The sequence below is a fragment of the Budorcas taxicolor genome, chromosome 8, assembly GCF_023091745.1.
Source record: "Budorcas taxicolor isolate Tak-1 chromosome 8, Takin1.1, whole genome shotgun sequence".
Classification (NCBI taxonomy): Eukaryota; Metazoa; Chordata; class Mammalia; order Artiodactyla; family Bovidae; genus Budorcas; species Budorcas taxicolor.
Genome location: NC_068917.1, coordinates 47,008,741 through 47,293,861, shown reverse-complemented (window position 1 = coordinate 47,293,861; position 285,121 = coordinate 47,008,741). Strand labels below are relative to the sequence as shown.

Below are 285,121 nucleotides of genomic sequence, written 5' to 3'. Positions count from 1 at the left end.
TGCTCTGCCTCTCCTCTGAGATAGTAACCACTACTATGAATTGATCATGGCTGACTTATTTCCTTTTTTCTTTTTGGTTCTATCACTTATATAAATATGTACTTAAACAATATGTTGTTTAATTTTTTCCTGTCTTTGAATTTCATATAATATTCTAGGGTTAGCTGATTTTTCAACTCCACTGTTGTATTATATTGTTACATGACTCATCAGAAATTTATTTATGCATTTCCTATCAGTCATTTTCAGGTTTTGCTCTTATGAACTGCATTGAGTGACCCTTCAGCATTGCTTCCTGAACAGAAAATGTCTTACAACCCTGATCACCGTCTCTTAAGTACTCCTCAGGCAAGTTCTTGCAGATTCCCTTCCATGACTCTGGCTGAATGTTGCACTAACATCTCTTATCTCTTACCAGGAGGAACCTGTGCCCTATAGCAACTCAGTAAGATGATGGACAAGTATGCTGTAACAGTCTGTAGCTTCAGTCAGAGCAAAAAGAGTTTTATACAGCAGTCAAAATGTCCATCAGCTGATGAATGGATAAACAAAATGATACATCCATATAATAGAAAATTTATCTCACAGAACAGAAATAAAGTACTGATACCTGCTACAAGGGACTTCCCAATTGGCTCTAGTGGTAAAGAACCTGCCTGCCAGGGCAGAAGACATAAGAGACACAAGTTCTATCCCTGGGTTGGGAAGATCCCCTGGAGGAGGGCATGGCAACCCACTCCAGTATTCTTGCCTGGAGAATCCCACAGAGAGAAGAGCCTGGTGGGCTACAGTCCATAGGGTCACAAAGAGTCGGACATGACTGAAGGGACTTAGCATGCACACACCTGCTGCAATGAATGAATGAACCTCAGAAGCATTATGCTGAGTGAAAAAAGGCATTCACAAAACACCACATATTGTTTCACTCCATGTACGTGAAATGTCCAGATAGGCACATCTATAGAAACAAAATTGATTGGTTGTTACCAGACACCAGGGGACTGAAGGCAGTGATTGCTAATGGGTACATTTTGGAGGTGATGAAAATGTTCTAAAATTCCTTGTTGGACATGGTAGCACACTATAAACCACTGGGTTGTACCCATTAAATAGATGTTTTGTTCTGTATATGGATTTTACCCTAGTAGAGCTGCTATTTTAAAAAGTCTTCTGGGAATTCCCTGGCTGTCCCATGGTTAGGACTCTGAGCTTCCAAATGCAGGTGGGTCTGGATTCAATCCCTGGTCATGGAGCTATGATAAATAAATAAAAATATTTTTAAAAATGAATTAAAAGAAAGACTCCTACATGCATCAAAATGTGGTGGTGCAAGTGTGTGTTTGTGTAGAAGCACTGCCTGAAGTCTTGCCTCCAGCAGTTTCAGTCCTGGCCTTCTGAGTAGAGTTATCATTTGTTGTGATTTCACAATTGAGACATACTTTGGTATGAGTATAAAGATCAGAGCTGGAAAGTCTTCCTTTAGTCTTTCTCCATAACACTCTTCAGCAAGATGTCTCTTCATGAATTCTATGGAGTTCTACCGCTTTCTTTTCTGACTCTAGTACCTGGCCAGATGTTAGAAAGCTTGTGCCTGAAGAGGTAAGGGTCTTGACTTAGTTATAAGGCTTTTGATTTCAGCCCTTCTTGCATATCTGAGTTTGACTGCTTTTTGTTGTTTTTCAGTTGCTAAGCCGTGTCCGATTCTTTTGGGACACTATGGGCTCCTCTGCCTATGGGATTTCCCAGGCAAGAATACTGAAGTGGGTTGCCATTTCCTTCTATTTTAACAGGACCTATCAATTTTATCCATTCTATTTTGAGTGAGACGTTGTTATTTAATTCAAAATGCCTTTTTAAATGTCCTAAGTATAATATTGTAGAATCTTCAATACAATCTCTTCTATTCTGCAGTCTATTGCAGTCTATTCTAATGTTAACTTTAAAATTCCTCATTTTTGCAATTTTATTTAATCACAGTTGTTATGGTAAAACAACAGCAATGGTAATGTGTGGATCCCTTACTGAGTGGTATGCGTTATGTTAAATATATCAAATGTTTATCTCATTTAACTCAGCAAGTTAAATATAATTTGTATACCCATTTTATAAGCAAGGAAACTGAAGCTTAGAAAAGTTAGATATCTTGTTCAGTCATACATTCAGTAAATGGCAGTCCTACTGCACAGTTCAGACCTTCCTGACACTAAGTTCCATGCTCTTCTAAACCAGGGATCTGCAAACTTTTTCTATAAAGGGCCAGGCAGTAAGTATTTAAGGCTTTACAGTCAAAAGAAAAATTCAAGCATGTTATATAGGTACTTATAAGAGAGAAAACAAATGTCCACGAATTTTAAAATCTGAAACTCATGTAATATTCATGTCATAAAATAGCATTCTTTTAATTTTTCAGCCTACAAAAAATATAAAAATCACTCTGAGCTTGCAGTCTGTACAAAAAGAGGCAGCAAGCCATAGTTTGCCAACTGCTAATCTAATATGCAAAGAGTCTGACACAACTGGGTGACTGAACAATAGCAACAAAAACAATTTAATATGCACTGCCTTGTTAAGCTGAATTAAATGAAATTTTGTAAAAACAGATCACCCCTGCTATTTTAAACTCAACTTGTAAATCATTCACCATTGCAACCCCCCCTGTCCCCGCAGGGTTAGTGAGTGTGTGTGTATGTGTGTGTCCTTAGTTGCTCAGTCGTGTCTGACTCTTGACAACCCTATGGACTGTAGGCCGCCAGACTCCTTTGTTTATGGGATTCTTCTGGCAAGAATACTGGAGTGGGTCACCATTCCCTTCCCCCTGGGGATCTTCCCGATCCAGGGGTCAAACCCTAGTCTCCTGCATCGCAGGCAGATTCATTACCGTCTGAGCCACCAGGGAAGCCCACCATAGTATAGTACCATACTAATATTCAGAGAAAGGTCTGAAGCTGAGAAGTTTAAACTGTTTCTCTAAGGGCACCAGTACCTGGCCTTCAGGAGACCCAATGTAGGCAGCACCTGAGTCTCTGCATTGTGATAGGAGCCCTCTGTTGGCACACAGCAAGTAGACAAGCTCTCACACTATCTGGATTCCAGCAGCTCAGTTTTGTGCAATGTGTCCTTTGTCATAATTCCATACTTCTCCATTTTACCTTAATTTTCTTCTTTTGGATAGTTATGACAGTTGCCTCTAAAAAAAGTAAGGACTGTAGCTACGTCCATATAGAGGACAGCTAAAAACAATGCCAACTTGGTATTTTTTTTCCCCTCTCAACTTTGTAACTTCCTGCAAAGGAAAGAACACAGCAGTGAACAGCAATGAACAGCTCAGAGAAAAGGAAACTGGGGAGAGTTTCAAAATTAGCCCAGTTCCTCTTATCTAGTTGTGGTTAGTAAATAAATAAACAAAATATTTCTTAAATTCTTATATGTATTGATTTATTTGCTATTTTTCATTAGCAACTTGGGAATATCTCTGAAAGGCCAGAGGCCTGTGGTTTTTATTCTTGTGACTGCCTGAGTTAGGACAGAATAACAATATTCAAGTATCATGTAGTCCTGTTATGACATAAAACCACTTTAAGGACATGAAATAATATTCCTTCCACAAAATATTGAAGGTGACTGGAAGCTGATACAGGATAATTTCTGTGTTTTAAGGGAGTGTGATTTTCATTTCAAAGGCTGTCAGTAATATTATTTGAATTCATTAGCTTAGTCTGTTAAACTATGCTACTTTTAAGGCTTAGTTTAAGTCTATTTATAGTCCAGTCACTTGTAAATCAGGTTTCCACAAAATTTAAAAAAAGAAAAAATCACTATTCAAAGCCTACAGGTTGGCCAACTTGATTGGTGCACAGTTCTCTCCAAAATATACTATCAGGCAAGGATTGGGCATTGAGAAATACTTTAAAAAATGAACAATGATTTATATTGTAATGGTTTAGGAGACAGTTTAAATAATATCCTCATCTCTTCTCCATAGAAATTTGAAAGTGACAGTTGTGGCTTCAAGTTTCACTTTCTAACTTTTATGGTTTTAAAGAAGTATATGCCAAAATCCACAGGCACCTGCTCATGACTGCTTAAATGTAAATAAAAGACACAGAAGCAAAAGTGGAAGATTCCCATTCTTCTTTTATCTTACTATTTCTCCAAATCTTCTCAGAGTGTTTACTTGCTCTTAACTGAAATACTGTGCTTTCAGCAAAGCCAGGGCTTCCTGGTTTCAAGATCAATGTACTTTGAGTCCCACAGTTCTTTCTCTCAATTAGGCACTACGATTTCATTTGTGGAGGAAGATTCATGAACTTTCTTTAGATTGACTTACTCACTTTCCTCTTATTATTTTAGTATTTTTGTTCTTCCCTTGAATCTCACTGTTCAGTTCAGTTCAGTCGCTCAGTCATGTCCGACTCTTTGCAATCCCATGAATCGCAGCATACCAGGCCTCACTGTCCAACAGCAACTCCCAGAGTTCACTCAGACTCACGTCCATCAAGTCAGTGATGCCATCCAGCCATCTCATCCTCCGTCGTCTCCTCCTCCTCCTGCCCCCAATCCCTCCCAGCATCAGAGTCTTTTCCAATGAGTCAACTTGTCACATCAGGTGGCCAAAGTATTGGAGTTTCAGCTTTAGCATCAGTCCTTCCAATGAACACCCAGGACTGATCTCCTTTAGAATGGATTGGTTGGATGTGCTTGCAGTCCAAGGGACTCTCAAGAGTTTTCTCCAACACCACAGTTCAAAAGCATCAATTCTTCAGTGCTCAGCTTTCTTCACAGTCCAACTCTCACATCCATACATGACCACTGGAAAAACCATAGCCCTGATTAGATGGACCTTTGTTGGCAAAGTAATGTCTCTGCTTTTTAATATGCTATCTAGGTTGGTCATAACTTTCCTTCCAAGGAGACTGTAGGCTGCTGCAAATATGTAGTAGCAAATATTTTCAAGCCACCCAGCCACTTCCATATTTCTGTCTCAATCACATCATCTTTCTTTAGGAACCTCCTTCACATCAGCATTCTTCAGCACACACTTACTCCTTCTTCAGGCTACCTTTATTTCAGTGATCCTTCCAAACTTATGTGTATAATAATTTGAAATTTTCTGAATTACTACTGTATGACTCCTCTTCTTCTCAATATTTTGTAATAACCTATAGAGTAAAAGAGTCTGAAAAAGAATATATATAACTGAATCACTTTCGTGTACACTTGAAACTAATACAATGTATAAATTAACTATACTTCAACAAAAAATTAAATAAAATTTAAAAGTAAAAAATAAAGACCATGCTCTTAATCACACACACACACACATAGATGTATATGTAATTTTATAATATATATAGCAGAAATGGAACATACATAATGATATATCATAACAGCTACAGTGCCCACATAGACCTTTGCCCTACCTGGCACTAGCTGCTTGTTCATTGTGCTTCCACGGTCAGTAGAATGTAAAGCATTCACTTTATTTTCTTAACTGAACAGAATAGTAACCAGAAGACTACTCTGAATTCTAAAAACTCTTGGGTCAACAAGATTCTGCCTTTCCAAGTTTTGCTTCAAATATCATTGTGACCCATAATTTCTCTTTTAATAGTAAGCAAAGAAGAATCAAGTTTTTAGGTTTAAAATGTTTTATTTCACTAACAGGAGTCACTAAAAAGATATATTTTTAAGAAGAAAAAGAAAAGTACAGAATTATCATGGTTTCACTGGGAATGAAGGATCAGGAAAGAGAATGGTTAATATAATATTCAGTTGTAGTTCTTCATTTAAAAACATCTCTACATCAACTTGTTTTCATCCTTAGCACTTTCTGAGCAATGGGTAAAACTTTCATCACTACTTCACCATGAATTTCTCATCAACCCATTGCCATTTTCCCAGCTGAAAAGTAAAAATATCCTTTTAACCTTCTGTGAAGAAGGCTGATCTCCGAAGAATTGATGCTTTTGAGCTGTGGTGTTGGAGAAGACTCTTGAGAGTCTCTTGGTCTGCAAGGAGATCCAACCAGTCCATTCTAAAGGAGATCAGCCCTGGGTGTTCTTTGGAAGGAACGATGCTAAAGCTGAAACTCCAGTACTTTTGCCACCTGATGCGATGAGTTGACTCATTGGAAAAGACTCTGATGCTGGGAGGGATTGGGGGCAGGAGGAGAAGAGGTCGACAGAGGATGAGGTGGCTGGATGGCATCACCGACTCGATGGACATGAGTTTGAGTGAACTCCGGGAGTTGGTGATGGACAGGGAGGCCTGGCATGCTGCAATTCATGAGGTTGCGAAAAGTTGAAGATGACTGAGCAACTGAACTGAACTGAACTGAACCTTTAAACTTTTGATTTTGGAACTACTTCAAAATAACTTTAAAAGTTACAAAAATAGTACAGAGATTTACACATACACCCTTCATCCTATTTCCCCTGATTTTAATATCTCACACAATCCCACTGCAATTATCAAAAGCAGGAAATTAACATTGACACAATGGTATTAACTAATCTACAGACCTTATTCAAATATTGCTAGCTGTCCCACTAACATCTGTTTTCTGACCAGGATCCAGCACAGGCTCTCACACAGCACTTTGCTGTCACATCTCCCGTAATCAGGGGGTATTGCTTAGTCTGTTGTTTATGAACTTGAAACTTTTGAAGAGTGGTTGTCAGTTTTTTTTAAGAACATCCCTCAACTTGGGTTGGATAAGGAAATGGCAACCCATTCCAGTATTCTTGCCTAGAGAATCCTGTGGACAGAGGAGCCTTGTGGGCTGTTGTCCATAGGGTCGCACAGAGTCGGACACAACTGAAGCGACTTAGCAGCAGCAGCAGCAGCAGCAACAACTTGGGTTTGTCATATACCTCATCGGGATTAAATTCAGGTTATGCATTTTCGTTTGGCAATACCACATGTTGTATCCTTTTCTGTGTATCACTTCAGAAGGCACGTGATATCCATTTGTCCCTTTACTGGTGATGTTGATTAACTCTGATCATTTATTAAAAGTAGTGTCTGCCAGATTTCTCCACCATAAAGTTACTATTTCCCCATTGTGGTTGATAAGTACCTAGAGGGTGATACTTTGAGACTATGTAAAAGACCATGCTTTTCATCATACTTGTACTTTACCCACCAATTTCATCATCCGTTATTCTTTTTTTAAATTACAGCTTTATTAAGGTATAATTTACCTAGCATAAAATTCACTCATTTTAAGTGTACAATTCAATAGTTTTGATGCATTTTTCCAGTTGTACAACAATCACCAAGATCTAGTTTTAGAACACTTCCATCATCCCCCCAAATTCCTTTGTGTCTGTCTATAATCAATCTTCTCTCCACCTTATGCTTCAAATAACCATTGATCTGTTTTCTGTCTTTGTTTATATAATATACTAATCATTTTCTCATTATTTATTTGCTTGAATCCTTGTCTGCACAAGAGCAGTTGAGGAAGGAGAAATCTTAAGTCTAACACATTGGTATTTGACACAAGACCACTGATCAGCCTGAAAATCAAGAGAAATGATGAGTCACTCATTGACACCAAATCAAAAATAGCCTTTGGAAAGTTTGTATTTGAGTAGGAGTTAAATTATCCAGATGCCTTAGATCTTCTATTAATTCATAAAATTCTTCCCAATTAAATTCCTCTCTGAATAAATCAAAGGTACAACTTTTGATATCTTACAAGTGTTCAGGAATTTTGATCCTATCACATCCACATGACTTGGAAAAATGTTAAGGTCCAGAGGTTTTGTTGGTGTTATAGGTCTTCCTTCCTTGGTTTACTATTTAAAAGTGTTTTCATCAGAGCCAATTTAATTAACTCAGTGCAATATAATTTCAAGGTTGTTATGTCTTTCACACACCCTCCGAGTGAGTATGAAAAAGCTTCATCCATTTTGAGATGCCAGCTGGCAGTGTATAGACCAGATATAGCTCACAGTTATGTTTTTTGTGTTGTTGCTCTTTAGTCACTCAGTCATGTCCAACTCTTTGTGACCCCATAGACTGTAGCCTGCTAAGCTCCTCTGTCCATGAGATTTCCTGGACAAGAATACTAGAGTGAGTTGCTGTTTCCTTCTCCAAAGGATCTTCTCGACCCTGGGATCAAACCCGCCTCTCCTGCTTGGCAGGGAATTCTTTACCACTGAACCACAAGAGAAGCCCATGTGCTCTGTGTTAAGTAATGTTTTAAAGACCTGGACATTTCCATTTATAAAATTTACATATCTGGCTTTTCTTGAGAAATCCTTAAATCTTGTGATACAAGGCTCGTATTTCCATAGCTAGAGCTAAGCAGCGGCAGTCCACTTGAGGAACAGAGCCCTGTGAGAGCAAGGCGCTTCAGTCTGCCACATCCCACATATTTCTTACTCTAACTTACCAAGACTGCTTCTCTCATTTAGGCTCCTTACTCAGCCCCATTGGGCATTTAAGTTTGCTCTCCTAAGTCGAAATTTGAACAAGATTGTTGGATTTTTTTTAGTTGAGCCAGAACTAACAGAATAAAGCTCACTAATCTTGAGTGTACAGATTGATTTTTTTCACATAATCACAGATTTTTATATAGGAAATTTTAACTTTTTTTCTTCCTTCACCTACACCTACACCTACACCTTATACAGACACTATTTCTATCCCCTCACTCTTTCAATGTGTTTATGTTGACTGTTGTTCAGCTGCTAAGCCGTGTCTGACTACTTGCGACTCCACGGACTGCAGCACGCCAGACTTCCCTGTCCTCCACTATCTCCCAGTTTGCTCAAGTTGTCTGTTAAGTCAGTGATGCTACCCAACAATCTCATCCTCTGCCACTCTCTTCTTTTGCCTTCAGTATTTGCCAACATCAGGGTCTTTTCCAACATTGGCTAGATTAATATTTATTTCAACATTATTATGAATGTATACATGATATTTACAGGAAACTCTCAAGGAATCCTATGAATATCCTTCTTTCTTTCAACGTTTCATTTTCCCTGAAATTAATACTTTTTTTTTGCTCTTTTTCTTATAGTTTTGTTTGCTTACTGTTGTGTACCTATCACTGTTATATCTCAAATGCTTAAACACTTGTCTAAATATTCTTTTGATATCTTCAAAAGAATCAGGTATTCCTTTAACTTCATATTTTCACAGAAACTATTCTGGGGTCCTGTAACACTTTGTTCTTGGACTTCCAACCTCTAAAAGTGTGAGAATAAAATTCTGTTATCTAAGCTACCCAGTTTGTGGTATCTTGTTATGGCAGACCTAGCAAATGAATACATCAGTGTTTTAAAACTGCATGATAATATGCCTTGAAGTTGGTCTAATTCCATTTATTATCTGGGTACTCAGTGGTTCTTACAGTCTGGAAACTCATGTCCTCTCCTTGAATTTTCTAGGATTATTTTATCGTTGATTTCCTTCCCTATATTTTTCCCTGTCTCTCTTTGTGGGACTCCTCTCATACAGCTGTTGATCTTACGGTCCTATAACTTTCTTTCTTTTTATTTTTTTAAACTCATTTTCTACTTCTATGTCTTTTTGCTCTGCTATCTATATTGAGATTTGCTCAACTTAATTATTCAAAGGTTTTTTTTTGAATTTTTTATTCTGCTAGTCCTCGAGTCCCCTTTTTTATTCCCTTAATGTTCTTTTAAAAAATAATACAATGCTCTTGTTTCATGGGGTCAGTATCACCTCTTATCCCTCTATGGATATTTATAATAGTTTTCTGACCCTTTCACAGGCTTGGTTTCTTCCACATTGCTTTTTGTTTGTTTGTTTTGCTCTCTACCTTTCAAGTTGGTTTTCCTTAGATGTCTGACAGTCGTTGGTGGTCTATTCACATTTAGGAGTGAGGTACTAAAAAGGCTTCTTAGGAGTTCTGACCCCATGGGTGAGCCTTGTAGACTGTCAGCTTCAGCTTCAAGTTCTCTGGCTGGGCCATACGACTTGATGTCTTTCTCTCAAGGCGGTCAGATGCCCCGGAGAAATTACCATGGTGCTCTGAAATTAGAACAGAGGTAAAATACTTGGGGCTTTACTGGGCTATAAATGTTTCATAAGTGTTTCTGTTTATGATATTGAATCTCATCCCCAGATGTACCAAGTCTTCCCTAAAAAGAAATCCTATTTTATCTTATCCAGCCCCTGCCTGGCTGGGAGAGGAACAGTTATCTGGCTGACCAGGCTTGAACAGAGGATCTACGGATCTAACCACATCTTAAACTCACAAACCAATCCTCCTGTTTTTAATCCCACCTTTATCCACATTTATGGAGGTACCAGGTATTCCCAGTCTTTTGGGAGGTCTTTGATGTAATCAGGTACTTTCTAGCTCTTTCCGAGGCAAGTTAAGGGATCATCTTTCTTGGGTCTATTAAACTGGATACTTCTTGTTTTTATGGCTTCTAAATCCCAAATCCCATTGTTCCTGTTATCCCTCCTAATCTCATTATTATTGTCGGTTTCTGCCTTAAAAAGCAATTCCTTTGCTGTCATTTTACTGGGTTTCAAGAAAAAGCCAAAGTAAATGCATATATTCAATTGCTTACCCAAATTAGAAGTCAGTTTTACCTTTTCACAAGAGAATTAAAAGCTGGCTCAGGAGTGTTTGAAGACAAACAGGTCTGCTTTAAATTTTGCTACTGGCCATCTCCATACTCCGTCTATCTGGTTGACAAACGTGTCCATGGAACAGACATTACAGCTCTGACTCATGCTTTTATCTGAGCAACCACAAGTTTATTCACATTTTTGGTTCATTTGTCAACTAAAAGGAAACTAATTCTACTAGCTTTAACTCTAACTAAAGGAATCTGAAAAAACTTCCTATCTTCCTGGCTTTGGTTGGGAGTAATGATCCTCCCCCAATCCCTGATTTTCTTCCAAAATAGCACACCCTCTGAATTTTGAGTGCTCAGTATGTGCTAGGCACTGAGCTAGGCACTTTTACATGCATTATCCCATTTAATCCTCCCTGCAGTCTTACAATGCCCACATTACTGTTCCCATTTTGCACAGTGGAAAACTGAGGCTCTGAAAAGTTAAAGGGTTTGTTCAGCTTCACACACCTATTAAGTGGTAAAGCCAGGGTTTAAATCTGAGTCAGCCTGTGTCTTGACCCCCTTTCACCCCACTATACTATCTTGATGATGATTTATTTCTGGACTTCTTGAATGCTCATTTGCATGTCCCTGGGTCATTTAATGATGTTCTCTTCTCCATTTTTGATGCAATTCCCATACTAAATGCTGTATGTAAGTGAATGACATCCTGTTGCTTCAGCCTTTCCACCCTTCTTACCCACCTTACACATCACTTCCTTGGGAAAGATTCCATGACTTTCCAAGGATCAATTTGGTGTCTTTTGTGTGCTCTTGTAACATATACAGAATCCTGTCTGCCTTATTAAACCAGTGAGCACCCTTTCTAGAAATTATTTATTTACTTATCTCTCAACTACACTAAACTATAGAACAGTGGCAGTAGTCATCTTATCCATGTGACATGACTATAGCCTAGTGCAATGCCTGGCACATAGCAGGTGCTCATTACATACTTTGTTGAATGAATGAATAAATGAACAAAATTATACTTACATCTCAATCTGAATGAAAATTTTTTCTCATTTAAACTAATGTTCTAATGATATTTTGACATTTGTCAAACAGGATTTTATAAAACTCAAGTCTTTAATGCTTTACATGTACTATTCAGAATACAGATAATATATTTTTAAAAATTTTATTTATTTTTTAAATATAAATTTATTTATTTTAATTGGAAGAGAATACAGATAATATTTTAACTCTCACATATAAAATGGCAGTGTGGATGTTAATGCATGAAGCAAGTGCTGACAAGTTTTCAAAATACCTATTGAATTTCATTGTAGAATTTTAATCTATATGTTAACTAAAATGTCATCTTATCCTCAAATAAAAATCTGTCATGCTTTGAAGCCTTCTGTTTTAATTGCGGGGAAATCCCATAATTTAATGACAAAAAAAAATTGCAGGAAATAATCAGAAAAGAATTTTTGATCTCCAGTTGTTACTGTGAATGGATCTGTTGCTATTTTTCTTGCCTCAAGAAAAGATAAGATTACCTCTTATCACCATTCCTGAGGAAATAGAAATTCATACAACTGTTATCAGAATTTATGCAAAATGTTTCTCAGAAGATGTGATTTTCCAGCTCAGACATTCTCTGATTCGAAATCAGCCAAATAAAAAGAAGAGATAGATGGGATAAAATACAAATGGGGAGAAGTAAAAATTCCTTGAAAGAAAGTAACCTTCTACGCAGTTTTAAAAATTGCAAAGAAGTCAACTGCTTTGTTGTGACACCTCATACAAGTCTTTACGGTGACTTGAGAAGCCACCTGTTTATTCTATACAGAATCAAGGAAGTAGACATCGAGGAGGCCACAGTTATCCTCTGATATAACCTTGAGGGAAGAGTGTCATTGACCAAATACTAATTTCCCAGATACAGTCATAGCATTGCCACACAATAATGAGAATAAATGGTCTATTATACATTGAAATAATTATTGGTAAAATAAAGCAACAACTATAGCATTTTTCAATAACCTACCCCAGTATCCAAGAGCTCATAATCTAGGGAAGAGAATGCCCTGAACTCTGGCCTTCCTAAATGTGGCAGAATATCTAAAACTCTAGTAACACAATGATGAAATACAAGTTCCACTGGGATAAACAAATACAACAAATAAGATATTCCACAGCCAGAACACCACATGCAGAATTTACCAAGGAAATTCTGAGAACCATTTCAGTAACTCTTGGATCCCACAGGATTTTTGAATTCTTTTTCTTTTTTTTTTGGAGACTATTTTGCCAGAGAGTTCCTATTTCTGCCTGTTGGGGACAGGGGACATAAATGAAGGAGAACTGCCACTTCCTAACAAGATTTTCAAGACACATTTCAGAGCTTGAAATGACAATTTTATTATTTTTTTTAATATAAATGTATTTATTTTAATTGGAGGTTAATTACTTTACAATATTGTATTGGTTTTGCCATACATCAAAATGAATCTGCCGCAGGAATACACGTGTTCCCCATCCTGAACCCCTCTCCCTCTTCCCTCCCCATACCATCCCTCTGGGTCATCTCAGTGCACCAGGACCCAAGCATGCAGTATCATGCATCAAACCTGGACTGGCGATTTGTTTCATATATGATACTATACATGTTTCAATGCCATTCTCCCAAATCATCCCACCCTCGCCCTCTCCCACTGAGTCCAAAAACTGTTCTATACATCTGTGTCTCTTTTGCTGTCTCACATACAGGGTTATCGTTCAGTCCAGTTCAGTTCAGTTGCTAAGTTGTGTCCAACTCTTTGAGACCCCATGAATCGCAGGACGCCAGACCTCCCTGTCCATCACCAACTCCCAGAGTTCACTCAAACTCACATCCATTGAGTCAGTGATGCCATCCAGCCATATCATCCTCTGTTGTCCCCTTCTCCTCCTGCCCTCAATCCCTCCCAGCATCAGAGTCTTTACCAATGAGTCAGTTCTTCGCATGAGGTGGCCAAAGTATTGGAGTTTCAGCTTTAGCATCATTCCTTCCAAAGAAATCCCAGGGTTGATCTCCTTCAGAATGGATTGGTTGGATCTCCTTGCAGTCCAAGGGACTCTCAAGAGTCTTCTCCAACACCACAGTTCAAACGCATCAATTCTTCGGCTCTCAGCCTTCTTCACAGTCCAACTCTCACATCCATACATGACCACAGGAAAAACCACAGCCTTGACTAGACGGACCTTAGTCGGCAAAGTAATGTCTCTGCTTTTGAATATGCTATCTAGGTTGGTCATAACTTCTCTTCCAAGGAGTAAGCGTCTTTTAATTTCATGGCTGCAGTCACCATCTACAGTGATTTTGGAGCCCCCCAAAATAAAGTCTGACACTGTTTCCACTGTTTCCCCATCTATTTGCCATGAAGTGATGGGACCGGATGCCATGATCTTCGTTTTCTGAATGTTGAACTTTAAGCCAACTTTTTCACTCTCCACTTTCACTTTCATCAAGAGGCTTTTTAGTTCCTCTTCACTCTCTGCCATAAGGGTGGTGTCATCTGCATATCTGAGGTTATTGATATTTCTCCCAGCAATCTTGATTCCAGCTTGGTTCTTCCAGTCTGGCATTTCTCATGATGTACTCTGCATAGAAGTTAAATAAGCAGGATGACATATACAGCCTTGATGTACTCCGTTTCCTATTTGGAACCAGTCTGTTGTTCCATGTCCAGTTCTAACTGTTGCAGTTCAACTGTTGTTGACCTGCATATAGATTTCTCAAGAGGCAGGTCAGGTGGTCTAGTATTCCCATCTCTTTCAGAATTTTCCATGGATTATTGTGATCCACAGAGTCAAAGGCTTTGGCATAGTCAATAAAGCAGAAATAGATGTTTTTCTGGAACTCTCTTGCTTTTTCGATGATCCAGCGGATGTTGGCCATTTGATCTCTGGTTCCTCTGCCTTTTCTAAAACCAGCTTGAACACCAGGAAGTTCACGGTTCACGTATTGCTGAAGCCTGGCTTGGAGAATTTTGAGCATTACTTTACTAGTGTGTGAGATGAGTGCAATTGTGCGGTAGTTTGAGCATTCTTTGGCATTGCCTTTCTTTGGGATTGGAATGAAAACTGACCTTTTCCAGTCCTGTGGCCACTGCTGAGTCTTCCAAATTTGCTGGCATATTGAGTGCAGCACTTTCACAGCATCATCTTTCAGGATTTGAAATAGCTCCCCTGGAATTCCATCATCTCCACTAGCTTTCTTCGTAGTGATGCTTTCTAAGGCCCACTTGACTTCACATTCCAGGATGTCTGGCTCTAGGTGAGTGATCACACCATCGTGATTATCCGGGTTATGAAGATCTTTTTTGTACAGTTCTTCTGTGTATTATTGCCACCTCTTCTTAATATCTTCTGCTTCTGTTAGGTCCATACCATTTCTGTCCTTTATCAAGCCCATCTTTGCATGAAATATTCCCTTGGTATCTCTGATTTTTTTGAAGAGATCTCTAGTCTTTCCCATTCTGTTGTTTTCCTCTATTTCTTTGCATTGATTACTGTGGAAGGCTTTCTTATCTCTTCTTGCTATTCTTTGGAACTCTGCATTCAGATGCTTCTATCTTTCCTTTTCTCCTTTGCCTTTTGCCTCTCTTCTTTTCACAGCTATTTGTAAGGCCTCCCCAGACAGCCATTTTGCTTTTTTGCATTTCTTTTCCATGGGGATGGTCTTGAAAATTCCATATATATGTGTTAGTATACTGTATTGGTATTTTTCTTTTTGGCTTATTTCACTCTGTATAATAGGCTCCAGTTTCATCCACCTTATTAGAACTGATTCAAATGTATTCTTTTTAATGGCTGAGTAATACTCCATTGTGTATATGTACCACAGCTTTCTTATCCATTCATCTGCTGATGGACATCTAGGTTGCTTCCATGTCCTAGCTATTATAAACAGTGCTGCGATGAACATTGGGGTACACGTATCTCTTTCAATTCTGGTTTCCTCGGTGTGTATGCCCAGCAGTGGGATTGCTGGGTCATATGGCAGTTCTAGTTCCAGTTTTTTAAGGAATCTCCACACTGTTCTCCATAGTGGCTGTTCTAGTTTGCATTCCCACCAACAATGTAAGAGGGTTCCCTTTTCTCTACGCCCTCTCCAGCATTTATTGCTTGTAGACTTTTGGATCACAGCCATTCTGACTCGTTGTGTACCTCATTGTGGTCTTGATTTGCATTTCTCTGATAATGAGTGATGTTGAGCATCTTCTCATGTGTTTGTTAGCCATCTGTATATCTTCTTTGGAGAAATGTCTATTTAGTTCTTAGGCCCATTTTTTGATTGGGTCATTTATTTTTCTGGAATTGAGCTGCAGGTGTTGCTTGTATATTTTTGAGATTAGTTGTTTGTCAGTTGCTTCATTTGCTGTTATTTTCTCCCATTCAGAAGGCTGTCTTTTCACCTTGCTTATAGTTTCCTTTGTTGTGCAGAAGCTTTTAAGTTTAATTAGGTCCCATTTGTTTATTTTTGCTTTTATTTCCAATATTCTGGGAGGTGGGTCATAGAGGATCCTGCTGTGATATATGTCGGAGAGTGTTTTGCTTATGTTCTCCTGTATGAGATTTATAGTTTCTGGTCTTATGTTTAGATTGTTAATCCATTTTGATTTTAGTTTTGTGTATGGTGTTAGAAAGTGTTCTAGTTTCATTTTTTTACAAGGGGTTGACCAGTTTTTCCAGCACCACTTGTTTAAGAGATTGTCTTTAATCCATTGTATATTCTTGCCTCCTTTGTCAAAGATAAGGTGTCCATAGATGCGTGGATTTATCTCTGGGCTTCCTATTTCGTTCCATTGATCTATATTTCTGTCTTTGTGCCAGTACCATTCTGTCTTGATGACTGTGGCTTTGTAGTAGAGCCTGAAGTCAGGCAGGTTGATTCCTCCAGTACCATTCTTCTTTCTCACGATTGCTTTGGCTATTCAAGGTTTTATGTATTTCTATACAAATTGTGAAATGATTTGTTCTAGCTCTGTGAAAAATACCGTTGGTAGCTTGATAGGGGTTGCATTGAATCTATAAATTGCTTTGGCTAGTATACTCATTTCACTATATTGATTCTTCCAATCCATGAACATGGTATATTTCTCCATCTGTTAGTGTCCTCTTTGATTTCTTTCACCAGTGTTTTATAGTTTTCTATATATAGGTCTTTAGTTTCTTTAGGTAGATTATTCCTAAGTATTTTATTCTTTTCGTTGCAATGGTAAATCGAATTGTTTCCTTAATTTCTCTTTCTATTTTCTCATTATTAGTGTATAGGAATGCAAGAGATTTCTGTGTATTGATTTTATATCCTGCAACTTTACTATATTTATTGATTAGCTCTAGTAATTTTCTGGTGGAGTCTTTAGGGTTTTCTATGTAGAGGATCATGCCATCTGCAAACAGTGAGAGTTTTAATTCTTCTTTTCCAATTTGGATTCCTTTTATTTCTTTTTCTGCTCTGATTGCTATGGCCAAAACTTCCAAAACTATGTTGAATAGTAGTGGTGAAATTGGGCACCCTTGTCTTGTTCCTGACTTTAGGGGAAATGCTTTCAATTTTTCACAATTGAGGATAATGTTTGCTGTGGGTTTGTCATATATAGCTTTTATTATGTTGAGGTATGTTCCTTCTATTCCTGCTTTCTGGAGAGTTTTTATCATAAATGGATGTTGAATTTTGTCAAAGGCCTTCTCTGCATCTATTGAGATAATCATATGTCTTTTATTTTTCAGTTTGTTAATGTGGTGAATTACACTGACTGATTTGTGGATATTGAAGAATCCTTGCATCCCTGGGATAAAGCCCAGTTGGTCATGGTTTATGATTTTTTTAATGTGTTGTTGGATTCTGATTGCTAGAATTTTGTGAAGGATTTTTGCATCTATGTTCATCAGTGATATTGGCCTGTAGTTTTCTTTTTTTTGTGGCATCTTTGTCAGGTTTTGGTATTAGGGTGATGGTGGCCTCATAGAATGAGTTTGGAAGTTTACCTTCCTCTGCAATTTTCTGGAAGAGTTTGAGTAGGATAGGTGTTAGCTCTTCTCGAAATTGTTGGTAGAATTCAGCTGTGAAGCCGTCTGGACCTGGGCTTTTGTTTGCTGGAAGATTTCTGATTACAGTTTCAATTTCCGTGCATGTGATGGGTCTGTTAAGATTTTCTATTTCTTCCGGTTCAGTTTTGGAAAGTTGAACTTTTCTAAGAATTTGTCCATTTCTTTCACGTTGTCCATTTTATTGGCATAAAACTGCTGATAGTAGTCTCTTATGATCCTTTGTATTTCTGTGTTGTGTGTTGTGATCTCTCCATTTTCATTTCTAATTTTATCGATTTGATTTTTCTCCTTTTGTTTCTTGATGAGTCTTGCTAATGGATTGTCAATTTTATTTATCCTTTCAAAGAACCAGCTTTTGGCTTTGTTTATTTTTGCTATGGTCTCTTTTGTTTCTTTTGGATTTATTTCTGCCCTAATTTTTAAGATTTCTTTCCTTCTATTAACCCTGGGGTTCTTCATTTCTTCCTTTTCTAGCTGCTTTAGGTGTAGAGTTAGGTTATTTATTTGACTTTTTTCTTGTTTCTTGAGATATGCCTGTATTGCTATGAACTTTCCCCCTTAACACTGCTTTTACAGTGTCCCACAGGTTTTGGGTTGTTGTGTTTTCATTTTCATTCATTTCTATGGATATTTTGATTTCTTTTTTGATTTCTTCTGTGATTTGTTGGTTATTCACTAGAGTGTTGTTCAGCCTCCATATGTTGGAATTTTTAATAGTTTTTCTCCTGTAATTGAGATCTAATCTTACTGCATTGTAGTCAGAAAAGATGCTTGGAATGATTTCAATTTTTTTGAATTTACCAAGGCTAGATTTATGGCCCAGGATGTGCTCTATCCTGAAGAAGGTTCCATGTGTGCTTGAGAAAAAGGTGAAATTCATTGTTTTGTGGTGAAATGTCCTATAGAGATCAATTAGGTCTAACTGGTCTATTATATCATTTAAAGTTTGTGTTTCCTTGTTAATACTCTGTTTAGTTGATCTATCCATAGGTGTGAGTGGGGTATTAAAGTCTCCCACTATTATTGTGTTATTGTTAATTTCCCCTTTCATACTTGTTAGCGTTTGTCTTACATATTGTGGTGCTCCTATGTTGGGTGCATATGTATTTATAATTGTTATATCTTCTTGGATTGATCCTTTGATCATTATGTAGTGTCCTTGTTTGTCTCTTTTCACAGCCTTTGTTTTAAAGTCTATTTTATCTGATATGAGTTTTGCTACTCCTGCTTTCTTTTGGTCTTTATTTACATGGAAAATCTTTTTCCAGCCCTTCACTTTCAGTCTGTATGTGTCCCCTGTTTTGAGGTGGGTCTCTTTTAGACAACATTTATAGGGGTCTTGTTTTTGTATCCATTCAGCCAGTCTTTGTCTTCTGGTTGGGGCATTCAACCCATTTACGTTTAAGGTAATTATTGATAAGTATGATCCCGTTGCCATTTACTTTATTGTTTTGGGTTTGTGTTTATACAGCTTTGTTGTGTTTCCTGTCTAGAGAAGATCCTTTAGCATTTGTTGGAGAGCTGGTTTGGTGGTGCTGAATTCTCTCAGCTTTTGCTTGTCTCAAAGCTTTTGATTTCTCCTTCATATTTGAATGAGATCCTTGCTGGGTACAGTAATCTGGGCTGTAGGTTATTTTCTTTCATCACTTTATGTATGTCTTTCCATTCCCTCCTGGCCTGAAGAGTTTCTATTGAAAGATCAGCTGTTATCCTTATGGGAATCCCCTTGTGTGTTATTTGTTGTTTTTCCCTTGCTGCTTTTAATATTTGTTCTTTGTGTTTGATCTTTGTTAATTTGATTAATATGTGTCTTTGGGTGTTTTGCCTTGGGTTTATCCTGTTTGGGACTCTCTGGGTTTCTTGGACTTGGGTGATTATTTCCTTCCCCATTTCAGGGAAGTTTTCAACTATTATCTCCTCAAGTATTTCCTCATGGTCTTTCTTTTTGTCTTCTTCTTCTGGGACTCCTATGATTTGAATGTTGGGGCATTTAACACTGTCCTGGAGGTCTCAGATTGCCCTCATTTCTTTTAATTCGTTTTACTTTTTTCCTCTCTGATTCATTTATTTCTGCCATTCTATCTTCTATTTCACTAATCCTATCTTCTGCCTCTGTTATTCTACTATTTGTTGCCTCCAGAGTGTTTTTGATCTCATTTATTGCATTATTCATTATATAGTGACTCTTTTTTATTTCTTCTAGGTCCTTGTTAAACCTTTCTTGCATCTTCTCAATCCTTGTCTCCAGACTATTTATCAGTGATTCCATTTTGATTTCAAGATGTTGGATCATTTTCACTATCATTATTCAGAATTCTTTCTCAGGTAGATTCCCTATCTCTTCCTCTTTTGTTTGGTTTGGTGGGCGTTTATCCTGTTCCTTTACTTGGTAGGTATTCCTCTGTCTCTTCATCTTGTTTATATTGCTGAGTTTGGAGTGTCCTTTCTGTATTCTGGCAGTTTGTGGAGTTCTCTTTACTGTGGAGTTTCCTCTCTGTGGGTGGGGTTGTACAGGTGGCTTGTCAAGGTTTCTTGGTTAGGGAAGCTTGTGTCGGTGTTCTGGTGGGTGGAGCTGGATTTCTTCTATTTCCTTTTGAAGACAATGGGCTGCTTTTCTGGGTGCCTGATGTCCTCTGCTGGCATTCAGAAGTTGTTTTGTGGAATTTACTCAGCATTTAAATGTTCTTTTGATGAATTTGTGGAGGAGAAAGTGGTCTCCCTGTCCTATTCCTCCACCATCTTTAGGACTGTCCCCTCTGAACTGACAATTTTATTGTGGCTGGGAGACACAAGTACACTGCTTGATTCCTGCCCAAGGATATTAAAGTGGCCTGGGGAACAAAGGTAGAGGTTGTGTTGGGATCATCCAGGATAGTCAAACCAAGAGTTTATAAGCAGCTTCTTTTATTTCTTTAAAAAATATTTAATTTTCTCCCATCCTGTGGGTTGTCTTTTCACATTGTTGGTGTGTTGGGGAGGGGCCACGGGGAGTTGCATTGGGTCTTTGTTGTGGTGCATGGCCTTTTGTTGTGGCATAGAGGCTTTCTCTATGTGCCCTGCGGCATACAAGATCTTAGTTCCCTGACCAGGGATGGAACTCACATCCCTTGCACTGGAAAGCAGATTCTTAGCCATTGGACCACCAGGGAAAGTCATTTCGATGGATGAAAGCAGTTTCAATGGATCAGGTGTGGGCCACATGGAAAAGATCCAACCAAGAGTCATTTGAGGTGCTGTCAAGTAGGATCACTTACAGAGTGAAGAACCCTAGCAGAAGGGGAGTTGCAAAAGAGTCACAAGTGAACAACAGGCATAGAAATGTGCAAAACAGGTAACATGACCTATAGAAGAGAGGTCTCCAGGAAAGCAATTTTCCAAAAGACCTAAGAAAGTTCCCAGAAAAGAGTCAGCTTTGAATACTAAAAACTTTCTTATTTACTATTCCTCCAACCCCAAGAGGTCAGAAACTGGCTAGCCAGCTGGAGTAGGAGAAGAGAAGAAAAATAGTATAAAGTGGAGAGAAGAAACCAGCCATGCATCCTTCCCCACCTTTGCTGCTGCACGCTGCCAGGCTCAAGCCCTGCCCAACTAGGGGAATATTTGCCATTAAATATAAGGTGGAATTTTTATCAGGATCTTGGGCTAGACCTTTTGGCCTCAGACTTGAAACTATGTTTGCACCTAAGAACATTGACCTAAGAGGAAAAGTCATGGAACCTATCCATGTTCCCATATGTGATTGGCAAGAATTATCCTCACTGAATGCACTTTGAGACACAGTGCGAAACCATAATAAAGATGTGTTTTGATTCCATTTACCAGTCATACGTTCACTAAATGGGGTTACTAGGACATTTACATTTGTATACTCAAAATTTATTTTTCTTAATTTTGTTATTGAGGTATAGTTGATGTACACTATCATATAAATGTCAGGTATACAACATAGTGATTCATGGGTTTTTTTTAAAGTACTGAATTTTAAAAATGTTTATTGATGAACAATGGTCTGGTCCTGGAAAGAGAACCATGTCAGGATTCTAAACACTGAAATGGGAAAAAAAGTATTTCAAAAGTGCATACAAACTTTGGTCTGGTGCTGACAGGCATCCATGGGCAACAAAATTTCTGAAATTCTATAAACTTGTCTGGTTTCTGTTTTTCTCCAAATGACTCAAGGTGTTTAGGGAGATCATAGTTACTTTAAGAGAGATACCCTCCTTTTGGAGATACCCTCCGAAAGGGTAGAGATTACTCAAAAGGATAGGTACAAATCAGCAAGAAAAACTCTAAGGGTTTTTCATAGGCAAGTGGGACAAAATACAAATAGATACACAAGAAAAATACAACTATATCATGAAATAATATGGGAAAATATTCAGCTCACTTAATAAACACATAAAGTATTTTAAAATTTATTTTTAGTTGAGTAAACTTGTGAAAATTAAAAGTGAATACCAGTGTTAATGAAGGTATATTGAAAGAGTCTCACACATTGCTGATAATTTGGCATAAACTTAGAGCCAAATTATGGTTGTAATTTTTATTTGTATTTTTAACTTTTTATTTTGAAAACTTTCTAGATTTACAAAGCAGAAACTTCTACTCTTCATCTAGATTGACTAATTATTTACTTAGTTATTTTCAATTTTATTTTGGTATTATAAACATTATCATTATCATTGTCATTATTAATGACCATCTGAGAATAAGTTCCAGACGTCACACCATTCTGCCCCTTTACCATAAATACTTCAGTGTGTATCTCCTAAGAATAAGGATATTCTCTTCATTCTCTTATACAACCATGATGTAAGTATCAAATTTAGAAAATGTAATTTTGATACAATACTATTACCAAATACATAGTCAGTTGGCAGATCTTACCAGTTGCTGAGTAGTTTTCTTTATGTATCCTTTGCTTCAACCATGATCCACTTCTGTGTCCCTCATTGCTTTGAATTGCTCTGTCTGTTTAGTCTCTTGTAAGCTGTACCAGTTCCTCCGCTTTTGTCTTTCACGGCACTGACATTTTCGAAAAAAGATTGACAGTTGTTTAGTAGAATGTCCTTCAATGTAAGTTTGTCTACTAGTACCTCATGATTACATGCAGGCTTTTTTGGCATGAGTTTCTAATTTTTGACCTAATAATTTCCACTTCTGGGAATCTATTATGAAGAAATAATAGTAAGTAAAAAATAGTTTTAATGTTGTATTTATATGAGATGAGGAATGTCCACTAAACCTATTCTGATAATCATTTTATGATATAAGTCAAATCATTATGTTGTATACCTTAAAAGTATACAGAACTGTATGTCAGTTTTCTCACAATAAAACTGGTGGAAAACCCCAATTAAATGGCTCCAAAGCAGCACAAATATCAAATAATAATAAAATTACAGCCCACATGTTCTGAGAGCATGTACCCAACAACCAGCAGTATGTTCTGTTGTTTATGTGCTTCATCTTATTTAATCTCCCTCCCCCATAAATCCTTGCTCTCTCCAGGTAAGATGACTTTGGGAAAATTGCCTAAAACTTGCTGTAAAGAAATATTTATTTCTTCCTTAGTGTCCAGTGTGCATATGCTCAGGTTGAGGAAGATGGGGACGGCAGTGGCAGACCTGGGAGACGGAATCCTTACCACCTTTTGTCTATGTTCTCCTGGATAGTCCTTACCATGGATTGCCAGGCGGCACGAGGTATCCCCTAAGAGACAATAGCATTTATAGAAACGGCAGTCACATGGTAGCTGGTTTCATGGGCTTTGGGATAAAGTCTGAATTCTTTGCCAGGACCTTCGCACTCAGGTCCTGCCCGCCTTCCAAGTTTCATTTCTTGCCTCTTCGGTCTGCACTCTCTGGGCTCCATTATACTTTTAATTCCCAGGGTGGGCAGTGGTGTCTCCTGGCTCCCTGCCTTTGCATGCAGTGTTTCTTCTGCTTGGAATATCCTGAATGCACTCTTCTCTGCGTGGTGAATGCCTACTTGTCATTTAAGACCAGTTCCCATGTCACTGGGTCAGTAAAGTCATTCTTCCTCAGCGATGATTTCTCTGCCAACACCCTCTCCACCAGAATAAATCATTTCCTGTCTGTGCTTCCTCACTCTCACAGAGTTTTGTGCAGCAAAACATTCCTGATTGTCCCACGGAACTCAAGCCTCTTCTTTCCCTGGTAACATGTATCTTGCTGCTAGATCATGAGTTCTGGGAAGTCACAGAGCAAGTATGTTAATGGTTTTGCCCTTAGTAGCAGTTAGTTCAGAACTGACATGTGGGTTCCACTTGATAAATATTTGGGGAATTAAAGGAAGGTACATAAATGATGAGAGGATTCATTCATTCATTCACAAATTAGTCCAAGGTCCTTCTTTCTAGTTATAAAATGCTATAGCATAAATATTTCCTATTAATGAAATAGCATTGTATATTAGAATATGGCCTAATTTACAATTAAAATACTTATATATAGTAACATAGCCACATAAGATATATATATATATATATATATATACATATATGTGTGTGTGTATATACAGTAGTTCCCCCTTATCCAAAGGGGATATGTTTCCAGACCCTCAGTGGGTGCCTGAATCTGTGGATAGTATTGAACTATACCTATACTATTTTTCCTAAACATACATACTATGATACAGTTTAATTTATAAATTAGGCAAGCAAGAGATTAATTATGACTAACAATAAAATATAAGAATTATAGCAATGTACTACAATGAGTTATGTGAATGCAGTCTACTTTTTGCACAAATTTAATGGATTTTTCTTATTAATAAGCACCTATCATGTACTGTGGTCATAACTTTAGTAGTTTAAAGTGTGGCAGCAAAACTAGTATGAATTTCTTTTTCCGTTTTCACAATTTTATGGATAGAATATTCATTCTTACCACAGATCTTAACAACCTCAACACATGATTTTTTTTCTTTCCTTATTAAGAACTTTCACCTTTTGACTTAAAAGAAGCACTTTGCAGCTTCTCTTTGGCATAGCCAAATTCCAGATAGCTATTCTTACACTTTGTGACTGTTAGTAAGTAAAAAGCGAAGCTTGAACACAGGCACTGTGATACTGCATATGATAACTAAGAGAGTTGCTAAGTGACTACTGGCAAATACACTGAACAAAGGGATGATTCATGGCTGAGGTGGGAAGGAGCAGGGCAGTGGGAGATTTCATCATGATACTTAGAACAGTGTGCATTTTAAACCTTATGCTTATTTCTTGAAATTTTCCTTTTATATTTTCAGACTGTGGTTGACTGAGGGTAACTGAAACCATGCAAAGTGAAGCCGTGATGAGAGGGACTAATATGTACATATTAACAAAGAGTTTCTTAGTTTTATTCTTCTCATATTTGCAGATTTCTTTTGATAACACAAGGAATGAGGTTGAGGAAATTAGAAGTTCCAAATTCTAATATTTGCACTATGGCTAGATTTAAATGCTAGCACACAAGTCTTTCTGTATCTATCCTCAATTACAAGATGACTTGCTAGCAATAATCCATGTACTAGTTTGATTTCTCAACTCAAGAAATAAGTACAAAACAGAGCTGGAATATATTCATAAAAAGGTATAACGAAAAAATTCAAGAGCGTAAAAAAGGCTCTAACTTCCTCCTGAAAGGCACATGAACTTAGCCAGTCCTATTCAAATTCAATTTAACAAATATTTATTAAATGTCCACTCTCTGTTCAATATTGGATCAACTTTTCATTCATTTATTCGACAAGAATTCTTTGAACATTTACATTGCACCGGGCATTACTGCAGATAATAGAGATACAGAAAGGAATACAATAAAAATCCCTGCCCTCATGGAAATTATGTTCTAGAAGCATGGGAGATAATAAAGTTGCAAATAAATAAAATATGCAGTATGTCAGATAGTAACAAGTGCTATGGAGAAAAATGGAAGTTGGAAAAAGAGCTAGGGAAAAGGCATTGCAATGTTAAGTAGATGGTCACAGAAGGTGATATTTGAGTGAAAGTTAATGGAGGTCTTGAATGGCTTGGATGATATGGAATGAAATGTACAAATGTCACCCTTTTCTGTATAGACCTGTGGACTTTGCATCCCACTACGCTGTGGAATGACCTGGTAATGACCTGGTATTTACTGGTAATGATGTATTCAACTAAACAAAGGGTGCTGTCAGATTGAATGAGATACTCCTTTAGGCAGAGGTGGACATTGACAACTTAACTCAAACTTTAAAGAATCCAGAGAGACTGCATGTGATGTCTGGTGAAGATAGCAAGAAGAATGACATAAGTAAAGGGGGTCCCAGGCAGTAAGAACACTGATTTCTGTAGTTGAAGGTCTTCCTTGCTTCAACAGAGGTAACAGATAGTAGCTCGACTGTAAAGAATCTTCCTGCCAAGTGGGAGAGTTGGGTTTGATCTCTGGGTTGGGAAGATCCCCTGGAGAAGGAAATGGCAACTTACTTCAGTATTCTTGCCTAGGAAGTCCCATGGAAGAGGAGCCTGGCAGGCTAGTCCATGGGCTCACAAAAGAGTTGAACACAATTTAGCGAACAAACACCAGAGGCAAGGGATAGCATTAGTTACACAAAGTGGAGAAACCACTATAAGTCAGTTGAAGAAGGTCACACTTGTTCATAGAGGCTATCGGAAGCCACCAAAGTTAATTGAGAAAGGAAGAAATATGATGAAACAAGTATTTTAATAAAATTAATATAGCAGTAGAGTCAGTTGGAATGGAATAAGGAGAAGATAGAGGCAAGGAACCACTTACAATCTTATTTTTGTCATCCAGATGTTATAAGGGTGGGTCAGAATGGAAGCAGTGAGAACAATAAAGCAGTGAAGTTTATACAGAGTAAATGACAGGCTTTGTTAGCCGATTAGATCTGAAGGGTAAAGAAGAGTAAGTTAGAGCTGACACATTATAAAGAGGTGAGGAGATGGGGTCATTCTATGACCAAGAACTCTATGATCCAAACAGGGTGTGACTTGCTCAGGATCACATAGTTAGTGAAAACCTGAAGCCGGAACCCAGAATCCATGCTTTATCCTCCATTAAATGACGCCAAGGCATTTAAATGGCAAGTGGAAAATAGTGCCTCCGACAGAAATGAGTGATTATGGAGGGATAGAAAATTTGTACAATTGAGCAGAGAAGATGGAGAGTTTCTGTTTTGTATCTATGGAGTTTGGAGATATTTGAGTGGAAAAATCTGGGAGACAGGCAACCCTTTAGGGCTGGAAATGCCCTGTAATAGTCTGCGATCTTGCTCCAGTCACTCAACCTCTCTTAGCCTTGGTTTCTCCATTCACAAAGTGAGAAAATGTTATTAATTAAGGGTTGTTATCTGTTAATTAATATTTGTAAAAAGTTTGAAATAGGCCCTGGTACAAGATAAGTGTTATTTAATTATTTGTTGTAAGAAATAAGTAAGATGCAATGTAAAGAAAGACATTGGCTTTCTGGAGAGGTAAGAAGAAGATATGGGGAAAACTACAGGAGAATTTGAGATCATTGATATAAAGTCTGTCATAGAAGGGAGGAATTTTATAAAGGTGAGAAACAAAACCAAATGATGCAAAGATGCAGAGAAAGAGGAAGGTCAAGAGAGGCCATACAGTATGGAAAGAAGGAGGCCTTCCGGAGTAGGTTGGTTTTCAACAGAGTAGCAAGTAGGAGAGAGGCTCTAGAGGGAAGTCGGAAAGAGTGAGAAATGGAAGCAAGGTACTACAGTATTTTTCAAATTTGCCATCAATTTGTGACTGTACCCAAGAGGAGATAAAATTTAAAAATAGGCATTTGCTAATTTAGTGGATGACACATTCATGGTGAAATACTAGAAGGCTATTAAATTTGGAGTCATTTCTAACCAGGGAGTTAATAAGTTGGAGGATCATCATGCTGACCTTACTTTCACAATTATGTACCAAACGCCAAGGTCAATGAGTTGAATGTAGCATGAGCTGACATAAGATGGGAGATTTTAAGATTTCTTCCTCTCCACACACAAAAGGTTTCCTTAACTGCAAGTTCTGAAAATCTGAGATATTTCTATTATACTTTATCTTTATGTGCACATCAATATATTCTGCTCTATGTCACAAACACGCAGAAACAGAGAAGCCCATCCAAAAGGCTGATTTAGTACACAGTGGACTGAAGATTCCAGAGTAAAACAATTTTATACAAATAATTTATTTGTTCCTAGTCTGAAGAGGTACTTGAATTGTTCTCTTAGTATTTTTCTACGTAAATCTTTGCTTATAAATTCCAGTGTGGTAAACATACCTGGGAGAATTTTGAAAGTCAGAAACTCCACATTTCAAAAACCTTCTTTCCCTTTGGATATCACTTCATAGTCTATGTAATGTTAGATTTATTATCTTTGTCTTATACAGTTCTTATAGGCATTGATGTCTGAAGGCGATAGGAGAGTGATATAACAGCTCTGAAGAATTATTATACTACCTGAGAAGCTGAAACCAAAGAAAGATGGTAGGCAAGATATTGGGGAAGGCAATGGCACCCCACTCCAGTACTCTTGCCTGGAAAATCCCATGGATGGAGGAGCCTGGTGGGCTGCCGTCTACGGGGTCGCACAGAGTCGGACACAACTGAAGCGACTTAGCAGCAGCAGCAGCAGGCAAGATATAGAATTCAGTTCCCAGGCATTTTAATATTAGGTGGCAAACTAGGGACTATTGGACCAGCACTATCAAATAGGGATATAATGTGAGCTACATGTGCAATTTAAACTTTTCTTTAATGAGAGCCACATTCTAAAGAGGGAAAAACAAATGAAATTTTATAATATTTACCTAATAATATATGCTAAGTATCATTTTACCATGTGATCCATGTAAAAATCCGTGACAGGACGGTCTGCATCATTTTTTCTGCACTGTCTTCAAAATTCGCTGTGTATTTTACACACTCAGCACATCCCAATTCAGAATAACCGCAGTTGCAAATGGTCCATAGCCACATATGGCTAGTGACTGCCACACTGGACAGTAGTGCAGTTCTGAACCAAACATAGCTCACTTTTGGATTTTTTTAAGCGTCAGCTGGCAAACAGAGGCATTATATAGGGAGTGCTCTAGTAGAGTAAACCTTAGGGCAAGTCGGTAAGCATGGACTTTTCCACTCCAGTAAGCACTGGGACTTTCTGACTTCTTTCTTGAGTTTGGGGTTGAACTTCTTAGTACACTTCTCAGTATGCAGCAGAAATAAACAGGGCTGCAGCATACTCTTGAACCACAGGAAAGCGCTGTGCACCGTTCCCCCAGAGAAAAGCAATTACCTCCAGTTTTTTAAAAAATTGTTTATTCCTTGCATGGATTATAACATTTATTTAAGTCACCCCAATAAGGATGACGGATATATAGTTTGCAAAAGTTGGTATATATCTCGAAGTTTCTACCAACTTTTTTTTCTTTTAAGTTGCTTTCCCCCGGGCATGGTGTAGATACTTAATAAGGGCTAGCGCAAAGAATTCCAGGGTTGGTTTCCCGACCTCGCCAATTTTGCGGGGCGGAAGGCGCGGGTTCCCAGCTCTTGCCCACAGGCCCTGGCAGCCTCACAGCTTCGGGCAGATGGAGTTTCCGGCCTCGCTCAGTGGTCACCGGGTCATCCGCCTGCGCTCCTTTCTGCCTGAGGTCTGGGCCCCGGGGAAGAGCGCGCCGGTGGTGCAAGCATCCGGAGGGCAGTTCCGCGGTGGGCCCACACCCTCCTCGCGCGCCGCTCCCTGCGAGCCAGGCCGGGTGCCGTGTGGCCCGGCTGGCCGCCGCAGCTCTGAGGTTGGGCCCTCCCCCGGGGTGATTTCAGCGTTGAAGGTGGAAATACGGAAGTTTCCAGCCACGACTGACAGATGAGGCTCGCGTCCAGCGCGGCATGCGCTGCAGCGGCTCTGCGGAGCGCGGGGGCCCCGCTGTGCGCACCCTGCGACCCTAGAGGCCTACGAGCCGCCGGCGCGCCATGGCCACGCTACCGAGCGCAGAGCGCCGCGCCTTCGCGCTCAAGATCAACAGGTGAGACGCGCCCCGCAGCGGACTCGCTGCCGCACAGCCGCGGGCGATGGAGCGTGGCGCCCCGGCTGCTCCGAGATGTGGGGGTGGGGTTGAGGACGACGCCCGCAGGGTCCCTGCGAGTCAGCTGGCGGCGCCCCCGAGACCCGGTGGGGCCCGGAGCCCCCAGGCGGCTGTAGTGGGGCCACTGCTGAGCGCAGTGGCCCGAAAGCTGAGCGCAGTCCTCCTGGTAGTCCTCGGTCACCAGCGTCTCTTCCCGGAGCCACCTCCCCAACCCCGCCTCGCCCGTGCCGCCCTCGGGGTTGACAGGTGGCCGGTCCGGGTAGTGCGAAGGGCGCGGGGTTAGCAGTGCAGGGCCAGCCGCCGAGTTTCTCGTGAACTGCTCCTCCTTTTGAGGCTGCCCTGAGAAGGGGCGAGAGAAATGAGTAAAATGAGGCGAGTTTTGCTCAGGCAGCTGCTTCAAGACTTGGGTTATTCTGAGGAGGGCTCTTTCCCCTCGTTTTATTTTTCCAGAAAAGAAGTTTGGCTCCTACCGACATCGCTATTTTTATTCTCTGGTCCAAAGGAGCCATGAAGTGGAAAAAGTGATTTTTAAAAAATTCTCCATTTAAGTAAACAAGAAAGGAATGGCCTGTGGCTGACATTTTTACATTTCTAGCGCTCCAGTAAAGAAGTAAGGACAGATCTAACCCACCATCCAATTCATAATAAAAATTGCACAAACTAAATGTAAGCATATTTACTGCTCAAAGTTCTCACCAGAGGTGCTTTAACTGCAGTTTTTTTCGCCTCCACTGAAAACTGCTGACAAGTGTTTGAAGACATTTTTGTCGTGCCCTGAGAAATCTAGACCGTCTGGTTAAAAGATAATATGAAATTCATCCTGAAGGGTCAGCTTATTATTTTATAGCCCTCACGGGGCTAGGATTAGTTAGTCTTTGAGCCGAGCCTGTGAAAGGCTGGTTCCACAGTCCATATTTGTGCTGCTCGACTTTGAAGAGGTTTGAATGACCAGGAATTAGAAGCCCAGAATAATAAGGCGGTAAGGACGTACGGAGGGCATGTTGAGCTTTATTAGGCATTTTATTTCCACCTGTTGGGTAGCTGTGAGCAAACCATTTGTTTTACCTTACTATTTCTTCATCTTTAAGCTAGTTAATTAGTATTGTGTACTGTGTATTAATGCTGTATTAACGGTAGTCAGAGGTCACAAAGTATATTTCCTTGTGGCCAGTTTTTTTCCATTAGGTTTCATGCCTGTTGCCATGCAGGAGGGGCAATTCGTTTAGGGGCTGAGGGGGATCAAACTGAAGTTCCTGACGGATGTACCACTTGCTATAGCTGCTGCTGTTCTGTCCCTGTGAATTTTAGGTCAGGTGGTGTAACTCTGACAGAAAGATTTCTGTCAGAGGGGTGCGGTTAATCTAAGGAGAGCTGTAGGACCTGTGCTAATCACTACAAAGGAAAGTGAAGTGCTCAGTCGTGTCCGACTCTTTGCAACCCCATGGACTGTAGCCTGCCACGCTTCTCCGTCCATGGGATTTTCCAGGCAGGACTACTGGAGTGGGTTGCCATTTCCTTCTCCAGGGGATCTTCCCGACCCAGGGATCGAACCTGGGTCTCCCACATTGTAGGCAAACGCTTTACCGTCTGAGCACAGGCAGTCTCTAAAGCAGCAGAGGGATTGGTGTAGTCTGAGGGTTACAAGTAAAGGTCCTGGCTGGAATCAGATCTGCTTGCCGATTGGCTCTGTTTCAGACTGGACATGCGATTAATATTTAACGCCTCTACACTTTGAGTTTTTGTCTGTGGAATGGGGACACTCCTAGTACCTCCCTTGTGTGATTGTTGAGAGGATTAAGTGAAATAATATATACAAAGTTCTTGTCGTGCCTGGCTCAGAATCAATGTTAAATGAATGTTTGCTGTCCTCATCCACATTACTATCAGTTTTATCATTGTCAGCATCATCTGCATTGCCACCATCTTTAAGATCTTAAGAAAGAAAGTTAGGAAGAAGAGCTGAAGCTGGAGAACTTCCTGTGCAGAGATCCCTTTGGGCTAGGTGTGATGATCCCAGTGGCAGGTTGGAGTTGCCTTGGGGTGGATGTTCTCTCAAATGGCTCTCATCTCTGTGCTGAGAATGTCAGACACGCCTTCTGAAACAGAATGTGTGATGGATCTGAGCAAGAAGAGCCCCACTCAAGTTAAATAAAATATCAAAGGCTCCCTAATACTCAGGCAAGAATAAGGATTGGATATTCCTGTTTAGGGGGGTTCAGTTTTCCCTTTGGAAGCATTTTGTATATTGGGTAGAGAGTTGGCTAAAGAGCTTGGCAGAAATTAATGTTCGATGCAGTGGATTAATACAGACATACGTAGTATTATTAACATAATATTAAAATGTACCACTTATTGTTCATTTACTATGTCCCATACACTGTGTTACGTGCTTAATGGATTGTATCATTATTTTATTATATATTATATTATATCATTATTATATCATTAGATTCTTACAAAAACCCTATGAGACTCACCTGAAGTCTCGTATAAAATAGGAAGGTGAAGCTTGGCGATGTCGTTGTACAAGGCCATGCGGACAGCAGAGGCAGAACCAGCATTACAAAGTGCTCCAAAGTATTCTTAACTGGTCAAGTGCCATTTTGAAATTCCTAAGAATTCCCTTAAAAGCAAACAAGGAATTGATTTTTAAAAAGACATCAATTCAGTAGCTGCATTGCAAATTGTTCTGATCAGTGTTTAATATGTAAATAAACTAACAATGTGATGTTCTGCAATTTTGAAGTTGAAAAAGAAAATATTTTCTCTTGCATGCCTATGTACTATTTTTTAAAATAGATCAACTTACAAAAGTAAGGCAGTGTTGAAATATGGTCATCAGTACATTCAGCATGGGTTCGTATTTTATCACCTCTCTACCCCGAATGATACAAACTGCCATTAAAAAATGTTTGTGGGGGTAACATCGATGTTTCCTATCAAGGAAATATTCAAATCTGAGCTCGTTCTGCCTACACCAGCCTCAAAAAAGAGTGAGCACACTATCTCACAGTAGGAAAGGAATGATCCCCACTGTTTCCAAATTCCGTAACTTCCTGCAAGCAGCATTGCTCAGTGTAGGGACAGGGCCAAAGCAAAGGAGGAACCTGGGAATGTCCGCTAGTGCCTGTTCCTCCGTGATTGCCCTGGCTATTTCTTTCACTTTTTTTTCAAAATTAATTAATTAATATTTATTTTCCTCTGTGCTGGGTCTTCATTGCTGCACAGACTTTTCTCTAGTTGTGGCAGCGAGCAGGGGCTACTCCTCGGCTGTGGTGCTCCAGCTTCTCATTGTGATGGCTTCTCTTGTTGTGTTGGAGCACGGGGCTTCAGGGCACATTGGCTTCAATAGCTGGGGCACGTAGGTTCAGTAGTTGTGGCTCTCAGGCTCTAGACCACGGGCTCAATAATTGTGGCGCATGGGCTTAGTTGCTCCGTGGCATATGGAATCTTCCTGGAACAGGGATCGAACTCCTGTCTCCTGCATTAGCAGGAGGATTCTTTACCACTGAGCCACCAGGGAAGCCCTCTCTCATATTCTTATGAAGCCTAAATTTCCATGTGTTAGAAATCATCGTAGGCCATTTTTTGTTTCCTTTTGAGCACCAAGTATAATTGTATGATGTGGTTGTGTGACTTACAACAGTCGAACGTTTCTCTAGAACCCACAGTTAAGGGAGATACAAGAGAAAAGATCCACCACTGAATTTTTCTGAGCTTAGATTCAGTTTCTTATAAGTGTGAGATATTTGCCTTCATTGCAGTTTAATTGTCACTGTCTTCCTGTGCACAAAGGAAAGACTAGATCTGAATTAGGTAATTCATAATAATGTTTGCATTGGGGATTTCGGGCACTTCTGCATTCAGTATCATGATACAGTCCTTGTATGAGTGCCAAGTCTCATCAACTACCCTTTTTTTCTTACTAGCATTTAGGGCTTTTATGTATTATAAAAATTATTGTTACTCTTCTGAAAATTCATTAAACAAAATCTTAGATTCTTTCAAACACAGAATAGATACAGAACTAGATCAAATATTAAAGTAAAGGACCTTGGGTAAAGAGAAAAGAAGTGCAGAATGCAGAAAAAATATTAATGATCCTTTGGACATTCAGTTGAAAAGGATAAATAATAATGGCTTATGCTTATATAATGGTTACTGTATGGTAGTCTCTACATGTCATAACTCATTCACCCCTGTGAGGTAAGAACAATTACTGTCTCCATTTTAGAAATGAAGAAATTAGGTACAAAGGAGTAATGAAAACTGTTCAAAGTCACAAACAGCTAAGGGCAGAGCTAGGATTCAGATGCAGGCAGCTTTGCTGCAGAATCCTCTCCCTTAACCCCGTCTACCATGCTGTCATCTCAATTTTATTTTAAAATGATAATAAAATTAGTAATATTATTGACTACTTTCTATGTGCCTATTATCATCTGGACTTTGTATAAATTTATTTCATGATTATAGAAAAGGAACAAAATATAATGTATGATAAGAATCATTACAGAGTGATTTTATGGAAGATAAAACCAAGCATCCAAAAAGACATATTGCTTTCAAGAACAATCCTAATAAAAGATAATTCTAACAATCCTAAAAAAAAGATACAAATGAATTTATGTATGAAACAGACCCACAGACATGGAAAACAAATTTATGATTATCAAAAGGGAAAGGGAGGATGGCTAAATTAGGAGGTTGGGATTAACACATATACACTACTATATATAAAATAGATAACCAACAAGGACCTACCGTATAGCGCAAGGAACTATACTCAATATTTTGTAATAACCTACAATGGAAAAGAATCTGAAAAGGAATATATATATGTGTGTGTGTGTGTATATATATATATATATATATGTATGTATGTATATAACTGAATCACTGTGCTATATACCTGAAACTAATATGATATTGTAAATCAACTATACTTACATGAAAAAAGAACAATCTCAATAACTTTTGGCATAAAGACCAGAACAAGAAGAAGATACTGCATTGTTCCTGAGAAGTGTTTGCTGATTTTGTCCGTAAAGATGCAAGTATTAAAATACATGTATTCAAATGTCTAAATGCATGTTTGCAGTGGAATAGTGCTATTCTTTTACTAGTGATGGCATAGCAGGGTGTGGATGCTTTCAGGAATTACTGCGTTTGTCTGATGTGTTCTAGACCAAAGACCATGAGAAGAGGCTTCAGGCAATTATACTTAGAATTTTGGTCTTTCACATTCAGAATCATTGTTTGGTTTCTTTTTTCAAAGCCACATGTGAACTTTAGGAATCTAGTACAATTGAAAGAACCTTCTGCTAGGGTGAACTTTTCAAATTAGAATTTTTTGAGCTCTGACAATTCACATATATGTATAGAGCCAATGATTACTTCAGCATGGAAAAGAAAATATAATTACATTCTGTGGTTACCTAGGAAGAGAGGGAGAGCTCAGAGAACTAGGTCTCCCATTTCTACTTTCCACACAGAGCTAGTGATAGAATGAGGTGATGTTAAAAACACCTCAACCTTCCCTCCTCCTAACAGGCAGGGATGTAACAATACCCAGAGTTCTTGCTGGAGAATGCTAAGATAAAAGCGTGCTTAGTTCTTTTCAATGGTGAATACCAGGTGCTTATTGCTGTTTTGGTCAATAATAAGTAGCTAAAGCAACAGGAATATACTATCCCTGTTCCCATAAATGTCCAGTCTGATTTGTCACCAGTCAGTAACTACAAAGGTTCTCTGCTGCTGCTAAGTCACTTCAGTCGTGTCCGACTGTGTAACCCCATAGATGGCAGCCCACCAGGCTCTCCTGTCCCTGGGATTCTCCAGGCAAGAACACTGGAGTGGTCTGCCCTTTCCTTCTCCAATGCATGAAAGTGAAAAGTGAAAGGGAAGTCGCTCAGTTGTGTCCAACTCTTTGCGACCCCATGGACTACAGCCTTCCAGGCTTCTGTCCATGGGATTTTCCAGGCAAGAGTACTGGAGTGGGGTGCCATCGCCTTCTCCAACAAAGGTTCTCTAGGCTCCAGGAAAATACAAGAGTTTATACACTGTGGTTATGCGTGGTTCCTGTGCTTCTAGAGTTTGCACTATAGTAGTACACTTTGCTGTTTGGGGTACATAGAATAAAAACAGAATGATATCTCTAAAAATATATAGGAAGGCATCTGTATACAGGGTGCAGTGAAATCAAATAAATTGGTAAAGTTGGCCTAGAGTATACGATCATTATATCGTGTCCCACTGTGTTCAGATCAAAGGCAGGATTAGAAAAGCAGAGATGGCAGTGGTAGAACCAGTGGGAGAGCTCAGGGAACCAGGTCTCCTATTTCTACCATCTTTGTTCTGTTCTTTCATCTGTGTTCATCATTAAAAGTAAGAAAGTACAACAAGCAAAAATGTGTTTTAGTTACAGCTTGTTAATATTTGGATGTGTCAATGCATCTTTCCATTTTTACAAAAATAAGATCATACTGCATATCCTGTTTTATGCTGTATTTTTAAATTTAAATATGAACAACTCTCCATGTTCATCCATGGAGGGCTACATTATAATTTACATAGGCTGTGTAAAATTGTGTTGATTAGGTATGCAGTGATTTATTGAATTAATTCTCTATGATTGGGTTTTAAGATGGTTTCCAAGTTTTTACAATAATGTACATAGCTTGATGAATAGCTTTATACGTACATCTTTATGTGTTAGTGCAAATAATTCCTTCAGATTTCTAGAAGTGGGATTCCTTGCTCAAAGGAAAGAAATATTTTTCAGACTTTTGATACACACGACTGAGCTGTTTCCCAGTTCAATTGTACCTCTTTACATTCCTGCCACTGGCCCTACGAGTTCTCATTTCCTCACATTCGCACCCCTGCCTGGTTTTATCATTCCTTTAAATCTTTGTTGGAAATCTTGACCCTTTCTCCTTAATATGTCTTATCTTTTCCTGTTCAGTTTCTCTCCTAGATCCCTGTATGACCTCTGAAGTCATTCTTTAGGGATTAAAGTAGTTGTGGATTTCTCCTTTTTCCTTTGCCTTATGTATAACTATCGAAGGTTTTAATCTCTGTCTTTCTCACTTTCTGTGAGAGATTCTTTTTGTACAGAGAATAGGTGGATTAATTGTAAAGGTAGAGTGTTCTAGCAACTTAGTTCTTTCTTGCTTCTTTTTGAGACTCTAGTTGGCCACACTTTCATTTACTTTTACTTTGCTTAACGATCTAATTCAATCTACCCATCCTTTACATAAACTAGCAATTTTAAAGGAAGTAGCAAATAAAAAATCAAGATCTGTGTTCCTCACAAATATATTGGAGTGGGTAACCTTTCCCTTCTCCAGGGGATCTTCCCAACCCAGGGATCAAACCCAGGTCTCCCGCACTGCAAGCAGATTCTTTACCAGCTGAGCCACAAGGGAAGCCCCTGACATAGCTCACTGGATGTGTTTTCCCTTGGATCACAATATAGACACAGGGACTTCTTTCATGCTTTGGGAGTTTCCTCTTCCTCTGGAATTGGATTTGGGGCTTATACAACATGTTAGTATCACTCTGCTCAGAAACCTCAGAAGGCTTCAGAAGTTCTCCTATCATTCTCTTTATACAACTGATAATTTTAACTGTTCTTCCCTGTGAGAAGCCAAATGTAAAAATAGCAGAAGATTAGGCTAAAGCAAAATGGCTGTCTGGGGAGGCCTTACAAATAGCTGTGAAAAGAAGAGAGGTGAAAAGTAAAGGAGAAAAGGAAAGATATGAGCATCTGAATGCAGAGTTCCAAAGAATAGCAAGAAGAGATAAGAAAGCCTTCTTCAGTGATCAATACAAAGATAGAGGAAAAGAACAGAATGGGAAAGACTAGAGATCTCTTCAAGAAAATTAAAGATACCAAGGGAACATTTCATGCAAAGATGGGGTCGATAAAGGACAGAAATGGTATGGACCTAACAGAAGCAGAAGATATTAAGAACAGGTGGCAAGAATACACAGAAGAACTGTACAAAAAAGATCTTCATGACCCCGATAATAACGATGGTGTGATCATTCATCTAGAGCCAGACATCCTGGAATGTGAAGTCAAGTGGGCCTTAGGAAGCATCACTACGAACAAAGCTAGTGGAGGTGATGGCATTCCAGTGGAGCTAATTCAAATCCTGACAGATGATGCTGTGAAAGTGCTGTACTCAGTATGCCAGAAAATCTGGAAAACTCAGCAGTGGCCACAGGACTGGAAAAGGTCCGTTTTCATTCCAATCCCAAAGAAAGACAATGCCAAAGAATGCTCAAACTACCGCACAATTGCACTCATCTCACATGCTCGTAAAGTAATGCTCAAAATTCTCCAAGCCAGGCTTCAGCAATACGTGAACCGTGAACTTCCTGATGTTCAAGCTGGTTTTAGAAAAGACAGAGGAACCAGAGATCAAATGGCCAACATCCGCTGGATCATTGAAAAAGCAAGAGAGTTCCAGAAAAACATCTATTTCTGCTTTATTGACTATGCCAAAGCCTTTGACTGTGTGGATCACAATAATCTATGGAAAATTCTGAGAGAGATGGGAATACCAGACCACCTGACCTGCCTCTTGAGAAATCTGTATGCAGGTCAGGAAGCAACAGTTACAACTGGACATGGAACAACAGACTGGTTTCAAATAGGGAAAGGAGTGCATCAAGGCTGTATATTGTCATCGTGCTTATTTAACTTCTATGCAGAGTATATCATGAGAAACACTGGACTGGAAGAAACACAAGCTGGAATCAAGACTGCTGGGAGAAATATCAATAACCTCAGATATGCAGATGACACCACCCTTATGGCAGAAAGTGAAGAGGAACTAAAAAGCCTCTTGATGAAAGTAAAAGTGGAGAGTGAAAAAGTTGGTTTAAAGCTCAACATTCAGAAAACAAAGATCATGGCATCCGGTCCCATCACTTCATGGGAAATAGATGGGGAAACAGTGTCAGACTTTATTTTGGGGGGCTCCGAAATCACTGGAGATGGTGATTACACCCATGAAATTAAAAGACACTTACTCCTTGGAAGAAAAGTTATGACCAACCTAGATAGCATATTCAAAAGCAGAGACATTACTTTGCCAACAAAGGTCCATCTAGTCAAGGCTATGGTTTTTCCAGTGGTCATGTATGGATGTGAGAGTTGGACTGTGAAGAAGGCTGAGCGCTGAAGAATTGATGCATTTGAACTGTGGTGTTGGAGAAGACTCTTGAGAGTCCCTTGGACTGCAAGGAGATCCAACCAGTCCATTGTGAAGGAGATCAGCCCTGGGATTTCTTTGGAAGGAATGATGCTAAAGCTGAAACTCCAGTACTTTGGCCACCTCATGTGAAGAGTTGAGTCATTGGAAAAGACTCTGATGCTGGGAGGGATTGGGGGCAGGAGGAGAAGAGACGACAGAGGATGAGATGGCTGGATGGCATCACCAACTCGATGGACGTGAGTCTGAGTGAACTCCAGGAGTTGGTGATGGACAGGGAGGCCTGGCGTGCTGCGATTCATGGGGTCGCAAAGAGTCGGACACGACTGAACAACTGAACTGAACTGAACTGAGGCTAAAGGGGAACTAGATTGAGAAATGCAGAATTGTAAATAATCCACCCCCTTCTTCCTCCTATCTCTTGACTTTCTGATGCACAGATAAATTAGTAGGCTTGTAAATCCTAGGTTGGTTAGTTTGATAGTTCATTCATTCATTCATTTACTCACTCCAGCTATTGAGGGTCACTATGTTCCAAGTGCTGTGCTGGGCCTTGGTAATACAAAGGCAAGCAAGTCATGATATTGCCGGCAAAGAACAAAACATTAACTCACAATATGTATCAGAAAAAGATGGAGCTGTCCCTTGCCTCCTAACCCTTCATCTGGGTGTTGTGCCTTCAAAGTGGTCCTCTTTAGGGATGTGCCACTTATTCTGACAATACTGCTGCTGCTGCTAAGTCGCTTCAGTGTCCGACTCTGTGCGACCCCATAGACGGCAGCCTACCAGGCTCCTCCGTCCCTGGGATTCTCCAGGGAAGAGTACTGGAGTGTGGGTTGCTATTTCCTTCTCCAATGCATGAAAGTGAAAAGTGAAAGTGAAGTCGCTCAGTCGTGTCCGACTCAGTGATCCCATGGACTGCAGCCCACCAGGCTCCTCCGTCCATGGCATTTTCCAGGCAAGAGTACTGGAGTGGGGTGCCATTGCCTTCTCCATCTAACGATACTAGCATTCTCCAAAACATTTTTTAAAATCCTTTTAGGATTCTGCTCAGAGAATGGAGTATATTTATTTTTAAAAATAAAATCAGTGGTATAAAATCTTTTCCCTTTGACATAGAATCTATTTGTTTCTTGTTTAAAATGTTTAAAAAATAAAGACAATATGGATGATAACATAGCAAGTACCTAAGGGCCCACTGACCAGAGTTAACAAACGTTAACATTTGGTTCTTTTTGTTTTAGATATTTTTAAATGAAAAACTAGAACATTACAGATAAATTTGAAGTCCTCCGTTATTCTGTTCTCCAATTCTGTTCTCCCTTCTCGTTCAGAGGCCAGGATTATCACCAAGTTGTATGTTTAGTGTGTGTGTGTGTGTTTGTGTTTGTTTGTACATATCAATAAACAATATATTATGTAGTTTCTGGAATGAGCCACAATCTTTAGCATTTAAGCAAGTCTGTTAAATTAAGTAATTTTCGATTGAGTTAAATGGAGCCATGTTTTTAGAAAAGTGATTTCAGGAAAACAGCTTTATCTGAATAAATCACATGGCACTTTTTGTGTAAATTTATAAAGAACAATAGTTATTTAGATGTATACATTCTGGTAATGGTTTTCAATCACCCCTTACTTTACAGTCACATTACTCATTTCCTGCAATGACCAGGAAATTTTTCAGAAACCTTTTTTTCTCTATCAGATGAATGTACCTATGATTTGCATTTGACCTCAAATAAGCAATGGAGTTGATAACATATTTATTTTTAATTACATGGTTTTAAAAGCACAGAATAAAGAAATCTTCTCATTGCCTGGACAGTTGATTAGGGAAGGTATGAAGATTAGCAAGAGGGCATGATATTTCCTCAAAAAAATCTTTATGGGGCTACTTGTGAGTGAAAGTTGCTCAGTCATCTCTGACTGTTTGCGACCCCATGGAGTATACACACAGTCCATGGAATTTTCCAGGCCAGAATACTGGAATGGGTAGCCTTTCCCTTCTCCAGGGGATCTTCCCAACCCAGTTGGGCCTTGGTAAAACAGAATGGTTGGGCTGGATTCTCCCATTTGATCAGGGAAATGTAGTTCCTCTGTTGTCCCATACCTCAGCTTAGACAAACTGAGAAGAATGTCCATGGAGTAGAAAGGCTTTTCTCCAAGTTTCTCCTTTGCCTTGTTGTTTCACAGGGGCAACTCTCAGGACACAGCAGACTCAGTTCTGTGCTGTGTACTCTGAACACTCAGGAGAAGCTGGAGTCTCACCAAGAAGTTACCACCCTGAGGCCCTGGTTGTTAGGCAGGCAAATGAGAGTTGCCCAAGGAGTGCTAGTCTTCCTGCCGCAATTCACAGCAGGATGACCATCCTCTCTCCCTTAGGCTAGGAGAACAGCCTCAGGTTCAAAGTCCACTAAAAATGCACTTTATCCTGCTACTTAACATATATGTTGCTTCGAGGCAGTGCTGGCCATCTGTTCTCTTCCTGTTGACCTTCTGTCTGGTTTGCTGTACCTACCGGTATTTCACTCTTTGATACCTGTTATCATAGCATCCCTTTAGAAGGGATCTTCAACTTGCCTATTTTTTAAAATTAATTTTTACTGGAGTATAGTTGATTTACGATGTTGTTAGTTTCTGCTGTACCAGCAAAAGAATCAGTTGTACACATACATATATCCACTCTTTTTTAGATTCTTTTCCCATATAAGCCATTACAGAGTATTGAGTAGAGCCCCCGGTGTTATACAGTCAGTTATTATTAGTATTTTATTTTATTTTATTTTTGAATTTATTTTGTTCACTTTATTTAAATGGAGGCTAATTACTTTACAATATTGTAGTGGTTTTTGCCATACTTGACATGAATCCGTCACGGGTGTATATGTGTTCGCCATCCTGAAGCCCCCTCCCACCTCCCTCCCCATCCCATCCCTCTGGATCATTCCAGTGCACCAGCCCCGAGCGCCCTGTCTCATGCATTGAACCTGGACTGGCGATCTGTTTCACATATGATAATATACATATTTCAATGCTATTCTCTCAGATCATCCCGCCCTCGCCTTCTCCCACAGAGTCCACAAGACTGATCTGTACATCTGTGTCTCTTTTGCTGTCTCGCATACAGGGTTATCATTACCATCTTTCTAAATTCCATATATATGCGTTAGTATACTGTATTGGTGTTTTTCTTTCTGACTTACTTCACTCTGTATAATAGGCTCCAGTTTCATCCACCTCATTAGAACTGATTCAAATGTATTCTTTTTAATGGCTGCGTAATATTCCATTGTGTATATGTACCACTGCTTTCTTATCCATTCGTCTGCTGATGGACATCTGGGTTGCTTCCATGTCCTGGCTATTGTAAACAGTGCTGTGATGAACATTGGGGTACACATGTCTCTTTCAGTTCTGGTTTCCTTGGTGTGAATGCCCAGCAGTGGGATTGCTGGGTCATATGGCCATTCTATTTCCAGGTTTTTAAGGAATCTCCACGCTGTTCTCCATAGTGGCTGTACTTGTTTGCATTCCCACCAACAGTGTAAGAGGGTTCCCTTTTCTCCACACCCTCTCCAGCATTTATTGTTTGTAGACTTTTGGATAGCAGCCATCCTGACTGGCGTGAGATGGTACCTCATTGTGGTCTTGATTTGCATTTCTCTGATAATAACTAATGTTGAGCATCTTTTCATGTGTGTGTTAGCCGTCTGTATGTTTTCTTCAGAGCAAAGGAATTTAGAATGGATCAGTGGGCTCCCACAGGTGGGGCAGGGGGAGTAGCCCACATCCCGTGCAGGCAGTACTGGGGGGCATTGCCCACGAAGAGTTTTACTACAAAAATAAAACCAAGTAAACGCTGGTTCTGTTTTGATTACCATCTCCATTCTCCAGTATTCTAGTATTTTATATATAGTAGTGTTTATGACTCCAGTTTGCTTGTTGTATCTTGTTGCATACCCAAGAATTTCATTCGGCTCACATGAATTTTTTGATTGACCATGACTTTCTCTAGGCAAATCCCCTCAAACCCCCAACCCAACAAGTTTTTGCCTTCAGAATTCAGCTGGAATGAGCCGATTAACATAAGTGAAAACTGGAGATGGAGCTTGATTGTGTGGCCAGGTAAGGGTTAAGGGCAGGAATGGAATGTTGATGTAACTCAGAAGGGAAGGAAGGAAGGAGTAGCAGTCCTGGAGGGTTAGGAGGTAAGGCTTCAGCCAGGCCCTGAAGGACCGGGAGAGGACTGACAGCTGAAACTGGTAGAGGGGGAAGAAGGGGTAAGAGGGACTCCATGAGAGGGAAAAGGAGGCAGCCACAGTCATTCTGATGGGAGGTGATGTCTGGGATTAGGCTGGGGGGATGAGCATGGAAAGAAAGGGGTCTGTGTCTACAGATACTTCAAGGGCAATCAGCTGGACTTGAGAAACAACTAAATATTCATTCGCTCATTTCGTGAATATTGATTGTAGTTGACACTATGTCTGGCAGTTGTGTGTTATAAGAGGTGAGGAGAGAGCAGTGACTAAGCTGACAAGGTTCTTGTCTAAAGAAGTCATTTTACAATGGGAAGATAATAAACAAATAAACCAGGAAATAACAGATAAAACAGGTGCTATGCAGAGAATGTAAAAGGGCCATGTCAGGTGTATGGGTACCTTAGAATGGTCAAGGAAGGCATCCCTGAGGAGATGACCTATGGGCCTGGACCAGGCAGGGGAGTTAGCAAATGCCACACCCAGGGCAAAAGTAGGGCTGCTGTGTTGGGAGAAAAGAGAGCCAGTGTGTATGGACAGACTGAGTGGCGGGTGGGGGCAGAGGGGAGAGTGGGAGAAATGAAGAGTAAACTAGGCAGAAACAAAATCCTGAAAAGCCCTTAGGAGCCAAGGAAGATGTTTAAATGTTATTCCAAGTGCGATGGGCAGGTTTTGGGGACAGAGGCACACTGTGATTGACCTCTGTGTTTAGACGGTCACTTTGGCTCCCATAGAGAAGTGAAGAGCAGAAGCAAGGTGAGCAGCTAGGAGGTCCCAGGGACCAGGGGAAAGGGGATGGTGGCGGGACTGGGGAGCTGAGAATAGAGAGGGAGAGAAGCCGTAAGCTCTGTGATGTATTTTGGAGATTGAGTTGATGTCTTAGTTGTGGCGTGGAGGACAGTGAGAGAAAAAAATGAATCAAGGTGTCTCTGGGGGGCATTATGTGTGGATATTAATGCTTTTAACAGGTAAAAAGACTGGATGAGGAGCAAGCTTTCAGGCTGAATCATGAGTTTAGTTGAGGAGATACCAAGTCTAAGATTCATATTACAAATTCAACTGAAATGACCTACTAGGTAGTTTTATTCAGGAATCTGAGGTTCAGGGAAAAGGTCAAAGCTGATATTTAAATTTGCAAGTCATTGTCATGTAGATACTATTTTAAAATAATGGGGGGTGGTGAGGAAGAAGACATTAGAGTTATCTTGATAAAGTTTTTAATAGCCACAAAGCTAAATGTGTAATGTGATATCATTTTTATGGCAAAATGTGTAAATCTCCCTACAGAGATTAAATAGATTGATACATATGATAGAGATATGAACAGGACATGTGCCAACTTGTGATAAGTGTTGAATAACTGGGTGTTAGGATTATTAATGATTTTTGTTTCCTTGTATGTGACGTGTGTGTATATATATGTATTTTACAAGTTTTCTTCAAAGAGTGTTTTTGTAATTGGGAAAGATAAATTTTATAAAAGATAACAACACCAAGATTTATATTCTAGGAAAATTGGATACAGATGATGCCAATGAGAGATTATGAAAATTAGAAATTTCAGTTAGTGTTAGGAGGATGACTTTGTACTTCTCTTGTAGAGTTTTTGTTTAACAGACTATAGTAGATTTCACATTTCTGTGTATTTGCTTGCTATCCCTGTCAGAGGATTTTCCTTTTTGCCTTACAGAATTTGATGTGGTCACTTTGAGGTGAGCTTTCAGAGCTGGCCAGTCCTTTGTTATAACATCTCTTCCTATTCTGTACAACCAGCAATGTTCTAGACAGAGGCTGATCTCTCAGGTTGTGTCCTGGTAGGTATAGGTATGTGTATGCTCAGTCATGTCCAACTTTTTGCTACTCCAGGGACTATATATCTCCAGGCTCCTCTGTCCATGCAGTATTCCAGGCCAGAATACTGGAGTGGGTTGCCATTTCTTACTCCAGGGGATCTTCCTGACCCAGGGCTTGAACCCACGTCTCTTGAGTCTGTTTCATTGGCAGGCAGATTCTTTACCATGTCCTGGAGTAGAAACAGAGCAGAGCCACAGTGGCTCTCTGAAAGTCCTTGTTTTTATAAGCCACTGAGATATTTGTATTATTTGTTATCACAGCAAAACCAAACCTACCCTAACTAATACAGATGAGCATAACATATAGAAAATTTCTAACGAGTGGCTTGAGATTGAATGATAGGTCAGGATGGAAACTATTGCTTAGAAAGTCATCAGTGAGGTGAGGATGAGAATGGAGAACAGACACATGTGCTAAGTAGGAAAGTAGAGTGGGAAGAGGAAAGAAATGGGCCTAGGGAATCATTGCAAGTTAGTGTAAGAGAAGAGCTGCACAGAGAGGAGGAAGATGTGGCAGTCTGGGTTGGTATTAGAAAAGGGAGCTAATGAGGCAGTCAAACAGGTCAGATGCCAAATTAGGAGGACAAAGAAAGCCATCGAATTTGCCATGACGGTGGTCAGTGCAAAACTCTGAGACAGCAGTTTTAGCGTAGCTGTGGGGAAGGAAGTCAGACTTAACAGGTTAGGGAGGGAGTCCATGCAGAGGAAATGGAGGAAGCTGGTGGAGACCACTCCTTCCAAAAGTTTGGATCAGGCAGGGGAGAAGCAGGGCAGCGGTAACAGAGGCTCTAGCGTGGCTTAGACTTTTACAGAAATATTGCACACAGCGCTAACAGAGGACTCTTTGATCTTAGAGGGAAAGCACATGTTTTTCCACCCCATTACCCTTTACTGTTTAATATATCATAAACTTTGCTTGACACTGCTGCTGCTGCTAAGTTGCTTCAGTCGTGTCCGACTCTTGCGACCCCATAGACGGCAGCCCACCAGGCTCCCCCGTCCCTGGGATTCTCTAGGCAAGAACACTGGAGTGGGTTGCCATTTCCTTCTCCAATGCATGAAAGTGAAAAGTCAAAGTGAAGTCGCTCAGTCATGTCCGACTCTTCGCGACCCCATGGACTGCAGTCCACCAGGCTCCTCCGTCCATGGGATTTTCCAGGCAAGAGTACTGGAGTGGGGTGCCATTGCCTTCTCCGTTGCTTGACACTAACAGCAATTAAAATAATCTACTTAGATATTTTCTTCCTGGGAGCTTTGTAAACTCACTGTCATTGATATGTATTATCTTTAAGAACATGTTAATCCTTTCTATTTTATTTTCTTTATATTTATCTTCATGTGTCTGAAGTACAAAAAAAATTGTAGGAAAGCGTACCAATATTAGTTACATTTTGCTGTTTAACAAACCACATGTCATGGGTTGAATTGTGTCTCCGCAAAAGATTCCTAAGTCTTGGTGTCTGTGAACATCATCTTATTTTGGAAATAAGGTCACTGTAGATATAATCAAGTTAAGATGAGGTCACACTGGAATAGGGTAAACCCTAAATCCAATCACTGGTGTCCTTTTGAGAAGAGACACCGAGCCACAGGGATACAGGGAGAGGAGGCCACGTGAAGACAGGAAGAGATTGGAGTTATGCCACCACAAGCCAAGGAACACCATGGTCTGCCAGCAACCACCAGAAGCTAGAAGAGGCAAGGAAGAATTCTTCCCTTGAGCCTTCAGAGGGAGCAGGTCCTGCTCACACATTGATTTTGGACCCCCAGAACAGTGTGAGAATAAATTTCTGTTGTTTTAGGCCACCAGGCTAATGACAATTTGTTATGGCTGCCCTAGGAAACTAATAGAGTACCCCAAAGTTAAGTCACTTAAAACAACAGCAGTTTAGTATTTCTCGTGATTCTATGGGTTTGCCATTTGGGTTGGGCTCAGTGGGGCAGTTTTGTTGGTCCTGCTGTGGTCATTCTTGTGGCTGCAATTCCCTGATGGCAGGACTGAAGCTGGAGCATCTAAGACGGCCTTATTCACAAGTCCAGAGCCTTGCGGGGCAGCGGGGCTGGCTGTCCCTCTGTATGTGGTCTCTTTTTCTTCAGTAGTCTGCTCCATATTCCTTACATAGTGAAGGGAACATTCTAAGAGGATGAAGGTGGAAGCTGCAAGATTCCTTGAAGCTTATTCTAGCATTCATACAACAACACTTAAATAGCACATTCCGTGGTCAAAGCAAGTCAGAAGGCAGCCCACCTTCAAGGAACAGGGAAACAGACTCAGTCTCTTGATGCGAGGAGCTGCAAAATAATTTTCCACTTTAATCTATTACAATACCCAACAAAGAAGGTGATCAATCCCATTTCAAACCTCACATATTTAAGCTGAAGGTCTTGTCATTCTCCGTTCAGATCGTGATACCCATTTCACTGGCAGAGAAGCTGAGAAAAGATTAAACTGACTCCTTCAGAGTTAACAATGAGTCATGCTTTGTGAGAGACTTTTTTGGCCCGTGGATGACAGCTGTGTCTGGAAGAAGTAACCACAGCCTTGCCTGGAGGCAGGTGAATAAACTTAATAACTTCTTGGGTTTCTCTTAAATCCCATAATTACACTGATGGAGCCCAGATTGCAGAGCTCTGTGGTCCAGAGATGAAGCAGCTGTTTGAGGATATCAGGGAAAGAAGGTGCTTGAAAACTGCTATGTGTCATTCAAAGGAATAGGATTTGAGGCTAAATTAAATGATGAGGAAAATGACCAACGAGCTCTTTATCCTCAAGAGATACCAAATGGGCTTAGAAATTCAGTGATTGCTCTAGTCCTGTGTGAGTTCTGGGCTGGAAAGAATTAAAGTGAATAGAAGAAAAGGATGGAGTGAGGCAGAGATACCAACCTGTCAAGTATGTACCATGGCCTGTTTTAGGAGGTTCGCTCCTGTATAAGTTAGGATTGCTTTTTAGCTGCTACAACAAATAGACAACTCACTAAACAGTGGCTTAAATAAATTAGGGGTTTGTTTATTTTTGTTGAATAAGGAGAATTCCAGTGGTTGGCAGTCTAGGCTTGGTGTGATAGCCCAAGATATCATTGGAGACCCAGATTCCTTGTGTTTTTTTTTGTTCCATCATCCTTAATGTGTGACTCTCATTCTCATGGCCAGAATATGGCTCTTGAAACTGTTCCACATTGAAAGAATATTGAAGACAGGAAGTGGGGAAAGGCCAATAAGGCGTATCAGATAACTGTTCTTTTTCCAGAAACTTTCACAGAAACTCGCAAATGACATTTGTTATATACCTCCTCGATCATATCTGTGTTACTTCTACTTACAAGTGAGTTTGGCAAATGTAAGTTTTTATTAGTCCAGCACATTGCCACCTCCAGCAAAACTAGGCTTGAGTTAGAAGGAAGGGGATAATGTCTATTGATGGGCAACTTATTGGTCTCTGCCATTGCTCCCAGCAATTGCTGTAGGTACATATTAGTGACAGAATTTCCATTATGGCAACATGCAGCCTCCACCCCATTAATACTTGTAGTAGGTTCAAGCTCATCTAATTCCCTGACCTAATGAGGAGGGATATCCAGGCTTATAGGTCTAATATTAAATTGGCTGTTCTAACAAGTAATCCCAAGATCTCAGTGGATTAACCCAGCAGAATCTTACTTCATGTTCATGTCATCGTCTGATACAGGTCAGGTGCTCTCCTCCAAGCAGTGACTCAGGGACCCAGGCTGCTTCCACCTTACAGCTCTGCCATCTTGGGACTTTCAGATTTTTCTGGTATCATCAGCTGTTGGCTAGGAAGGAAAAAGAGTGAAAGATTGTGCCTCCAGTTCTTTAATACCTCAACTCCATAGTATTTCTTTTTACATCCCATTGATGAGGACTACTTACAAGTCTACTGATGTGCAGAGAGGACTGAGGAATATAGTTCTTGTCTGGCAGCCACTTAACAGCAACAGATCTTCACTGTGAAAGGGGACATGTTCTTTGGGGGTCAGCTAGACGTCTCCGCCACAGGGTCCCAGTCACAAAGGAGGGGCCGTGGCCAAAATGTCCAGAAACATATGTGTAGGCTTGTTTGCTGTGCACTGTGCAGTTGGTGGATAGATAAGAGCCCTGTGGTCATAGTCACAGCATGGATGTGGAAGTTCTAAGGGAAGCAAACTCCAAAAGCATATGCTGAAACCCCTGAAATTCCAGAAGAAGGCAATAGGAATGCAGGGTACAATTATCCTGTGAGGCAGGTAGGTGAAAGTTAAAATACAAAATTAAAATCTAATTGCAGTCAAGGCCACCAGAAATGTCATCTGCAACTGAACACTTTCTGAAAACTCTGAAGATTGACAAGGAGCCAAGTTGCTCAGCCTGTCATTGTTGTTTTTTCCTTTCCTGAGAAAAATCAGCTTTAAAACATTTTAGGAAAAACTACAAGATGAAGATATTTTTTAAAACTTTTGAGTGACATGGTTAGAATGAATATTTCATTTGAGAGGAAACAAGACGTTTTGGATGTTAAAGAAAGAGGCGTTACAAAACATTGCACTCCTACTGAAGAGTAACGATACCATAGTCCAGCCTCCCCTCTGTGACAGGAGAACTTTGATGAGAAACTGAGTCACTTTACTTTTTGTGACTGCTTCCCTTTGAGTTGGTTGAGTTCTTTTGTTTATTTGCCTTTTAATGTTTTAGTAATCTGTGAAATCAGTCTTCCTTATTCATGCTAATAGTGGACTAGTAATATTAACAACCCACAGGGCTTGCACTGCAGAGAGAAAACAGGTTAAACCTTGAAGCAGGGATTTGAGGAGGCAAACAAGTCTGATTCCTATCCCAGCTCTACTGATTCTCAGCAGGAGCATCTTCCAAAAGTTCTTTAACTTCCCTAAGTCTTAGTTTTCTCATCTGTAAGATAGAAATATTAATAATACCAATATCAGTAGGGTCAAATGAAGTTATATCTCTAAAACTGCTCCATAAATTAAAGACCATTGAACACTTATTAATGAAATATCTATAAAATGGGAATAAGTGTCATGTTTCTGTGATTACTCAATGAAGTAACATATGTCACAGACCTGACACAGGATCTCACACTTGGTCACATAGGGTCTTAAAAAAGAAAACTAAAGGCAAATATGGACAAAGTAAAATACACTGGAAATGAGAGATGGAGAAATGTTAAAAACAGACACAACAGTGTAAGGAAAGGTTTTAAACTCATTTGCAAAGCTAGCGCCCCTAAAGCATACATGCATATATATGTACTTTTTCCCAAAATAACTTTTATAGAAAATGTTGGCAGTTAGGTAAGATTACAGAGGGAATTTGTTAGAGTAATTTAGGTAATGCATGTCATGTGATCACCAGGAATGTTTATATGTGAGACGGAAAAGAAAGTAAATGTTGAAAAAGAAGAAGAAATGATTCATCCTAAAGAACAGCAATTATAGTTAGAGATTGGTGACCCATAAACATGTTTCCTATCCTTTTCTAAAATGAAATTGGCTTTTTATTACAAAAGCTATATATGTGAATTACAGAAAAAGCAGAAGTTCAGATAAGCAAAAAAATTATTTCCAGTTTTTTAACCTATAATCACTTTTAATAACTTGATCTGTATAGTTTACATACATATACACATACATGCATATTTTCTATAAAATTAGAAGCATGCTTATATACTTCTTTTTATTTAAAACGATATAATAAGCAATTTTTCATATCACTGAATATTTTTACAGTACACTTCTGAACGAATGTATAACATTCCATTGTGAGGCTAGTTCATAATTTAACTAATTCTCTTTTTATCTATACTTATTTCCAGTTGTTCACCACTAGAAATAGCACTTTACTAAGTAAATTTATGCATTTAAATTTACTTACATTTTTAATGATCCCTTAGGGTAATTGCTAGAGATGGAATCCCAAACTCAAACATATTCATTTATATATGTAAAACTCCATATGGAAAGAGAGAGATGGAAAGAGAGACACACACAGAGAGAGAAATACATAAACACTTCCTTTATACTGTTCTCCTTCTCGGAGGTTTTGTGTGACATCTGTCTTTAAAAAGAAGTTTAAAAATATTTGAAAAAGATGGCATCCCTGAACTTTGCCTTAATTCCTGAGGAAAGTTATTGAAAGATGATTTGTTTTTAAATAAGTATAAATTGGTAAGGTCAATATTTTATAAATTACATAAAAAATTAAAATTAACCTCAGAAGACTGAACTGAAACCATTATTATGGTTCAGTCAGTGAAACTAAAGGTAAATTTGATTTGGACAAATACTATTAATTTGTTAGATTTCCTTGTGGCCTCAGTTTTTAAAAATAAATGCTTCTCCAGATAATCTTGGTCCTTTTAGAGGCTATCTTCATAAATTTACCAACATTTCCAGCTATAACCAGGAATCAATAAAGTATCCCTTTTAAGTCAGTGAAATGTGTATTTTATTGAAGAGTAAAAATTATACAAAAATGTAAGATCACCTAGAGAAACTATTAATTTGTTACATACAAATTCTTTCTTATTGCCTGTTATGTATTATTTACATTCATCTGATATTTGATTTTCTATTATATCTCCTTTAGTTCAGTTCAAGTCAGTTGATCAGCTGTGACTGACTCTTTGCGACCCCATGGACTGCAGTATGCCAGGCTTCACTGTCCATCACCAGCTCCTGGAGCTTACTCAAACTCATATCCATGGAGTCAGTTGATGCCATCTAACCATCTCATCCTCTGTCATTCCCTTCTCCTCCTGCCCTCAATCTTTCCCAGCATCAGGGTCTTTTCCAGTGAGTCAGTTCTTTGCATCAGGTGGCCAAAGTATTGGAGTTTCAGCTTCAGCACCAGTCCTTCCAATGATATTTGGGACTGATGTCCTTTAGGATGGACTGGTTGGATCTCCTTGCAGTCCAAGGGACTCTCAAGAGTCTTCTCCAACACAGATATCTGATAAATGTTCATTTCTCTTTCCTCTTCTCTTTTAGAAAAGGGAAAGTGATTTGATGTAAATAATTGAATTCTCTTTTGAGGTTAGGAAATAAGCACATTATTTATTCCATATTAAAGGAAGGGGTAGGTACATTTTTTAAAAAATTTTTTGTTTTCTGAGCAAACTTAAATAGCGATTGCTCCTCCTCCACAGAGGAGGATAGCCTTAGTCTTCATACCAAGTAGTCCTGGTAATTCAGGTTTTATTTTGCCAGAAGAGAGCTGTCTTGAGGGGCTGCATACTCCACTGGGCCTTAGAAGACTCATACATTTCATCTTTTTGGTTCTCACTTTCTTCAAGACAGATGATTTCTACAATCCCTTTCAGAGTTAACATCACTTTTAAAATATTTATTTATTTATTTGGCTGCTACGGGTCTTAGTTTGGGACTCGGAATCTTTGATCTTCATTGGGGCATGCAGATTCTTTTAGTTACAGCATGTGGGATCCTTCAGCCTTGGCATGTGGGATCCAGCTCCCCAACCAGGGATTGAACCCTGGCCCCCACACTGGGAGCACAGATTCCCAGCCACTGGACCACTAGTGAAGTCCTTGTTTTGTTTTTTTAAATAAATGCTTACCATACTAAATCCACTCAAATGGATGAATGCCAGGTTCCAGAACAAATTTGAGACCCATGCCTATAAAAAATGATAGCAACTAACTGTGATTTTTTTTTTTAATTCTGTTTTACTGTGAAGAAGTAGACAGATCAACTGAATAATTTGTTTTCATTGCCAGAGGAAGACTGTCCATTGGAAACAAGGAAAGAGATAGACACAATATAATTAATGATCACTATTTTAAAAAATGAATTCTTGTATTTTTGAGTATTTTTTACCATGTCCTTCACATGTATTACTTGTATAATTCTCATAACAGCCTAAAAGGTTAAAGATATTTTTGTTATCCCTAGGATGTAGATTTGGGAATTGAGGCTGAGTGAGGTTATACAGTTTACCCAAGAATGTAAGTGGTAAGCTGTTACAGAAACGTAGGTCTAGCTGAAACCAAAACCACGTTCTTAACCACTTGCTGCTTGCTACTGCCAACTGTTGCTGCCAGCTAACCAGCTTTCTCGCTGAAATGTTTTTATCGTGGCCTTGCCATGGAATATGTCACGACTGCTTTTTCCATACGCCCATAATGTGTTTCGTTTCACCTCGGATGGGTCAGAGGATTAACTTTCAAGAGAGATAGACTGTGTCCACTCCAAACAGAACTAGAGGTAGCCTTACAGCAGCTGCAAATTCTGTGCTGGTGTCTCTTCCTCACAGCTTGAATATGGTCTTATGAGTTTGTTTGTTTGTTCTCTCTTTCCTTTAGAGTAGGCCAAAACAGCTTGATTTTTCTCTCAATTTAGCTGTAAACACAGATGCATTTTCAAACTAAAGGTTATTTATTTATTTATTTTGCCTCTTCCACATTATCAAAACTAGATACAATCCATTAAAAGTGGCTTCCCAGCCTCAAGGGCTTAACCAGCTCAGTGGCATAATGCATGATATTTGATTTTCAGATGGAAGAGAGAATGTTTGGGATGTTGGAAGGTGTTGGGAGACCTCTCTCTGTTTTGGTGTGACATATAGAAAAGGATGGAGTTATTTCATTTATCTCGTTGCCCAAATCCAGATGACTCTGACAGCAAAAGGGTTTGCCATCCTACCCTCTAGAAAGGACCCCCTTTCTCTCCACGGTTCTGTCATCCATCCTCAGAGATGATCTGCAGTACCTACTACTCCAGTCTTAACTTGGTCTTGAATATTAGCTTCCGAAGTTTTTTCACCACTATCCACAGAAAGAAATGCACAGTGCATCACAAGTCTCCCCTTTTCATATACACAGAGTACTCTATTCTCCTTTCCAGCATGTATCACAATTTGTAATCCTTAATTTGTGAGATTGCTTATTTCATGTCCTCTGCTGCCCTCCCTGCCCCTCGTGGACTGGAGGCTTCAAGAGGGTAAGTTTTGCTAACTTTCCAATGTTTAGAGCTTAGCATGCGTGAGTGCATGCTAAGTTGCTTCAGTTGTGTCCAACTCTTTGCAACCCTGTGGACTGTACCCTCCCTCCAGGCTCCTCTGTCCATGGGATTCTCCACGCAAGAATACTGGAGTGGGTTACCATTCCCTTCCCTAGGGGATCTTCCTGACCCAGGGATTGAACTCGCATCTCTTGTGTCTTCTTCATCAGCAGGCAGGTACTTTACCACTAGCACCACTTGGGAAAACCAGAGCTTAGCATAACACCTAGCATATCTGGTGGCTCAGATCATCAAGAATCTGCCTTGCAGGAGACCTGAGTTCAATCTCTGGGTTGGGAAGATCCCCTGGAGAAGAAAATGGCAACCCACTCCAGTATTCTTGCCTGGAGAATTCCATGGACAGAGTAGTCTGGCAGCCTCCAGTCCATGGGGTCACAAAGAGTCAAAAACGACTGAGTGACTAACACACACACACACACACACACACACACACCCAAACACAAGTGCAAATAGTAGATATTTAATAAATATTTATTAAAGAATTAATAAACTAATTTCTGTGGCGAGCCTTCCCTAGGCCTGCAACATCCCTTCATAGAGTTCTACCAGTCTTCTCAAGTCTAATGTTTGCTCCCAGCTATGGAGGTTTGAGGCCCAAAATTATTGGCAGTGCTTTGCTACCACAGCCCCTGAAGACCCTACTGGTGTTTTCTTCCTGGTCTAGCTGTGGTTGGTCATGACATATGGGCCAGTGAATTTGGAAGGTGACTGGCTACTGTCTCACGGAGTTCTTAGGGGCAGATGCATCCCTCCAGGGGAGCTGATGGAAGGGCTCTCGGTGCAGGGGACAGACCTCTAGGAATCATAGGACACCTGGGTTTTCCGACTGCTGACCATTTGTTTTGCCTACATCAGGTTATCATTCGAGGTCACCCACCTTCTGAGGCTGCTTTTCTGATTGCTGACTTCGTGTCCTAGGCTGCTAAGGCCTCACTCAGCCTGCCATGTACAGCGTGGTAGGCCATCTTCAGTTAACAGTGTGGGTTCTTTAGCCTTCCAGGATGCTTGCTTTTTTTTAAATAGGCAGCTCTCAAAGTCTTCATACTACACCTCTCCTGATGAAATCACTAGGCATCCTGAAAAACAGTGAAAAAGCTGAAGGGTTCTGTCCATAGGACTCCAGTGAGGCTGACCTCTGTCCTACTCCCTACTGTAGGCTGGCTGCATTTGCTATATTGCTGACGAAAGGAAGAAACTGATAAATTGAAGTGTCTGTGCAAAGTATCAGGCTTTTACCCAAATCTCTCTGCTGCTGCTAAGTCACTTCAGTCGTGTCCGACTCTGTGTGACCCCATAGACAGCAGCCCACCAGGCTCCCCCGTCCCTGGGATTCTCCAGGCAAGAACACTGGAGTGGGTTGCCATTTCCTTCTCCAATGCATGAAAGTGAAAAGTGAAAGTGAAGTCGCTCAGTCGTGTCCAACTCTTAGCGACCCCATGGACTACAGCCCACCAGGCTCCTCCGTCCATGGGATTTTCCAGGCAGGAGGACTGGAGTGGGGTGCCATTGCCTTCTCCACCCAAATCTCTCTAATCTTGCACAATTCCAGATCATTGGCAGAGTAGAAATGCCATCCAACACATGTTGTATAGCACTAAGATATAGATGTTAAAACTGCAAACTCACTAGACCAAGTGATATGGGACTTTAAGATGATCATTCACATAATTTGGGCAAGCAAACAAAACAACTAAAAAGAACACACACAAAAAGTGATTTTTTTTTGTACCTGGTGTTTATATGACAGGGGCAGGAGAGGCAGAGGAAATGGACTGCAGGAATACTTAAGGGATTCTTTCTTATGATGGAAGGAGGGACAAATTTGAAACCTCTACAATATACCAATAAAATGATTCCACTTTTCTAAGTGGTCTTGCTGTCGAATCCAGAGATTGTGGGTATGTAATTCACAAGTAATTTATCAGTTTTTAAATAAGACCTTCAACAAGTCCAAGAAAGTTAGGTAAACTAGATGGTGGTATCATAGAAAAACTGAAATTTACCAATACTTTTTCTCTTTGAGCATTCAATTTAGAGTCTCCTAACTGGCATTGAAAATCACATGAATATTGAATATTTAAAAGGTTTTATGTGACCTGAATATTTTCCTTTTGATAGTAAAAATATTTTATGCTTACAGCCAAAATAGAGTATAATAGGGCATATGTTGTCATTCATACCTGATGTATAAAGAAGTATATTTCCTTATTTATCATATGATTAGTTTGAATTTGCTGTTTATTTTTAATGTCTGTTTGTCAGCTGGAGAAATAGATTTATGAATTGCTATTTTGTACCTTACCAATGTTTCCACATTTTGAAAATTAATCAAATATGGCAAGTTACTGATCCTGTAGAATTTACACGAATTTTCTAATCTTTTCATCAAGAAGGGTATTTTTGACAGGAGATATTTTTTGGTGTTTGTCATTTTAAAAATATTCCTACTAGTTTTATGGCAGAGAAATCTTTGTTTCAAAAGTGTGACAGTCTCTGAGGGAAGTAAATATTTCCAGCTTAAATTCTGTTGGTAGTATTGTTGTTAATAAGTAAACTAAAGAATTTCTAATTCCATTCTGAATCCTCCACATGAAGTATATTAAAAAGTTCTTTACTGATCCTCTATAAATTAAAAACAAAAAGGAAGAAAACAGAGTCAAACAAGCAATCTGTGCAGACTTTGTGTTGAGGTTCTTCAGGACCTTCGAGAAAAGGAACCTTGTTTCCTGGTGACCCTGGAGAAGGGAATGGCTACCCGCTCCAGTATTCTTGCCTGAAGAACTCCTTGGATAGAGGAGCCTGGTGGGCTACTGTCCATGGGTTGCAGAGTCAGACATGACTGACAGACTAACACTAAGACTTAACTTTGAAATACTCTGGTGGGGTGGGGCCTTACTTGAGGTGACTTTTATTGGGGATGCCAACACTGAGATGTGACCTGCTGCCATACTCCCTCGTCCCTCGGCCTTGTGTCTCTAGAGCCCCAGAAGGGAGCCCTCGGTTCTCCTGGTTGTCTTGTTTTTCCCTGCACTCCTTTTGACCTGTGCCTCTTAGACAAAACACTAACATCATCCTTTCTATCTTATGACCTGACTCATTACCAGATGTACTTGATCAATATTACATTTCTTCCTTTCAAAGAAATACCACTTAATGTCAAGTGGCTCTTTTATTTTTTCCCTTTTCTCTGATTCAGTTACAGGGTCTGAGGAAAACTGAGACATAAGTGATGTTGATTTAGATTCTCCACCTTCCTATTCATCCCTCCCTGGCTCCACCCACTTCCAGCATGTTCTTGGATTGTGATCCAGACATAGCCTGCAAGGGCTCTGTCTTTGTGTACCTGCCTTTCTTCTAACTCAACCATCTTCAAAACCACTGCTCAGCCAGCCCATTCTTCAGCATGAATTGGTTCGTGGTTGGTGAGCATACAGTGGGTTATTGCTCATAGAATTAGTTGCATTTTCACTGAGATAAAGTTCTTACCAAATGCAGGGTCATGCTTGAGCCAAAGCAGAACTAACTCTGGAAAATGGGACTTTCCAGAAACATCATAATCTTGTGGAAGAGAATTTTGTGGCCTGATATCATTACTTCATTCGAGAGGAGAGAGTGAGGTGAGAGCAAAACTGAATTCAGTTTATACCTCCAGGCCAGGCAGGGAACAGGGCGGTCAGACCCTCCCAACTCGGACCCAGTGCCCCAGCTTCTCGCTTCTCTCTTTGTACCTGCTTGTGTTTGTATCTATTGTCGCTGCTATAAACACTTCCCTTACCTGGCACCTCACATGGCGAGGTGAAGGTAGAGGCAAAGGACTGCTGGGAAGTTGCAGCATCTTAGGCCAGTTCCAGGAAATGGCAAATTTTCATGTCCAGAAATAGCCCTAAGGCATGACTTCCAGTAGTCATATATGGATGTGAGAGTTGGACTGTAAAGAAAGCTGAGCACCGAAGAATTGATGCTTTTGAACTGTGGTGTTGGAGAAGACTCTTGAGAGTCCCTTGGACTGCAAGGAGATCCAACCAATCCATCCTAAAGGAGATCAGTCCTGACTCTTCATTGGAAGGATTGATGCTGAGCTGACACTCCAATATTTTGGCCACCTGATGTGAAGAACTGACTCATTTGAAAAGACCCTGATGCTGGGAAAGATTGGAGGCAGGGGGAGAAGGGGACGACAGAGAATGAGATGGTTGGATGGCATCGCCGACTCAATGGACATGAGTTTGAATAAACTCCAGGAGTTGGTGATGGACAGGGAAGCCTGGTGTGCTGTGATCCTTAGGGTGGCAAAGGGTCAGACACGACTGAGCGACTGAACTGAACTGAACTAATGACTTCTGGGGACAACTGCCTGCAGCAGAGTATTCACATCCTAAATTTGTTGTGCTGATATTTACCCTTCAGCAGTAGCCTCTTTAAAGCCGTACACAGAGAAGTCACCATCCACTGCTTAGCCTACCTCTGACTGCCATCCACAAAGTTAAATGAAAAAAGACCAGTCAGTGATGGTTTCTATACTGTCAACACCAATCTGACAGCCTGAATAAATTTCCCTTCAAAAACTTAACGTATAACATCAAACCTTTCTTCTCTGTTCCTGGTTGGTTAGAGTGTATCACATCTGCCATGCCATTTTTGGCTTTTCTAAGGCTGCTGCTGCTGTTGTTTAGTCACTAAGTTGTGTCTGATTCTTTTGCGACCTTGTGGACTGTAGTCTGCCAGGAGCCTCTGTCCATGGGGTTTCCCAGGCAAGAATACTGGAATGGGTTGCCATTTCTTTCTCCAGGGGATCTTCCTGACTCAGGGATCAAGCCCATGTCTCCTGCTTGGCAGGTGGATTTTTCTAAAGATGTACTATTTAATTGTAGCATCAAAAGAATTTGTAACACCCCAAAAGCTCAATAAAGTTGCTATTGGCCTCTGTTATTTTAAATCACAGGCTTTGTAAGCAGGAGTCATGGCTTGTGACCATCTGATCTCCTTGACTGTATCCCACACACTAAGGATCTTTTAAGTTGTCATTATGTCCTGATACAAGCATTTACCATATCTTTAGGAGCATGTGTGGTTCAAGATGAGAGAGCAAGAAAGGGCTGGATTGTTTATTATTAAACTGACAGGAAACAGCCCTGGCTCATGCACTACTGGTTTCAGTTGGGCAAAAGAGGATAAATTAATTGCTTTATAGAAATTCTTTTCTGCATTCTTTAGGGGAAAATTTTCCATGTGAGCCAAATTATTAAACTGGGCAATTTTGAGTTCAATAGCTTTGACATTGTCCCTTGAAGGAATGAAACAAACAACTGATTTCATTTGAGGAAAAGACCATTTATAATAATCTATCTACTTTGCAGATAATATTCACAGTAGACTCATCACAACAGAACCCCCTAATATCCCCATAATATTGGGGTTTTCATTGTTGGGACTCTCCCCTTTTTTTCCTTCAATTTAAATGCTTCCTTGTGTTTGAGGAATAAGATTTACTTACCTGGAGCAGCTGCTGATTCTTCTCCTCTCAATCCCAGATTTATTCAAATACTATCAGTTGGGAATTAACAACATCTAAAGGACATAAAGGGGAGGAAAACCAATTTTAAAAACCAAGGACTGTTGGCTAGGTGGGTTGATGGTATGTGTATAATTCCAGGGAGGGGCTTCACGAAGAATGGGGAAGGTCCACAGTGTGTGATGAAGAGAAAGGTCAACTTAGAACAGCATGGAAAGAGGTCACTAGCTGCCCAGTGTATCAAAGACAGCTTCTGCATGGAAGCCTGGATTAAGGATGGGAGGGATTGGAGGAAGGGCAGGCTGGGTGGTCAGGGGAGGAGGAGAGATAGGGAGCTTGAGGATGAACGGAAGGTTTTCTTCTCTGATGGAACTTGGTTGAGCAAGTTTCTAGGAAGAAGTGAGGAGCTGAATGGAAAATGCTCATCAAGATTATATATGAAACATCTGATGAGGAAAGATCCTGAATGAAAACTTGAATGACAATTCTATTTCAGTACGCCTTTTGCCTTCTCCATCCCACATCACCCCACCATAAAATATTTGGTGCATGAACAGATTTTGGATTTCAAAGGACTTCAGTTTTATTGTGCTCGAGATTTGTTCCTTGGTGAAACGTGAAGAGACAGCTCTGTACAAAAAAAATGAATCATAGTTAATGAAAAGTCAACCTTCAGAAATTGCTCTTAACTCTTTTACCTACTGCTAATATGGGTATTTGAATTGTGTTTGGAACATATTCCGAAACTACTTACTTGTGGAAGGATTAATGATAGTGGAGCTGGGTTCAAAGTCTCAGTGGCAAGCTAAAACCTGTTCTCTTCAGTAGTCAGGGTAAAGTTTAATAACCCTTCTTCAGGAAGCCTAAACACGCTGGGCTTTCCATTGCTAAGCTGCTGGAACAGGAAAATGCCAGAAATTTAACCCTTACAGCAATTATCTTATGCAAGTTACTTAACCTTCGCTGGCCTCAGTTTCCTAATTTGTAAAGGGAAGATAATACCTACCTCCTAGGGTTGTTGGAGCATTAACTGGGCTGATTAAAACAGTCCCTGTCAAACAGCAAGCACCAAATAATTGTGAGCTAGCCTTATAATTGTAGCAAAAATATTTGTAGTTGTAGGCTTCTCCGGGTTACAAGGATTATGGATACTAATTACCTCTGGTAATGGTGAAGGACCAGGATACCTGTTAATGGTGAATTACTTTAAGGATACAACACAAAGTAAGGAAAACAGGAAACTATTTAGCCAGCACATTAGGTCTGCATACCCACAGGAAGTTCTTTTTTTTCCCCCTAGCCAATATTTACAAACTGCAGATTTCATATGAAAATTCAGATATCTAGTAACACTAGGTGTGTACTCCTATGATGGCCTGAAGCAAAGTAGTCCCTCACTTCTCCAGATAGGTCTGTGATCTCAGGTTTGCCTAGATTAGTGCCAACCCCTACTATTAGGCATGGGCCTAGGACCTCCACATAAGGCTGTTCAGGTTGCTCAGTGCACAAGATACCCAGCTATGGAGCCAAATAGGGGCTGAATTCCTACAACCTGCAATGGCATTTCTTAGAGCCTGACAGGTTTGGGACTCATGTCCTTCTTTCCTCCTTTTGTCTACCTGTTCCTCCTTCCTCCTCTGCTAGAACCACTGACAATTTTTTTCATTTCATGGCTTCTGCTCACCTGTGGCTTCTACAGCTTTACAACTTCTTTTGGCCTCGTCTTTGTATGTCTCTGTACCTCTGTCTACACCACCGTGTTCAGCAAGGTCAACTAATTTGCCAAAGATCACACAATTAGTAGGTGATGAAGCAGGATTTGAATCAAGGTTATCACTTGTTGGAAAATTATTACTGTGCAAGTTAGCATGAGGATATTGAAGGTAAACTTCTTATTAAATTTTTTTATTAAAAAATTCCTATGTAGACTTCCTTGGGAAAATTAGGACAAGTTTTACTGTTGACTTTTATTCCTAGTAACATGCAACATGCATTTAAACTAATTTGTTATTTCCTAATCTAAGGAAAACTGGAAAATGGACAAAGTTGGTCCTAGAGTGTCCCAGGGCACAGTATGTTTGTTCTGTCCCTGAGACACAGGTTTAAGATGCATGTCTGAGACTAGCCTTGAAAGCTTGATTATACCTTCTCTACTGTCCATCCCTCCTGGAAGAAGAGTGGACACCCATTCCCACCGTTGCTTTGTGGGACTCGTTATCTCCCTCAGACCCCTAAGCTAACCATGGGATGGTCTGGCTCCATTTCTCTAGCGTCCCTGTATGAGAGATTGGAAATAGATTAAACTGATACAGTGACCTGACATCACAGTAGGTTTGGTGTGTGTGTGCTAAGTCACTTCAGTCGTGTCCAACTCTGTGTAACGCTTTGGACTGTAGCCTGCCAAGCTTCTCTGTCCATGGGATTCTCCAGGCAAGAATACTGGAGTGGGTTGCCATGCCCTCCACCAGGGGATCTTCTCGACCCAGGAATCAAACCATCATCTCCTGCATCTCCTGCATTGCAGGCGGATTTTTTATCGCTGAGCCACCATAGTAGGTTTCACTCTCTAGCAACTAATCAGTTCAACCCAGTGAAACACTTCCTATAATGCTTTAAAGTGGCAGAAATTACAAGCGCAGCAAGTTACAGTTGGTCAGGGATTTTTGCCCCCTTTAAATCGTAGCACCCTGGTGCCTGCCTGTTGTCTTGTGCCTCCTTAAAGCAACTTTCTTAAGAAGAGAAAGACCATAATCTACTTTCTGGAGCATTAAGAGAATTGAACTTTGCCTCTTGCAAGGCTTGTTAGCTTTAGGCAGTAGCTTAACTTTGCTCTTTGCTGACTTGTCCCTTAACTACCTCCCTGAGTGTTGTTGAATGGTCTTGCCTACTTCATAGGCAGTGAGGCTCTGGATGGGGAAGGTGAGCCTAGTAAAGCTCTAAAAGTTTTGCCAAAATAAGATACTATCAGAGGTGGAGACATGTTCAGCAGCCTTCTTATGGAAACACATTGCCCTTGGCCAAAGGGGATGCCACAGGATTGGGTATGTGAATTTGGCCCTGTGCCCATCATGTGGTACCTCCGCTAGGTATGAGGGCTTCATGTCACAAACTTGTTTTAGGTTTTTTGTTTCCAAAATCTCATTCCTTTTAATTGCCATATTGTAACTTACTCCTAGTATATTTTGTGCAGTCACCTGGTACAAAGGCATTCAAACACTTTTAGGAATTGTAAGTACATACTGATGCTTTGAGCAAAGAGGCTGGGTGTGGCCAGGATTTTGAGATGTGTTCAAATGCAAGAAGCTCTTAACACATAAAGTGTTCTAGAACTGCAGGAAGCTAAAACTAAGAGTCTTTCCCTTGTAGAAGGTCAAAAGTAAGGCTGTTTTCAGGAAAGTGCTTTTTCATTAGAACCTGTGTAGGAGAACAGTCTGATAGGAGCCATGATATCAATAGTAAGATACTTATTAATGTAATAGGCAGATGCAGAGCAGAATCTTCAAACCCTTGGTGGGCACACAGATTACTGGAGAAGAATTTGGTCATCAAGATCTTACTGAGAGATGCAGTTCCACTCCATCATTTGGTATGGATTACGATTTCTGAACAAGACCATCTTTATAAATGCTCATGGACTCTGCAGAAAGTATGAGGCTAGAAAATGAATAATTCCAAACTCTTACTATTAGGTTACTAGACAGTATTCTGGATTAGCTGAGTAAATGCCTTCTGAAGCAGGCCCTGTAATTCTTCTTTTCCACCTTTCCGCCTTTCTCCTTAACTTTTGTAACCTAAAACCACCTGAACTTGTTTACACAGAGTGAGAGGGAAAGTATTTACTTAGATTATCTGGGGAACCTTGACTTTTCTGCCTTGTGGATAAATCATTCCCCTGCTGGAAGAAGTGGGAAATTACAGACTGGACCGCATAGATACACATTCTCCTCCTAGTTCCATCCAAGTGAGCACCAAATAGGTATCATTACCTGAGATTTTAAGGTTGGTTTAACAGCTAGGTTTCCCATTGGCTTTGAGGTCATTGCTTGTTCTCAAGTGTGCTTAGATGGGCAGCCCTGGAACCTTTGTGGCTGTTGAAAGTGCAGGTTCTAGCCAGCTCTGACACAGGTGAGGCCCAGACACCTACACTATTGACCAGTTTCCTGACTGATTCTTATGTACACTCAAATTTGAGACTCACAGCTGGAAGGAAAAGGATTATAGGACAGAGATAGCAAAGGAGGTGTTCAAACTTTGGTAAAGTTATCCTTGTTGTTATGGTATTAACTTGAATATCAGGAGGTTTCATATTAAAGTTTTCTAAAAAAGAAAAAAAATCTCAGTACATAAAAGGAAAGGTTCATATATGGGCCTAATTATAAGTATTTTGCGTAATTTTCTAAGCATCTAAACAGAATGTATTAAGGTCCTCTTTGAAATTACTTTGAGACTCTTTGGACTGTTTTGATTTTAAAATGAGTAATAAGAAAGAATCATCAATTAATGGAGGAAGAAAGAAATTTCTTTATATACAATCCTTACTTTTTACCACTGTCTCTTTAAAAAAAGTTCTTGTAACCTTACTGTGCATGTTCTTTAGTCTGTTCTTACTTCTCAGTATTAGGAATACACCCAGTAGTGTAAGTTTTTAGCTGCACTTTCATTCAGTAAGTACAGTATCATCTTTCTAATATTGCACACGGGGGAAGTACCATGTAAGCAACCTGTTCCCGGGAGTTCCCTGCCGGTGCAGAGGTTAGGCTTCCACACTTCCACTGCAAGGGGAGTGGATTCAGTTCCTGGTTGGGGAACTAAGATCCCACATGCCACATGGAACAGCCAAAAAAGAAAAAAGAAACCTCTCCTCCCCCAAAATTAGATGAGCTAGATCTAGTATTTTTAGCCAGTATTCTTGACTTGAAATATTTCTTCGTCCATAACTCAGGCTTTGCAATTTTGACAAAGCAACTACTCTAATAACCATCACCTTGAGTAACTGTTTTGTGCACAGAGTATGCTCACAATTATTAGGAAGTGACTTAAGGTACTTTTACTTCTGTGTATTTCACACTAACATGCCCAACATTTTAGTAAGGGATTAATAAAGGAACTTATTTTTTTTACTTAAACTTTTTATTTTGTATTGGGGTATAACTGATTAACAATGTTGTGATAGTTTCAGTTGAACAGCAAAGGGACTCAGCCATACATACAGATGTATCTATCCTCTCCTAAACTCCCCTCCCATCCAGGCTGCCACAGAACATGGAACAGAATTCCATGTGCTATACAGTAGGTCCTTGCTGTTTATCCATTTTACATATAGCAGTGTGTACAGGCAACCATAAGTTCAGAAAGGAATTTATTTTTATAAATGGATAGAAATTTTATTAAGAATACAGCTGTAGGATTTTTATGCAAATAGTGGACAGAGCCCTAAAATGAGTCTCTTTCTGAGACCAGCAGGAAAGAATATTTGCAAAAGTGATAAAAGACATGGTGGTTTCCTGGAAGATATTGGCAGAAGACTGGGCCTTGCTTCTGGAACAGGATGAGTGCTAAAGCTAAGTGAATGTAAATATGCCCATTTGGCAAGGAAGAAAAAAAACTGGGAGAGGAAGACTTGACTTTTTAGGTCTGAACAGCCTCTGCATCAGTCATCCAATTCTTCTCTATTTCAGTCTCCTTTTCTGGACATGGGAAGAGGTATTATGAGGACAGATTTGGATTTGTAGAATGTATGTGATACTAGGAACTTAGAAATAAAATTTAGAAGCCTCCTTTGCTCTCTGAGTGGCTAAGTTTGAATTTACTTAGTTGAAAGGAGTCTGATTACCTTCCCTTTTGAAACAATTTCCCCTCACTTTGGCCATCTCTTCCCCTCCCACAAAGGCACCTAAAGATTGCCTTGCCTCATTAGACACCTACTGTCATGAACCTAGTAGAAACATGAGCTGAAAAATCACTGAATAGAGAAATGCTTGGGACCCACTAATGGTGCAGAAGCTCAGACATCATTGCACATTCAAATGTTAGGTTCCCAACCTAGATGTCCATCAACAGATGAATGGATAAAGAAGCTGTGGTATATATATACAATGGAATATTACTCAGCCATAAAAAGGAATGCATTTGAGTCAGTTCTAACGAGGTGGATGAACCTAGAACTTACTACACAGAGTGAAGAAAGTCAGAAAGAGAAAGAAAAATATTGTATACTAATGCATATATATTGAATCTAGAAAGATAATACTGATGAAATTATTTGCAGGGTAGCAATGGAGACACAGACATACGGAACAGGCTTACAGACCTGGGCAGGGGGAGGAAGGAGAGGGTGAGATGTATGGAGTAACATGGAAACTTACATAACCATATGTAAAATAGATAGCCAATGGGAATTTGCTATATGACTCAGGGAACTCAAACAGGGGCTCTGTAACAACCTACAGGGGTGGGATGGAGAGGGAGATGGGAGGGAGTTTCAAGAGGGAAGGGACATAAGTATACCTATGGCTGATTCATGTTGCTATTTGTCAGAAACCAACAAAATTCCATAAAGCAATTATCCTTCAGTTAAAAAAGAAATAAAAATTTTCAAAAGTCAGCTTCCTAACAGCAGGGAGTTTTATCTGTTTTCCTCTCTGTAGAACCTTGAACAGTAGGTGCTCAACAAATATTTGCTGAAAGAATAAATCAGTGTCAGACTTCTGGGCTTACACCTCATCTTTCCTTTCTATTCTTTTCAACCAAGACATTTTCTTCATTTTGCATCTCTTCTCACCTTGCTCTTTCTCCAGAACCTTTCCCTTTCTCCATTGCGCTTCACTTCAGAGCTTTTTTCCTAATGTAAACAATAGTTCACTCTTAATAGCTTAATAACTTAGGAACAGTATAGTTTCTTTGGTTTAAGGAGGACTGTTCCATTCCTCCAATCTAAAATAAATTTTGAGCAGATGGTTTGGCTTAGAGGAAGAAAGGACTGGGAGAGGTGGTTATTTTGGGGTGCAATAACAATTTGTATAAAGTGGCATATTTTAGTTAAATCTGACCGTGTAGGTATTTAAGCATCATTAAATGAATGTCTGGCAGAATCTTGATCTTCAAATTAACCAGCTAGACAGAGTTAGATAGACCAAGGAAGGGTGCGTGCATGCTAAGTTGCTTCATTCATGTCTGACCCTTTGCGTTATACTAGTGCACCAGGCTCCTCTGTCCATGGAATTCTCCAGGCAAGAATACTGGAGTGGGTTGCCATGCCCTCCTCCAGAGGATCTTCCCCACCCAGGGATCAAAGCCACGTCTCTTACATCTCCAGCATTGGCGGACAGGTTCTTTACCACTAGAGCCACCTGGGAAGCGTGAAGAAGGGTGATCAGATGGCCAAGTCCAGAGTCTGAGGGGAAGCTAGCAGATAGAGCTGGGATTTGTCTGCTACCATAGACCTGAGATCCTCAGACATGAGAGCAGTCAGAATCACCTGGAGAGCTTGTTAAAACACAGACTACTGGACCCCACCGCAGAGTTTAGCGTTCAGTAGGCCTGGAGTGGGGGCTTCCCTGGTAGCTCAGCTGGGAAAGAATCCACCTGCAATGCAGGAGGCCCCAGTTTGATTCCTGGGTCAGGAAGATCCCCTATAGAAGGGATAGGCTACCCACTCCAGTATTCTTGCCTGGAGAATTCCCATAGACACAGGAGCCTGGTGGGCTACAGTCTATGGGGTTGCAAAGAGCTGGATGCAGCTGAGTGACTAAGCACAGCACGGGTCTGGAGTGAGGCCCAAGAAGGTGCGTTTCTAATGGATTCCAGAGCAATGTTATGTTTTTGTTTGGGGGATCACACTTTGAGAACCATTGTGATATAGGGGACGCAAGAAGATACAACCAGTGTTACAGTCCATTTGTGTGGCATAGGTTGAGGCTGTGTTAAAGGGTAAACCAAAGTTTTCTCAGTCACCTCAATAAATTAAGCTAAATTCCACTTAGTGTGGGAGACTCACAAAAAAGAAAGGTGTTAAAATCACCCCATTTTATTTCACAGTAAAAGGCGTATGTACTTCACAGCTGCAGTTACATGGGTAGCAGAGTCCAGAGGGCAGTCAGGGTCTTACTGAAGGAGCTGGAACAAATGACTTAGGTAAATCACAGACCAGAGTGGAGAATGAGGTGCTTTTAACAGCACCCAAAAAGACTTGTTGAGATTAATTGAATCCAGATGATCAGGAGTGGATACAAGGGCTCAAAATATACTGACACAGTTTTATTTATAAATTGCAGGAGGCTCAGAAACAAAATAATGATTAAGGGGGCCCTCAAGAGACTCTTAAGATATTTAGGCTCATTCCTGTGCGTCTCAGCAAAAGAATTTAAGTACTCAGAAAGTTGACACATGGGAGGTTAAAAATATGTGTGTGTGTGTGTGTGTGTGTACATGATTTGTTACAAGATTATGGCAACCACAGAATAAACAATTTGGAAAAAGAAAAGAAAATGAGGGGGTAAAACTTTTATTATCCTGCCTCTCTACTACAACTGTGAATAGTATTTCCTTCTAGTGGTTTTTCTTCTGTATATTTTTAAATAGTGCACTTAAATTTAAATACATTGTTTTTTAAGTTTATATAATCATAGTGACTAAGAGCACAGTCTTTGGAGTCAGACAGCCTTGGGTTCAAATCCTGACTCCCAGACATTTCAAGCCCTGAGTTTTGCATTTGTTAAATTTGTGAAGATAAACTCAGTTTAGAGTGTTGATGTGTGGATTCAGTGGGATGGTATGAATCAGTGCTCAATGTAGGGCCAGGCATAATGTAAACACTTATAAATAGTAGCATGGTTTTTCTGTTCTCACTAAAAAGCTGTGTCATCTTTCCACAATCCTAATAATTAGGACATTTTTCTCAGCATTTAGAAACATACCTGTTTTTATTTCATGAGTTTGCAAAATTTTGTTCCATAAGTAGTTCTGTGTTCAGACACTGCTTTGAGAATCCTTTATGACTGGCTTATTGGGAGCTCTTGTGACCTGGGTTTTCTCAGAGTAGACTCCCTAAAGAGGACTCAAATAGAAGTTGGTTCAGTTGCTCTCTAGCAAGGTTGTATGGCTTTCCTCTAGGACCGCAGTTTCTGACCACATCATTGCAGGTACCACATACAGCCATCTGTGTGATGGGTTGCTAGGGAAACGAGTGAGAAACCATAGGTGGTGAGGTATAGGGCTCTCACCCCTACTGGGAACACAACCCCTAGCTCAAACCTGACCAAATTTAGATCTGCCACCTGACCTCTCATAGTTCTACATCAGACTGATTATCCAGCTGCCAACTTGACCTTCACTTTGAGTCCTTTTCACTGAGACCACAATCTCAGTATATCTAGAGCAGATCTTCAGTCTGATGGGAGGTAATCAACCTTACAGCCCTGAATTTTACAGTTGTCCTGTAAACGAAGGGATTAACTTCTTTAGATGACAGCTTCCTGCCCACAAAAGGCAGAAAAGCTCCTCAGTGAAGATCTTGGTTTTGTTTAATAATGCAAACAGATCTTGACTCTACAGGATAGTTACAGATAACCATAGGCAGAATAGCCAATTCGTTCATTAACTCTTAAATTTGATGAAACCATTTTGTATATTCTTACATTGCTGGCTCAAGTATTGGTAAAATACTACGAAGGAGAAACACAAATCCTTTGACCCAGCAGTTCCACTTGTAGGACTTTATTCCAGAGATATACATATAAACGTATAAATTAACAAATGTGCAATTTATTGAGCATCATTTGTGCTGGCAAAAGTATTGGAACAACACAGGATGTAAATTGGTATAGCCAATTTGGAACACAGTATGGAAGTCCCTCAAAAAATTTTTTACATGCTGCCATTTGTGACTGACTACACAGATGGATCTGGAAGGCATTATGTTAAGTGAAATAAGTCAGAGGAAAAAAAATACCATATGATCTCACCTTTGGGAGTTTAGTCTCTAAATCATGTTCAGCTCTTTTGCAGCACCATGGACTGTAATCTACCAGCCTCCTCTGTCCATGGGATTTCCCAGGCAAGAATACTGGAGGGGGTTGCCATTTCCTTCTCCAGGGGATCTTCCCAGCCTAGGAATCAAATCAGGGTCTCCTGCATTGCAGGTAGATTCTTTACTGAGTTACCAGGGGAGCCAGATCTTATCTATATGTATAACCTAAACAAAACAAACTCATAGATACAGAAAACAGATTGGTAATTACCAGAGGCAGAGGGTGGGGAGTGAGCAAAATTGGTGAAGGGAGTCAAAAGGTACAGATTTCCAGTTTTAAAATAAATAAGTCATGGGGATGTAATGCATAGCATAGTGACTATAGTTAATAATACTGTGTTGCATATGTAAAAGTTGATAGGAGAATAGATCTTAAAAGTTCTCATCATAAGAAAAAGATTGTGTAACTATATACGGTGACAAATGTTACCTAGACTTATTGTGGCAATCACTTCACAATATTTACAAACACTGAATCATTATGTTATATACCTGAAACTAATATAATTTTATATGTCAGTTGTATCTCAATTTTAAAAAATTATAAACAACAAAAATACATAAAAGACACTAGTTGAGAAATCATTTCCCATCTGTATAGTAGAATACATCTACAACTGCAAAAAGAATGAGGGCATTCTTATGTTCTTATCTATTAGGGGAAAAAAGCATAATGCTGATCACTAGTGAATGGATGGAGAAGGCAGTGGCAACCCGCTCTAGTACTCTTGCCTGGAAAATCCCATGGACGGAGGGGCCGGGTGGGCTGCAGTCCATGGGGTTGCTAGGAGTCGGACACAACTGAGCGACTTCACTTTCACTTTTCACTTTCATGCATTGGAGTAGGAAATGGCAACCCACTCCAGTGTTCTTGCCTGGAGAATCCCAGGGATGGGGAAGCCTGGTGGGCTGCCGTCTATGGGGTCACACAGAGTCGGACACAACTGAAGCAACACAGCAGCAGCAGCAGCAGCAGTGAATGTATAAATAGGTTGTAGTATATCCATTTGATGTAATGCTTCATCAAAAAAGGGATGAACTATTGGTACACTTTACAACATAGATGAATCTCAAGTATTCTGTTCTCACTGTGTAAAGAAAATGAAAGAAAGCATATATACATGTATTGTGTATATAAAGAAAGCATATATACATGTATTGTGTATATACTCCATGTGCGCGAAAGGTACCCAAGAGACGTATATGGATTGTCTGTGGGGAGGGACCCTGCATAACTGGCAGACAAAACTAGGATGCAGATATTGCAGTGTTCTTTTTAATACTTTTTATATTTAAAATAAAATATTACATACTCAAAAATGGAATAGTTGATAACTATTACCATGTCTAGATATTATATATGATTTTTCTTTTTTTTTTAGTTTTTAATCAGTTTTTAAAAATCCATTTATTCAACCTATGTGCACAAACATAAAGAATATGATGCTTAATATTCTGCCATTGGCAAGAATAAGAAAATACTTTACAAAACTAGCATGTTTTCATTGACTTCTATTTTAATTCCACACCACTGTCAGACTACCTGCTCTATATATGATTTCTCACTTTTGAAATTTGTTAAGATTTGCTTTATGGCCCATTATATGGTCAATTTTGGTAAACTCTTCATTGTACACAAAAAGTATATGTACTTTGTCACTAGAAGTTGTGTTTTCTATGTAAGTTAATCATATAAAGTTTGTTTATCATGTTCAAATCCCATATATCCCTAATTTTAAAAAATCTATCACTTACTGAATGAGGTATGTTAAAATTTTTCACTATAATTGAGAATTTGATATTGTTCCTCTTCTGCAGTTCTTGCTATATACATTTTGAGCCTTTATTATTTTGTATATATATATTTAGAATTGCTTTATCTTTGTGATGAATTGATACTTGATCATTTAGGAAATGTCCTCTTTGTAGTTATGTGTCTAGCCCTTAAGTTCTTTTTGTCTGGTGTTACTATAGTTACAGTCTTCCCTGGGTAGCTCAGTCGGTAAAGAATCTGCCTGCAATGCAGGAGACATTGATTCTATTCCTACATCGGGAAGATCCCCTGGAGAAGGAAATGGCAACCCACTCCAGTATTCTTGCCTGGGAAATCCCATGGACAGAGGAGCCTGGCTGGCTACAGTTGATGAGGTCATAAAAGAGGTCATTTAACTTAGCGATTAAACAACAAGAACATCTACTATAGCTGCACAAGCTTTTTCTTGGCTGTTTTTGCATAACTTTTTCCTACTACTTTGTAAACAGTTCATCTACGCATTTACCCAAGAGAAATGTAAGCATATGTCCATATAAAGACTTCCACAGCTTCGTAATAGCCAAAATCTGGAAATAACTCAAATGTCCATCAACAAGTGGATAAACAAATTGTGGTATAGTTATGCAAATGAAATATTTCTCTATAATAAAGGGGAAGGAACTATTAATACACACTATCACATAGATGGATCTTAAAATAATTAAGCTATTCTACTTATTTCCCTAGGTCATTTTGAGGAGTAAGTGAGATCATTATACATAAAAGTCTCACTATGTTATAAATCATTACAGTTTTCAATTTCTTTCCTGGTTTTCAGAAATAAGCAAGATGAATCCTAGGTAAAATTCTAAAGTAGATGTCCCTTTTATATTGCTATTCTTTGAAACTGGGTATGATGTCCTGTTCTTTTAACCTTTGACCTGCTTCACCCATTTCTTCCATCCCCACACCCATTGTCAACCACTAATCTGTTTTGTATTATCTGTGAACTTGGTTGTGATGGAGTTTTTGCTTGTTTTAGATCCTGTGGTATTTGTCTTTCTTTCTGAGTTATTTCATCTAGCATAAGGCCTTTGAAGTCTATCCATGTTGTCACAAATGGCAAGATTTCATTCTTTTTTATGGCTGAATAATATTCCTGTGTGTATGTGTATGTGTGTAATTTCGTTAATCATTTATCCATTGATAGAATCTTAGTTGTGTCCGCATCTTGGCTGTTGTAAATAATGCTGTGGTGAAAATGGCATTTACTTATCCTTTGGGATTAGTGTTTTCGTTTTCTTTGGATGAATACCCAGAAGTAGAATTGCTGGATCACATATCACCTCTAGTTTTAACTTTTTAAGGAAACGCCATACTGTTTTCCACTTTAGCTGCATGAATTTCCCACTACCAGTGTACACAAGGGTTCCCTTTTCTCTGCATCCTCACCAGTGCTTCTTATTTTTGCCTTTTTGATTATAGCCATTCTAATTATTGTGAGGTGCTGTCTCATTGTGGTTGATATGCATTTCCCTGATGATTAAGGATGCTGAACACCTTTTCATGTACCTGTCTTTTCTAGAAAAACATCTATTCAGATCTTCTGCCCGTTTAAAAATCAGATTGTTTGTTTTTGTTGTTGTTGAGTTGTTCAAGTTATTTATATATTTTTGGATATTAACCACTTATCATATATATGATTTGCAAATATTTTCTTCCATTTCTCCCATCAAGTTGCCTTTTCATTTTGTTGATTGTTTCCTTTGTTGTGCAGAAGTTTTTTTTTTGGATGTAGCTCCACTTGTTTATTTTTGCTTTTGTTGCTTTTGCACTTGGAGTCAGATTCAAAAAGCCATCACCAAGACCTATGTCTCAGAGCTTATTACGATGTTTTCTTCAGGAGCTTTATGATTTCAGGTCCTGTGTTCAAGTCTTTACTTGAGTTTAAATCTACACTCCTACTTTGTTTTGTTTTGTTTTTTTACTATTTTTTAACCCAGTCTCTTGTTTCCATAGGATCACAACACTACATACATGACTTATTAAAATTCTAATATTAGTATTTTAATCATTTTGCAGACTGTGCAAGAACCTTAGAACGTATGAACTGCATTTTGTGTAATTGCTATATATTTTAATTCTATGTATATTTAAAATTCCATATTATTATCATTTTGTTTTATAGTATCATTTAGATTTACTCACTTATTTACCCTTCTGATGCATTTCGTTGTTTTCAGCACTTCTGTGCCTCTAGCTGGGACCACTTTCCTTCTGTCTGAAGAACTCTCTTCACTATTTCTTTGAGTATGACTCTGTTGGTAATAAATTCTCTCAGTTTTTGTTTATCTGATGAAGTCTTTATCCTTTATTTAGAAGAATATTTTCACTGGGTAGAAAATTCTATTTTGGTAGTTGTTTTCTTTCAACACCTTAAAAATTGGTTTTGGACTTTACTTTTTCAGTTGATAAGTCAGTTATTAGTCTTATTATTACACTTCAAAGGTAACATGTCTTTTCCCTAAATGTTTTTAAGAGTATTTACAACTTCTGTTTGATTTTCAGCTTTTACTATGATGGTTTAATTTTCTCTGTATTGCTGTGATGGAAGCTTATAGAGCTTTACAAATCCATGTCTTGGTTATCTTTCTCAACAATATTTCTTTAAATATTACTTCTGCTCCTGTTATGTCTTTCCTCTTTGAGAACTTAAATTTACCTGTGTTAGATCTGTTTCTTTATATCTCAGCACATTTTTCTGGGGAACACCCCTCTTTTAGCAAACAGTTACAAATAAAAAACACTCAGTATTTACAGGTGTTTTTTTCGGTGACTATATTGCCTCACTAGTAGGTAGTGTTAATGCAGGAGAGAAACTAACAAGGTGATATCTGGGGACTAGGGGGAGGGGATCCTTTGGAGAATCACTGAAAACATTGAGTATCCTTCTTCTTTAGGCTTGCTGCAGGAATCCCCAAACACTAGTCATCTAATAAATATTCTTCTGTATTCAGAGGAATTTTCCGAGTGAAAGGGATGTGGGACTCCCCTGTGAGGAAGACACATAAGTTCCACAACTTGTTAATAGGGGCAGACTTCTCTTTGTAGTCCTGTTTCCACCTGTTGAATCGTCTTTGCAGAAGTTGTACATTTATGGCATGTCTGTTTATGAGAAGAGGGGGAAAATATGAGAAACTCTAAAGCTTGAAATATTTATTTTAAAGCCTCAGAATGATGAACTTCTGACGAATTCATTAGTCAAAATGTATGCATTTATATATATGCAAGGATGGAGATAGATGTATACATAGATATAAATAATATATATAATATTATTAATAGATATGTAATATAGAATATATCTATCTATATATTATATATGTTATAACTATATATTATATACATATAAAATTTGTTACAAAAATTAATTTTGTAACCTTTCAAATTTAAAGGTATACTTCACTGAAAGTATCTGAGGATACATCTCAGAAAAAGCCTTAGATCATTTTTGTAGGGTCAGTTCCGGGAATTTCTCACTCTGTGCCAGCTTAGTGCTATCAGACCTTAGCCATGCCCTGAACTGTGATCCAGCTATGTGTTATTTACATCATTTAGAGCTAGTTTTTCTACATACATACAACAAATTTTAAAAGCTTTATTATTGTTTTTATATGATAGTGCCCTCACCTTATAATTCAGGAAGTTTAGGGAAGGACATTCTTTCACCATTTATTTGGTGTAAATCATTTCCAGTCCTGCAAAATGGCTATTCAGCAAGGTTTAATTATACTCTGTGATTGTGGCTACATCTATATATATGCCACCCACTGATGTCTCTAATTATTATTTATTACCAGCTGTGTACTTTACACTTTGTAGTTGTTGAGTGTTTTATAGTTAGTTGTTAGTTACTCAGAGTAACTATGGAGATATCCCACATCCAAGGGCAAAGGAGAAGCCCCACCAAGATGGTAGGAGGGGCAAAATTGCATTTAGAATCAAACTCCATACTCGGGAGAGACACTTAGAGGGCTCAAATAGACCTTGTGCCCACCAGAACCCGGAGACTGGGACAGAACTGTGGGCATCTCCTGAGGAGGTACGAGTCAGCAGTGGACTGCTGTGGGGGCAGAGGCTCTGGGTGCAGTAGACCTGCAGTAGCCCTCTTGGAGGAGGTCGCCATTGACCTACCACAGAGCCGCCAGAACTTACACAGGACTGAGGAAACAGACACTGTGAGCGCACAAACAGAACCTTGTTTGCACTAGACCCAGGAGAAAGGAGCGGTGACCACACAAGAGACTGACCCAGACTTGTCCGTGAGTGTCTGGGAGTCTCAAGCGTAAGTGTGGATCGGCGGTGCCCTGCTGCAGGGTCGGGGGCACTGAGTGTGGCAGTGCATGATGGGACCTTTTGAAGGAGGTCACCATTATCTTCATTACCTCCACCATAGTTTGGCCTCAGGTAAATAACAAGGAGGGAACACAGCCCCGCCCTTCAACAGAAAATTGGATTAAAGATTTACTGAGCATGGCCCTGCCCATCAGAACAAGACCCAGTTTCTCCCTCAGTTAGTCTCTCCCATCAGGAAGCTTCCATAAGCCTCTTATCCTTCTCCAACAGAGGGCAGACAGACTAAAAACCACAATCACAGAAAACTAACCAATCTGATCACATGGACCATAGCCTTGTCTAACTCAATGAAACTATGAGCCATGCCTTGTAGGACCACCCAAGATGGATAGGTCATGTTGGAGAGTTCTGGTGGTCCACTAGAGAAGGGAATGGCGAACCGCTTTAGTATTCTTACCTTGAGAACCATATGAACAGTACGAAAAGGCAAAAAGATAGGACACTGAAAAATGAACTCCCAAGGTCGGTAGGTGCCCAATATCCTAGTGGAGATCAGTAGAGAAATAACTCCAGAAAGAATGAAGGGATGGCGCCAAAGCAAAAACAACACCCAGTTGTGGATGTGGCTGGTGATGGAAGTTAAGTCCTATGCTGTAAAGAGCAATATTGCATAGGAACCTGGAATGTTAGGTCCATGAATCGAGGCAGATTGCAAGTAGTCAAACAGGAGATGGCAAGAGTGAACATTGACATTTTAGGAATCAGTGAACTAAAATGGACTGGAATGGGTGAATTTAACTCCGATGACAATTATATCTACTACTGTGGGCAAGAATCCCTTAGAAGAAATGGAGTAACCGTTATAGTCAACAAAAGAGTCGAAATGCAGTTCTTGGATGCAATCACAAAAATGACAGAATGGTCTCCGTTCATTTCCAAGGCAAACCATTCAATATCACAGTAATCCAAGTCTATGCCCTGAACAGTAATGCTGAAGAAGCTGAAATTGAATGGTTCTATGAAGACCTACAAGACCTTCTAGAACTAACACCCCAAAATATGTCCTTTTTGTTATAGGGGACTGGAAAGCAAAAGTAGGAAGTGAAGAAATACCTGGAGTAACGGGCAAATTTGGCCTTGGAGTACAGAATGAAGCAGGCAAAGGCTAACAGAGTTTTGCCAAGAGAATGCACTGGTCATAGCAAACACCCTCTTCCAACAACATAAGAGAAGACTCTACACATGGACATCACCAGATGGTCAATACCAAAATCAGACTGATTATATTCTTTGCAACCAAAGAGTGCTGCTGCTCTATACAGTCAGCAAAGACAAGAGTGGGAGCTGACTATGGCTCAGATCATGAACTCTTTATTGTCAAATTCAGACTTAAATTGAAGAAAGTAGGGAAAACCACTAGGCCTTGATTCCTAGTGGGAATCAGTTCCGTTCAGTTCAGTCCAGTCACTCAGTCATGTCCTACTCTTTGCGACCCCATGAATCAGAGCACGCCAGGCCTCCCTGTCCATCACCAACTCCCAGAGTTCACTCAGACTCACGTCCATCGAGTCAGTGATGCCATCCAGCCATCTCATCCTCTGTCTTCCCCTTCTCCTCCTGCCCCCAATCCCTCCCATCATCAGAGTCTTTTCCAGTGAGTCAACTCTTCGCAAGAGATGGCCAAAACACTGGAGTTTCAGCTTTAGCATCATTCCTTCCAAAGAAATCCCAGGGCTGATCTCCTTCACAATGGACTGGTTGGATCTCCTTGCAGTCCAAGGGACTCTCAAGAGTCTTCTCCAACATAACAGTTCAAAAGCATCAATTCTTCAGCGCTCAGCCTTCTTCACAGTCCAACTCTCACATCCATACATGACCACTGGAAAAACCATAGCCTTGACTAGACGGACCTTAGTCGGCAAAGTAATCTGTCTGCTTTTGAATATGCTATCTAGGTTGGTCATAACTTTTCTTCCAAGGAGTAAGCGTCTTTTAATTTCATGGCTGCAGTCACCATCTGCAGGGATTTTGGAGCCCCCCAAAATAAAGTCTGACACTGTTTCCCCTGTTTCCCCATCTATTTCCCATGAAGTGATGGGACCGGATGCCATGATCTTCGTTTTCTGAATGTTGAGCTTTAAGCCAACTTTTTCACTCTCCTCTTTCACTTTCATCCAGAGGCTTTTTAGTTCCTCTTCACTTTCTGCCATAAGGGTGGTGTCATCTGCATATCTGAGGTTATTGGTATTTCTCCCAGCAATCTTGATTCCACCTTGTGTTTCTTCCAGTCCAAAGATTCTCATGATGTACTCTGCATAGAAGTTAAATAAGCAGGGTGACAATATCCAGCCTTGACGTACTCCTTTTCCTATTAGGAACCAGTCTGTTGTTCCATGTCCAGTTCTAACTGTTGCTTCCTGACCTGCATATAGGTTTCTCAAGAGGCAGGTCAGGTGGTCTGGTATTCCCATCTCTTTCAGAATTTTCCACGGTTTATTGTAATCCACACAGTCAAAGGCTTTGGCATAGTCAATAAAACAGAAATAGATGTTTTTCTGGAACTCTCTTGCTTTTTCCATGATCCAGCGGATGTTGGCCATTTGATCTCTGGTTCCTCTGCCTTTTCTAAAACCAGCTTGAACATCAGGAAGTTCACGGTTCATGTATTGCTGAAGCCTGGCTTGGAGAATTTTGAGCATTACCTTACTAGCGTGTGAGATGAGTGCAATTGTGTGGTAGTTTGAGCATTCTTTGGCATTGCCTTTCTTTGGGATTGGAATGAAAACGGACCTTTTCCAGTCCTGTGGCCACTACTGAGTTTAACAAATTTGCTGGCATATTGAGTGCAGCACTTTCACAGCATCATCTTTCAGGATTTGAAATAGCTCTACTGGAATTCCATCACCTCCACTACCTTTGTTCATAGTTATGCTTCCTAAGGCCCACTTGACTTCACATTCCAGTATGTCTGGCTTGAGGTGAGTGACCACACCATCGTGATTATGTTGGTCATGAAGATCTTTTTTGTACAGTTCCACTGTGTATTCTTGCCACCTCTTCTGAATATCTTCTGCTTCTGTTAGGTCCATACCATTTCTGTTCTTTATCGAGCCCATCTTTGGATTAAATGTTCCCTTGGTATCTCTAATTTTGTTGAAGAGATCTCTAGTCTTTCCCATTCTGTTGTTTCCCTCTATTTCTTTGCATTGATCACTGAGGAAGGCTTTCTTATCTCTTCTTGCTATTCTTTGGAACTCTGCATTCAGATGTTTACATCTTTCCTTTTCTCCTTGGCTCTTCACTTCTCTTTTCACAGCTATTTGTAAGACTTCCCCAGACAGCCATTTTGCTTTTTTGCATTTCTTTTCCACGGGGATGGTCTTGATCCCTGTCTCCTGTAGAATGTCACAAACCCCCATCCATAGTTCATGAGGCACTCTATCTATCAGATCTAGTCCCTTAAATCAATTTCTCACTTCCACTGTATAATCATAAGGGATTTGATTTAGGTCATACCTGAATGGTCTAGCGGTTTTCCCTACTTTCTTCAATTTAAGTCTGAATTTGGCAGTAAGGAGTTCATGATCTGAGCCACAGTCAGCTCCTGGTCTTGTTTTTGTTGACTGTATAGAGCTTCTCCATCTTTGGCTGCAAAGAATAGAATCAATCTGATTTTGGTGTTGACCATCTGATGATGTCCATATGTAGAGCCTTCTCTTGTGTTGTTGGAAGAGGGTGTTTGCTATGACCAGTGCATTCTCTTGGCGAAACTCTATTAGTCTTTGCCCCGCTTCATTCCACATTCCATGGCCAGATTTGCCTGTACTCCAGTGTTTCTTGACTTCCTACTTTTGCACTCCAGTCCCCTATAATGAAAAGGACCTCTTTTTTGGGTGTTAGTTCTGAAAGGTCTTGTAGGTCTTCATAGAACTGTTCAACTTCAGCTTCTTCAGCATTACTGGTTGGGGCATAGACTTGGATTACCGTGATATTGAATGGTTTGCCTTGGAAATGAACAGAGATCATTTTGTCATTTTTGCTATTGCATCCAAGTACTGCATTTTGGACTCTTTTGTTGACCATGATGGCTACTCCATTTCTTCTGAGGGATTCCTGCCCGCAGTAGTAGATATAATTGTCATCTGAGTTAAGTTCACCCATTCCAGTCCATTTTAGTTCACTGATTCCTAGAATGTCAACGTTCACCCTTGCCGTCTCTTGTTTGACCACTTCCAATTTGCCTTGATTCATGGACCTGACATTCCAGGTTCCTATCCAGTATTGCTCTTTACAGCATCAGACCTTGCTTCTATCACCAGTCACATCCACAGCTGGGTATTGTTTTTGCTTTGGCTCCATCCCTTCATTCTTTCTGGAATTATTTCTCCGCTCTTCTCCGGTAGCATATTGGGCACCTACTGACCTGGGGAGTTCCTCTTTCAGTATCCTATCATTTTGCCTTTTCATACTGTTCATGGGGTTCTCAAGGCAAGAATACTGAAGTGGTTTGCCATTCCCTTCTCCAGTGGACCACATTCTGTCAGACCTCTCCACCATGACCCACCCGTCTTGGGTTGCCCCACAGGCATGGCTTAGTTTCATTGAGTTAGACAAGGCTGTGGTCCTAGTGTGATTAGATTGCCTAGTTTTCTGTGAGTATGGTTTCAGTGTGTCTGCCCTCTGATGCCCTCTTGCAACACCTACCATCTTACTTGGGTTTCTCTTACCTTGGGTGAGGGACCTAAATCAAGTCCCTTATGACTATACAGTGGAAGTAACAAATAGATTCAAGGGATTAGATCTGACAGAGTACCTGAAGAACTATGGACAGAGGTTCATGACATTGTACAGGAGGCAGGGATCAAGACTATCCCCCAAAGAAAAGAAATGCAAAAAGGCAAAATGGTTGTCTGAGGAGGCCTTAACAAACAGCTATGAAAAGAAGAGAAGCTAAAGGCAAAGGAGAAAAGGAAAGATAATTCCATTTGAATGCAGAGTTCCAAAGAATAGCAAGGAGAGATAAGAAAGCCTTCCTCAGTGATCAATGCAAAGAAATAGAAGAAAACAATATAATGGGAAAGACTAGAGATCTCTTCAAGAAAATTAGAGATACCAAGGGAACTTTTCATGCAAAGATGGGAACAATGAAGGACAGAAATGGTATGGACCTAACAGAAGCAGAAGATAGTAAGAAGAGGTGGCAAGAATATATAGACAAACGATACAAAAAAGATCTTCATGACCCAGATAATCACAATGGTGTGATCACTCACCTAGAGCCAGACATCCTGGAATGGGAAGTCAAATGGGCCTTAGGAAGCATCACTACCAGGAAAGCTAGTGGAGGTGATGGAATTCCAGTTGAACTATTTCAAATCCTAAAAGATGATGCTGTGAAAGTGGTGCACTCAATATGCCAGCAAATTTGGAAAACTCAGTAGTGGCCACCACAGGTCTGGAAAAGCCACAGGACTGTCCTTTGGACAGTCAGTTTTCATTCCGACGCGAAAGAATGTTCAAACTACCTCACAACTGCACTCGTCTCATATTCTAGCAAAGTAATGCTCAAAATTCTCCAAGCCAGGCTTCAGGAATATGTGAACTGTGAACTTCCAGATTTCAAGCTGGATTTAGAAAAGACAGAGGAACCAGAGATCAAGTTGCGAACATCCATTGGATCATGAAAAAAGCAAGAGAGTTCCAGAAAAACATCTATTTCTGCTTTATTGACTATGCCAAAGCCTTTGACTTTGTGGATCACAACAAACTATGGAAAATTCTTAAAGAGATGGGAATACCAGACTACCTGTCTTGCCTCCTGATGAATCTATATGCAGGTCAGGAAGCAACAGTTAAAACTGGATATGGAACAACAGACTGGTTCCAAATAGGGAAAGTAATATGTCAAGGCTGTATATTGTCACCCTTCTTATTTAACTTATATGCAGAGTACATCATGCAAAATGCCAGACTGGATGAAGCACAAGCTGGAATCAAGATTGCTGGGAGAAATATCAGTAACCTCAGATATGCAGATGGCACCACCCTATGGCAGAAAGTGAAGAACTAAAGAGCCTCTTGATGAAAGTGAAAGAGGAGAGTGAAAAAGTTGGCTTAAAGCTCAACATTCAGAAAACGAAGATCATGGTATCTGGTCCCATCACCTCATGGGAAATAGATGGGGAAACAGTAGAAACAGTGACAGACTTTATCTTTTTGGGCTCCAAAATCACTGCAGATGGTGACTGCAGCCATGAAATTAAAAGACTCTTGCTCCTTGGAAGAAAAGTTATGACCAACCTAAACAGCATATTGAAAAGCAGAGACATTACTTTACCAAGAAAGGTCCATCTAGTCAAAGCTATTTTTTTTCCAGTAGTCACGCATGGATGTGAGAGTTGGAGTATAAAGAAAGCTGAGACTGAAGAATTGATGCTTTTGAACTGTGGTGTTGGAGAAGACTCTGGAGAATCCTTTGGACAGCAAGGAGATCCAACCAGTCCATCCTAAGGGAAATCAGTCCTGAATATTCATTGCAAGGACTGATGCTGAAGCTGAAACTCCAATACTTAGGCCACCTGATGTGAAGAACTGACTCATTGGAAAAGACCCTGATGCTGGGAAAGATTGAAGGCGGGAAGAGAAAGGGACAACAGATGATGAGATGGCTGGATGGCATCATCGACTCAATGGACATGAGTTTGAGTAAACTCCGGGAGTTGGTGATGGACAGGGAGGCCTGGCGTGCTGCAGTCCATGGGGTCGCAAAGAGTTGGACAAGACTGAGCGACTGAACTGAACTGAGCTGAACTGAAGAGTAACTGTATGTAAACTCAGAGTAAATTATATGTTTGTTTTTCTTTATTCCAGTCCTTTCACTGTTGTTTAAAACATGTCAGATTCAGGAAAATCCTAAACCTCTTTAAATACTTACAGACAAGGTTGTGTTTTTTTTCATCAGTTATAAAAATCCTTCCAACCATTTTGGCTGCTGGCCGTACAGGCATAGAGTGAAAGAATTTTCCTTTTGGTATGAAAGCCAGAGAGAAGCCTCCTGGAGCTGTTCAGTTTCCTAGCACAGCTGCTGATGTAGATGACAGTGCTCATTGTTCCGCTTGGAAAGTCTTAGGCATCTTTGCCAGTCAGAGCTGGAAAGGTGCCCAGGAGATCATATAGCCCAGCCCCTTCATTTTCCATGTAATGAAATGAAGACCCAGCTTGGTTAACTGATGTACTTAAATACAGAACAGCTGGCAAATGGCAAAGCTCAGACCAAGTCACTGAGTTCAGACTCTTTTTCTTTGCTCTTCTAGCTATGCCTCTTGTTAAGAAAAATAGGGTAACCCAGTGGTTAAAATGCTTGAAGTAGGAGTATAGAAACCTAATGTCATGAAATGTTAAAAAATGTTAAAAATGCTTGAAATGCATTGTTTTTTTCCCCCATCAGTCCTGTTCCTACTGACTTCTTTTTTTTCTTCAAAATATGGTCCCAAAGTTTCCTTTTCCTGGAACAGGAAGCATTCCTAAGTATTCCAAGGCTGAATTAGTAACTCTCTTCTTTGCTCACAAAGCACTGTGCACATTCCTGCACAATATGCTTATCATATTGTATTACAATTATTCAGTTATCCATCTGCCCTCCTCCCTCCCATCTAATGGACTTCCAGGAGCAGCAGCGGTATCTTCTTGGACTTCACTCCCTAGCACTTGACAGAGAGTCTGGCACTGTGTATACCCTCAGTGTTTTATGAATTAATGAATCAACCAACCACTCTCTCATAGGCTTGCACATCAGTGAATCTTAGGCTTTCTGGCACATAAAAATCATCTGAAGTTCCTGATTAAAAGTTTATTTTTCCAGGCCACACCAGGAGACATGCTGCTTCAGGACTGGGGTGGGGGTCTAAGAGTCTGAGAATAAAAACATGCGGCTTTGCTACCCACTTGATTTCACCATTCTGACCCTAGAGCAGTGGTGTTGACTGATATTTGTGCAAATAAAGAAGATAATATTTATAAAACAGTTCAAGTTATTAGAAGAAAGGTATCTTAGCTCATCAAGGAAATATGATATAAATCTAGCATCCTAAAAATTACCTTAGACATACTGAGTTTAATCTGAGTCTCAAATGCAGAGGAATAAAACCCCCACACAATACCTGGATGGACACCATACCTGTTTGAGCTCTTTCCTTGGTTGGGTTATCTGATTTTTTGTTCCATATTAGTAAACATAATAGCTAATGTTTATGTACTTTTTTAAAAAAACCCAGTAGTGCATCTAAGCCTGCATGGCACTTTATATGTACATACTCTTTTTTTTTTAATGATGACCTGAAGCAACTTTACAGGAGAAAAAGCTGAATTGGGGTAGTTATTAAACTCCTTTTGTATAACTACGAAAAAGTTTTCTGAACATTGTGGGATATTTGTTTATACACATGTTGTTGAATATTTGTATTCAGTTCCTCATGTTACTTTTTACTTGTACCTTATTTCTTTATGCACATTTCTATACAAATATTTAAATGGTCAAATAACATTTCATGTATTTTATCCTGTTACGTAGTCAGTGTTCACCCTAATGTTCTCCCCAATAATGTTGGTTATTTTCGATTATTTGCTATCATATACAGAGTTCTTATGCTCATTTTTGTTCAAATTGTAGTTTTGTATGAAGTCCGGGGAGCATGTTCCCCGGGTGAGATGGGTTAGATGAAAGAGTAGCAAGTTCTAGAGCTCTTGTCTCCTATTGCAGTATTATCTTCCAGAGACACTGAACCAATACAGAACCCACAGGGGTTTTCCCATAGCTTGACCAACATATAATATTATTACCCCAGCTTATTTTTGCTAGTTTAAATGTGCATAGGGCACGACTGAGCGACTTCACTTTCACTTTTCATTTTCATGCATTGGAGAAGGAAATGGCAACCCACTCCAGTGTTCTCGCCTGGAGAATCCCAGGGATGGGGGAGCCTGGTAGGCTGCCGTCTATGGGGTCGCACAGAGTCGGACATGACTGAAGTGACTTAGCAGCAGCAGCAGCAAGGCCTCTCCAGAACTATTTTATTTGGAAGTTCTTTAAGTGAACAAGAAGCAGTTCCTTTCTGTGTGGGAAAGTTCACTGTTACAATTTTCAGGACAAACAGTTCATCTCCTTATTTGACAGTTTTGAAGGGACAGGTTTAATTGCCTTTTGTAGAGACAGGAAATAAGATTGGGGCAGGCTTGATGTGTCAGGGAACAAGATCCGTTGTATAGCTCTGATGTGGAGGATTGCAACAGGAACACCAGCTGTTTATGTAGGGTCGGGGAGCAAGCACGTTGCGATGGCATGATGAAAAAATTATTGGGCTTTTGTTGGACAAAATGAAAGCAAGAACCTGCCCCTCCCACCATTGTATAATTCTCTCACGATGCCACTTTCTTTCATGAAGGTTTTCAGATATTCAGGTAGACCTCTCTGGTCTATGACAGGAAGGACTTCAGAACGGCCAGAAAACTAAAACTCATTATTTGAGAAGCCTTGTGGGGGAGGACCTGGAAGCAGAAGTCACAGGGTCAGTTTGTCAGTCTTATGTGTGAAAAGTCAACTCAGTCACGGAAAAGGACCTTTGCGTAGTTCTCTTCACCCTTTGTGACTATGGTCACCTTCTGAAATAAGCAAATAAGTGATTGCTCTACTGGTTTGGGTCCCTGTGCGAAAAACAAGATGCAGTGTTGTTTGTGAAAGATGGGCCTTTTGTTTTGGATAATAGTCTAGCCTCTTGATTTTTTTTTAGAAATTGGTGACTGTTGAATTTGTAATGAAAATCAGCCTGTTGAGCACTGTAGATTAAAATCTGAAAGTATTCCTCCATTATAGGTTATCATGCTAAATTCTTGGCTTCATTCACTCTTGTCTCTGTAGAACACTCACTCACTCTCTCTCTCTCTCTCTCACACACACACACACACTTGTATCTGTTATCCCTCATCTTTATTTGGAAATTATTCAGATACCACACAATTCACACATTTAACATGTATGAGTCACTTGTTTTCAGTATATTCACAGAGTTGACCATCCATCACCACAATTAATTTTAGAACATTTTCATCACCCCTAAAAGAAACCCCATTCCCAATAGCAGTCACTCCCCATTTGTCTTCAATCGTCCCAGCCCTAGGCACTCATCTGCTTTCTGTCTCTATAGATTTGCTTATTCTGGACTTTTCATGTAAGAAGTTATACTGTATGTGGTCTTTTGGTTTAGCTTCTTTGACTGAATGTGATGTTTTCAAGGTTCATCCATATCATGGTATATATCAGTACTTTTTTTGTTGCTGAATAATATTCCATGTATGATATACCACATTTTGTCTCTCCATTCATTATTCAGGATTCCGGGAAGGAGAGAGAATTGTCTTGTATTGGGTTACACGTCCATCCCTTTGATTGGTAGTTGTACCTGTACAACATGAGGGTGTCAACCCTGAAAGGAAATTGAGGCACTCTTGGGTTGGGAAAGTGGACGCCACAGGTGGGATCAAGACAACTTTTCTGCCTCTCTAGATGCACCACATTGCTGAGATTAGGACCCAAGCAGATCATGTTGGAAACCTCATCATGGAGGAAAGTTAAGAATTATGTCCTAGTATACTTTATAATAGAGAAAATATAATAAGATTTTTAAAATAATATTTAAATATTTTAAGTTATAATTTTTAAAGTGTATATATCTCTATGTTGGACGTATCAGTTCAGTTCAGTTCAGTTCAGTCGCTCAGTCGTGTCCAACTCTTTGCGACCCCATGAATCGCAGCACGCCAGGCCTCCCTGTCCATCACCAGCTCTCGGAGTTCACTCAGATTCATGTCCATCGAATCAGTGATGCCATCTAGCCATCTCATCCTCTGTCGTCCCCTTCTCCTCCTGCCCCCAATCCCTCCCACCATCAAAGTCTTTTCCAATGAGTCAACTCTTCACACGAGATGGCCAAAGTACTGGAGTTTCAGCTTTAGCATCATTCCTTCCAAAGAAATCCCAGGGCTGCTCTCCTTTAGAATGGACTGGTTAGATCTCCTTGCAGTCCAAGGGACTCTCAAGAGTCTTCTCCAACACCACAGTTCAAAAGCATCAATTCTTCGGTGTTCAGCTTTCTTCACAATCCAACTGTCACATCCATACATGACCACTGGAAAAACCATAGCCTTGACTAGATGGACCTTAGTCGGCAAAGTCATGTCTCTGCTTTTGAATATGCTATCTAGGTTGGTCATAACTTCTCTTCCAAGGAGTAAGTGCCTTTATTTCAAATGTAGGGTTTCATTTGGTCCTCAATAATGTTAGTTTCTAGTTATTCTCTATAATGGCCTCATTGTGGTTTAAATACACTTTTGTGAACTAGCGTTAGAATCCAGCCACCAAAGACTGACAATGAGAAAATGAGTTCCAAGTTACAAATGACTAATGAATGAATGCTTTGACTTTTCCCACACAAAAGTCAAGTTGCTCAGAACTCCCCCAGTGATTAAGAATCTGCCTTGCAATGAAGCGAACACAGGTTTGATCTCTGATCTGGGAACTAAGATCCCAAAATGCCCAGGGGTCAACTAAGCTGCAAAGAGAAATACCACATATACAACGAAGATGCCTCATGCTGCAACCAAGACCTGACACAGACAAGTACATATTCGTAAAAAGAAGAAAATAATTTCTTTAGTCTGATAATAGTAATAATAATAATAATAAAAGCCAACCTGCTCATTGTCTGGGATATTGCTGGTCAGTGCCACCCACCAGCAGCTGTGGATGTGGAGCGGGACTCTTCCTGTGCCCCTTCTGCCTGCAGGGATGTTGTCTGGGGGCTCAGCAGGGTCACTTCCACTGACTTGAAGGATCACTCACTTGGTGTGGTTTGGAACAGTTACAGCCCTTTCAATTCCAGGTAGCACCTAAGGTGCCTGTGGGGAGGCAGAGGTGTCCATAAAGCAGTTCTCTGGCATTTTCCATGATAGCAAGCAGCAACCGGAAGTGCTCCACCGCTGAAAGGAGAGTGACTGGCTCAAAACGGCGACTCTGGGCTTAAAGGACTGTCGTCAGAGGCCAGATGTCCTCGCTCGGAAACTGTGCCTCTGAATGGGCTGGGAAGAAGGAGCCAAGCGCGCTGGGTCTTTTGTTTGGGCTCCAAACTTTTTTTCCCCTTGTGCTGTCATCCTTCAGTGCGTGCCTGCATGCTGAGTCGCTTCAGCCATGTCCTACTCTTAGCGACTCTTTGGGCTGTAGCCCGCCAGGCTCCTCTGTCCATGGGATTCTCCAGGCAAGAATACTGGAGTGGGTTGCCATGTCCTTCTCCAGGGGATCTTCCCAACCCAGGGATCCAACCGGGGCCTCTTACATCTTCCACATTGGCAGGCAGGTTCTGTACCACTAGCGCGCCTGAGAAGCCATCATCCTTCCAGTATTGGGCAAGTGCCCTGTCTGCAGGCCTCCTCGCTTCTGCGAACTTCTCAAGGGAGTGTATGATCACCCTAAAGCCCTAGTGTCCACTCAGAGCCCACTGAGGGCATTTTAGTAAGTTCTGCCAGTCACCCAGCTAAGGAATCAGTTTTCTAACGTGATATCAGAGATTGTAACTATAATTGCTGTGATGCTTTGAAGTAACCACTTCATTTAGATTTTTCTGTTTTAACCCAAGGTATTCTTCTGCGGAAATAAGGAAACAGTTTACCCTCCCACCAAACCTTGGCCAGTACCATCGACAAAGCATAAGTACCTCTGGCTTCCCCTCTCTTCAGCTAGTAAGTATGAGTTACAGGTTTGCTTAGAGACTGATCAAAGGCAGAAGTGCCCCACTTATGCTTATGCTTCCTAAGTCTTCTAAGATTTTCCCACCTCTACCTTACATCACCAACCACCAGTTCCTAGCCCTGCGTCTACGTTTTGACATCAGTTTCCCTCTCTCCTGTGGTCTGTGTGCATGCCAGTCGTTTCAGTCATGTCTGACTCTTTGTGACTCTATGGACTATAACCTGCCAGGCTCCTCTATCAATGGGATTTTCCAGTCAAGCATACAGGAGTGGGTCACCATGCCCTCCGCCAAGGGATCTTCCCAACCCAGGGATCCAACTTGAGCCTCCTGTGGCTCCTGCATTGCAGGTGGGTTCTTTACTGCTGAACCACAGGGAAGCCCCTCCTTCCATCAGCTAGGGCTTAAAGTGCAAAGCGAACCTAATTCTGAAGTTTCTGGACTCGGTAGACTTCCCAGGCTACTTGCTTTCACCCAAATTACGATTCACATTTTGGGGAAGGAAAGGATTAGCCTGGAAACTTAATCACCATTTGTAACATGCTTTTTTGGGGGAAAAAAATTTTTTTTCCAAAATCTGAAAAGTCAAGTTATGAACCTTAAGCTTTTAAAGTAATTTTTTGGAATAATTTTATTGTAATTTACTTACAGTAAATTCACTCATTTGAAGGTGTACAGTTTGAGGAATTTGGCCAGTTTATAGTTAATTTGTATAGCCACAATGTAGAATGTTTTACCCTAAATAGCCCCGCTGTGCCCCTTTCTGTGGGTCTTCCCTCGCAGTCCCCAGCCAGCAGCACCAGACGATCACCAGTCCACCTCTGTCATAAGTCTGCTTTCTCTGGAACTTCGTATCATTGGAATCAGACGGTATGAACCTTAATTTTTAGAACACCCCCCCCCCCCACCTTTTAAGTTGAAGATTGCCCACATTTTTATACTAACACCAGTTGTTGAGTGTGTGTATATATGTTATGTTATTTGAGGACTAAATGCCAGACGTGACCAGTGGGTTAAATCTAACTTAAATGAGTTGGTTGGTAAAACCAGAAGTGAGCATTCACTTCCTTTTTGAGAGAGCTGCAGCCTCCACTTTACTCACTTCCTCACTTTCTGGCTTGTTCTAGCGGTTATCTTAAGGAGCTTAGGTTATTTTTTCTTTCTCACTTGTTCCTTCAAAACCACTTCTGCTCTTAGAAATTTGGTAACCTGCCGCCCAGTTTCCTGTAGCCGCCATTTTGTCTCCTGTGGCAATTTCCACACCGTGTAACTGTGTATCTTTCAAAGGTATGTTTGCTGGAGGGATTTGTGATTCTTTCAGTAGGATAATTTGTGGGTTATGTCACTGGTGAAACAGTAGTACTAAAAAATGTATAGCACCTTTTACTGCAAAAGATAATTTGCAGTGGCAGTGCTTTAAAAAAAATCTATCTATGACTTTGGTAGCATGTTCAACTGCCCTTTTTATTTGTACTTTTTCTGTTTCAAAGTCACAGATTATAATAAAAGCATATCAAGTGCATAACATCCATGATGTATTAGATATACTTTAAGATAAATTTGGTATGCTTTTTAGTTTCATTGGTGCTGATATATATTTCATTGAAAAAAATTTTTTTAAATTTCTGACCAAAATTGTCTTATAGAATATACAAAATGCAGTTAAAAAGTGACTGGATACACTTTTAAATCTTAAACAAGGTGGGGGATGTGGGGTTTGGTTCTTTGCTTCTCTGTAAATTTAGATTACAGCGTTCTGCAGTAGCTGCCTTGAGAAATAGTGTGGCCCTCACTATTAAGAGGCTTTAAGGAAGTTTAGCTCACAGACGTTAACCCCTTAGCTACACACCAGCTGCAGCCTGAAATTTCTTCAGGAGAAATTTTTTTTAAGCCACAAACCTTAAAAAATTGTCTCCTATTTGCAGGCGTTCTTTTGGTAGTTATGCCTCCTCATCACTAGGTTTTGACAAACGTGAATTTGGATGAATTATTTCATTAGCTAGATGGTAGAATTAACATGTGGCTTAACTACTCATTTTCTAATAGAAGATCTCAGAGAAATAGCAAAAATGTTTATCTATACATGAGTCATGTATAATTTCTACCTGATTCTATTTGCAAATGAATAGCCTTTAAAACGTGTTTCTCCTGCTTAATTCCATTTTAGTCTTCTGAATATTTTCCCCCAGGTCTCTACTCAGCTTTAGCACAGTGTGCAGACCCTGTTTCTTCTGATTAACTGCGTGATGAGCAGATGGCAGGAGAGGGCCAAAATCTGCCTTTGATTAATCTTTTGTTTTTTAAATGCATGGCCTACTCAGAAAAATCCAATCACCCTAATGTTTACCTTGTGGTCCTGTCATAATATCAGAATGAAGTGGCTGTTCTTTCCCTTGAGTCATCTTTCTGAATGAAGGTTCCTCCAGCAAAAATCACCCACTTACATGATAATTTCCCTTTTCCTTAAGAAACTATTTCATTTCATAGAAAGATAATGAGACATTTCAGGAAGATTTATTTCTGGAAAGGCAGAGGAATGAATAGTTTATCGCCTAAAGACTCTCAACCTGAAGCAGCTCTTCTTAAATGAGAAGCCATAGACTGTTCATTGTAAGATTTTAGATGATTGAAAAATTTGACTAAGTGCATTTTGACTTTTATTTCCCTTACCTTTGTTTATGGAACCACCATTTCAACAACTCCACATGCTGATATAAATAATTGTTTAATTTTTAAGAGTATTTAATTGGCACCAAGTTATTTATTATGGTTTTAAAATGTAATGCTTATTTTATAGTGGAGTAGAGTTTATTTACAATGCTCTGCTAGTTTCAAGTGTACAACAAAGTGGTTCAGTTATATATGTTATTGTAAAATATTTAGAAGAGTTCCCGGTATACAGTAGGTCCTTGCTGACTTTCTGTTTTATATATAGTAGTGTGCATTACTATATATACACATGTTAATCCTAAACTCCTAATTCATCTCTCCTCTGCCCCCTTGCCCCTTTAGTAACCCTAAGCTTGTTTTCAAAGTCTGTGAGTCTGTGTCTGCTTTTTAAATAAGTTCATTTCTATCATTTTTTAAGATTCCATATATAAGTGATATCATATGTTTGTCTGACTTATTTCATTTAGTATGATCATCTCTAGGTCCATCCATGTTGCTTCAAGTGGCATTATTTCGTTTCTTTATAGCTAAGCAATATTCCGTCATGCGTATGCACCACATTTTTATCCCTTCCTCTGTTGATGGACATTTAAGTTGCTTCCGTGTCTTAGTTATTGTAAATGTGCTGCAGTGAATGTTGGAGTGCCTGTATGTTTTTGAAGTATGGTTTTCCCCAGATACATGCCCAGGAATGGGTTTGTTGAATCATATGATAGTTTTTTTAAATTTTAATTTTAAGGAACCTCCATACTGTTCTCCATAGTGGTTGTACAAATTTACATTCCTACCAACAGTGTAGGAAGGTTCCCTTTTCTCCGCACCTTCACCAGCCATTTATTGTTTGTACGTTTTTTGATAATGGCCATTCTGACCTGTGTGAAGTGATAGCTCATTTTGGTTTTGATTGCGTTTCTCTAATAATTAGTGATGTTGCGTAGCTTTCTATGTGCTTTATAGAAATTGACATTATCTAAAACCCAATCGAATATAAGCTTCTTGTTTTGCAAGAGGCAGGAACTTGCAGTCAGGTGGATCCGGGGGGGAGTATAAGTATCACTTTTTAGTTACATACTTAGGGGGCCAGTTATTTAACTTTGACTAGGACTTCAGTTTCTTCACTTGCACTATGGGCATAGTAATGCTACCCCTATTAGGGTTAATACAGAAGGATAAAATAGATTCTGTGTAAATGGAGGCTAATGCTGCTGTCTATGTATTTGACACTATGGAGACACTGTGGGAGATTTCAAGAAGATGAATAGGAGATGCTTTTGCCTTCTAAGGGCCTTATGATATATTTGGGAGGGCAGATAAAATAGAGAATCCAAACTGGCTTCGAGTATGGTAGATATTCAGGAGAGAAAGATCTAAGATAAAAAAAATAAGAAGTAAAGGCTTGAAGGGGGAGGCCGAGAAGATTTAGAGGAAGCTTCTCAACCCTGGCTCTAATTAGAATCACCTGAGACCTTTAGAAACACACCTGTGTCCTCTCATAGAACAATTACGTCAGAATCCCAAATATCGGTATTTTAAATTCCCTGGGACTTTTACATGTGGTCCAGATTGAGCACCAGTTAAAGAACCTATATACATAGAAGTAGTACAGATATTGATAGGAGGAGGAACATAAGAAAGGCAGAGTTCCTTTTGCTGTCCTGGCTGCTCTGCATTTCAGAAAGTGTAGTAAGTGAAGGCTACTTGCTAATCCTGTGGATATATTTTTATATGCCTATAGTGGATTCTGTCATAAATCTGATAAATCAAGTGAGAGGAAGGATGTGTTTGATTTTGTGGGTATTTGTGTGTGTGTGTGTGTGTGTGTGTGTGTGTGTGTGTGTGTGGTGTTATTGGGTTTTTGTTTTTTTTAACTCTAATTGTAAATGTTAGCTGTGATGATTGTGTATACATACATTTTCAAAGTAGATAAAACATAAAAATTTTGTATTTTTTAATATGAAAAGGATCTACCATTTAGATTCGGTTTTATAGACAAAATGCAATGATGCAGACTTACCGTGGGTCTTTTGTGACACTCTTAATAGTCCTATGTCATGAGCATGTAAATAGATTGCATACCCCCTGATGCCAATCACCTATAAAAGTAAAAAACTATATATTAGTATCTTCATTAAGATGAATCTGTAAAATATTAAAACAATTTTTCTGATTATTCAAAGTAGAAAGGAGAGTGAAATATACAAGAGTAGAAAGGTAGGTCATCTTTGCCCTAACTTAGAAAGAATTTGAGACACTATGTGCATGGTTAATAACCTACATTTTTATAGAGGGAAAATCTTATTTTTTAAAATGAGAAAAGAAAAATTATGAAGTAAAATGGAATGAATCAGCTGGGCCAGAACAGTTCTTGCTAAAGAGAAGGATGTGTAGAAAGCCACATCCTGGATATAAACGAAAACACCATGGTTACACGATGTGCTTGTATGTAACAGTTATGAAAGAAAAAAAGGAGGTCTCATACTTACAAAGCACTTGTTTTTGTTACATGTTTAAGCTTCTGTGTAATCAGGCAACCTTTTTGTTTTATTGCCAAGGGTGATCTAAATGATGGGTCACTTGATAAACATGGTGATCTTCTTTTATTTTTCCTTTGTGCTTCATCTTTCTAGAAGTTAGGCTGTCCTTAGGTTTCAGTGATTTAACTGGAGGGGACATGATGGAAAATGAAGATATCGTTATAATTTCCACGCACATTCACAATTGAAGGTCAGATGAGTGCCACCGTGCATGCAGAGCATGAGTTTCATTACTATCATGGTAAAGCAGAGGAATCAAACCAGTCTTGGTAAGATTAGATTGATGTCCGTTGTGGCATGTCAGTATCTTCTGTGCAGTGGCATCAGTGGAAGATTGCCGCTGGTGGAAGCAGGGACGTATTCCTTAATCTAAGCCATGAAGGGCTTTGAGATGTTGAAGCCGGAGAACTTTACTGCCTTATGCTCTGTTTACTTCAAGATAGTAGAAGAGCCAAGAGGATTGCTTTAGGTATTCATTCATTCAAGAAATATATGTTAGGTCTCACTCTGTGCCAGGAATTGCTCTACAAGCTGGAGTGACAATAGTGAATGTAACAAAGCGTCTGTCTTCATGAGCTTGCATTCTAGAATGAGAGACGTAGACAAATAAGTGAATGTAGACTATGTGAAGGGATAGTAAGTGCTTTAAAGAATGAAACATGGATAGGAAATAGGGAGTGACACAGAAGAGGGGACTATTTTGGATTGAGTGGTCTGTGAAGGCCTGCAGGTCTAGAAAGGAGGCACTTGGGAAGAATTATGAATGAACTTAACAGGTATTTGAAGGAAGAGTATTCGATTTAGAAGAAACAGTACATTCAAAGTCCCAAAGCAAGAGCACGTGGCATGCTGTAGGAGCAGTAAGGATGCAGACAGTGGGCTGAGCAGAGTGGGCAGTGAGATGGTAGAAGAATCAAGGCTGAGTCGTAGGCCTCTGAGACCTTGGAAGAATTTTGGCCCTTACTTGGATTGAAATGGGAAGTTATTGGAAGCACTGGCTTAGCACAATTTGCATTTTTATTATAAAGATTGCTTATAAGGTTCTTTTTTTATAAAGATCTTTCTTGCTGCTATATGGAGATAGATTCCAGATAGATGGGGAGGGCAGTTAGGAAATTGACACAATAACTCAGGAAAATGATGGCAGTGCTTTGGAAATGGGTAGTGGCAGTAGAAAAGGTGAGAAGTGGTTGGATCCTAGATAGATTTCAAAAGTAAAGCGGATGGGATTTTCTGATAGATAATATGTACGATGTGAGAGAGAGATAAATCGACATTGGCCCAAAAGATTTTCCCCTGTACAGCTGGTGGAATGGAATTGCCACTTGCTGAGATGCAGAGACTTGAAAGATATAAGAAGAGCAGATCAGCAGGAAAATTAAATAATTTTGAATTTGTCATGTTTGAGAGGCCTGTTAGATCACCAAAGAGTGATGTTGAACTATAATTGGAAAAATCAACCTAAATGTCAGGACAAAGATTGAGGCTACAGATAATTTTAAAAACAACAAAAAAAGGTATTTAAAGTCATGGACATAGATGAGATCATATGGGAGTAAATTCAGACTGGGGAGAGAAGCTCTTTTAGGACGCAGCCTGAGGGCGCTGCAAAGCAGAAGGAGAACCTAGAAAAAGTGGTGTCTCAGAGGGGGAGTGACCAAGAAAGTGTCTGTTCCAGTTTGCTGGACTGAGGGGTTTCCTGGTACATGGACTTTCAGAACCTGGGATACACTAGGACAGTTTGTCCCTCTCCAGGTGAAGAAAGTGTTTCACGAAGGAGAGAGTGATTAACTGTCCAGTGCTGTGGACAAACCAGGAGTGAGCAACAGCCCTTGAATTTGGCAACGTGAAGGTCTTGGATGACACTGACCAAGACTTGCCTCTCATGAACAGCCAAGTCAGTTTGAGGACCACCCCCCAGGGGATCAACATGCCTGATGGTACAAGGACAAGGCACTTATAAGCATCATGCCTCTTCCCCTACCCCCAGCCAATGGGCATGAAGCTCCCTCATGTTGTAACAAAGTACCCGGTCCCTTGTGGTACTTCCTAGCTGGCACAGTGGTAAAGCATCTGCCTGCCAGTGCAGCAGATGCAAGAGATACCAGTTCAAAACCTGGGTTGGGAAGATCCCTTGGAGGAGGAAGTGGCAAACAGTTCCAGTATTCTTGCCTGGGAAATCCCATGGACAGAGGAGCCTGGTGGGCTGCAGTCTGTGGGGTGGAAAGAGTTGGATATGGCTGAGTACACACACGTACATCCTTATGATTACCTGTGTAACTTGGGCCAAGTCATTTAACCTCTCTGTTTTTCAGTATCCTTATTTGGGAGATAATGTCCAGATTTGTCATTTTAATCTTCTATCAATGTGTTGACTGCTGTGCTAGGGCTACATAGATTAATTTTCAACAGACATGGTTCTGGTGCTGTAGAAATTTTCTATTTCAAGTTGAATCGTACACCATGTTAGGAGAACTAGCCATTGATATACATTAAAGGACAAAGGAAAATTCAGACCCTTTTCATTTAAAAAATGGATATTTGTGAATAATTTAAGCCTTTAAAGTATTTATAGGGGCTTCCCTGGTGGCTCAGAGGTTAAAGTGTCTGCCTGCAATGTGGGAGACCTGGGTTCGATCCCTGGGTCGGGAAGATCCCCTGGAGAAGGAAATGGCAACCCACTCCAGTATTCTTGCCTGGAGAATCCCATGGACAGAGGAGCCTGGTGGGCTACAGTCCACAGGGTTGCAAAGAGTTGGACATGACTGAGCGACTTCACTTTACTTTTTTCTTTAAAGTATTTATACTATTTTTGTGTATTTCTAGTCTTCTGTTGATCAGACCTCGGGGCGGGGCGGGGGGCGGGGAGGGGAATAGCTAGAAAGAAAGACTGCACAAACCTTCACTAGAGGAGTGTTGAAAATTGATTGAAGGCATTGACTGCGTCTCTTTGGCCTACTGCTGGACTGCTAGGGACACCAGTGAGTATATGTTGAAGGAGTGAAAGTAGGTGTATTAGTCTGGATTCAACTGGAACAGTGGAGCTGGTAGGAGATGTATCTTCATGTATGATAAGGAATTGATTACAGGGCATTGGCTTACCCACTGGTGGTGGCTGGCTAAGCAAGCCTGAGGTCCACAGGGCGATCAGGAAGATAAGATCATAACATGCAGGAACTCCATGGGTGTGATCTAAAGCTTCAAGCCCTGGAAATTCCAGAGAGCCTCCACCCTCATTGAAAAGGCATCCAACTGGTTAAGTCAGGCCACCCAGGCTAATCTCCCTTTTGATTACCTTAAGTCTGTAATGTCACATTACAGCAGCACTTCAACTGGTCTTGATTGTATCAGTAGGTATGTGTATGCTACCGAATAACTGCAGCCTCCCGTCTGTCCTCCAGTTCTGGCAAGAGAACACCCCTGTAGCCCACCACACCTGGAAAAATACTAGGAAGGCAATTTGGAGGAATGTAGTTCTGCTGAGCCAAGTTGACACATGACAAAGCCATTACAGTAAAAGTCTGATTTAGGATAATTTGCTATCTTAAGTTTTTTTTGTTTGGTTTTTGTTTTGATTATTTAGGTTTTTTTCATACATTATTTTAACAAATGATAATTCCTTGGATAAGATGAACTTGAAATTACTTTGGACCGTTCAAACTAGTCTGAGTCTCCACTGATTAGAAGGTCACATATAACTCAGTAGCAGAGAAAACAAAAACAATATATTTTCATGTTTGACTTTTATTCTCCCAAGAGGCCAAGGGACTGATCTTAGAACATCCCCCCCACCCCGCCCCACCATTCCCAAACTTCAGCCCAGTGAAACACAATACCACTGTAAATCTCCTCAATATTTGTATATACCTAAATAGCATTGTGTATGTGGGTATGTGTTGATTGCTTCGTAATATATAAAACCCACTCTTGAGATTGACTTCAGATAACTTGGAGAACAGAAATCTCTTTTGGTTCCTGTTTATTATTTGAACATGCAAGAGGAGCAACTTGCTCAGAGGCCTAGTTAACAGTAGCTGGCATCTCCACTCACTTGCCAACAGCAGGGCTAGTTTATATCATCTTTGCAACAACAGTTTCCTCCCTTGTTAGTTTCAGCATAGAAAGTGTGGGGAGACTAGTTATTAAATGCTGGCTGTGTGTGGTGTTAGACTAATGCTCAGTAATTCTATCATTATGGCTTATTTTTATAGTCTCTTCAGTCCTGAAGTAGATTCACACCTTAAGAGTATTATGACTTTATGATCAATTGTGCATATTGCATTTGGCACATTGCCACACAGTGTTCAATGATGATGGTATATACTTTTTCATAGCTCCCCCCTCCAAAGATAGCATTATGTTTTATGTGAGAAAGTGTCAGACTTCCCTGTCCCACAGTCGACTCAAGATCTGTAGAAAGAGCAGCTCCATAAGGGTCAGCTCGGTGACTTGTGTTTATTTATTTTTTAAAAATATTTGTTTCTATTGATTATTTATTCAGCTGCACTGGGTCTTAGTTGTGACACTTGGGACCTTCTAGTTGCAGCATGCAGGATCTAGTTCCCCAACCAGGGATCAAACCCAGGCCTTTTGCATTGGGAGTGCCACTGGACCACCAGACAAGTCCCCCAGTGACATGATTTAGTAGATGTTCAGCAAGTAATTGCTGAATGAGGAAGTCAGCTGTCCTTTCTCCCTGGCTCTTGGGCAGCCTGTCCAATAGGTGACAGGTGCCATTATCAGCCAGGCATTTTTTCTAATGCTTGTGACTTTGAATTTTAAAAAGTGAAAGTATTAGTTGCTCAATCGCTCAGTATTTAACTCTGCGATCCCATATACTGTAGCCTGCCAGGCTCCTCTGTCCATGGAATTCTCTAAGCAAGAATGCTGGAGTGGGTTGCCATTCGCTTCTCCAGAATATCTTCCTGATCAGGGGATCAAACCTGGGTTTCTCACATTGCAGGCAGATTCTTTACTATCTGAGCCACCAGGGAAGCCCTTTCAAATTTTAGGGATGTGACAATTATAATACTTAGACTGGACCTAAATTTTTCTTCTCTCTGATGATTTCACACCAACGCCCAGTTCAGTTCAGTTCAATTACTCAGTCGTGTCCGACTCTTTTCAACCCCATGAATTGCAGCATGCCAGGCCTCCCTGTCCATCACCAACTCCCAGAGTTCACTCAGATTCATGTCCATCAAGTCAGTGATGCCATCCAGCCATCTCATCCTCTGTCGTCCCCTTCTCCTCCTGCCCCCAGTCGCTCCCAGCATCAGAGTCTTTTCCCATGAGTCAACTCTTCGCAAGAGGTGGCCAAAGTACTGGAGTTTCAGCTTTAGCATCATTCCTTCCAAAGAAATCCCAGGGCTGATCTCCTTTAGAATGGACTGGTTGGATCTCCTTGCAGTCCAAGGGACTCTCAAGAGTCTTCTCCAATACCACAGTTCAAAAGCATCAATTCTTCGGTGCTCAGCTTTCTTCACAGTCCAACTCTCACATCCATACATGACCACAGGAAAAACCATAGCCTTGAATAGACAGACTTTGTTGGCAAAGTAATGTCTCTGCTTTTGAATATGCTATCTAGATTAGTCATAGCTTTTCTTCCAAGAAGCAAGTGTCTTTTAATTTCATGGCTGCAGTCACCATCTGCAGTGATTTTGGAGCCCCCCAAAATAAAGTCTGACACTGTTTCCCCTGTTTCCCCATCTATTTCCCATGAAGTGATGGGACTGGATGCCATGATTTTCGTTTTCAGAATGTTGAGCTTTAAGCCAACTTTTTCACTCTCTTCTTTCACTTTCATCCAGAGGCTTTTTAGTTCCTCTTCACTTTCTGCCATAAGGGTGGTGTCATCTGCATATCTGAGGTTATTGATATTTCTCCCGGTAGTCTTGATTCCAACTTGTGTTTCTTCCAGCCCAGCGTTTCTCATGATGTATTCTGCATATAAATTAAATAAGCAGAGGGACAATATACAGCCTTGACGTACTCCTTTTCCTATTTGGAACCAGTCTATTGTTCCATGTCCAGTTCTAACTGTTGCTGCCTGACCTGCATATAGGTTTTTCAAGAGGCAGGTCAGGTGGTCTGGTATTCCCATCTCTCTCAGAATTTTCCACAGTTTATTGTAATCCACACAGTCAAAGGCTTTGGCATAGTCAATAAAGCAGAAATAGATGTTTTTCTGGAACTCTCTTGCTTTTTCGATGATCCAGCGGATGTTGGCCATTTGATCTCTGGTTCCTCTGCCTTTTCTAAAACCAGCTTGAACATCAGGAAGTTCACGGTTCATGTATTGCTGAAGCCTGGCTTGGAGAATTTTGAGCATTACTTTACTAGCGTGTGAGATGAGTGCAATTGTGCGGTAGTTTGAGCATTCTTTGGCATTGCCTTTCTTTGGGATTGGAATGAAAACTGACCTTTTCCAGTCCTGTGGCCACTGCTGAGTTTTCCAAATTTGCTGGCATATTGAGTGCAGCACTTTCACAGCATCATCTTTCAGGATTTGAAATAGTTCAACTGGAATTCATCACCTCCACTAGCTTTGTTCATAGTTATGCTTCCTAAGGCCCACTTGACTTCACATTCCAGGATGTCTGCCTCTAGGTGAGTGATCACACCATTGTAATTATGTGGGTCGTGAAGATATTTTTTGTACAGTTCTTCCGTGTATTCTTGCCACCTTTTCTTAATATCTTCTGCTTCTCTTAGGTCCCTACCATTTCTGTCCTGTATCGAGCCCGTCTTTGCATGAAATGTTCCCTTGATATCTCTAATTTTCTTGAAGAGATCTCTAGTCTTTCCCATTCGTTGTTTTCCTCTATTTCTTTGCATTGATCACTGAAGAAGGCTTTCTTATCTCTTCTTGCTATTCTTTGGAATTCTGCATTCAGATGCTTATATCTTCCTTTTTCTCCTTTGCTTTTTGCTTCTCTTCTTTTCACAGCTATTTGTAAGGCCTCCCCAGACAGCCATTTTGCTTGTTTGCATTCCTTTTCCATGGGGATGGTCTTGATCCCTGTCTCCTGTACAGTGTCAGAAACCTCTGTCCATAGTTCATCAGGCAACTCTATCTATCAGATCTAGTCCCTTAAATCTATTTCTCACTTCCATTGTATAATCATAAGGGATTTGATTTAGGTCATACCTAAATGGTCTAGTGGTTTTCCCTACTTTCTTCAATTTAAGTCTGAATTTGGCAATAAGGAGTTCATGATCTGAGCCACAGTGAGCTCCTGGTCTTGTTTTTGCTGACTGTATAGAGCTTCTCTATCTTTGGCTCAAAGAATATAATCAATCTGATTTCAGTGTTGACCATCTGGTGATGTCCATGTGTGGGGTCTTCTCTTGTGTCGTTGGAAGAGGGTGTTTGCTATAACCAGTGCATTTTCTTGTCAAAACTCTATTATTCTTTGCCCTGCTTCATTCTCAAGCAGGAATGGAAGCTTCTACTTACTAATTATTAGCGCTAGTATCCACATTGCTGCCGATTTTGCTTCAGTGTAATTTTCCAGTGTATCTTTTCAATGCCTCTGCTTAAATAATTGATATTCCTTATGATAAATTTATATTTAGTATTATTTTAATGAATGAATTCACGATTATTAATTTGAGGAGCCGTTCTCATGGGAAGTTCAGAGTAGAGCTTGTGCGTGGTAGTAAATGGATTTTTAACTGTCTTCTAAACACACTTTGCTGTCTCATGGTTTAATTATTTCTGGAAATCTAGATTGCATACAGAACCTGCAAGAGAAAGCAAAATTAGGAGTCTCCCTCAATTTGAATTCCACATGGACTACTTCCCAGCTATGTAGTCATACCTGGGTGAATTATTAAATTTCTAGCCTTCAGTGTCCTCATCTGTAAAATAAAACCTTACAGAGTTCTGGTGAGGATTAAATAAGATAATGTCTAGAATGACATCTTCTTGGCATGTAGTGCTCAACAACTTCTAGTTCAAGGGTATAAAGTTAACAGTAATAAGGTGAATTGTGCAAACAGTACAGCCTCTTCATTTCAAGGTGAAGTCATTTCAGTCCCTTTCCCTGAATTCTGTGCCATGTTGTGGTAGGGAGTGGGAAAGTCTGCTTTCTTTTGGGGGGTTGGTCTCATGACAGTCTACAGTAGATTTGTTTTGTGGTTCTGTGCATGTATAATGCCTGTTGTTCCCCTTGGCAGATGTCAACAGTGTCTTTTTGCAAACTCTGTCCCCACCTGCTTCTGCATAGGCTGACCCCAGGCTCTCTGAGCCTGCTGCTGGCCCCAGCTGCTTTATTTGGAGAGACCCACTCTAAGAACTGTGCTCTTCTTCTTAGTGACCTCCAGGTCCCCAGTCAGAGCCCAGGGAGACTTCTGTGTCCTCAGTCATGCCTCATAGAGCCTTGGGCTACCAGGGGAGTGTCTTTGCTCTCTCCTAGTGAAGGATTTCCTGTTCCCTTCCCTTCTGCCTCTTTGATCCAGCTGCCATAGGGCATTATGTGAGCCAGCCCTTCAAGAATCTCAGACAAGGAAGGCCTGTGTTTGCTCCCTTGTCAGCTTTGTCCTCACCCTTCCCTATGTCACTTGCGTCTCCACCACTACCAGGGACACAGAGGTGAGAGGAGACAGGGCAAGTCACACTTACATTCTCTAATCTTCTTGCCTCTTCCATGACACTTTCTTCCCCTTCTCCAACCTGGAGCCTTACATCTAGTCTGGTGTACGGTTTCAGGATGATGAAAAACCGGTTTTGTCAGCACTTTCTTTGGATCTGTCCTTGTTTCAGAGCGAGACAGTACAAGTCAAGAATCTGGGGTGTTTGCTGGACTGATGACTCCAAATAGTCTGCCATAAATGAATGCCATGGAGCTGCTGCTGCTGCTGTTGTTATTACCACTACTTCTACCACTACTACACACATCAACTTGATCTAAATTATCTTTATTCCATTAAGGCAGTGGTTTCCTAAGTCTAAGTGAGTTTCACAAGGTAGAAAAAGTATTTGTTGAATTGCCAACTGTTTCTTTTACCACCTGGTGGCTCAGAGGGTAAAGAATCAGCCTGCAGTGTGGGAGACCCGGGTTCAGTCCCTGGGTTGGGAAGATTCCTTGCAAAAGGGAATGTCTGGAGTATTCCAGTATTCCTGCCTGGAGAATCCTGTGGGCAGAGGAGCCTGGTGGGTTACAGTCCAGGGGGTCGAAAAATGTTGGACGTGACTGAGAGACTAACACTTTCATACATTTTCTTTTATCACCTGAGGAAAATTAATTTTTAAATTGCCATCTATTTTTAACATTTTTCCCCCACCCCACTGTGGAAGGATATAATTGAAGAGCAAAAAAAAAAAAAAAAAAAAGACAAACAAACACCAAAACAAAAATCAACATCAAAAAGTCCCTCCAAAACAATCCTTTTAAAGCAAGTACATTTAGCCTTACGAATACTTAGCCCATTGTCCTTAGTTTGCTCGTTTAAGTGCAGTCAGTGACAGTTTCTTCCCTGCCAGCACCAGGCAGCCCAGCAGTATTTGGAAATCACTGCCTTGGAGTGTCCCAGCTACCCAGGCTGGTTCACTGTGGGCTGTGATTACGAATGAAGTGCTTTCAAGAATCAGTGTAGAGGATGACTCAGGCCAAATAAAACACTGTACCTGAATACTCTGAGTTGACTTTACCTGAATTTCTAGAAAATTGCCTGCAGTTCGCTGCTTCACTATATTTGGGTAAACACGGCCTCAGAGAGCTTTGGCAAGAGAAATTATAAAAATGCAGCAAAACCTTGTGATTTCATTTTGGATCTCCTTAGGAATCCTCATCAAGATGCAATTAAACAGAGAAAAATTCTGCCTTGGGGTGTGATTTTAATTACTCACCGTGTTCTGACTTGACTCTCCACGCTGCGTTTCTTTTCCTTTCCGTATCACCGCTTCTATGTTTGACATCTTCTCTAAACACAGCCCCACTTAGCTGGGAGGAGAGGGAGGGCAAGGCATGCATCTACTGTCACCTTAGCGCTTTTATCCCAAACCGTGTGGGAACGTCCTTGTCCTTTCCTTGCCCCTAGCCTCAGTTCTATGACCCAGTGGAGCCAGTGGACTTTGAAGGACTTCTGATGACACACCTGAACAGCCTGGATGTGGAGCTTGCCCAGGAGCTGGGAGACTTCTCCGAGGACGACTTGGATGTGGTGTTCACGCCGAAGGAATGTCGAACTTTGCAGCCCTCTTTGCCGGAGGAAGGGTAAATTGTTTTTTGAAAATGTGGATGGGATTATGACTGTCGTGACTGTTCGTGGTAAGGGGGAGATACCCTAATTCTGGACTTTCTTACAAGTGACACTATTCAAATCTATCAAGATGTGCAGGATAACTTCTATGGTACTATCACTTCCAGGTAGATAGTTTTTGAATTGGTTTGACCAAAGGCTTTGAAAAGCCGCTTGGGGTCTAAGACAGTTAAAGGACTGCAGTGGTACAAAATGGACTGCTTAAGAAGAAGTGAAGAGCGCAGGCTCTAGACCCAGACTGCCCAGGTGTCAGCTCAGTGACCATGGATGTCATGAGACCTCAGGAAATCTTAGTTTCTGAAAATAATAATCACTGAACTGCTTCCATTCAGAAGCATTTTAATTGTTTCCCATATATGAGACTGGATCAAGTCACAAAAGTAAGTTCAATCCACTTTTCTTGAGCATCTCCTATGTACTGAGAACAGGGATAGAAAGATGAATAAGGCCAAGTTCCTGCTTTTGAAGCAAGTTTTGTCAAGTGGAAAAACAATGGGGAAAGCTCTGTAGTGTGAATATGTGAATAGCTACTTTAGGTTGAGTTTCTTCAGTGGGTTAATCCATGTAGTTATAGGTGTGGGCATTGGTATCAAATTATGGAATTATTTTTAGATGTAACATCTTTATTTCCATAGTGTAGAAAGCAGTGTCTCTTTGGAGGTTTAAGGTGAGCTTTTATTTGCATTCATTTTCTAAAGCAGATTAAGATTCACATCCTTCTGGACATTTTCAACCTTCTCTTCTTTCCCAAAAAGTCCTGGAAAAGGTATCGTGAAACAAGCCGCTGCCCTCATTACCCGGGGATATTTCAGTTTTAGTTTGGATTTTATTTCATCACCATTTAGGAAGTTGGATGACAATGACATGGTATTATTTTGACCCTTTGTTCTTTGTTTAGATAGTTCTTATTCACATAGAAGAGCTGACCACATTCTCAGCTCTTAACATTTTGAAGACACTCACTTCCCAGAAAACAAAATCATGGTGATCCTTGGGAAACATTCTTCCCTGTCGTCAGTCCATTTGTTCAGATGTGACTCTCACATTGGTAACATCTATTATTGTTACCTTTGGTAGAGAATCATTTAGTTTTATTTCTTTGTGTAAAATATATGGTTGTCTTCAAATGAGATCAGAATCTTGGGAAAGCCTGTTTAAAATACAGTCAGTTTACATGTAGGAGGATTCTTCTTTTGAAATTTGATAGAAGAGATAATTTTTTCCTACCATCAGTTTTTGAGCATAATATTGCCCTGTCACCAGAATTGATAACTAACACATTATCTGTCTGATGGCTTTCAAAATCTCTGCTGTTTCAATTGTTGCCCAAAAGTCTGGTGTATAATTAAAGCCCGGGAAAGTATCATCATGATCAGAGCAAACAGCAGCTGACTCCTGTTGGACCCACTTGCCTACCTAGGAACTCGGTGTTGAGGTGTGATAGTGTAGTGGGTGTAAGCCTACACTCCCAAGTGAACATCCTGGGTCAAGTCCCTGCTCTTCCACTTGCTGAGTGACTTTGAGCAAGATGTTTTCATCTCCTCCCTCTGCAAAATGGGAATAATATTAGTGCCTGTTCTGTGGAGCTGACTGACATTGACTGAATCAATACACATAGAGGGATTGCCCTAGAGCCTAGTGCAGAAGGAATGGCACACGAATGTGACCTGCCACAGGAAGGTCTCACTATGTGCCAGACACTCATCTCAGAACCTCACAGACTGACTTCATCTTTGTCACAGCTCTCCCAAGGAGCACTGCATGACTACCGTCACCACGTATGATGAGGAAACTGAGAAGGGTTCAGTGATTGGCCCAAGGTCACATAAGGAATAAGGAATGGGGCTGGGGTTTGGGTGGTTAGGGCCCAGAGACCACACATCTGACGTTTACAATATTCCGTCTAAAACTAGCAGGCAGTTCACAAGGCAGGTACTGTCCATCTTTTTACAAACCAGAAAATGATAACTTAGAGCATTCAGACCCGTTTATCTGTAGTACCAACACATTTGGAAGAACAGCAAAACGACACAAAACAAAACAAAACAAAAACCCACCTTTGCTATTGTGGGCAATAAAAATGATTTCCAATTTCCAAACTCTGAAGTATTCCAAGAGTCTCTCTCACGACTCACTCTATACCAGTAGACAAAAGCCACCCGACTTAGTAATCACCAACCAAAGCCAGGGCCTGTCAGCTCCCGAAAGCACAAGACAACTCCTCTCTCATGGACTTCCAAAAAGAAAACATGCAAGTCCTAACGGTTACACATGAGCAAAAATATGCGCATATCACCCTTGGGACAGGTTGGTGTCTGTCTGTACTTATTCTTCTGCTTTCTGTGTGATTACAGCTGGCTCTACCTGTCTTGTGTCAGAATGCCTTCAGGGATAGGTATAGTCTAACACGGTTCTCTGTAATAAAGAAAGTGCACAGAGCCTAAAATGCCAACATGTTTGTCTCATCAAAGTAAAACTGTTACTGCCTTAGGAATATTTCAGATGCTTGAAACGATTGGAAAACAACACCCTTCCCATTCTCAGTTGATACGGCTTTGAAATCATGCTGCTCTCCTTGGTTATGATAAAGGATTGCTTTATTGTTTTTACCTGGTGGTAACTTGTTTCATGTTTTTTTCCATCTCACTAGGGTTGAACTTGACCCACACGTCAGGGACTGTGTTCAGACCTATATTCGGGAGTGGCTAATTGTGAATCGGAAGTAAGTTCATTTTTTTCCCTCTTCACTTGTATATTTACTTTATATTGTTAGCTTTTTTTGATAACTTTAAAAAAATTAATAAACTTTTAAAAAACAGTTGAGGCTGATAAGAAAATTGATTAGAAAGAAATACTGAGAATTCTCAAACACTACGTCTTACGCATTTCCCTCTATTTTTAACATATTGGGATATATATTTTTTTGTCCTTAAATGGCCATGACTATTGATTTGGAGATTATAAATAAATTTTACCATAAAGGTAAATTTGCAAATACAAAATCCATTAATAGTGAGGATTTTACTATATTTTGTATCACTCTTCTGCTCAAACACCTTCTAAGGTGCCCTATTTTCTGCTGTATCAAATATAAACACCACCTGCTTGCCTTTCAAGGATTTTAACAATCTGGCTCTACTCTATCTACTGAAACTATATCACTTAACTCCTGGAGCCCCATCCTTTCTCTGGGCTGGCCTCTTTCTCACCGTTGGCCCATGTGACCAACTCAGTCCTTCCCCCACAACCTTTGCTCTTGCTGTCTCCCCTCTGGGCATGCCGTCTCTTCTTTCATCTATCTTCCAAATCCTACCTGTGGATAAAAGGTCAAATCAAATTTTTCTTGTGCAACTTTCTCTGATTAATTTATCCTTCCTTGATAGAATTTTACCTAAGTATGGAACATTTGATACAATTGATGAGCCAGTGTTGATACATTATTATTAACTAAATTCCGTAGTCTACTATAAGGCTTATTTTTTATGTTGTACATTCTGTGGTTTTGACAAGTGTATAATGACGTTTATCTGCCACTGGAGTATCATCCTGAATTGTTTCACGGTCGTAAAAATTCCCTGTGTGCCGTCTGGTCATCCCTTCGCGGCAACCACTTATGTTTCTTCCGTGTCCCTCTATGTCTTTTTGTGACTTGATAGCTCATTTTGTATTTTGCTGGATAATATTCCACTGCATGGATTTACTCATAGTTTTATTTATCCACTCACCTATTGATAAAGGACAGAAATGGTAGGGACCTAACAGAAGCAAAAGATACTAAGAGGAGGTGGCAGGTATACACGGAAGAACTGTACAGGAAAGATCTTCACGACCCAGATAATCACGATGGTGTGATCACTCACCTAGAGCCAGACATCCTGGAATGTGAAGTCAAGTGGGCCTTAGGAAGCATCACTACAAACAAAGCTAGTGGAGGTGATGGAATTCCAGCTGAACTATTTCAAATCCTGAAAGATGACGCTGTGAAAGTGCTGCACTCAATATGCCAGCAAATTTAGAAAACTCAGCAGTGGCCACAGGACTGGAAAAGATCAGTTTTCATTCCAATCCCAAAGAAAGGCAATGCCAAAGAATGCTCAAACTACTGCACAATTGCACTCATCTCACACGCTAGTAAAGTAATGCTCAAAATTCTCCAAGCCAGGCTTCAGCAATACGTGAACCGTGAACTTCCTGATGTTCAAGCTGGTTTTAGAAAAGACAGAGGAACCAGAGATCAAATTGCCAACATCTGCTGGATCATGGCAAAGGCAAGAGAATTCCAGAAAAAACATCTATTTCTGCTTTATTGACTATGCCAAAGCCTTTGACTGTGTGGATCACAATAAACTGTGGAAAATTCTGAAAGAGACGGGAATACCAGACCACCTGACTTGCCTCTTGAGAAACCTGTATGCAGGTCAGGAACCAACAGTTAGAACTGGACATGGAACAACAGACTGGTTCCTAATAGGAAAAGGAGTAGGTCAAGGCTGTATTGTCACCCTGCTTATTTAACTTCTATGCAGAGTACATCATGAGAAATGCTGGGCTGGAAGAAACACAAGGTGGAATCAAGATTGCCAGGAGAAATATCAATAACCTCAGATATGCAGATGACACCACCCTTATGGCAGAAAGTGAAGAGGAACTAAAAAGCTTCTTGATGAAAGTGAAAGAGGAGAGTGAAAAAGTTGGCTTAAAGCTCAACATTCAGAAAACGAAGATCATGGCATCTGGTCCCATCACTTCATGGCAGATAGATGGGGAAACAGTGGAAACAGTGGCTGACTATTTTTCTGGGCTCCAAAATCACTGCAGATGGTGATTGCAGCAATGAAATTAAAAGACGCTTACTCCTTGGAAGGAAAGTTATGACAGCATATTCAAAAGCAGAGACATTACTTTGCCAGCAAAGATCCGTCTAGTCAAAGCTATGGTTTTTCCAGTGGTCATGTATGGATGTAAGAGTTGGACTATAAAGAAAGCTGAGCACCGAAGAATTGGTGCTTTTGAACTGTAGTGTTGGAGAAGACTCTTGAGACTCCCTTGGACTGCAAGAAAATCCAACCAGTCCATCCTAAAGGAGATCAGTCCTGGGTGTTCATTGGAAGGATTGATGTTGAGGCTGAAACTCCAATACTTTGGCCACCTGATGCTAAGTAAGAGCTGACCCATTGGGAAGAAACCCTGATGCTGGGAAAGATTGAGGGCAAGAGGAGAAGGGGACGACAGAGGATGAGATGGTTGGATGGCATCATCGACTCTATGGACATGGGTTTGGGTGCACTCTGGGAGTTGGTGATGGACAGGAAGGCCTGGCGTGCTGGAGTTCGTGGGGTTGCAGAGTCGGACACTACTGAGCAACTGAACTGAACTGAATTGAAGGAGAAAGTTACATTTTAAACACAAAGAATAGAGATCTTTTGTTTCTATTCTGATGAATTTCTGGGGGGGGGTGTAGGGGTTAATGAATCAAAATTTGACCTCAGATTTAAAGGTAACATTTAAATTTGTGACCAAGAAATAAATTGCTTGCTAGTCACTGTTGGCTCAGTCGAAAAAGAAGCTGCCTGCAATGCAGGAGACCTGGGTTTGATCCCTGGGTTGAGAAGATACCCTGGAGAAGGGAATGACAACCCTCTCCAGTAGTCTTGCCTAGAAAGTCTGATGGACAGAGGAGCCTGGTGAGCTATATAGTCTATGGGGTTGCAAAGAGTCAGACATGACTGAGTGACTAATACTTTCACTTTCTAGTAAAAAACGTCCTTCTCTCTTGGGTTCATCAGATGTTCTTTGATATTGTCCTGAGCTTTATGTCTCCATGCCAGTGACCTTGACAGTTGCCTCTAATGAGAAACATCTACCCACGCTAGAATTCTCAATGTGTTTGTGTATACATGTTAGGGAGCTGGCTGGGTAGAGTCAGCAATAGGGGGCACACTCCACTCACCTGGCTAGAGAAACATCAGAGAGCCTGATGTGTGACAACATATAAGTAATTTGGAATTCTTATTTCCTCACCTCTCTTATACTCCAGTAAGAATTTTTTTCTGTGGAATAAATGATGAAAGACTTTGGAGACTGGGTTTTATCCAGCTCCTGGAAATGTGCCATTGAATTTGTGCTGATGTGTTTCGGAGCAATGTCAGTAATGCATACTATTTTCAGTAGCTGACAAATAGAAAGCTTTGCTTGTATGAAGTAATTAAGAGAAAGGTGTTAATCTATTGTCTATTCTGAAGTGAATGGAAAATCAAGTTTGCTGGGCAGTCAGATAAGATTATACTTTGCTGATAATAAATAAAAGATTTCAGAACAAGTTGTTCTCATGCTTTTAAATGTTATAATTAGAGATACTTTCTGGGTATGAAGGTTCTAAAAAAATCTGAGAAGGCCAATAAATAGAAGGGTCCATTTTGCTACATTTGGTTTTTATTTTCTGTTTGGAACAGTGCACTTTTTCATTCTTCATGGCAATTCCCATTGGAATTTTTTTTCTCTATCTTAAACAAACTTAAAGGACTCTTCTTAGAATACTCATTGTAAAAATTTTAGAGATCATAGGGAAACAAGAAAACTCAAGTTCACTATAGACAGATAACCATCATTAACATTTGATGTGTTACCTTTGAATCATATTTCTTTGTTTATATTTATATAAAACTTAAGTCAGATTATTATTTGCAGCATGTTTTTTCAGTCTTTGCAGTAAGTGATAATTAGCTCTTTGCTATTCAATATTTTCTCCAACAGTTTTTAATAATTGTATAATATACATAGATACAAAAATTTATTTAACCAATTTTCGTGTTTAGATGATTCCCTGTTTTTCAGTGTTATACCCAGCAGAGCAACATTCTTGTGTTTAGTTGTGATTTTTTTCCTTTGGAACAAATTCCTATAAGAGGAGTTTCTGTGTTTAAGTATATGCACAAATTTAAGGATTTGGGAATAAGATATCAGAGAGATTATTAACAATATATGCATGAATCCTCAAGAATATTGGATGTTTTCTTTTCATAAATTTCTAATTTTTGTGAAAAGGTAGTCTTTTATTTGCATTCCTTTGGTTATTTAGATTTGGTATCTTTTTTCTGTAAATTTGCTGACCATTTGTAAGTTTTCCTTGGTGCTCTGCTTATTCATTAAATTCAGGTATCTCTATTAATGTTTTTGTCTGGTCATGTTTATCTCTAGGACTGCTTTCATTTGCTAAAACACTAACTCTTTGTCTTTCATATGATACAAATTCCTTACCCAGGAATACTTTTTTAACATTTAAAATTATTTATTAATGAAATCTATATTAGCAAGTTTCCTAATGGTTTATATTTTTGCTGTCATGCTTAAATTTAATCCACAAACCTAATATTATTTACTAAGAATTTTGGATTAAAATGTTAATCTAGACAGTTAGCCCCTTTGATTATTGCTTCTGTTCCCTTGTGTGTCTCTACTTGTTTTTATCTCTTCTGTAGGAACAGTAATTATTCATATATTTATTCTATTCAAGCTTTGTGTCTTTTTATTTTCACAAAACAAAGCAATGTCTGTTTTAACATTATGTTTGGCAACATATAGAAGATCAAACTTGTCATTGGCTCTGTTATCTTCACATTTGGCTAGTGGACCAATCTGTTTCCCAGAAATTAGCTAATGGATAGGTAGAAGTGTGCAACTTTGAAACTCATTGTCAGTTTCTGGAAAGCTTTGACTAGTGTTTTACTGAGAAAGCATCCTTTTCTACTATTTGACCCTTTGGTATGCTAAATCTGATACTCTAACATAAAGGCTATAATTTCTAGCACACACCCCTCCCAGGATCATTCTACCCTCATGTGTATCCATAATACTTTATTTGCAAGGAGCATCCAGTACGTTATTGCCAGATGCCCTTCATCTCCTAACTCTACATATGTTTTAGGCTGGTTGTTTTCTGTGAGTTGTTTTTATATGGTTGCCGATTGATGGTAGAAAGAGAAAGGCAAGGAAGGTGGTGGTTCTGGTGATGGTTCATGTCAGTAAAACCAGGTGGAACCTGTGAGTGGCTTCGTAGATAAACCACTACAATGAAGAAGGAGAATTTAGATTTCTGACTATTATTATAGACATTGACTAATCAGGGACTGGCAAGAAGGAAAGTACGAATGCTATCCTCTATGTTCCCCTTTGGGGAGACAAAGTATGGTACATCCTTTTCCTTCTAGCTTCATTGGATCCACAGAAATTCTGTCTACACTTAGGCATTATGTTTTCTGTTTTGGTGAGTTTCCGTTTTTCTGTGTCTTCATAGGCTGGGAAGTTGGAGGAAGTCACATAATGGTTCCTGACCAGTTGTTAATTGATGATTAATGAGCTTTCATCTTAATTTGTTATTTTATGTGTCAAATAGTGTGTGCCTGTTTTGAAAGAAACCAAGCAATAAGGAGTGTACTAAGTAGAAAGAAATCAAGCAGTAAGGAGTGTACAAAGTAAAACACTAGTCTCTTGCCTCACTAATCGCTTGCTCCCTGTCCTCTTCAACTCACTCTTCTTTTTAAAACTTTTTCTCAGATTTATTTTTTATTGAAGTAACATTAGCCTATAGCATTGTATGTTTTACATATACAATGTTATATTTCTCTTTCTATGTATGCTACAGTATGCTCACTACCAAAATAATTGGTTTCTATCCGTCACCATATGGTTGATCACCTTTACTCATTTCATCCTCCATTTGCCCCTAACCCTCCACCAGTCTGTTCTCTATGTTTTGGAGAGTTTTTTGTTTTCTTTCTACCAACTCTAAACTGCATAGAGATCATTGAGTAGCCTTCCAGATCCTCTTTTAATCCCCTCACACACACATATGAATACTTATAGTTTATATAAATATTTATATATGCCAAATATATACACACATACATATTTTACATACTTGCATAATTGTTTTCAATAATGTGTTTGGCATCTTCCCATATCAAAGACCTATCTGTCCCTTTCTTTTAAAATGCTGCCTGGCATTCCAGGTGCGAAGGAATATATTGTAAATTATTGACTTCTTTTCTGTTGTTAGACACTGCAGTTGTCTCCATTTTTCATGATATAAATGATACCATAATGAAAATCCATTCACATTTGCCTCTACACATGTTTGAATATTTCTGAAGGTAGAAATGGAACCATATGAAACTGCCCTTTCCCCCCATATCCTTGCCAATGCTGGATATTATTGATTAAACTAAAACTTGAATTCCTCTAATCTTATTCTAGTTATTGTTTTTAAACTGGAAGCTATTGCTGCTGCTGCTACTAAGTCGCTTCAGTCATGTCCGACTCTGTGCGACCCCATAGACGGCAGCCCACAGGCTCCTCCGTACCTGGGATTCTCCAGGCAAGAATACTGGATTGGGTTGCCATTTCCTTCTCCAGTGCATGTATGCATGCTAAGTCACTTCAGTCGTGTCCAACTCTGTGCAACCCCATGGACAGCAGCCCACCAGGCTCCTCTGTCCACAGGATTCTCCAGGCAAGAATACTGGAAGCTGTTATACTCACTTTAATAAGATTGTTTTCTATCATGGAGTTTTCTTCTCTTACTCATCCTAAAATCCCAGTTAAATATACACCTACCATACACCCTTTTCTCCTTTGCCTTTTGCTTCTCTTCTTTTCATAGCTATTTGTAAGCGCTCCTCAGACAACCATTTTGCCTTTCTTTTTCTTGGGGATGGTCTTGATCACTGCCTTCTGTACAGTGTCACAAACCTCCATCCATAGTTCTTCAGGCACTCTGTCTATCAGATCTAATCCCTTCAAATCTATTTGTCACTCCCGCTGTATAATCGTAAGGGATTTGATTTAGGTCATACCTGAATGGTCTAGTGGTTTTCCCTACTTTATTCAATTTCAGTCTGAATTTGGCAATAAGGAGTTCATGATCCGAGCCACAGTCAGCTCTCGGACTTGCTTTTGCTGACAGTATAGAGCTTCTCCATCTTTGGCTGCAAAGAATGTCAGTTCAGTTTGGTTCAGTCACTCAGTCATGTCCGACTCTTTGTGACCCCATGGACTGCAGCACGCCAGGCCTCCCTATCCATAACCAACATCTGGAGTTTACTCAAACTCATGTCTTTTGAGTCGGTGATATCATCCAACCGTCTCATCCTCTGTTGTCCCCTTCTCCTCCCACCTTCAATCTTTCCCAGCATCAGGGTCTTTTCAAGTGAGTCACTTCTGCTCATCAGGTGGCCAAATATTGCAGTTTCAGCTTCAGCATCAATCCTTCCAATGAATAGTCAAGACTGGTTTCCTTCAGGATGGACTGGTTGGATCTCCTTGCCGTCCAAGAGACTCTCAGGAGTCTTCTCCAACACCACAATTCAAAAGCATCAATTCTTCGGCACTCAGCTTTCTTTATAGTCCAATTCTCACATCCATATATGACCACTGGAAAAACCATAGCTTTGACTAGACGGACCTTTTTGGCAAAGTAATGTCTTTGCTTTTTAGTATGCTATCTAGGTTGGTCATAGATTTTCTTCCAAGGAGCATGAATATCTTAGCTATTGTAAATAGTGCTGCAGTGAATATAGGGTATATGTATCTTTTCAAATTGGAGTTTTCTCCAAATATATGCCTAGGAGTGGGATTGCTGGATCATATGGTGGTTCTGTTATCAGTTTTTAAAGAAGCCTCTATACTGTTTTTCACAGTGGCCCCACCAACAGTGTAGGAAGGTGTGTGGAGACCTTTTCAAGCAATATTTCATAAGAAGTGACTCTTTGAAAAATTTATGAAAATGATTTTGGTTCCAGTTTGCTCTAAGTGTGCAAATGGTAGTGATAAAAACAGAGTAGATTTATGTGTGACTACGCTCCATTTTATAATATTTATTTTCTACTTTCTAACAGATTGTTGAGAGAGAGCCTCATATGGAATTTCATAAACTTGCTAGCTTTTTCAAAGTTATTTTCACCAATATAAATAGATCCAGCAACATGTATGTGTAAGCTGGTTGGGTAGGCTTTTCTAGTGTATGAAATCCTTAGGGGACTGTCCCTCGTGATTCAAATAAAAAGCTTCATATGATCTAATGTTCTGGCACAAAACCACCCAACTCAAAATAGTGGAAAATACAGGCAAATTCTAAGTTGCTTCCTAAGATTATACTGCCCTAAATGACCACACACTGAATTAGTGAATGTTTTTCCTGAGAAATCAAATTTTAAGGGGAAAAGTTCCAAAAGGAATTAACTAACATTAATTTGTTCTAAGATGGAAAGAAAAGTGTGAATTAAAATTCATAGTTCACACGTGCCCTTTGTCTTTCTTAGGACATGTGTACCTTAGAGGATATTGATGTCATAAATTCAGTATCACATGCTTCTTCATGGGGAAACTTGCATGGGCCACAGAAATAAAAATCAGGAAACAACCTAGTTTAAGATCTTATGCACACATAACCAGAACTTGGAGACCAGAACTATATCTGCTTTAGCTTTCTTTACTGTTTCATAAAATACACAACTTATTTCCAAATATGCTTGCTTGTGAGTGAACCCCCACAAATCCCCTCCCCAGCACACACACAGGTACAGCCATACGCCTGCCCTCCACCTTTCTTTCGTCATCTCTCTCCGTGCCTCTGTTTCTCCATCAGGTATGGGCATGGCCATGAGGTGAATTCTAGGACATTTCCCCCAGATTTAAAGATAAAGAGTTATATCTATGATTTAAAAGTAAAGAGTTTATACACTATATCTGAAGAAATTCATATCAGATTTTATCCTCAAAAGAAGCTTAAATCTAGGAGAAATGAGACTTTCTGGCTGTTGTTCTTTTGCTATTTTATGTAAGTGGATGCTTTCTTTTCTGTCCTTGGTTTTAGAATGTTTTCTGAAGTCCTTTACATGGATCCCCAAAGACATAAAAAATAGGCATTTTTTTTTAAAATGAGGTACAGAATAGTGTTAAAAATTCATTTCACAACATTTCTACTCTAACCCTATATCTGTGCCAGCCCTCAGGGTTTGGGGATGAAAGCATGGAGACTAGATGTATTCCATGACTATGGATTTGAAACCAGAGCAAACTGTGCTCCCCTTCCTCATTCTAGATTTAGCATCTACTTCCCCATTTTAACATCTCAGAAGGTTGCAGAGCTGCCGGGTGGCAGCGCGGGTAAAGCTGGCTGGAGAGGAGAGGCCAAGGATTGGCAAGCATGTAAAGATGACTCATTTCAGAAGTGCCAGCCACAGAAGGCAGAAACCACCATGAAGTAGGTAGTGAGACTGATGGCTGAGTGCCACCAGCTACCAGAGTGCCAGCCTCATTACCCGCTCGGGCATCTGAGCCAAAGAAAGCCATGTTCCTGTTGAACCTATTTGCAGACAAGAAAGAGGCAGAGAAGTAGCCAAGTGGTAGAAGACTCATTCTCATGAAACGAGCATAGTCTATTCTTTGTCCAGAGAACTGTGTTCCTTTTTTTCAAATGCTGCTGCCGCTGCTGCTGAGTCACTTCAGTCGTGTCTGACTCTCTGCGACTGCATAGACAGCAGCCCACCAGGCTCCCCTGTCCCTGGGATTCTCCAGGCAAGAACACTGGAGTGGGTTGCCACTTCCTTCTCCAGTGCATGAAAGTGAAAAGTGAAAGTGAAGTCGCTCAGTCGTGTCCGACTCCTAGTCGGACTTAGTGACCACATGGACTGCAACCTACCAAGCTTCTCCGTCCATGGGATTTTCCAGGCAAGAGTACTGGAGGGGGTGCCATTGCCTTCTCCTTTTTCAAATACTACTGTTACACGTATGGGGACAATCCAAAGACCAAACATATTTTGAGACCGTTCTCTTTAGGGACAGTGTGGTGGAGTACACAGAATCTGGACCATAGAAACTGGGCCTTGGGTCCAGATGCTGGCCCCTTGTGTAATGGCTGTGAGACCCTGGGCAAGTGGCGTAATCTCTCTGAACCACAGTTTCCTCAAGTGTGAAATGATAGGGGGAAATGGTGCTCACTTTGAAGGCCTGTGTAAGGATTAGAAAACAATGCATGTTCCCTTTCTTCTTTTTCCTCTTTCCCTTCCTATACCCTTTTCTCTTTCTTTCCTCTCCTTTGTTGTACAATTTGGTGTGAAAACCATCAGAACAAGTTAGCTATCCCTGCCTCAGGATAAAAATGCGGCAGGCCAGATGAGCTGAGAGGGCCCAAATAAGGAGCTGAAGGCCAGACAGGGTGAGGAGGGCGCACATTCAGGAGGCCTGTGAGGCACAGAGAATCAGAACCTACGTGGTGTGAGGAGGGTGTGTGAGCCTGGGGCGGCCTGGCATGTGCTAACAGAGCAGACATTCTGAGTGGAATGAGGGGAGCACACACGCGGAGGGGAAGCCTACCTGGAGGGGTCAGAGTCCGGTCAAGGATGTCCTTGTTGGGCGGGAGTGTCGCCTGGCACTAAGCGTCAGCATCACAGGGACAACCTGGTGCAGGGTGTCAGAGTCAGAATTTTAGGGAGGCAGCTGGGTTGGAGGGGTTGATGTTGGCAATGGTTACATATAAGGGGAGTGATATGTATTAGGGACAGTAGGTGGCAGATTTTTTTACTGCCTGAGAAGTTAAAAATATGGAAAGGAAGAAAACTTGAATGGATACTGTGATGTCAGATTGAGATCGCAAGGATCAACATGAATTCCTGGCTTTCAGCCCACACATGCGTAATCACACTCACATACCCTCCCTACTTAACTCTGTTCACTGAAAAGACATAGGAGGATCAATACTTTCATAGCAATAATCACACCCAACACCAGCATCTTGGCTCCTAAGAATCATTTTCCACTAAAAAGAATCACAACTTCTTGGAGAAATGACTGATACCAGATATGAGAGAAAGAAAAAAAGTAAGATCACCTTGGAATGTCTTGAGATGGAAAGTAGGATGTGATCAGTGCCTGCTGCGGACATGTGAAAAAGACGTAAGAGCAGCTGAAGGGATTCACCCTGGTCAAATTAAGGATGATTAGAGCACCAAAATAAGTAATAATAGAAATGGAGTAGGATATGTTGAATAAAATAGGAAACTATGAATCTGTAACGATACAGATAAATAAGCTGAAAGCTCGATGAGGCATGAGGCATTTACAATAATCAAACCCAAGTGGAGGGACTTTCTAAAATATAACAGGCCTAAAATTTCAAGGTCATGAAAGTCAAGGAAACACTGAGGAACTGTTCCACAGTAAATAAGACTAAAGGCATATGACATGCATGACTTTGGATAAGATCCTTTTGCTCTAAAAGGCATTTCACATTTGGTGAAATCTGAATGGGGTCTGAAGATTAGGTGGTGGCGTGCTGTGATTCATGGGGTCGCAAAGAGTCGGACAGGACTGAGCAACTGAACTGAACTGAACTGAATGTGTCAGTGTTAATTTCCTGAATGTGATGGTTGCATACTAATTATGATGGATAATGCCCTTGTTTATAGCATATGCTCAGTTTCTGACTCTTTCCAGCCCCATGGACTGTAGTCTGCCAGGCTCCTCTGTCCATGGAATTTTCCAGGCAAGAATACCTATTCTTGCCATGGCAAGGTAGCAAGAATACCTGTTCATGGCAAGGTAGCAAGAATACTGGAACAGGTTGGATACTGGATCCTCTAGGGGGATTTTCCCAATCCAGGGATGGAACCTGAGCCTCTTGAGTCTCCTGCATCTCCTGTATTGGTCAGCGGACTCTTTATCATCAGTGCCACCTGGGAAGCCCTTGTTTGTAGAAATGACACACTAAAGTATTCAGGGGTAATGGAGAATTAGGTCAACTACTTACTCTCAAATGGCTTGGGAGAGGGAAAAGGCTTTTCTACTATATTTTCAATTTTTCTATAAATTTGAAATTGTTTCAAAATAAAAGGAAATTAATATATGTTAGGTGCCTGGCATTGTAATAAAGATCGTTAGTATGTACCTTTTGCCACCCCATGCATTTATTTCACAGCTGCTTTGAGTATATAGGAGCTGTTGTGCCCAAAGACATTTGAGCAATTCACTCTGCCTCAGTCCCTAACCTTCCACTTTGGGTTGGTTGGTAATAAGCAGTGCCCGACTAGCACAGCAGCACTGGTACAAGGGGTATCATAGTCCCATTTCTTGCCTCGAAGTGGGATAGTAGGACAACTCTGCAATGTGAACATTCCAGAGTACCCTGTGTATAATGCCAATAATTTATCTGAGCCTGCTTGCTTAGTTGACTCCTTCTGCTTCTCCATCTCTCTTACAGGCTTTTCTTTTCCAAAAGTGCATACTCTCAAAAGTCATGTGCACTTGAGTCCTTGTCTCAGGCTCAGTTTCTAAGGAATCTCAGCTAAGACAATCACTAGTCCAAGAAATGATAGCTGTATTAGCATCAATGATAATACCATTAGATGCAATACTGGTGCATGTACTACAGATCTGCTGCTGCTGCTGCTAAGTCGCTTCAGTCGTGTCCGACTGTGCGATCCAGAGACAGCAGCCCACCAGGCTCCCCAGTCCCTGGGATTCTCCAGGCAAGAACACTGCAGTGGGTTGCCATTTCCTTCTCCAATGCATGAAAGTGAAAAGTGAAAGTGAAGTCGCTCAGTTGTGTCTGATTCTGAGCAACCCCATGGACTGCAGCCCACCAGGCTCCTCCGTCCATGGGATTTTCCAGGCAAGAGTACTCGAGTGGGATGTCATTGCCTTCTCCAACTATAGATCTAAATACCCTTAATTTGTGGATATGTTGAATTTAAAATCTCCTAACATGCGAAGAGTTGACTCATTGGAAAAGACTCTGATGCTGGGAAGGATTGGAGGCAGGAGGAGAAGGGGACGATAGAGGATGAGGTGGTTGGATGGCATCACTGACTCGATGGACGTGAGTCTGAGTGAACTCTGGGAGTTGGTGATGGACAGGGAGGCCTGGCGTGCTGCGATACATGGGGTCGCAAAGAGTCAGACACGACTGAGCAACTGAACTGAACTGAACCGAACATCTCTATTTCCCTATGTTATTTCTATATGGGACATTTACTTTCTTACCAAAACCAAAAGTAGAACTCTGAAAAGCGTTCACTTTAGGATTCCACTACTAGAATTCTCCCTCCAAATAAACACCTGCATGCGGCTGTTTTCCTGGTTAAACTTGTTCCATTTCACTCCTTCCAGGAAGTCTTTGTGGATTTCCTTTCCCAGGTGTGTTGCCAAAATCTATGATTTAAATTGGAATTGGAAATTCCAGTTTTCTGATGTGTTAGTAGCTATGGCTCTCAGTGAGGGTAGTTGAGGTTTCTGTTTTTTATCATCTCAATGCCTAGGGTGGACTACTGCTTTTCACACCCTGAAGTGCATTGGACATCACACACTATGAAGGATTGTCCCAAATTCAGCATCCAACACAATGATCACATGTCCTTCTGGACATTCAGGGCCGTGAAAATCCAATCTGTAAATATCTGAGTCAAGCCTGTATGCCTTCTTACAAATAGTTTTGGACTGAATTTTCCAAGGAAACAGCTTTCATGTAAACATAGGGGAAATTAAGCTTCATGCTGGTTAGAGCTCTACAGGAGTTTCCCCCCATTTTAGAAATCACATTACTGCCAGCAGCGCTGCTTCGTGGTGTTTGAGTCACCCATACAGCATGTCTGTATTGGTTTTGTAGGTGTTATATTGACAGCAATTCTTCCCACAGGTGCAAACAGCTATTTCATTATATTCTCTGGTGCAGTCGTGTCCAATCATTTGCATATTTACACACATGCTGTTTTATGTATAATGTTTCTTTTATTTCTCAATAAATAACAGCTGGGACATTTTTATGGACTTCTAAAAATAAGGAAGTCGAGTTATAAAGATGGCATTATTAAGTATTTGTTATAGAGAAAGACGATGGTGAGTCTGAGAGATTTGAAAACCCTGGTGTGAGAGGACTATGATATGACTATTTGCTTGTTAGAGTTTCATTTGTTCTCCCATTCAACAAAAGTTTAGATAATACCTCCTGAGGAATACACAGGAATCCTAGCTCAAAGGAATCTGTGTCTTTGGCAAAGTCATAGTCTAGTGAGGAAGAGCACATATTTAGCAGGGGAGGTAAAAATTCAGACAAGTAATTAGACTGTAATATAGAGCATGATGAGAGCTTGTACGAGAAGTACAAGCAACATGCTTTGAAAATTCACAGAAGGAAGCTGTTAATTCTGGCCAGGTCAGGGAAGGCGGGTGCAAGGGCTGGCCTGTGAATTGGGCTTTCGTGGGAGTGGATTTGTGGGGATGGGGAATCTGCGCATAACAGGTCAAGAGTGGCTCGGTGATTTCCACAGCTGGATTGCTGTTTGTAACTGTAGAGGCTGATGAGCCTGGATGGCTTTCCATACTTTTAGAAAGCAAACAGCTAAGCACCTTGACAGCCAGCATAAGAAATGCATGTCATAATAAGCAATTATTGATCAGGGAGACATTTTTATGGTGTTTTGGGAGTAACTGAATTATATGCACTGATGTGTTTGAATTATAATTGTTTACCAGTTCACTGGGAGTAAAATACGGAGTAATAAAACAGATGATACCCCATTCCTTGATATCCCAGCTCTCCTTGAGCACGACCTTCCTTCAGAATTACCTTAATCACCCAGGATGAAAGACAAAGTCTAAGGGCTTTTATGATGCTGCTCATAACACTCATCAAATGTTTCACTGTGGATAATAGACCAAGAATAAATAGCATGTAAACAAGTTTAATTACTTGAGAGCTCCACTCTCCACCAAGACACCAAATACATTCTTAAGTTATTCTCTCTTTAGTTCATTAAAGAAAATTACAGAGGAAATAATGATTAAAATATTTACTGTTACCCAAAGGATGGCAGTAAATAGCAATCCGTACAAAATTACCAAAATATATGGAAATAAGATGAGATAAACACGCAGCCATGGCACTGTCTATTCATTATATTTATTAATCATTTTCAGAAGTCATGAAGAGAAAAAGCATGATTTTTAGAGTGGAGACAATAAACTTTGTGCCATAGACAGTAAAAAGGTGGAATGGAATTATTAAAGGCATAATTCCGGTCTAAGTAACACAGACAAACATTTCAAGTAGGAAAATACATTTCTCTCAAAAGGAATTCATGAATTTTGTGCTTCTGTGCAATTTCATCTTTCCCTAGTACATTAAAAATCTAGAAGTTTCCCCTCTCCTTCATGAACACACTATTTGTCTGATTTAAAAGTCTCAATTATAGAACCTGAGTGGCAAATGTCCTATGGCATTATGAGAGTGGGAAGGAACGCAAATGGCCATTACTCCACTCCCCTGCCCCCTAAGTGGGATTCAAAGCCATTATCATAGCTAGCAAGGACATAAAAGACTATCCCTGGATATTACAGAGAAATGTAATATCAGCAAGGAGATAATTGAGGAATAAAATAGCAACTAAATCAGTGTTTGACTGTATGGTTATGGATAACAGAGGCATGTCCGTAGAAAACTAAGTGGCTTCATTAAGTATGGTCCTCCAGAGAAAAGTAGTTTTTTCCCTGTGATGCCTTAAAACACGAGAAAAAGTTTGGGGTTCATTCCTCTGATATACTGATTTAAGTGCTTTTTCTGAAGTCCTCAGAATGAAAGGAATATTTTGGATTGGTTGAATTGGAACTAGAATAGCCCTAAAATGCAATTCTTAAGATTTTTCAAATTTTCTCTTTATTCCGTGAATATATCATTGTAGTGCCTTGCCTATCATGAAAGATTTCCCATGGACCGTTATGGTAAAGGAAATCTTCAACAACACTGAGTTGTACCCTTTTTTCCCTTTGCTTATAATATCTTACTTATTGGTCTAGTTTAGATTCTTCGTCAGTTGACAGGGACAATTGAATGATGTTCTCTAATACCATTTAATAAACATCAAGTAGTTGCAGATATTTATTGAATTATTGCCATAAGCCAAGAAATTTTGTTTTACATATGTGAATGTATTTATTGCATGCAATAGAACTGATGAAGTAGGTATTAGTTTAATTCCTATTATTCTGATAACAAAATTGAGACACAAAAAAATAGAGTAATTTACCCTAGGTCATACAGCTTGTAAACTGTGGAGCCAGGACTTGAATCCTTTACTCCTGCTCAACAAAACCCATCATTCTGTAAAGCAATATAATAAACCATAGCAAAGTAGCAGACCTTACATTTAATGAGTATTGAGTGTAAACAGTATCCTAATCAATGTCAGGCATAATCCTAAACCTCTATCCATTGATTTTTAGGTAATTGTAATTCATGGTTTTTAGATTACAGTTCTGTGAGTTTTGACAAATGCATACAGTTGTGTAACCACTATTCCAATCAAGACACAGAACAGTCCCAGTACCCGCCCCCCTAAATTGCCCCAGGCCTCTTGCGGTCACTGTCTTAACCCCCAGACTCTGGCAGCCACTGATCTCTTTTCTGTCACTATAACTTTTGCTTTTCCAGAATGTCATGTAAATGGAATCATGCAGTTATCTTTTTTTTTCCTGACTCCTTTCACTTAGTATTGAATACTTGCTCTGTGCCCCCGTGCATAACCCAACATTTCACCCCTCCCAAAGAGTTATAAACTGTATTTGGATTATTGCTAGTAGCTCTCTTACATTTCCTGCTTTGCCTGTCTTCTCTTTGATCTTCGTAATAAATCCTAACCTCATTTTATATCCTTTTACCAGCTTCCTCGATGGGTTTGTAATAGTGTGGGAAATCAAACAAGATGGGTGCATGTTTGTGTGGTTGAGTTTGTAGCATGTTTTCCAAGAAGGCTTTGAGTCATAAAAATAGGGAATGCACATGTTGGTTTCTATAGTTATTATTTGACAGCTTATATCTGTTGCCCTTTTTTCTAGCTTCTTTTGTCTAACTGCCATTTTGTCTAACTTCTTTCTCCAATGACAGTGCTAGACATTACATTAAACCCTTTCCATAGCAACACATTTTTTAAAAAATTGAAGTGTAATTGATGTACAATAGTGTGTTAGCTTCAAGTGTATAGCAAAGTAATTTAGTTATATATGTATATCTATTTATATATGTATGTTTCAGAATATTTTTCACTATAGGTGATTATAAGATATTAAATACAATGTCCCGTGCTATACAGTAAATCCTTGTTGCTTATCTATTTTATATGTAGTAGTTTGTTAATCCCATACTCCTAATTTATTCTTTCCCCCTTTCCCCTTTAGTAACTTTGTTTTTCTATGCCTGTCAATCTGTTTTTGTTTTGTATATAGATTCATTTGTATTATATTTTACATTCCATATATGTGATATCGTATATTTGCAACACTTATTAAAATAACTTTAATAACATGCATGGAGTAGCAATTGAGGATGGTAGCAAAGATTTTCGGTACATAGGTCATTTAATTCTATTTTTCTTAACCACATCCTGCCTTTTTTATTCTTTACTAAGAACATTGATTTGAAGATTAAATGTTTTCCTCTATTTTTATCTTCAAATGACCTTTATTCCCTGCTTCTGCACTTTGCTAGATTTATTCCAGCCTCTTCCACTGGGGTCATAGTTCAGCTTCAGCTTGGAGCCAAATGCCCCACAGCTGAAATGACCACACCTCTGAAATGGCATTTTCCCAGGCCACCCCTGCCTTTAATAGTGAGCCATCGAAGAGGCAAATTTGTATCTCTTTACAACAGAGCCTTGTGTTAGGCCTGGTGCACAATTAGATGTGAAGAATTACAATTGGTCCTCTCTTTGCAAGATCTTTCAGAACCATGTCTGCACTTAAGCCATTACTTTTATTTTTAGACTAATGATTTTGCCTCTCTCTCTCTTCCTCCTTCTGTCTCTTATTTCATAACAACAATGAAAGGAACCAAGGAAGTTCAGACATTTGCAGCTTTAAAAAGACTGGATCCCGAAAAGATTTTCACAAGACGCTTCAGAAACAGACGTTTGAGTCAGAAACCTTGGAGAGCAGTGAACCCAGCGCTCAGGTATTTCCTATCAACAAACACGGTTGCCAGGTTACTGGACTGTTCTGCCGTGGCGTGCTGTTGATTTTTAAAAAACTAATATAAAGGCTAGACTCATAGAATATTAGAATAGAAGGAGCTCTACCACTTAGTCAGTGATATTTTCTTCATACTTGTTTTTAGCTATATAAATTGGTGTTCAAATAAAAGTAGATAAAAGTGGAGGGGCTCTAACTTGGGGGGTGGATTTGGGCCCATCCCTGTAATGATTCTGGCAGATACTCAGGGGTGCCCCCACGCCTCAGGCAGCCTGCAGTGCGATTGAAAACTCCACCCTGGGGCAGACTGCCTGGCTCTCTCTCTGATGCTACCACATACCTACTCTACAATCTCAGACAGGATAACTCAACTCTCTGGTCTTCAATTTCTTTCCCTGGAAAACGAGGATGATCAAAGTACACAACCGGTAAAGTTGTTTGAGTATTAAATGAGTTGATAGGTGTGAAGCATTTAAGACAGTGCCGGCTCACACTTTGTGTCCAACGAATGTGGTTATTATTATTATTACTATTACAAAGTAGTTACAGTTTAAAAGTCAGTACTCTATACACCTGTTTTCATAGCAGCATTATTCACAGCAGCCAAAAGGTGGAAACAACCAAGTGTCCATGGACAGATGAAGAGATAAACTGAATGTGGCATATCCATACAATGGAGTATTGCGTGTGTGTGCTAAGTGGCTTCAGTCATGTTCGACTCTTGTGACTCTATGGACTGTAGCCCACCAGGCTCCTCTGTCCATGGGATTTTCCAGGCAAGAACACTGGAGTGGGTGCCATGCCCTCCTCAAGGAGATCTTCCCGATCCAGGGATTGAACCCCCATTACTTAGGTCTCCTGCATTGGCAGGCGAGCTCTTTACCCCTAGCACCACTTGGGAAGTTACGGTGGAGTAGTTATTCAGCCTTAAAAAGGGGGGAAATTCTGACACATATTCTACGACGTGGATGAACCTTGAAGACGTTACACTAAGTGAAATAAGCCAGTTACAAAAGAATCAATACTGTATGATTCCATTTATATGAGGTACCTCGAATAATCAGATTCATAGATGTATAAAGTTAAAATGGTAGTTAGCAGAGGCTGCAGAGAGGTAGGAATGAGGAGTTCTTGTTTAATGGGTATAGAGTTTCTGTTTTACAAAACGAAGAGTTCTGGAGACTGGTTGTACAACAATATAAACGTACTTAATATTACTGAGCTGTACACTAAAAAATGATGAAATTTTTATATTACATGTATACTTACCACAATTTACAAAAGATTTTAAAAGCCGGTGCTCTGGTCCAGTCTGTCCATTTTATAGGTTAAAAAAATAAAGCATAGAGGAAGAAATGTGTAAGTTTGCATAGGACTTCTAAACCAGTATAGTTTTCAACTTTCAGGTACCCTCATAACACAAGCATCTCACATGCTGAATATGACTAGAGGTTTTAGATAATACCTATTTCAGACTACAGCCAGGCTGACTACTTATCTCTGCAGAGAAATCAGGCATCATTTCTGGAGCTGAATCTGGTGGGGTTACTGAAACACGGAATATCTGTATGCCATCCTCTATGGGAAATTTCAGGGGGTTTTCATTGGTAATTTTGACTGAATTCTGCTTTCATCATGTAGATGACCAACTAAATTGTTCCCTTGTTTCAGTCAGACAGAAACCACAAACTAGATATTTCCTCTGAAGAAATTTTACATAGGGAATTAGTCAAATGTATTTTTGAGGACTGAGAGCACCAAAAAGGAACATTGAAGTCTTACAGAAATTGTAACTACAAGAAATAGCACACCACTCTAGAGCTGGGGTCTGTGGCAGTGAGTCTCAAACCTAAGTGTCATTGGAATCCCCCTGAAGGGCTTGTTTGAACACAGATTGCTGGCCACACTCCAGAGTTTCTGTTCTACTGCAGCTGGAGTGGGGACTTGAGAATTTGCATTTCTCATGAGCATTCCCTAGGAAATACTGTTGGTCCCAGGACTGTTTGAGAACCATGGGTCTAGTGGGAGGAGCTTGGAGTTATCAGAACCTGCAAGCTCAGAAGAGAGGTCTCAGAGCTGGGACTCAAATACCTGAGGAGGGGGCATAGCCTAGCCAGTGGTGTCATCAGAGGAAAGACCTCACAAGCGCTGAGAGTCTGGACTCAGGCCTCCTGGGAGAAAGAATTGCCCAGTTAATGCTGGTACCTCCAAGGAAGGTCAGATGAGGGTTTTTCTCAAAGTGCTGGAAGAAACAGAAAACTAGAAGCAACTGCCACTACCAAGATGAGAAGACCTGCAGGCAGAGAGGAAGCAGCCAGGCTCTTCTCCCTCCCCCAGCGATGCAGAACCTAAAGGGAGAAGTAGCGAAGCAGAAACAGGATTTGCTAAACGCAGAGCCAGCGTCACAGAGCAGAGTAAAGGGTGGCTTCAAAAGGTGCATGAGCAGCACACGCGTTCCTCACTCCTCCAGCACACCGAGTCAGTGGCTGGGTTTCAGAGGCAAGTTATACAGAAGTGTGTGTTTTTAAGTATTAAACTAATACGCATCACGGAGAGATGGTCAGACAGGCAGCATCTTCCCTTTCAGTCATTCTTAGGAACCTTTTTGAGTGGAATTGTGAAGTCAAATGCCTGAATTTGCATAATTTCTATATATATATATACATATATATATGATATGACTCCATAGTACAAATATATTTCATAAAAATTTGATGATATAATATTATTTAACTTCTTCTTATTAACAAGAAAATATACTATGATCATCTTTCTCTTCTAATGACAGCATATTCTTCTTTTTGTTTAAAGGCTGAATAAACAGCCTCATTCTATTGTATGAAAGTTCCAAAATCTCTTAATCTTAAAACTTTCTTTTTTTGAGGGGATGCTTAAGTTGTTTTTATTATTTTGTTACTACAGGCAGTGTTCCAGAGATACTCTTGTCCTCATACCTTTGTTTACTTGTCCAGTTGTGGCCTTTAAATAAATTCTGGAGACAGATACAGATGTTGATTCTTTTAAAGAGTCTTAGGTAACCCAAATAATTTTCCCAAGAATCTTACAAATTCTAAGATGAACAAAATTTTTAATAACTTCAATGTTAATATTGGTTAATATTGTGTGTGAATGTGATTGTTAACACATTCAGTTTAGATAAAATTTATGACCTAAGAGAGCAGGACTTTTATGAGGTAGACAGATATCACCAAAAAAATTTTTTTAATAATTTTGTTTATTTGTTTATTTTTGGCTGTACGGGGTCTTCATTGTTGCACAAGACCAAAACTGTTTTATAGAGTTATTGCATAGTAGTATGTCCATTTAATAGTACTTTGAGAATAACATTTTACCATGTATTTTACAGATATTTGTAATGGATCTGTGTTCTTACAACATATTGTTGCTTTTGGTTTTGTACTTTTTGCCAGGTCTCGAGTTAGGTATCCAGTTCGCACTTTCCAAGACATTTCTAATGGAATAAAGCATCCTCTTTTTGACTGAAATTTTTTCAAGCATGCTGCAGCTGAGTGAATACTGCTGAAATAGCAAGTGCTTTTTTTCCCCACTCTGGTACTTATTCCTGTAACTGTTACTAAAGTCCTGTAGGAAAGTGTTCCCATGCCCACATTTCTGTCTTTGGAAACATGCTTTGGAGTTTATATAAAGTTTAATTTGGAATGCTCCTCACAGATCATCTTATTTTCCAGTTTTGAAAGCCAAGTTCTGGAGTTGAGATTACCATGAGGTCTCTTTATTCCCCAGTCCAGTCTCCCCCCTGCCTTTTTTTTTTTTTTTTGAACACCTTATTCCAGTTCTGTTCTGCTTAAGCACAAGACATGTGTATGGTTCATAGGAGGCTTGGCTCCCAATCTCCAGAAAAGAACACCCCCTCAAACTAATAGCACTACAGGACTATTGTCAAACTTTTCCTCAAGAACAGGTGTATCTACATCTGATGAGTTAATCACCTGCTTCCAGGCAGGAGAGAGACATCTAAATTTAGGATATTCAGTCCAGGAAGCTATGATGTGATTCTTGTCAGAGACTCCTTGAGGCCTGATTCTGCAGTCCCTCATTGGAGCCATCTTGAGACATCCCAGACCCTTTAGTTCTCATCTGAAGCCCGTGATCTCTCTCATGAAGCCATGTCTTTTTCTTACAGGCAGGTCCCCGCCACCTGAACGTACTGTGTGATGTTTCTGGGAAAGGTTCCAACACTGCCTGTGACTTCGACCTCCGCAGCCTGCAGCCTGACCCGAGGCTGGAAAATCTTGTACAACAAGTGAGCGCTGAGGACTTCGAGAAGCAGAATGAGGAGGCCCGGAGGACCAATCGGCAGGCCGAGCTCTTTGCCCTTTATCCGTCAGTGGATGAGGTGGGTAACGACTGTCTCCACACTAGAGAATTTCAATGAAGACACAGAGAGCCTGCCAGGAAAATATTATTGCTTGTCATTATTGTATAGCAATGTCAGGATGCTTAATTGTGTGATTTCTGGGCTGTGTTTTTCAGTAAGGCAAGCCTGTGTAACAACAGAGCAAATTACTGATCAGTCATACCCTGGTGGCTCAGTGGTAAAAATCTGCCTGCAATTCAGGAGGCTCAGGTTTGATCTGTAAGTCAGGAAGATCCCCTGGAGGAGGGCATGGCAATCCACTCCAATATTCTTGCCTGGAGAATCCAACGGACAGAGGAACCTGGTGGGCTGCAGTCGTTGGGGTCGCAAAGAGTCAGATGCAACTTAGCAACTGAGCACACACGCTACCAAATCTGGTGGCTTACTTACTAGTGTCCTGAGTTTTCTTCAGCTTTATTTTTTTCTCATCTATATTTTCCAACCACCTTGGTTTTCTCATCTGTTTATGTTTTTTGCAGTGGCCTCAAATCCTCATTTTTAATTGTCAGAGGGCTCACATCCTCCTCTGAATGAGGAAGATTAAATATGAATAATATGGACAGTGTTATCATCTCCATCATTCATATTGCAAAGTAAGAATCAGAGAGGTTAAATAACTTGTTCAAGATTCAGCAGGCAGATTGAATTATAGAAGGGGATCATAACACATTAACTCCAAGTTTTATGTTTAACTGTTTATATATATATGACTATACCTAATGGAAATCCAAAGATGACATAAACAATCACATCTTGTAACTTTTCAGTTTCCACCTATAGATTTAGAACTTTTTACCTAATTTGTCAAGAAATATTATATCTGACTGATATGACCTTCACATTCCTCTTCCTCCCAGTTCCCTGATGGAGGTGCCAATAGGTAATAATCACCCAGAATGGATACCAGAAGAGAAGAAACAGTTAAAGGGTGAGGAGGAGACTTACAGTGAGACATCAGCTCATTAAAATCTCCTTCACTAGATTAAATGGGAGGATATCCAGGCTTGATTACAAGGATGAATCATAGACCATTTTGAAGGAATTGTGTTTTATGGTCTTTAAACGGTGCAGAAACTCAGTTGAGACTAAAAGTTATGATCTAGCAGACATCCTAATGCGGCCTGCTTTACTAACTGGAGAGGATTCTTTGTGATTAGTGTGTAGGATATTTGGAAATTGGAAAGTCTAACATACTTGAAGGCTTCTATACTGGCCCTTGAATGTGTTGAAGTTATACACACAAAAATTACATTTGCTCTTATAACTTGTACTTTCTCCAAAGAAAGTCCTGTAGAAAAAAGGCGTAACTGTCTTTCCTACTATGAAATGACTACAAATGCTGATTTTTTTTGGACAACACATTCATGAAATTATTTTATATTATTATTACTTTATGTCCTTGTGAAGAAAATTAGAAGAGAGGTGAACTATTATATCCAAATTACGACTGAGTATACAGGGGAGGCAAAATTAGAATTCAACCACCAAGCTTCTATGAGGTGAGTTCTTTCCCTGATTCACTCTGATTCTGTAAAAAGGCATGTGCTGGTCCCTAAGAAAGGTGCACTATTCTCCAGATCATAGGGGAGTTTGCACTAGGACTCCTCTGGGTTGCAAGTGATAGAACCCAGCTAAAAACAACTAAACTTTTTTTCTAGAGTGGAGGCTTATTGGCTTGTAATGAAATCTCAAGCAGGGAGATGTGGAGTTGGCCTCAGGTTCCACTGGGTCTGCTGACAGAAGAACCTCATCTCCTATTATCCCTTTCTCTCTTGTGATCCTCTCTCTTGCTCACTGTAAATATCTGTTTTCTCCCAGGAAGAGGAAAACAAGAGGTGTCCACGACTTCGTATTTCCTCTTCTGCTTCATTGGCAATTCATTTTTATTTCAGATAACTGTAAAAGTGCAAGAAACTCACATAGTTTAGAGGAGACTTGGGAAACATATGAACATATAGACCTTGTTTGGAACCTGAATTAAGAAACTAACTATAAAAAAACAGACAGTTGGGGAAGTTTGGAGCTGACTACATATTTCATGAAAATAGGAAATAACATTAATAGTAGCATTATAGTATGTTTTTAAAAGTCCTTATCTTTTAGAGGTCTCTACTGAAATACTCACTAATGAAATTATATGATGTCTGGGGCCTTGTTCTGAGCGATCCAACATTGAGTGGGGGAGTAGTAAGTGAGAGTACATGCTGTGTGCTGTGTTAAGCTGCTTCAGTCCTGTCTGACTCTTTGAGACCCCATGGACTATAGCTCACCAGGCTCCTCCGTGTGTGGGATTCTCCAGGCAAGAACATTGGAGTGGGCTGCCATACCTTCCTTTGGGGGATCTTCCTGACCCAGGGATGAGACCAAATTGCCCATAAGTCAAAATGTTGAAGCTAGGTGATGGTTACGTATGCTCCATTACAGTATTTTCTCTACTTTTGTATATGCTTACAATTTTCCAAATGAAGAGCCTTTTAAAAGTATACCAAAGTTTTGAATGCAGACCAAAAGCAGAGTGTTTTTACAGTGAGGCTGTTTTCCAATAAGGGGCCCCTTTCCTTTCAGATGTGTCTGTCCTGATCACCCTGAAAGTTCCAGCTTGCTCTGAGGGCCTTCACCTCAGTGTGGGCATCAGAACAGTATCTCCTCTGAAACAACTCATCAGTTCTACCCACCAAACTGTTTAACACAAAGGGGAATTGAAAGTTAGAGTGGTGGTGAGTTTACACCTGGGACTATTCCACCAAACTGGGCACAGATTTAATAAGAAGACGACTGTATTGCTATTTTAAAAAATTCTTCTGGTTGCTATTGGATATTCGGGATGTCATTTATCGCCCAGGAACTGAGAGAGAGTAGCACTGAAACATATGCATTACCTTATGTACAATAGATAGCTAGTGAGCTCAACTTGGTGCTCTGTGATGGACTAGAGGTTTGGCGTGGTGGAGTGGGAGGGAGGTTCCAGAGGGAGTGGACATGTGTATACTGTAGCTGCTTCATGTCATAAGGCAGAAACCTACACAACATTGTAAAACAATTATCCTCCAATTAAGAATAAATTGAAAAAATATAATTAAACATGGCCCTATTCGTTGGACACTTGTGAGCTGCAGACCATTCATCAGAGTTTGTGTACCTACTACAAGAGCAGGAATTAAAGTTCTCAGGATGACTTGCACTGTCAGTTTTTGCATCCATGACTATAATTAAGATACTGTGATAGTTCACATTTGAATTTTTAGATTAATTTTCCTTGGAGTATAGGTGCTTCATGATGTTGCATTAGTTTTTGCTATATAGCAAAGTGAATCAGCTGTATGTATACTTGATACTTCCCTTTAACTCTTCAGTCCCTATGTTGTGAAATAGACAGACATATTTCTTAATGTGTCATTACTAAGCTTTTCAATTCTTAGAACTTTAGCAAGTTCTAGCTGGACATGTCTATTTAGAACCTATAAATTCAGCCCCAAATCTCTATCATCTGTTTAAGGAAACTGTGAACCAAGAAAGCCACTGTATTACAGTATTAATGGTTTACAGCTTTAGGTGAAAATTTCTGACTCAGATCGCAAGTCTGAAACTCACATATTTACTGGTAAAGCCCTCAGCAGGAGAAATACTCTGATTGTGTCCTTAGAGCCAGCTAAAAAAAAAAAGTCAACAATAGGTTTAAGATTTTGCAATGCCATCTGGTGGATGTTACTAAGCCTTATCTATGTTCACATTTCCTTCCTTCCTCTTTTGGTCTCTTTGTCTTAAATGTTTGGTTGTCTGAAAGGAGAAAAATCTTTGCTGTAAATGCTGACTTTGAAGCATGGGGGTTGGATAATAAACTCTTACAGAAGTTGATGTATTATTCTGTGATTAGAAATAAAGCAAACGCAGCTTGTCTTGCATGGTAGATAGCAGTCTTCCCTTCCCTTGGTTAACTGCTGATTAATTCACTGCCGATTTCATGGGAATTCACCACTGATTTCTTTTACAATGTGATTAATAATAGGAGGATGCTGTGGAAATACGTCCGGTACCAGAATGTCCCAAGGAACATCTGGGAAACAGAATATTGGTCAAGTTGCTGACCCTGAAGTAAGTATCAGCAAACACTACCTACTCGATTGAGATCTGTCTTGCCTTTCAGATACAGACTGTCTTTCTCATCAGAGCTTGAATCGGGGAGGACCCCAACACACTTTTAACAGTGGGCAGCTGTGAAGTAGTAGAAAGACCAGAGTTCAGAATCAGGTAGCCCCAGATTCTATTCCTGCCAGGCCTTTGACACTCATTCTACTATGAAAAGGAAGATGAACACTAAGGTTAGATGTCTAGGTAATTAATTGAGCAAAATGTCCTGCATTAAGAAAAATAGCAGTAAAAGCCAGTGGTGTGCTGGAGTCCACTCTAACTCATGAGAGCTCAGTGTATGCTTCTCTTCCCAACTCTTTTATTCAGTGAAGTCACATTGGTAGTTTGAAATTACCCATGGTAGAATGGTAGAAATATTTACAATATTGAAATCAGAAAATGCTACAAGTTAGATCCTTTTTATTTTTAGAGATTTATATGCATTTCCCAACATACCACTATTAAAACACAATGAAAAACTCAGTTACAGTGCCAGAGGACATCAGAGTATAGTGGGACTGTACCAGACTATCCTACGGGGGCGCTCACTGCTAGCTTGGGCCAGCTCTTGCCATCCAAATGAACTGACCCATTTTGATCAGTTGTCTGATTTTTTTTTAAAGAGAAACTAGAAAGCCAGATTTTTCTGCATGATTTCCTGACTTCTTAAATATTTTCTCATTTCCTTCTTTAGTAACACACATTTCAAAGAGAACATGTCTGAAATCTGGATTCATCTCATGGGTCACGTTTGCTTGAAAGCAATTCTTTTTTAGCTTTTTAATTGTGTTTAAAAGCCACACATCTTCTACATGTGTATTAATTTTGTACTTGTGTATTAAATATTATATGTATTACAAAACAAGCATAAGTGAAACATTTTGAAGGATGAACTCAATCAATTAAAATAAATTATTTTCTTCCTGAATTCCAGTGGATTGTCTTGCCTAACCCTGGAGTGCTTGCATGCCTCTCTTTCCTCTTTACAGACAATTGCTTTAGAGAATTAGTTCTTCCACTTTTTCAAATGACAGGCACTTTCGAAATTATTGAGTTGTAACTGCTCTCAGTTCAGTTCAGTTCAGTTCTGTTGCTCCATTGTGTCTGACTCTTTGTGACCCCATGGATTACAGCACTCCAGGCTTCCCTATCCATTGCCAACTCCTTGAGCTTTCCCAAACTCATGTCCATAGAGTCAGTGTTGCCATCCAACCATCTCATCTTGTCATCCCCTTCTCCTCCTGCCTTCAATCTGTCCCAGCATTATGGTCTTTTCAAATAAGTCAGTTCTTCGCATCAGGTGGCCAAAGTATTAGAGTTTCAGCTTCAGCATTAATTCTTCCAATGAATATTCAGGAATGATTTCCTTTAGGATGGACCGGTTGGATCTCCTTGCAGTCCAAGGGACTCTCAAGAGTCTTTTCCAACACCACCGTTCAAAAGCATGAATTCTCTGGCACTCAGCTTTCTTTATAGTCCAACTCTCACATCTGTACATGACTACTGGAAAAACCATAGCTTTGACTAGACAACCGTTGTTGACAAAGTAATGTCTTTGCTTTTTAATATGCTGTCTAGGTTGGTCATAGCTTTTCTTTCAAGGAGCAAGCCTTTTTTAATTTCATGGCTGCAGTCACCATCTGCAGTGATTTTGGAGCCCAAGAATATAAAGTCTCTCACTGTTGCCATTGTTTCCCCATCTGACATAAAACGATGGGACCAGATGCTATGATCTTAATTTTCTGAATGTTGAATTTTAAGCCAACTTTTTCACTCTCTTCTTTCATTTTCATCTAGAGGCTCTTCAGTTCTTCTCTTTCTGCCATAAGTGTGGTGTCATCTGCATATCTGAGGTTATTGATATTTTTCCCAGCAGTCTGGATTCCAGCTTGTGCTTCCTCCAGCCCAGCATTTCTCCTGATGTACTCTGCGAATAAGTTAAATAAGCAGGCTGACAATATACAGCTTTGACGTACTCCTTTTCCTATTTGGAACCAGTCTGTTGTTCCATGTCCATTTCTAACAGTTGCTTCTTGACCTGCATACAGATTTCTTAGGACACAGGTCAGATGGTCTGGTATTCCCATCTCTTGAAGAATTTTCCACTGTTTGTTGTGATCCACACAGTCAAAGGCTTTGGCATAGTCAATAAAGCAGAAGTGGATGTTTTCCTGGAACTCTCTTGCTTTTTCCATGATGCTCTACCTAGGCAAAACCATGTAGGCATAAAAATTTTTCATACCCTATTAAGAAAGTCATCCATCTGTTGAAGTCAATTCATGAACCTCTTAGGCAGCAGCTGGTTTGCTATTAGGGCACTTGGATTTTGGATTCAAGACTGTATTTCAGCCCTGGGGACTTCTCTGGAATTTTGAGTTCTTATAAATAAAGTAGTTAGACCAGGTCATCCCAAAGTTCCTACGTGCTGTAAATTTCCGGTTCTAATGTGGAGCCTCCCCAACTCCTCTCCTCAGTACACAAGCCAGCATGACTGCTTACACAGTTGTGGGGCTCCCCTTGTGTTGTAGCACTCTCCTCAAGTCAGTGCTACCAGCTGGTGGGGGAGTTAGGACTTTTTGTCTTGTACAGAGATGAGCAGCCAATAACCCAGCTTTGTGTTGAGCAATGGGTACATAAGGGCAAACGCTGGTCCCTGGGATCTGACCCAGCTGGGGGAAACTCTTAGCCCTTCAGCATGAGGACTAAGTGGAAGTGGCTCTTCCATCCCCCTCTGCATTCATCATTCAGGAAATCCACCCTATTGTCTGAGGCTCTCACCCACTCCCACAGGAAGCGCATCAGGCCACTGTTGGCTGCAGTAACTCTGCTTTTTGGGATTGGAGGAATTCTACCCTCTGCTTGACACTCAGCCTCCTAGACATTTTCTGTAAGTAAATGGCAGCTCTTCTCACAGATGGGAAGACATGGCCACTAAGACTATTGTTAAAAAAATAATCATGTCACTTGGATTTCACCTGACGAAATTTGTGAAGTGTAGTTTTTAATGATTTTTTTCCCCAAATTGCCAAAGCAGAAATTGAAGAGAACTCTAGTGTTTGCTCAGTCTTTGACCTGCTCCAGTGTCTTAAATCGTATTCATACCAACATATACCTGCAAGAGGGGAGCTGTAGCTTTCACTACTTTAAATAAACTGGCCAAAGGAAAGCAAGTTCTTATAGGTGAACCTGAAATGTTTAAATATGAATAGTAAAAATTATGTTAATGATAATGATAAATTTTATTTGAAGTAAAAAAATATTAAATGATAATGTTAAATTTTATTCGTGGTAAAATACGGATAACATAAAATTTGCTGTCATATCCGTTTTTCACTAGTATTTCAGTGGCAGTAAATACATTCACATTGTTGTATAGGTACTGCCACCATCTATCTCCATAACTCTTGTCACTTACCCAAACTGGAATTTTATACCCACTAAACAATAACTCCCATTTCTATCTTCCACCATTCCCTTATGGAAGTGGAATTATGCAGTGTTTGTCCTCTAGTGACAAATCTCACTTACAGTTTCTTCAGCGTTTGTCCTTATGGTAGGATGTGTCAAAATTTCCTTTCTTTTTAAGACTGAATAGTGTTCTGTTGTATGCATATACCATATTCTATTAATTCACTCATCTTTGATGGACACCTGAGTTTGCTTCCACCTTTTGGCTACTGTGAATAACGATGGTTCCTTGACATTGTTCATAAAGTACGTTTACACATACTGTCTTTCACAGTCCTTACAACAATCCTAGGAAATGGAAAGAGTAAGTATCTTTTCCTCATTTTACAAATAAGTGGAACTGGGGAAAGTCAGTAACCCAATGAAGATTCCAGAATTAGCCAGACTGGGAGAGGGAACAGAGCCCAGGTCTCTCTGACTCAGTGTCTGTGACTCTTCCATCATGCCCACTGTCTCATTTCCAAAGGTGTCATTTGACCAACTCTTTTGTCTGGTTACCTCTGTCCACATATTCTTTGAAAAATTCTCTTTTTAGACAAAGCTATGATAAATCCATTCTCTCACATACAGTTGAAAACAGAATGTGACCTAATTTGCATGACTTCTGCAGTGGTGGTGGTCCAGGGCCTGATTACTAGGGCTCTTAGCTGGCAGTGTCATAGGTTGTTAGCGAAGTTGCTCAGTCGTGTCTGACTGTTTGCGACCCCATGGACTGTAGCCCACCAGGCTCTTCCATCCATGGGATTTTCTAGGCAAGAGTACTGGAGTGGGTTGCCATTTCCTTCTCTAGGGGATCTTCCCGACCCAGGGATCGAACCCGGGTTTCCTGCATTGCAGGCAGACGCTTTACTGTCTGAGCCACCAGGGAAGCCCTGTCTGTTAACCTGAAACATTTAGAAAGTGCTTGTCTGTTCCATGCGCATCCTATAGCAAGCAGGGTTGTGCTTGGGGTTGCCTTCTCTTGTCTTCAGCCCACCATTTCGGGGGGAAATTGGCCATTAGGGCCAGTATGAGAGCTGCTCTTTCTAGCTCTCGTTGGATCCTCACACCACAGTGTTGATCAGCTGTGCTCACTTCCCTCCCTCCACCTCAGTTCAGAAGCCCCCCTGGCAATGGAAGGACCAGACATTCACACACATCATAACCTTCTTTCCTTCTGGGGGTCCCACTAGAAGTCTAAAGAAAAGCAACTTAACTTTTCTTTTTGTACAAGCTGAAAGCCATAGCCACTGAATAATAAGAGCTACCTATTCTGGCAGTAAAATGTAAACTGTAAACAAGCCCTTTAGCTAAGACAGACTCAACCCTCTGAAAACCCAGCAGCCACAACAGTAAGAAGTGCCATGTGGGATCAGATGGAGGATCTAGTCCACATGCTCTCTGTTGCAGGGCCAACCAGCAAGCACGTTCATGATCTCAAATGATTAGGGATCTTCTATGAACCTCTCATATTGCTCTATTAATATTCTCATATGATTCTCATATGCGCGGAGCTACCCAAATACTTCTGGAAACTACTTACATTTTTAACCAGGTTATGTATCTTGGCATTTTCAGAAACTTCAAAATTATCAAAGTTAAATCCATATAGACTTTTCTCTCTTTTTCTGACAGGTTTGAGATAGAAATTGAGCCTCTGTTTGCCAGTATTGCCCTCTATGATGTTAAAGAAAGGAAAAAGGTAAGTAAGCAAAAATAACTCAGCCCTAAGGGCATCATATATTGTTCATGGAATCTTTGGGTTCATTTCTTTAAATATCATTTCTGTGCAGTAAAAACACATTACATTTGAAAGCAAATGACCTTTGATATGTCCAGTTCTATTGCCTTTGCAGTTTTTAAAGACATGACCTGGGAATGTTTGTCATTTATGTTCTTTGAAGAATCTTGAAAGAAAAGTTGATAGCCTGGCTGAGACAGAGAACTGATATAGTGACATGTGGGGTTACCCATAAAACAAAGCAATTTAAACATGGCTGTAACAAGCTCAATGCATATAATGTTTCCTGAGTTTCAGAGTTTTTGCATTTTATTGTGAATGGAAGGCATCTTGTGCAATAAAAGTCTAAATTTGCCATTGGGTAGAGTCCTCACCAAGTATAACGTGCTTTTAATTGAAAAGACTTTTCCATGAGTGTTTTAATGTTTAGTCATTTTGTAACTCCTAAAGAAGGACAGAAATAGCAAAACCAGGGGAGACACTTCTGCCCCCTTGCTCAAATACTATAACCACTCGGTATTTAAGAAGTTTATTGTGTATTTTTTTAAAATAAATATTAATAATTATGAAGATTTGTATTAGTGAGGATAGGTTAACTGCTAAAACAGGAGACCCCACCACAAACACACACACATATTCAGTGGTTTAAAACTGTAGTTCTTAAAATGGCACAGGCGTCAGAATCCCCTGGAGGGCTTGTTAAAACAGATGCTGGGCCCAATGCCAGAGTTTCTGATGCAGTAAGTCTGGTGGGGGGCCTGAGAACTTGCATTTCTAACAGGTCCCCAGCTGATGCTGAAGCTGTTGGTCAGGGGGCCACATATGCAGAACTTGTGGCTTAAGGAAGGAGAACTTTCTATTGTTTGTTTCTTAACAATCCAGGGATTTTCCTAGTGCTCCAGTAGTTAAGAATCCACCTTGCAGTACAGGGGACTCAGGTTTGATGTCTGATTGGGGAACTAAGGTCTCACTTGTCCCAGAGCAACCAAGCCCGCCCCTTTGCATCATGAGGGAAGATCTCGCTTGATGCAACAAAGATCCAGCATACTGCAAATAAGACCCAAAGCTGCCAAAGAAATAACTAACAGCCCAGGGTAGGGGCAGGGGCGCAGGGTCAACAGGGGTTTGCTCCACTCAGTCATTCAGGAACCCAAGCTGGCATCTTTGGTATGTGTTCTCCTAAATCATTCCTGTCACTGCCACTGCAGCTCCCAGAAGAAGGGAAAAGATAGCAGAGGGTGGAGGTGGGTAGAGTTGGAGCCTGGAAGTTTGACCCATCATTGCTCCTGCTCACAGTTCATTGGAGAGAATCTAGTTACCGGCTTCCCAGGTGGCGCAGTGGTAAAGAATCCATCTGCTAGTGCAGGAGATACAAGAGGTGTGGGTTTGATTCCTTGGTCAAGAAGATCCCCTGGAGTAGGAAATAACAACCTGCTCCAGTATTCTTGCCTGGAAAATCTCATGGACAGAGGAACCTGATGGGTTACAGTCCATGGGGTCACAAAGAGTCAGACACAAGTGAGTGCATGCACACACACACGACACACACACACACACACCACACACACCACACACCACACACACACACACACACACACACACACCCCACACACACACACACACATGCTTACTCCTAACTGCAAGGGAGCTGGTAAATGCAGTCTCTGCCTGGGAGCCTCTTCTTGGCTGTAAATCTGTTGGTGGTAAAGGGAGAACCAACTCTGCAAGGGTCCTTAAGTAACACTGCGCTATTTGGACTACTCGTCCAACACGAGCGCTCCATCCATGGAGCTCTCATCATGTCACACTCTTGCTCAGAATCTTTAACAGATCCTCACTACCTGAAACATTAAAAACAAACTCTTCACCTTCCACACCTGGCTTTCTTCAGTATGGCTCTCATCTGCTTTCTTTCCCTCGAGAGCCTAGGCAGAGTTAAGCTGGATTTCTCAGTATTAACTAAAGTCACTGCAGATTTTCCAGCTGCTGAGACATCTGTGCTGTGCTCTCTCCCTGGTACCTGTCACCCTCCAGCTCTGCCTGGTGGAATCTTCTTCCAAGGTCTGTCCATCTCACTCACCTCCCCCTTGGAAAGCATTCCCCATCTGCCCCACTGGCTATGACCTCACCCTCAGGAACTTGCACAACGCTTTTTCCTCTGAGTGTGATCACTGTAGTTAGTACATATTTGCCTTCTCCCTCCTTCTTGATTGTAAGCTAATTGGGAGCCCAAGTAATGCCCTGTTTTTCTTCAGTGCAATACCTGGCACATCAGTGTATTCAGGAGATATTGATGGGATAATAAAAATTTTAATGTTTCAAAGAACATCTCTCAAATGACTCAAAAATACCTAGAGACTATGACAAAATATGTATCAGATTTTCCAGCAAGCACTGATCATAAACCATGTCTATGATTACACTTACTTCTCTTGTGAAATTTGGTGGGGCTTTTTCACTTTTTTTTTTTTTTAACATGTTTGTAAGTGTTAGTTGCTCAGTCGTGCCCAACTCTTTGCGACTCCATGGACTGCAGCCCAGCAGGCTCCTGTGTCCATGAGATTTTCCAGGTAAGGATACTGGAGTGGGTTGCCATTTCCTTCTCCAGGGGATCTTCCCAACCCAGGGATTAAACCTGGGTTTGATCCTGCACTGCAGGCAGATTCTTTACCGACTGAGCTACAAGGGAAGCCCTTAACATGTTTAGACCATGAGAACAACTGTAATTCATTTTTTCATTTTGCCGCTCATTTACAGATCTCAGAAAATTTTCACTGTGACCTGAACTCTGATCAGTTTAAAGGATTTCTGCGTGCTCACACGCCCTCTGTTGCCGCATCCAGTCAGGCAAGATCTGCGGTGTTCTCGGTCACCTACCCATCCTCGGACATCTACCTAGTAGCCAAGGTGGTTCGATACAGTCTGATTTGCACATTCTGATGTTCTCATTGTTGCATTAGTCCCAGTGCCTGTTTAGGGTGAAAGAGGTGTCAGAAAGTACTACATGTCCTCTGTGAGATTCACTTTGTTTCTCTCTCAACTGTCCTCCTTTTCCTTTTCAAGCAAATTGTGGTGGATACTAGAATGACTCTGAGTTTTGAAGTTACACAGTCCTAGGTTTCAGTCCTGACTTTGCAACTTAGCACCTATATGACTTTGGGCAATTAACCTAACCTTTCTGAGACTTAGTTTCCTCATCTGTTAAGCGGGGATAATAACACCTCCCTCAACGAATAGATGTGACTATGGAATAAAGCCTGGTATGGATGAGCACCGTTCCTCCTCACAAGGAAAGCCCCCTCAGCTATCCAGCTCTGGGAGGCTGCTGTGGAGAAAATCTTGGATAGAGTCTCCTAATCATGTTCATGATTTTCTAAAGACCCAGAGTTAAATGTCTGCAAATATCTAGGCTCTGACAGTTTGAGATGTGGGTTTTAGTTTCCAAGCTTCACTCTTCCTTTTTTTTATCACCATTGTAGGCAGTTCTGAGTGGAAGGACCTTTCATTCTAGGTTGCACTCTTTACCAGTGTAAGAAAACCAGAGACTTTGTCTACATTCCCGCATTGGAGGCAGACGCTTTAACCTCTGAGCCACCAGGGAAGCCCCCAAAATGGCTGGTTAGAAGTTAATAGCAAACATTGAGTATTTTACCTGCCTTAAGCCAAATAATTGGTCTGATTGACTCTTTACCCTCAAATTAAAAAAAGTTCAGATGTTTTGATTTCATGTACACCCAGCATTCTAGGTTTGGGACATTTTCTAGTTAGCATACTGTTTTGTGTACATAATCTCATTGATTCCTCCTTGATCCCATGGGAGTAGCATACAGATTCCAAAAAGTTCAGGTGATATGGAAGTCACTGGAGTGACAGATGTATTTCCCTTCTTGTTCCCTTTATACCATTTTGCAAAGATTCTGAAGGTCATTATAGTTTGAAGGGAACTTGTGTAAGTTTTTGGAAAGTACAGTTAAAATTCTGTTGCTGAAAAAACACATATGTTGTTATTAAACTTAATATGTATACTTTTCACTGCAGTATTACTTAGATATACAGGAAAATTAGCTTAAAGTGCATTCTAGCAGCCTTTCAACTTGGAGTTAATTTGTAAATTCTCTCCAGCCTGAGAAATCAAAAAGCCAACACTAGTTCTATAGATCCAAATTTTACTTCCAACTCCACTTCTCAGTGGATGACTTTATTTTGGCTAACCCATGGTAGGTAGTCAGCTAAGTATCAGTGGTTACCTGTGAGTTACTATTACTTACTGAATGAATTCCAAAATTTTCCAATGCATAAATGTATTCATTTGGCAATGATATGCATTCTCTAAATTGTCTGGGTAGAGTTAAGAAATTTAAATCTGTCCAGTAAGAGTCCCTGGTTTTCTTCTGATTTGTTTTTCTTTACAGTAAACCACAGTTGTTGCTTCTTTCCCTCTAAATAGGCCTGAGTGTAGCCTCTTTACCTCCAAAAAATCCCCAGGCAATTTTGATATGCCCCAAAGCCGATCCGCCATGGTTATGCGAACTCATGCATCTCTTTTACGCATCAGTCGTGAAGGACCATATAGTAACCTGGCACATCAGCATGCAGCTTTGACTCACAAAGTACCTGGAGTTAGCCTTGCCCAAGGGAATAGTGTCTGCTGGTCTGGTCAAATGTGAATTCTCCTGCTTCCAAATTCTGGAGACCCCTCTCTTGTGCCACACTATACATGTGAAGTCATAGCATTCCAATTTTTTGCTTCAGTGTCCTAGTTAAAAGATTCTTTATCTCTGTTCACAGTTCATTTTAAAGAACACATTTTAATTCCTTGACCTCATGGAAAAATTAACTTCTTTCTTTCTAATTTTCTTAATAAGCTCCTGACCATGAACTTGAGGAGAATAGGGTTCAGGTCTATCACATTCACCACCTTGTCTCCCTAACAATTACCCTATAGAAGGGACTCAGCAAATATTTATTTGAATGATAGGTGAGTGATCACTGACTAATAGGAACACAGGTCAGTCTTTACCTCATGTTAAATGTCCATGGTCTCAGCCTGGCACATCTCTCAGGAGGATCAGCCTTGTCTTCAGGCTATGGCAATGGGAAGGGGATTTTATGTTCTTCTTTGAGAAGAGAGACTTCCCGCTTGCAGTCTTCCTGATACAGATGTTCACTAGCCGGCCCCATGCCACTTCCTTTGAAACTCCACAAAACACCCCTCCATCACCAGGGTATTTCTGGTTTAAATACTTTGTACCTAACTGACAATGCCTGTTAAGAATGTGTGGCTTTTAGGATATATTGACCTAAATTTCTTCTTCAAGGATTGTCTCAACTAAAGATACAGACAAATGGGACTAAATCCACTTGTTTTTTACTTCCACGTCTAAGTTAAATTTTTTTGAGTAGAGAGTTAGGCAATTTTAAATTTCTGCTTTTTCTTTCTTTTTTTAATGTAAATTTATTTATTTAAATTGGAGGCTAATTACTTTACAAATTGTATTGGTTTTGCCATACATTGACATGAATCCGCCAAGGGTGTACGTGTGTTCCCCATCCTGAACCCCCCTCCCACCTCCCTCCCCATCTTAAGGTAGTTGAAAGAAAATGCTTGATGGTAGTAGCATCCATTCGTGTTACCAGCCAGTTAGCAAAGTGAAGAGCTGCGCCGTCCTCCTGCTTTCGAGTTCCTCTCCAAGTCTGTTAAATCCAGAGACACAGCCATAATAGGAAATACAAAGGAAATGATTACAGATAATTTATTCTGTTCATTTATTCATTTTGTGGAAGGTTTTAGTCCCCAACCTGACTTTTACAGAGGTCATATCTCTTTTTTACATTGTAAGTAATAATAAAGAAAACGAGCTATTCACTTCCTACATATGTCTCGTGGGGTTTGTATTATAAAATAACTTTTATTGCATTTTTTATTGTAGGCATAATACTTGTTTATTGTTTAAAAACAGAGAATACACATAAGCAATAGGAAGAAAATATAGTACATAATCCTACCATACAAAGATAACTACTGTTAACATTTGCTGTGTATCTACTCTCATCCCTTTTATACGCTTTTATGATTTTCTTTTTTATAAAACTGTATAATACTCTTCATACTAATTTTTAAAATAAAAAACATATATTGTGGACATCTTTTGATGTCATTAGATACTGTCATAAAGCACTATTTTGATGGCTGCATTGATTCTATTATATGGATTAATTCATGTCCTTTGTTTTAATATCATTTTTGCTGGTAGATTGAAAAAGTCCTTCAGCAGGGAGAGATTGGAGACTGTGCAGAACCCTACATGGTTATCAAAGAAAGTGATGGTGGAAAGGTATGCTATTTTGACTGTTGCTAATTGGTAACATTTTAGAATAAGCAGATATCTTTCAAAAGTCTTCCACAAAATAGTTAATGGAGTTTAGTCCATAATGTGTCCCTATATGAAGCACTAATCAATTATATTAAAACAAAATAAGGAAGGGAAAATGATCAATGGTGATAACTTTTTAAAGAAATAAATTATTAAACTCAACAAAGTCCACATGTGATGATGTACACACCAATGTCTAATTACAGAACTCGACCAGAGCAAAGACACTTCCTGTTGCTTTGGTTCTGTGGCTCCAACTCGGCTGGTTGAGAGGACCACAGACACCCCGAAACTGTACACTGCCAGAACTCTCTCAGCCTCATTACAGCATGGGCCATTGCCCTTTCTAGTATTTAAAAATTATCTGAGTCTGCCATACCTCAGAAATTTATTAGTATAACATAGGTACTGAGCCTATGAAAAGGACATCTCTTCTCAGGACCCATTTCCAAAAGTTTCTGATACAATTTTTAAAACATGGCCTTTTGGGAAATATCTCTTGCCTGACAGCATCCCTGCTCAGACAGTAAAGAATCCATCTGCAATGCAGGAGACCCAGATTCGATCCCTGGGTCGGGAAGATCCCCTGGGAAAGGGAATGGCTGCCCACTCCAGTATTCTTGCCTGGAGAATCCCATGGACAGAGGAGCCTGGCAGGTTATAGTTCATGGCATTGCAGAGAGTTGGTCACGACTGAGTGACTAACAATTTCACTTTGTTTTCACTTTCAATAGTATCCTACTGCAGACTCATAAGTAAGATTCAAATTAAGATTTATTGAACTCAAGATGCTTTTTTTGAATCTGAAACTAGAATGAATACCTTAAAGGTGTTGTCAACCTAATAAGGAAGTTGTAAGAAACCCTTATAGATGTCTCTGGAATCTTCCAAGGCATCTTTGGAAAACGAGGCTCTCTTAAGGGCTTGAGAGGTGATGTACAGAACTTTTCATCCCCTAATTCCCTTATATGAATCCAATGTAGCTAACCCCCGAAAAGAGGTACTTATTGATTAGCTGGTATAACAAGCCCAAGACTTGGGGGAGTTTTTTGTTGGTTTAGCTGAAGATGTATTTAATAGTTAATGCAGCCTTTCTTTACCTTTCTCTAAATTCCCCCTTTTCTATTATGTGTTTCCTTATCGGTTGCACTTCTGGCCTCAGCTGTGTCACTTTTCTGCCTATTCACTCGTTTTAATCAGTAGAATGGGGATTTTGGAGATGGCTGTCAGGTCCATGGCAGAGGCAGTTGACCTGATGCTCATGTCTTATTGTCTGTTTCTGCTGTCTCTTTCCATTTTCCGCTAGAGTAAAGAAAAGATTGAAAAACTGAAACTTCAAGCAGAATCCTTCTGCCAACGTTTGGGGAAATACCGGATGCCCTTTGCTTGGGCTCCCATAAGCTTAGCAAGTTTCTTCAATGTCTCTACCCTGGACAGGGAGGTAACCGATGTGGAGTCTACGGTTGGTAAGCTTTTTAACTGTGTGTGAAGGGAAGGGCTCCCCAGTGTACCAGCCCTGAGGTCAGCTGCTGATTGGTGGGAGTAGGGGTGCAGTAAGGTGGGCGAGTAGGGAGGGAGAAGCAGGTGAATAGGATGAAACACAATTGAAACCAGAATACAAATGCTTGATTGGGCAGTGATCCCCAAGACAATTATCATAACTTTGTGGAGTTGAAATATAGTAAGATTTTTGGTTGGAATTTTCTGTACAGTTAGATGCTTTAAAAAGTTAATTTACTTCTTAAAAGCAAACCCTTGAAAATAACAAGAAAATATAATAATATAGTCTATAGTGTGTTAAACAAAGGTACTATAGTTGGCTCCTAAATATACGAAGAGCAAGGGCTTCTAAAAGTAAAACTCTGTTTTTTCAGTAAAATTTTAGTTCCTTAAAGTTTGTTTTGCCAAGAGCAATGAAAAAAGTGGATGCCAAAATAATATTTAGTTACTGTTCTGATTCATTTAGCACATTTCTCTTTCATTACCTAACCCTTCATCTGAATTATGAGCTTCCTCAACAGTTTGGGTTTGGAACTATTGAAAAGGGTTACAGAGTTCTCAAGCGTATCTCCCCTCACCTATGGCAGAGTTCCTGTTTTTTAAAATATCTTTGTATCTAGCAAATATTTATGTCTCCACTCACATTTCTTGGGACATTTCTCATGCATCCCTTAGTGCTGCCCTTTCCAAAATGTTGCCTTTAGCAGAGGAGTGGAGGAAAAGGTATTGTATTGCTGCTCTCCTGGAGTTGTTAATGAATAATTACAAGTCAAACTCCTGGGTTATTTCAAAAACAAGCTCCATTTTCATCCATCCTGATCTTCACGCCACAATATATGTAGGTTTTGGTTTTTTTTAATGCCACTTTCTATGTAGACCCAGGTAGCCTTATTCAAAAGAGTTCTTCATAGAAAAGGACACCTTTCATCTAGGTAGTTAAGGCACAGAGCTTACTGGATCCTCAGTCATTTCTAAGCAAGGAGAAATTAACCTGACTACAGAGACTGATTCTTAAGAAGCAACCAGAGATGCCGTGTGTTATCCTGAGCAGCATGTTTAGGGGGCTCAGTGGTAGCAGGAAGCTCTAATTCAGCATCATGACAAGAATTAAGGGTAAGAGAATGTGCAAAGACAGGGTTGGACCATTAGAGTTCTAGGCACTTTGACCATTCGCAGCAGAACCCCTGAGTTTTGGAGTGTAAAAGCAACAAGATCTTCACCCAAATCTTCAAAGTGGGTAAAAAATACTCAAGCAGACTGTTAGAGAGTTCAAATTTGGGTGTGACTCCATTCTAGTTGCCGTTGGGCAGGTCGGCCTAGGCAGAAACTCAGTTCTGCGGCCAGGCCCACACTGCAAGAGCAGAAGAAAGCTCAGATCCAGAATGCTAGGCTTACGCAGTGTGCTTGGGTCACAATCCCACATGCCTTCAGGGGCATTGGAGTACACACCTCTCCCAGTGGAATGTAAATACACTAATAGAACTAAAGACTGTTGGCTAAATAAAGCTTATTATTTAGCCAGACTCTGTTCTGGCTGCAGTTCTGGACTGCAGCTACCCTGATCTCCACCTGGGAGGGCACTGGAGTAGCTCCTGGGCTCTCACTATGACCAGAGGAAGATTAGGGGCTGCACAGAGGAGGTGGGGGGTAGGGTCTAAGAACCAGGACAAGGGGAGGGGAACCGTTATTCAAAGCAAGAACGGCCCTGTTCAGTGTTGTCGTTCAGTGAGCGTCAACACACCTTAGATATGGTAAAGTTAATAACTGTTATGTATTCAAACAGGAAGGCAAACTTTTGAATGACAAGTGTTTTCCTTAAAGGGAAAGGCTCTGCGGGTGAGCGGAGAACTTTGTCCCAATCTCGAAGACTTTCTGAAAGAGCCTTCTCCTTGGAGGAAAATGGGGTTGGATCCAACTTCAGGACTTTAACCATTAACAGCTTTTTCAAGCAGGTATCTCTTCATGTTACAGTGTGTCTGGAATGGTCTCCCCATAATGGCATGAGAGCAGGAGCCCAAAGCAATAGTATATATAGTGACTAGGAGGGCGAGTTAGTCATCCTCACTAATTATCTACAAGACAGGGCTGATGACACTTGCTTCTTGTGGCTGTTGGGGGTTGAGAGGATGAGAGGTGTAAAGTGCTTCCCAGAGTGCCTGGGATATAGCAAGTGCGAAGTGAATGTTAGCTCTTTTAATTAAGAGAAAGACTGGTTCCCATTAATACAAACTATCCGATTTGAACTGTCATGGTCAGTTCACTTATTAGGCTATGAAAACAGTCTGACTGAAATACCCATTTCCCTTTTGGTTCAGGGTTTCTTGGCCTGGAAGTTATCCATCTCACCCCTTTTCCAAGTGCAGGCTTTCTCCACGTGCCTACTTCCTCACTGAGTATGACCATTATAGATGATATTCTCTGTTAGCTCAGAAACTTTTGAGACTACTTGAAGAATGAAGAACTTCCTAGTGTCATCAAATTCATAGAGACAGAAAGTGTAATCACAGAAAGTAGAATGAGGGTGACTAGGGGCTACAGGAAGGGGGAAATGGGGAGTTGTTTAATGGGGATAGAGTTTCAGTTTTGCAAACTCCAAGTATTCTGGAGATTGTTTGCACTCAAAAATGGTAAATTTTACGTGATATGTATTTTAGTACCCAAAGCACAACTTAACTTATACTTAGTTTGACTCTGTTTTGGAAAATGTTCCTAAGCTCAAGCAGTTCTCATGGGACATGTCAAGGGGTTATGCAAACAAGGGGTTATGTTAACTGAAATGCAGAAGAAATACTGAGGTTTCTGTATGCCATGCCTCATGATAGAGCTCACAGGGAACTGAAAGGATCTCTATTGGGGGAATATTCACAATTGTGTTGCCTTGGGAGGCAAGGTACTTGACATAACTAAGTCAGAGTTTTCTCATCTGTACTTAGGAATAGGACACCCCTACCTACCTACCTTCCTTACTGGGCTGCTGTAAGGATCGGAACTTGCTCACATATATCCCTTGGCAGCATGCCTGTCCGATGCAGGCACATGGAGGGTAGTGTTTATGCTTAGCTTTCTTAGCCAAAACGAATGTGAAAAATATGAGGATATTTGATATATGAAAAACATGAGGAAACAGATAGAAAGATGCTCTCTCCACCTTCAGATCTTTGAAGAAAGATAGACTTCGTCTGTTTTGTTCCAGGGAGTGAACAAGAATCAGTGGGTTGAGTTATATGGGGGGGAGCTTTTGGCCTAGATCCTCAGTGGTCCTCAGAAATGCAGTAGAAGACCGGTCCCCAGGAGGACCGAAGAGCCAGAGTGAGCTGGGAGTGGTAGAGAAATCGTATTTGACAAGAGGATGACTAATGGTTTCAGAGTTGCCTCATATCTATGAAAGACACGTTAGAGAACTTGGTCCCAACTGCAGGAGTCTGTGATGCATCTACACTAAGCCTGACTTCTGTCTTGGCAGGAGGGAGATCGCCTCAGTGATGAAGACTTATTCAAGTTTTTAGCTGACTACAAAAGATCTTCGTCCCTACAGAGAAGAGTCAAGTCAATTCCAGGTGTGACTGGCTGTCTTTATCCTCTCTGATGCCAAAGCTATTTAGGACTAGGCACTTCATTCATGTAATGCTGCAGTTTTTTTGTCAAGGGAAATATAGGATTTTGCATTAGGAGTTAAGGTCTAGTTCTGGGGGCAAATCTGTTAATGCTTTCTATTTTATTAAAGGGTTGTTTCCGTAAATAAACCTCATGCTTTATATTTGATTGCTCACTCAGAAAATCAGATAATTGTGTGAACAGAGAAGCCTCTTTTATCATATTGTATGGAACTCTTAGCGTAAGAAAACAGTGAGATGCTTTGGTGGAAGGTGAGGGTGTACCTTCCTTATTCTCAGCCTGACAGCCCCTGAGGCACTTCTGCAGCTCCCTGGGGGTACCAGGGACCCTCTGTGAAAATCACCAATTTTTAGTGCTTGTGATGAAGAGAAATTACTGAATTATGCAGTTATGGTGTGGTAGTTCTAAAAGGGAGTTTAAAGATCCTCTAATGTTCTTACTCATTTTTACAATTTCTTACTTTTTTAAGTTCTAGAAACCAAATCTCAAAAATCATCATGACATGCTTTTTCTCAAACTATAGGAAATTATCTGAGCATTCCAAAATTCTCATACTTGTACAACTTACCTTGATTTTCATAAAAGAAATACAGCATAGCAGTCTTTCTTGATCCTTTGTATATGACGTCTTCACTAAGACAGGCCTATTTTCTTCCCAAATTTAGGCTTGCTCAGACTGGAGATAGCTCTGGCTCCAGAGACCATCAACTGCTGTCTGACTCCTGAAATGCTGCCAGTGAGGCCCTTTCCTGAAAACCGGGGACGCCCACACAAAGAGATACTGGAGTTTCCAATCCGAGAAGTATATGTCCCTCATACTGTGTACAGGTAAGAAATTAAGGCTCTTGGAAATCCATTGAACTAAAATGTTGAGTCTTGTTTGGTAATACTTTCATCATTCTTTGATCTGTTTTCCTACTTGCTAAGTTTTGGGGAAATGAAATATGATGCTTACAAAATTATAGATAATGGCTGGATCACTTTCTAAAGATGATTTATCTCAGGTTTTTTTTTTTCCCACAAGAAAATGTTACTTCAGTTATAATTGAAATATAGAATTATAGTGGACATACCTGGTAGGCTGCAGTCCATGCAGTCGCGAAGAGTCGGACACGACTGAGCGACTTCACTTTCACTTTTCGCTTTCCTGCATTGGAGAAGGAAATGGCAACCCACTCCAGTGTTCTTGCCTGGAGAATCCCAGGGACGGGGGAGCCTGGTGGGCTGCCATCTATGGGGTCGCACAGAGTCGGACACGACTGAAGTGACTTAGCAGCAGCAGCAGCATTCCTTCCAGAAACAACAAAAAAAATCCTCCTAAGTCATTACCTTGGTTTTCCTATGGGCAGAAGGACATATTGGGGAAAGGGCAATGACTAAAAGCGTTCAGGTTATCTGAAACACAGGTTTTTAGCTCAAGATCTGCTCTGTCAATAGAATTTAGAGGAATGATAGACATGTTCTATATGGTAGCCACTAGCCACACGTGGCCATTTCAGCATTTGAAATGTACCCACTGCAGTGTAGGAACTAAAATTATCGTTTTATTTAACTTTAATTAATTTGAATTCAAATTCAAGTAGCTACATGTGACTTGTGGCTACCATATTGGATAGCATGGAGCTAAGGCAGTAAAGGTCCAAAAGGTTAGGTTTCAGTTTCTCGGAGGTCCTTCACATGGGGGCTCAGAGGGGGCTTGTCAGCATCCTTCTGCCAAGAGTATTGCTGCTCATATACTTTTATTTTGAGAAGATTTTTTTAATGAAGAGAAGAATATTATAATATGTACATTTTCTCCACTAGAAATGACATTTCGTAGTTTTGTGTATTTTTGTTTTGTCATTCTTTTAAACTACTATAGAGTGTTCCTTTTTGTAAAGTGGCCATATTTTATCTATTTCCTATTTTCGTATTGATATTTTTTTCAGTGTTGGGCTCTTGTAAACACTGTGCAGTGAGAATTTTTGTCTTTGTGTCTCTGTGCACATATATGAAAACTTCCCTAAGCAATGTGCCTAGAAGTGAAATTATTGGAGCACAGTAATATATAGTTTCAGTTTTATTTACACGCTTGTTTCCAAAGCTGTGTCAGGAACAGTGTGGAGATTCCTTAAAAAACTGGAAATAGAACTGCCTTATAAACCAGCAATCCCACTGCTGGGCATACACACCGAGGAAACCAGAATTGAAAGAGACCCGTGTACCCCAATGTTCATCGCAGCACTGTTTATAATAGCCAGGACATGGAAGCAACCTAGATGTCCATCAGCAGACGAATGGATAAGAAAGCTGTGGTACATATACACAATGGAGTATTACTCAGTCATTAAAAAGGATGCATTTGAATCAGTTGTAATGAGGTGGATGAAACTGGAGCCGATTATACAGAGTGAAATAAGCCAGAAAGAAAAACACCAATACAGTATACTAACACATATATATGGAATTTAGAAAGATGGTAATGATAACCCTGTATGCGAGACAGCAAAAGAGACACAGATGTATAGAACAGTCTTTTGGACTCTGTGGGAGAGGGAGAGAGTGGGATGATTTGGGAGAATGGCATTGAAACACATATACTATCATGTAAGAAACAAATCACCAGTCTAGGTTCGATACAAGATGCTTGGGGCTGGTGCATTGGGATGACCCAGAGAGATGATATGGGGAGGGTGGTGGGAGGGGGGTTCAGGATTGGGAACTCATGTACACCCGTGGCGGATTCATGTCAATGTATGGCAAAACCAATACAGTATTGTAAAGTAAAAAAAAAAAAAACAAAGCTGTGTCAGTTAGCAGTCATGCCCGCAGTGTAAGAGAGTTCTGATCCCCAAGTCTCCCTCCTAGATAGAGAAGCGTTCCTGGGATGTAGTAGTTTCTGGTCTCCATTCCCTAGAGGGAGATGAGGATGTCTGCTTATGGATGCTGAGTGTATCTTTTCAGAAACCTATCCTATAACTGGAAAACAGAATGCTCCTGGCATAGGAATAAACTTGCACCAAATGAATTCTATAGTTATTCAACTTCTCCTCAGCATTTAATCACCCCTGGGAGACATTTACAACTCTCTGTACTCCTTGCTGCAAACATTATCCTTAATTACATCACAGCAGGACTCAGAATGCATTAGTGCACCTACTGATTCAGAAATGTAGGAGTGCCGAGGAGGACAAGTCTGAACGGATTACTATGCACCCAGCTTGGCATCATGAGAAACAGACCCACAAGTGCAAAGTGAATATTCTTTAGCTATTCTGTGCACTGTGGAAATGCCAAAGCCACCCCATTAAAAACTAGGTCTCTGTTCAGGAGTGATAGAACACAATACTTCTCTTTAGCTTTGGTCTTCTTTTGGCTCCCACACCACCATATTTCATATCTTGTTTAAGGAAGGAGAATTTATGGTAAACTTGGCTCAGAATCTTACTATGTGAAAATGTTAAAGAACTGAGAGAGCATCTTGTCTGAATTTCTCATGCTGTTGTTAAATTTTTAGTGTGTCTTTAGTCTACATATGCTTTGTAGTGGTTTTGATTAGGTTGGTCTTGACAGTAACCCCGTCCTAGAATAATTCTTCTATCACCACTCCCATTTCGCAAAACAGAAATGAGAGACTCAAATCAGATCTGAACCCAAGTCAAACGGGGAAGCTGACTCAGTTTACCCTTGGTGACCTCATCTTCTCATTTTTGTTGAAACTGTAACCTCATGACTTTTCTGTCCTCTCCTCTTTAAGTCAAAGTCTCCTTTCAGACAAAGGCCTCTAAACCTCTTTATGATGTCAGTAGCAGGTGGTGGTCAATCAGTCGCTAAGTCGTGTCTGACTCTGTGACCCCGTGGACTGCAGCACATCAGGCTTCCTTGTCTTTTGCTATCATCTCCCTAAGTTTGCTCAGATTCATATCCATTGTGTTGGTGACGCTGTCTAACCATCTCATCCTCTGCCGGCCTCTTCTACTTTTGCCTTCATCTTCCCCAGCATCAGGGTCTTTTCCAGTGAGTCAGCTCTTTGCATCAGGTGGCCAAAGTAATGGAACTTCAGCTTCAGCATCAGTCCATTCAGTGAATATTCAGGGTTGATTTCCTTTAGGATTGACTGGTTTGATCTTGCTGTCCAAGGGACTCTCAAGAGCCTTCTCCAGCACCATAATTCAAAAACATCAATTCTTTGACACTTGGCCTTCTTTATAGTCCAACTCTCACATCCATACATGACTGCTGGAAAAACCATAGCTTTGACTATATGGACCTTTGTCGGCAAAGTGATGTCTCTGCTTTTAAATATGTCTAGGTTTGTCATAGCTTTTTTTCCAAGGAGCAAGCGTTGTTTAATTTCACGGCTGCAGTCACCATCCACTGTAATTCTGGAGCCCACAAAAACAAAATCTGTCACTGCTTCCAGTTTTTCCTCTTCTATTTGCCATGAAGTGATGGGACAGGATGCCATGATCTTAGTTTTCTGAATGTTGAGTTTTAAGCCAGTTTTTTTCGCTCTCCTCTTTCACCTTCATCAAGAGGCCCTTTAGTTCCTCCTCGCTTTCTGCCGTTAGGATGGTATCATCTGCATATATGAGGTTGTTGACATTTCTCCTGGCAGTCTTGATTCCAGCTTGTGCTTCATCCACCTGGCATTTTACATGAGGTATATAAGTTAAATAAGCAAGGTGACAATATACAGCCTTGTCATACTCCTTTCCCGATTTTGAAGCAGTCAGTTGTTCCATGTAAGGTTCTGTATAAGGTTCCATGTAAGGTTCTAACTGTTGCTTCCTGACCTGCATACAGGTTTCTTAGGAGACAGGTAAAGTAGTCTGATATTCTTCTCTCTTTAAGAATTTTCCAAAATTATTTCAGTAGGGATGGCAATTCTTGTTTTTCTGGATGTTATCTAAGAGTATGGTAGGTAGGGTAGCTCTTCCTGTTGATCTTGTTATTTCCATGTCTGTAATTCTAGTTGTTTTTGGTATCCCTTTAAGGAAATCAAATAAATGAAAATTAAAATTTACCAAGCAGATCAACTTGGGAATAATTCTTTGTTTGATAGTGGATTCACCTCATAAATTTGAAATACGGCTTCACATAGAAATTTGATCTACCTGACACTGGCGGAGAATATATGTATTGGACCAAGCAAGGAATGACAAGGTGACAAAGCCAGGATTCAGCTTTCCAATTTGTGTACCTTTTGCATGAACTTCAGAGCTCCCTTGAGTGGGAGGGAGCTATTACATGGACGCACGGCAGGTGTCTGGCCTTAAGTGTGAGTTGTGGCTAGAGTCAGATTTTACAGGATTCTCAGGTGGTTAGGGTTTCTGCTTAATATCATATGAATAGAACTCAGTTCTTTGCCTCTCTTAATGGAGTAGCCTCAAATAAAATTGGTCTGGGATAGACTGAGCTGCCTTCCTGCCCTCAGTCTCCCTGTCCTCCGACCTCTTTAAGTGCCTCTTTTAACAGCCCTGCCCCTCCAGGTACGCTCAATCAGGGTCACAGTGTTGCCCACTATGGGCACCATTCACGCTGTATTCTCCGTGGCTGCTGCCCTGCCCTCCCTCCCTTATGCAGATTGTTTTCAGAAATAATCTATTGATAGACCAGTTATAAAAGAACTGGGCCCGGCTGTGGAAGCATCCCCGTGAACCAAGGAGGGTTGATCACGCATAAAACAAACACTTGCTCTGAGGAACAGATGAACTTCTAGAGCCAAAAGTACCCATTCCAGGAATGGCCAACATCTTAGGGGCTGGGGCTTCCACAGTGCCATGGGCAGCCTCTGTGGGTCAGACAAGCCTGTCGTGAAGCAGACCCTCACCAGAGCTTTTTCAAAAATCACAAAAAGGACAGTCATTCTGAAAGCAGAGCAGAACAGCTGGAAAAATTAGGTTGATAAACAGATTATCCAACTCTGAGTTTGGCATTCTTTTCTCCATGCCAAGATTAAGAAAATACTGGTTGTTAGGCCAAGAACATGTCTGAACCAACTCCTGACTTATTTTCCATGTGGCCCAGCAGCTGGTAACGGGAGACGCCAGCTGCCTGCTGATGGGGGCAGGATGAAAACCCTGTGGGCTGAGGCCAAGGCCCCGCGAGGGCTTTAAGGGAGTTTTATCCTCTGGCTGTTACAGGGGTTTGTGGGGAGATCACAGGCGCTGAGGTTGTAATGAGCTTGTTAAGTTCCTTGCCGTCCCTGTAACTGGTGATTATATTAGAGAAATCCACATAAAGTGTGTTTTCATCTCTCATCCCAGCCCCCAAGAGCCTCTGAGGTCTTTTTATCCAATTATCAGACTCACTGTGGAGGACTGTGCTTGCTGAGAACAAGCATATCCGTTAGAACATGATTTCTTTGATGGATAATTAGCTGTTTTCAGGCCGCCTCCTTTTTAGCTGAATATTCTCGGACTACAGGTCTGCATTCTCAAAGCTTGCCTGCTCTCTGGTCTAACAAGGAGGTGCCTCCCGAATCACAGTGGCATTCTGAGGAATGCTCCCAGGCTCGCATCCTACGCGGCAAAATAGAATGGTATAGGATAAATGTGCAAACTGGTCTTGAATGACGAACTAGAGTTAAAATTTAGTGAATAGCATTTCTAAGGAAAGGAAGCAATGAGAAGTAATTGTGGGTGAGGTGTTGAGGAAGGAGTCAGGGAATGGAGAATGGATGGCATCCTTGAGGGGAACTTCATTTGGTCCAATCTGAGCCCACTTGTGTCTCTGTCCGGAGTGGAACTTTTCCGTCTTGGGGATGGGGGGCAGAAGGATAGTGTGCCTTAGAGTTAGTTTGTAGAGCTTTATAGAAATGCAGGTGTCCAGCCCTACCTGGAGGCTCCCATCCAGGAGGTCTGGGGAAGGCCTTAAGGGTGTAACACTCCTCTTTGAGAATCAAAGCCTCTCCTCCCTCCCTTTCATGGCCACTGTTAATGAATTCTTCTACTCCTTGGAGCCATCCAGGGGCCCTCAGGGAATCAAGTCACTGGGAACTGAGGGAGGGCTCCTTGCAACCTAATCCTCCTGACCTTGAAACCTTATGCCTGGATCCCAGGTAGATGGCTTTGGCAAAGAGCAAGTATTTGTAAGGAATTTGCAACACCCAGAAAACCTCTCCCTGTGAGGACAATTTTTTTTATGGTGTAATGCTCCTCAGATGCTGTAAGTATTCCAAGGTTATTGCTAATCAGTGATTCATAGTTTTATGATGTGATTGACCCTGTCTAAATCACCATCAAAACAATGCCTTACTTAAATAACTATTCCAAATAATAACTCCCCATCCTTATTTGTTTCTTTAGTTGTTTGAATTTTACTTTGGAATAGGTAACCTATTCTAATAGTTCAATATTTTAAAAGTACATGAAAGCACAATGAAAATTCTCTCTACCATGCTTGACCTCCAGCTGTACAGTTCCCCCGTGGCCATAGTCTATTTGTGTGTGTATCTCTGTGTGTGTATATATGTATATAGATTTGATTTTATTCATTTTTTTCCACAAATATTATTGAATGCCTTCAATGTTCCAGGCCCTTTTTAGACACTGGAGAAATACTAGTGAACAAAACAGGTGAAAATTATGTACAGTTCACAGCTCAATCCTATTTTGAGAAACAGCCATTTAAAAAATCAGTTTCTTGTGTATCCTTCCAGAAATAAGCTATGTATGTACAAATCAGTACAACCCTGCATTTTTCCTCAGAACGCAAGTATAACATAATTTTCACACTTTGATTTCTCACTGAACACTGTATTATGGAGAGTACTTCTATATAAATAGAGAATAACCTTGGGCTTTTTTTTATGCCTGCACTAAATCTCATCATATGGGTCTATCACAATTCATTTAACCCCAGACTAACGAGAATCTAAGCTGCTGTTGATCTTTTAACATTATAAATGATGTTACAGTGAAGAACCTCATATAAACTTTCACACATGCGCAAATATATTTATTGTATGAATTCCTACTTTTCACCCTTTAAAGTGAAGTGAAAGTGTTAATCACTTAGTTATGTGAGACTCTTTGCGACCTCATGGACTGTAGCCCACCCGGCTTCTCTGTCCATGGAATTCTCCAGGCAAGAATACTGGAGTGGTTTGACATTCCCTTCTCCACGGGATCTTCCCAACCCAAGGATCGAACCCTGGTATATCACAGTGCAGGCAGATTCTTTGTTGTCTGAGCCAGCAGGGAAGCCCTTCACCCTTTAAAGAAATGTCTAACCCCATTTTAGCTGTAAGACAGCCCCAAAACTGAATCCTTGATTTTTTCTAGACTTAGAAGGCAGTTGTTCGTGGACCACGAAGCTTATTATAAAGAAACACTTTCTTAAAGAGGTAGTGGTGATAGCCCAGGCAAAATCTAATCATTTGAATTAAGTGAATTCCTGGTGCCAAAATTATCCAGATAATTAAATTCCCACACTTTTCTCTGGCAAATTGGTCTCAATAATAAGTCAGGAGCACAATCCCCGCTTTTCTGAAGCTTTGCTCTAAAATTCAGTCGTCTTTTTTAGAAGAATGAAAACACCCCCGGAGGGAACTGATTACCTAAGATTACCTAGCAACCATGTCAGGTTTTGCCACGGTCTCGTTGCAGTACAACATTTAGCCACTTGAGGGCAGAATTTACTCACTTTCTAGATTGAGACCCACCTAGGTATCTTTTCCATTCCAAAGCAGATGGAGTCATGGTTTATTAAAGGAAAACAGGCATTTTGGTTTTTGCCCTTGAGGCGTAGGGCCAAGAAAGACTGGGAAAGTATTCCAGTGTCCCAAGACATCACTGTTGGCACTTTTTGCAAAGAATTTTCTCTTATCCTGTCAGCTTCTTTCATCATAAGTCACACCTTAAAAATCTGGCACTTTGTTGAAAGATGTGCTGGATAGGAGGCTGCAGAAATATACCCTGTGGTATAGAGAGAGTAAAATCTCATTTGGGGGTTGTAGTTCATTATACATACTTACACATCCTCCCCTCCCTGCTTCAAATATAAAAATAAAAGAATGTGTACACTGATGTCATTGATTCCATAACTGTCTCCCCATCGTTTTATTATATAATGTATTTATTTATGGCTGTGCTTGGTCTTCATTGCTGTGCTGAGCAGGCTTTTCTCTGGTTGCAGCAAGTGGGGGCCACTCTCTAGTTGCAGTGCCTCTCATTGCGGTGGCTTCTCTCGTCACAGAGCTCGGGCGCCAGGGCGTGCAGGCTTCCGTGGTCGCAGCTCATAGACTCTAGAGTTCAGGCTCAGAGGTTGTGGCGCACGGACTTAACTGCCGCGAGACATGCGCAGTCTTCCCAGATCAGGGATCGAACGTGTGTGTCCTGCCTTGGCAGGTGGATTTTTTTTAACCACTGAACCAGCAGGGAAGCCCCGTTAATCTATAGTTTATACTCATTCACTTTGAGTCCATCATGCTTTAGTGTTACTGCCTGTAAACAACTGTCCTAACAAAAAAATCCTGCTCTATTCATTCACGTGGCATGTATGTCATTTCTTTTTCCCCCAGCGATCCTTTACATAGATTTCAGCAGGAAGGTTCATGAAGCATCCTGTTTTTACATGGGGTGGGAAGGTAAGGTTGGTAGGAGCAGAAGCAGCAGAGAAAGGGTGATAAAAGGACAATGAATCTGGGCCTGCTTTTGATGATGATGAGTTAGCCTAGATTAGAAGCATCTTCCTAAAATTCAAAAGGCCTTCTTTCTTTGATTTCCCTACTTCTGTGAGTTTTTTAAAATTATTATTTTAAAATTAGCTCTTTGAAGTGGCTTGTCTTCTGATGAGCCATCCTTCGGGGAATTGTCCCATCTTATTTCTTTTGCCATTTGGGGGAGGGAGGAATCTTCTCTACTGTTCAGTTTTTAATTCTTTGTTCTCACTTTCCTGTGTACTTTATAGAGCCACTCTTCCCATGAAGTATTTTGCCATCTCTCATGTATTTTTCCATCTCTCACATAATGTATGTCCTGTGGTTTTAAGGTCTCAGACAGTCTGCCCTTGGCCTCTCTCTGCAGAAGCCAGAATGCCCTGGGGTTTTGGGTGAGGGCAGTTCAGGCTGGTCCCACAGCACAAAGTAAAATAGAACAATGAGTAGGGAACAGCTGAGTTTTGACAGTGTAAGAAGGTAATTTTTTTAAAAAAACCAGGCTTATCAGTCACATGTCATGTACCTTTTATAATTAAAAAATGAATTTCATTTTTCCACTGGACTAAAATCCAGAAAGGTTATAAAGCTTTCAAAACTGTGCTATTCCAACTCGCCTCTTTAATGTTCTTCGTTTGACAGCCTTCAAAATGTAAACTAAGAACCATGTAAAATGTAAACTAAGAACCCTGTGAAAATATAAATATTACAGTTTAGTGAAGATAAAAGTTGAGTGAAGTTGAGTTCCTCAACTTAATGGCTCATTTTAATTATTTTTAGGAGATTTCCATGCCTAGGCTAATAATTATATATTTAATAATAAGACCATCTCAAAGACCCTTTCTCATCTTTTCCTGGAAATACATTTTTTATTTTTATTTATTTACTTAACAACAGAAGATGCTTTTTAAAAATTAATTTTTATTGGAGTATAGTTGCTTTACACTGTTGTAAAGTTTCTACTGTATGCAAAATGAAAAGGCATATGTATATATATATCCTCTCCCTTCTGGACTTTAGAACATCCTTTTCTAAATTGAAGCAGGAGTGACTTACAACATTAGATTAATTTTGGGCTCTGGGCACAAGAGTCCCAAGCAGGATACATCTTCTGTGGTATGCTCTCTAATGTCTTTTCCCAAAGTTTAGTTGAAATGAAACCAATACAATATTGTAAAGTAATTAGCCTCCAATTAAAATAAATAAATTTAAATTAAAAAAAAAAAAAAGAAACCGACTCTAGCATGAAACCCTTGTGTATCCTAAGCCAGCAGCAGACAAAGCACTGCCTGTTTCTGTTTCTAAGTCAGGGAGAAGTGAAGTCATAACAACAGCTGTTACTCAACCCTCCAAATGGTCTGGGAACAGGTACAGCTCCTTGTGGACTTGTCACCCTGGTATGAGCATGGGAGCAAGAACTCTTCCCCTCCTCTTTCCTCACCCTCTGTCATAGAGCAGGCTACCTCTCCTTTGAAAATCTTGCCACCTAAGCAGTACTTCTCACCCTATGAGTAAAGATGATGCAATCACCTAACCAGTATTTTTGAGTCCCTACCGTATGCCAGGCACAATTCTTGGTGCTGAGAGACAAAGAGGAGGAATGACTACCTCTCCTTGGAGGCAAACCCCAGCCTCCTAAAGACAACAGAATGGCTCACAGCTGAGTTGATCTATAGAAAGACACATGTGCAACTTTGTCCTGCAGTCACCTGAGACCTTGCAAGTTCTCCCAGCTCCAAAACCCAGACAAGCCTTCTCCCTCACTAAGTACCCAAAGCAGGGATATGTTTCTAGAAGTTACTGGGGGCATCTGAACAATTTATTTCTTAGTAGTCTTGCTGTTTCCTCCAATTCCAGTATTTTCTTCAACATGAACCAAGACATCTGCCAATATTAAAATCAGGCATTTTAAATAATAGTGTTGATTTATTCATTGGCTTTCTTTTTTTTAATGAGTAGGGAACTAATAAAGGTTCTGCCTCAAACCAAAAGAAAAAAATTCAGTTTCAGCAACAGCAAAACTTGGAAGTTTTGTTACATGTGTATGAATTTTTGTCAGTTGGCAGATTTGTTTTAGGAAACTATTTGCAAAGCCTGGAAAAAATGTGCTCCTTCTGCCTCTCAAAAGAACATGCAGGTTGGTTCATGTTAGCTCTCCACATGACAGTTCTGCCTCATGGCCTTTTTAAAAATGTAACCCAGATTTGGCATCAAAATGGTATCTTTAAACTTAAAATTTAAGTCTCTCACAAAGCCAAATATTGTTGAAATGTTTGTTTTGTTTGGGGGAATCTTTCATTAAAATTTTTATGTTTCAAGGGAAAAGGAAGGTATTTGTGGTACGTACTTTTTAGCATTCTTCTTCACTTTTATTTGACCTGTCACAGCCTCTTTGAGAAACATTAATTAATTCAGTGAACAAAATCAAAATGAGAGCGGAAGAAAAATTATTTATATATTTTTAAATGCTCAAGTTTCTATAGTTAGTAATTGGATGGGCTCCATGGAGGCTACTTGGCTATTAAGGCTATTTTCTCAAGGTAGTCATTGACATTATATCCCATCGAGAAGCAATAATAACCCTGAGACACAGTTAAGAGACAGAAATGTTACAAGATAAAGCATTTTTAAAGGAATCCCATATTTAAATATCAGTGAATACCTGACATACTTTTTAAAAATGTACATACTCATAGTAGTTACTTCTAGCTACTTAGCTGAAACTATGCAGCATAAAACAACAGACAGTTGTTATCTCACAGCCTCTGTGTTTTATTTATCCAGATGTGTTTTAGCTGAGTGCCTCTGACTCAGGGCTCTCAGAAGGCCATGGTCAAGATGTTAGTCAAGGTTGGGATCACCCCAGGGGTCAGCAAGAGGAGAATTCCCTTCTGAGCTCACTCATGAGGTTGTTGACAGTGTCCACTAAAAAAAACGGTGCACAACTTGAGAACTGTGAGTTAAGTTTTATTCAGGGAAAAATGAGGACTGCAGCCCTGGAGGCAGCACCTCAGGTAGCTCTGAGAGACTGCTCCAAAGCGGCAGTTCAGTTCAGTTCAGTTGCTCAGTCGTGGCCAGCTCTGTGCGACCCCATGAATCGCAGCACGCCAGGCCTCCCTGTCCATCACCATCTCCCGGAGTTCACTCAGACTCACATCCATCGAGTCCGTGATGCCATCCAGCCATCTCATCCTCGGTCGTCCCCTTCTCCTCCTGCCCCCAATCCCTCCCAGCATCAGAGTCTTTTCCAATGAGTCAACTCTTCACATGAGGTGGCCAAAGTACTGGAGCTTCAGCTTTAGCATCATTCCTTCCAAAGAAATCCCGGGGTTGACCTCCTTCAGAATGGACTGGTTGGATCTCCTTGCAGTCCAAGGGACCCTCAAGAGTCTTCTCCAACACCACAGTTCAAACGCATCAATTCTTCGGCGCTCAACCTTCTTCACAGTCCAGCTCTCACATCCATGCATGACCACAGGAAAAACCATAGCCTTGACTAGACGGACTTAGTCGGCAAAGTAATGTCTCTGCTTTTGAATATACTATCTAGGTTGGTCATCACTTTTCTTCCAAGGAGTAAGCGTCTTTTAATTTCATGGCTGCAGTCACCACCTAAAAGTGGCAGTTGGGGAAAGTCAATGGATAAGGTTTTGGTGAAGGGGGAGTGAATATCATTAAGCATTCATTTTACAAAAAGTTTGTTGCTAGGGTCTAATGTCACCATGAAGGGATTTAGTGCTTTTCTAGATATGAGAAGATGCAAGGATTGGGATCATAAAATCTGTTCCCAAAACGTCTGTCTGAAGACCTGTCCCACCAGATTGCCTGGAGCACAGAGTGCCTTACTCCACCCTGAACTCCCTCAGCTGGTATTGAAGGTCAGCAGCTTCAGGAGCGCAGGGTTTAGTCTCCGCAGAGGCAGATGGCGAATGCCCTTGTTGTTCAGTCGTTGGCAACCATCTTGGCAAGTGCCAGTTTGTAGTTGACAACTGTATTCAGTTCCTCTTGGTTTGTTAAGCTAAGGGCCTTAAGTCCTCACTAGCTGTTGGCAAGAGATTCCCTAGAATCCCTTGCTGTATTGGTTTCTCAGTAGAGCAGCTCACAACATTGATGGCTTCAGAATAAGCAAGAGAGAGTAAGAATATATAACTAGAGTCTTTTTGTACTATAATCTCGCTTAGATTAGTAGATTAGAAAAGTTTCTAGTTAGAAATGAGTCACTTAGGTCCAGTCCACTCTCAAGGGGAGGGAACTTTGGAGGGTAAGAGCCGCAGGAGTCCAGCATCATCCAGAGCTGCTTTAGAAGCTGCTACCAGAATTCCTCTTCCAACAACACAAGAAAAGACTCTACACATGGACATCACCAGATGGTCAACACCGAAATTACATTGATTATATTCTTTGCAGCCAAAGATAGAGAAGCTCTATACAGTCAGGAAAAACGAGACCAGGAGCTGACTGTGGCTCAGATCATGAACTCCTTATTGCCAAATTCAGACTTAAATTAAAGTAAGTAGGGAAAACCGCTAGACCATTCAGGTATGACCTAAATAAAATCCCTTATGATTATACAGTGGAAGTGAGAAATAGATTTAAGGGACTAGATCTGATAGATAGAGTGCCTCATGAACTATGGATGGAGGTTCGTGACATTGTACAGGAGACAGGGATCAAGACCATCCCCATGGAAAAGAAATGCAAAAAAGCAAAATGGCTGTCTGGGGAGGCCTTACAAATAGCTGTGAGAAGACGACAAGTGAAAAGCAAAGGAGAAAAGGAAAGATATAAGCATCTGAATGCAGAGTTCCAAAGAATAGCAAGGAGAGATGAGAAAGCCTTCTTCAGCGATCAATACAAAGATAGAGGAAAAGAACAGAATGGGAAACACTAGAGATCTCTTCAAGAAAATTAGAAATACCAAGGGAACATTTCATGCAAAGATGGGCTCGATAAAGGACAGAAATGGTATGGACCTAACAGAAGCAGAAGATATAAAGAAGAGGTGGCAAGAATACACAGAAGAACTGTACAAAAAAGATCTTCATGACCCAGATAATCATGATGGTGTGATCACTCATCTAGAGCCAGACATCCTGGAATGTGAAGTCAAGTGGGCCTTAGGAAGCATCACTATGAACAAAGCTAGTGGAGGTGATGGCATTCCAGTGGAGCTAATTCAAATACTGACAGATGATGCTGTGAAAGTGCTTCACTCAATATGCCAGCAAATTTGGAAAACACAGCAGTGGCCACAGGACTGGAAAAGGTCCGTTTTCATTCCAATCCCAAAGAAAGGCAATGCCAAAGAATGCTCAAACTACTGCACAATTGCACTCATCTCACACGCTAGTAAAGTAATGCTCAAAATTCTCCAAGCCAGGCTTCAGCAATACGTGAACCATGAACTTCCTGATGTTCAAGCTGGTTTTAGAAAAGGCAGAGGAACCAGAGATCAAATTGCCAACATCCACTGGATCATGGGAAAAGCAACAGAGTTCCAGAAAAACATCTATTTCTGCTTTATTGACTACGCCAAAGCCTTTGACTGTGGATCACAATAAACTGTGGAAAACTCTGAAAGAGATGGGAATACCAGACCGCCTGACCTGCCTCTTGAGAAACCTATATACAGATCAGGAAGCAACAGTTAGAACTGGACATGAAACAACAGACTGGTTCCAAATAGGAAAAGGAGTACATCAAGGCTGTATATTGTCACCCTGCTTATTTAACTTATATCAGAGTACATCATGAGAAACGCTGGGCTGGAAGAAGCACAAGCTGGAATCAAGATTGCCGGGAGAAATATCAATAACCTCAGATATGCAGATGACACCACCTTTATGGCAGAAAGTGAAGAGGAACTAAAAAGCCTCTTGATGAAAGTGAAAGAGGAGAGTGAAAAAGTTGGCTTAAAGCTCAACATTCAGAAAATGAAGATCATGGCATCTGGTCCCATCACTTCATGGGAAATAGATGGAGAAACAGTGTCAGACTTTATTTTGGGGGGCTCCAGAATCACTGCAGATGGTGATTGCAGCAATGAAACTAAAAGACGCTTACTCCTTGGAAGGAAAGTTATGACCAACGTAGATAGCATATTCAAAAGCAGAGACATTACTTTGCCAACAAAGGTCCGTCTAGTCAAGGCTATGGTTTTTCCTGTGGTTATGTATGGATGTGAGAGTTGGACTGTGAAGAAGGCTGAGTGCCGAAGAATTGATGCTTTTGAACTGTGGTGTTGGAGAAGACTCTTGAGGGTCCCTTGGACTGCAAGGAGATCCAACCAGTCCATTCTGAAGATCAACCCTGGGATTTCTTTGGAAGGAATGATGCTGAAGCTGAAACTCCAGTATTTTGGCCACCTCATGCGAAGAATTGGCTCACTGGAAAAGACTCTGATGCTGGGAGGGATTGGGGGCAGGAGGAGAAGGGGACGGCCGAGGATGAGATGGCTGGATGGCATCACGGACTCGATGGACATGAATCTGAGTGAACTCCAGGAGTTGGTGATGGACAGGGAGGCCTGACGTGCTGCGATTCATGGGGTCGCAAAGAGTTGGACACGACTGAGCAACTGAACTGAACTGCACTGAACCAGAGTTCTTAACCAAGCTGCCAAAAGTTGTATGAATTTGTGTTGTATGAAGTTGTATGAAGCACTCCAGTTGTATGAATTTGAAGGAGTGTGGGGAGGTGGGAAGGTGGGTGAGGAAAAGTGGTTTCCTTCCCCCAATGCTAAGGACCAGGCTCCCTGTGGAGAGTGTTCCCGTCAGCCTGGTATATTTCTAGGACATATGCAGTACATTCTCCCTATAGAAAATTAACTGCTTCTTCACATATCCTCTAAGGTGAGAGGAGTCCCCATCCCCAGCCCTCACTAACACACCCTCGAAAGAAACAAGCCTATTATATGGGACGACATGTTTTGTTTTTTGTTTTTTTTTCACCCAGGTTAAAGCAAATTTCCCAAGTTGTCTTAGATTCAGAGCAGTAGGGAAACAACCCTAAGCTGTATATATTGGGTTAGCCAAATATTTCGTTCTGGTTGTTCCGTAAGATGTTATGGAAAGAACCCCAAATTTTTTGGCCAACCCAATTTTAAGGAATGGGGTCATTTATCCTATTTCCCATCATGTAGCACCTTACCTATCCCACATCCCCTTACACCCCACCACCAACTCACCTCTGAAGCATCTATTTCTATGTATGTATTTATCAGTTCAGTTCAGTTATCTACCCCGCACCCCCTTACACCCCACCACCGACTCACCTCCGAAGCATCTATTTATATGTATGTGTATGTGTGTATATATATATATGTGTATGTATAATTTATATAAATTTTCTGCTGCTGCTGCTGCTAAGTCGCTTCAGTCGTGTCCAACTCTTAGCGACCCCATGGACTGCAGCCCACCAGACTCCAATTTTCTGAGTGAAATGCAAAATATAGCTGTGGAAGGGAGAGTTTTTCAAGATATCTGAAACATATATTGCTTAAGTAGTTCCGATCTCTGCTTGTGTAGAATTAATGTAATACATTACATTACATTAATTTAAATAAATAATGTAATGTATTTTCTTTTCATCCAAAAAGAAACCCACTGAAAACAGTGTTCTACTAAACCAACTGAAGCTTGACCTATTTAACAAATTTCTGAGCCCTCCCTAAGTGAGACTTACAAAGAATATAATATGCAAATAACTTAGACCTTAAAACCGCATCATGGATTCTGTGGTGTTAGCTGGGAATTGGAAGAGCTGCAGTTATCCAGTGAACATTTTGACTATATTGTCAGTGTCAAGTTTAAGGAGGTTATAGAACAAATTTTGGAATAAAAAAATCTGGATTTGAGAACTTGCCCAGCTTCCCGTTACTTTGTCACTCTCCTTCACACCCAAAGCAACTGAGGATCTTCCCCAAAGCAGTGTCTCACAGTTAATAATTACCCCGCAGTCCTTTTGTGTGTGTGTGTGTGACATATGGGTTTATAGTTCCCCAACCAGGGATCAAACTCATGCCCTCTGCATCAGAAGCAGGGAGCCTTAACCGGACCACCAGGGAAGTCTCCTGTCATCCTTCTTATTTCCTTTCTCCACTCACACCACAGTCCGTAAATCTCACCTTTTTGTAGAAAGAGTAGGAACTGAGTAAACTAATTCATACTAAAGTGGGAGTGAATGATAAATAAACCACTTAATATGTTCAATCTGCTAAGCAGAGTTTCCAAAAAAAGTATTTGGTAACGTGGATGTCTTAACTGGTAAAATTTCAGCTAAGCAAAGTATCTTTAAAAAAACGTTTCAAGCAAAGTTGGAGAGAGATTTATTTTCTTCTTAAAGCAGTCAGTTTTCCCCATCATGTTTCAAATGCTTGGGTATTTGTGATTCTTTTTATTGGGAACCTCATCTAGATAAAACCTAAGACCATAAATATCCCAACTTTCCCTTTAGGTCTTTTGTGATTGAAAACTAACTGAACTTTTCCTCAACAAGTAAGTGGGTTTTATGGAGAGCTCAGATGCTTTTAACTCTTTCTAAAAGGTAGCATTTTCTTTGTCCCAGCTTGAGATCCTGCTTTATTTTATAAGAACACTGGCTTACCAAGCTCTCACTAAAGAGCAACTTTTAATCTATCTCATAAAAGAAAGGATGGGGGAAAAAAAAGAAGGGATTGGGATTGATGTAATAGAAAAGGTAGTCTGAAATACAGGAGCTGTGAACATTTAGTTAGTTCAAGTTCAAAGACGGATTCTTTGTAGTTATAATAGGTATTCTATACAAAGACCTCAGATTTGATGTTCAAATTGTAGTCCATCAATGAGAAAGTGTCGACAGTTCCTCCCCCCATCCCCATAAGTCTTTAAAAGTGGTGTAATGACAAGTCCTAGAGTTTGCTCTTGTTTTCTGTTTCTCTCTCTCTCATTCGATTTCTGTTTTTGAGTGTACTAATTTAACATGACGAGTGTGGAGAGAGCATGTTGGATCGTTGTAGTGTTTCTAAACAATATGGTAACATTTTGTCTCTGGCTTAACTGCATTTGCTCGTTGTGGAGGTGAGGGGTAGAGGTCCCCAGTGTTCAGAATACAATACCAGCATTTATACAAGACATTGCAGCCTAGCCCACGGAGCACAGAGGTGACTGAGGCACAAGGTGCTGTTGTGACTCATTCCCAGAGTCCCCTTCCATTCATGTGCTGAGGCAGGCAGCCTTGTGTGGACTCTGGCTGGTATCCTACAACAATTTGTGCATTCCATTTCTCTTGCTCTGATTTCTGAAGATGGAATGTTCCCTTCACCCTACACATGAGGGGTTTTCTTCTCCTTTCCATTTTTCACTGATTCCTTTGTGAGTTTGTGCTTTCATCTAAACTGTAGAGTATTAGAAATAGGAATAAACATAAATTAATGGCCTGAGACCATGGAATGACAAGACATGACATAGCAAATACTTTATTTTTATGCATGTATTTATAAACATTCTCATGCTAAAGAAAAGTATGTGAGGCAGATTATGGAGATTATATAACAAGGTATAAAATTTCTGGGTGAAAGGAAAATTTGGAGACTATACCAGGTGCTAAACTCTGAGATTTCTAACTTCATTTGCACTCAATGTATTTAAAACACCAAAACCTCTATCTAATACCTTAAGGGGCAGTACTCACTCTCATCCTTAAGTTATTTTAAACTTAAAAAAGAACTCTTAAAATTCTCTTGGGGAAGCATCCTTTAGTGCCTGTAAACAATTTAATAAAAGACCACCTTATGATAAAGTTCTGGTGAGCCTCATTGTTGACCAAAGAAACTGTTTACTGTTGTTCTTAGAAGAAGCAGTGGTTATGGGCTCTGGATCTAGTATGAGCTTCAGGGCGCCTGGATTTGAATTGCGCTGTGCCTTTTGCCAGCTGTGTCACTTTGTCCCGGTTGTACAGCCTCTCTGGGCCTCAGTTGTATCATCTGCCTGCTGCTGCTACTGCTGCTAAGTCACTTCAGTCGTGTCCGACTCTGTGCGACCCCATAGATGGCAGCCCACCAGGCTCCCCTGTCCCTGGAATTTTCCAGACAAGAACACTGGAGTGGGTTGCCATTTCCTTCTCCAGTGCATAGAAGTGAAAAGTGAAAGTGAAGTCACTCAGTCGTGTCTGACTCCTAGCGACCCCATGGACTGCAGCCTACCAGGCTTCTCCGTCCATGGAATTTTCCAGGCAAGATCATCTGCCTAATGAGGCTAAATAGTAGTACTGTCATTGGTACTGTTAGCTAGTTAGAATGGTGCCTGCGCATAGTAAGAAATACATGTTGTTAGCTATTTTTGCTATTACATCTAAAATACATTTTTCTGGCAGTGAAATGTGAATGATATACAAAACCATCTCTCCAGCTTCTCACTTTGCATAGATAGCTCAAAGTAGTATCTCTAGATTTGCTTTTTCTTTGGAATGCTTGAATAAAAGACATCAGATAACTATAAGATATTACTTATATTAGTAGGCATTTGAATTTCGTTCTGCTCAACTCAAAGTCTGTTGCTTAAAAGAAGTAAGAGCCACTAGCCTTTTTCTGTAGTTTTTGAATGAGGGCATCTTATTCATATAATTGGTTTGCTCCATTTCCACTTCAGCAAATAGTTTATCAATTCTTTGGCTCTGTCTTTGCAAAAATGGTTAGAGAGGGAGACTTTTAAAACACCAGGGAAAGAAAAAGAAATTACTTTGAAATTGCCAAAGAAGTTAGGTTGAAAGTGTTTATTTAGAAACCTGGAGAGCTTTTTATATCAAAAGCTGTTTCAGCAGTGTTGCATTAGGAGAGGTAGGTTCCAATTTACTATCCCATCTACTTCAATCCAGTGCATATTGCTAACAGCCTGCTATTAAACCAACACTTGTGTCTCTAGCTATAAGAAAACTAATAAAACAGAAAAACCAATTTATCTGATACTTTATTCATCGTTTCTCCCATTTCAACAGCCATGTTCCTTTTAAGACTTCTCAAAGCACCCGTGCTGCTGTTGTTTTTCAGTGACTAAGTCATGTCTGGCTCTTTGTGACCCCATGGAGTTCAGCATGCCTGACTTCTCTGTCCTCTGCTATCTCCTGAAGTTTGCTCAAATTCATGTTCCTTGAGTTGGTGATGCTATCTAACCACCTCATCCTCTGCCACCCCTGTCTCCTTCTACCTTCAGTCTTTCCCAGCATCAGGGTCTTTTCCAATGAGTCGGCTGCTCACATCAGGCGGCCAGAATAATTTAGCTTCAGCTTTAGCAGCAGTCCTTCCAATGGATATTCAGGGTTGATTTCCTTTAGGATTGACTGGTTTGATCTCCTTGCAGTCCAAGGGACTCTCAAGAGTCTTCTCCAGCACCACAGTTTAAAAGTATCAATTCTTCAGCACTCAACCTTCTTTCTGGTCCAATTCTCACATCCATACATGACTACTGGAATAATCATAACTTTGACTATACAGACCTTTGTTGGCAATTAAAACATATTAAGATGTATCCATTTCCATATTAATTATATATACCCAATGTGTAATTTTATAACAACCTGCAAAAATGGGGGGGGATTTTTTTGCTTATTGTTAAACTCAGTCGAATTACTGTCAACTGATAAAATGTTGCATTTGGTAAGCATTTAATTTTAATTTAAAATTCATTAATTTTTGTTTTGAGGTTTTACTTTTTATATTTTGGAGTTAATCATTTTTGAGGGTCTCAGACATTTTTTTAGAATTCTGAGATGTTCATAGATCTTAGGCCCTGTGTCTGTCATCCTGCCCACAACCGAGGCCCAGCCCAGGGTGAGAAATCATCAAACGCTTGCAAACTCAGAAGAAAATGGATTTTAGTGACTCAGTGAAACTGAAGGAGTGCTCCTACAGAAGGAACATTTTGCCATTTTCTGAGAGATTGTGAGGGAGAGAAAAGGATGCGAGAGGGTGTATCAGAAAGATACAGAAAGAGAGAAAGTGAGGGACACTGAAAGAGAGTCAGAGACACACACATGGATTAAAGACAGGGAGAGAGGAGAGAGGGAAGGAGAGAGAGGGAGAAAGTGAGCACCGCCAAGAGATACATGAGAGACTTCAATTGGAAGATGGAGAGACAGACCCAGAGAAACTGATCCATTTGTTAAGTAACATGTTTTAAGATCTCACTGCCCTGCAGAGTGTTTAAGGTTGCCCTGTAAAGTCTACTCAGCTGTTTTACATTTATAGTCTTGATAGGAAAAGAATCTTCATTTGTATCATATCTTGCAATTTTCTAAGTTCTGCTTGAGTATCATTGCATTTGAGACTTAACTCCAGCCTTTTTGTGTGATAAAAAGGTGAGGAAATTGACTTGTCGAGCTTCTATCTGTAGAACATTTGGTAGTTTTTTTTTTTTTAAGGTAACTTTATTTATTTATTTTGGCTGTGCTGGGTCTTTGTTGCTGCATGGGTTCTTCCCCAGTTGCAGTGAGTGGGAGCTGATCTCTAGTTGTGGCGTTGCAGGCTTTTCATGTGGTGGCTTCTCTTGTGTGGAGCACAGGCTCTAGGGCGCCCGGGCTTCAGTAGTTGTGGCATGTGGGCTCAGTAGTTGCAGCTCCTGGGCTCTAGAGCACAGCTCAGTAGTTGTGGCACACGGACTTAGTTGCTCCTCAGCATGTGGAATCTTCCCAGGTCAGGGATCAAACCTGTATCTCCTGCATTGGCAGGTGAATTCTTTACGACAGAGCCACCAGGGCAGCTCCATTTTGTAGTTTTTTTAAAAGGATATTCTCACTCAGAATCTTACCTAATGAGGGTCACTAATCATATAAGCTCACCTTCCCTGGTGTAAAAGCAGCTTACGTTATATCATTATTCATTGTCTGTCAATGGACATTTAGGTTCCTTCCATGTCTTGTTGCAAATAGGGCTGCAGTGAACATTGGGGTGCGTGGTATCTTTTTGAATTATGGTTTTCTCTATATATTTGCCCAGGAGTGGGATTGCAGGATCATCTGGTAGCTCTATTTTTGGTTTTTTAAGAAACTTCTATACTGTTCTCCCTAGTGGCTGTACCAATATACATTCCCACCAACAGTGTAGAAGGGTTCCTTTTGCTCCATACCTTCTCCAGCATTTGATTTGTATACTTTTTGATGATGACCATTCTGACCGGTGTGAGGTGGGGCCTCATTGTAGTTTTGATTTATGTTTCCCTAATAATTAGCAATGTGTAGCATCTTTTCATGTACCTATTGGCGATCTGTATGTCTTTTTTGAAGAAATGTCTATTTCGATCTTCTGCCCATTTTTCATTAGGTTTTTTTTTTTTTTTTTTTAACATTGAGTTATAGGAGCTGTATGTATATTTTGGAGATAATTCCCTTGTCAGCTGTATCATTTGTAAATATTTTCTTCCATTCTATAGTTTGTTTTTCTGTTTTGTAGGGCAGCTTTTCTCTTTGTTTCCTTGCACTGGATGAAGGATAGGCTAAACGGAGGAGAAACCAAACTGATGTTTTTGGCATTGTGGCTTTCAGAGACTTCAAGGTCCCTTGAGTTAACCTGTTTTCAGCAAAAGAAATAGAGGATGATCCCCAAACCATAAAGAGCAGAGAGAGTTTGGTCAACAATTGGATCTAATAATGGCCAGATTCCACAAGTTAACTTCTGACTTCCTGGAGCTGCTCAGTGCCAACAGTTTAAAAATAAGTTGAGGGGCTGTTGCTGAATCAATGGAAAGAATTTGGAGTTACTAAAATAGTTTATAATCAAGAGAAGCCATCTGAAGTGGCTTTGGAAAGAAAATTGTTGATGAATACCGAACATCCTATTCTGTGTTGTGATGCACCTGACTGAAGAGAAGCATTTTTGCCCACATTTGGGAAAAGATGAGATTATACTAAATGCCTACACTTACGTTAGGCCTGTAATTACTAAAGAAACTTCTGGGTAAGGGATTCCTAGCAAGGGATTCCTAGTTCAGTTATAGTCGACATTCTCAAAAATCATTAGATAATGCAATTCTCAGTCTTCCCTGGTGGCTCAGACCATAAAAATCTGCCTGCAATGCGGGAGACCTGGGTTTGGTCCCTGGGTTGGGAACATCCCCTGGAGAAGGGAATGGCTACCCACTATGTTATTCTTGCCTGGAGAATTCCATAGACAAAGGAGCCGGGCAAGCTACAGTCCATGGGGTTGCAAAGAGTCAGACACAACTGAGTGACTGACACACACACACACACACACACTTATAATTTACCGTATATAAAATGTATGAGGCTGTTTATCAGTTTATTGATAATTATTCTTATCTGGTTGAGGCTTTGTGGATTACTGACCCTGTAGGTAGATCTTTCCTTCCAAAAGAAAACACTATAATTTTGTTACATTCATTTCTTAGCAATCATGCAGGTTTAACAAAACATATCACTTAGTATTCTTGCCAGTAAGAATTATGATGATCCTTGGGAAATGCATCTTCTTAAAAAAATTATTAGGCAAAATCATTTAACCTCTCTGGGTTAGTCAGTCTCTGGTCCACAGAAAAGGAATGTGGACTAAATTCTCTGGATGTTTCTTTCCTGCTCTGTATTCTGCAGAACGTGCATACAGGGCAGAATGCTGAGTGCCCGTGGTAATGATGTTTGAACATAGGGGCCAGCAACCCCTTTGGAAGCCACGTGCAAAACTGTCAATTGGTGTTGGGAGATGTGTAGGACAGGTAGGTGGTGCCCTGGCTTGGGATGTAGGAAACCAGTGTGCTGACAGCTGACTTGCTTATCCAGGCTTGCTGGGCTACTACCATTGTGATTTACACAGACCCTTTCATCTCTCTACTTCAAAGCATTTTTATGAACTCTGGCTCATTATTTCTTCTAGCACAGCATAAAGAAAGGTTGATTGGTATCTTTTCAATTAATTTAAAGATGAAGAAACTGAGCTATATAGAATTAAAAGGGATTCTTCCAGAAGTACCCTGAATTGCAGAGAGGCAAGGTATAGAAAGTGTTCATTCTAACTTTGGAATTGAAAAAAAAAAAAGGAAATAATCTTAGTGCTTATTTTTTGAGACTGTGTAAATAATGGCACACTCATAATAAGGGATAATATACATTCATTACAATCATGTTTATTGAAACTATTTAATGACTTCCCTGGCAGTCTAGTGGTGAAGACTCTGCCTTCCAGTGCAGCCGTGAGGTTCAATCCCTGATTGGAGAACTAAGATCCCACATGCCACATGGTATGGCCAAAAAACAAATGTTTAGTGACACCAGAAAATGGTCATAACTGAACAATGTTAAATGGCAATAAACATTTTTTAAAAGTTTTGTGTATAAAAATGTTTGATAAGAATATTTAACATATAGAGGGAAAAAGACTAGAAGGACATATGCTAGCCTTGGTAGTAATTTTGTGTTGGGATATCAAATGGTTGTTGTTTTATTCTTTCTACTTTTCTGTACTTTGCAAGTATTCGAGATTGAAGAGAATGGATACATATGTTATTTTCATAATCATTATTCATAATCATTTTTGTGAGCATATGTATGTATGATCATCGTATAATTATAAGAGAGAGAGAATATGTGAATGGAGTGGCCCAATTAAGTAGGATAGGAGAAGGACCTCTTTGAGGATCTGACGTGAGCTAAAACCCCAGAGATGAGAAGGAATGAGTCAGTTAGAGAACAGGAGACGCTTTTCTAGGCAGAGAAAACTGCAGGTATAGGAGCCGCCAAGGTGAGAATGAGTATAAAATATTCTAGGCCTTAAAGAAGGCCAGTGTGGGAAAGTGATGCCTGGTAACATCGGAGAAATTGCCAAGGGCCAGATCTTGTTGGCCCATGAGAAGACATTTAGGAACCCTTGTAGGCTCCTGACATCATCCGTTTTACACTTTGGAAAGACCCTTCTAACCAACATATAAGGAGTCCAGTGAATGGGGCAAATCTAGAAGAGAAAGCAGTGCAGAAAGCACTGTGGGAATCCAGATGAGAAATGAGGATGATCTGGAGTGGAGGGTGTAGGTTGGGGTGTGTATCTCACTTTAGCTCTGTGGAAGTAATACTCATCACCTCGCTATCACTAAGTTCTTGTTCATTAACATTCCCTGTGGTCCTAGGAAGTGGGTGCAATTACTAACCCCACTGGGGTTAACTTAGGAAAGGCTTTGGAAAGGCTAAGCAGCTTTCCCAAGTCTGACTTCAGAGCCCTTAACCACTCCCCACATGGCCACTCAGTAAACATTGGCTCTGCTGGTGGGTGTGGTGGCCGCGGAGATGACCGAGAGCAAGCAGAGAGGAGTGTATAAGCCACACGGACACCTGCATTGCCAACCGTGAACTGCCTTCTGCCATCATTACTAATCTGTGACCTTTCCTGATGGCCTCTGAAGTTCAGCTCCATCTGCCTGCATCGCAGTTGGGGTCCCTCAGTGTGACCGAGCAAGATTTACAAGGCGTCACTGAGACAGCCATTGTAGAGTCAGCGCCGAACTGGACCCTGCCCACTTGGAGGCTAATTCACGGAGTGAATTGCCACTTTACCTCTCAGGGCCTCAGTTCCTCCTCTGCGTGTCCACCAGACGGAGGTTCACTAGTTTAGTCACTGAGACTTATCTGGGGTTGTGGTTATTAGTGTTGTCACTGTTGATACTGTTGTAGCAAGAAAGATCCATGGGGTAAATTCATGGATTTAGGTAAATATTGGTCCAAAAAGACTATTTGCTTGCATTCATGCACACACACACAATGCACACCCACAAGGGGGAGGTTATCACAATGAAGAGGATAGAACTGAAGAACAACATCGTCTAGTCTTTTTCTTTTGGTTTTTCAGTCCTTGACTACCTCTGACATCATAAATCAAGCATTAAAAATTTTCTTCTGCCTAATTCTTGAGTATTGACTTTATACTTTTCCAATGAAACCCTTTACATGTGAGTATGGACCCACTAGATGCACTGATTATATCTATTAAAGATAGGAAATTTGCCAGGCGTAGTTCTATAGATTTGTAATGCAAAATTCACATGTATAGGTCAGCGGTTCTCAAGTGAGAGTGACTTTGCCACTCCTGGGGACATGTGGCAATGTCTGGAGACATTTTTACTTGTCACAGCTGAGTAGAGGGGAGATACTACTACCATCTAGTGGGTAGAGGCCAGGGATGCTGCTAAACATCCCACAATATGCAGGAAAGTCCCCACAACAGGTAACTATCCAGTCCAAAATGTCAGTAGTGGTGAGGCTGAGAAACTCTGGTATGGATTAATATGCAAACCCTTGTAAAGTATCATGAGAACCTTTATTCACAGAGGGAAAAAATCTGGTCACCTGGTCCTCCTTCTTGATCACTGTTTTCTTGATAATCTAGTTCACACAAAGGTTGTTTTATCATCCAAAGCCTTTGGGGCCAGAATATGTCCTTTTGGGGAGAATGTGTAATTAGGATTTAGAATCATGGACCAAGAGTGAGGAAGACAGGACACTTTCCCAGAGAACATGACACGGTCACATCAGCCTTGGGTGTACTGTTGACACTCAGCTGTTAGTGAGATCCAGAGAATTAAGGCAAGCTTGCCTCTGAGAGATGTCATGAATAGTCTGAAAAGGCCATTCTTATCATTTTATTTAATGGGAGCCTTATCTGATGAGAATAGAGCTTGGATAAGGTTAACAGAGTGACTCTGGAGCCAGAGTGCCTGACTTCAGCTCTTGATTGCTGGTTCCTAACTATATCTTTTTTTTTTCATTTGTGTTGTGGGGGTGATGCCATGAAAATAGTATCTATCTATAGGATAATTTTGAAAATTAAAGAAACTACCCAGCTTAGGATAAATATTCAGTTCAGTTCAGTTCAGTTGCTCAGTCGTGTCCGACTCTTTGAGACCCCATGAATCACAGCACGCCAGGCGTCCCTGTCCATCACCGACTCCCAGAGTTCGCTCAAACTCACGTCCATCGAGTCGGTGATGCCATCCAGCCATCTCATCCTCGGTCGTCCCCTTCTCTCCTGCCCCCAATCCTTCCCAGCATCAGAGTCTTTTCCAGTGAGTCAACTCTTCTCATGAGGTGGCCAAAGTATTGCAGTTTCAGCTTTAGCATCAGTCCTTCCAATGAACACCCAGGACTGATCTCATTTAGGAGGGACTGGTTGGATCTCCTTGCAGTCCAAGGGACTCTCAAGAGTCTTCTCCAACACCACAGTTCAAAAGCATCAATTCTTCGGCGCTCAGCTTTCTTCACAGTCCAACTCTCACATCCATACATGACCACTGGAAAAACCATAGCCTTGACTAAATGGAACTTTGTTGGCAAAGTAATGTCTCTGCTTTTGAATATACTATCTAGGTTGGTCATAACTTTTCTTCCAAGGAATAAGCGACTTTTAATTTCATGGCTGCAGTCACCATCTGCAGTGATTTTGGAGCCCCCCAAAATAAAGTCTGACACTTTTCCACTGTTTCCCTGTCTATTTCCCATGAAGTGATGGGACCAGATGCCATGATCTTCGTTTTCTGAATGTTGAGCTTTAAGCCAACTTTTTCACTCACCTCTTTCACTTTCATCAAGAACCTCTTTAGCTCCTCTTCACTTTCTGCCATAAGGGTGGTGTCATCTGCATATCTGAGGTTATTGATATTTCTCCCGGCAATCTTGATTCCAGCTTGTGCTTCTTCCAGCCCAGCGTTTCTCATGATGTACTCTGATATAAGTTAAATAAACAGGGTGACAATATACAGCCTTGACGTACTCCTTTTCCTCTTTGAGACCAGTCTGTGATAAATATTAATGATACTTATAAATATTAGTATCACTGTTGTTTCTTTAAGTTAGGAATATGATTAATTGAATATATATACATTCATTCTTTTATTCAACAAATAATTTTTTTAGCACCTACTATGTCAGGCACCAGTGTAGTGCTGGGAATACATCAGTGAATCAAAAACATCAGATAAAAATCTCTGCCCTCATGGAGCTTACTTTTTAGTGGATTATAGTAGTAGTAATGCAAATAGAAAGAAAAAATATACAGTTATAGTCAGCCTAGTATTTGTCCTATAGTTGTTGAATGGATAGGTATATTATTCATAGTGTTGCATTATGTTACATAGCTAATTGGGCTTAGATGAACTGTCATCTTATATAAGAAAAGAAAGTTAAACCAGTGTAATATGTCATGACAATAAAAAAAAAATTGAAGCTATGGGGACTTCCCTGGTGGTCCAGTGGTTAAGACGCTGATTTTCCACTTGAACCAGGGGGCACAGGTTCAATCCTTGGTCTGGAAACTAAGATCCTGCATGTAGCATGGAGCAGCCCAATTAAGATTTTTTTTTAGAAAAGGGCTACATGGGATTAGAAAGGAGAAATGAAATTAGGCCATAGTCTGTGGCCATGATTTCTTTTTAAAATGAGCAGAACCTTTTTGTTTTCTTATCTTTGTGTCACATAGAGTTACCTCTGGGCAGATTTCCACATTCCAGGACTTTCTCAGCTGCAGCAGACTCCTCTCTCTGTGTAGCAAAACAGACAACAGTGTTGGTTATTATCAGATCACTGCAGTTGAAGAGGAAGAAGCAACAATAATGCATTTATTCTCCAAAAGTAATTCACTTCTGAGAGGAAAATCTCCTTCAGAACAGTCACCTTATGAGTGCAGACTTCAGCATCCCCTGAACAACTTGGTTAAAATAGACTCTAGATCTTACTGATTGGTTCCTCATCTTTTCTTTTCCAGAAACCTTCTCTATGTCTACCCACAGAGTCTGAACTTTACTAACAAACTAGCATCTGCCCGGAACATCACAATCAAAATCCAGTTTATGTGTGGAGAAGATGCCAGCAGTGCTATGCCAGTAAGGAGGGGAATAAACATTTGCCTCTAAGCAGGGTGGGCTGAACTTCTTGTCAGTTCACACTGACAAAATCCAGGGCTGATCGGTCTACAGTGTGTGTTGATTCAGGCCAGCACCACTGAGCATGCGCAGAGCCCTTTGTGGCTGGTCCATTATTGGTCCCGGGATGCTGATAGGGAATCCAGGTCAGCCTAAGTCGAAACTTATTCCGCAGTGAGCTGTGACATTCGGAAATGCATATCATTTTAGAGGACTGAAAAATATCATGAATTTGTTCAGCCATCCTTACAGCATGAGAAGTAGAGAGACAGGCCCAGGGTGTCAGCCGTGTTTGCTGTACTTTCAGTTGTATGCTGTGGTACACATCTACTCAAGCCCCAGTCCACATCTAGAGATTAAAAATAAAAGTGATGCCTAGTAACAATAAACATACACCATCTCAACACCTTCTAGGAATGGATCTTCATCCTGAGGTAAAAGATAAATCAAATAATAATATGTAATACAGTGTCCCCTAAGGAGCCCCAAACCCCAGAATTTGTGTCTTTTTAACCAGCTGTCTATAAATGAGATGGTGGTTAGCTATTACTGTTTTAAGTCATAGAATTCTATTGAAGACATTTTTTCCAATGCTACCGTTCTTCAAATATTCACTTTTGATAAAACCATCTTTTAATTAATTAATTTTAATGGCCAAATTGTTTTAAATTGGAGTATAATTGATTTACAGTGTTGTACCAGTGTCTGCAATGGATCTTCCCTGCTGGCTCAGACAGTGAAGCGTCTGCCTACAATGCGGGAAACCTGGGTTCAATCCCTGGATTGGGAAGATCCCCTGGAGAAGGAAATGGCAACCCACTCCAGTATTCTTACCTGGAAAATCCCATGGATGGAAGAACCTGGTTAGGCTACAGTCCATGGGGTTGCAAAGAGTCGGACACGACTGAGCGACTTCACTCACTCACTCACCAATGTCTGCAATATATACAGTAAAGTGATTCAGTAAACCATAATTTAATGTCCCACCTACCTTCCCAACACAACGTATCTTCTTGCAATGGTTGTGGGGAAGAAACCCTAGGAGGAAGACTCCCCTAGTTCTCACTGCTCTCAGCCCTGGCAAGTCCATCAGGGCTGCCAGGTACAACTCTGCAGATCCTGATGGTAGCCCAGGTGCCCAGCCAGGGACAGGTAGGGGCCAGACTCCAGCCTGTTCACTACTTATCAAGCTCTGGGGCCTGGCATGGGCATTATTGCATCTAAAAGGGAAGGCCCTTCGAAAAGTTGAGTCCACTTGTGAAGTCATGGGCCTTTTGGGCTAACGTGTGTCCGAAGAGGAGTCTTTCTAAATAGCATAAATATGTGGCCAGTGAAGATCCTAATGACCAAAGCAATCAGAGAAAAGAGGCTGGAAAAGGGATCTCACTGAGGATGCAACCCTTTGACATTGCCCTGCAGTGCAGACCTCTAGGTGGAGAGGCAAATGGAGAGAACACTGGCTTTCTAGTATCACAAGCCTGTGGCCCTCAGTCAGTGATGTAGCCCCCTGGGGTCTCAGTTTATTTTTGTAGCCAGTTTTTCTGCATCAGTTGGGTCACATGTAGAACTCAGCGCTCTTAATTTATAAAAATACAGCTCTACGAGACCAGAGCATCCCAGTGGGATGATTGTTGATTTGATTTACTCAAATATCACAGTTAATTTGACCCTTTCTATACTGGCAAACAGGTCATCTTTGGAAAATCCAATGGCCCTGAATTTCTGCAGGAAGTGTACACAGCCGTTACATACCATAACAAGTAAGTGTATTTCCTAGTTCTAAACATATGCCAAGCTTGTTTCATTATCTCCTTGATTTTCTGAATCTTTAGGTGATTCCTCCTACCAGGGAGGAGGAATTTAAAATTCAGGGACTAAGGGACCGAGATAGCCCATGCCAGTTCCCTGATGCTATGTTGCAGACGGACAGTTTTTGCCAGTAACTGTGATCGGGAGAATGTGTCTTCAAGAACCTAATACTGTTTTGACTTTTCTGGAATCTTCTACCCTAGTGTGATACCGAGAGATTTTATGCTGTTACCTAGAGAAAAAAGTGTCCTGCTTAGCTTTGAGATACTGGAGGGGCCAGAAGCAAAATCCAGTCCTCCTTGCTCTGTCTCCTTGTTTTCTATACACCACTCCACACCTATGCCACTACCTACTTTGAGATTTAAGTTGACCAAAGGAGAAATGGAACACTCATTTTTATGTGGGTAAATTGAGTCACAGAATATCTAAACTGTTATTCACATTTTCAGGATCAGACGGACTTGGATTTGCCCCCAGCCTGGTAACCTTGGCCCATTTAAGTACTTTTCTGAACCTACCCTCTTGGACTGAGACGAGGGTTAAATGAGTAATGTACATGAAGCTATTAGTAAACTCCTGGACTTCATAATTCAGTAAAATCAGGTCCCCTTTCCTTCCTGCATCCTTCATTTGTTTTCCCCAAATTTTTGTTGAGTGCCAGCTGAGTGTCATACCCTGTTCTTGAGGTAGAAATGAAAAGGAGGTCAGAGCAGGACTCATCCCTTGTCCAAATTAAGTTGTTAGATTTTTCTATTGTGTGTAGGGATTTTCTTTTTTTCCTGACAAAGCTTTTAGTTTGTGAGCAACCTTATGTAAGTGAAGTGTATTCAGTGACATAAGCTTGATCTCAAGGACTTTCCGCTAGAAGCAGGCTAATGTAAAATGAAGCGTGAAACACCAAGCAGGCAAATCCTGAGGGGCAGAGGGTCCATGGTGTTACAATTATAGTCAGAGAAGCCGTCATTCTTGCTAAAAGTTATTCGTGTATAATGTACTTTTGAAACAGGTCTCCTGACTTCTATGAAGAAGTGAAAATTAAGCTTCCTGCTAAGCTTACAGTAAATCACCACCTCCTGTTCACCTTCTATCATATCAGCTGTCAGCAGAAGCAAGGAAACTCAGTAGAAAGTCTCCTGGGATATTCAGTGAGTTGTTTTCAACTTGCAGATTCACACTGCTGTTGCTGGTGCATCCAGGGTACCTACAGAGATAAGCAACTACATTCTCTTCACTTGCTTTTTTCCCGTCAGAAGTAGCAGAGTGGAGATGACTTGACTTAGCAAATGACAATTTCAGGAATGAAAGGTAGTGGGTGATCAATACTGAAAGAATACTCATTTATAAAAAAGCATAGCAATGTGCATTATTTCCAAAGTGTGTATGTGTGTGTGTGTGTGTGTGTGTGTGTGTGTGTGTGTGTATGCTTCACATATAAAAATAATTTTTTCCTCCAAGGAGAAAGAGTTATCTCTTTAAAATATATAAAAGGTAAACTGAACCTTGATGTTTAGACACACACAAACATTGGCTATAAAGGAAAAAATGCTACTAGTTTGGCTCTGAAAGCAGTGAATCATTGATAATACCATCTCAGGAGTTCTCAAGGAATTTAAAATGCAAAGAACTTGAGAGAAATTACGCCCAAAAGAGCCCTGGTCAATATCTAATCATCATTTAGTTGCATTTGATTATTGTGAGCTAGATAAATTGCCAGAATTATATGCTGTAATAAATACCATTTTATTCTTTACATCATCTGTTTCAGTGGCTGCCAATTCTCTTAAATGAACGTCTTCAAACTGGATCCTACTGTCTCCCAGTTGCCTTGGAAAAGCTGCCACCCAACTACTCTATGCATTCTGCAGAGGTAACCAGCAAGCTGGCCGTCAGCTGTTTCCTGTCCATCCGTGGTCTTGGACCACCTTTCCAATCCCACTTCCCGTTTCTTTATACATGACCAAGGATGCCCAGTGCATTTTGGGCAGCTGTCATCTGTCAGCACAGGAGATTTTCAGAGAGCACATTGTTCTGATCAGATGGGAGAAATAACTGACTTTACAACCTCATTCATTTAGATTATTACCAATTCAGAATGTTTGATAAATTCAAGGCAGCATTGTACCTTGTATTATCTATAACAGAGGGATTTTCAGAATAGTGTATTTTAAAAGGGAAGCAAATACAGCCCACTTTGCTAGCAGTTGCTCTCAGCTCCCTTCCTTATAAAAGGTTCCCATGCCAGATTCTATCAGTTTCTCCTCCGGGTCAGTTGTCAGAGTCCTCAGGTGGGTATTGGGGCTCTCATTCCTCTAAAGATGTCGATGTCAACAGTCTTTCCCTCCGGTTTCCTGTGCCGCCCTTTTGCCCACACACTCTGCTGCAGTCCACTCGTTTATAGGAGCCCAGCGACCGCTCCATTCTGCCTGCACCAGCGCCGGCTCTCGTGCTTCTCAGTCTGGTTGCTGTGGGTTTACATCAATAAGAATTATTTTGAAGCAAGTACCAGACATCATTTCCTTTCATGTATAAATATTTCAGTATTTTACCTTAAAAGATAAGGGATTTTTTTAAACCATCACAGTACCATTGTTATACCTTAAAAATTAACAGTATTTCATTAATATCCTCAAATATCCAGTCAGTGATCAAATTTCCAATTGTCTCATTAATGTCATTTTTTTTAACTGTTGTTTGTTTGTTTATTTATCAGGATCCAAATAAACTCCATACATTGCTATTGGTTGACATATATGTCTTTTAAGACTCTTAATCTATAGGTTCCTCTTCATCTCTTTTGTTTTCCTTGCATATTTCAAGTTGAAGAATTTCCCAGGAATTTGGATTTTGTTCCAAATTTTAGAGTCAACTTTCTTCCCTACTCTGACTACACAGCACCCATCCCCAGGCTATTCCATTTTATGTTTCCTTTTTTTCCCCCTGGAGAGAGAAGCTTCCTTTGCTCTGGGCCACAGGCATATTCCGGCTTTGGATCAAAACTGGTCTCACACCACCTAAGATCAACCTGAATGTATTCACAGGCATTTCCGAATTGCTTTTTATGATTTGGACATACAGCCCCTTGTTGAAGTCCTCAAAACCGTCTTCTCAACATCAAGCTGCACTTAACTTCCTAGAATGCCCAATTATCTTTTTAATGATGCCAAACAAACCTGGATTTGGAGACAGATAAATCTCTATCCAAAACTCAGATTCTGTCATGCCCTAGTGTGAACATGGGTGAATTGCTTACCCTCTCTGAGGTTCAAAGATGAAATCTAGCCCATATCTGCCTACACAGTTGCTCTGAACATTAAATGAGATGATGGATATCAAGCAATGCTTAAGTAAATATTAGTTCTTTTCCCTACTTGCCCTAAGCTATCTTTATCAATATGCCCTCAGCATCTCCTAATATCCTTTAGACCTGCACTGTCCAGTATAGTTGCTACTAGCCACATGAGGCGTTTCAAAATGTGAGTTGTCCAAATTGAGATGTGCTATAAATATAAAAATGCAAACTAGGTTTCAAAGACTTAGTAACAGAAAAAGAATGTATAATATCTCATCCATCATTCTGTATGTTGATTACATGTTGAAACCATAATCTTTAGGCTGTACTGGGTTCAGTGATACTAGTATTCAAATTATAATCACATTAAGTATATTTTAAAATTTGGCTACTAGAAAATTCTAAGTGACATTGATGGCTCATATTATGTTTTTAATGGTGAGTTTTGCTTTTTGTCTTTGTTGTTTAGTCGCCAAGTCATGTCTGACTTTTTCGCGACCCTGTGAACTGTAGCCCACCAATCTCCTCTGTCCATGGGATTTCCCAGGCAAGAATACCAGAGTGGGTTGCCATTCCCTTTTACAGGGATTGAACCCATGTCCCCTGCATTGGCAGACAGATTCTTTGCCACTGAGCCACCTGGGAAGCCCCTGTATTGCTTTAGCTTACTGCAAACTCCAGTGTCCGCAGGAGTCAGACTCTTTAATGAATGCCAGGTCCTGGTGGAATTTGTTCACGCTGAAGACTGTCTTCCCATTCAAGGTCCCTCTGCTCTTCAGATCAGTGCCATGCTGGGATGCAAGACCAATGTCTTCATATCTTCCAGTTCTCTAAAGATGTTAGAAAAGCAGGCTTTTATGTGACTTTGTCTGATTTTCAGATGTTTGGCAACTAAACACTGGGCCAAACAGCACTTGTCTGTGGGCTGGATCAGGCTTTGGGCCGCAGTTTGTGACTGTCTCTGAGATGGGTCCAAAGGTCCCCAACCCATGTACACGTCCTAGCCTTGCCAGTACGGCACGCACCCTTTCGTTAAAATGCAAGAGACACAAAACCCGCACTCACGTGGCTGGGTGAGCGTGGGCCCTCTTCCCTCAGTGATGTAAGATGACAGTTCCCTCAGGATTTCAAGGCAAGAAATGGTCTCTGAGGACTGCAGGACTATTGACATATAAATGGAATAAAAAGTCATTTTGAGTAATTAAAGCAGGAGCCTAGAAGGACTGCTACTCAGATACATTTTGTTAAAAGGGAACAAAACTGCAGTCACTCAAAAACATTAAAATATCATGCCTTTTAAAGGTATTCTACACTTTTTTCTGGCATTGTCCTGATTAATGGAGAAATCATTAGGATATTACTTTAATTCTTAGAATCAGGATTACCATCTGCTGGATGGAAGCTTAAATTTGACAGATCACTCACTTCAAACCCCTTCTTTCAGCATGAGAAAACAAAGTCCCAGAGAGTCTCACTGACCTGTCAAAATAAAAATAATTAGTTTGGTATAGAACTGAACTTGAATCCAGGGCTCCTAACTCTAAGACCAGGTTCTGTTTTCCAGGGATTTTTATATTTGTATAACCCCGATATCTACTGCCAAGTCACTTTACTCTCTTTGTTAGTAATGAGAAAAGGGAATTGAATTGCTTTTATTTTTCCCTTTTAATACAGAAAGTCCCTTCACAGAATCCTCCCATTAAATGGGCTGAAGGACATAAGGGAGTATTCAATATTGAAGTGCAAGCTGTTTCTTCTGTTCACACCCAGGTAAGGAACATCAAGGTCAAGTTTAAATCAGAGCAAAAGGCTAATAATGAAGATGGGGTGCAGCAGAGAGACTCCTAAGGACAGGTCAATGAAAGATCAATGAAAAGCTTTGTGCACGGATAAAACCAAAAAAAAAGACCTTTTAGTTCTGTGTGGGAAATTGAAAACCTGTTAGGTTTTATTTAATGTTGAAAGAAAGAAAGACCTTATAAAAATGTTGAAGCAGCCTGGTGCCTGCACTGTCAGATGTTTCTGTCTCTAACTCTGCCATTTTTCCTCCAGCATTTTTTTCAGTTCTACTTTCCCTTCTTTTCATGCCACTGACTGAGTTTTGCATCAGCTTAGGCCCTTCTTTTGGCATTGTGTCTGCCCAGTGTATTTGCCCTAGCCTATAAACAGGTCAGAGTACAAATTAATGTTTCTTCAGTTAATAATTATTGAGAGGATCTATGTTGTGCACACCACTCTGCGAAGAAAGTCATAACCTGGGTCTGAAACATCCATGTCTTAGACCCTCTGCTCTGAAACACTAGATAAGCGGTTCTTCCTAGAAGTCGCTATTTGATTGTGTTTATGAATCCACCAGTGAGGGTTGATGGGATGAGACCCATGAGGCCTGCCATCTGCCTTCCCAGGACAACCATCTGGAGAAGTTCTTCACCCTCTGCCACTCCCTGGAGAGCCAGGTGACCTTCCCCATCCGTGTGCTGGAGCAGAAGATCACTGAGTCGGCGCTGGAACACGAGCTGAAGCTCAGCATCATCTGCCTAAACTCCTCCCGCCTAGAGCCCCTTGTGCTCTTCCTGCATCTGGTGCTGGACAAGCTCTTCCAGCTGTTTGTGCAGCCCATGGTCATCGCTGGTCAGCCAGGTAGGAGGCCTTGGGGGGCTGGGAAGAGACAGGCAGTGCCTTATTTTAGAAACATGGGAGCAGGGCCAATGGCGTCTATCGAGGCTGTGAGTCCAGAGGAGACCAAGTCCACTAATGTTTTTTTTGAGACTCCCTGGGTGTTTGAAAAAAGAAACATTAATATAGGATGCTTAAATATACCTTAAAAATAAACGTGTTGAATGACCGAAGGCCGTCCTTTAAATTCCATGCTTAGTAATTGATGGGGCGTCCCCGATGGCTTGTCAGTGAAGAATTTGCCTGCAGTGCGGGAGATGCTGGAGACTCAGGCTCAGTCCCTGGTTTGGGATGATCCCCTGAAGGAGGGAATGGCTACTGACTCCAGTATTCTTGCCTGGGAAATCCCCTGGACAGAGGAGCCTGGCAGGCTACAGTCCATGGGGTCACAAAGAATCAACAACTGAGCACACCCACAGTAATGGATGGATTCCTTTCACCTCTGAAATATTTTTGCTGATTTGACAACAAGGGAATCCAGTGTTTTAAAGAAATAAGATAACACAGATTAAATGGAAGTAAAGGAACACTGTAAATTGAAATTCAGTGTGGTGTGATCCATTTTTTATTGAGATATAGTGTCATACCATAAAATTCACTACAGTGCACAATTCACTGGTTTTTAGTATATTCACTAAGTAATGCAACTATCACCAATACCTAATTCCAGACCATTTTCATCAGCCTCAAATGAAACCCCATACTCCTGAGCAGTCCCCTCATTCTCCCCTCCCCTCAGCCATGGCAACTGCTCATCTTAAATGTTTACTTTTAACAAATGAACCCTAAATACAATGTGTAAGACTTCCTTTGGAAATAACATGATGTAGTGCCTGGGTCCAGTGGCTTTTCTAACTGCTTCAGAAATAGACTGGCTTCTGTAGGCATCTTTGTTTGCCACTGTTTTCAGCAGGGCTTGTATTATTTTGTGTTTTCCAGCTTAGCAGTTACCTTTGGGTATCCTCCATGCTGCCAGTACTGTGCTTAGAGTTGTAGGTTTTGCAATAATAATCAATAGGACTTACAATAAAATACAGCAAAGAGCAGCAGCACAGGACGCAAGTCCTCAAAGGAACACAGCTAAATATTGTTGGGAGGATGGTGAATATCCATTTGGGAGGCAGAAGGAGCCCCCAAGAAGACTCTGTTTAGGATGGCTTTAAAGGAGGGATAAAAGGAAAGAACCCCAAATGAAAACAGTGAGATGAGATGAGATCGGCAAAAGCAGAGAACCAGAGTGTCTGGTTCACCAAAAAAAGTGGTTCAGAAAAAAGTATCAAAATACGCTTTTCTGGGAGTGTCATTAAAGGAGGAAATAACACTACTGGGCCAGGTAATTGGAGTAGGTTGGTGGGGAGGGAGTAATGAACGTGTAGCCTGGGACATACGGGGGACCGTTCAGAGCTAGGGAAGCGTGTGACCTCTGAATCCCTGGGCATATTGTATCCTGGAGGACATCTTCTGTACCTGCACAGACAAGGCATCCTGTGTGGTCAGGTAACTTCTCATATATGTAGCTGGTGCCTCTCCAGCTAGATCCCTGCGGAGTGGCCATCTCTTCCTTCCCTGGATTTCATTCTACTTTCCTCCCCCACATGTTTGGTATACTACTTGGTAGGCCGTCCCCAGCTGCTAGACAAAACATTCATACACACATGTGAACTCTGGGGTGTTGGAACAGGCAGAATGGTTGGAGGCGCTTATTCTCAAAGTATTATCCAGAACTTATCTGTGTCAGGCGTAACAGAAGGCATAGTGGGGAGACAACAAAGTAGGAGAAATGCGCTTGGCCCTAGAAAGGCTTCCAGCCTATTGGAGAGACAGAGTTGACCACTGGACATAGCCTAAGAACCTTGTGATATGGTGTCAGTTAATCCCAGGACTGAGTGGAGTGAGAGGCTTCCTTGAGGAGATGGGAGTGTGCCAGGCATTGAAGAGTAGGCATGATTTAGTTGGTGGGAGCAGCGTGGGCTTTCTAAGTGAGGACAACAGCATGAGCAGAATTGTAGAAGTGAGATGCAGACACGATGGGGACAGTATAAAGACTGCCTTATTGTAAGGAAGTTGAATTTGAACAGGAGAGGGTACCAGGTAAAATAAGTAGGGTGGAGCCAAATTGTGGAGGGCTTGGGCTCCTAAACACAGAGGCTATACGTTGAAGCATTGTTTGTACAGGACCAGGGACTGACATAACACACAGAAGTTTTTAGGTTAATCTGTGCACCAAGAGTCTGTGTTGTGCAACAACCCATCTCGAAGCAGAGTGTGTGAAAGAACGACCTGGGCATCTTGTTAAAATGCAGATTCTGACTCAGTAGGTCTGGGCTGGTGCCTGAGATTCTGCACTTCTAACAGGATCCTAGATGATACTGGTGATGTCAGAGCAGTCCCCACTGAGTAGCAGCCATTTACAGCATGGTTTCCAGAGGGAAGGCTATCTGGGCATGCTCACATCTTTGTCCTGAAAAACCACAGCACTGGCAGAAGGAGAGATGTGAAGTCCTTTGCAGTAGCAGAGCCGCACACTGGAATTTACTAAAACAGCTCACCCTGCCCCCGGCCACCATCTTGACTGGCCTGGTTCAGCTGGTCAGTGGCCAGGACTCCTTGTCACTGCCCCCGAAGAATGTTCCACCTCAAGTTCATTAAGGATCCACTGTGGGGCCACCCATTTTTTTCTCGGTTCCTCAGCCAACTTCTCTCAGTTTGCCTTCGAGTCCGTGGTGGTCACCGCCAACAGTCTGCACAACAGCAAGGGCCTGGGCAAGGACCAGCACGGGAGAAACTGCCTGCTGGCCTCTTACGTGCACTACGTCTTCCGCCTGCCGGAGCCACAGAGAGACATGCCCAAGTCAGGTACCGTCACGCCCGAGCGCGCGTGGGAGTCTGGTGGGCAGGGCACCCTCACCCCCACCCCACTGCTACAGAATTCAAAATAAAAGTAAAAGCCCGGAAGTTAAATTTTATTTTTCAGAGTGAGAAAAACTTACATGAATGTTGAAATTGAAAGGTTATTTCTAGATTTTTCTGTCTTGCTTTCTATCAGCCTTCTTCCTCTTTTTTTGTACTCTGAGCACTTACTGTTTTCTGCTTGTTTGATAATCCGTCACTGATCTTTACCCAGTTGGTAATTTCTAATTCAGCTGAGAATCTCTTTTTGTAAGAGCTGGGGAAGTAACAGCAGATGCCTAAGATTCTAGGAGAATAATGATAAGGAAAAAATATGTCTTTGATAGCAGTGGTAAGCAGTGGCTCCTCAACATTACATTATGAAAAAATAAATCCTTTTTCTCATTTCCTCCCAAACTAAACTGAAATAATAATTCATTTCTCCACTCAACCAGAACATCTGGTCAGCATGATATAAAAAGTAGCTTCAATCAGTTAACAAAATTCCAGGCCCTAACAACGGAACTTGGCGTGTTTATTAGTCCATGTAGCCTCATTTCAAGTAAACCTATAATTTCAAATGTTTTTTAAAATACTTGTAATATTCACAGACTTAACTAATCACCTTTGAACATATATAAATACTTAAAGGCAAAACACCTTGCTATATATAGTGTATTCATATTCTTATAAGGCTCAGAGGGTTCTCAAATCTCAGAAATGCAAGACTTATAAATCTGTCATCATTTAAATATTAATAAATAAAAATACCCACATTTCCAGCTTGTCTTGAAAAATAATAAGCTAGAGCTGAGGAGCAGCTGAGGAGCAGCCCTTGTCTTTGGATGAGACATGTACTTGCAGTTTACCACAGTCCTTACCTCTCCCTACTGCCTTACACCCTATCTTTCCCCCAAAATGGTCTCCCTTAGGCACTTGCTAATAAGACCCTAATTCCAAGACCTAATCTGTTGCGTGTCTGCTCTGCTATCTACCCCATCCCTCCTTGGTTCCTTCTCAAACCCAGTAAGTGACTCTGATCCCTTTCTGTTGACATGTCTGTACCTGGTGGGTTGCAGGTGGCCCCACTGTCCTCCCGGACCCTCGCTACCACACGTATGGACGCACATCTGCTGCAGCTGTGAGTTCGAAGCTGCTGCAGGCCCGGGTGATGAGCAGCAGTAACCCAGACCTCGCGGGGCCACACTGTGCAGCAGATGAGGAAGTTAAGAACATCATGTCTTCAAAGGTAAGGCAGGTGTCAAGCCCTGGACTGAGACATGGGCTATTTAACTTCTCACTAACACTTGGAGAGACAACACAAACTCAACCACCCCTGCTGCCTACTGTCTCAGTCCAATGCACAACTTTCAAGTTATTAAAATTCTTGTATTTCGAAATCAATGAGACCGTTCTGAAAGATGTAGAGGCAAGACTGGCATTTGAGGGTCTGAGCAGAGTTAGTGGACTTTGGTGGGAAGTTTCTTGAGCATAGCTGGTTTAGCCCCATGGCATCTGTGAATACCTTGAGTTTTATTTTCAGGGGAAAAATTAGCTTTAACTGTTTTTGATGCCTAGAAAGGGTGGTGTTTTTTTTTTTTTATTTTGTTTTGTATTATTTTTTAATACGTGCCTTTTAGATTTGTTGACATCCATAGATTGATTATCCCATGTAAGAACCCCAGAGATCAAAGCCAAGTTTTATAAACAAAAATTGAGATCCTGAGAGGGTTGGTGACTTGCCCTAGATTGTTTTCCTTTCATAAATTCTTCATTTTTTTCATAAACTTTTTATTTTATAAAAGTTTTGGATGTATAGAATTACATCTGTATATAACTGAAAATTTTTATGTGCTCAATAGTTTTCCGGTTATTAATATTTTACATTAAAATAGGACATTTGTCACAATTAATGAACCAAATGTAACACGTTATTAACTAAAATTTATATTTTATTCAGATATTCTCCATTTTTCCTGAATGTATTGTTTCTATTCTATCCTGTCCCACCCAGGATACCACATTATATTTTGTAGTGATGCCTCCTTAGCTACTTTAGGTTATGACGCTTTCTTAGATTTTCCTTGTTTTTGAGGACTTTGACAGTTTCGAGGCATACTGGTCAGGTATTTTGTAGAATGCCTCTCATTTGAAATTTGTTTCAATTGTGATACAATTCACATACTAAAAAATTCACCACGTTAAAATGTATAATTCAGTGGTTTTTCATGTATGTACAAAACTGCCATGAATTCTTAATCTCATTTTCTTTACAGTTTTCTGTGACCTCAGGGTGGCTAATCTTTTAGAATAAAGTCATTTTCTCTGATGAAGATAAATCAAACTCTTTAGGTTTTGACATCATTTCCCTTGAGACACCCACTTGAGACAGTATGTTGTGAGACAGAAAATCTGGAGACCAGGGTTGGGTCTTCTTGATCTGATCACACTCTGGCCTGTGGTCATGGGCAAGTCTGTTCCTGCCCTGAACCTGATTTTCCTTGTTTCTACAGAGGTTCTGAACCCTGGGTGAATATAAGAATCATCTATAGATCCACTCCTAGAGATTCTGATGATATATAGGTTATATCTTATGAAATTCTGTGAAATACCCTTTTTTATATACCGAATAAATGCAAGGATGTGCTGGAGCTGGTTCATAACAATTTCAAATTGAGAACTAATTGTTAAATTTCCAGGAATTTTCTGAACCAGTTGTTAAACACAGACATTTTTAAAAGTTAAATTATATCAATTAACACATAAGTTATATGAAAAACAAAGGTAATCTAAATGCACTGTGGTCTCCTGGAACAGAACAGGACACAAGTGGAAAACTGGTGAAATTTGAATAAAGCCTATGGTTTAGTTAACAGTTAATGTGCAATGCTAATCTCTTAATTTTGACAAATATACCGTAGTTATGTAAGATATAACATAAGAGGAATTTGGCAAAGAATATCCAAGAACTTTCTGTGCAACATCTGCAACTTGTCCATAAATCTGAAATTATTCCATTTTTACAAGGGAGTACTCAAATCTCATCCCTTCGTAAGTAGTTTACTATATTTTATTGTTGTCTGTATTTTCGAGGTTATTTATGTCTATTGTTTCTGTACAGTGGAAATACTATATGGTGGGTTTGCTACTGCGTATCTCTTCCCAACACCGTATTCAGTAATGTCATGTTGACTTGAAATCAGGCATGACAGAAGCATTCACAGCACAGAAATTGGCAGATTCTACAGATCAGCCCCTCCCCTCTGAGAGCTGGTTGTTAAGCATTTGCCAGCACACCATGGTTCAGTTTCACATCTAAGTTCCCTTTAGGCAATATCATTTCAGATTGCCTAGGGGAGAAGTGGATAGCAGCTATTACTGACAGATTTGATTTTTACAGTTTCCTTTAATGAAAGTGAAGATTTTTAATTTCTCTGTGGACTGGGTTAACAATTTTTAAATTATTTTGTAGTGAGGGGAAAAGATTTTGTCTAGAAGAATCAAGCCTCATCTTTCTTTCAGAAGTAGTTTTTTTTTTTTTTTTTGACAAATTATTAAATAGTGTCGAGGAGACTGGGAACAGTACCATGTTAACCCACAGAGAGGCACTGTTCCCACACGTATTTTTCCCCTTCTCTTCCAGTTAAGTCAGAGACTTAGTTGAAGGGACTGTTTCTTAACTAGGATGTGCCTCTAGGTGGCTCCATACCAGCTAACAGTGAATATCTCAGGAGCAAGTAGAATTAGGTATATTTTACCTTATTTGCTTTGTTTTATGTTTATTTTTGGCAATTGTTTTACCTTTGTAACCAGAAAAAAATACATTAACAATGAATTCAAAGCTGATTTCCAGGCCATTGGCTCATCTCTCTGGAGACCACTGTGGGTTGACTGTGGAGTCATGGTTTGTGTATTTCAGATTGCTGATCGCAGTTGCAACCGGATGTCTTACTATTGCTCCAGCAACAGTGATGCTCCAAGTTCAACAACAGCCCCCAGGCCAGTCAGCAAAAAGGTACCGAACAGGGCCATGTGAGAATATGTTGCCCACCTTCTCACTGTTATTAAAAATAGTACTCTCCTTCCTTGTTCCCGCCCTTCTAATGTACACACCAAACACATACACATACACACACGCGCACACACACTTTGGCAGCCCTGTTCCAGATCCCCCATTTTTTGACCACCCAATTACCTCCTAACTCAGTGGTTCTCCAACTTACTGTGCATCAGAAGTACTTGGGTGATTTGTTAAAACTGACTGCTGGCCCCTAGATTTTCTGATTCAGTAGATCTAAAGTAGGGTCCAAAATCACTTCAGATGGTGATTGCAGCAATGAAATTAAAAGATGCTTACTCCTTGGAAGGAAAGTTATGACCAACCTAGATAGCATATTCAAAAGCAGAGACATTACTTTGCCAACAAAGGTCTGTCTAGTCAAGGCTATGGTTTTTCCAGTAGTCATGTATGGATGTGAGAGTTGGACTGTGAGGAAAGCTGAGTGCTGAAGAATTGATGCTTTTGAACTGTGGTGTTGGAGAAGACTCTTGAGACTTCCTTGGACTGCAAGGAGATCCAACCAGTCCACCCTAAAGGAGATCAGTCCTGGGTATTCTTTGGAAGGACTGATGCTAAAGCTGAAACTGCAATACTTTGGTCACCTCATGTGAAGAGTTGACTCATTGCAAAAGACTCTGATGCCCTGAGGGATTGGGGGCAAGAGGAGAAGGGGACAACAGAGGGTGAGATGGCTGGATGGCATCACCGACTCAATGGACATGAGTTTGAGTGAACTCCGGGAGTTGGTGATGGACAGGGAGGCTTGGCGTGCTACAATTCGTGGGGTCACAAAGAGTCGGACATGACTGAGCGACTGAACTGAACTGAAAGTAGGGTCCAAGGGTTTACATTTCTGACAAGTTCCCAGCTGATGCTAGTCCAGGAACCATACTGTGTTAGCTTCTTTTTTGGTAAAAGGAGAACTGGAGACAGTTCATCCTCAACACAGTGAAGGCAGTAACTAGGTATCATTTATTTCAGTGGCAATCCACTCCAGTATTCTTCCTGGGAAAATCCCATGGACAGAGGAGCCTGTCAGGCTGTAGTCCATAGAGTTGCAAAGAATGAGACACGACTGAACATAACAGCATTTCAATACTGTATCAGACATGAAAAGCTTCCTTGTAATTCTTTCTAATCAGCCTTACGTATGAATTCAGAGACTTGACAAGGTGTTAAACTGCTCACCAGGTCTCTTTACGTTAATAGAATTCTTCGGTTGTCACACGTTGTGTGATCTAAGGATGGGGAATAAAAAAAAAACCTGTCTGCCCAAGTTTTCACCTCTGCCTGATATCCAAGGGTGTCACCAATTTAGTCACTACTTAAGTTAATGTCTTGAGTGTCTTTCAAGACCCTTATAAAAATGTAAATATGCTGATTGGAAGTCTAATATGGGAAACTCTTTGCAGAGGCTAACAGGGAAATATGTGTATTCAACAGGCCCCAAGGGAATGAACCTCAGCACAGCTCACTTTGGCCTCGGTGAGGGAAAGATCAGGCATGGGGCGGCCCTGGAAGGTCCGATGCTGCAGACTTGGCACAAATCTGGGCCCCGCTTGTCTGGAAGGAGGTACCAGGAATTAATTCTAAAAGAAGAAGTGAAAGAAGATGTATGAAGTGTTGAAAATAAAGATGTCACTTGCTCTAAATCTTAGCTTTGGGCTTTGCAGGGACTGGTTACAAGCACTATTTTCCTTCTTAAGGACCATGATTTGCCTACACCTGTTTTCTTCAGGCAGGGCCTGATTTCTTCTGGGAGCAATTAATTTGTTTTGATTTTGTTTCTGGCCATTTCAATGACCAGAAGAGAATCATTTCATTTCAGGGGGAGGTCTAGCCAGTGTGTCTCCTTAGTTGCTCAGCAAACAGGGTTTAGCGGCTTGGCTATTTTCTGTAACCTCCAGAGCAAGGTGTTCTTGTAATAATGTTGCCTGGTAAGCAACATAAATTACTTTAAGAAGCAGCTTATCATCCTCTAATCTCCTCTTGCCATAAGACTCTGGCGGTCAAACTGACCTATTTTCCAGCAGTTACCTTTGAAGCTCGTGGAGCGTCTCTTTCTTACAATGGGAAGATCCGGGTATAGCCGAGTTACATCACAGGCGAGCTTAGACCACCTGCTAGATTAACATGCAGCCCTGCACCTCTCCCAAGAGGAGGAACTTCCCTGAAGTCTCACATGTTTTCATATATATTAAAATTGTAAAGGTTTGACTCACTCAACAGAATGAAGTGGGACCAATGACAAGCGGAAACACTTTAGCATTCTCTGTTTGTCCCTGTTAATCATCCAGGGATGTCACTAGTTCAAATACCCAGACATCTGCACAGAGAACTTTCTGTTTGTCTCCTTTTAGTTTATCTGAATAACTCTTCAATTTTACTGTACTTAAGAATCAGTAAATTGTGTTGCATACCTACCATACAGTGTGGGTAATTTAAAGGTTTATCAAGGGTAAGCTTTGCTCTAATCAATTTTTACTTTGAGTGTTGACTTTATTTTCACATATGCCATTACCCTAGGATGTGATATTAGGTTATTCAAGTAGTTTCAGCTTTCTTACCCACTGAGTAATAAAAAAAAGAGTTCATCTGTATTTATTTTACATTTTATGGTTGTAAGATGAAATCCACAGAAAATGCTCAGATGTCATTTTTGCCATCAATTAGAGTAACCAGCTATCCCAGTTTTCTTGGGTCTTAGGGGGTCCCTGGGATGCAGGGCTTTCCGTTTTAAGGCCAGGACAGTGTTGACCGGTAAAAAAAATGCACAACCGAAAATTGGAGAGTTATGTTTCACTGGGGGATGTTATTGAGGACTGTACCCTGGAAAAGTCTCTCAGTTATCTCTGAGGGACTATTTCAAAGAGTCAATGAAAGAGCCAGGATTTATACGAGGTTTTACTGGAAAAAAACCCAAAAACATGTAGTTGCACATCAAAAGATGTTCACAAAAACCAGACACCTTGAGTTAATGATTTTATTGTTTTTCTGTATATGAGAAGATAAAAAAACCTGGGCTCATTGAAATTATTCCTTAGATATGCACCTTTACTATCTAGAGTCAGTATCCTGTCTTTCTCCATCCTGAGTTCCCCTCGGGATGCACTGTCTGCTCCATCATAGTGACTGATGGCTTAATGGCCTGGAAACATTTGTGGCTTAGTGAAATGACAGGCAAACTGACATGGGTTGGTTGTCTCACCTTTATTGTTTACCTTGTTCAACATCAAAGCTGTTGTCAAGAGTATTAACAAGTATCCAGATAAACTAGGAAGTAGGGAAGATGCAAAAGGTGTAAAAAATCACTGCTACATTTGCAGTCAGATGAGCAGTCTCATGCCTTGGTGAGAAGTGTAGACAGAAAGTGGAGCATCAGACCCTGGGACACAGAAGTTTAGAAACTGAGAGAGTTCAAGCTGCTACCGCTATACCTTTTAACACAAATGAGCCACTAATAAGACTTCCCTTGTAGCTCTGCCTGCAGTGCAGGAGACCCAGGTTCAATTCCTGGGTCAGGAAGATCCCCTGGAGAAGGAAATGGCAACCCACTCCAGTGTTCTTGCCTGGAGAATCTCATGGACAGAGGAGCCTGGTGGGCTACAGTCCATGGGGTCACAAGTCGGACATGACTCAGTGACTTCACCACCACTACTTATAAACTGAATTCATCTCATCTCTCACAAAGCCATAGACGGATTATAAAAACAAAAATTGTTCTCTCTGGAAGGAGTGGAGTTACCGTCTTGACAGTGTTTCTCTAATCAAGGTTCCCAGCACATAACCTCAGGCCCCATTCCAGACCTGCTGAATCTGAAATGCTGGAGGTGGGCTCAGCAATCTGTTCCTTAGCAAGCCCTCCAAGGGATTCTGATGCACGTTCAAGTCCGAGAACCATTGCTACCAATCGAGTTTGTATATGAGAAAACTCAGGGTTAGGAGAGGAATGCTCTACACGTGGTCACACAGAGGGTTTACAGTGGAACCTGGGAGGAAGATAACAGACAGTCCCAGTTCCAACTGCTGCCCATGAATGCTTCCCCCGTAGAAGCTTCGTTTTCCAGATGAGGCCATTCCTTCTAGTCCAGCTCTGCACCACCAGCCTTCTGCTTGCTTAAGATACCCTCCAGTCTCAGATTATTTCAGCATTGATTTTACCATCCACTGTGGTCTAAGACATCTGGGACAAATGCACCAAAACTAACAGACTATTACAATTGGTAAAAAAGTAAAGTTGGCAAATAAAACACCTGATACAGACTGTCATTACATACATGTAATGTTTTGTGTTTGTTGTCCAGCATTTCCATGAGGAGCTTGCCCTACAGATGGTGGTCAGCACTGGAATGGTGAAAGAAACAGTCTTCAAGTACTCCTGGTTCTTCTTTGAGCTTCTGGTGAGATTCTTGCACGTGTATATCTGTGCTCAGCAGGGCACGAACAGCGCATTTAAACAGACAGTGAGGTTCCCTGTAGTAGGAACTGACATCTTCTCTACTGAGTTGCTCCTGCAGAAAACCTGGGCTCATTCTTTCAGTGTTAACTCTCCCTTACCCCTTCATCCACCTTCCGCCAAACTTTACTGATTCTGCCTTGAAAATGGACCTGCACCTGCCACATCTCCCCGTCTTTACCACTCCCCGTCTGGTCAAGCTTCCATCATGCCTGCAATCACATCCTCTTTGCCCACATATACTCATTTTTGCCCTCTGCCCATCCAGTCTGTATAAGGCAACTCAGTGTTACCAGATAATGACACTTTCCTCTTTAAAACCTTTCACTGATTTTCAGAGTACTGGAAATAAAGCACACATTTTTCTCATGGCCTAAAAAGCCCTTGTATGATTCTGCTTCCCTTCATCTCTAACCTTGTCTTAAGACCACTCCCCCCTCATTCAGCCACATTGTTTCCAGTTTGGTCCTTTGAAGACGCTGAGGCTTTTTCAGTCTCAGAGCCTCTTTAAGATGCTCTCCCCACTCCCTACCTTTCATTTCCCCCATCTCCTGCACACATACACTCTTTGGAGGTCGGGGGCGGGGGTCTTCTCTTTAGGTCTCAGCTTTAACGTCACCACCTCTTTAGAGGCCTTTGCTAACTTCCTCATACCTTAATATGTCTACCACTTTATTCCTCTCTTTTGAAACACTCTCTTTATTTCCTTCTTAGTGCTTATCACAATTTGTTTTTCTCTCTTGCCTATTGGATTTCTAGGATTTAGGTCTATCTTCTTCATTATTATACCTTTAGATGCAGAACATGTCTTGACATCATACAAGCACCGACTAATACTCATTGAGGGGAAAAATGAAACTTAGAGACATGTTTACCTGCAACTTCTATCTGTTCTTTAGCAGAAAATCAAACGGTATAACATACTCTTTAATTTAAAAATGAAGAGAATAATAGTAATACCTATTTTATACTGGAAGTGAAAGGATTTTACCATAAAGCCACAAGGATAAGCATTTTGTCAATGTTTATAAATAGAGATGCATTGTGAAATTAGCTTAAATGAAAAAGTATGAAAACACAGACACTAACTACACAAAGATACACACACAGACAATCCAGAGGATAAAGAGTGGATTGAAATTTAGTGATAGTGTTAGCTTCACATCGACTGGATGTTCTTCCTCTGTGACACTGTTTTTAAGTGGATAATTTTTTTTAAGAGAACGATGGTAGGCTTTTCACCTGAGCTCTAGTTTATCTATGTAAGTTCAAGCCCAGGTGAAAGAGGACAATACTGAACATAGAGAACAAGACATGTTCTCTATGGACATGGAACAGGACATAGAGAACAAGAAGGTCAAAGGAAACAAAAATAAAGCACACACTCATGAGGAAATCGGAAGTAATGTGCAGTGGAGTTGAAAAGAAGTCAGGGCCCTGCAGCAGAAGCACGTCAAGGGTTCAGATCCGCTAGAGCAGCAGTCCCCGGCCTTTTTGGCACCAGGGACCAGTTTTGTGGAAGACAGTTTTTCTGTGGACCAGGGGTGAGGGGAGGTGGTTTCAGGATGATTCAAGTGCATTACACTTACTGTGCATGTTATTTCTATTATTGTTACATCAGCTCCACTTCAGATCATCAGGCATTAGGTCCCAGAGGTGGGATCCCTGCCCTGCCTTAGAGTTCCACCAATTTCTTACCCCTGACTGGAAAAAAGTATTGCTAGAGATGTCTTTTCAGAGCACAATGCCAGATGCCTGCAGCAGAATCACCTGTGGGTGCTTAATGAGAATCACGCAGATCTGGACCCCTCCCTAGAATACTGAGTGCAATGAGGAACAGGGAGCCGATGGTGCAAGTGCCTTCCAAGCGAGGAGTCTGCCCAAGTGCCTTCCAAGCACACTGAAGATCCACTAGTCCACACTGCCTCTGCTCTGTGAGGCCCGAACAGAGCTAAGGGTCCTTATGTGCAGCTAGCACCAGGAGTTTGCATTCTAAAAGCCAAGCTGATTCAGGTGGATGGCTGCAGCTCACAAGTCTTGGAGCAAGCAGCAGCATTAGCAGTGAGACATGAGCTTTGTGCTTAGGCAGGAAAAGGCTGGCCATAAACTCTTGAGGGAAGAAAAGAATCAAAACCACCACTCCATGCCCAGTACATCCTGCTTCTTTGTACCCATCCCACCCACCATCAAGTTTCTCCATAAAGATTTACTCAGCTCATAATCCATCTATAGATAATTCATACAAATAATCTTCAACTGAGTTGATCTTCCATACTGCAAATTTTGAAAGACATGAAACAAAAGCTCATTTTGATATTATAGAATCTCCCTGATGGCTCAGATGGTAAAGAATTTGCGTGCAATGCAGGAGACCCAGGTTGAATCCCTGGAAGAGGGGAAGATCACCTGGAGATGGGAATGGCTACCACTCCAGTATTCTTGCCTGAGAATTCCATGGACAGAGGAGCCTGGCGGGCTGCAGTCCATGGGGTCACAAAGAGTCAGACACAACTGAGTGACCAAAAGATTTTTCATTTAGAAGAGAGTCCCAAAGGAAAGCAGTATCTCGATTCAAAGATGCTTCATGTTGGGAATTCCCTGGCAGTCCAGTGGTCAGGACTGCGAGCTTTCACTGTTGTGGCCCTGGGTTCAATGCCTAGTTGGGGGATTAAGATCCTGCAAGCTTCATGGTGAAGCCAAAAGAAGTTTCATGTTATTTACTCACACATATGCACACATGTCACTTAATCATTCTTAGATCTCATTTAATAGTTGTAAATTATAAGCTTATCATGAGCAATTATCAGTGCACACACAGGATCCCAAGGCTAAGCAGGGGTTTGCCCAGCCCTCTCAGCCAGGGAGGGACAGTGCCTCAGTTCCACAGTGCTCTAATTCAAGTTCTGTTCCTCTGCAATTTTGCTTCTCCTTGGAAGCTTAAAGTTACAAAACATTTTCTTAGCCTAACGTGTTAATAACATGTGAGAACTTTGTATTCTGAAGTCAGCTTTAATGTGATGCCGCAATTACTATCCCATTCCCAGTGGCAATGAACTCAGCTTCGCTAGGCCTGAATGGCTCCTTGTGACATCTTAGAGCTCTCTTTCTGAAGCGAGTTTGCATTCTCTGAAGATGGAATGATGACTCTGTCCTTCATATAGTCCCAGTAACAGCTGGCATCCCCAAGGGAGGAAAAATAATAACATCTAAAACGTGTTGAGCACCTAACTACGTACATGCCAGGCACCATTGTAAGCCTTGTGAGCATTATCTTGTTGAATCCTCAGACAACCTCCAGACAGGAGCTTTTCATTGTCCCCAGTTACAGATGGGGTTGGAGGAAGTTTGAAGGCTGTAAGGAGAAGTTTGTGGGTCCACCAAACCTTGTCAGTCCCACTTCAGTGCCCCTAACCCCCTAACTGCAGGGAGCTGAGAACCATGGAAAAGCTGAAAATTGATTTTGATCTTGCACATTTATTTATTAGGACTCAGTAGGCTCAGAAAAGAAAGCAAAAGTTAAAGCTGATAGGATTCCTTCCTCTAGGAGTCCCTTATGATAAATAGATCAGAAGCTGGAAAGGAAGTCCTGCTGAGATGAGCACTTGGAGGGGGTTGGTCAACCTGTAGATCTCCCAGGGCACCAGTTATCTAGGGCTCTGTAGGTTATAACTAAGTCTGTCAGGGTCCTGGCAGTACAGCATTGCTCAAAAGGGTTAACTGAAAAGCATTTATTAAGGGACTTTGCCCAGGGTATGTGCAGGGTTACAGGAGTAGAGGAGGGTTGGTGAGACACCCAGGGAGCAGGAGGTGCCGGAAGCTGGGGTAAGGAGCAGTATAATCAAGGCCGAGAGAAAGCAGAGGCAGAGAACAGAGTCCGCATGACAGGAGCTGACATCAAAGAGAAACACTGCCACTGCCAGAGGCATGCTGCCCAGGGATGAGGACAGTGGGATGGGTGTGTACCTGTACCATTCTCTTCTCCTGCCCACTGGTCCCCTGACGGTGCCTCCTATTGGCCAGCTCCAACCAGAAGCCCAAGTTCAAGGAGTCCTGAATGATGTAGTCTGTAGAGATCAGCTTCCTAGGGCTCGGAGGTAGACAGAGAAGGGCGAGAAAAGTAGCTGGAAGCTAGGGTGGAGGCAGATGGAATAGTCGCAGCCCCAGCCAGACTTTGCAAGGAAACTGATCTTGGATTCAGACTGGGTGCCCAGTCCTCCACACATTGCTTATGCAGTTGCCTTACAGATGCATGAAAAAGTGTTTCAACACCAAAACAGCTGTTTTCCCAAGAAGCCTAAAGAGAAACGAACTACAACCTCCTTGGGTTTAGCCAACTACCTAGGCGATTTAACACCCTTTAGTTATATTAATGCCCATGTGCTAATGAACAACCACTTTGGCATCATCAGAGCTGTTGAAAACAATCCTTGGGCAGATTTCACAGTTGCTAATGAATAAATCCCCATGCTTCTAGAAACTGCTGAGCCAGACTTTGGGGACACAGGTAAATGGTGACCGCTTTACCCCAAAGTCTACACCAAGGGTTTCTTAGTATCCCTGCTTTGAATGGGTCACAGAGGCCCATATGGAGGAAACTATTTTCCTGCCTTAACCCACACCACAGATAATGACCAAGAATCCACTACTATTTCTAATGTGTGTTTCTCTCTGGAGATGCAAACGACACAGTAGTTGGCAAGTAGTTGACAGTCTGGCAGGAAGCCGTTAGTTGGAAGTATGGTATTGTGAGGATTATCTATTTGGTTGTAGAATGGCCAAACTCAGCAGGCAGGAGCCAAACACAGCAGTGAGTGCTAAAAACCCAGTCCTGGGGTGGGTTAGGCAGTGGGGAATCAGGAGCAGGTAGCCCCAAACAAAGGGGCTTGTCTTCCCCGGTCCTTAGTTAGGATCATAGCAAGAGAGGTACTTTGTGGGACAAAACTCAGGTCCAGTTCCTACATCTCATTCAGGCCCTCCACTGAGGGTTTGTGACTCTCTGCGGTACAGACACGTCCCTGTGTCCTGAGCCAAAAAGGACTCTACTGTGAAAAGAAACCGGGGTTCTTACCCCAGGCTCTAGGATTTTAGATTTTTAGGTCTTCCCCAAGCTGGCTATGGCATTGTCTTTAAACATATTTACCTATGTGTATGCTTTCGCTTCGTAGTTTACCTTTTCTTTGTTTTTGTTTGTTGATTATTTGTTTCTTTTTCTTAAATCTCTGTTTATCTCAGTACTAAAGAAAATTGCCAGCCCTGGCTTCTTAGAAATCTGCTATTAGAGCTCTTAGAAAGGTGAAAGTGTTAATCATTCAGTCATGTCCAACTCTTTGCAGCCCCATAGACTGTAGCCCACCAGGCTCCTCTGTCCATGGAATTCTCTAGATGAGAATACTGGAGTGGGTTAACCATTCCTTTCTCCAAGAGATCTTCCCAACCCCCTGCACTGCAGGCAGGTTCTTTACCATCTGAGCCGCCAGGGAAGCCCAGCGCTCTTAGGAGTGAAAGTCATTTTCCCATACATTGTCTTTGTCCCCTCTCCTTCCAGTCCTGACCTAGGGGGTCACCTTGAAGCAAGTGCGGGCAGTTTAACGTTCCGGGGCCATTTCTTTCTGCAGTGTCTCTCTGACTATCATGGACACATTTATAGAACGGATAGACACCCAACCATACCATCTCCCAGCCTTTCCCATCCAACTGTTTCTGACAGGCCTGAGAGTTTCCAACAAGCACAGGATACAACCTCAGACTCTATCAAAGAAACTGTATTGACCCAGGAATCTCCTGGCCCAGGAAGAAGTCCAAAAAAATAAGCATGATGTTGATTTAAAATTGTGGTAGGCATTGAGCTGGTGTTGTTCTAGTCATAATGTAGGCTATCACTGATTGATAAATAGGTTTTTATTTAAACTACATATACATTAAATATGTATTTTAAATATAGAATTATATACATATTTACATATGTATATTTAGCAAGCTAGTTTCATAAAACTCACAACATAATTTCTCCTAGAGACAAAGTTCCAAAATAGTGGTTAAGTTTCCAGCCTGCATACTATAGAATTGTGTTTGGAAAAACTCTTCTTCCGTCCTACTTGAAGCTGACATAAGAGGGACATTTCTCTCTTCTTCTCACTGTAGTTTCAGAGACAGAAATGACTTCAGTTTACATCAAAAACAGTCTCCTAAACAGTTCCTTCTCCTGTAAAGTTGTGCGCCGTGACAGGACGGTGCTGCAGTGGTCATGGGGGTGGGGCGCAGTCCAGACCTGCCTTCCCAGCTGAGAGAAGGGGAGTCTTGCGACACTGCAGCTGAAGAATTAAGCTCCCTGGCTTTGACAGCATCAAGAAAGGAGCCCCCTGACTTGGGGTCAGGGAGAGGGCACCCTTCCCACCTCCTGCTGCCATGGTAACCATCAGGGTGTCAGGAGCAATTTTCAGACCAGAGCCTGCATGGGCAACCAACCACCAGCGCAGATAAAGTGTTAGAAAGTCCATTGTTAATGAGTTTTTCTTCCAGGCTTTTCCCTTTTTCCATAGTGTATAAGCAGGTCACCAGTTTCCATGCTGACATTTCCCCCATCTTCTCTGTAGGTGAAAAGCATGGCCCAGTATGTACACAACATGGACAAGCGGGACAATTTTCGGAGGACTCGTTTTTCTGACCGTTTCAAAGATGACATAACTACTATTGTTAATGTGGTCACCTCGGAGATCGCAGCCCTTTTACTAAAACCTCAGAAGGTAACTGTGTCATTTTACTCTTCACTGTCTGAAATTTTTTACCCTGGGCATATATTATTTTCATAATCAAAGCACAATAAGACAGTAATTAAAATGTAACTAACTGTACATGACAACTAAATTCACTTTGTTATACTGGACAGCACCCTGTGGTGGGGCTGGGGCATTGCTATCAAAAATTACAATGTGGGGAATTCCCTGGTGGTCCAGTGGTTAGGACTCTTGGCTTTCACTGTCAGGGGCCAGGGTTCAATCCCTGATTGGGGAACTGAGATCCCACAAACCGAATGGAGCTTGTACAAAATGAAATTATAATGTGGAATTAAAGCAGTTTAAATTATTATATCAACACACTATGAGAGGGAATATTTTTGTTCTTAGCAAATATACCCTGAAGTTTTATGATATTTGTAACCTACTTGGACTTCCCTGGTGGCTCAGACGGTAAAGCATCTGTCTACAATGCGGGAGACCTGGGTTCGATCCCTGGGTTGGGAAGTTCCCTGGAGAAGGAAAAGACAACCCACTCCAGTACTCTTGCCTAGAAAATCCCATGGACGGAGGAGCCTGGTGTCCATGGGGTCGCAAAGAGTCAGACACAACTGAGCGACTTCACTTCACTTCACTAACCTACTCTCAAATGTTTCAGAAAAAAAAAAAAAAACTGAACATGAAGAGAGAATGATAAAGCAAATATAGCAAAATACCCAGCACTGATGAGTCTAATTAGAGGAGTTCTTTTGACTATTCTTACTCCTTTTCTGTAAATTTGAAATTATTTCAAAGTAGAAAGTAAAAAAAAAAAGTAAAATGAAATAAAACAAAATTCTAAAATTTGAAGCCAAATTAAAAATTCTATAAAATTTGAAGCAGCAATGATTATTATTAATACCTTTATCATTATGAAAAATTTGTATGCTGCTCTGTACTTAGAAGAAACTTCCACTTGGTCATTTCTTATGGCAGACTTTAGGAGAGTGGCAATGGTGTCTCATTTTGGTAGGCATGAAAAATGAGGCACAGTGAGGTTGATAAATTTTGCAAAAGTCAACACAGCTAGCAGCAAAGTTAAGACTGAAGATTCCAAGCCCAGCATATTCAGACAGATACTTAAGTAGTGGTCCAAGTGGAGGACGCTAAGAGTATGAGGACTTGCCACTCCATGGTAACTGTGCAAACTTCTTTACTAAGTCTCCACCCATGCCAGTGGCTGATCAGCTTGGCCTGAATTTGCAAACTGGTCATCATAACAAGAGGAAAACATTTCAAATAATATTTTCAATAGTTCAGAGCAAATTGATTTATCATTCTGAGAATAAAGGACATAAACATGAAAAAAGTGAATCCCTGATTGCTCTGAAGTGCTGTAAAATCCCTCATAAATATGAGCACTGAGAAGTAGTAAAAACTAAACCCTGGCCTCAATTCATGCAAGAGTTCACTCTACTGTGTATGACTCTGCCCTTTCTTAGGCTAGGAATGCTGTCTAATTGGAGAAAAAAATTCCTTAAGTAAAAACTGATTTTTTTAATCCTGATTACATTTTCTGCAACAATCCTTTCAAATTAAGAATCTGTCTCATTGAAATAGTAAATACATTTCAAATTACTTTTGCTAAAACAGTCATTAACAGAATCAAACAAATTATAGTAAAGTAATATAAATAAATTTAAGAAAATATGAGAAACCAGAGTGTAGGAAACTGTTCATAATATAATGTTGAATGAATAAATTCAGGACCCTGAATTTATTGTATACAGAGAATAAACTCAATTATATACAGATAAATATGCACATAGGAAAAAACACCTAGAAACAGATATACCTAAATACTAACAGTAGATAAAGAATTACTTCTCTCAACACTCATGGCATCAATTAGTTTCTAAAGTATATCGCTATAGTTTTGCAGGGTTACCTGCTTTGCTCAATGTCTTCCAGAGGGACACTGGCTGAAAAGATATGACCTGCCTCTCCCAACTTCCCCCCCCAGGGCCGCAAGGTTTACTAGCAAATGATGGGGGTGTTTGTATCAATATGCTTGTTTTTAAGGAAACTGAACAGGCAGAAAAGATCAACATTAGCCTGGCTTTCTTCTTGTATGACCTCCTCTCACTCATGGATCGTGGCTTTGTGTTTAACCTCATCAAACATTACTGCAACCAGGTGAGTGTTCCCTCAGACCTAGCCCTGTTGTTCCTGATTCCTTCCCATCTGACGTGATGCTCGTTGCCGTGGCGTGCTCCCTCGTTCATTGCCAAGTTAGACAGTTTGACTCCTGCACATTCTGGGTTTTGTGGTACATTCTTCAAGTCATGTGTTTTGTGCCTTGAACTTTGGTAGACACACTAGTTTGTGCAGATTCCTGGAGCATTTACCAAACCAGCACAGAGACTTATTAGTGATACAAACTGCTTTCTTCAGTTTAGCATTTAACAGAATTACATGACTGTGGGATTCAGTCTTTGACCAGGTATATAATCGAAAGTATGAGGTCTGTTTTTACACATTAGGGTAATTAATTAAATTGCAGTTGTAAAATTCTAACGTTAAAGAACTCTAGTAAAATCAGTCAAAGAGACTGAATTTCACTGAGCAGAAAGCAAATACTGTCATCTGGTATTAGTTTTAAGACCCTTCCCAGTACCCCCAAGGATATGAACATTTGTGGATGCTCAAATCCCTTCAATAAAATAGTGGGAATTTGCATATAATTTACACACATCTTCCCATATACTTTAAGTCATCTATGGATTGCTTATAATATCAAATATAATGTGAATGCTGTGTAACTAGTTGCCTGTGCAAAATCAAGTTTTGCTTTTTTGGAATGTTCTGGAATTCTTTTTCCAAATAGTTTCAGTCCTCAGTTGGCTGTCTCACAGATGCAGAAACTGTGGATATAGAGGGTTGACTGTATTTTGTAATTACAGAGTGTATCAGTGCTGTCTCCCCAGATTTTTCAAATGGAATCCTACTTTTGTTCACTATTCTCCTCAAACTATCCCAATAATAGAAATATAAGTAGCAGTTACTGTTGCTACTCCTTGTTCATATTCCTGTTTTTTAGGACCACCATCACTGTCATTGCCACCAGCATCACCACCCACCACCTTCACCATCACCATCACCGTCCCTACCCTTAGTTTCTTCCTATGGACAAAGCTCTGTGTTCACATTATAGAAATCATCTCTCTTGATTCTTGCAAGGTGTTATTGTCAACATTTTGCATATGATAAAGCTGAAGTTGAGAGGAGTTAATATGTAACTTTTCCAGGGAAGAAAGAGCCATGGCTTCTTTACTTAAGGTACAATGAGTTAATCACTCTGTTCCACCAGAACTAATAACTCTCTGTAGTTAATCCTTTAGTGACCATAAATAAGTCATTCAACTTCTTTGAGTCTCATTTCCTCATTTGCAAAATAAAAAGATCTCCCCTCCCCTGCTAGAAAGACCATGACTGCTCTAAAGAGACTCCTAACAAGGAAGATGACTTACAAAGAATCCTAAGGAAATATCAGAAGTACCAGAGCAGGAACATCTTGTATAGCCTGACCTCCCGCCCCTGCTTGGATCTTCTGTCCCTGTCCCACCAGAATGGTCGGAGCAAGTGGTGGAGGAAGGTGCCATTTCCCTTTGCCATCACTCTTAGGTGTTTAGGATGGCAGGTCATTGGATGAATTGCAAATACAAGTTAATCTGTTTTCCAAAACTTGATGTTGAATATATGGAAAGAAAGGACTGGAACACCACTATAAGCCCAGGGTTTGCCTCTGGTATAAAAAAATTTATCCATGACACTTGTTAAACTGTAAAGCAGACTCTATTCAGGACCATTGTGATAGGTATAAGGACCACTGCATTGGATATTTCAGTAGGGGAGAGATTGCGTTCAACTCTGAATACAGAAGGAAAAATGCCATTTTATAGCCAAGGAACAGGGTAAACTTTCAGAAAAATCAGGGGTAAAGGGAGAATTCTGGTCAAACTAACCTAACAGCATTCTTGCTGAAGGCAGGTTAGGGTGATCAGAACCACCTGGGGAACGTGAGGGGTGAGGAAATTGGTCAGATCGCAAGGGTGAGAAATTACAGCTGAACTGAGTTAGCAAGATCGTTGTGAGAATTGGGCCACCAAGGCTACAGCTTTGGGCCCTGACCTTTGCAAAGGATGTTTGCACGCAGGATGCACTTTGCCTGTGTGCATGCTAAGTCACCTCAGTCATGTCTGACTCTTTGTGGCCCCATGGCTTTACACAGCCCCATGGCCCCATGGCCACAGAGGACTGTAGCCCTCTAGGCTCCTCTGTCCATCAGATTCTTCAGGCAAGAATGCTGGAGTGGGTTGTCATGCCTTCCTCCAGGGGATCTTCCTGACCCAGGGATCAAAAGTGGCTTACATCTCCTGCATTGACAGGTGGGATCTTTACTATTAGTGCCATCTGGGAAGCCCAGACTGCGCTTTACTCTTTCTTAAACATTGCTAAAATTATTTTTGAAGTTTTTGTCTTCATTGAAGTTTCAAGGGACTTATGAAAGATGCCCACAATGTAGCCTTCTTTCAAATGCAGATATCTTGTGCTTTCAAGTTCTGATAGCAGGCTTGACCCAACAACTCTGTGAGTGGCCATTGAGTGAAGGGCATAGACTGAGTTTTAATTAGTTTAATTTGCTGGTGTCCCTGTTCAAAATCAGCCAGTAATACACATTGATAAGAGTATGGGTTCTGGTAAAGTTTCATACACAGAAGTCATATATTCTGTTTTTCTATAGTACATAATGGCATTCATTTTTTTTCAATAAATGTCTACTAACTACAGATTCTATAGGTAAAATGCCATAACACAATGGCTTTTTCCTAAAATGGCTGAAAATATGTGCTCATTTAAATTAAATAGTTTATAAAACTGCTCTTAAAGTGCATGAAGAAGAAGCATGGCCATTTGTAAGGGTGAGTTGCTTGGCTTCCTGTGCTGGGCCAGCAGAGTCATTGTGGTAATATCCTGAGGTTGAAGCTCCATCCCTGGTGGCTCAGATGGTAAAGAATCTGCCTGCAATGTGGGAGATCTGGGTTTGATTCCTGGGTTGGGAAGATCCCCTGGAGAAGGAAATGGCAACCCACTCCAGTAATCTTGCCTGGAGAATCCTCATGGACAGAGGCGCCTGGTGGGCTGCAGTCCATGGAGCTGCAAAGAGTCAGACACAGCTAAGCACACGCAGCGCAGAATGTCCATCAAGCCCTTCTTTGCTTACTTTGTCACGGCCCGTAGCGTCTCAGTCCTTCAGTTGTCAGCCTGCCTGAGGGAAGCAAGGGGTCTCTTCCAGACTGTCATGTTTGCCAGCTTTTCATTGCTTTTTTCAGGGTTGGTTTGTTTGAAAACATTTTTCCTGAAAATTCTCCCAGCTTTCTCTTTCTCCTCCACTTCCTCCTCTCCCACTTGGGGGCAAACTCCTTGGCTTTTATGCAGGACTAGTACTTTCATAAATAATTTGATTCTTTCATCTAGGGACTGGTTTGAGAACTTACCAGTGAGGCCTTTAATTAGAAACCACAAAGAACACTTGTGGCATTCAAGTCATCCAGTCCTATTTCATTAGTTTTGTGTGGCCGCATGTGGGGTCAACTCCTTTCCTTTAGTTTCTCAGACACGGTAGGATTTTTGTGAAATTATATTGTGTTACAGTGAAGACAAAACTCCAGATTATTTTAGGCATGAGCTTGCCATCCATCATATTAGAGATTTGACGAGGGTAGGGTTGAGGCAAGCATTCTCATTATGGACAGCTGTTAGACTAGAATCCTAAAAGGAACAGTAAAGTGGCTCAGTGATAAAGAATCCGCCTGCAATGCAGGAGACACAAATTCAGTCCCTGGGTCAGGAAGATCCATTGAAGTAGGAAGTGGCAACCCACTCCAGTATTCTTGCTTGGGAAATTCCATGATCAGAGGAGCCTGGAGGGCTACAGTCTATGGGGTTGCTAAAGAGTCAGACATGACTCAGTGACGAAACAATGACAATGGATGAAAGCTTACTGGACCTTCCTATAAGGCAGTTTGCCATCTGTTGCCCTGTCCCACTCATTTTTATTCCATTGATTGCTGTAATCTGGGGAGAAAGAATAATTTTGTGTCTGTCAACCTCAACTCCATTCACCATAGAGTAAAACCTCTTTTCTCTCCTCACTTTCTTACCAGCTGTCAGCCAAGCTCAACAACCTTCCAACGCTCATTTCCATGAGGCTGGAGTTCCTGAGAATTCTCTGCAGCCATGAGCATTACCTCAATTTGAACCTCTTCTTTATGAATGCGGATACCGCTCCAGCATCTCCCTGTCCCTCCATATCTTCCCAGGTAATCAGCTAACTGGAAAGTGTTTAAGCCATTTCGTTGAATTAGCTTGGCTTAGTCATTTATTCCTATGCAGGTTGGTCTTCTTAATTAGAAGAAAAATTGAGTTATTCAAACCAGGTCAGTTGATCCAGATATACGTACGTATGTTACCCAAAGTTATTCCGTCTAACTAATCATTTACAAGCTACGTGATTGTTTTCTGTGTGGGTTCAAGGGTCCCTGCTGAGGCCAGCTAGAGCACGAAATCTATATGCACTATGAAAAATGTCTAATTCATAGAAAAATCACAGATCTTCTTTTGCTGACAGTCTTTACTTTAGCTTGACAGTCTCCTTTGCTCACTTCCCTTTTCCTAAACCTTAGCACCATAAAATTTATGAAATCACAGTTAGTTTCCTTTATAATGATTCCCAAATGATCTAGTAGTAGTTTTTAACAGGGATACTGTATTATATCTTTGAATGATCCTAGAACTTTCTGCTGATTCTGATATAGAATGAAATTAAGTACAAAATGATTCCACCTTGAATCATATTCTCGAAACTTTAGCTCTTGAAACACTAAAAATAACTCCTTGTAAAATAATCAAATGGTCTGTTTTATAGAGTATATTTCTAAAAATTCTTTTTCTTAATCAGCACAGAAGAGTAACACTTGTATTAATATTTAGAGATGAGGCTTTGACAGGCCAGTCTCTTTTTGTAGATCAATATTATGCAGGTTAGGTTTGGTGGGCCCCAGATTTCACAGGATGTTAGGAGGTATTATACAGATATAGAATTCTGAAGACAAATGCATTTTAGAAACGCTGTGTTAAAAGGTTTCTTTGCATTAGGCCATTCAAGAGTCTCTAACATGTTTATATAAATTATACTGCCCCTGGGGTGGCAAAGGAAGTAGGAGGAAGTGAATGATAAGCAGTGCTTCCCAAAATGACTGGACTCTGGAAATCTCTTCTTTTTCCTCCATCGATTTGGGGGACTGGTGTCCTCTAGAAAAACTTTATAAACTACTGCTGTTTAATAGTCACATTCCATATATAGGGAACAAATCAGTAGCTCAGAATAGCAGGCAAGATTTCTTCTTTTTAGGTTTTCTTTCAGATGCATTTTCTTTGATACTAGCACAAAGGAGGAGGCTTATCTTAATAATTCTTTTAAAAATCTTAGCTATTCATGCCAGATGACATTCAGATTCAGATGTGTGCCACATGACCATCTTCCTGTGAACTGGGAAAGAGCTGACTTACAAGCAGCTGTTCCACACCTGCCAGCTCTGCCCCCTCGTCCTCCCCCATATTCCCCTTCTGACCACCTCCCAGGGTCACCAAACTGGAAAGGCTGGCTAGAGACATTTGGAGCCTCTTAGTGACATATGAAGTGTGTCCTAAGATAAAAACACAGGTATTGGCCAGGACTGGTAAAAGTGACACTTCCCTGCCTGATGCTGCTCTGGTTTCCAGGCCAGCAAAATTCAGGCAATGTAGGTAAATCATATTCAGAAGAGTAAACAGGAACCTTAAATAAAGGTGGCAGTCTGTTACAGAGGAATCACCAGCTCAGAGTCATATCATGGGGTAGAATCCCCATTTCCCTATCCAGATGTGATCCTAGGATTTTAGTCTTCCTCACTAGTTGAGCAGAGTGGACACTCTAAGCCTTAGTTTCTTCATCTGACACGTAGGGACGTGAGCAGTAACTGTTTCACTGCATTGTGCCTACAGAGCCTGGCTGGTAGCATGTGCTTGAGGCATCCTCGCCATCGTGGTGTTAATTCCAGTTCTTGTTACTCAGAAAACTGTCCCTTACATTTCTGTAGAACTCCAGCTCCTGCTCGAGTTTCCAGGACCAGAAGATTGCCAGCATGTTCGACCTGACACCGGAGTACCGCCAGCAGCACTTCCTCACCGGGCTTCTCTTCACCGAGCTGGCCGCTGCCCTGGACGCTGAAGGGGAAGGGTATGTCTCAAACATTTATAATGGAACAGAAAGCAAAAAAAAAGGATGCTCCTTACTAAATGTTTGCACTCTGACCTCTCTTCCTTGGTGAAAAAGTCCACCATTCACCAGTTCCAAGGAATAGAAGCAGCTACGTTTTGAGAAAGTAGTGCCAATAGGAAAGTGGAAAGGCATGAGGGATGGAGAGTAACCATAAAATAACTCTTTTCAACTGCTTATTCATGAAGAGGAAGTTACCAATTCTACCAAGGCCTCCAGTGGCTCAGACTGTAAAGAATCTGCCTGCAGTGTGGGAAGCCCAGTTCGATCCCTGGGTCAGGAAGATCCCCTGGAGAAGGAAAGGGCAACCCACTCTGGTATTCTTGCCTGGAGAATCCCATGGACGGAGGAGCCTGGTGGGCTACAGTCCACGGGGTCCCAAAGAGTCGGACACGACTGAGCAGCACAACCAAGCGACTAACGCTTTCTCTTTACCGGTTCTACTAGGTTTCCCCGGGATGCTGGGTTAGTGAGCTGCTTAGAAACAAAGCTGCTTTTATGGTATACCTTGGGTGACCTTTATGCACAGAGGCAATAGCCAGATGCCACTTGGCGTACTGCTGACAGGGACTCAAATCCAAGGAGTGTTAGGATTGGAAAATAATTTAGATTCAGCCCTTTTAGTGTTCAGGTTAGGCCCATGGAATTGAAGGAACTTGCCCAAAGTTACACAGCAGACTCAAGTCTAGAGACTGTAGTCTCCAGAGTCCCTCCCTCTTGTACCACATTAGCTCTCTGCCTGAAAACCTACTCCTACAATGCCAACCTTCTTCCTCCCTCTGTTCAAGAAGTTTCTGAAATAGAATGTGCTGCTTAATGGCAGCATTGCTGTATGTTATAGATTCCTGTCTAATTCAAGATTCTGAAGTTTTCTCAAAGTATTTATAACTTTGTGACAAAAATAGGACATCTCTGTATGAAACAATTACAAGAGCACAGGTTTATGTAACTTCAGTAACAAATGTGTCCCAAATGCTTTGTCCATACTGATAATGCCTAAGGGATGGTAGGTCTCTGTCTCCCAGGAGGTCATTATGGGAAGTCTGATGTTCTCAGCTCTGAATTCTGCCTCCTTCCAGAAATTCAGGCACCAAGTATATCCTTAGCTTCGTTTTCCAAGGCTTCAGTTTCATCAAACTCCTCCCAATTTTCTCAGTAGAATTTTCTACCCTATAGCTAACATGAATTTCCACAGCAACACAAAGTGCCTTGACACGTATGCTGAGAATGTGCTGAGAAGGAGGCTTGTGCAGAAAGAAAATTGCCTTCACACACACTCACACACACACGCACGCATACTTTATCTTAATTGTCCAGAGATTTCCATGATTTCTGAAAGCGTAATACTGTTTAGTATCTACATAAGTGGTAGTCTCTATTCTCCATTTCTCTTCTAGTGAAATGTCTAAGCAACCACACTTTGCATCTGTTTTGATTCCTCATAAGATTATTGCTGTTATTTTACTAGCAAGAGAGTAGAGTACGTTCAGAGATCATCATGTAATTATGTTTAATCAGGTAGGTCAGTTTTTTCAAACACACACACACACACACACACACACACACACACACACACAGTACCTCTTCTACCCCCCAAAGTGTAACTAATTAAGAGTGTCACTCCTTTGGCAAAACAATAATTCCTGATTGTTGGGTTGCCAGTAACTCTCCTGGAAAGTCATTGAAAGTACCATCTTGGACTTTATATATGAGCAGAAGTCTCAGAAACAATTTATTTTCTGACAATACATCCTTTTGATCAGTTCTTCCTTTTGCTGCCAAAGCAATTAATAGTCTTACCAGCACCCACCCATCTGAGGCACAGAGCCAGCGGTAGACATCTCAGCCGCTGAACTCCTGAAAGGAGCCACAGCTCTAGATCCTAAGGGATCGCCATGGAACCCTTCTTACCTGAGGGTGTCCACAACACCCATACGTCACTAAATCCAGAGTGATTTTCAAGCATGTGTAAATTATCTAGCATTTTTGTGCTGTGCTACCAAATGTTTAAAGAAGAATTAATTCCAATCCTTCACATTTTTCCAAAAAATAGAAGAAAGGACACATCCAACTCATTCTATGAAGCCAGCATTACCTTGATGGCAAAGCAGATAAAGATATCACAAGAAAACTGCAGACCAATATGAATATAGATGTAAATATCCTCAATAAAATATTGGCAGACTGAACTAAACAACATATATTAAAAGGTTATACACCAAGGCTAAGTAGGATTTATTCTAGGAATGCAAGATTGGTTTAGCGTCTGAAAGTCAATTGATATAATAAAGGACAAAAACCCCACTCAGTCATCTCAATAGAAGAATAAAAAGCATCTGACAAAATCTAGTACCTCTGGAAAACACTCCACAAACTCTGTAGGAATATGTGAGAATTTCCTCAACCTGATAAAGGCATCTATGAAAAACTCATACTTATTGGTGAAAGATTGAATACTTTCCTTACAAGGTCAGGAGCAAAACAAAAATGTCCACTCTTTCTTCTTCTATTCAACATTTTACTGGAAGTTCTACCCATGGAAGTTAAACAAGAAAACGAAATAAAAGGCATCCATATTGGAAAGGAAGAAGTAAAGCTGTCTCTGTTCACAAGTGACATGATTTGTTTATAGAAAATCCTAAAGTTCCCACTAAAAAAGCCATTAAAGGTAATAAATGAGTTCAGCAAGGTTGCAGGATACAAGATCAATATACAAAAACTAATTGTATTTCTATACTCCTTTCATGAACAATATAAAACTTTAAAAATATTCCACTTAAAGTAGCATCAAAAGAATAAAATTCTTAAGAATAAATTTAACAGAAGAAGTTTAAGACTTGTTCACTGAAAACTGCAAAACACTTTAGAAAGAAATAGATCTAGATAAATGGAGAGACATGACATATTCATGGATCATAAAATTTAACATTGTTAAGATGGCAATACTCTCCAAATTGATGTACAAATTCAGTACAATTCCTCTCAACATTCCAGCTGGCCCTTACAGAAATCGACAAGCTGATACTCAAATGCATTTGAAAATTCAAGGGACTCCAGTATAACCAAAACAATCTTGAAAATAAAGAACAAAACTGGAGAACTCACACATCCCACTTCTAAACTTGATACAAAGCAAAATTAATCAATACTTGTGGTTCTGATCTAAAGATAGATGTATAAATTAATGAAATTAAATTGAGTCTAGAAATGAATCCTTACATTTATAGTCAAATGATTTTTCAGTGAGAGTGCAAAACAATCGGTGAAAGAATAGTGTTTTCAAGAGATGGCACTAGGAAAACTGGATATCCACATTCAAAAGAAGGAAATTGGACCCCTATCTCACATCATATACAAAAGTTAAAGTGTATCAAAGACCTAAATGTAAGTGTTAAAACCATAAAACTCTTAGATGAAATCATAAGGGTTATCTTGAAGAGATTTGATTAGGCAGTGGTTTCTTAGATCTAACATCAAAAATAAACTCAGCAAATGAGAAAAAGAGATAAGTTAGACTCCATTAAAATGAAAACTATCCTTTAGAGGACATCATTAAGAAAGTAAAAAGACAGCAAGCAGAATAGGAGAAAATATTTGCAAATCATTGATCTAATAAGGGATTTGTATCTAAAATATATTTTTTATGTCTTATAGCTCAATAATAAAAGAACAAATAACTCAATTTTTTAAAGAGCAAAGTATCAGAACAGACATTTTTCCAATGAAAATATGACCAATAAGCCCATGAAAAGGTTTTCAACATAATTATCCATCAGGGAAATGTATATCAAAACCAGTTAAATACTCCTCTGTCTTTGTTCCTTTGGGCTGCTCTAACAAAAATAGATTAGGTGGCTTATAAACCACAGAAACAGTTCTGGAGACTGAGAAGCTGACAGATTTAGTGTCTGGTGAGGACTCACTCCCTAGTGCACAGATGGGCATCTTCTTGCTGTGTTCCCTTGTGGCAGAAAGGGGCAAGTGAGCTCTCTGCAGTCCCTTTTATAAAGGCACTAATCCCATTTGTGAGGGCTCTGATGTCATGCCCTAAAGCACCCCCCAGAGGCCCCACCTCCAAACACTATCACGTAAGGGATTAGTTTCAACATAAGAATTTGAGGGGAGCAGATCACAGTCTGTTCATAGCACCTGGCTATAATACAGAAGACAGATAATAACAAATGTCGGCAAAGAGAAGATAGAACTGCTGGTGGGAATGTAAAATGATGTAGTTCCTCTAAAGATTAAATATAGAGTTGCCATATGATCTTATAATTCTACCCTGTGGTAGATGTCTAAGAGAAATAAAAAACCTATATCTACATAAAAAATTATACAAATATTCATAACAGTATTCATAATTCATCATAGCCAAAGAGTAGAAACAACCCAAATGTCCATCATTTGATGAATACATAAATAAAATGTAGCCAACTGGTAAAGAATCCACCTGCAATGCAGGAGACCCTGGTTCAATTCCTAGGTCAGGAAGATCCACTGGAGAAGGGATAGGCTACCTACTCCAGTATTCTTGGGCTTCCCTGGTGACTCAGATGATAAAGAACATGCCTGCAGTGCAGGATACCTGGGTGTGATCCCTGAGTTGGGAAGATCCCCTGGAGCCAGGAATGGCTACCCACTCCAGTATTCTGGTCTGGAGAATTCCGTGGACTGTATAGTCCATGGGGTCACAAAGAGTTGGACATGATAAAGTGACTTTCACTTTCGCTAAATGTGATAGGTCTATATGGTGGAATATTATTCAATGATAAAAAGGGGTGAAGTACTGATTCTGCAACATGATGAACTTTAAACATGGTGCTAACAGCAGAGCCAGGACTAGACCACAAGCAGCTTGTCTCTGGATTCTGCACACCTCTACCCTACTTTGCTTGGTTTTCGTATCATCACCTCATTGTTTAGGAGCATTCTGGTCTACCTTGCTTCACTATAGCCTTTGGCTTTTTGTGTTGTGCCAACAGGATCAGCAAAGTACAAAGGAAAGCTGTCAGTGCCATCCACAGCCTGCTGAGTTCTCACGACCTGGACCCACGTTGTGTTAAACCAGAGGTGAAGGTCAAAGTTGCTGCCCTCTATCTGCCTTTGGTTGGTATCATTTTGGATGCTTTGCCACAGCTCTATGACTTTACAGGTAATGATGCCTTCTGTTTCCTTCTTTGGATTGATGGGGGTTCCTGCCAGATTTGCCCCTTAAATAAGGTTTCCATTGCTGGCTCCAGTGCTGATACGCCAGTGTGAGCCCTTCCCACTACCGCTGCTTTCCAAACCTTTTTAAACATAGGCCCTGGTAAGTGTATTTTTTAAGCCACATGTATGTGTGTTTTTCTAAATTGTTTGCTCGTTCACTCATTCATTCGTCTGTTGGTACATGAACACTAAAGACCGTACACCACAAAGGATGAGAAAATAAGAGAATTACTCCTTTTGGTGACCTGTGGTCTGATGTCTTGAAATAAAGTGTTCCTTCTCTTTTATTTTATGAGCACTTAAGGAAAGAAGCAGACTCAAATGAGTCTAAACATTTGTACCATGACAAAAAAAAAAATATGTTATCTGACACTATTAGGAAGGAAATGCTGCTATGGCAGAGGAATTTTGCCTTCACACACACACACACACACACACACACACACACCCCACACACACACAATGCTGACCACTTCAGGGTGCTTTTTGCTTTTCCCTCAGCGATGGGAAGTTCTTAGAAATTACCATGCTATTCTTCTAAATGAAGAATGCTTAAGTGTAGAATCCTTGTAAGGAATCATGCTTGGAACCTTAGAACTATCATGTTTTCCTGCTTCCTCCAAAAGCCAAATGTCCTGTGTGACAATTATTTCTAAACTCCTTGTGGTGACAATCATTTAGCTCATAAAATGAGGGGGAAAATGGTCAAGGAAGTTACGGAAGCTATCTTAGCCCACCAGATGAGCTGGCTGCACGGTAAGATGCACAGAGCTTCTTGTAGAAGTGCCTGAGTAAAGGGCAAACTGAGAAGATAGTTGTCTTCAGAATTTAAAGGTGCAATTCAGAGCATGGCTTTGCAGATCCCTTGTAGAATTTTGCATGGACATTTCAAGAAAGTTTCATTTGAGGATCTGTTATTTGTTTGTTCGCAAAGCAGGGAATCACGTTAACACACATTTCCCAAAGTTTCATTGTTGATTAAAATTTTCCAAATCAGTCACTTTGGATCATAACTTTTTAGTACTTGTTTGTTTTTTTTTTGGTTCCCAGTGCATATGAAAGTTATTCTTATTCTGTATTGTGGTCTATTAAGCAAGCGTACAGTAGCATTATATTTTTTTAAAGTACAAACCTTATTTTTTTGTTTTTTAATCAAACTTAGTTATTTAATTGAAGGAAAATTGCTTCACAATATTGTGCTGGTCTCTGCCATACAGCAACATGAATTGGCCATAGGTATACATATGTTCCCTGCCTTTTAACCTCCCTCCCACCTCCTGCCCCTTCCCACCCTTCTAGAGCACTTGGCCTTTTAAATCTCAATGATTTCTTTATGTATGCACTGAACTTTATAGTCATGATGTAGCTAACAAGTGGGAAAACAATGTAAATATTCTATTATTAAAGATATAATATATTTATTAGATATGAAATCTTTTGATTGATAAACTAAGAGTATAATATATTTTTTTAATACAATAGAATTCAAATTCCAGCCCATTTATACTATATATGACCTTTGGAAATTTCCTCAACCTTTTAATGCCTTCCCTTCCTTTCCTCGGCTGTAAAAACGTGATAGCAATGTCTATATCTTAGGGTTGTGATAAAGAGGAAATGAGAGAACTTCTATGAAAGTCTTGGCAGCAAATGTTTCTATCCTCTCCTCTCTTTTTCTTGTAACCATGAGCCTATGCGCATTTAGGAAAAATGAGAATGTATCCTCAAAGTAATCTTGATAATGTTATCAGGTCTTGAATAATTGCCACATGCTCTTCATTTCACTGTGTGCTTAAAATTCTATTGACTTAAGAACAATAGTGAATTATTATTTTTTTTTAAAAAATTGAGTTCTGTTTTTACAAGTTTGGCAGGTGAAAATCTGTTCACATGACTATTTTTTGAAAAATTGAAAGTCAAAAAACTATAATATTGACAGGTCTATAAAATTATGAGTTTTTAATGGATCAGTCATACAAGTTTTAACACATTTTCCTCAGAACTACTTAAACAAATACTTTCTATGTGTAATTGATCATGGTCTTAAAAATAAACCTTTCAAATTGTGGGTCCCTATTTTGTTTGCATACATCTGTACCTATGTATAAATATAAATATATACATGAGTATAATAAAGTAACATTTCAGACATTCAAAATCTAATAAATTATTGCTGAATTTGTAATAATGGCTTATTACTCTATAAGGTAATTATTTAATTCTGTAATTTTATATTCCTATTTGGCCATTATTTGAAATATATAAATGAAGTAAAAATACCATATTATAGAAAAGTATTATGAAAGCTTTAAAAGTTTTTCTTTTTACAGTTTGAAAACTTAAGTCTTCAAGCCTAACCTTGTGCTGGACATTTTGTCTCTTTTATTAGACTGCCTGCTTTTCACTATAGATGGTAACAGATAAATAGTGCTGAATGTCAGGTTTAAAATTACTATGCTGAAATCCCTCTACTAAGCATATTCCCAGAGAAAACTGTATTTCAAAAAGATACATGCACCCTAATATTCATAGCAGCACTGTTTACAAGAGCCAGGACATGGAAGCAACCTAGATGTCCATCAGTAGAGGAATGGATACAGAAGATGTAGTACATTTAAAAATGGAATATTACTTGGCCATAAAAAGGAATGAAATTGAGTCATTTGTGGAGATGTGGATGAGCCTAGAGACTGTCATACAGAGTGAATTAAGTCAGAAAGAGAAAAACAAATATTGTATGTTAACCCATATATGTGAAATCTAGAAAAGATGGTATAATTGATCCTATTTGCAAGGCAGAAATAGAAACACAGACATAGGGCACAGATGTATGGGTACCAAGTGAGAAAAGGAGAGGTGAACTTTTACTGGCATCATAGTTTTGCCTTTCCAGATGAACTTCTTTCACTTAGTAATATGCATTTAAGTTTCCTCCATCATTTTTCATGGCTTAATAGCTCATTTCTTTTTAGCACTGAATAATATTTTATTGTCTGAATGTGCCACAGTTTTTTATCCGTTCACCTATTGAAGGACATCTTGGTTACTTCCAAGTTGTAGCAATTATGAATAAACCTGCTGTAAGCATCTGTGTGCAGATTTTTGTGTGGACATCACTTTTCAACTCCTTTGGATAAATACCAGGAAGCACGATTGCTGGATCATGTAGTAAGATCAATAATATTTCAATTGCAGCCGCAGAAGCTCGAGGTGGAAAAAATCGTGCCAGTGGCTCAGATGAAGAACAAGAAGGGACCAGTGCAATTAATCAGAATGTGGCATTGGCTATAGCTGGAAATTTTAATTTGAAGACAAGTGGAACAATGTTGTCTTCCCTGGTATGTTGGTCCACATTTCTCCTGTTTATTTTTCATTTTGTGTCTTTTCCCATCTATTAATGGATGTGTTCCTCAATTCACCTACCAGAACCCAGGATAGAGCAGGCAGTGAGATTTCTGCCTTATTGCTCAATGCTGGAAGAAATCGTGTGAGGCTAGCAGTTGAGAAGGAAAATGACACAGGTGAGGTAACACAGAGTCAGACAGGATTCTGACAGCGGCAAGAGCCTCACAGAACAAATTCAGGCGATTTCAGTAGTGTTAAGTTCAAGGTTTGGAAAACCAAGAAAGATGAACTTGGAAAATCTGAGATATTGCAAAGGAGATCAAACCAAGGATCCCTCAGGTGGGAGGCTTGCACTCTGTGGAGTCTACCTCTGTCCCTTGCTGAGCTCTGACAATCCCTTTGCCAAGACAGAGCTGCATTCTCCAGCTTAATTTAAGTTTGCATTTCAGTGTAGCATTCATATCTGCAGAGAACTCAACCCAGTTCTTTCCTGGGAAGACAGCCTCTCAACCTGTAATTCTGCTGTGCTGAGTGACTGTCTTCTCTTCCCTCTAGCACTCCCCAATTCCCACCCCACCCCAACACACACCCATAAGAGTTGAAGGACAAGAGGTGAAAAAGAGAAAAGACATGGAGAGTTGACATTACTCATCCTACAGCTGAACAAATCTGATGTGCTTTCTGACCTCCTCTACCTTTCTAATACCCATCTTACCAAAATTGGGTGCTTAGGTGGTATGCGCCTTTACATTCTTGTTTGTCTCCAACAGAGAAACTCAAAAGTCCAAGGTTCACCTCTTAGAAGATATTTCCTATGAAGTTATAATACATTTAAAAATATTACTTCTTCTTGTGGTCATACTCAGAAAAACTAAAGTTAGAGTAACTTTGTAAGCCCTATCCTCCCCATTCAAACCTACCATTCCCCTCACATATGAACTAACACCTCTCTGCAGCTTCACTCCTACATTCCGCTGGATATTAGCTACGCCACGTGAATCACATCTTGTCCTTTGTGTTGTTTGGATGAGTGACAGAGAGTGTGCTCAACACTCTAAAATGAACACTTGTGGCCAAAGCATGAGAGCAAATAGCCTAAGCCCCCACACCCTGTCCCCAGGAAAACATAAATTGTTGTTGAAGTACTGTTCTAAAAGACTCCACTGAATTATGTATTTAATTCATTTGCTGAACAGTTCATGACCCTTATACTTTGGACTCTGACAAAAAAGCTAAATCTTGACTAGTTAGGGTATTTTGGGAACCAAGCCAGGGTAGTTATCTGCTATAAATCCAATCCTGCAGTTTCCGATGTGAAGGAGATATACTTGATTTTAGCAGCTTGGAAGCCCTTGTGGATTACCGAGATTGGGTTGGGGGAGGGCATGGTCAAGGTCCAGGGCAGACCACCAGACCACACTGCTCCTGAAGCAGACTGTCTGAAACAGACTGCTTCAGTCGTGTCCTACTCTGCGACCCCATAGATGGCAGCCCACCAGGCTCCCCTGTCCCGGGGATTCTCCAGGCAAGAACACTGGAGTGGGTTGCCATTTCCTTCTCCAATGCATGAAAGTGAAGTCGCTCAGTCGTGTTGGACTCTTAGTGACCCCATAGACTGCAGCCTACCAGGCTCCTCCGTTCATGAGATTGTCTAGGCAAGAGTACTGGAGTGGGGTGCCATTGCCTTCTCCGGCTCCTGAACAGAGGGTGTCCACAAGTAGACATGGCTGAAAGCCTCGTTAGAATACTGCCCCAGACCAGCCCCTTTTCCCAGCAGCCCAGCTCAAAGAACACAGCTTCTACTGCCAGGAGAAGGCAGAGTTCCCCTAAAGGGACCCCCAGCCCAGGAAGAAGTACAGACACCGTGTCCTAGGAAACCAGCATTCCTTTCATTGTGTCTGCTGCTCAGCTTCTTCCCTTGCATCCACCTCCCAATCTGCCTCCTTCCAGCCCTACAAGCAGTACAACATGCTGAATGCTGACACGACCCGGAACCTCATGATCTGCTTCCTGTGGATCATGAAAAACGCGGACCAGAGCCTCCTTAGGAGGTGGATTGCCGACCTGCCGTCCATGCAGCTAAACAGGATTTTAGATCTCCTTTTCATCTGTGTCTCATGTTTTGAATACAAGGTATCTCTCAAGTTCTGTCTTGTCACTGTTCCCCCTCTGTTTGGGCAATGGCAGCATCCTTAATTTTGTCTTATTTCTGTATTAAAGTCTATAAGCTATTTGCATGTCCGTAACCTATCTAGATATGATAATTCTACCGGGAAAGGATCTCTGTCTTCTTCAGAGAGAATGTCATTCCCGCTGACAGAATTTCAGCCAGAGGATCCCCCAGAACAGGGTGTCTGTGTAGCATATGTCCAAACTGGCTGATGTCACCATGGGGTGTTCTGTCTTTAGGATTCTCCCCGTGAACAGAGAACTCCCCAAACTTAATGAACTCCTGCCTCTGTCCTGTCCAGGGAAAACAGAGTTCTGACAAAGTCAGTACCCAAGTTCTGCAGAAGTCGAGGGATGTCAAGGCCAGGCTGGAAGAGGCTTTGCTCCGTGGGGAAGGGGCCCGAGGGGAGATGATGCGGCGTTGCCGGACTCCAGGTGTGTTGGGTCAGCCCTTCCCTGCTCTCCGTCAGCAGAGTTTGGTACCCTTTGTGGGAATGAGCATCCTCCCCACATGATGAGTAGACACCATCACTTTCTTAACACGTTGTGGTAATAGAGACAAGCAGATTCTGGGATTTGGCGCATGATAAATGTGATATTAGCCGCATTCCTCTAAGGGAAAGCTCCTTTTCTGAGATCACAGGAGCCCTGAAAATGTCCTCAGATGGCATCTTCTGTTTAAAACTTACTGGTGGTAAAAGATCCCATCCAAGAATATGAGTCATGGGATGGTGAATGGTGTCTCCCTCACTTCTCCCTGGGATATTTGAAGAGTCTATGTAGATAGTCCTACTGGATAGTTCTGGTTCCAAGATCATCTCCTCAAGTCATGCAGGGTTTACTAGAGTAGGTCCAGTCCCCTCCTGCAGTGGTCTTAGAGGGTCCTACCCCACAGTCTGAGAGTAATCTCCAAAAGGCTGAGTTCTTCTCTTTAGGGCATATCAGCCTTATCCATTGTGCTCAAGGAAAACAAAGTGATGGTTCCTGCTCTTCAGTGGGACACAGTGGCAGGGAACTTGGAAGGAGCTGAGCTTCTCAGGGGTGGTTGGGCACCCTTTTTCAACACCAGCACTCTTCGTAAATAAATAATTTGGTGAGAAACCCTTGTTTCACTAGAACCCTGTGTCCATGGGAGGAGATGTGCTTGCCAACACTCCAGAAAGGCTTCTGAGGTCTAGCCTGTCAATCAAAGAGCAGACTAACCCATCCCAGACTTGGTTGTGAGTTTGGCCTCCCACCAGCACCAGCATGGATTCTAATTATCTGGAGAAACAGCACTGAGTCCGCTCAGTTGAGCTTGTTACAGAACTTCTGGTTATCTTGCTACTACTGCTAATCAAATTCCTGTTGTGCATTTCTTAACTCCTAGGGAATGACCGATTTCCAGGCCTAAATGAAAATTTGAGATGGAGGAAAGAGCAGACACATTGGCGGCAAGCTAATGAGAAGCTAGATAAGTAAGTCACTCAGCAGCTTTGTGCCACTTTTACCTAAAGTTCAGAACGATTTTTCCCAGACTACTTGTGTTACTGAAACAACTACATCCTTCCAAGGGTAAGAAAATGAAACATCATTACCTATATACATTTAGCTCATCCAGGGTTCCAGGATAATCAATGGTATAAAGAGTTATGATTTCCAGCTCTTAAACATTTATCACATTAATAAGCATTTAAAGAAAACTAATGTTTAGCAATCTCAGCTATCTAAACAAAGGCTGCTGATGAGGCAGGACAGGGTACCCAGAACCACTTCATTTCAATCCATATCTCCACTCCAGAAATGTGTACAAAGATGTATATTCAGGGATATTTATGTCAGCATTACATAAATTTGAAAAAAAATTGTTGTTTAGTCACTAAGTCTTGTTCAACTCTTTGCAACCACATGGACTGTAGCCTGCCAGGTTCCTCTGTCCATGGGATTTCCCAGGCAAGAATACTGCAGTGGGTTGCTATTTCCTCCTCTAGGGGATCTTCCTGAGCCAGGGATCGAACCCGAGTCTCATGTGTCTCCCAAGTCTCAATGTGCCTGCATTGGAAGGCAGATTCTTTATTGCTGAGCCACCAGGGAAGCCCCACACAAAATTGAAACATTCTAAATGTTAAAGAAAAGGGAAATAGATAATGAAATATTAGGTTGGCATTTAAATGTTTCCAAATCATTTTAATGATATGGGAAATGCTTTTGATTTAATGTTAACTGAACAAAGCAGACTAGACATTTGTTTTTAGAGTATAATTTTAAATCTCTACACATAGTAGATATATTTTTAAAAGACTGGAAGGAAATCTCTTTGTGTTGAGAATGTTTGTGAAGGATGTTTTACTTTTTATACTTTTCTGTATTTCCTACAATGAATGTATATTATGATATATTATTATTAGAAAATAATGCTAAAGTAAAAGAAGAAAAACCTGCTTGGATTGCAATATATGCTATATCCATATTGCAATATACACTATATCCATATTGCAATATACACAACAATTTGGACCTTTGAGGGCTAAAACTAAATTGTTTGAATAGATAGCACATATTAATATCTGCTGTTCCTCTTAGCAAGAGGTAGCCTAATGAATCCTGGGGTTCACTGGCAAAACATTATGTGGCTTAAGACAGCCCCTCCCCAAATGCATACACTTGACAAGGCATACGCAGGGTATCCCCATGGTATACAAAACATCCGTTGTAAGGAGGGGTGGGGGATGAGGTGGGCTTGAGTAGCAGTGTTTTTTTATAAATAAATATGTTGCTGTCTTTGTTGTTATCACAAGAATGGATCATTCTGGTTCATTTATGGGACTTTTGGAAGTCAAGTTTATTTTAAAACATTAAGGAGATAAATATTTTTATTATATGTGTTACTTGTATAGCCCAGTTGTTCCTTTTAGGAATCGTATCCATTTGCTTTGGGTATTTTATGCTGTTCTAAGTTCCCTGAACTGATTTATAAACTGTTGATTCTGAGAGTCTGTAAGTTTTAATTTAGGCATTGAACGCCCCCGCCCCCTCTCCAGCCCACCAACACACACAAATTAAAGAACTGTTGCATGTAGTTAGTTAACACAGAACTGCTTAGGCAATTAGGCCATCTACTCCATGAGATTAAAAGAAGAGCCGAACAGAAAGCATGATTGCCTGGGCTGTGTAAGTGGATGTTTGGGGAAACCTTTCCCTTTTGTCACAGAAACCACACAGTACTGAGGCTTTCCATACAGGGCACACCAAACCCCTCCAGGTCAAGTCAGCCCTGAGCTGCGTTTTGGGCTGCTTGTTACCAGAGGTAATGATTCACTTCTGATCATCTTCATGGGTGATTTTTTAAAAGAGACACCGTAGTAAATTATAACCATGCAAGTTAGCTGTTTGGAAAACTTTTGTAATCATAGCAGTGGTGTCTTTCACCTTCTTTTAGATCACTTTTCAATGATTTTGGCTCTGTTTTTTTAGAGCAGTCATTTTCAACCCAGCTGTGTATTAAAATCGCCTGGGGAGCTTTAATAGCTCCCAGTGCTCAGATGTACCCCAGGCCAATTAATTCAGGATCTTCAGCAATGGGACCCAGAAAACAGTATGTGGTGAAAGCCCCATTTGATTCTGGTGAAATCAGATTTGAGAACCATTGTTTTGAAGAAATAGCTGATAAGCTTTTTAAATCCAGATTAATGGTGATGATGGTTGCACAATATGAGTATACTTGGGACCACTTAACTGTACACTTAAAAATGGTTAAGGTGGTAAGTTTTATGTTGTGTGTATTTTGCCACAATTTAAAAATTTGGGGAAAAAGCCCCGGATGAGGTCATGCTCTATCTGCACTGTCTGGCACAGTAGCCATGGTGGTACAGTAAGTGAAAGCAGACATGCCAGATTTCGAACTTAGCACAGATAAAGAATGTAAAATATCTCATTAATACATTTTATTGTGATTACACATCAGCAATATTTTTGGTATATTGGGTTCAGTAAAATATATTAACATTCATTTCACCAGTGTGGCTACCTCAAAATAGAAAATGACACAAGTAACCCCCCATTATGTTTCTGTTAAATAGCTTTGCTCTAAATCTAAACCTACCAGTAAATTAATAAAAAGAAACTTTTCTGTTTCACTTATTTACATAAATATTGTCATTTGGAGAATGAGGAAAAAGTATAGAGCAGCTTGGGACCACAGAGCCTATCCTAGGCATGAAAACATGTAAAACATAGAAAGTGTTAATTCTGAGTCCTCAATGGTACATAAGCAACAGCAATGCCCCCATCATTGGGTAAAGGGACTTGAGCACAGCTAAGTGATGATCTTGGACCAAGACTTTTGAGCTCATATCAGGATGCCCCAGCCCCTATGGCAACACTTTAGCCACTAGGACATCTTGAGAGAGTCAGTTCTTCACACTTCCCTTTGCTGGCCACTAACTTTGAAGATATGAAATTTCTCTTTCCAGATTCACTTGAAATTTATGAGAACGGATGAATTAATACATAAAATGCTCTGATTCCTTAAAAAAAAGAACCTAATAGAAAAGCAGCACTAGGTAATTTCCCATTCCCTAGGGGGTAATAAACACTGACATCTAGCAGGAAGTGAGATGGTGTGCCCGACAGGAATGCAGCCTTGCTTCCCATTGGAAAAGGACAAAAGGCCCGTACTTGACTGTGCAACCCCAAAGCAGTCTTTGGAAAGTCAGGACACTGACTCTTGCCTGACCACTTCTGAAACATCATCCTTTCCTAATCCAACAGCATCGTGATTAGCCAAATTCACGACAAACCCAGTCTCACTTCCTCTAGCTTGTTGCAGAGGCCTTCTGGCTCAGGTTGGGAGATGATTCTCACAGGTGAAATGCAAGAATGACCCTCAAGCTTTAAGCAACAATCTGATTGGCTGGCCTAATTGCTAGTAATAACCAATAATTGCTTTTCTACCCATTTGTTATTTTTATAATTGTCATCATTCTTCATAATAGTAGGGATGCGGATGACCGGGAGGCTCTACCTAGAAACTCTTTTAACCAGGCTCCAATTACACAAGGTACCTATATTCCTTAGTTGCCAGTGACCAGCTGCTTTGTTTTCACTCCTAGATTGACTCTTCAGAAGATTTCTTTACACTTGGCATATGGATTACCATCGTCAGGAAATGACCAGATTTGATGTGCACTTTAATTTGACCTCTTTTTGTTTCTTAGAACAAAGGCAGAGTTAGATCAAGAAGCCTTGATCAGTGGCAATCTGGCTACAGAAGCAAATTTAATCATCCTTGATATGCAGGAAAACATTATCCAGGTGAGGACAACAAACTCCTGATCTGTTCAACATGAATATGTCCACTGGAATTTAATAAGAATCCTTTATAGAAAATTGAGAAAAAATAAGCATGATGAAAATGCTTTTTGTTTAATGAAGTCAGGAAGTTTACTGTTTACAGTAAAAGTGAGTTACTCAGTTGCATCCGACTCTTTGTGACCCCATGGACTGTGCAGTCCTTGGAATTCTCCAGGCCAGAATACTGGAATGGATAGCCTTTTCCTTCTCCAGGGGATCTTCCTGACCCAGGGATCAAACTCAGGTCTCCCTCATTGTAGGTGGATTCTTTACCAGCTGAGCCACAAGGGAAGCCAGATAAAGGAAGTGAAAGTGAAAGACTATTTACAGTAGTGAAAACTATTTACGATAGCATCCACCTTAGAAATTCCAGAAATACTCAAACAGAACATTCTTCTGGATTCATTGACTTGATGTTCACTTGGAAAGAGTTAGGTGCTTGACAGACTGACCCTCATAGTTAAATCTACTTGAGCGTATGCAAAGATTATAATGTTAGTGGTGGGCTTATAATTCAATACCTATAATAGTTGTGGTAGGTAGGTTTTTGTGGGGTTTTTTTTGCTACGTCAGCCCCGTTTGAATTATGGTTGATGTCTGTATGGGAGCTAAGATTATGACTGGACGAAGTAAAAAGAGTGCAAAGTGTGATTAATGATGTCTGTTTTGGACACAAATTAATGAAAAAAAATAATCTGTACCACGAATTTGCCAACCCTGCTGTAGAAAAGTATTATATCACTGTGAACTTTACAGTAATGCAGTTCACCATACTAATTTCATCTTCTAAGTGAATGTTTCCAGAAATTCTCAAGACATCTAGGTGATAACGTTTTAGTTAACCTCAGAAATGAGTCCTTACATGTTTCCAATGAAAAATCATTTATTAGAATGGATCCAGTATTGTTTCTAGGGCTAGAAAAGGAAATATCGTCAAAATACAGTTGAACCTTAGTAATCCAACTTTTGTCTCTTAAAATGTAATTATTGTATAAAAATAAAGACAAAAAGTATATGGTATCTTTGATAAATACTTGGTATCAAATACTTGGCATCACAGTGATTATATCTTTATATAATACTGCTTTGAGTGCTGTCTTCTTAACATCTGTGCTCAAAATGTACTTGCAGTTTTCAAAGGCAGTTGAAAATTGTTATTGACATTGGTGGTATTAATCCTGCTGCAGGTGATACATAAGCTTCTATTTATAAATGTCCACTGCCACAAGCAGCCCCTGGGAGGCTCACAAGGAAAGCTGTGCCTTGTATACAAGGAAAAAGACCTTTCCAAAAGCTTACCCAGGATGAGGGGGAGGTGTGCTTTATAGCTTGGGTTAGTGGCCCAGAATAAGGCGTAAATCCCAAATCAGTTGGGAGTTTTGGAATAAAGTCATGTGGAAATAGGGCTTCAGCACTCCTGGTGATGGACTATATGCAGGGTACTTTCTCAAACCCTTAAGATCATAGACCAAGAGATGGAATGTCAGCGTCACTGTGCTAATTGCCGAAAGTATCTACTTCTCTCTTCCCCTCTCAGTTCACGGGCATAGCACAGGGATACATTAATGCTGTTCTTCTCTTCCCCCAGGCTAGCTCGGCTCTGGACTGCAAAGACAGCCTTCTGGGAGGCGTGCTACGGGTCCTTGTGAATTCTCTGAGCTGTGATCAGAGCACCACATACCTAACTCACTGCTTTGCAACACTGCGTGCTCTCATTGCCAAGGTAAACATGGGATGCTTGTTCTCTTACTCTTAATTAAGAGTTAAGATTCTCATCAGTCTAGCTTCACATTTCTTGCCTCAGGTGCACGAAAACCCGCAGACCACCACTGTGTTAAGTGACACTGAGGTAAAAGTCTTAAGTCTCGTTAGGAAGGAAGCAGATACACTGATTCTGTGAGACTCACCAGTGCCTCTCACATTAGAAATGTGGGCCCACTCACTGGAGACATGAGAGTGGAAATCAATTGAGCAGATTTGTTTTTCACCTTTTTTTAAAATTAATATCTGAATGAGATTCAGTTCCTCTGCATGACTCCCATTAGTGAGTCTTACAAAATGTCATATCATAAAATGCCAGAAAGTTTAGAAATAAATTTCTCATAGCCTGAAGAATATAGATATTCCGAAAATAAAATGGTGTATTGTAGATCTCTGTGCTCCACCCCCCAACCCCCTCCACTTTATTGAAAATCTTGGTTGTTGACCTCTACCTGGTATCTTTTACATTTAGAACGTGGACTCCTGGGGCTTCCCTGGTGGTCCAGTGGTTAAGACTCTGCATTTTCAGTATTTCAATCCCTGGTTGGGAAACTAAGATCCCACAAGCCATGAGACACAGCCGAAATAAAGTGGACTCTCTCTGCTCTCACCTGTCAGGATCATTTGCTCTTAGTCACCAATAATTTCCAGGGAAACATGGGATAATTCCTTCAGAGCTGTGACTTCACCTGGCTAACCATGCAGATAATTATGTAGCCTTGATCTTAGTAAGCAGCTCCTAATGAGATCAAGTCAACTCCATTGCCTCAGTTCATCTTCTGACTCAAGTAACTCATTGTCTTTATGGAGCAGTGCATTAACTCTTCTGGGCTTTGCTTGTCCAAGCAGACATTTAATATCTCAACAGGCATCTGGTCCAGAAAGGGTATGAATGTGCCAAGTGATGTCTAATGCCGCTGCGTCTCTCCTAGTTTGGCGACTTGTTGTTTGAGGAGGAAGTGGAGCAGTGTGCAGACCTGTGTCAGCGAGTGCTGCACCACTGCAGCAGCGGCATGGACATCACCCGCAGCCAAGCCTGCGCCACTCTCTACCTCCTCATGAGGTTCAGCTTTGGAGCCACCAGCGTAAGTGCTCAAGGGCACCGCGAATCAAGAGTCAGTACAAAGCACTATGGAGGAAAAGTGTGCACTATTGCAGTTGACTTCTACCCTGTGTGAAGGGAACAATTGGACATGTAGATGGATAGCAGCCTTTTTCTGAATTTCCATCTAGAAATAAAGTATTAAGACTGATGAATGCAGTGTTTTCCATCAGTGTGTTTCTATAAGAAATGAATGGCTATGTGTAGATTCAAGGTTGTCATCTGTAGGTGAAGAATACAACAGAATTAGGACTTTGGAAGAGCTTCTCTTGTTTCCACATTCTGATTGACTGGTGCCAGAATGACCTGTGGAAGAGGATTTGAAATGATCACTATCATTTATGGTTGAGTGTTCAGGGAAGCTTAGTAGCCTTTGGAATTCAGCCTTATTACAGCACAGTCTTAGTTGATCTAGATTTTGGTGTGCTCTTTTGCAGTTTACATTTGTGGTCATGTTAATGAGCATGTTCAGCTGATATTCAAAGATAATTTGGTCCATGGAAGAAAGGCAGGGTCCGCAGAATGTATTAGGTGTAGCTATTGAAAAGCCTTTAGGACATTTGTCAGGGCCCCTTGGAATCACCATATTTTTCCATGGGCCTAGACGGAAAGGAGAAACAACGTCAATGCCTACCCAGAGTCCAGAAATCTCAGAAATCTTGCCCATGTAGATTCTGCTCCTCTTTAAAGTTTAAGTAAAGTTCCAAGAAGAGGAATCTTGGCACAAAAGGAGACATTCTGTGACCCAGCTGTGTAGAAACCTTTCAGGGTTAATGCACAGAGCTGGCCCAGTCCTCAATGAAAGTTTAAAGGGAGCTGAAAGATTTATGTCAGAGCAATACCCATTTAAACCATTTAAACAACAATATGAATCATGAGGAAAGTATGGCTCACATTTCATTGGGAAAAAAAGAAATGATTGATCTTGGGTAAAGGAAACACTAGAGAGTTATTATTGTCTGGCTCTGCCTCCTCCAGTTATCTACTAGCTGACTGCTTCTTGTTTGTTCCACCATTTTTCCCCTGACTCAGAACTTTGCAAGAGTAAAGATGCAAGTAACCATGTCTCTGGCATCTTTGGTGGGAAAAACACAAGACTTTAATGAGGAGTACCTGAGAAGATCCTTGAGGACAATTTTGGCCTATGCAGAAGAGGACACAGCCATGCAGACCACTCCTTTTCCCATGCAGGTAGACCGAAGAGCATGCTTTGTCTTATACGTGGGTCTGGGATCAGCCAGTTTTAAACCTCTGTGTGTGTGTCCGACTCTTTGCGACCCCGTGGACTGTAGCCCACCAGGCTCCTCCGTCCATGGGATTCTCCAGGCAAGAATACTGGAGTAGGTTGCCATTTCCTTCTCCATATATATATATATATATACACAAACATACATATATATGTGTGTGTATAAGATATATAACATATATTTTATATAACTTTTATGAAATATAATTATGTCATATGATACAGATAATTATGCAAAATATTGTCATATGCATTATATGGAACCTAAGCTGAGGTCCTAAGTTACCTCCTAGTTGTTATAAAAAGCCCTGATGTCCAGAGTACAGTTGCAGGCTTACATGTTACAAAGAACTGAAACTAATTTAACCAAAAAAGTACTGGAGAGGGAAGATAGTATAAGGATTCAGGACTAATATACATGGATGTCAGAGGCCAACTCACGTATAGGCCTTGGCAGTGCCTGGACCTGCAAAGATGAAGGTCAAAGAGGATCCAGTCTAGACTTCCCTCCACCTGTGATCTCTCCTATCTTAGCAAAGCCTGCTCATGACTGCCCCTTGGACTCTCAGTGCAGTCCTAACTTTCTGTTATTATGGACTACAATGCTAAGGTTGTTTGGGGTATACACTTTCTTTTTTCCTTCCAGGTGGAAGAACTTCTCTGCAATCTGAATAGCATCTTATATGACACAGTGAAAATGAGGGAATTTCAGGAAGATCCTGAGATGCTTATGGATCTCATGTACAGGTGAACTTCTCTGATGAAATCAAAAGTGTGTTACTTAAAGATCTAGGGTTTGCCACTATGGAGTTTTTATGAATATAATTATCACAGGAAATGTGGCTACACTGATTTGGCTGACAGCCAGAACTGTACTTAGAAATTGGTAGAAAATCATCATTTGGAGGGTGTTGATTCATGTACACGTTTTCAGAAAGAGTTCCCTGATTTAAAGGGAGGTATATATTTTTAACATTATTTTCTACTTACCATAGAATGAGAGAAAAGAACTATCAACTGTTACATGAATTATATCTGAAATTTTTTCCACTTACATTCAGACATGCATGTAAGTTTCATTTAGAAATCATATTTTACTCTGTAGTTTAAATTTTTGCTTTATAATCCTTGTTTTAGGAGAAACTACTTACAAAGACAAAATTGTTCTGACATGATGTCATAAGAATGGTAGTATTTTTGTCTTCTGTTATTATTTTGAGATAAAGGAAAGCAAAGGAAGAAAAATTACTAGTGCTCCATTCAAATATTCACCAGTTTATCAGGTCTTTTCTTCCCCCATAAATCTTTAACTAAATGATAGCATTCTTAGGGTCCTACACACCCTAGACATGAAATAAAAACAGTTGGACTGATATATGTTTGCCTTTTCTCTTATTTTCTGGACATGCAGGCAAAACTCTCAAGGGAAGAAAAGTGTCCATACCCAATAGAAAAACAGTATCACTAACCAGTTGTCTTTGAAACTTTCTAAACCCATCTTCAGAATTGCCAAGAGTTACCAGGCATCTCCTGATCTGCGTCTGACCTGGCTCCAGAACATGGCAGAGAAACACACCAAGAGGAAGTGCTACACGGAGGCTGCCATGTGCCTGGTACACGCGGCTGCTTTGGTGGCTGAATATCTGAGCATGTTGGAGGACCACAGCTACCTGCCCGTGGGCAGCGTCAGCTTTCAGGTGGGGGCAAGTTCACCTTTTCCTTTGGTGCAGTGGCTCTCCTCTGGGGGCATTTGCCAATCTCTGGAAATATTTTTGGTTGTTACAGCTGAGGGTGGGAGGGTGGGTACTAGTGGCATTTAATAGGTATAAAGCCAGGGATGCTGCTAAACACCCTACAATGCATAGGACAGCTCCCACCACAAAAAAGTTATCTGGCCCCCAAATATCAATATTGCCAAGGCTGAGAAGACCTGCTTTAGTGTATTATATTTGCCTCTTCTAACAGCTTTGCCGTCTTGGGGTTTTTTTTTAATTATTATTTACAGTGAATGTAGATTTGATAGGCATTTTGACATTCCTGAATACTTTCACATCCATGATTTCATTTGACCTTTTCTGTAAACCAGTGAAACAGACAAATAGAGCAGATATTATTACTCCCGCTGCACAGATAAATTGAGAGAGCAACTTTTCTAAGGTCATTTAAACTCTTTCTCAAAGACTTATAACTGGCACAGTGTACTGACAAATGTGAAAGTATTTTTTCCAAATATTGGAGAAATTATTCCCCTCCGGGCCCATTCCTTTGATTACACTCCCCAACTCTTTAACATCTTCCTCTCTAATCTAAAATTGAGAAAGAACCAAACAACCTGGGAAGGAAAAAAGGGCTGAATCAATACTGTCTTAGGATAAGCTGAATATCACCCATAGTTAGCAATGGGAAATTGTCTGCTAGGTCTGAAAGTTGGTTCAGGTTGCAATGTCAGTGGTCACTTGGACTGTTTTTGCTGAGTACTTTAAGCAGTCTTTAGAGGAAACAAAAATTTTATGGGTACTTTTAGAGGCCTAATCCGTAGAAATGACCATCCCTGAAACCTGTAACAGTATAGTACAGAAAGAGAGCCCTTTTCAAGGCAGACTCACAAAGTCGTTTGCTTTACAAGTGTTTGGATTATTCCTGTTTGAATTTACAGGACTGATTTTATAAAAGGCTTTATTCTCATTGTTGCTCTTCAACACAGTTTTGTGATGCTGTGTGAACCAGAAAGAGGAGATAATTCAAAGTAGCTTTCCCAGGCTTAGAAAGTAAGACGCAAAAACTGCTGTTGGCAGAGCCAGGAGTTTCTGATTTCCTGAATACTGTTCACCAGGCAGTCTGGGTATTGCCTCATATTATTAATTCCTCCTTTCTTATGATCTTCAATACTAATAATATTTGTCATTTCATTCTCAGCAAATAAGTTTTATTCTCAATTCAGAAATGTTCATTATAAAAAGCCAAAAATTTAATTCTTACCCAAAAAGCATAAAAATATCACACCTGATTTTGAATCATGTAATAGTGAAGAAAGGTATAAAAGCCAATTTTAGATATATTTTTTTTGCCAAATTTATTTTGACCATTTGATATTAGCAAGGAAAAATATAAGTATTACTCTTTCAGTTCCCAGAAATCTTTGGGCTTACCACTTAATATGGAATTATATCATCCTTTTGTCTTGTTTCATTAACTAAACTATTACTTATAAACTTTAATGCCTTTTCCCCATTTACTGTATTTTATTTTATATTTATCACTTAAATATTAATGGCATTTAATTATTGTTTCATGTTTAGTAAGCCTTGCAATTCTTATTTCACCTAGAATTCTATTGCTTATAGTAAGTCATATCAAGGTGAGTAGAACAGTTATTCTAGAAACAACAGAAAAACTCCATGTTGTCCCTATGTGGGGGCATATAGCTCTATTTTTTCATAGATCTTTATTCACTTATCCATTCTTTCAGGTGATATTTATTGAGCATTTATTTTGTCCTCACGAACTTTACAGTAATTCCAGCCAGAGAGTGACATCATATAGCTAATTCTTCCAATTCTTACTCAATTACAATTATGATAACTGCTGTAATAAAGAGGTACAAGAAAGTGTGAGTATTTATCACGTGACCCAGCTTGGGGGCCATGGAATGTTCAGAAAGACAAGGAAGGGGAAGGGGAAGCAGAAGGAACTGTGAAGAATGAGGTCTTCAACACACAGAACATGGTGAGAAGAGAAGCCAAATTACTCTGATGCTTATGAACCAAGTCTCCTTTCTCTCGAATGAGACATAGCAAATCTTTTAGGAAATGTGTGCTTGCACATGGCAGAAAACCTAACCCAGACTGACCTAAGGTAGAAATGGAACTTATCAGCTTACATGAAAGAGATGAGTCTGGAGTAGCACCTGCCAAACTGGACCTAGGGGCCCAAACAATGTCATCAGACCTCAGTGTCATCATCACTTCCAGTCTCTGCTTTCTGTTATGTCAGCTCAGCTTCTTTCTTCACTGGCTTCCCACACTCATTGAGACATATTTGTTCACATGTGCCTAGGTTCAAGTCCAGGAGAGTAGAGAAATGCCTTATTTCCAGAAGCTGCATTGACCATCTCAGTGCATCTGTTGGTTCTGACCAGGTCATGTGCTCATCTCTGAACCAATCATAGTGGCCAGAGACATGGAATGCTGTGATTGGCTGGACGAGAGTTGAGGTCCACACCTGGAGTTATGGATGGTTTCCCAGGAGGCTTTACTTTATAGAAGGATGAAGGAATTTGGGGCAGCATTAACAACAGATGTCCAGTGTTGGTTTCTTAAATGCTGTGTGCTTTAGTTTTCAACCTTGTTCTGCTCCAATAAAATTGAAATTTTGGAAAGGAATTATAAACTGGAGATAAATAAATCTGTGCAAGGAAAATAACCCTGAGGCCACTGAATTCCAAGGAGCTGAGATCGTTGAATCTGTGCCCCAGAGTGCAGTATTTATTCCACAAATGTAGATATGTCTACATTCTTAGATACTGATGTTACTTTTACCTCCCTGATTCTGAAGCCAGAAAAGTCTGCCCAGAATCTTTTCCCTGTGACTACAGCTAATAAGACTGCTGCTGCTGCTGCTAAGTCGCTTCAGTCGTGTCTGACTCTGTGCAACCCCATAGACAGTAGTCCACCAGGCTCCCCTGTCCCTGGGATTCTCCAGGCAAGAACACTGGAGTGGACTGCCGTTTCCTTCTCCAGTGCATGAAAGTGAAAAGTGAAACAAGTCGCTCAGTCGTGTCCGACTCTTCGCAACCCCATGGACTGCAGCCCACCAGGCTCCTCTGTCCATGGGATTTTCCAGGCGAGAGTACTGGAGTGGGGTGCCATTTCCTTCTCTGGCTAATAAGACTGCATAACTGCAAATATACTCCTCTACGTGTGGACAGTTGCATCCAATACTAACAGGATTCGTTTCTTGGGTCATTAGATTTTTTTCAACGGAATCTCTTGGACCTTCTGTTATTTCTAGTTCAGAAACATCATAGTAGAAAGACCAGGTTTGAAAAAAGACTGGTCACAAAAAGTTCTGAGAGTCTCCTGTATTCCCAAAACTACCTTATAAGAAGATACAGGACTGGAGCAACTCTATCTGCCTTGACACTCAGGATGAGTCACTCGATCATGCTAGCCAGGCCAACAAGAGGCAGACAGATTTTACTTCAGTAGCCAACCCTGGTCAATTGATAGTGGTTGATTGGAGTACCATACTGAGATGAATTTTGAAAAAAGCTTCAGGAAAAAGAGTACTATAGTTAATCAGTTCTGTCTGCTATGAGTCTAGACGTATGAGGAAATAGCATGTGTGCTACCTGTTTGCCAGCCCTAAGCTACAAAGGTTTCTAGTTTTTTTTAATGTTCCATGTGCATTTTTTCTATATCCATGAGACAGATTGAAGAAAATGATTCTTGGCCTGTCAAAAGTATGAGAGTCCCTGCCAGAGCCAGAACTGAGGTGAGGTGAGCAAGGCATGTAAAGTGCAGAATTTAAGGAAGCACTCACTCTCGGGGTCCAGCAGGTTCCAGGTCATATCTTACAGAATCCTGAGAGTGTTTCCTAAATGTTATGACCTGGGGTTTTCACCTTGCTCACCCTAGCCCTGGACCTGATCACTGCATTCTCTGTGAGAGACTTTCAGCTTTATGGCTTATGTAAAAAGAAAAGTGTGTAGAAAGGAACAAAATGTTTGAGGGGAGAGGAAAAAAACCCCGTAACTGCTGCATTGTCATAAAGACTCCCATAAAGAAGGCCTTCTCATTTGCAGTTGTCATGTGATATTATGACTGTTCACCTACAAGCCAAGTCAGTAGTAGCAAGTACTTTAGAGTTTCACTCAGCTGGTGAAACAAGGAGTCTAGTTGACTTTTTAAAAAGTTAATTTTAAAAACCACAATCCCTGCTGAATGTCCCTTAGGGTCCTTTCTCTAAAGCAACTCAGCTGTTGTTACGTTGAGGTAAGTGTCCTTTCTGTATCTGCCAATGGTTAAAAAGAAAAGAAAATCTTGAGTTTTGAAGGTCAGTGGTTCTGTGTTCTTTCAAAATGAGTGGCAGCCAGAGGCTGTTCTAGATGGAATTACAGACCTTTTACAGTCATACAAGGTGAGGCTGTTGGAGTGATGGCTTCCTCATCCCTACCATGGACTCCTGTGATGCCTTGTTAGTCGGGTTCCCCAATTCTCTGGGCTCATGCTACGTTCTCTTACAGAATATTTCTTCCAACGTGCTGGAGGAGTCTGCCGTCTCTGATGACACCCTGTCGCCTGATGAGGATGGGGTGTGCTCCGGCCGGTACTTCACGGAGAGTGGCCTGGTGGGCCTACTGGAGCAGGCGGCCGAGCTCTTCAGCACGGTCAGTGCACACCACCCTCTGGGTCGCCACAGGCAGCCTGAACTTCAGTGCTGGTGCCCCATGTATGGGTTTTAGTGCCCAGCCAGTCAGTTCCACTTCATGATGACACCACGCGCAGGATGCACAGGGCACGGGAGGGGCCGGAGGACTTTGATGTATGTAAATTGGCTCAGCTCTCAAGGAGGTGAGAAAGCCTTTCATCACTGCAATATTCTGGCTTTCACTACATGCTCATTAGCTGGGCAGCAGTTTCACAGTATTATTTCCATTTAATAGAGGTGGAAACTAAGCCACAGCAAGGTGAAACGGCTTGCCCAGGCTTACACCATAAATCACAAGGCATGTTCTCATTCTCTCATTTACTCTCCTTGAGAGAACTCCTGGGGTGGAGCCTCTGGGAGAAGAGAAAAATAATAGACAGACCTTTCCTGACAGCTGAGTAATCCTCAGGATTGTCACAGACCACAGACAGCGCAGAGGAATGTAGGAGTAGAAACCGCAGACACTCCCCTCCCTCACTAACCTAATCTGGGTCTGTTGATGTTGTTCAGTCATGTCCAGCTCTTTTGAGACCCCATGGACTGTAGCCCTCCAGGCTCTGCTGTCCATGGGATTTCCCAGGCAAGAATATTGGAGTGGATTGCCATTTCCTCTTCCAAGGGATCTTCCCGACCCAGGGATTGAACCTATGTCTCCTGCATTGAAGATTATTCTTCACCACTGAGCCTCTGGGTCTAAATACTCCAAATTAAAGGAAAAAAAAGTATAGGTTAACTTACTGAGTTTCAGGTCAGGAAAGAAAGCCTGTTGTTCATTTTCATAATTTCCCTACTCCCTCAAATTTTAACCCAAGTAAATATTTAATACTTCACTCAATTTAGCTGATCCAATTTGTTTTCATCCTAATATTTTTCGTTCTTCTCTCCTTTTCATTTCCATGTTTCCACCCTACAACCGATGTGTTTTAATTGTCGTTTTAATTATCTTCTGTTTTTCAACTTTCTCTTTCAGAATCCAGATAACATCTAGGATACTTTGTTTTTCCTGAAATTCAATAAAACCAGCTAGTTAGACTTCTAAGTATTTTCAGGCATTCAGTGAACATCTGGCTATATGAGGACCCCCATCTGGCTATATGAGCCCAAGATTGTCTTCCTGAATTGTTCTTAGTCCCTGCTGCCTGTCTCCTGTCCTATTTTTTCCCCAGGAAAATGCTTTTTCCAACTTAACATTATCAGATAGGACCACTTAGCATGTGTCTAGTTCAGTTTGAATCCTACAACCATCCCAAAGATACTCAGAGTTTATTCCTGCACTGTAAGATATTGTGATGCCAATATTAAATCCATTTCCTAAGTGCCCAGTGGATTAAATTCTCTTTGATTTTTTTTCCTCCTCTTTCCAAGGGAGGACTGTATGAGACAGTTAATGAAGTCTACAAGCTGGTCATCCCCATCCTGGAAGCTCATCGAGACTTCCGGAAGCTGACCTCCACCCATGAAAAGCTGCAGAAGGCCTTTGACAGCATCATTAGCAAGGTAGCTGAGGATCCTGACTAACAAGTCCAATGATCTGATAGCAAGTGACTCAGTCTCAGAGATGCTTAGCCCTTCTTCCTCTCCAGGGAGTGACTGACCTTATGGACATCAGTACTATAGCTCTCTCCTATCAAATGGAAAAGGGCTGGAAATAGAGGACTGTAATTCAAACTGTGAAAGAAGGCAGTTGAATTACTTTGCAACCAGGAATGTGAAAATCTCTTAAATTCACTTAAAAGAAATCCTAGAAATCTTTCGTGGTTTTTTTTTTTTTTTTGCTATCATTTCCCAAATTTGTTCTATAAACATCAATTTTTTTAAAGGTGTGAATTGTTTATATTTGCCATAGGAATAAAATGCCTTGTAACCCAACAATAAAAGACTCCTGACCTTTGCAACCCAATGGATCCTCATGAATTACAAAACTAAGGAAAGGTTTTCTTATTTTGTCCATCAGGGTCATAAGAGGATGTTTGGAACCTACTTCCGCGTTGGTTTCTATGGATCCAAATTTGGGGATCTGGATGAGAAGGAATTCGTTTACAAAGAGCCTGCAATTACCAAGCTTCCTGAGATCTCTCACAGACTAGAGGTAAGACAAGTGATTCTGGGTGATTAACATTGTATACTTTACAAAAAGCAAGTTGTAATGGGTCATTACAACAAAACTAAGAGTCATACATTCATCATTGGTGCATATATAAAGTTTCCCACATTGCCTGTATAAAAGCAAGATATTAGGTGAAATCATGAGATAAAGCAAGGTAAGGATGCTTGTGTGCATGCTAACTCTTCAGTCACGTCTGACTCTTTGCAACTCCTTGGACTGTAGCCCACCAGGCTCCTCTGTCCGTGGGATTCTCCAGGCAAGAATACTGGAGTGGATAGGCTTCTCCAGTAGATCTTCCTGACCCAGGGATCCAACTCGAGTCTCTTATGTCTCGTGCACTGGGAGGCAGGTCCTTTACCACTAGTGGCACCTGGGAAGCCCCATACTCTTCAAAGTTTGTAAATTTATATGGTGAATATTTTCAAGAATATCCAAATCAATGTCATGTGCTTTCTTATAAACCTTCTCAAATTTCAGTGATAGTTTTTCAGCTTGGAGTTTATCATCTTGACTTTAAAGTCATCTGGCGAAATTATCAAATTTCCCCTAGAAAATTCTGTGGTCATCTTTTTGGTGTTACCAGGCAACATTCCGACTTATGATTTGGAGATGCTCGACTGTAGGCCCACTGTGTCCTGGGCACAGTGAACTTTTCCTCTTGATCCAAGGAGCACCCCTCTCTGGATAATCAGAATCAGCACCTAATCCCATGTTCTGGCAGCCGCAATCCAACCTGCTGTTTACATTTGATCCAGAATGTAGCAGAAGAGAGCAGCATGTTCTTGGAGGAAAAGCTGGAGAAAGGGAGAAACAGCCTAGAGAAAAGTGAGAAAGAAATAAACAGACATGGAAAGGGGCCAGGCACTAAGAATTCAGGAGGAAAGTCATGGGGTGCCCCCTAAGCAAAATCATCTCAAGCGGAATAACTGGGTCCCCTGAAATGCTGATGACAATTAACTGGAAATTCACTTTTTGCTTTCTTGCTATTGCTTTGAATTTATGTCCTTTCATGACTGTCAAACTTAAAACACTTTTGTTGTCAAATTGCTCCTTATATCGATACTATCCATCCATGCCAAAAGAGACAAGAGACTTTAATCCTTACTTGACCCAACGAAGCCATGGTTCAAAGTGAATGGGTGACTTGCACAGTTTTTCAGCTCATGAGAGGAACTAGCAGTTGACCCCAGGCCACTTGGTTTCCTAATATGTTTCCCCAATTTAGAACTAAAAGCATATATTTTATCTTCCTTTGCACTGTGGGTTGTCACACTATGGGAAGCCTCGTGACCTCCAAGTTCCTAGGTTACAAAAGGCGAGAAGTAAATAGTTCTATGCCCTGGAGCATCTTCTGGAAATAGATGATGCTGTTGAATTAGATGTCAAGCATACATTTTATATGGAAGTATAGATCAGTTTGCAAATGCTGGACTTCCTTTTATTTTTATTTTTGTCTCAGGAAATGCTGAACTTGGCTCATTAGCTCAGAGGGACATTAAATAATTCAGAGAGCACATTCTACCATACGCTTGTTCCGAACTTATCCCGCTTCTAGAGACGAAGAGTTGCAGCATGTTAAAATAACCTTTATAATCTGTTGGTTTCTCTTGCCTAGGCATTTTATAGTCAATGTTTTGGTACAGAATTTGTGGAAGTGATAAAAGACTCTGCTCCTGTGGACAAAACCAAGCTGGACCCTAACAAGGTATGGGAATATTGCAAAAAATAGCCATCTGGCTCTGATTCCCTTTGTTCTACCGCCAAAACATAAAATGACCTCCTCTGTCTGGACTCCACGTCATTTCAGTGCAACCAAATTTTTTGTTGTTGTTTACGGTTTAACGGTTAAGTCTTAAACCATACTCGATGGCAGGGATCATAATAGGAGCCACCATTTATTAAAGACCAGCTGTATGCCTGACACTGTATTAGACCCTTTTCATACACTGTTGCATTTCATCCTCCTACAGCTCCTTGATGTAAATATTGTTATTCCCATTTTACAGATGAGAAAAGTAAGATCTAGAATAGGTAAGAAACTTCCAAGATCATGCAAATGTCAAAGCCAGTATTCAGAGTTGGGTCTGTGATCCTCAAACTTGCACTTCTAATCACTTCTTTACAGCTCTTCTATTAACACTTTGAATCCTCAATTTAAAGTATGTTGAAAAGATACAAACTTCTCACTGACAGCATTTGGTGGAGGCATTCTTTTCAGCCAAATACAGGGTCGTTGTGCTGTTGGAGGAATGATGAAAAGGGCTTGGACTTTAGTTTCCTCACTTTTCATGTGAGGGTGTATTCTGTCTCGCCCCCAGCTGGGTGTACCACAATGCAATTCTGATGCTCAGCATGCAGAGTTAGTGTCAGACTCCGCCAGCTAAGGCTCAGTCCTGCAGGAGCTTGCCCTCACTTTAGATGCCAACCTCAAGTGGGACCCCAAGCAGCCTGCATTTCTGACCAGACAAATACAAATGTGTGGATTCCCTTGGCACTTTTCAGTAGAAAATCCACTTGAATGACTCGCAGAACTCAGAAAAGGACTATACTGATGCTTATAGTTTTGTGCTAAAGGTTGCACAAAGGGCTAGTTCTATCCTAGAGCTTCTATGCCTTCTCCTTGTGGAATCCAGGCCTGCTGCCCTCCTGACATATCAATGTGTTCACCAACCGAGAAGCTCCACTGAGCCTTGTTGTCCAGGGTTTTTATTGAGATCCCATTACATAGGCATGTTTGATTAAAACAGCAACTACATTACTGAACTCAGTCGCCAACCTGCTCCTTCCCCAGCACTCAGGCTGGCCCAGAGTCCCAGTTGTCTAATCTGAAGATTATTCTTATTGATGACCAGCCATCATTCTGAAGCTATCTAGGGACCCACCATGAGTTACATCATGAGAATAACAGTGACTATCACTGAGGAAATTCCAAGAGGTTTTGAAGCTCTGTGCTAGGAAAGAAAAACAAAGACCAGCTAAGGACAAAGACAGGGTGATAACTGCCTGCTCAGCCCAGATATGTATGTGAGAGAGATTTCTGAGCTGTTGGACATAATGCAAGTTCAAGGTATTTTTAAGGCCTGGGGAACAGAGGAGCAGTTGCCATCCAGCAGGTTTATAAAGTGAGGAGTCTAACCTTCTCTCAGTTCTGCCCTCCAAGATATTATGAAGAGGATGCCAGTAGGAAGAAAGTGTCCAGATATAAGAGTTTGTTTTTCTACATATTTCAAAGGACTTAGTTCAGATACATTCCCCAATCTAAGCTTGAAGCAATAACTGTGGTGAGCAGAATCCTTCACGCAGAAGTGTTTGAGGTCTTTGAAAGACAAGATTGGCTGTTTGCCCATGGTGAGCTATGCACAGCACATGCCATGTAGAGTTATTAGTGACGTATCTGACGTAGAGTGCTGTTTCTCCCTCTGTTAAGATGCCCAAAGTAAGCTGTGAGACTTTTAAGTGAGAATCTGTACCCAGGATTATAACCAGATTTCATTCACACTAAATAGTGATTTATGTGTATTTATTAATAGTCAGTGACCTTATCTGTCCATTTCAGTGGATGAGTGTTGCAGAGTTGGTGGTCATTATCATTCTTTTTTTTTTTAAGGCCTTCTTTCTCAATAAGTGCTCTTCTTCATAGTGTGTTGGTATGGGTGCATGTGTATGTACATACATTTTAAAATTAAATATATGCTATAAAACTCCCTTTTTTGTGTGTGTCTCTATGAATTTTAAATCAAGAGATAAGTTCCATCACCCCAAAATATTTATTTCCCCTTGCCTCTTTGTGGTCATCCCCTCCCTCTGTTTTTAGCCCCTGAAAGTCATTAATCTATATTCTGTCTTTGTCGTTTTGTTTTTTCCAGAATGCCATATAAATAGAATCATACAATAAATAAATGGGATTATACAGCCTTTTGAGTTTGACTTCTTTCACTTAGCACAATGCATTTGTGATTCACCTATATTGTAATGGTTCATTCCATTTTTCTACTGAGTAGTATTCTGTTGTATGGATGTACCAGGTTTGTTTATCCATTCCCCACTTGAGGGACACTTGGGTTGTTCCTAGTTTTTGTCTATTATGTATAGTGCTGCTATAGACATTTGAGTCCAGGGTTTAATATAAACACAAGTTTTCATTTCTGTTGGCACACACACCAAAGTGGGGTTGCTGGGTCATATGATGAATATAATTCAACAGTATGAGAAACTGCCAATCTGTTTCATAAGGTGGCTGTACCATTGTACATTCACACCATCAGTGTATGAAAGCTCCAGCAGCTCCCTATCCTTGTCAGCCCTTGGGATTGTCAGTTTTCTTTAGTTTGGCCATTCTAATAGCATGGTTGTTCTGAAAAGCCAAGTTTTGCTTCTTCTGAATAGCAATTTGCAAATTTTCACACCAAGTTTCAGTTGGGTCGTGAGCTCTGCTAGGAGGGGCAGCTTGTGGACCTGACTTCACCCTCCCTTCACCTTCTCCCAGTCCTGTCTCTCATCTCCCCGGGGGTGGAGAGGAAGGATGGCTGACAGCTGATGCATCCCCTAGTTCTCTCAGCTTTGTGAGCACAGAGGGGCGGTACTGCCTCTCTCTGTCCCGCGGCGCCCCCAGTGCGCCCTGGGTGGTCGTGTGCAGACCAGCTCATCCCTTCCCTTTCCCACTCAGGCCTACATACAGATCACTTTCTTGGAGCCCTACTTTGATGAGTATGAGATGAAAGACAGGCTAACCTACTTTGAGAAGAACTTCAACCTGCGGAGGTTCATGTACACCACCCCCTTCACCCTGGAGGGCCGGCCTCGGGGCGAGCTGCATGAGCAGTACCGGCGGAACACCATCCTGACCACCCTGCACGCCTTCCCCTACATCAAGACCAGGATCAGCGTCGCCCAGAAGGAGGAGGTAAAGGCACTGAGGGGAACGGGCTTGGACGGTGGCCATGGCTGAGCCAGTGGGGCTGGGTCTCCTCCCAGGATGACACACAGGCTGCCTTCATGCTCCTTCACGGCAGACTCACATAAAAATCTAAAAAGGGATGCCTTTGAATTATTATTAAGGTGGTTATCCTCTCACTGCCGTGGTGCCAGGGAATCCCGTTTAGGCAACTGCATGCTTTATAGCACACTTGATATTTAAGTATATTCTATTTTAAAGTTATATCTTTAATAGAAATATATGTACACGATTGTAACATTTACTTTGTATTCATATTTTAATGTTAAATTTACATGAAATATAAAATTTTTAAAGATTTTATTTAAATTTTTACATATTTGAAAGCTTCAGGTGATTCCAACAGCATTCTGTTGTTAATTATCAGAGACAGGAACAACAAGTGAGTAGCCCCAAGGAGCTGATGTTGGGCTGTAGGAGGGCACCATGCCAGTTAGACAGGTGATCAGCTGTCTTCTAGTCCCAGCATCCTCCTGTGACATTGCACAAGGCACTTATCTTCATCAGTTTCCCTGTCTAAACGTTGATACAGGAAAGACATCTCTCTTCTGGTTCCATGTGTAGCAAAAGACCTCAAATTCATGGATCAAGAAAATGTCTCATGCTACAGAACTGCTGAAAATTAGACACAACATTTTCTTTTAGTTTAAAAGACGTACATGTGCATTAATTTGTCATTCATTTTGTGTAGAGTCACTGCCTTGCCTGTGATTTAGGGTTGGCTGATCACAATTCAGCATTGTCTTTCTTGTATAAACCTCACCCATGATGCAATGTCCATGTGTTCGGTTTTGGTTTCTGTAAGGTAGAGTGAGAGCTTAAAGAACCTTGTAAAACAACGTGAGAGCAGAATGCTTCTAGATTTTTATGACTTTTTTTTTTTTTTGCCCTTAGCTTTTGACTGTTGTCTTGAGCACACCTAATAAGACAGGAATCTTTATAGCAACTCAGTTTCACAACTTCTTGCCCAAGCATTAGCTTGGTTTTCATAGAAACAACTCTTCTTTCCACACCCATAGTTCACCAGTTTATGCATTACTGAATTAGATTAGGTCATTAAAATAACAAGTATGACAGGCGTAAGCAAGTTGGTGAACAAACACAAATGAACTGTGGTGAATAACACACCTCCTTGTACAGGAGCACAGGGACCGAGCTTCCTGGAGAATTGCCCAGCAGCTCATGTGTTCAGCAACCGCATCACAGTATGGGTGTCACAGAGGGCAAAGAAAGCCCAGCCTGATGACTTGGCTAAGAGAAGGTTCACGTAGAAGGCATCTGCTGTATTTCTTACTCTTTTAGACTTCTGAGCACCAGGACAGGTTGGTACAGCACAGAGATAAAATCATGGGCTCAGGAAGAGTCCTCACAATTTTTCTCGGCCATTTGTAATTCCTCCAAGAATGTCAGTATGTTAGTTTGTTGAGGCTAATATAACAAAGTACCACAGATTGGGTGGCTTAGAAACAGAAATTAATTGTCTAATTGTTTCGGTGACCAGAAGTCAAAAATCAAGGCACTGGCAGAGTTGGTTCCTTCTGAAAGACATGAGGGAAGGTTCTGTTCCAGACCTCTTCCCTTAGCTTGCAGATGGCTGCCTTCTCCCTAAGTTTCTTACATCATCTTCCCCCTGTGCATACCCATGTGTCCAGATTTCTTCTTCTTAGATGGACATATAAGTCATGTTGGGTTAGGCCCATCCTAATGACTTTCTTTGAACTTGATTACCCTTGTAAAGACCCTGTCTCAGTTAAAGTCACACTCTGAAGTACTGGGGTCTAGGACTTGAACACCTGGATTTGGAGGGGACATGACTCCACCAATAACATTTAGCCCATACTCCAAACCAACAGAACTTAACAACTAGCAGATTGACCCCGAAGAGAATTCTGTTTATCAAGAGTTCACCTTCAAGGTGATTTAGAGAAAGCACACATGATGCCAAAATCTTGTGTTATGGTGAAGAAGAAATGCTTTCCCAATTTTAAGTCAAGTAACTTGTTCAACAATAGGAAAGGATACCTAACAGTGTATAAGAAACATGGATTTTGAATGTGGATATTATTGTGGTCAAAATCCTCCCCACTTATGACCAGTGTCATTTTGTGGCACTTACTCCACCTTACAAATCCTTCTTTGATTGTAAAGTGGAGAGAATAGGAGGTTGTTTAAAGAGGAAAATGATAAATGGATGTAAAGCTTCCAGTACATAATAAGTACTCAAGAAATGTTAGACTCTTCCTTCCTCTTAACCTGTCAAGATTATTCTAAATTGCTCTGAAAGCCTTCACTGATGCTTCAAACCCAAGTGTCCTCTCTGTCATAGCTCCATGCTTGCTCATGGCTTATAAGACCTGACAATGACCTTCCCTACATTTATGTCTCATGTTCAGTTTGTTTTGACACCAATTGAAGTTGCCATTGAAGATATGAAGAAGAAGACTCTGCAGTTAGCAGTTGCCATTAACCAGGAGCCTCCTGATGCCAAGATGCTTCAAATGGTGCTGCAAGGCTCTGTTGGAGCTACTGTCAATCAGGTAAGCAAAACTAGCTAGTGGCAGCTCCTCTGGTTCTCGTTATTTTGATTTTCATTATATGTCTGCACCCTCCTTCCTTGAAGTCAATGAGAAGTCTGATCAACATGCCAAAGGTGTTCTTAAATTTAGACTGAACACCTGAGGTCTCTTCAGCTTCATGTAACAACCAAAGGTAGGTAAGAAATCCTAGAGCTGAGTGGCCCGTGTCTCAAGAGTACCATTTTCTTGGAGAAGATTGCAGCTGGGGCCAGTTCTGGCATATGATCCAGGTGGAGTGCTTAGTCATCTCCACTTTAGGCAGAGTTGTTGCAGGGCTGGAGATGGATCTTAAGAATGCCGTAGGAGAGAAGGGAAAGGGGCTAGAACATCCACCTCCTGCATCAGTCAGATGAAACCAGTATGTCAGGAGCATTGCAAAGCAGGAGTGACCTGGAGCCCTGCTGCTTGGGCCACTTCAAAACGGACTGAATCTTCTCAGATTCATTAGAATTCTAACTCCAGTCTCACCATGGAACTGATCCAGCCTCAGATGGAGGGAGTGCTAACAGTTCTGTCTGTCCAGTATGCTTCTGTAATTTCAGAACTAAATCTACACACCTTCACACTCAAAGTTCAATGAATATCATGACCCTTTCCTCACTCTGCACAGCTGAACTCCCCTGCAGAAATTCTGTGCCCAGAGAATATCAAGGTGACAGAAATGGTATTCATTACATTTCCAAGATCAGAAAATATTAAGAAGCTTTTGCTTTTTGTAAGTCCCAATATTTTAATGAAAATGGAAGACTTTATAAGCCCTCAACCATGTGGATTACGCATATACTGTGCATATCTCTGACTCAAGCCAGCAATTACACAAAATGGTGCTTGCCACTAGGGCAACTAGACAAATGAATATGAATGGTTGGATCAAGACAATCCCTGTTTTCAGGAAAGCAACTCTAATCATATACCATTTGATGTAGTATGTTACCTTTATATATGAAGGAAAATCTATTATTAATAGCATTTGGTTAAGGAAATACATTTATGCTTTTGAGTGTTCTCCCAAAACTGTAGACTCTGCCTAGGGAATCAATATTTTTCTGAGTTCAAGACCTTCCTTGATTGTTCTGTTTCAGTTTAACTAACTACAGAAGTAAATGTTCAAACTAAGAAGTTGCTCCAACATTTTCTCCCAAGTAATTTCACTTTCTTTCCAACATCAGTAATGTTTTTCACTTTTTTCTATCAGGGACCACTGGAAGTAGCCCAAGTATTTTTGGCTGAAATTCCAGCTGACCCAAAACTTTATCGGCATCACAACAAGTTGAGATTATGCTTTAAGGAATTCATAATGCGGTAAGAGGGGAAATGACTGGGAGTTCAGTAGAGCTGTGGTTCTCAAAGTGTGGTTCCCAAAGTGTGGTTCCCAGACCAGCAGCTTCTGCATCCCTTGAGAAATTGGCTAGCGAGGCGGATTCTCAGATACCAGTCAGACACACTGAGTAAGAATCTCCAGAGATGGGGCCCAGCAACCTGTATTTTAACAATGCTCCAGATGATTCGGATGCATGCTCAGTTTGAGAGGCCTCTGCAGAGCAACACTACTTGCACTAGTAACTAACAAACTGTATGGTGCTTTCATGTTTATCATCTCTCATGTGCCCCAGAGTCACATTGCAAATAAAGTAAGTCTTCATTTTACAAAAGAGGAAATGGAGGGTCAGAGATGGGAGATGATTGACTTAAGGTCACACAGCCAGTTAGTAGCAGAGTTGAGTTCACACCAGGTCTTCGGAATCCAAAGAGCCCATACTTCCTTCAGTTTGCTGATATTCCACAGTGCTTTAGAGCCTGAGAGTTTCCTGGCATCGGCAGTCTTTGTAATTTCCCATCATACAATAACTGATTTTTAGAAATGTAAGACACTGCCTCAAACTGAGAGATAGAGTCAAGATTCTGTAACTGGAAGTTTACAAAGCTGTCATTGCGATGGCAGTTCCCACTGGTAGACAAGCCTCTTCTCCACTCTTGAATTCTGCAGTAGAGCTGGCTGCCAGAGCATCCTGTTGAGCCTAGATAGGAAGTGAGTCTTGGGGCAGTCTTCCAAGCTGCTGCAGTGCAGACCAGTGCAGAACCTTAGAGCAGCATATAAAGTATAGGAATATCTTTGGCAGGTGGGGTAAAGGAGGCTAAAAGTTAAAGCTTGCTGAATTCAGTGAAAACTCACCAGAATGCTACTGTCAGGTGAGATTTTCCTCCTTCACAGGCGTTAGTGAGACGAACGCAAATTTGCTATGTATAAAGGAGACATTCTTTGTCCTACAGTGAATCACAACTGCGTAGTAATAGGGGTGTGTGTGTGTGGCTGTGTATATGTGTGTGCGTGCGTCCAAATATGCACACATACATCACATACAAAATTTATTTTTATTGTTTTATATTTTAATTGCTTCCTGCATTTCCTAGCAATATTGACATTATACCAAAAGTAGATATTCTTCAGTAAATACTGCATTTTCATAAAACAAAAGCCTAGAAGAATATTGGGGGAATTTTTAAAGATTAATATACTTCCTACATAGTTTCATTTAATATGAGCTATGGGGGGATTCCTCAGCAAACCAGTGGTTAAGGTTCTGTGCTTTCATTGCTGAGGATGCAGGTTCAGTCCCTGGTCAGGGAACTAAAATCCCATAAGCCATGCAGTGTAGCCAAAAAAGTAAATAAATAAAAACAGTCGATCTTATTTTAAAAATGAGTTATGGTGAAAGGCTCCTGACGGTCACAGTGACCCGGGCCTCTCTGGGCCTCTGCAAGGGCCTGTTTAATGAGCACACACTGGGGCTCAGGTATGGCAGTAGTTGTGGGAATGCAGGAGCTGGGTATGCCTCAGCTTCTGACAAGAGGACTTTTATTTGGCTAAACAGCAAAGCTATGCAGCTTGTGCTAAGAACTGTGGAGAGTGCAAGAAATACAGAGTTACGGAGTTCAGGAGAGAAGAGTCGGTTGCAGGCTGGAGTGACTGGGGAAGGCTTTAGGGGATAACATTACTGACGCCTTGTCTTGAGTATGTAGGTGGTAGGAAGAGGGCAGCGGGAAGATGGAGCCATTACTGGTAAAGGGACCGACAGGAGCACAAGTCGCAGAGGCAGGGGTGTCCTTGGTGCTTCTGGACTCCTCTGAGCTGGCAAGGGCAGTGCGCTCTGTGGGCACGCCAGCACAGGGAGGAGAGCCTGGGGAGACAGTGGTATTGCTAAATAAATAGGTCTTTGAATAGAATATAAATGTAAAAGGAAGCTTGCTAAGAGAAGCGATTTTCTGTTTCTTAGTTAAAATGTCCTTATAAATCTACTGAACAAGCATTTCTAATTAGCTTCCAGCCTGAGGACAAGTGACTACAAAGAGAACCAGAGCTGAGTCAAACCAGTCCCAGGCCAGATACACAAAAGGAGATGAATTTTCTTAGGGATGATCCTCTGGCAAAGTCATGTATTAGACTTTTGATGGTGAAGTTATCTTTCTCCCTAGATGGCCTGCAAAACTGGTTGCTTTCCAAAATCAAATCCACCATTTAAAATGTTGTTCTCCAACCCTTCCAGTGATTCCTATGGGAAACCAAGCTGTAGTCCTTCCCCTGTGCTTGGTGGGCTGCCGCCCTGTTCTGGGAAAGCCTCAAGAACATCTGTTGGTGCTTTTCAAACATTTGCTGTGCGAACAGATGACCTGGGAATCTTGTTAAAATGCAGACTCTGATTCAGTGGTTCTGGGGTGGGCCTGAGACTCTGCATTTCTAACAAGCTTCCAGGTGCTGCTAAGGCTGCTGGATGGAACTGAACTTTGAGCAGAGACTGTTAAAAATGTAAAGGTTGCTTGATTGCCCCCATCTCACATTTTCTCCTCCCCTCCCCCTCCCCAAGGGCTCCATCCATCAGGTCCTGCCGGTTGTCACTCAACATTTTTCTCCCCCTTTCCTCCCTTCAAAACAATGAACATGCCATTGCTTTTACACTTTTTAACAACTGTAGATGCCAGTTCATTCATTCATCAAACAGTTATTGAGCCCACACTTTGTACTAGGCACCACACTACATGTGTGCCAAAGCGAAGTCCTAGTACAAATGAGACAAGGCTATAGGCGATACAGTACTTCTGCTCACTACTTCACTGTCAAAGTCAGAGGACAGTGACTTTCTTTCCACTTTATTTCACGTGGATCAAAAGTAGTGGGTGAGACTGTGGTGAAGGTTGCATGCTGCTGCTGCTGCTGCTGCTGCTGCTGCTAAGTCGCTTCAGTCATGTGCGACTCTGTGCAGCCCCAGAGACAGCACCCATCAGTCTCCTGGGATTCTCCAGGCAAGAACACTGGAGTGGGTTGCTATTTCCTTCTCCAGTGCAGGAAAGTGAAAAGTGAAAGTGAAGTTGCTCAGTCATGTCTGACTCTTCGCGACCCCATGGACTGCAGCCCACCAGGCTCCTGTGTCCATGGGATTTTCCAGGCAAGAGTACTGGAGTGGGGTGCCATCGCTTTCTCTGGAAGGTTGCATAACCATATTAAACTATAAATTTACAGTTTAATACATAAATGATGATTAAACTCATCAAACTGTACATTTACAAGGGTGAATTTGATGATCTATAATTTATACCTTCAACACAAGTAGCCGCTGAGGAAACCTTCCTTTCCTCCATGGCTTAATTGCTTCTCAAGGCCAGTCAGCAAGTTGCGGCTCTGCAATGAATAGAGAAACTGTTTGCTCAAGTTGTTTGTACCTGTGTATTTCCTCCCCCAACTCTGCTCTCTGCAGAGGTGACACAGGAGTGGGAAACGTTTGGGCATGAAAGTGTTCCTGGGTTTGCCTTGAGTGAGCGCCAGCTTCTCAGCAGGCTTGGGCCATAGGTATATCAGTAAGCCCAGATTTCCAAGGTGAACATAAATGAGCCTGGAAAAGTGAAAAAGTGTTAGTTGCTCAGTTGTATCTGACTCTCTGAGACTCCACAGACTGTAGCCCGCCAGACTCCTCTGTCTATGGAATTCTCCAGGCAAGAAGTAGAGTGGGTAGCCATTGCCCTCTCCAGGGGATCCTCCCAACCCAGGGTTTGAACCCAGATCTCCCACATTGCAGGCAGACCATTTACCGCCTGAGCCACCAGGGAAGCCCACTATAAGTAAGCCTTCCGGTGCTGACTGCTAATAGCAGAAATATACGCTCCCGGTTATACTGTACCTGGGTCCCACTGCTAGGCGGTGGCCTTTCTGACTCAGCTGTGACAGACTGGCTGGAGCGGTAAAGAACCTGGCAGGCTGACCTGCTGTGGCTGATGCTCATCCAGCCAGTCCTGCAGCTCTCCAGATGGTTGCCAAGCTGGGGCCCTGATCCCCCTTCTGATCATCTCCAGGTTTCAGAAGCCAAGATGGAGAGGTACAGCATTCGGCATCCCTCCTTTGCTCCCCAGAGCATGCAGACCATTTAAAACACTGAGATCTGTGCCAGTCTGTATTTTTAATTTTTCTTGTATTTCTTAGCTTAGGCCGCTATAACAAAGTATACCAGATTGAGCAGCTGAACAACAGACATTTATTTCTCACAGTGGTAGAGGCTGGGAGACCAAGATTAAGGGGCCAGCAGATTCAGTCGAGGTTCTCCCTCTTACTAGCTTAACCATCTTCTCACTGTATCCTTACATGGTAGAGAGAAGAAGCAGACAGTTCTCTGGTCTCTTTCTATGAGGGCATTAATCCCATCATATGGGTCCCACCCTTACAGCCTAATTTTAACCTTCATTCCTCCTAAAGGCCCTACTTCCAAATCACATCACATGGGGGGCAGGGCTTCAACATGTGGTTTTGGGTGGGGCCACAACCCTTCAGTCCATAACATGTACACTTTCTTATTCCTATAAAGACTAAATAATTTTTAAATTTACTTTCATATTTAAAGAAAAGATAGCAGGACTTGACATCAGTCCCAGATTACCTTTAAGGGATGTTGTCTCAGATACATCAATAGAGTCTCACTGCACAAATGGTCATAGAGTCTTCAAAGGACTTATGGTCTGTGAAGAGGAAGGAGAGTGAATTTGTCCAAGTGGCCAAAAGAAAAGCAACTGTGCAGTGTGGGTGATAAAAGAAACAGTTGGTGAAAAGTGATCTGAGTATTTGATGGGAAGACAAAGCGTTAAACATCATGAGAGGTTGCTCCGGAGCAGGTCCATAGTGGGGATGTTTGAAGGACTTGTGTCCCTTTTCCAGGGTCACAGAGACCTGTCTCAGTGGGCCTAGGAGGCTTGACAGAAAACTGAGAGCCGAGCCAAGCAGCACACGTGCACGTGCGCGTGCACACACACACAAACACACATGCACGCGCACACACACCCCTTTGGACTCCACCCCCGCCTGGGTTCTGGGATGTTGCAGTAGGTCCTCAGAATCTGCTTCCAGGTATCAGACTCAAGGTTGGACGTATTCCCAAGCCCATAGTCCCAATCTCACCCCTTAAGAGGAGGAGACAGGGCCACTGTGGCTTACCCAAGGGAGGCAGCCCATCCGAGGGAGGTGGGGGGCTTGGGAATATAGGAGGGTCCAGCCACAGCTGCCCCTTCTGCCCCGGGGTGCGCCCCCTGCCCCAACAGTGCCCTGTACTTTCAGTCACACGTGCCTCCCCATCAGTGTGATGCAGGCATCCAGGAACAGTGTCTTCTGTTGAACCGTTACCTGCCCTTCGCCCTAGGAGAAGTAGGCCACACTGGCTGCCCAGCACTCCCCACTGGCAGCCACCCAGCCAGGTCTTCAAACACCGAGACCGTTCCATCCCCATAAACCCACTGTATAGATGAAAGAAACGAGGTTGAAGGAGACTGTGATGAGCCCAAGGTCACACAGCAGCTAAGTGGCAGAATCAGGAGTTAGACTAGTCTCCCAGTGAGACAGGCTTCTCTTGGGGTCTGCGGTTTGATAGAGGTCAGGCTGGGAGGGAGGAAATGCTGGAGACAGGGTTGGAGAAAGCCACACGGAGGTGTCCAGCCAAGGTGGCTCTGCCCACGGGACCCTCATATCCTCTGAAGCTCTTCCTGCAAAAAGGCCAGATGTTCTTTAGGTGCCTTGCCGCCAAATAATCCTTCCTTCCCTCGGAGGGCCTGGAACATGCGTGTCACTCCAGTCATGGAGATCAGGGAGCCGATCTGGTCTTCAGCATCTCCGTCAGACTCTCCCCTCAGTGCAGCAGCTCAGGTGGAACGTGCTCCAGTGTTGCCGGGCAGATGAGAAAAGCAGAATACCACAAATTGGGACTCCAGAGAGAATAGTTCCAACTTGAGACCAAAGCCATATGCCTAGCTTCTAGCTGGAAGAGCCAGGGTCTTTCCTAGGCAGCATTTGTGGTGTTGGGGTCAGGATTGTGGGCTCTTGAGCCCAGTCACCTGGCCTTAAATACCCACTCTGCCTTAACTAGCTTTGTGACCTTGGGCAAGTTACCCAACCTCAGTTTCCCAAGCTATAAAATGGGAATAAAATAGTAACAACCTCTTAAAGTTAGTTCCAAAACAAAGAGAGTCAGTTCATAGAGCTTAGACTAGGACTTGGCACATATGAAGTGACTGATAAATATAACGTTATGGAGCAAATAGAAATGGCATCTATTTGAGTAGGAAAGAGAATTAATCTGAGTTAAATGTAGATATTATCTACCAATGACTCATCTGCCTCTGTAAGGTTTATACCATAACACATGATAGGGCTGATGAGACATTGGCCTGGGAGCATGAGGCTCTTGGACTTACATGCATGTTTTTTGTCCCCAAAGGTGTTTGACTCTGGACAGGGTACTTCATCTCTGCATCTTAGTTTCATCAACTGTGAAAAAAAATGAACTGGAATATAAAATCTCTAAAAGTACATCCTTATTCTTACATAGAACAAATAATTTCTATACATTCTAAGCATTTTATATATTTAATTCATTTACTCTTTATAAAAATTTATGAGGTAGGCTATTATCACCATCATGTCCCAAGTGAAGAAACTAAGGCATGGAATGCATAAGTAACTTGCCTAATGTCACAAAGCCAATAAGTTGCAAAGCAAGATTCAGAGGTGAGTATTCCAGTTCCAGAGTCTGTCCTTTTAACTGTTAGGCAATGCAGTTCTCACTAGGCACTACATTCAATTGCTAGTAACAGAGAAAGGAAGTAAGAGTGACTTAAGATAGAAACTTATTTTTCTCTCATATAAAATAAGATCAGAGATAGCCATCCCACAGCTGTGTGTTAGTCACGTAAAGTCATCAGAGATCCTGGCTCTTCCCATTCTTTTGCTCTGCTATCCTGGTTTTAGTGTATCTATCCTCATAGTCACAAAATGGCTGCTAAGGCTCTGGCAATCACAATCACATCCTAGGCAAGTATCAGGAATAGAAATGAGGAAAGAGCAAACATCTACACTCATTTTAAGAGCTTTCCTAGTGACTTCATTTTATATCTCATCAGACATCCCTTTTTATAAAGGAGGCTAGGGAATGGAGTTTTCCAGGTGGGTATACCACCTGTTTGTGTGCATAGCCACTCAGTTGTGTCCAACTCTTTGCAATCCCATGGATGTAGCCCACCAGGCTTCTGTCCATGGGGATTCTCCAGGCAAGAATACTGGAGTGGGTTACTGTGCCCTCCTCCAGGGGATCCTCCCAACCCAAGGACTGAACCCAGGTCTCCTGCATTGTGGGTGGATTCTTTATGTCTGAGCCATCAGGGAAGCCCGGGTTTACCACCTAGAGTTCTGTTGTTAAGGAAGACAGGGAATGGATGTTGATGAAGCAACTAGCAATTTTTTGTCATACTTAGGGACTGGTGGGTGAGCTATGCTGAAGGGACGTTGCAGAGGAGGGAGGGAAGAGATCCAGAGGGCCAGGGCTCATGGCCACGCTCTCTGTAGAAAAGACATCTAACTCCTTAGGTAGAGGCCTGTGAGAGTTACTCTCCAATAACACCAGGAACAGTGTTCTGAAAGCACAACTTCCTGTCCTTCCTAGTCCCCATCAGTCTGGTTTCTGTAGGACTGCTGAAAAACCCCAGCGCGTTGACTGTAAGAATATGCTTGTGTTCAGTGAACTTATCAACAAAGTGAACAGCTAGGGAGGGGGCCATCTGGAACAGTGTGTCACTGAGTGAAAGCTGCACAGTTCAGATGTCTGTGGACCTAATAAAAGTGTTACAGAGAAGACCATTTTAAAAAATTATTTTTAATGTACTTATATGATCCTGTATACATTCCCCAAGAGATCTGGCTCTTCTCTAGGAGGGAAATTTAATTCATGGCTCTCTTTAGTTTATGAATTTAAATTAACATAATGAAAATTATTTTAATTTTTGTAAGAAAACCTAGAGATTATAATCCAAATGGAAGAAAGAAATACAGAAAACATCTATGAAATACTATGTTATAAAATTTGTTAAAATATAAAGTTACTTTATACAAATATGAGTCTTCATTCTACCTATTAATATATTTGTCTTTTTAAAACACTATGTGTATCTGTAGATATTATGTCTTCTGATAACAAAGATCATAGAGAGTGTAGTTACTTTGGAAGTCTGCAGAGTAGCCCATCGCCAAGGTAGCAATTCACTTCTGCAGGCCTCTCATCTGCCAAGGTTACCAAACTGGGCCTTGAAGTCACCCTGAAACTAATTTCATTTTACACATGGTAGTAGCTCATAATTGTTAGTTAAGGGGCAATAAAAAAAATAATAAGGGGTGATGTAGATTTCTCAGGAATCTATATACCTCCCCTTCCTACCTCTTCCCTGAAACCTTTGATATACAACCTTGTGTATACTACAGTTTGCTTCAGTTAATGTCAGACTTAAAAGATAGGTGAAAATCCAGTTGCAGAAGGCCTCTAGGGTGCACTGAATCAAACCTTTCTTCTAAAGCAGGCGGATTCCATGATGAAGCTGTGTCCATAGGTTTAATGTTGCTCAGGCCAGGTGGCTTTCCCCTGCCCCACAGCTACATGCCACCTGATTACTTCGTCATCCTGAGCATGTTCAGTGCTAATAGGGAGGATTTGATAGCAAGGCCTGGGTATCCTTGTTGCTGTTCAGTTGCTAAGTCATGTCCCATTGTTTTGACCCCATAGACTGTAGCCCTCTAGGCTCCTCTGTCCATGGGATTCCCCAGGCAAGAGTACTGGAGTGGGTTTCCATTTCTTTCTCCAGGGTATCTTCCCTAGCAGGGATCGAACCCACATCTCCTGCATTGGCAGGGAAGTTCTTTACCACTGAGTCACCAGGTATCCCCAGTAACACTACCCAAAGCAAGCACCACTATTAGGAAAACAGTTTAAACCATGTTGATCATGGGAATCCAATGCACCTGAATCATTGCTAATCGTTGTTGTAGTTCAGTCACTAAATCATGTCCAACTCTTTGCGACCCCAGGGACTACAGCACGCCAGGCTTCCCTGTCCTTCACCATCTCCCAGAGTTTGCTCAGATTCATGTCCACTGAGTCGATGATGCCATCCAATCACCTCTGTCACCTCCTCCTCCTCTGCCCTCAGTCTTTCCCAGCATCAGGGTCTTTTTCAATTAGCTGGCTCTTCGCATCAGGTGGCCAAAGTATTAGAGCTTCAACTTCAGCACAGTCCTTCCAATGAATATTCAGGGTTGATTTCCTTTAGGGTTGACTGGTTTGATCTCCTTGCAGTCCAAGGGACTCTCTCTCTCAAGAGTCTTCTTCAGCACCATAATTCCAAAGCATCAGTTCTACTAGTCATTGCATGTCTGCTAAGTTTCAACCATTGTGTTGTCTCTTCGAGGTTTGTTGATAGTAAGTTCCCTTGGGTAAAACAGTATAAAAGGAAAGGTAAGGCTTCGTTATGTTTAAATAAGATTATTTTCTTCTTTGGTATGTAACATCCTGCATGAGAGACAGACTCTGGAACTGGCTTTGCAGTTAATTGACTTTGTGACCTGAGGCAAGTTAGTTAAGCTTTCCATGTTGTAGTTTTCACTGGAGGTCGTTATGGTTATAGCATACCTGTATGAGTTAAATATACAAAATCTCTATGAAATACAACCTCCTTTCTCCCCCCTGATTTTTGCTTCTCAGATGCGGGGAAGCCGTAGAGAAAAACAAGCGTCTCATCACAGCAGATCAGAGGGAATATCAGCAGGAACTCAAGAAGAACTACGGCAAGCTGAAAGAGAACCTCCGACCAATGATCGAGCGGAAAATTCCGGAACTCTACAAGCCAATATTCAGAGTTGACAGTCAAAAGAGGTGAGAAGAAGGCAGGGGAGGGTAAAGGACAGTCAGAACTGCAGAGCCCCTGGGGGTGGGAGTGGGCCCTGGAATCATAGAAGCTGCCCGAGCATGATCTGTCTGCTCTGCTGGCATCCCGATCCTCCTGCGCCTTCTCCTTCACCTCTCGGGGCCCCTCCTTGTGGCCTTCTGCCAGCATCTTCCCAGGGCCAAATTATTGCCTGGGTTTCTCCTGGCTTAGTGCAAAGGCATGGCTGCACTTTCCCTTGTTTACTCATTTACTGAGTTCCCCATGATAGATGTCCTTTTCTAGTGAATGATTTTCCCCCTCCCTCTCTTTAAAAGGCTAACTGATCTTTCTTTCCTCTGTTCTCTTCCCTCCTTAATTTCAGAGACTCCTTCCACAGATCTAGTTTCAGGAAATGTGAGACCCAGTTGTCACAGGGCAGCTAAGAAAAACTATCCTCACCCAGGAAGACTGGAGGCTCTGTGACCCTGGAGAAGGACCCGCTGGTGCCTAAAACAGGATATTTGCCACACAGGACACACCACACCCTCCCTGAGCGGACGTTCTCTGAAAGCTCTGGAACCCAAAAGAGCGTGGAAGTTGCACGCAAATGGGGTGCGACCAGACTTCAGACGTTTGGCAGATGGAGATGCTGGAGGCTGGTTCATCAGGGGTGCCTGTGTTATTTGTTAAGGCGTGCTTTTTCACGTAATTGTACAAGGCATAAATAACATCTCCTGCTGAGTAGTCAGGCACTGCCTAGACAAGGGATGACTTCCTCCCATCTGTTTTTGAATTAACCTATACTTAGATAAACCCAAATTGCCCAAGGGAAAATGAAAAAGTTATCCACCAACCTATTCAGAGTGAACTTGTCCCATTCCCTTTTTATGGGAAAAAGCTGAACTTGTTGGAGTACAAACATTCCAATAAATCTGTGAGGGGAGGGCTTACTAGAAATCTTAAGATCATGAAGGCTGGAAATCCGGGGATCAATTATTTGTGGACTTGCTTCCCTTTTGGTAATGGTGGACTAATTGTTGTACAGTTATTTTTGCTTTTTGTTAATTTAACACACGTTAGAGGGGTGCATACTCCACCACCGATGTAGGAGATGCATGGTACTCTGAGGGACCCGCTCAAAGTTGCAGATGCTGCATTTACTAAAATGGAAACAATTCTCCTCTAAAGCTTGGCTTTTTTTTTCTTAACGCTCACTCTTGTATCACTTTTTATTCTCTTCTCTGGGACCAAGTTTATTTTTATAAAAGAGTGATACTTCTGCTTTCATTTCTGAACATTGTGCTGTCCGTCAGCATGTGTTCATCAGCTAGAGAATATATTCAGCTTTGGATTCTTTGGAGAAAGATGAACAAAGTTATTATTTGAGAATTAAAATATATTTTTTAATATGACTGATTACCTTGACTGGTACTGAAAACATAATAAGAATTGCAAGCAAAATGTTTTCCTTTTGCAACTCGTCTTTTTTGGTTTTGACAACTCACAACTCTTTGGTAAAGCATTTCAGAGAAGAAGAAAGATGCCTAATTATGGCCTTGGTCAAACAGTGCTATCCAGGGTCACACTTCATATATAATATTTAGTCTTGGTGGTCATGAGAGAGAATTTCATTTAGATATCACAGAACTTTTTCATTTATATCATCAGGTATGCATGAATTTTATATTCTGAAGAGGACATTTTTATTTTAATTACTGAAACTTACTAGTTTACATGGCAAACCTTTTGTTCTTTAGACATTTGGGGCAGAACTCTTCCAAAAGTATATGATGTATTTAATTGTTTTCTTAAATGAGTACATATGACATGCTTTAGTTCCGTGTGTTGTTTAGTATCTTCTGTGTGGGAGAAACTGGGTAAGATCAAGGTCAAAGAACATTGTCACTGCCCTCCAGAGCTTCTCAGCTTAGTGAGAAAGAGCATCTGTATGGCTGTAGCCATAATGCACAGCAAACTGCAAGAGGCAGTATGGAATATAACCTTTTCTCAGTGACTCGAGAGTGGCCATTTTTATCAACACCAATTATATTGTGCCTTCAGATATAATAAGGGTTAGGTGCTAAGTCACGTAGGGCTGGCTTTTAACTCTAGGAGCCCTAAAATCTGTGACCTAAAATATTCCAGATTAAATGCCCCCTGCTTTCACTTTCAGTCTCTCTTGTACTGCAGTGGGCACCACACGCTTCATAGGTACAAAAACTTGTGTTCACTGTTGCATTCCTGTCTCCTAGCCTAGGACTCCACACACAGAAGACACTTAATAAACATATGTTGAATAATTAAGTGAATGACTGTGAGTAGGCCTGCTTCTAGACCAGCACTGTCCAATAGAAATATAATATGAGCTGCATATGTTATTTTAAATTTTTTGGTAGCTATATTAAAAAATCAGGAAAAGAAGTGACATTAATTTTCATAATATATTTCATTTAACCAATATATACAAAATATTATCAATTCAACATGTAATCAATATAAAAATTATTGACAAGGTACTTTACATTTCTTTTTTCATACTAAGCCTTCAGAATTTGTATGTATATATTTTATACTTAGAGATTTTATACTTTACACCTAATCTCAATTTTAAGTTCAGCCGCATTTCAGGTGCTTGTAGCCAGATGTGGCTAGTGGCTACTATATTGGATGGTACAATTCTGGAAACTCTCAACTTATATGATATGATGCCTCTGATCTGTGTGCTCAGATTATAGATTGGCAAATAGGAGGAATAGTGTCTAGAGTAAGAAAAAATTCTGACTGAGAGCCCATGGGCTTACCTAGAAGTGAAGCTGGTAGCGTTGGCGAGTGTGAACCCGTCAACACTGGTTTAACTCACACTCTTACTGAACTAACCCTGGCTCTTTTCTCAATTCCAGATAGTTTAGTTGTTCTTTGGGTGTGTGCTCTGTCGTTTCTGATTCTTTGCAACCCTGTGGACTATAGCCTGTCAGATGCTTCTGTCCATGGAATTTTCCAAGCAAGAATACTGAAGTGAGTTATTATTTCCTACTCCAGGGGAGTTGTTCTTTCTGTAACGGTTATAAATGAAGTGGAGGCATTGCACTTACTTGAGTAATGGCATAAACAAAGATCTTGAACGTTGGTCCTCTGATTGATGATGGTGAGTGAGAGTCGCTCAGTCGTGTCCGACTCTCTGTGACCCCATGGACGGTAGCCTGCCAGGCTCCTCTGTCCATGGGTTTCTCTTGGTAAGAAAACTAGAGTGGGTTGCCACTTCCTTGTCCAATGATTATGTATCCTAAATAAGGGATTAAGAAAGAAGCATTTCAGACATTCCTAAGAGTAAAGCAGATTAGGCCTTTTGTGTCCTGAAAGTTAGAGAAAGCTGCTATGCGGTGATAGCCCACTTGATTTTACTTTGCAAACTTCTATACAAGCTTATGGGAGAAACCTTCTGATTAGCTTCATGCCTCCTTTCCTGTAACAAGGTGTTGAGTGGAACTGTCACCATGTCTTAAGAGTCTCAAGAAAGTGAAACCTGAATTTATTGAGTAGACCTGATTGGGTTTGTCTTAAATGCCATAATACTATTCACTTAGAAGTCCTTTCTATAACAATACATTAGTTATAAAAGCAAAAACTTTTAGAGCTGTCACTGATAATTGTGTTTGCAAGTATGTTTGCAAAGACAGGGAGCTTTTGTTTTGCTTTAAATGTATTTTTAAATGCTTATTATCTCAAATGTTGTAATGCTGCTATTAACTAAGTATTTTGCAAAAAAAAAAAAGACTAAAACTGAAGTTTCTCATATATTGCTGTGTATGTCTTCAGTAACCAGTGTATTCTTTTTTGGACTTAAAGCAGTGTTTCTCAATCTTTTTCACATTCTGGGTGTAAATATTATCTACTAAGGCATAATATAACAGCCAGCCAGCCCCTAAACTCATTAATTTAACACAGCAGTAAACAATACCTGATACCGTTCCAGTGGATTAGGATCAGTTTAGATGGGCAGTGTGACTTAAGGTCTTGCATGGGAGGTTGCAATCAAGACATTGGCCAGAGCTGCTTTCATCTGAAGGCTTGACTGAAGCTGGAGGATTCTGTTCCAAGGTGGCTCATTCATAACTTTAGAGAGTTGATGCTGGTCATTGATGGGAGGCCTCAGTTCTTCTGCCTGTGGACCTCAACCCCTTCTGCATGGGTACTCATTGACTTTCCCCCAGAGTGAGCAGTTCAGGAGAAGCAAGCCAAAAGTGGCAGTGTCCTTTATGACCTAGTCTCAGAAATCATACTCCCTCATGTCTGCCATATTCTGTTTTTCAGAAGCAAGTCACAAAGTTCAGTTCACTTTCAAGGAGAGGAGTAGCAGGCTCTACCTTTGGAATGGAGCAGTCTTATAAAACTTTTGAACATCTTCTAAAATCACCATAACGGGGCACATTAAAATTTTGCATTTGTTGTCTCACTGGGGTAAATGGACAAAGCTACTTGCTTCCAGAGATGACCATCCCTGGACCTCTGGCTGTTCTGAGCCCCTCCCAAGGGCTGGGGTCATCATGCTCAAGTAATATCTATAACTCAGCTCACAGGTGCACAATGGCACCCTATTTGGGAAGCCTTAGCCTGAGGATAGTACTTAGCTGGCAATCTTTTGTAACAGACAGAAAACCAAACTCTAATCAGTGTTTTCAAAGGGAATAGTGGAGTTAATTGGTTCACTTAATAGATTAACCCAGATGTAGAATTGGTTCAGACCCAGTTGGATTCAGGGCTTATACCCCTGTGCTCGGCCCATCTTTCATCTCTGATTTCTCTTGTTTGACTCCATCCTCAGGCTTTCAGCAGTGCTCCCTGGAAACTCCAGGCTTATCCATCATGAAAAAGGCAGTTGTGAGCCTCACAACCTCACACAACTAAGCTCCACAAAGAAAAGAGATTTTGTGTTCCAGGATTCCGAGGCAGAGTCTTTGGGTTCACTCTGATCGGAGTGGCTTAAGCTGAGCAAGGCCTCCCCTCACAGCAGAAGCAGGATGAATATCAACTCCAACCACAAGGCTACTGATAGAGGGACTAGTGGTTCCTCAGGGAACCAAGAAGAAAGGGGGAAAGAAGCACAACAAAGCATGCTCCCTGCAGAACATTTCTTTCTCTTTAGTTGCTAAGCTGTGTCCGACTCTTGCGACTCCATGGACTGTAGCCTGCCAGGCTCCTCTGTCCATGGGATTCTCCAGGTAAGAATACTGGAGTGGATTGCTATTTCCTTCTCCAGGAGACCTTTCCAACCAAGGGATCGAACCTGGGTCTCCTGCGCTGCAGGCAGATTCTTTACCGACTGAGCTACGAGGGAAGCCCGCAGAATATTTGCTTTAAGGTAAATGCATTCAGAAGAAGAAACTTAAACTTGTCTGGCAATCAGGAGTACAGTTTATTTCATTTCATGTTCACAACCATTGACCTAGAAGCACCTTCTCTAGGAGGGGAGATGCAAGGGGATAAATAGTACATGAAGGGGGACCAAGAGCTAACCCTATCCTGAAAGAGTGGGGATGGATGTGGGCAGTTTTGCTACATCAGGAATTGATCCTCTAGAATGTCTTGCCAAAAATGATGCAAACGACCAGGAATCAAAACAGCTGGGAGGGACATTGGGAGAAAAGTGAGAGCAAAAGGGAAATGGAATAAATTAGGTTTGAATGGAAAAAAGCATCAAAACTATGTCTTTCGTCATAGTATCCTCAGAGCCTGGCCCATCATGGGTGCTCAAAAAATGTTTGTAAGTGATGTTGATCCTAAAGGAAATCAACCTTTATTATTCATTGGAAGGACTGATGCTGAAGCTGAAGCTCCATTACTTTGGCTACTGGATGTGAAGAGCTGACTAATTGGAAAAGACCCTGATGCTGAGAAAGATTGGAGGCAAAAGGAGGAGAGGATGGCAGAGGATGAGATGGTCAGATAGCATCACTGACTCAATGGACATGATTCTGGATAATCTCCGAGAGATAGTGAAGGACATGGGAGCCTGTAATGCTGCAGTCTGTGGGGTTGCAAAGAGTCAGACACAACTTAGCAACCAAACAACAACTGAATGAAGGTGGCCATCAGTGATGATAGCTGTCAGACTGTTCCTTTTCTGTATCTCTGGGCTAAAAGCACCAAACAGGGAAGACAATTAGGGTCAACTCACCCTGAAGGAATAGCCTTCTACCCTCTTGACTTTATCTATTATGCATGCATGGGAGAAAATTAAGGGGGTTCTCCCCCTTTTCTGCTGTTTTCCCTTAAATCACCTTAGACCTTATCCTTAATAGGAATCACAGAGCCTGATTGAAAAACCAAAGCTCTGATGGTCACTATGTTTTCTACCATAGTATGACTAGAGGAAATTCAGCATAGCCTAATTTGAAGACCATATGGAGACCAGTCAGTCCACATTCCTGATCCTTACGGCCTTGATGCTTCCGCACATCTTGGGGAGGCAGAGCTCTCTCTAGAATGACGCTACTGAGTCCAGTGCAGTTCCTGCTCTGATGATGATCTCTGTGGCGTTAGCTTGGCAGCTTAATGACTTTCACTTTTACTATTTTTCCCATATGTTGGAAGGTGGCAAATCACTGGTACCTGGATAAGGGAGTGATTGACATGATGGCAGAGCTCTAAAGGATACAGCTGAGAAATCAGTTCTCTTGTCCGTTATCATTTCCTTTATGCAATAAGAGAACATAGCATGGATGAACAAATTGTTCTGTTATCCAACAAGATTACCAGGGTGATTCGTGAGATTTACAAAGAGAAAGACTACATGACTGCCAAAGTTTTCTGCAGCAAGAAGCAGAAGTTCTGCTTTCTTACTCTCTACTTTCTACTCCTGCAACTGCCCAAGTCACTGTGTCTCTCCAAGTTTCAGGTTTTTTCACTGCAAAATAGGGATGCATTGCTCCATCTTCTTTTATCCTATTGAGGAAATCCAGTGAGACAATTACTGTATGGGAACGTGTTTTGGAAACTCAAATGTGCTGCCCCAAATGTAAGGAAACACTATTTATAATCAACACATCTAGAAAGTTTAGCCAGGCCCCCACATGTTGTATTCACTGCTGGAAACATTTATCAAAAGCAGGCCAAAGTGCAGGCAGGACAGAGACCCGATTTATCAGAAAATAAATGCCTGGTCTATTCAACTTGCAGTGCTGGTTTACATGATCTGGCCAAGGCCAACAGCAAGGGCCCTCAGGGTAGAAGAAGAAAGGGTATTGGTGGAACCTAGAGGGTACACAGGGGCGCTTGGAAACCCAATCCAACCTGGCTTCACTTCTCCTCCTGTTTCCAGTGCATTCCTCGAGAAGGTAAATACAAAGATTCCAATAGCCCACCTGTGTCCCCCAGCCTGTAAGCGCTCCCTGAGGGTATCAAAGCACACCAACTTCCGCTTGAAACAAAGCTACTGAGTGGCAAGGTTCCCTGATAGGAAGAGAGAAGAAAGAGAGGACTTGGCAGCCAGGACAAATCTGCAGTGACTAAGCTGACATTGGAGAAGGAAATGGCAACCCACTCCAGTATTCTTGCCTGGAGAATCCCATGGACAGAGGAGCCTGGCAGGCTACAGTCCATGGGGTTGCAAAGCGTCAGAGATGACTGAAGCAGCTGAGCACGAGCTGACATTGCTTGTTTAGTAGCCCAGTGTTAGTCTGCTTGCTCCACTCCATTGGCTGCACTTTGCAGCTAAACACAGACGTCACCAGACACATACCAAGCAATAGGTTTCTAAAGAGGATTGCGTGGAGCCCAGCAGCTGATTAGGAAACTTAATGGTCCTAATCCACAGAGAACTGAATACAAGACACCCCAGCAAAACAGCTTGTTAAATACCACTTAGAGGATTTCCCTGGTGCTTCAGCCCATGGTGCTGCGAAGAGGCAGACATGACTTAGCAACGGAACAACAAAAACAACAGTGAATGATAATCCACCTGCCAATGCGGGGGACACAGTCCGATCCCCGGTCTGGGAAGATGCCGCATGCCATGGAGCAACTAAGCCTGCATGCCACAGCGAGTGAAAGCTGCAGTCTCTGAAGCCCATGTGCCTGCAGCCTGTGCTCTGCAACAGGAGAAGCCACCACAGTAAGAAACCTGAGCACCCACTGCTAGAGAGGATCCTCCCGCTCACCATCGCTAGAGAAAGCCCACACACTGCAAGGATGACCCAGCACAGCCAAAAATAAACGAATAATTTAAAAAAATATGGCTTAGAGAAATCAAGCCCCGCCCAGGAGGTTTTACTGTGTGTGTGCACATGTTGGGCGTCTTGATGACATCAGGAGCAGAAAGGTGCTTCAGGCCATCTGCAGTGAGTAGCTAAACACTGGGGAAAGGGTGATGCTGCACAGCATCAAGGGGGGATTCCTGGAGGCCCAGCTACCTTTTTACTCATGAATTGTGAAGCTGCAGGATAAAGCATTCAAATTGGGAATCAAGTAAAGTAATATCGGAAAGTGGGCTCCTCCCCAGACCCTCTCCAGCTGGAGGAGCCCAGAAGGGGCAGCTAAATGTGTATTGGGGTTGAAAGGGTGGGAGGAGGTGTATTTTGGGAGTGAGGGTGTCTAGTCAAGTCTCCGGAGAGGACCCTCCACCTGTGCCCAGACTAGTTTCCACATGCCTGAACTCTGAACCTTTCAGCAAGCTCACACAGTGGAGAGAGTAAGCTGGGCAGGCTTTCCTGTGACTGAGGAGATGTGACACAGCCTCTGCCTGGAGAAAAGTGAAGTGAAGTGAAGTCGCTCAGTCGTGTCCAACTCTTTGCGACCCCATGGGCAGTAGCCTGCACCAGGCTCCTCCGTCCATGGGATTTTCTAGGCAAGAGTACTGGAGTGGGTTGCCATTTCCTTCTCCAGGGAATCTTCCTGACCCAGGGATCGAACCCAGGTCTCCTGCATTGTAGACAGGCACTTTACCATCTGAGCCACCAGGGAAGTCCTGGAGAGAACCACCCCCCAACTCCTGCTGGGCACCTGTGTGCAAACAGCTATGGTCACAGTTTGAAAGGGTCCCAACCCTCCATTATGCCTGAGCTCCAGCTTGGAACCCAGCTGCAGGGTAATCCCCACCCATACTTGTTTCTGCCTTTTCACTATCCCTCATTGCCCCCCCCCTCTGTTTTTGTTTTGTTTTGTTTTGTTTTGTTTTCTGATTGTAAGACTGCCCCTTCCACTTGACTGGAAGTTCCTTGAGACTAGGAGTTATCCCTTTGGTCAGTGAAGAGATCGATGATCATGAAGTTCTTATTCAAATAGACATCAGCTGCTGGGTAGTAAAGATGGACCTATGCCTAGTCCTTGGATGATTCTAATCATATAAACTACATGCCACAAAAACAGAAACATAGACCAATGGAACAAGACAGAAAGCCAAGAAATAAACCCATGCACCTATGGGTACCTTATTTTTTACAAAGGAGGCAAGAATATACAATGGCGCAAAGACAGCCTCTTCAATAGATGGTGCTGGGAAAACTGGACAGCTACATGTAAAAGAATGAAATTAGAACACTTCCTAACACCAGACACAAAAATAAACTTAAAATGGGTTAAAGACCTAAATATAAGACCAGAAACTATAAAACTCTTAGAGGAAAACAGGCAGAACACTCAATGACATAAATCAAAGCAAGATCCTCTATGACCCACCTCCTAGAGTAATGGAAATAAAAACAAAAGTAAACAAGTGGGACCTGATTAAACTTAAAAGCTTTTGCACAGCAAGGGTAACTATAAGCAAGGTGAAAAGACAACCCTCAGAGTGGGAGAAAATAATAGCAAATGAAACAACTGACAAAGGATTAATTTCCAAAATACACAAACAGCTCATACAACTCAACACCACAAAAACAACCCAATCAAAAAATGGGAAAAATACCTAAACAATCATTTCTCCAAAGAAGACATATAGATGGCTAACAAACACATGAAAAGATGCTCAACATCACTCATTATTAGAGAAATGCAAATCAAAATTACAATGAGATATCACCTCACACTGGTCAGAATGGCCATCGTCAAAAAGTCTACAAACATCAAATGCTGGAGAGGATGTGGAGAAAAGGGAATGCTCCTGCACTGTTGATGGGAATGTAGATTGATACAGGCACTATGGAAGACCATATGGAGATTCCTTAAAACACTAGGAATAAAACTACCATATGACTCCTAGCCATGTACCCTGAAGAGACCAAAACTGAAAAAGACACATATAACCCATTGTTCATTGCAGCACTACTTACGACAGCTAGAACATGGAAGCAACGTAGATGTCCATTGACAGATGAATGGATAAAGAAGTTGTGCTACATATACACAAAGGAATATTACTCAGCCATAGAAAGGAACGCATTTGAGTCAGTTCTAATGAGGTGTATGAACCTAGAACCTACTATGCAGAGTGAAGTAAGTCAGAAAGAAAGATAAATATCGTATTCTAATGCATATATACAGAATCTAGAAAAATGATACTGAAGAATTTATTTACAGGACAGCAATGGAGAAACAGACATAGAGAATAGACTTATGGACATGGAGAGAGGGGAGGAGAGGGTGAGATGTATGGAAAGAGTAATATGGAAACTTATATTACCATATGTAAAATACATGGCCAACGGGAATTTGCTGTATGGCTCAGGAAACTCAAACAGGGCACTGTATCAACCTAGAGGGGTGGGATGGGGAGGAAGACGGGAGGGAGGCTTAAAAGGGAGTGGACATATGTATTCCTAGGGCTGATTCATGTTGAGGTTTGACAGAAAACAACAAAATTCTGTAAACCGATTCAGTTCAGTCACTCAGTCATGTCTGACTCTTTGCGACCCCATGGACTGCAGCACACCAGGCTTCCTGTCCATCATCAACTCCCGAAGTTTACTCAAACTCATGTCCATTGAGTTGGTGATGTCATCCAACCATCTCATCCTCTGTCATCCCTTCTCCTCCTACCTTCAATCTTTGCCAGCATCAGGGTCTTCCAATGAGTCAGCCCTTCTCATCAGGTGGCCGAAGTATTGTAGTTTCAGCTCAAGATGAAAATTCCAATGAATATTCAGGACTGATTTCCCTTAGGATGGACTGGTTGGATCTCCTTGCTGTCCAAGAGACTCTCAAGAGTCTTCTCCAACACAACAGTTAAAAAGCATCAATTCTTTGGCGTTCAGCTTTCTTTATAGTCCAACTCTCACATCCGTACTTGACCACTGGAAAAACCATAGCCTTGACTAGACGGACATTTGTTAGCAAAGCAATGTCTTTGCTTTTTAATATGCTGTCTAGGTTGGTCGTAACTTTTCTTCCAAGGAGTAAGCATCTTTTAATTTCATGGCTGCAGTCACCACCTGCAGTGATTTTGGAGCCCCCAAAAGTAAAGTCTGTCACTATTTCCACTGTTTCCCCATCTATTTGCCATGAAGTGATGGGACCGGATGCCATGATCTTAGTTTTCTGATTGTTGAGGTTTGTTTTTTTTTTTGATTGTTGAGTTTTAACCCAACATTTTCACTTTCCTCTTTCACTTTCATCAAGAGGCTCTTTAGTTCTTCTTCACTTTCTGCCATAAGGGTAGTGTCATCTGCATATCTGAGGTTATTGATATTTCTCCCGGCAATCTTGATTCCAGCTTCTGCTTCATCCAGCCCAGCATTTCTCATGATGTACTCTGCATATAAGTTAAATAAGCAGGGTGACAATTTACAGCCTTGATGTACTCCTTTCCCGATTTGGAACCAGTCTGTTGTTCCATGTCCAGTTCTAACTGTTGCTTCTTGATCTGCATACAGATTTCTCAGGAGGCAGGTCAGGTGGTCTGGTAGTCCCATCTCTTTAAGAATTTTCCAGTGTGTTGTGATCCACACAGTCAAAGGCTTTGGCATAGTCAATGAAGCAGAAGTAGATGCTGGAACTCTCTTGCTTTTTCGATGATCCAACAGATGTTGACAATTTGATCTGTGGTTCCTCTGCCCTTCTAAATACAGCTGAACATCTTGAAGTTCATGGTTCATGTACTGTTGAAGCCTGGCTTGGGGAATTTTGAGTATTACTTTGCTAGTGTGTGAGAGTTTATCCTTCAATAAAATTTTTTTTAATTAAAAAAGAACTGCTGCTGCTGCTAAGTCACGTCAGTCATGTCCGACTCTGTGTGACCCCGTAGACAGCAGCCCACCAGGCTCCCCCGTCCCTGGGATTCTCCAGGCAAGAACACTGGAGTGGGTTGCCATTTCCTTCTCCAATGCATGAAAGTAAAAAATGAAAGTGAAGTTGCTCAGTCATGTCCCACTCTTCGCCACCCTATGGACTGCAACCTACCAGGCTCCTCTGCCCATGGGATTTTCCACAAGGGTACTGGAGTGGGTTGCCATTGCCTTCACCTAGAGGCCAGAAAATTTTAATTCTCCAACTAAATAATGCCAAGTTTACTGTTTTCAAGGAGCTAGTCAAAGTCAGGTTAATAGAGAAAAACATCATTTCTTCAAATAAGAGTGTGTTGTTACTGGGAAATTTTAAAGTTCACTTGGTTGAAGTTGCTTGTTTTTTAGGTAATGAATGAAAACTATCTCCCACAGCTGTAATGGTGGAAACTGCCCTGGGATCTGACCCCCCACCAATGTCTCCTTCACCAACTAGACCGAACCTTGTCTTTCAGAGCCAACAAAACTGGGCACAGGAAAACCCCAGCGCCAGCATAGGCCATAAACATTGGATTTTACCGAAAAGCACCAACAGAGGAAGAAGGAAGGTCAGTATGTATGAGAGGAAGTAGGTGGGGTTTCCTGGATGAGTACTTTAGATGAGGGTGTGAAAGAAGGAACTGTCAGGGGGTGAAGTAGGAGAGGTGGGATAGGGACACTCTGAGGAGAGCGTTCAAGAGATGGGCTGTCCATGTAGGAATCCCTTCTTCTGAGAGCCCAAGTCAGCCATCTTCCCTGAGGTGGGACAGAGTCAAGTCAGGGAAAGTCACAATTTCTGGTTCTTCGTCACTCAGCTATTCTGTGAGGCTAATTGACATTCTTCCAAAGGGAGAATGCATTTTTTCCAAACCTCCCTTGTAAGTGGGCCTTGCCACTTGATGTCAGATGAACCACCCAACAAGGTGCAGGACTGACTTCCAGGGCCCAAGGAATAATAAAAAAGAAATATCCCCACACCCTCCTCCTCCTTTGCTTCAATAAGAGGTAGTAAGAAATTCCTTTATGTGACTGAAAGCAGTGGTCCTCTAGGGCCACATTTTATCCCCATAGGCCCAGACATGGTCTTGTTCATAGTTATTAGTGGTTTAGTTGCTCAGTTGTGTCCACCTCTTTGCGACCTCATGGACTGTAGCCCACCAGGCTCCTCTGTCCATGGGATTTTCCAGGCAAGAATACTGCAATGAGTTGCCATTTCCTTCTCCAGGGGATCTTCCTAACCTAGGGATTGAACCTGGGTCTCCTACATTGCAGGTGGATTCTTTATCAACTGAACCACCAGAGAAGTCTGCATAATTATTGGCACTTCATAAATAGCTGATAAAGACAAAGCATTCTGTCAAGTTACGTGGCACACTTTCTCCACTAACCTCTTGCCGAGAGTCCGCCCAGCCCACAGTCTCTGGAAGGGACAGGTGGCTCTTCTGAGTGACCAGGTTCGCCCCTCAGACCATTGCTGACTCACCAAGGAAACCAACGTGATCCCTGAGAGGCAAGCCATAGCCTCAGGCCCTGAGTTTCTGTCATTTCCACTTCCCTGAGGTGTGGCTACCCTTCTTCCTGGGAGATTTCTGGCTCTTTACCATCTATCCCTCTTTTTTATGAGGAAACTTGAGTGGGTTTCTGCTTCTTAGCACCAAACAAGCTCTGTCAGGATCTGCCTGCTCATGAGAATGCTGCACAAAGGAAGCAAGGTGATGTGGATGGCCACAGAGACTTTCCGCTCCTCCCCTGAGTCAGCATGGCCTGTGAGTTGCTGTAGCTTGGAATGCAGTGAAGTGACACTGTGTGAGTTTTGGCCTAAGTCTTAAGAAGCTGGAAAGCTTAAAAAGCTTTCCAGCTTCTTCTTTCAACCCCTTGGAGCTTGGAGCCTTTGAGGAAAGAAGTATGGCTACAAGTCCTGTCTACATAATTTGTAGGACCTAGTGTAAAATGGTAATGCAGGGTCTCTCGTTTTTAAAGTATTCAGAATTTCAAGGCAGTGGCAACAGAAAATTAAGCCAAGCAGGGGTCCTTCTGGGTGTGGGGCCCTGTGTGACTACATATGTTGCACCTGATGAAGCTGGCCCCTGCTAACTATCCTGATGGAGTGACCTCATGGAAACAGAGGTCCCTAGCCAGGTCCCAGCTGTTCTAGCCAAAGGTGTCTGACATGGGAGTGAAGCCGTGCTGGGTATCCAGGACTAATTGAGCCTCCTGAGGGGATTCAGGGGTATATGAGTGACTCCAGGTGAGACCAACCTAGATAGCAGAACCATAAGCAAATATCTGGTTGTTGTTTGAGTAAAGTTAACTAGTCCACTTCCTGAGAGTGGTTTGTTATACAGCAGCAGACACTGAAGCAGGAGGAAAGAGGCTCCACAGTGGCTGAACCCCTGCTGTGCTCCAGGTCCTATACTGGGGCTTTTGTGTGCTGGCTCACCTGACCCATAAAATAGACTGGGGTATGATTTCTGTTGACAGGACAGGCTCCTGCAGTTCCATGGCAGGGGACTGGCCCCATAGTCAATAAATGGCAAAAGCCTAGAATTTGAACCTGATTGGTTCCAAGATCTGCATAATATCCCCAAAAGTAAACAAAAAAAGTTGGTGGACCTCAGAGACTTTTTAAAGTCTTTATTGAATTTGTTATAGTACTGCTTCTGTTTCATGTTTGGTTTTTTGGCCAAGAGGCACACGGGATCTTAGCTCCCTCAACAGGGATTGAACTTGCATCCTCTGCATTGGAAGGTGAGATCTTAACCACTGAACTGCCAGGGTAGTCTCCCTCAGAGACTTTTGGGTAGGGATCTAATACAGTCTTTCCAAAGTTTCCTCACAGTTGAAATGTTAGGAAATGATCACATGTGAAAGACCCCCAGTGGGACACCATCACATCACCTCTATCTTCTACCATAATCCTTATGATCCTTGGGGACCTAGAGATATCTTGAAATGAGGCTTACTCTGGTTTTCTGATAGGGATGATGTTAAGAAAGTATGATGTTGTTACCTAGGAGTAGTCACCACTTATCTATGTGTATTATCCTCCAACAAACCTCAGGCATCTGTGGTCATCTGGGAATGCATCCAGGCAATGATCTTGCATCTGAAGGAACAAGAGTTCATTTCAATGTTAGATTTAGTTAGGGTTAATCAAGGAGGTGAAACAGCTGTCCATATGTGATGGCATCTAACAAAAAAAGACTTTCTATTTATGTTATTCACTGTTTTGAATTTTCTTTGCCAAGCCTTCTTGAATGTCATCAAGGGGTGAGTGAGTGTGTAGGTAGGTGCCTGACTGTCTGTCGGATTCTGCCCTTGGGTGGTGAACTCATCATGTGAGGTCAGCCATGAGATCAAGATTAAGTCCTAAGTCAGCCTTAAGTGAAATAGTGACATTCCCTAGCACAGAGGAGAGAAATGTGGATTAGTGTTTATGAACATAGCTTTGGAATCTAAGACACCAAGGTTCAATTCCTAGTCCTGCCTCTTACTCATTAGTGATTGCAATGGGCTGAATGCTTCTGTCCCCCCACCCCACCATTCATATGTTGAAACTCTAACCCCCAATGTGATAGTATTCAGAGGTTGGGGCATTTGGGAGCTGGTTAGATCATGTGTGATTAGTGTCCTTATAAAAGGGGCCCGAGAGAGCTCTCTTACGCTCTTTCTGCAGTGTGAGGATACACTGAGAAGTATGCAAGCTGCAGCTAGACAAGGGTCCTTGCCAGATAATGAGTCTGTCCTGCACCTTGATCTTGGACCTCTAGCCTCCAGACTGTGAGAAATCTGTTTCTGTTGTTTATAAACTACCCTGTCTATGGTGTAGTAGCCACATTATTTTCTTATAGTAGCCCAAATGGTCTAAGAGATGTTGGGCAAACTGATGAACTTTGTAAGCCTTAATTCTTACCAGTCCATTAAGGTGCGTGAGGACTAAATGAGATAAGATGACCCATGTGACACGTTTAACAAGGGGCCAGGCCTACAGCACGGACTTCATACCTTTCAGCTGTTGTTTTATTTGCTGAGCAAAAGAGGGTAAACACAGGTGTCCTTTGACTCCTCTTTTTCCTCCAAGACTTTTCTCTGGGTGTGTATGTGTCTAGTTTCTGCCCACTCTGTCCATCATCTGCATTTTGTTGTCCCCTCTCGCTTATCATCCGCCTTTTCTCTGTCACCACATTCCTTCATCTTCCTCCCCTGAACTGGGGTTGAGCACAGGAGAGATCAGAGGAGGACAAAAGGCCAAGAGACTTTGGTGTCAGGGTGACAGTGCCGCACTCTGGGGCTGTCTAGACTTTCCCATCTCTGATGAGATTCCCAGGATTCCTAATATTAGGAGAAACCTCGGCACCAACTTAATATCCAAACCCCTCATTTTATGGATGAGGAAACTGAGCCATAGAGAGGACCTTCCGTGGCCTCCCCACCTTGTTGGCCAAGCTTGAGCAAGAGTCCAGGTCTCCTGGATTCCCATCCCAAAGAAAAGAAGGCCAACCCCATGTTCTGATCTCAGCCAGGAGCTCCTGCCTTCCCAAAGCACTTCACTTACTTTCTTGCTCACCTGTGGACTTTTCAAATTATACCAAGATTTTAACCGCAATGGATTTTCATCTGTGTATAATAAGATGCTATCTCCCGGGACATCAATAGAAATAATATTAATAAATAATACCTATTGCCTTCCTTTTGAGGACTTACTATTTTCTAAGCAGTGTTGGAGAAGGCAATGGCACCCCACTTCAGTACTCTTGCCTGGAGAATCCCATGGACGGAGGAGCCTGGTAGGCTGCAGTCCATGGGGTCGCACAGAGTCGGACACGACTGAAGCGACTTAGCAACAGCAGCAGCAAGCAGTGTTTAATGAATTTTTTTTCCTTTTTTGTCTTTTAAAGTTTTACATTTGCAGTATCAGAATAAATGTTCGACTTTTGAGCCAAAGTAAGTGAAAGCAAAAAAAACACAGAAATGAGTTTTTTTAAGTTTTTTCCTCCAGATTAGCTCTGTTACATTGTACAAGCCACCTTTCTAAGCCTCAGTTTCTCATCTGTTCCATGGAGATATGAACAGCTGTAGGGTTATTGGCTGACATTAAGCATTCAGTGGGCTTCCCAGGTGGCTCCAGTGGTTAAGAACCCACCTGCAAATGCAGGAGACATAAGAGACATGGGTTTGATCCCTGGGTTGGGAAGATCCCCTGGAGGAGGGCATGGCAACCTACTCCAGTATTTGTTCCTGGGAATCCAATGGACAGAGGAGCCTGGTGGGGTCCAAAGGGTTGCAAAGAGTCGGACATGACTGAAGCAACTTAGCATGCATGCAGGCATTCAATAAACAATATTATTATCCTATTTTGTAGTTTTGGCAGGGGTTGTCAGGGAATTTGGGTCATAGGTGAAAAAGTAAACGACATCATGGAAAGTCTGAAAAAATATAATAAGAATAATATATTTAAATATATTATTCTCTTTTATACTCTGTGAATGACATCCCCCCTGATGAGTTGAGGTATTGCTGTGCCTCAGGGATGATTGAGATTTTTAATAGTAGGAATGCAAAAAGAAAAAAATGTTGAAGTCCAGCTTTTGACTTTCAGATTTGAGTTTCTGGGAAAACAGTCTTTATAAGTCAGAGCTTGTAGAAAAAAAAAGACTTTATAAATTCCTATCATTCACATTAATAATATCAAGAGTCAGAAGATTAGACCTGAGCTCTTAACAAGGGTACAGAGAACTGAGATTTGACAAAAGAGTTGTTCTTGCTGCACAGAAAACATGGGTTGTTTTTCCTTTCCAAACTAAGAGTTTTCCAGCAAAAGGTAAGACCGAGGTCAGAGGAGGAAAAATGCTTCACCTGTGTCCTGGCTTATCCATTCAAGGCTGAAATCACAGGTGGTAGATAAACTCAGGGAAGGGAGCCACCCTGAAAAAACAAAGGAACTGCATTCTGCTCCTCGTGAAACTCAGCCAAGGGACCCTCACACAAGTGGCCCCCAACAACATGTACAAGAGAGGAGAATGAAAGTACAGAATGAGACTTTGAATGTTCGGAAGAATCCGAGATGCAACTTTCCCCTAATATCTTATATTTGGATTCATCAGACACCACTCATCTTCACTGTGCTTCCAAGTTCAACCTCAACCATAAACCTGGGGTGCACTGATGGGGAAGTTGGTGCCATATCTGCCCTGGCCTTCTAGATTGGCTGCCTGGTCTTTTAAAAGGATAAAGACATTCTCAAGCCAACCAGTACCTGAAAGAGTAAGGCTTACAGTGAACAGTCAGTCCAGATGAAAGTGGTACCTCCTGCCTCTTCCCTGATCATCAAAGCCCTTACGAGATATCCAGAGATGGGAAGCAGCAGAAAAACATTAAACACTGTGGAAATAGCACTTTTGCTTAAATTGTCAACATTGCTAGATAAATGCAGTACCAACCATTAGCCAAACAGCTATCTGGAACCATTAAAAAAGATCCAGGGGCCTGCAGTGTTGGTGGCCACCTCGATCATGACATCATAAATGACATCCACAGTGGTACAGTGGAATGCCTAACTTGTTAAGAACAAGGTTGGGCTCATTGACCAGCCTAAGCCATGACCAAATGGGACGTGGCTGAGACACCAGGTCATCTGAAGAAAACCACACAACCTACAAATTGCAAGTTATGTTTTATTCAGGGAGCTCCCTAAGGACTATAGCCTAGGAGACAGCCTCTCAGATAGTTCTGAGGAATTACTCTGAAGAGGTAAGGGAGGAGCCAAGATCTAAAAGAGTCTTGCTGAAATCAAAACACAACATGTAGATTACTGCTAATCACACACACACACACACACAAATCTCAAGTTAATGATTTTAGTGCTTTTCTATGGGAAGACACAAGATTCTGGGCCCATGAAATTATCCCTCAGATATGCATCTTAACTATATAGGCCATTACCCTATTTTTCTCCATTCTGAATTTCCCCCAGGGCTCACTGTCAGGATCAGCTACAGGGGCTGATAACTTGATGGCATGGAAACATTCTTTGTTTACTGAAGTGGCAGGCAACATCTTTTTTTCTCTGCAGCTGGGAGAAAGTCATAAGGGAAGACCCTCCAGCCCTGACTGAGCTAGATATAGCCACAACTTCCTCAAGCACAAAGATCAATAGTGCAATCAGCCAGATACCCAGAGATGTTACTAAAAATGTCAGTGCCGTCAGTCTCAGGTTAGGCTACCATAACAAAACACCATAGACTGGATGGCTTACACAACACAGTTATTTTCTGACAATTCTAGAAGCTGGGAAGTCCAGGATCAAGGTTATCAACTGATTCAGTCCCTGCTGAGAACTCCCGTCCTGGCTTGTAGATGGCAGTTGTCTCACTGTGTGTTCACATGGTCTTTCCTTGGTTTGAGCACGCAGAGAGAGTCAGCAAGATCTCTCATTCTTATAAGGCCACTATACCCCTGATGGGTGGGACAAGCCCCACCCATCTTACCTCATCTCAACCTAATTGCTTTTTAAAAATAATTTTATTTTTTACCTAATTTTTATTTATTTTACATTTATCTTTGGTTGTGCTGGGTCTTCACTGCTGCGCACGGGCTTTCTGTACTTGCAGAGAACAGCGGCTACTCTCTAGTTGCAGTGCGTGCGCTTCTCATTGCGGTGGCTTCTCTTGTGGAGCAGGGGCTCTAGCACCCAGGCTTCAGTCATGACAACACGCAGGCTCAGTTGTCGTGGCACAGGGGATTAGTTGCTCATGGCTTGCAGAATCATCTGGGACCAGGAATTGAACCCATGTCCCCTGCCTTGGCAGGTGGACTCCTATCCACTATACCACCAGAGAAGCCCTAACCAGAGTTACATTTTAAAGGCTGCATCGCCATATACCAGTACAATGGGGGAGTTAGGGCTTCAACATATGAATTTGGGATGGGGGCACAAATAGTTCATGATACCAACCCTGATCACAGGTGTACACGTCTAAAACTCACTCGCTCCTGTTGCCCTAAACACCTGCCCCTGCCATGCGCCAAGGCACCTCTTGGAAAGGAGGGCAAGACACAAGAGTAATTTACCTTAAAACAAAACCAAAGCAACTTCGTAAAACCTTTTCCTTAACAGAGAGACTAAGATACAGTTAATGGTCAATATAAAGGAACCCAATGATGAAGATTTGGTCACTTGTAGAAAACAAATAAGCTACATTTACTTTGTACACTGAATGTAGTTTGATAAATTTTTTGCCCCATTATACAAAGGGGAAAAAAGTCAACCATAACTCTACCATGCTAAACATCCATTACATCTTCAAGTATTTCTTTTCTGGTTATTTTGTGTATGTACAATTATTTTAAATAGCTGTGATCATACCATTCACATAATTTTATATGATGCTGTTTGAAAAATTCATCGAAATCACTTTTCTATGCTGCTCTGTGGTCCTCCTAATTATTAATGCTAATGAATGAATAAGCTGTTAAAACTTTTGCAGTTGCAAACAACAGAAAGCCAACTCCAACAAGGGAAATTCAATGAAAAAAATACAGGGCTTGCTTTCTGCACTGCAAGAATCAGGCAGCCCTGAGAAGCTGAGTGTTGGGGCCAGGAGCTTGAGGTCACAAGAGTTCTCCACTGTTTGTCTCTTTCCAGACTTCTCCACAAGATGGGGGCCACAAACCTGCAAATGTGGGGGTCAATCATGCAACTTTCAACAAGGGAGGACAAAATCTTTCCTGCAGAAAAATCTAAGGGAAAACCTTTGACCTGGATTAGATCATGTGTCCATCCTAGACCAACAACTATGATGAAACAGAAGGGATGCAGTGGCCCTTTCTGAGTTGATTTTCTACTTCTGTAGTGGGCAGAAGGGGGAAGGTAGAATGTGTTATTGGAAGAAGGGTAATTAATATCTACAACCCATAAATAATTTGAACAACCTGTTGTGGGCTTTTGTTGTTTATTTATTCAACTGTGGTTGAGGCATGTTGAATCTTCTATCATCATGGCAGCATGTGGGATCTTTAGTTGCAACAAGGCAAAGTTTTAGTTGCAGCACATGGGATCTAGTTCCCTCACCAGGGATCAAGCCCAGGCCCCCTGCATTGGGAGTGTGGAGCCTCAGCCACTGGGCCAGCAGGGAAGTCTCCCAACCTATTGTTCTAACATTTAGATGGTTTCTAATTATTTTTGCTGTTTGAAATTATACTAGTTAAGTCATTTGTGTTTAGACTTTCCTTTCTTTGAGATTTTTTACTTGCAAGAGAAGAGAATTCATGTGTGCCATGAGGCTAGACACACAAGTTCATGTCCTTTGTCCACATTTTCCAAGTGGGAAGGAGAGGCTTAAGGTGATTCAGTTACTAAGTGATGCTGACTTGAGAACTTTCATCCTGATTAAGATCGATGGTTCAGCACAAATTGCAAAGGATAATACTTTCTAAAAGTATATAAGAAAAGCTGCACAGGATAAAACCATATTAGGTTTTTGTGGAGACTCCAGCTGAAAGAAAAGAGAAAAATCCTAGTGATCTTCCATCTCCCCCACCATAGCCACTCCGTGCTTCCCAACCTTTGGCTTTCCTACAAGAAGGTTCTTGACAATATTGTGTTCAGAAGCTAATACCACATCCTCCTGTCTCTACTTGCAAGAAAATAACTGGGCTCCCAGTAAGTATAATTGGTGTTAACAGTGATTTATTATATACCTAGTTCTCCAGATGTATAAATTCTTCATATAGAAATTATTTTTCCTGAAAACAAAAATATGGAATTTCTTCCTGCTCATCAGGTTATAACAGGTTTGCAATCCACCTGTCAAAACTAGAACCAAAACCTTTGACAGAGTTCCCTTAAGACAGAGAGAAACACAAAAAAAGAACACATTCCATGTGGTAAATAATTGCTGGGATTGCATTCCTGTGCATTCAGGCTTGAGCTAACCTCTGTTCAGCAAGAGGCCATGAAAACCTCTGGGCCTAACAGGGCATGGCAGATAAGATCTACTTAGATCTCTCCCATCCTCAAATTGTAGCCCTTTGAGATACTGTTGCATCCAAGACTCTCAATGCACCCACAATCAGATGAGCTAGACAGATATACAGTTATTGTAAGATGATGAAGAAAATTCGGTCTTAAGGAAAAAAGGCTGGATGGACACATACAGCCAGTATTCTGCAAGAGTGAAGAGGGCTATTTGCCAAGGTCATTTTAAGATGACCAGGGTTGCAGAACAAAGTTAAATTAAGTTACCTGTCAGCTTCTTGAAGAACAGGCTGGAAAACGTATCTAAAAGGCTATACCAGTCTAGAGATAGAGTGCTTGGGAATGGGAAATGGCCTCAGCAGTTGACAGTGAGCTACCAAGAATTTAAAGTAGTTAATTTGTAGCAGGTTAATTTCAGTTGGCAACTCTAAGTCATGACTTTTGCTCAGAAAGAATTCTGGAAGCATTCTTCCAGGAGAATAGGCAAGGAGAGCCACATACTAGAGATGTCGTAGGGGGAAAAGATCCAAGAATTTGGAGATCTGGGCTCAGATTAAGGCTCACTGACTCAAATGTCTTTAGAGATCTGGCTGATAAACTGTGTGAAGTTTTTAAAACATTGGCCTGGGCAAATAACTCATATCTACAGGATTTAGCCTGTGGGTCGAGAGGACAGGTTGCTACTCCTGGACTAAAAGATCTTTGAGCCTTCTTTGACTTCTGGGTTCTGTTGCATGTGGAAAGAATGCCCTTGTATCTAAGAGCCAAACACTTGTGTTAACATTTGTGGTAAGAGGAGTGGTTGCTTAGTAGTGTAAAATATGGTCTCCAACCTCTAGAACTCAAAAATGCTTTTTAAACAAGGATATGTATGAGCATACATATCCCCTGGTGGCTCAGACAGTAAAGAATCTGCCTGCGATGTGGGACCTGGGTTCATTCCCTGGGTCAGGAAGATCCTGTGGAGGAGGGCATGGCAACCCACTCCAGTGTTCTTGCCTGGAGAATCCTCAAGGACAGAAAAGCCTGGTGAGCTACAGTACATGGGGTTGCAAAGAGTTGGACATGACTGAGTGACTAAGCACTCAGCACATGCTCATGCAAAGTCAACTAACAGTTCCAGGCACAACTACGAAGCCCTATAGCCACTCAGAGGAAGTATTGTCAGATTGGTCATCGAGATTGGTCCTCAAAGAGGCACAGAATATCCCAAGGCTTGATTTGAGCATAAAATGATAAATAGCATTGAGATAAATGGAGAGTAGAGTGTTGTTAGGTGGTGAGAACAACCCCTCCTCATGCCCCCAGGAAAAAGCCAAAAGGCAAGAGGTGGGCAGGGAGTGGGGAGAGTATAGAAGGAGGGTCTCTGGATCCTAGTATTCTCTTCTGAGGCTGGGTCCTGCTCCTCCCCAACTTCCAACCTCTCCCTCACTAGGACCTGAAGGCTTTTCC

General features: G+C 41.0%; 2 protein-coding genes across 2 annotated transcripts; one reads left to right on the top strand and one right to left on the bottom strand.

The window, feature by feature from the left end:
* Window positions 1-29,139: 29,139 nt before the first annotated feature.
* LOC128052054 (uncharacterized protein DOCK8-AS1-like) lies at window positions 29,140-32,292 on the bottom strand. The gene is given in 4 exon segments (XM_052644522.1): window positions 29,140-29,445; window positions 29,447-30,096; window positions 31,588-31,689; window positions 32,235-32,292. Coding segments are annotated over 4 exon segments (1,116 nt in total).
* A 71,574-nt stretch (window positions 32,293-103,866) lies between these two features.
* DOCK8 (dedicator of cytokinesis 8) lies at window positions 103,867-262,040 on the top strand. The gene is made up of 46 exons (XM_052644492.1): window positions 103,867-104,009; window positions 106,706-106,777; window positions 124,924-125,047; window positions 129,230-129,442; window positions 133,470-133,555; window positions 138,674-138,740; window positions 141,537-141,686; window positions 145,034-145,114; window positions 146,460-146,619; window positions 148,475-148,605; window positions 150,117-150,210; window positions 150,934-151,096; window positions 179,632-179,749; window positions 181,478-181,548; window positions 182,604-182,742; window positions 183,363-183,464; window positions 186,561-186,656; window positions 187,292-187,526; window positions 190,254-190,418; window positions 191,531-191,700; window positions 194,371-194,466; window positions 198,816-198,911; window positions 205,561-205,710; window positions 207,763-207,876; window positions 211,908-212,063; window positions 213,882-214,021; window positions 219,043-219,212; window positions 222,464-222,606; window positions 224,564-224,746; window positions 225,085-225,217; window positions 226,152-226,239; window positions 229,978-230,074; window positions 231,702-231,836; window positions 232,807-232,959; window positions 234,009-234,167; window positions 234,869-234,969; window positions 235,727-235,919; window positions 240,467-240,610; window positions 242,017-242,148; window positions 242,606-242,740; window positions 244,374-244,463; window positions 247,425-247,661; window positions 250,106-250,249; window positions 251,484-251,590; window positions 261,340-261,510; window positions 261,885-262,040. Exons 1-46 carry the CDS (start codon window positions 103,882-103,884, stop codon window positions 261,943-261,945), a joined length of 6,093 nt encoding a protein of 2,030 aa, XP_052500452.1. The 5' UTR covers window positions 103,867-103,881; the 3' UTR covers window positions 261,946-262,040.
* Window positions 262,041-285,121: the final 23,081 nt, after the last annotated feature.

Bases quoted from the DNA above. Each gene is read 5' to 3' on its own strand.
- DOCK8 (XM_052644492.1), top strand. From the start codon at position 103,882: ATGACACACCTGAACAGCCTGGATGTGGAGCTTGCCCAGGAGCTGGGA. The intron at 242,741-244,373 runs GTAAGACAAGTG...TCTCTTGCCTAG, and splicing joins AGATCTCTCACAGACTAGAG to GCATTTTATAGTCAATGTTT. The intron at 247,662-250,105 runs GTAAAGGCACTG...TCTCATGTTCAG, and splicing joins GCGTCGCCCAGAAGGAGGAG to TTTGTTTTGACACCAATTGA.